The sequence below is a fragment of the Crocodylus siamensis genome, chromosome 2 (assembly GCF_052110815.1).
Source record: "Crocodylus siamensis isolate JL-2025a chromosome 2, ASM5211081v1, whole genome shotgun sequence".
NCBI lineage: Eukaryota > Metazoa > Chordata > Crocodylia > Crocodylidae > Crocodylus > Crocodylus siamensis.
In genome coordinates this window covers 20,276,259-20,481,412 of record NC_143396.1, presented here as the reverse complement: position 1 = coordinate 20,481,412, position 205,154 = coordinate 20,276,259, and the positions used below count along the sequence as shown (strand labels likewise).

At 42.6% G+C, this 205,154-nt stretch overlaps 1 protein-coding gene across 1 annotated transcript; it reads right to left on the bottom strand.

The window, feature by feature from the left end:
• Positions 1-18,080: 18,080 nt before the first annotated feature.
• RGS12 (regulator of G protein signaling 12) lies at positions 18,081-178,982 on the bottom strand. The gene is made up of 18 exons (XM_090035491.1): positions 178,856-178,982; positions 159,984-161,953; positions 134,418-134,534; positions 99,766-99,787; positions 85,883-86,052; positions 83,340-83,432; positions 80,501-80,644; positions 73,124-73,303; positions 69,377-69,530; positions 62,680-62,756; positions 59,167-59,367; positions 56,654-56,727; positions 50,599-50,725; positions 49,566-49,662; positions 47,080-47,159; positions 46,041-46,194; positions 42,404-43,012; positions 18,081-22,314 (listed from the first exon to the last, which is right to left on the bottom strand). The coding sequence occupies exons 2-18, from the start codon at positions 161,841-161,843 to the stop codon at positions 21,950-21,952; spliced, it is 4,524 nt and encodes a 1,507-aa protein (XP_089891617.1). The 5' UTR covers positions 161,844-161,953; positions 178,856-178,982; the 3' UTR covers positions 18,081-21,949.
• Positions 178,983-205,154: the final 26,172 nt, after the last annotated feature.

The window sequence follows — 205,154 nt, the reverse complement described above, 5'->3', positions numbered from 1 at the left end:
TTAAAAATTCTTTTCAGTCTGTTTTGCTTTTATGCAGAAAAAAGTGTTATCACTAACATAAGCATATTTCCCCATGGTTTACACATTCTGAAATCTATTTCTAATGTGAAGGGATTTAAAGTGTAATTATGATGAGACAAATGATTTTTTATTCAACATACCATCTCTGAATGGACAAATTTTTTTCTGAACCTAACTATTCCCTAACTACTGACTGCCTGGAAAGTAGGGCTGGAAGGGACCTTGTAGGGTCATCTAGTCTGCTCAAGGCAGGATCATCACCTACCTGGCTGGATTCATTTGAGTCCAGTTTTTCTCCCGCCCAGGCAGGGGGTCGGACTTGAAGATCTACAAGGTCCCTTTTGACCCAACTTCTATGATCACTGACAACCATCCTAGTCAAGTATCTGGCTAGCCAGCTTTTAAAAGTTTCCAAGCCTGGAGATTTCACAACTCTTCTAGGTAGTCTGTTCCAATGCCAGGCCCCTCTTATAGTCAGAAAGTTCCCCTAATCTCCAGTCTAAATTTCCCCTGCAGCAGCTTGAGGCCACTGCTCCTAGTCCTGTCCCCTACAGCCACTGAAAAAAGCCCATATCCATCCTCTCTATAAATGCCTGCAGATATTTGAAGATTGGTATCAAATCTCCCCACAGTTTTCTCTTCTCTAAGCTAAATAACCCTAGTTCTTTTAGCCTTTCCCGATCAGTCTTGCCTGCTGGGCCCTAATCATGTTGGTTGCTCTGTGCTGGACTCTTTCCAAATTGTCCACATCCTTCCTGAAGTGTGGGACCCAAAACTGGACACAGTCGTCCAGGTGAGGTTCACCAGTGCTGAAGAGAGTGGAAGAATCACTTCCCTTTCACTTGCAAGTGACATTTCTGTTAATAAAACCCAGGATGCTGTTGCCTTTCTTTGCAACAGGAGCACATTGTTACAGGCTCATATTCAGCTGATGGCCCACTGTAACCCTCTAGGTCCTTCTCTGCAGCGCTGCAATGGTCATTTCCCCAGTCAATTTGTATTATGCATAGTTATTCTGTCCCAAGTGCAGGACTTTGCACTTGTCTTTGTTGAATCTCATCTCATTGATTGAAGACCATTTCTCCAGACTATTCTGGTCATTCTGGATCCTAGCCCAAGGATAAGTTCTGCTGAATGCGTCTATAGATTATATATCTGCTTATCTGGCTGACCAAAATCAACGTTACTACAGGTTTCCCTCAGTTTATGTGGGCTCTGTATATGCGAAATCAGTCTTATGTGATAACCCTTTTTATACCCCAAATTTGTTATATGAGAGGTAAATTCACTCTTATGCAAACGGCTCTGGGGCTCCACTTGTCTCTACTCACTCCAGCCCCTGGGCTGTGCCATGCCATGGTGCAGGCGGATGATGTTGGCTCCCCCTGGGGTCACTGCAGCATGGGTTGGGTTGAGTGGGGAGAAGTGGAGGTCCAGGGCACTGTGAGGAAAATCTGTAGGGGAAGGAGCAGGGGGAGGGATGCAGCGCAGCCCGTTGGCTGCTCCTGGGGATGCAGCAGGGAGCAAAGCAGAGCAAAGCAGCATGGCTCTTGCTGCTACATGCAACATGGGAGGGCTGCGGGCTAGAGGGCTGTGCTGGGCTCTTCCGCACGTGCCACCTGATCTGCTCACAGGAGGAGAGCAGGCTGCCACTGCTGGCTGGGGCCAATGGCAACACTGAGCTCTTCCCAGTGCTCAGGGCAGGCTACAGCCATGGGAGGGAGGCTGCTGCCACCCCAAATTCACTGTAGCCTGCCCCCAACCTGCCCTCCCAGCACTGTCGCCAAGCACTGGGAAGCACCTGGTGCCACAACCGGCTCCAGCCAGCAGCATCAGCCTGCTCTCCTGTGAGCAGATCCAGGGGCATGCGCACCCCAGGAAGAGCTCAGTGCAGTCCCCCAGCCCACAGCCCTCCCGGGGTGCACGTAGCAGCAAAAGCCGCACTCCCTATCCGCTGTCCCACATCCCACCCCCCACTCTCAGTTTCCTCTTCTTTGCTCCCTGCTGCAGCCCTGAAAGTGGCCAACGGGCTGTGCCACGCCCCTCCCCTAGTCCCAGCCTTACTCCCTCCCTCCTTCACCTACCATGGGAACGTATTTCTTACATTGCAAAATGGGTTCCCTTTATGCAAATTCAATTTATGCACAGTTTTCCAGGAACTTATGTACTGCACAAATCGAGGGAAACCTGTACTGTTTCCACAGAAAAGTGAAAAGTGGATGGGCTGTCTCCACAATTGGATGGTATTTTGAGAACCTGTTTATGTAGGAAATATTCCGATTAAGAAAAACTTAGAGTGAAGATTGTAGCTACATGAGCTGTGATATATGAGCTCTGATAGATGACTGAGTGAAGGCAGCAGCAGGAGTGTCACAATTAGGGTTGGGTAATTTTTTTTTTAATTAAGTTTATTTCCTGAGAAAATGCAGTTTTGTCTGACCTGATACTTCAAGAAAATCTTCAGCTGAAAAGAAATCTGGGTGCTAGAGTTGCAAAAGCAAGGCTGCTGCTCTATTAACCCAATAGAGCACTCACCTAGGATGTAAGAACAACACAGGTCCTACTTGCTTTGGTGCATGGGTGTCTGGTGCCTCTTGAGTCGGGGGGGCATGTGCCCCCCCAACACCAGTCAGCAATGGTGGGGGGGAAGCCCTGGCAGCTGATCCTGCTGGACGGGGGGAAGGTTCCCCAGCAGCTGATCCTGCTGGCCGGGGAGAGGGAGCACTCCTGCCTGCCCCCCTGCCAAACAAGGAGCATGGCCTGACAGGGGTGTACCAGTACTCTCAGGGGGTGCATGGGCACCCCTGTGCACTCCCTACGCATTGCCCCTGCTCTGGTGACTGAGGGGATTTGAAATCATAGTTTTCTTGCCCCAGTAAGGTGTCTGTAGGACCAGGCTACAGGCTATTTCAAGATGGGGCACTCACAATTTCACTGGTTTATGCTGTTCAACTTACATAAAGTATACAGATATCCACTTCCTGGCAAGTATCCTAATTACTGAGCTAAAGTGTCATTCTCCCTTTCTCTATCTCTAGTTCAGAGAATATCTAAATATAATACAAAGTAGAAGATCCCCAAGTAAGTGAATTTGAAGGATAAAAACCCCCTTCCTCACCCCCCACCCCTCCAATATTGTTGTCTGATGGACAGGGCACTCTACTGCAAGACTGGAGATTCTGGTTTAAGTAGGTTTGAATCTGAGCTGCAGAGTACCTTACCTGGTGGGCAAAATGGAAACACAACCCATTTTCCCCCAGGTTCTACAAGCAGGGGTTAAACTGAGCCATGAACTTCACTGCTGAGCACTTGATGATGGTGCCTAAAATGGAAGCAAAGGAAAAAAAAATTCATTTTCATTAAGATCAAGTTGATTTTTTCCCCCCCCACAATTTTTGGCTCAGAAACAACCCAAAGCAGTTATTCTCAGAACCGTTATCACAGGACCATACCAATAGGAGACCTGCTTTTAATTATAGGGGTCCATAAAGCAGACCCAGACACCTATACATGTGCTCTGACATGTTCCGATTAGAACAAGTCAGAGAAGACTCAATTAATCAAGTCTGTTGGAGTGTATTAATCAGAATGCTCCAGCATGCCATAGCTTCTCGTGTATTTACTGTCCCCATATTTCAAAATGGCGGCGGAGGCACATGAATTAAAGCTCGTCAAATGACACCATGCCCATTTTGAAATGCAGGATGCTGAATACATGAGACACTGAGGGTGTGTTAAATAGAATGGCTCCAAAGAGCCACCTCCCATTCCCAGAGCACATGTAAAAATGTCCCGAGACTTAATATGGTCTTATAGAGAGAGAGCGTAGAGGGCTTTTGGAGTGCCTCCAGGTCTTAGGAACACACTTCTCTTTGAAAAGGAGCAGAGGGAAAGACATAGGACATGTGCCCCTAAGTCACTTGAGTGTTTTTGACAATCCCACCCACTAGAAGGATGGCATCTCAGTACACAGCTGCAACAAATGAAGATAACTGCAGAGTATGAGGCAGTGGGAATTCAGTATGCACAAACTCAGTACTGCTGCATTTTAGCAGATAATCCTGGAACTGAAGCATATAAGCGCACCCACATGCTAGCTTCTCCTCCGCAATCCTCTCACCTCCCACATTTCTCCAGCACTGCTGACAACTCCTCTAGCTTTCCTGTCAGGCTTACAACACAAGGGTTATCCACAACTCCTTCCTTGTCTTCTCTCTTCTCACTTCAAGCTGTTTCCCAGTCTCACCGCTTCTCCCTTCACTAGGCTTTTAAAATCTGTCCTTCCTAAACCATCTTTATGGGTAAAACCCCAGTCAACACTATGGTTTCTCTTTTGCCTGGATTGTAGCATCCCTGCCAGTCTCATCAAAGATTGACTGTGAAATGACTTTCCTCTCTCTGGATGACCAAGTCTCCTCATCTCTTCAAGTCTTTCTGTGGGCTCTGCCACTCTTTCCAATTGAAGACCTCTTCCTAGTTCATGCATGTCCTATTAGTCTTCACCTTGCCCTTGGGCTGTGCTCTCTTTGCCTCCTCCTCCCGCATTCATATTTAGGGCTTTAATTGCACTGTATTCTTTGCCCAGAACAACATCCTCCATCCTGTGCCCGCACTTTCATCCTTCAGACCCACAACCCTTATCTTGCTTTCTCCCAGTGGCTTCTCTTCTTGTTCTATTTAACAATATCCTGTGTCATGACTCTCACTCTCTAGCAGGACTCACATCCCTATTCATTTCAAACCTCCTTTCACATAGTGCTTCCCAGCCTCTCACACATAGCAACTGAATATATCAAAAGAAAAAAAACAGTTGTGGATCTCCAGTCCCAAGGGTTTCTGGAACCCTCTTGAATTTAGCCAAAAAAACACCAGGAGGTGGGTCATCACTGCTGCTCATGGTTTGCATAGATATCTGCAACCCACATCATGAGAACTCCTTCCTATCCTCCTCCAAGGTCTATCTTTCATGTTACTCTTTACTCTATAGTAATATAAGGAGATATATAACATATTTCTCACATCAGCGTCCCTGTGCTGAAAAAATGGCAGCAGATACTTTGAACTAAAGCTCATTCAACACACTCCAGCAGACTCTATTAATCTAGCACCATGGTCACCAACCAGTGGATCTCGTTCCACCGGTAGATCTTGGAGCCTCTTGCAGTAGATCTCAGAGCCTCTTGGAGTCAAGCCGAGGCTGGGGTTGGGGGCCTAATGCCCCCGTGCATGCACATGCATGCTCCAGCCCAGCAGGTCAGTCTGTGGGGAGGGAAGGGGCAGGGGCTAGATTGAGGCCCCCATGGTGAGGGACAGTGCCACAGAGGCAGGAACAAGGGTAAGGTGAGTGGGGCCCTGGCCGGGTGAGACTTACCTGTTGGGGAGGTGCACGCCCAAATAATTTTTTCTTCCCCTGCTTTGATCTGCCTCTCCCCCCCTTCCCTCCCCACAGGTTTAACCTGCTTGGTTGGGGGGGGAGGGGGGGCACAGTAGCAGTGCATGGTAGATTTTGGGTTGGTTTTAAATGCCAAAAGTGCTCTCCCTTACTTTAAAAAGTTGGAGATGACTGATCTAGTGCATCAGAGCAGCGTCCCTACATATGTGCAAGTGCCGTGTGTGACCCTATGCATCACAGCCTTAATTTGCTTCTGCTTCTTTGTGATGTGCTTCTTTGCAGTGGAGGGATATGGTGTTAACATGTTAAGCTGTCTAGGGCTCCATTTTCATATGATCAAGCCCAATTTTTCCCTGTACGCATTAACCCATACACCCCATTCTTTCCAATGCCATGAGATCATAAACCCTCATTATATTTTGCAATTGCTGTTCCCTCGTAAAGTTATTACAAGAGCTGTACCTACATCCTAGTCACTGTATAGGAGGTGTGGCCCACTGTATCAGTCATCAATCATCTGTCAAAGGAAAGTTAGTGCAAGTCTGAAAAAGGAAAGGAAAGAAAAACACACACAAAAGACAGCAGAATGGAGGGCTCAGGCTGCAAAATTCAGATCTTGAATTCAAATCTGAGTTCTTCATAATTCATGCTTTTGGCCTCAGCCATGTGCCTGTGCTAGCATTGGATCTGGCATTCTAAGTCTGGAGATATCCAGATCCAATATTTTAGAAGAGACCCATCTCAAGACAGCAATAAATACTGAGTACTGTGAATAGCTGGAGATGCAATTAAATATTTAAGACGGTATGGACAAACTTAAACTTGAACACAGACTTCTTTATACTCTGTGATGTCAAGCTTTGGCCCTCTTTTCTGCCATATAAAAAAAAAGAGAAATTTGTGAAGCTTCATTTTCAGGACCTCTGATATGAACGTTTAACCATGTCCTTAACTGAAATGCTAGGCACATACAGAGGAACACAGGAATTGTTACCCTTAACACAAGAGCCCTGACTGTCCTGAAAACTTTCAGAAAGTGAGGCTTATATGTGAATTTCTAGAGGTAAATGTACCCACCCTTTAACAACTGTCAGCTGAGTTAGGTGACTTCAGCACAAGCAATTTGCAATTGTTAGGCATTGACATTTTTAGATGTGTTCAAATTCCTGCTGTTCCACCCACTTTCTTCATTAGCATATTAGACGCCCCCATGGCATGTTTTAAAATGGTCTGTTAAGTCAGATGTGTGTGAAGGGAAGATGGCTCTGTCTCTGTAACCCTCCTGAGGCTACAGCCTTCTCTTGCCACCTGGGAAAATGTATAGCAAGAGAGAGCCCCACAAGAGTCAGTCAGTCAGCCCCATACATCCAATTGGACCTCAGCAGGTTATTATCCAGGGTTGCAGAGTCTGAAAGAGATTATTCTAATTATTCTAATTGCAACCCTGGTAGCATTCTTCATGGAAACCACCCAATTTCCTCAGGTGCCTCATTAAACACCCACTCACAGCTTGCAGTTGATGGATGTATAACACATGGGTAAGTACCAGACTACACACTCTGACCCACCTCCTGCTGGGACTTTTGGATTTAGTCACCCTAGGAAAAATATCAGGATTTGGTGGCCCTCTGCTCAAAGTGCGTTACTAAATATAGAGACTTGCTGACACAGTCAGTGTGCTTTCCTGGTATGTGTACTGCAGGGATTACACCAGAAACTGAGCTCAAAGGGACAGTGGGGCTATTTTGAACACCTGGATTTGTAGCAATTTCACCACTAATGAAGCAAAATATACTTTAAATCATCACTATGCTGTTTTTACCTGAGCTCTGGCTTTACCTCATTTTTGTCTGTGAGTTTCCCTAAGGTTTTTAAATGATAAACTTCACACAGTTCCAAGAGAATGTCCCCATGGGGTAGTTCGGAGGATCAGCACCGGGGTAATGTTATGTAACACCCATAACTTGAACTTTGGTTATAGATTTACCTCTCGCTGTTCTGCCCTACACTGACAGGCCCAGGGCAGGTAGATGCAGCCCTATATGCCAGATAAACTTCCCCTCTCTCCTTTCCCTTCCCCTTTTAGTTTTTTCCCTTTTGTTCCCTCTTCTACAACCTGTCCCCTTCTCCCCCGTTTCCCTTTCTCTCTCCCTTGCCTTCTCCAACATTCCTACCCTCACTTCTTTTCTTTCATCATTCCTCCTCCCTGCCCCCTACTCGTTTTCTCACCTCCTTTCCTTCTCCTCCTCTTTCCCTTTCTTGTCTCCCCTCCCTGTGTTCCTTTCTCTCTGCACGTAAGTCTGCAGTGCAGTTAGAGCAGTGACTTCAGCGTATCGTATTTTTTTCCAAATCAATTTAATTTAAAGCTAGCTCAGTATATTGTATACAGTCCTCTAAATTATTTTTAAAGTATCTATCACCCTAGTATCTAAGTATTTCCCAAGATAGTTAGATTTACATGGCAAGGGTTCTAGCTAACTCTAAGGATTCTTTAGCTCTTGTCCAGTCTCCAGTTATAGGAAGCTCTGTTTGACATGTATAACATGGCTTTTCCCGTTTCTTCCCTGCCTGCATGCCAATAAATTATTTCTCTTCAATGTGAGAAAGACTGATGAGGAGGGATCTCACAACAAGGCCAGAAAAAAGAGGGCTAAATCTAAATTAGTCTAGTCTTCTCCAGTAATTCATTCCAGGCCTACCCATTTCTCCTTTATTTAAAATGCTTTATCCTGCTCTCACATACATTTTATCTTCTTCTCATAAACCCCAGTAAAATTATTCCCATCAACACTTGGGTTATATCCCCTTACTTTCCTCTACCAACATCCCAAGTGACATACGTATCCTCTGACTCGAAGCATATTCCCCTGGCAGATCCAACCCCTCAGGCTCTTGATGTGATGTATGTGCTGTTCTCTTGGGCTGTGCAAAGCTTCAGGTGCTGATTCGATTTGGAGGAGATTCGGCCCAAGTGGATGGCCGAATCTCCAAATCCGAATCGGGACCAATGAAAAGGTCTGAATCAATTCAAAGCTCTCCGAATTGTTGGAAAAGATTCTGAGAACTTTGATTCAGGCAGTCCCTGCCTGCTGCAGCAGGGAGATGGAGTCTGACTCAGAGCTGGCAAGTAGGGGCCCCTTATAGAGGACCCCTACCAGGCCCCATCCCCTACCTGCTCCCCCAGCCCCACTAGGGATGCCCCGCCTGCCTCAGCTCCTGGTGCTTTAAAAAAAAAGCCACGACTCACCAGTTGCTGCCTGTTGGGAGGGCAATCCCTGCTGCCCCACACTGCATGGGGGGCTCTGCCATGAGCCCCTTGACCTCCCCGTCACTCCCCCAGCCCCATCATGGCTGCCCCACCCACTCCAGTTTTGGCCCTTACAGGAAAAAAAAATGAAAACAACCCCAAGACTCACCAGCTCCCACAGCGACTGCAGGGCTTCAGGGGGCTTGTGGAAGAGCTCCCCCCATGTGGCAGGGGGAAGCAAGGGGCAGAGGGATGGCCCCCCACCGTGCAGGAACTGGTGAGTGTGGGGTTTTTGGGGGAGGGGGCTGGGACAGTGGAGAGAGGGTCGGGGGGGCTCGTGCAGAGCCCCCCCTCTCCCCCACAGCATGGGGCAGTGGAGAACAGCAGAGATCATCCCCACCCCCCGCCAGCAGCACCTAGTGACTGCGGGGCTTTTTTTTTCAAAGTACTGGGAGCTAGGGTTGGGAGAATGGGTGGGGGATGGGCCTGCGTGATTCAGAGATGCAGCAGCAGCCGAATCTCTGAATCCGATTAGGCCAAATCGATTCAGGACAGCGATTCGAATCACTGTCCCCTGAATCGGCCGAATCTGAATTCTAAGTGAATACTAGCTGCTTTGCACAGGCCTACTGTTCTCCACTTCTGACAACCTTAAAAGTATGCTGTTGGATGGAAGTTATTCAAATATATTTGACTACCTCTAACGTACCTCTCTGTTTTACCCTCAGCTAGGTTCTCGTCAACTACAAGCATAGAGGTGGGTATGTCTCTTCCAGCTCCTCAGTCAGTTGTTTTGGAGTTATTTGTGGTCCTGTCTCTCCTCCAACCTAGTGCAACATCTCAGTCCTGCTCCTTAGTGTTGCTGATGTTGCTGATTTTGGAATCAGCAATAGCCAGTGCCTTTGCAGTCCCATGCTGCTGATATACAAGCAAATGTCAGCAGAGGAGACACAGCTTCTTAAGAAAAGGCCCCAGAACAGTGTGGGTACAAGTGGGTGAAGAGAAATCTCATGCTTTTCTTTGGCTTGTTCATTCCTTTAGCCCTGGCATTAGATCGGTCTGCACAAGCCTATCCTATTCTATTCTAAGTTTTGTAAAGCACACTTACCATTGTAGCATCTGAACATCTCCCACTAATGCAATAAGGACTATGACCACACAAATGTCATATGTTTCATAGATTTCATAGACATTAGGGCTGGAAGGGACCCCGGAAGTTCATCAAATCCAGCCCCCTGCCCCAGGGGCAGGAAGTCAACTGGGGTCACAGGATAGATCAATGTCCAAATGACTCTTAAAGGAATCTAGAGTAGGTGCTTCCACCACCTCTGGTGGCAGTCTGTTCCAGGCCTTGGGGGCTCGGACTGTAAATAAGTTCTTCCTTATGTCCAGCCTGAAATGGTCTTGGAGAAGTTTGTGACAGTCTGACCTCGTCATCCCATGGGGCACTCTGGTGAACAGGCGTTCCCCCAGATCCCTGATGCACACCCCTTATATACTTATAGGCAGCCACCAAGTCCCCCCTGAGCCTGCGCTTTTCCAGGCTGAAGAGTCCCATGGCTCTCAGCCTCTCATCATAAGGCCTGTTTTCCTGCCCTCTGATCATGCACGTGGCTCTCCTCTGGACTCTCTCAAGCTTCTCCACATCCTTTTTAAATTGTGGAGCCCAGAATTGGATACAGTACTCCAGCTGTGGCCTCACCAAGGCTGAGTACAGTGGGAGGATGACATCCTCGGATTTGCTAGAGAAGCATCTATGGATGCAAGACAGAATTTTGCTCGCTTTGCCAGCTGCAACATCACATTGGTGGCTCATATTCATCTTGTGGTCAATCATGACCCCCAAGTCCCTTTCAGCTGTAGTGCTAGCAAGCATAACACTGCCGAGTCTATAAGCATGCTGCGGGTTTTTCTTCCCAAAGTGGAGTACCTTGCATTTTTTTGGCGTTGAAGGCCATTGGGTTTTCGTCCACCCGTTTTCCAAGCCTGTCACGGTCAACCTGGATCACCTTCCTGTCCTTGGGTATGGACGCTTTTCCCCAAAGTTTGGTGTCATCAGCAAACTTGGCCAGTCCACTTCTGACACCAATGTCCACATCATTAATGAAGGTGTTGAAAAGCATAGGCCCAAGGACAGAGCCTTGGGGGACCCCACTGGACCCCGCACCACAATGATTGACTTCCATCAGCTACCACTCTCTGGGTCCGACCTTGAAGCCAATTCCACAGCCAGCAGACTATGATGTAGCCAAGGCTGTAATTGGCCAGCTTTTCTATAAGACGATCATGGAATACTAAATTGAAAGCTTTTTTAAAGTTGAGATATATGACTTCAATTTCCTCTCCCTTGTCCAGGTGATACGTCACCTGGTCGTAGAAGGAGATGAGTTTGGTCAGGCAAGACATACCCGCAACAGACCCATGCTGGCTATCCCTCAAGAAGTTGCCTGCAGTCATACATTGATAACAGATTTTATAAACCAGGATAACTGCTTGGACCAGAATTTCAGCAGATGCTGATAGGAAATTTCTCTTAATCTGTAATGCAGGCCTTATGGTAGGCTTAGAAGATGTCACTGTTTTTTTAACCTGTCTGTAGTAGCCTTTATTTTCTACCATCAGCACTCAAGTTTTTGTCCCTCTTTTTTCAAGTGGCACAAGATCTGGGTGGACAATGATGGAAAAAAGACTGTTTAAGGGCCATTGAGAGCATTCATTATAATGATTCCATCTTGTGAATGGGGTGCCATTATTTTTTAGTAACCCCAGACAGGAGTCAGATCATCCTTGCTGAGTATTGGCTCTCCAGGAGCTGCTCTGTTGCCCAGTCATACAGAATACATACTAGAGAAACCAGATGAGGCTCCCACTACACTCAAAATGTTCAGCAGCTGTATTAAAGCAACTTTAATTTTTCATTGCAGATTAAATGTACAAAAGAGATATGGTAAAGGTTAAGGATCACATCCTCTAGTGGTGGATTCCATAACATGAAATCTACTTTTCAGGAATGTCATTTCCTGACAAATAACAATACATCAATACGTGTTACCTAAAGTTAAAAAAAAAAAAACCCAGTTCAATTCTTTGCAGAGGTGACATTTAGGAATACATCTTTGTGAAATGTATTATGTGCAAGTAATGTTCAGCCTTCCTTTTTTGCTTCCCCCAACTTTGTTAAAAGTAACTGACAAATGAAAAATCATTTTTTAAAAGCACTTGTACTTAAAGACATATTCGTTATATTTTTCAGGTTATAATGCAAAACTGATTCCCTTAACATAATTGGAAAGAACACGACCCCCCTTTATTAAACTACATTACAATCAGATGTTGCTGACAAATAAAATATTATCGGTCCACTAGGACAAATTAATTACTACAAACAAATGTATTAGTTAAAATTAGTTATTGTTATTAATTGTTGACATGGTTCAGATTCTATAAAAAATGATTCCTTGTGAAACACTATTGTGTAGTATATAATTTGGCAACAGTTTTCTGGGGTGGCAAAATTAGCCCAGTGTCTATTTTCATATTACAAATTTCCAATATAATAAATCACCAGTACAAGAATACAAGTTAAATTCCAGAAGGCGATGATTGTATACAGTCCAATGGATTCATTTCCCTGGGTACAAAATTTAAGCAAATTTCTTTCCTTGTCTTTAATACAAAAAAAAAAAAAGAAATACATGTAGGTTAAAATGTAACAGACGCAGTAAACTTGCTGAGATTGTGTAGATACTTAGGAACTAATTAGAACTTGCGAACACCTGGTGTATCAGCATTTCTCAACAGACCTAATTATTTGAATTATTACAATTAACCAGCCTAAAAATAGCTGTGGAGCTATACCAACAACCAGTTTTAGAGCCCACTGAAATCAGTAGAAGTCTCCCCTTGATGCCTTATGGGCCCTAGTTGAAATACTCAGCTAGGCCACATTTAGGAAACAGAACTCAGCTAATGACTCTGATAGACTGAAATAGATGGATGTCTTGTTGGCCACTGCAACAGTTTGGCCCTTCCAAATACCATGGCTATTTTTCACAGAATAGGCTTGGGTCAGGAATCGACATGAGGTGGTTTATAGTCATGCATATTTTAGTACTCCAAAAGCTATAGCTCATAAATATGAGGCACCACAGTCTCATTTGAAGATAGGAAGACTGCCTCAGACTTGCAAAGACCCTGCCTTTCCTATTACATTGGGAAGCAATCATTTTAGGCTGCATTACTGAGCTAGACTTCAACTCAAGACCTGTCCCAAGCTTTGCAAGAAATGAAATGAAGTACTCATGATACTAAAAAGTGCTCAGCAATCATCAACCATTTCTTGGAGAACAATAGAACCTAGGGGTTTCTGAGGAATTTTTAAAACCTACCAATTTCACTTAGTTACACAGCTGGGACTCAGAACTGAAAATCTGGTTGTACTGTGTCAGCAACTGCATTTTATGCTACTGGTACATTCTTTTGCATCTTATTGTATTGCACAGTAGCCTAGGCTTTCTGGATGCACAAAGCTGGCATGCATCCCAATAGACTATATTACATGTTAGTAGACATTCCTTTTGATGACAGTATTCCCTCTCAACTCTATTCAGAATCTGTCCAGTATTGCCAGTAGCACTAACATTAGTTAGTACTAGCAACAGCTTGAGGAATATGTATGTATAATGGGACAGAACAGACAATCTGAAAAACAAGGTCATCAAACTTTAATAGTCTAATCCCATTGAGGCCATAGAGTCACTGACTTTTAACAACTCTCTGTCAACAATCCAACCCAGGGGATTGGAGACTGGAACATCTCTGGAAAAGATTATATAATCTTGAATTTAAAATGACATGTTTTCTAGTAGAGAGTGAGACAGTAAGACTCTGCAAAGAGAAATGAGACATGAGAGGACCTGTCCCTCTCTCCCATGCAGAAAGACATGAGCTAGAACTCTATAAAAGGAGTGGCAAGAACTCTGAGTTCTGAATGCATTTGGGATATTTCTTATTTTATATAAATTAACAAGTCTTTTCCCCAACCATAAGTTAAGCACGTGTAAGTTTAAAAAGTCTACTTGTAAAGCTTGTGTGTTCCTTATTTGAAGCGTTACAAGGTACCTAAATAACACATATGGGTCCCCAGGGGGTGGTCTTGGGGGTGGACCTGCTACTGGGGAGACTTCAGGGATTTTAGCACTGGGTCCCATATCTCATACAGAAGTTTCCAAGGAGAAAGGAGTCTCACCTCAAAAGTCTTAAGAGGCCACAGCAAGACCCAATGCCTAAGTATTTGCCAGACCAAATGATCTAAATCCAAAGGTTAAATCTAACAGAGCAAGCTAGTAATTGTCCCCAAGGAAGACTTACCCCAGCCTGTAACATTAATATAGGCAAACTGAAGGTTAGACTTTAAATTACACAAAGTCTGATGGAAAAACATTAAAAATGTACTTGAACAATTTCACCGTAATCAACTGAAGCTGTAAGTGTACAATACAATAATATAACCCTGCCCTACACATATATTATAGGTGGGCCTAGTAATACCATCTAATAAGAAGGAAGCCCAAACACTTCGCTTTAGCAGAACCTGTTTTTGGTTTCTTACAGCTTTGTCAGACTTTCACTGCTTGGGCTAAAATTGTTTAGTTTATACCTCAGGCTAGTTTTACAAAAATTTCAACCAAAAGATTGCATACACGTGGAGCATGCTCCACACCAGTCCTGCGTAGCAATTGTAGTTCAGGAGTGATGCAGTTCATATCAGGTCCAGGCACCTGAACCTAGAGCAGGGAGTCCATTTCTCCTTTCTTCTCAGTGATTCCTCTACTGATGCCAGATAGTGTGGAAGAGGAAGGTCCCTAATTGAAATGCAGAACTGGAGCTGGAGCTGCAGGAAGGAGGAGATTAGTTTGGGCCAAAGAGCTGAAGGATGACAGAACCTAGGACTACAGAATGACAGGTAAGGAGAAAAACTGGGAGGGAGAAGAAGAAAGGAACTGATTAGTCATAGATACTGGGACTAAGGGCCAAAAAGAGAAATAAGACAGACAGTGGTGGGAGGAGAGGGGGGAAAAATTCTGGAGTAATAGATACCTAGTCCTCTACGCTCACTGGAGAGGAAGAGAGAGTAATATATAGGAGAAAATAATAAAGGCTCCCCTCCAGCAGAGCCACATTACAACCCTTGCTGGAGCTTTCTCACACTAAGAAACTGAAACTGGGTGAAGAGCTGAGAGTAGGGAGGAAGAATTGGACTGGGTGGGCAGGACACTGGAGCTAAGAACCACTGGCGTAGAGGAAGAGAAAGAGGAGAGGAGAAGCAGACTGATGAGGAACTGGGATGTGAGGGAAGAATGGGGTTTGGCTGGGCAAGGTCACTGTGATAGTAAGGCAGTGGAGAGGACACTAGGATTATATGAGGAGCCTGGGGAAAGAAACTGAGCGTGAAGTTGAGCAGGGCATAGGAAGTCAGTCTGAGTGGATCATGCTAGATCTTGGGTTTATTGAAGTGGAAGCTGAAATAAAGCCAGGTGTCAGTCCAGGTTCAGGACAGCAAGATGAGGGTTGGGACAAGGTCGTGGTGAGGGCAAGCAGCTGATCCAGGCTGAGAGTCCAACACAGGAACAGGAGCAAGTAGAAACAGGAAGAAGGGGTCCAAAAGCATGCAGAGCATGGTCTGAACCTCTGAAGTCATGTTTAGGAATTTCAAGCAGGCCAGAGGCACAACACAGTTGTCTATTGCCAAACAGCTTGCTACTGTTTGACATGAGCTTATATAGCCAGTGTGGGCAGGTGCCCCTTCCTAATGGAGGACTCAGCCTGATTCCCTGATTTCTTAAAGCTGGGGCCTGGGACTGAATCTACCCCAGCTGGACCTTGGCTCATTACGCTGACACTTGGAGCCAAAAAGAACTGGGAATATGGTGAGAAACTGGAAACTACTACAGGGACAGACAGATGAGATGAGGAGTAGGGGAGGGGAGGAACCAAGATCAAGAACCTGGGATGGAAACTAGGATGCAGAGTCCAGCAGGACAAGAGTAAAGCAGAGGAACAGAAACTGTAGCTAGGTCAGGAGAGTGGGACTGGAATAAGGAACCAGATGTGGGGAAGGAAAGGGCCTGAAACAGAGACAGTTTTGAGGGAACAGGGCACAAGGAGTCTGGGGGCCACATGGGTAGAAAAAGCTGTGCCCTCTTGAACACACTTCCTTCAAGTCTTCCACAGAAGCCTAGAAGCCAAGTCTTCTTCCTTCTGTTGTCAACACATCTCTGAGACCCACTTGGAAAACTTCCCATCCATCTCTACTGCTGATCCATGTAGAGCAGTAGAGTTCAGTCTCTGGCGGGTGGGCCGAATTCAGCCAGAAGGGCTCCCCCCAGGTCAGGAAATTTGGCAGCGGAGGAGCGGTGGCAATTAATGCTGCTGCCTCTCCCCCACTAACAAATTTTGCAGCCAGACGATGTTGTTCCTGTGTCATATAGGACGAGAATGCAGAGCCGGGGCAGGGAATAGGCCCAATCTAGTGCATGCAGGGCCAGGGTGGCAGACCTGATATGCTGTGTGGGAAGGAAGCCATGTGCCAGATCACACCCATGCACCAAGTGGCAGGAGTCTGTACAGTAAATATAAAGGTCCCAACCTTGCTGATGGCCTATGTCAGTGTCAATAGGGTGCCAAATGATATCACTTTGAGAGAGGGGACCAGTCTGCTTTTTTAAAAACCTAGGAAACCTCACACACAATCTATGCTAAAAGAACACTTCTAAGGTAGCAAAGTCAGTCACTCCAAAGTTAGGAAATACACAATGGTTTTCATGTGCAACTTTAGCCTGGCTTCCTTGTGCACATAATAATCTCTTCTACAACAGCTTTAATTCTTGGATCACATCTTGTTTTTTGCCCAGAAAGCCTCTGCTTCACTCAGTGCACGGGACGGAGCTGCTCTTGGGACAAAAGATGTCATTGCCTAGATGACCGCTACTCATTTCAGAAGTTTATCTGGTCCCAGAACTTAGGCAGTTGAATACTGTCTTGGAGATTTGTAGTCTACCATTGCCTCTGCCACAGAGTTCCTATGTGTTACTAGTGAAGCCACTTAAACTATTTACAGTTGGTCACTTATTATGTGCTCTTCATTTTCTGGGTGCCTGACTTCAGACATTGGGGTCTGATTTGCAGCTGTACTAAACAACTGGAGCTTTATGCTATATATTACCAAGTACTCCAGAAATCAGGTCCTGTGTATCTTGAATTGATTCCCCAAATTAGTGGATACTTTTACTCTTCATTTCTTTGCGCCTAGGTTCCCCAACTGTAAAATAAGCATAATACACGCCTCACTATGCCGTGAAAATAAATACATTAATATTTATGAAGCATTCAGATAAGGCACTGGTAAATACACAGAAGAGAAAATACACACTAAATGGCTGCTTAGTAAGCAAACACCATAGCTTCTTTCATTGCTTGAGGGTGGTGTCCTGTACAAAGAGCATGTGATCATCAAAATACAAACTGTATCATAATACACACACTTGAGTAGGTTGAATTTATATTGAAATCAACTTTAATTTTGGTGTCTCCTAACTTCCGATTGCTTGACTTTGCAACCTTAATATTTTTTTACTATAGGTTTGTGTGTGTGTGTGTGTGTGTGCGCGCACGCACGTGTGTGTGTGCGTGACATTACAATTTTTTACAAGGTGCACAGACACAATGATTCTAGGGGGGGAATTATTTTAAGCTGTTTACATATGGGTTTTAGTATATGTCAACAAAGCACAAAGCTTCTAAAACAAACAGTATTGCAGCACTGCTAAACCGTAGAATTAAGGCTACCAACTCGGACACCAGGCACCTTGACAACAGATGAAATATAAAACACCAGCATATTAAATAGACAAGTTAGCTAGAATTATAAATGCATCAAAAGTTCTTAGGTTGAAATGTTTTGTGAATCTCATTTGAACTATGAAATATTTTTTATAGTTTCCAGGCTAAGTTCTTATCTTAAATACTTTATCATGTCATGAAGTTAATGCAAGCATATACCACTGTTTGAAGATCAGATAACCAGATTTTGTTTCAGTTTATATTTGTTTAATGAAGGAAACAGAAGTAATTCCACTGCAATCAGTAAACCTGCAACACTGTAAAATTGGGAAAACTGGAAGGGGAATAAAGACCATATCCTTTTACCTTTAGAAACTGATTAACAATAGAGGACCAAGTCATTAAAATGTATGTATTAAACTACTTGTAAAAAATTGCTCAGAGGACTCATTTATACTGGAAATCCTAATATACCAATGAAATTCAAAATCATGTTATTCCGGTTAAATCACACAATGGTTAAAACTTAGGAAAAACCTCAGAGCATAATCACTCTTAAAAAAAGGCCATTCAGGGATATTTTGCATGCCTTTTGTTTTTATTAATTCCACGATCTCTAACAATTGATCCCAGCGATAACACTGTACTGGTTAATTTTTACATTCCCCAGATCTTGCAAAAGTAGAGCTAACATTATTATTTCTAAGCGTATAAAGTAAATTGCCTCAGGCCCTAGGTCATTGTTTAAAACAATATCCTTGAAACTGAAGCTTACCTGTGTCTCACGTTCTGGTCCCACTTGAATAAAATTATTGCTGAAATAAGGAAGAATAATTTCTATTTAGTCACTGCTGCTTGGCTCACCAGCCTTCTAGGCATCCTGCCAAGCGTTTCCCCTCATGTTCAAGAAAATTAATTTTAAGGCTGTTTTCTTTTACATTCTTAATTTCCTTGAACTTGGGATAAATCTCCAAGACAGGCAAATCCAGTTTGGTGTATTCATAATTTAAAACAACGTTTTTTTTGGAGCTGAGCTGTTAAGCAACCATGGAAAGGCTCTAATGGCAAACTGAAATTAATGTCTATAACTAGCTTTGAAAGGAAGTGAAAAATGTCTGACAAATAAAGTTGGTTCTTCCATTGGGGTGGAACAAATATCTTCAATAGACTGCTATAGCTATATTTTCCTCTTAATTTAATCAAATAGTCCCTCCAGATCAAGGATCCAATACAGTGCCTCTAAATAGAGCATCTAGGAATTTTCTAGCAGTGAGCAATAAAGCAGAAGCAGGAATACTTCACTGAATAATCTGGCCACCACAACAGGACTGAGTGTGATGTTCAAATGTGTCATTAGGGCATGATTCTGCAAGCTCTTTGGTTTCACTGAGTGTTTCATGCACAAGACACTTGTAGAATCCAGGCATTGATGAGCAATGTGCAGTTAGTACCTCACTTAAACTTCTGACCAGGAATCAACTGGGCACAAACTACTTACTGTATTTGAGTTTTAAAAAGGAGTAGAATTTCCCAGAAACAGATATGATTTGTATCAAGCTTAAAAGCAACCCATTTGTTGACTTTTACTGATATGACAAGAGGCTCTTCTTTGATCAGAAAAAATCAGAAGCTTACTATGGAACACGTGAGCATCTATAAGTGAAAAATATGTTCTATTACAAAAAATGAATTCATATCAAAATGTCAATGAAATGGCAAGACAGAAAATACTGGAAAAAACTTTTAAAGAATGCACAGGTGTAAAACATAATGTCTCATGGTTAACATACTAACCCCATTTTGGAACATTATTTCACATTACAGACTTCCTGGATATAATCAACTAAAGCATAAAGTATGTTGTGGGTCACAGTGAATAGGCAGGATGAGAACTGGCACCATCAGAATGGCAGCATGAGAGTCTCCAGTAAGACTTTAGTGTGTCAGCAATGTTACCTAACAGCAAGTATATACGGAAGAAAAGTTAATTCCACACCTTTTCAGTCCCTGTCACTAATGATACTTATTATTCATAATTGTGTAGATTTTGACTGTATGGTCCACAGAAAAATGGACTCAGATAATGAGTGCAATTTGTATAATCCCAATAGAACAGTGATTTTCAACCAGGGTTCCCTGGAACTGTGGGGTACCTCCTTTTAAGGATGCTGTGGGGTGCCATGCAGTATTGGCACTGTTAAGTGTGTACACAGGGTAAACTCAGAGATTTCACATAAGAATCCATACTGTCAAACCCTTTCTGGAACCTGCTCTGGTCTTCCTGAATTCTTTGCAAGAGAAGAATTGTTCTAGTATTTTTTTTGTAGTCAAAAAATGAGTGAAACTAAGAACTGGCATTTCCTTGGGGGTACATCTAGTCTGACAGGGTGGCCCTTGGAGTGTGAAAAGGTTGGGAATCACTGCATCAGACTGAAAACTTTCAGCTTCCCAAGTGAAATATGAATCAATTATCTGGAACTGAAAGCCTCTGTATCTCAATCCCTTAAGCTTTTCAGTCTTTACACTACAGTATTGCCATATCTTCAGTGCAGATTCAGTTTGATTTTAATTTTGGAAGTTTGTTAAGAAAGAGCTGTTTTCCATGACAGGTTAATATCACTAATTTATCAACAAAAGAAACAACCCTATTAACTGGGCTTTCCCATTTTCTATAAAACAGTGCAACATTAACTGAATTGAGTGTGTTTCTCCATATTTAGGACAAAATCCTTTATTTTTGTCAATGACAAACTCCACAGAATTAATGGACCTGTACCAATTTACATCACTAGGAGTTGGACCATAATTTTTAAATGTTGGGGTTTGCATTACTGTTGCAGACTCTTAAGAATCTGCACATCTTTTTCACACAGCAAATACCTCTAAGTTTTAAAAACAGATCATAGTTTCCTGTATAGAATAATAGGGGTATGTGGCTTATGTTTCCTCGGTAGTTATGCATGTCTGTGAGTATGGCTGTACTGCTACATAAGCCTACTCCTTAGCCTTAACCTACATTACAAACCTCTAGCTCTCCTCCTGGCACCAAGTCAACTCTCCCTGGGAAACTGCTGAGTTACAAAGGTAAATTTCACCTTACCTGGCCACTTTCCTCCCTTACACATCTCTCACCATGCATACACAGCCCAAGCACCACAGGGCCCAGCACTAACCCTTCTGCACCTCATTTTCCATCTACACTGCCCATAGACAAGTAGTGGGCATGATTCATAGAAAGGCTCAGTTTGATGTTCCTGTTCACCTAGGAATCAGGCTGTTCCCAGTTTCTTTCACCTTCTGCATTTCCCATACACTGCTGCAGCAAGCTCATGTAGTAGGGGTAGAGTGGCTCAAGTACCTCAGGGAAGCTGAGGATGAGCTTTCAAATCCTAAAATAAGGGTGTAGATGTACCTGTTTTAGCCTGCTCAAAATCATAAATAATCAGAAGAAATGGGAAAGAAAGGTAAACAACTACAGGTCTGCAAAAACAATATATGCAGAGAATTAGGAAGTATCCTTTCTTCCTCCTTTATAACTATTCTGCAGTCTACAAGGTTAGCTAAAAACACAATTCAAACCTAGAATTGAAAAGAGGAACATTTAACTGGAGACAGACATTTGCAAAAAAAAACCCCCAAAATCAAACCACCTTCTCACATGGTTCAGACATCAAGGGAACAGTGCTGGATAAAGCCTTGGATGACCTCCATACTGCTCCTTTATATATTCTGCTATGTGCATGATACCAGTGTGAGGCACTGAAGGCACTCTGACTGCCTTGAACATGAATTCTTACTTGTGTAAAGCAAGCCCGATTGCACATAGCAGTTCAGATAATCTTTGCAACAAGACTGAATCCCCCTTAGACTGCTTCTCACATGGTATCAAGACAGGAAGATCTGTCAGAAAACCCCCCCAAAAAGCCTTAATAGTTTTGAAACAATAACTAATGTACACTTTGTTTTCAATGTCCAATTCTAGCAGCACCATAGGAATCTGGCAGGTTAGGGAAGAACATAAGATCAAGAAGAAAATCTGAAGCCATCTTCAGTTAAAAAAAAAAAAAATTGATGGGGAACTTAAAATGAGTTTGTCTTTATCAAAGACACTTAAAGAGAGGTCATAAATGGAGAATTTTAATGTCACCATTTTGGTCAAAGCACCAACTATGGAACTATGACATATAAAACAACATCAAAGAGTTATTTAAATGACAGAATAAAATCAAATATTCTGATGTTTTTGTTGAAATATTACTGTTCATTATACAGAGTCTAACTCATATAAGGACAGGCAGCCCCTGCCCCCAGATATGCTGACCGTCTTACACTTGCACTGAAACCAACAGGAATTGAAAACACCCTGTAGCTTGTAGAAACATGCCCATAATGCAGAACTCTAGTGCTAGTGGGCAAAAAATAATGGAACCTTTCATTAAAAATTGAGATTAAACAAAAGTGGCTTTGTATTGATTCTCAGCACCCTTGTTTTTCTCACTCTTGACAGTAATCAGAGACGGGAGGTCTGATGTCCTATAAACTCCTGTCCGCATCCTCCCCTGGCAAGACCTCAGTTCAGAGATGTAGCCTTCGAAGCTGAGGTTCCCTTCTGAATCATCGCAAGATTGTATGAAGTTGTCTTCCAGTTTAACTCCATCCACGTCAATTACTCTGTTTACAGGAAGTTCAGCAGTGTGATTATCCCTAGCACTGGGGGGTTTGAGGCTTCTATTGGTCTTTGCTTTGTGAGAGCTTTGTTCACAGACATTTCCAGCAGTTGCTAGTGAATCTTTTTTCTTTCTGTGGTTCACACCTAACAGAAAGAAGGGAAAAAAAAATTACTTAAAATATACAACAAAATTTTAAACTGCACAGGGCACACTTCTCCTCTCTGGTCCTCATGGCAAGGGGTCAGCTGAGGTCTTCTTGTCTCCCAGAGGGAAATTCATGAATATGCCAATTAGGATGGAAAACTATCAAAGTTTAGTGCTACTTCTTACATAGATCTCAGAGGTTATATCTGTCTTAATTTAATTTTTATCCTTCTTAAAATATTTAATTGACATTATCCAGAATACACAAAAATAAGCACGTGGTAATTGGTTCCATAATAAAATATGGCTTTCTTGTTTCAATCTCTTCTCACTACCCTAGAATTCTCATACCAGGAGGGACAGACCCAAGGTAAAAGAATATGGTTTCCAGGATCCGCCAGTGAGAGGAAGTAAAGAGAAAAATGGGAGAACATTTCTTCATTTTACCAACTGTATATCTCCGAGATATTATTTTTCTGCAACTAGAGATTCATCTTTCTCCAGAAGATATAGAAAAGCTGGTTTAAAATTGCAGTTCACCCTATTGAGTTGAGAGCTGGTGATTGCAGACTGAAGGATGGGGAAACACAGTGCAGCTGGCTGAAGGGAGAAGGAATGATTGATGCACTGATACATGACCTCAGCAGTCAAGGTGCTACTGCAGAATGGCAACCACAGAGGAACTGTTAGGACTTGAGCCCATTTCCTAGCATTTACAATATGAGCTTATTACAATAACCCTGGTGTGCTTATACCCTAACCCTTAGCCACTCCAACTCTTGTGTCTGTCATACATGGCTTAGTGTGAAAAAAGAACAAACTTGTTCAGTTTCCAAAGGCTTGAATAAACTAGATGTGTCATTTAGAAAACATATAACATGCTTTAACTACATGTAATAAACATGCAAGAGGCAAAGATTTTTGTGGGCAATATTTTTCATTAAACCAACTGCATAATACAAAAAGCTTATCTATCCCATCCATGGAGTTGGTCCACCTGCAAAAGTCCATGCCTCTGGCATATTTCCTGTACCATCACAGATATATCACTCCAACACTATGTAATAAACATGATTTTGCCAACAGTGAGGAAAAGAATAGTTCTGTTTAGCAATGCAATAACTGGTCATGGTTAGTCCTACACTGTGGCTATAAGTATAACCACAGCTAGCTTAAGACACAGCTGATCCCATTCTCCCTAAACTGTTATGCAGTTAACTACATTAGGCAAAGAGAAAGAGAAGTTCTCCTTACACTTTTAGCAACAGAGAACTAAGTTTCCTAGTACTCAGCATTGGCTTAAGCACCTGGGACTGTCATATTTAATATCACATGAGTTAACACTATACATTTTCTACCATAAAAAATTGTATTTTACATTTTTTTCTGTATTTTCCCTAGGAGGTATGCAAGTAAATCCCCTAGCTGATTTGGAACTCCTGTCTTTGTATATGTTCTGTAACACCATTGTATGCGCCTGGGTGTTTAAGAATCATAATCGTTAATAAATAATAATAATAAAAGACTCTTAGATGTGGAGGAGTGAAAAATTTCCTTGAATTCAAATTAAAAGAAAGACACAAATCAAGCTTTACACCCCTGCATTAAAGCTGCTCAGAGGACCTCTCTACGGATGAAGGTTTTTACATAATGAAATTAATTAAAATTCTATGTAATCCAATAATGTTTTACTACTTTACATAAAAAAGAAGGATATTAAGGCCCCACGTCAATAATATTAGCTCTTTTTGCTTCCAAGGGAATTGGATCAAATTCCTCATAAACCAGTTGAATAATGGCAGACGGAAAAGGCAGGAAGTTTTTATGGGTCTATCAGCCCAGTAGGAGCTCAGTCAGACTATTAAATTACAGCTAACCTTTAATGAAACTATATCAGATATGTTATCATTGTGCTTACAAGGTAACATATCAAACAAAATATCAGCTTAATTTTAACTACCATTTGTGAAGCCTGGATATATTAAATTTTGTATTTCTATTTTATTTATATTAAAATAATACTTCGCAAACATTTTTCAAGTTTGTCATATGCTGATATAGTGAAATCTTTCTCCTGCTTCTCTTTATTCTATTCATATTCACTACTTTTAGACAGATCACAGATCTGCGGCAGATGAACTTGTGTGAATTGTGACAGCTTTTCTGATTTCAAGACAGCTGCAATAATTTCCATACATCGAAGATCTGGACTCCACCAAAAAAACCAAAAGAACAACAAAATAAATCAGTGGGAGCACTTTGAGAACTGATGATGAAACACATTACTTACTAGTACATACATGGATAATAAGACCATCAAGAATTATACCATCAAGGATTCTTCCTAAATCAATCTCTAATTGAAGGTGTTATACGAAGAATCTTATTACATGGGTAGGTTATGTCACAATTGTCTTCTTCAGGCACAACCCCTCTGAAGCTTCTAGCACTGGTTACCCCTGAAATTAGGAGACTAATCTAGAAGGACATGATTTAGCATAGTAGTTCCTGGATTCAACTGCACTCAATTGTATGGGATAACTCATTTTTTACTGGAAGGGGAGGAGGAGTTAATATGCTACAATGAACAAATAAAAGCATGACTTTAACACCAGTATATGCACAATGGGATAAAACACATTTAAATACATATAACCCCCTAATCTGTATTTTCTTGCATACCACATGCCTCCAAACAAGACACATACCTTGTTTTTAGGAAGGTACAATATAGGAAAAAGGATTGTTCCAGAATCATTGCAGAGAGGGCTGACTGCATGAAGCAGTTCACCTGATGCTCACCCAGCTCACTGGCTCTTCAGGCCAAAGCTAGTGTTAACCCTCTAAAGCAGAACTGACAAATTGGTAACAATTCTGGCTGCTCAGCCAAAAGCTACTGCCAGTTCAGCAGAAGCTGCAAGCTGGTTAACACTGAATTCTGCCCCTACTGTGTGCTGTCCCAGAGAGAAGTGACCACCATTTTGGTATACATTATAGCAGGGGTGCCCAACCTTTTTGAATGTGGGGCCAGATCATGAACTTTTTATCACCCAGTGGGCCAGCAAGCCATATTCAAAGACCCCACAGGAAGCGGTATCACATCACACCCCCGAAATGAAAGTACAGTGTTTACTTCCGTTTTCCATCGCAGCACCTTGGGCCTCAGAAAACAGCTTGGAAGGCCGCATGTCGGCTCGCAGACCATATGTTGGACAAGCCTGCATTACAGCATGGTTTTCTCCTTGCTGCTCTTCCAGGAAAAAAAATTTTTTAAAAATCAGGTCCCCTGCTCAAGACCGCCCAATTTTGGAGGGCTGACTTTTGAAAGAAGAGGTGCATGTGATATACGAGTAAATATGGTAGTGACAAAGGCAGCATTAGTCATCAAGTAATCTGGAAGAGAACTCCAATAGCAATTGGTTTAAAACACTGAAAAACTATATCCACGAGGCTTTAAAGTTTTTAGAAACTGAGTATGGTGATTATAGCCTTCAACTAAGAGTTAAGTGAAGCACTGGCATGTCTTGAATGACCTACACACTATCATGGAATTTACCCACTTCTTCGCAGTTTGCAAACAAAAATGATGTACACACAGGTGTCTTTATCTAGCACTCTTCAAGGTTTATTAAGGGCCTTCAAAGTTATATTTTCCTTTTGCCTTTCACTACTGTGGTAAAGTGAAGAGAAACTCTATGGATCTCCTTATGGATTGCTTTAGCATCTGTACAGCAAGTGAGGAATCATATCTTACGTTACTATGGCAAATCTGTCCAATGTTCACTCAAACTTCAGAAGAAAAAAAAGTTTACTAGAACAGCTGCATAGATGAATTTCCAACAGGACTAGAATGACACAATCACTTCTGCTGGTACTCTTCAGCTTCCCTGCTAAGTTCTCCACAGCTAAGGGAAACTTCTTGTAGCTCTAACAGTTAATTTAAAGAACACATGCTATCTTCATTGATCTTTAATTTGGAGAACCGGCATTTCACAGACTGGCAGACAAATGAATACTTTGCAGCCATGTACACAAATCTTCCTGTTACATCAGGGTTAATGGATAGGCAGTTCTTTGGATAAGCACATCTTCTGCTTTTCTTCTTCACCCTTTCACTTTCTTTTCCATTTGCATTGATGTATTGCTACTGATCTCTTTCTCCCTCACTTTTTCTTTGCTTCTAAAAATCTTAGTGGTAAAATGGTAAGCATTTATGCAGGGGGCATAGAGCTTCAGTGAACTGCTTGTCTGTTTTGTATGATGTATGCCTTTAACTAACAAATAGATCTAAGCAGGTGTTTGGATTTTCTCAAGCAGTTTCTTTAAGATTGATGAAGTATTTGACCAAATGCAGACACATGAGAAGTAACTGAACATACATTATTTTGGACAATCCTTTAAAAAAGGATCTATCCACCAAACTGCCTTATAGTCCTATATGATGACTCGTAAACCTAGTAAGATGCATTAGGGTTTTGTTATCCCTGCCACAATATCCTGCAATTAAATATGGTAAAAAAAAAAAAAAAAAGGCAAAACTGTAAACACTTTGCTGTCTCAAACTCATGTGTACTGAAACTTTTTTTTCCCCTGGGTTAAAGACGGAGGACCAAATCTCAGTCAAACTGGAGTAGCTCCATTTACTTTACTGGCCCTGTGCTGATATATGCTAGCTGAGAATCTGTTCCAGCATTTCACATAACTCAATCACAACTTCTTCAAGAAAGAAGAGAACATTGTGAGAAAATCCCAAGGAGCAATTATAAATTGTACCATTTACTGGTACTGGAAAGAACCTCTGAGATTGGCTTGAAAATATGGGTCATTTGCATCACTAAATGCTGGTGATTTAGTTGATGACATTCCTGACTCTCAGTATGTACTGAACCAATGCCACACCCTTGTATTAGGAGGTAGTGTGGCTCTTGGAAAGGTAATTTTATAGTTCCATATTTACTCGAATACAAGATGAGGCTTTTTTCCTCCAGTCACATTCACATACAAGGAAACCTCATTATTATACTGCTACCAAAGCAGCACATACTCATTAATCTTCTTCTTTTGTACGGCTAGGGCAAGCAATAGCAGAGAAGGTGCAGATTAATTAACATTGTGCATTGAGGGTTGATAGCTAGTCGATGACATCCAGGAGGATTGCTTCAGTCCCTCCATGACACAAGGGGATATCAGGAGTAGACGCAAATACTGAGCAATACTGAGTTGTGGGGCCACTAAAATGCTGCTTCAAAGTGTATTTATGGAGTGCCTATGCTAAAATTTGCAGCAGTTTCAAAAAAGGCAAAAATGCAAAATGCATCAATTCTGGATGAACTAACTCTGTGGGTACCTGTAGTCATTTTGTGCATACTAATACAGATAAATATATCTCAAGACCAGTGTTTTCAAATGTGCTTCTCACTTCCATGTGCTCAGGGAGAGTAGGGTCTGACTGTAAGGAGTGGGGGAAAGGGCTGCAGAGGGAAGAAGCTGGGGTGGAGGGAAGAGGACAAGGGGGCTACCTGACCTCTCAGACATATTTTCCCTGCTGTAACAGTGGGAGTGGAACAAATTCAAGGCAAACCTCCAACAATTAGATTCTATATCTGGAAAATTATAACAAATTTATACATTTTCCATATTTTTCCTTAATTTAACTTATATTCAGGTTCATTTATATTTAGTAAATACAGTAGATAAAATTATCCTCATATTGGTCTAGCATATGCATATAGTTTTGTTAAGTCTGTAAAATGCTTTAGAGAAGCTTGGAGGAGTAAAAACACCATATCAATTTAAGATAATTATTTTGAAGGGATTTAATACACAAAAATAGTGTAGACTGCCATATTATTATTATAAGCTGATTTCTCACAATGGAGATAAAAGTATTTAATCAACGTATTCCTAGATATGACTTATGTTTAATCTTTCTTAAAGGAAATTGATTACTATATTTTCCTTGTCATATAATTAAGCACCAGCTGAGTCATATGCTTCACACTTTGAAATATGATTCCATCAGCAAGCCACTGGTTCCATCAGCTAAGGAAGAATTTCTTTTATAAACAAGTACTACTAAAGATACAAGAATACTGCTATTCTATGCATTTCTTATACTGAGATATTTTGGAATAAATTTTCAACAGTGGTTTTGGAGAACAAAGGTTCACAGAAACATTTAACAATAATAGTCTCTAATATGTCCTGGAAAGTTTAGAAATAATAATAATAAAAACATAATTTGGAAGATATGTTTTGAGTGCAACAGAAGCTACTGCTACTAGCTTACTGCTCACTAGTCACTTGTGTAACAGTCTAATATTATAAAAGCCTACGTCTGTCTGTCCGATTAGCGTGGCCCTGCCCTCTACAAGGTAGAGCTGAACTAGGTTGTCCTGCACCTCACCAGCATATATATTGTTGGAGAATCCCAGGACTTGTCACAAGAACACCTGGTTCCAGTCACGAGTGAGTCTGTCTGTCTGTTTGTCCAACCATCCGTCTGTAACGCTTAATTCACACTGAGATTGGCTGTCTCAGCAGCCAATCAGCATGCCCTACACAGACAGAGCCAGACAGCAGAGCGCCGCCATGACAGTGGGGACTGAGGGGCCAGAGGGGAGGGAGCGAGGCCAGCAGAGGCCAGGAGTGTTTGGACTGCAGGTGGTAGCAGCACTACACTGCCATGATAGCAGGGACAGAAGGGAAGGGTGCCAAGGCCCACGCACCCTTTCTCTTGTCAGGCAATTGGCTAGTAGGATATATGGTTATAGAAAAACTTGTATTTTTCTAAAAATAGCAACAAAGATCCTTTACGGAAGTGAATGCCATATCATTTGAAAATCAGCATCTTCTCAAAGAGAGGTTTGGTGTGCGAAAGACATAGTATGGCGATTCAAAAACAAAACTCTAAGTTAAAAATCTGGGCTCTGAGATGGTTTTCCTCTATAACCCTGAATTTGCTCCTCTATTTTTCTGAATTCATTCTCTTCAATTCCTCCATTCCTACAGTGCAGATGGTCTTCCAAATAACCCACCCTCATAAATATGCAGTAGTCAGAACACATTTGCACCTCACAATTTAATCCATACAAATTTATCATCAACTTTGTTTACTGTTTTTCTGTAAGTTTTAATCCACATTATATCAATATTGAAGCTAGTTTTAATTAATATTTAAATGATGATATCAGGAAATACTATATCAAATTATTTACTAAAATTAATTTTAATTTCAAATGCCATTCACTATATTTATGTATAATTCTACAATTCGAAATTGTAAATCATGTTCAAGTGTGACAGCAGTTAGATTTAGTTGTGATAACTAGCAGTACTAGCTTTCTAACGATCTTCTAGTACTAGCCCTCAATTTTTTGCAGTTCCCCACCACACTTCCCATATTCACCCGAATCCAAGATGACCCTGAATTTAAGACCAGTCAAGAATTAGATTATATACATGGAGAATTTATAAATTTGGTATAATTTTCCAGCACAGAATACAATTATTGGAGGGTCATCTTAAATTTGTCCCCCCCCCCCCCCATACACACACTGCTGCAATGGGGAAAGCAGTGTTGGGGGGGGCAGGCAGGCAGGGGCAAACAACTTAACTCCTGCTCCTTGCCTCCCAACACTTTGTGTTTCCTACTGCCTGACTTACTGTGGGGTTGGGCCCAGGGTCAGAGCTTCAGCCACAGCCTCAACTGCAGCCACAGCAGCTGCCTGCCTGCCCACTGCCTTGTACTCAACTCCAAGATGAGTACCCCCACCATTATACAGAAATTTAAAAAAAACCTCTTCTTGGAATCAAGTAAATATGATAACCATTACTGGCATGTTTGCTAATACCCTAAAATAAAATGCAAATCTTTCACATTTTCCAATACGCACTCTCTCATGGGGTTCCTTGCTATGTAACTGCCTATTAGTGTATTGCCCAGACCATCTTCACCCACCACCCATTTCCAGCCTTGAACCTTGTATGGCTCTTCTCACCTTATGCCCTCTTGTCTTACATTTTAAAAAGAGTCAGAACAAGCTTTGGACCTACTCTTGCTGTAGGATCCCTTATGCTCCTGCAGAACCCCTTTAACTGAAATGAAATTCCATGCACATATGAAGAAGGGAAGTGACTGTTAGTTGAAAATCTTTTTTAGTGAACCTAAGTTACTTACCGAGTAACTTATCTTTCTCCTTCAAGTGATTGTCTATAGACACATGCTCAATGCTAGTGAGTTCAAAGCAGTGCCAACATACCTAACGGTGGGTCTAAGGGTCCCAAGTGAAAAGTGCCTTACCAAATGTAGTACCGGCCCAGGAGACTTCAATGGTACCATGTCTGGTAAAGGTATGTATCCCTGGGGAGCTACAACATTGATATTGGTCATGGAGACATTACACAGAAAGACTGCAAGCTGCCTGGGATATAGTGGAATGTGCTCTAACTACTGTCAGCAGTTCCACTACTGAGGTCCTGTAATATATTAAGTCAGTCAGATATCAAACAGGACAAACATTGGGCTGATACTGCTGTGCCCTTGGACCTCTTGGCTAAGGAAATAAACAGCTGTGAAAAAATTTAGCCCTGTGGAGGTGAGTGGCACGGGCTCTTTTCATTGTTGAGTGAGTACAACGTTTCAGTCCAGAAAGAGAAAAATTTTGCTTGTGGTGCCCACGAATATGAACTCTTTACATATTCTCCCAACTCCTATGAGTTTTAGCACATTGATGAGGTTTAGCTTCTCTGGCATCAAACCATCTTAATGTTTATTGACATGAGCTCACCAACTTAAAAGATTAAGGGCTTGAGAGGAAAAAACAATACTGCTTAGCACTAGGGCTGTGAATTAATGGCAGTTAACTCATGCAATTAAAACATTAATTAGCTCGTGACTTAATTTTTAATGCATCAGTCACGCAAGTGGTTCTGAAGCCTGCACCTGGGCTCCACTCCACCGCCTCTGGGCCGCCCAGCAGGGAGCAGTGGCAGCACAGAGGACCGAAGGGCAGCCTGGGTGCGGGCTCCAGGCAGCTGCAGCAGGAATGTGGGGGCACACAGATACAGACGCACATGAGCAGCCACAGCCTGCATGCTGCATGTGGAGCAGAGCCATGACAGTAAGTCTGTGGAGGGGGAGGGCTGGAGGGAGAGAATCTGCAACCCCCTCCCCTTCCCTTTCCCCTCGGCAGACTTACTGATGCGGCATGCATGGGTTGGTGGGTGTCCCTCACTGCGAAGCCATAGCACCCCCCAGCCCTGCTACTGCCCCTCACTCCTGACCCACAGTACCCCAGCATCCTGCCAGGGTGTATAGGGACCCACCTTCCCCAGGCTTCAAGCCCCACACCTTCCTCCACACCTTCCCGAATCCCACCCCCCCATGCACACACACACTCCAACCATACAAAGTACCTGCATAATTTAGAGTTTTTAGCTGTGCAATTAAAATCATGATTAACTGCAACTAGTTTTTTAAAGCACGCAACTAAATGTGATCAAATTTTTTAATTGCTTGACAGCTCTACTTAGCACACATTGTACTAGTACTTCCACCAGGTCAAGAAGACCGAACCACAAAAGGAATCAATGCCATCATGTTTAGAGGGAGATTAGGGAGCAAATGGTTTGTAGCCAGCTGGTATGTGGCACTAGAAAGAAACACGAGACAAATCTTTACCATTATCATAAAGCAATTCTCTACCAGCAGGATGAGATCTTGGGAGAGACTAAAATCAATCCTGAGAGCGCGCGGCCCTGGCTGTCAGGCACCCCAGAGCAGCTCCTGTGAAACCACCATTGAGAAAACCTTAGTGAAAACACTTCAGGTGACTGAGAGGATGAATGGTAAGACCTTGTACTGTTAATGGTCTGACCTAGCATAAATCCAAAGCAACTCTTGTTTGCAATGTGGAAATGGGCATCTTACAGACAAGAAATTGCATATTAGTCCCCCAGTTGCAAGAACAGTATGATGATGACCTTAACTTTGGGAATGAAAGCATTCTTCAGCCTCTGATGGGATGCTGCTCCTCTTTCATTTTGGGGGGAAGGGGACATGTGTAGCAGAGCTCACCCAGGCAGTGTGGTGCAGGTGCAGCCCACCCGCCATCACCCAGTACTCCACATAGGGCTGAGCCCAGCCCACTTCTGCCCCGGGTAGCCTACACTATGCTCCTGCTCATACCCATCCCATGCCCACCAGATAGCACTGCCCAGGCCCCAGTCAGCATCCACAGCTTTACAGCAGGACTGCTCTCAGTATGGCTGCAGCTGCCCGGGTACTACTCAGCTCCCCCTGCCTCAAGCATCTCTTCCTCCTCCTCCCCCTATTATGCCACTCCAGGCACCAGGCACTGCAGGGCAGCCACGGAGACACGTGCTGAGCAGCAGATGCCCAGCCAGGTGGGGGGGGAAGCTGCAGCCAGGCAGCTCCTGCCCCAGTGTGCATGGCTTCAGCTGCAGCTCCTGGCCACCTTCCACCCACTCTGTTCACCCCACACAATAAGCAGCCACAATAACGTGGCCTAGTGGAAGGCAGCCAGGAGCTGGAGCCCTATATGCTGGGGCACAAGCTGCCTGGCTGCAGCTTTCCCCCCAACCTGGCCTGGCATCTGCTGCATGACACACATCCCCATGGCTTCCCCATGCTGCAGACTGCCTGGAGCAGTAGGAGGTAAAGGAGGAAGAGGAGCCACTGGAGGTGGAAGAGCTGAGCAGCACCCAAGTAGCTGGGGGAGCAGCAGCAGCAGCAGCCCTGCCAGGAAGCTGTGCTGGCTGGATCCAGGGGCAGACATAGGTTGGATATGGGAGGGAGCATGGCACAGCAGGAGCTGTGGGAGGTAAAAACATCAGGAGGGAGTGGGCTGGGCTTGGCCCTATGTGGAGTACTGGGTGCTGGCGGGTGGGCTGCACCTGCACCACACTGCCTGAATGAGCTCTGCTACACGTTCCTTTCCCAGAAAAATGAAAGAGGAGCAGCACCCCATCTGAGGCTGAAGAACGCTTTCATTCCCAAAGTTAAGATCATCATACTGTTCTTGCACCTGGGGAACTGAAATGCAATTTCTTGTCCGTGGCAGTGCGTGGGATTCTTCTGTCCTAATTGCAGGATTTGGCACTTGTCCTTGTTGAACCTCATGAGATTTCTTTTGGCCCACTCCTCCAATTTGTCTAAATTGCTCTGAAGCCTAGCCCTAACCTCCAACATATCTACTACATCCCCACAGATTGATGTCATTCATGAACTTGCTGAGGGTGCAATCCATCCCAACTTCCAGATCATTAATGAAAATATTGAACAAAACCAGCCCCAGGACCAACCTGTGGGGCACTCCACTTGATACCAGCTGTCAACTAGATCTCAAGCCATTGATCACTACCTGTTGAGCCTGATAATCCAGCTAGCTTTCTATCCACCTTACAGTCCATTCACCCAACCCATATTTCCACAGTTTGCATGCAAGAATGCTGTAGGAGACCGTATCAAATGCCTTGCTAAAGTCAAGGTATATCACATGCACTGCTTTTCCTGCATCCACAGAGCCAGTCATCTCATCATAAAAGGCAATCAGGTTGGTCAGGCATGACTTGCCCCTGGCGAATCCATGCTGACTCTTCCTAATCTCCTTCTCCAAGTGCTTACAAATGGATTTCTTGAGCACCTGCTCCATTTTTCCAGAAACTGAGGTGAGGCTGACTGGTCTGTAGTTCCCTGGATCCTCCTTCTCACCTTTCGTAAAGATGGGCACTATATTTACTCTTTTCCAATCATCCAGAACCTGCCTTTATGGCCATGAGTTTCCAAAAATAATGGCCAGCAGCCCTGCAACCATATCAGCCAACTCCCTCAGCACTCTCAGATTATTTCCATCTGGTCCCATGGACTTGTACATGTCCAGCTTTTCTAAATAGTCCCTAACCTGTTCTTTCACCATTGAGGTCTGTTCACTTTCCCCCAAAACTGTACTGCCAGATACTGTAATTTGGGAGCTGACCCTGCCTGTGAAAACCAAGGCATTGAGTACTTCAGTCTCTCTCATCTTCTGTCACTAGGCTGCTTCCCCCATTCAGTAAGGGACCCATACTTACCCTCACCTTCCTCTTGTTACTAACATACTTGTAGAAACCCTTCTTGTTACCCTTCACATCCCTTGCTAGCTGCAACTTCAGCCTTCCTGATTTCATCCCTACATGCCCAAGCAAAATTCTTATATTTCTCCCTAGTCATCTAAGCTTCCACTTCATGCAAGCTTCCTTTTTGTGTTTAAGCTTGCCAAAAGTTTTCTGCTAAGCCAAGCTGGTCACCTGGCATACTTGCTGTTCTTCCTACACAACAGGATGTTTTTTTCCTGCGCTCTCAGTAAGGTTTCTTTAAAATGCAATCAAATCTTCTGGACTCCTTTCCCCCTCAGACTGGCCTTCCAGGGGGATCCTGCCCATGAGTTCCCTGAGCTAATCTAAGTTGGCTTTCTGCAGTTTAGAGTCCATACTATGCTGCTCTCCTTTCTTCTTTTTGTCACAGTTCTTAACTCAACCATCTCATGGTCATTGGTGTCCAAGTTGCCAGCCACTTCTACATTCCCCATCAATTCTTCCCTGTTTGTGAGCAGCAAGTCAAGAGCACAGCCCCTAGTTGGTTCTCCAGCACTTGCACCAGGAAGTTGTCCAGTGCTCTCCAAAAACTTCCTAGATTCCCTGCGCACTGCTGCATTGCCCTCCCAGATGTCAGGTTGACTGAAGTCACCCATGAGAACCAGAGCCTGTGTTCAGGAAACTTCTGCTAGTTGTCTGAAGACAGCCTCATCCATCTCATCCTCCTGGTCTGGTAGTCTATAGTAGACCATCACCATAACAACACACTTGCTACTCTCCCCTCTGACTCTAACCCAGAGACTTTCAACAGGCCTATCTCCAGTTTCATACTGGAGCTTTCATATGCAGTCATATGGCTTTTACACACAGCACAACTCCTCCTCTTCTCCCCTGTCTGTTCCTCCTGCACAGTTTGTACCCATCCATTGCAGTGCTCCAGTCATGTGAGCTCCCACATCTGTTATTCCAATCGCATCATAGTTCTTTGACTGTGCAAGGACTTCCAATTCTTCCTGCTCATTTCCCAGGCTCCATGTGTACGTGTACGGACACCTGAGGTAATTAGCTGCTTGCCCTACTTTCTCAGGAAGAACAAGGTGACCTCCCCTGTTGCCCCCTCTTCCTTGTGCTTCCTCCAGATCTCTCCCTTCCCCACTTACCTCAGGGCTTTGGTCTTCATCCCCTGGCAAACCAAGTTTAAAGCCCCCGTCACTAGGTTAATGAGCCTGTTTGTAAAGATGCTCTTCCCTATCTTCATCAGGTGGATCCTGTCTCTTCCTAGGAATCATTCTTCTTGGAACTATGTCCCATAGTTGAAGAAGCTGAATCCATGCTGTTTTATTTCCGCCCAGTATATCACATAGTTAAAATCCCACAGAATTACTTGCTATCCAGCTTTTGGAAAGAATACTTTCACAAAGGAAGTGGTTGAGTTTCTTGAGTGTAATGCCACCTATCTTCTATAAAGCTAATATCATCTTTAACTGAGGTTAAGTAATGACTTTCCACATTAGAGGTCCTTTCTTAATTCTTCAATGTTATTGTACTCAGGTAATTTACTATATTGCTTTTTCCTTTTTATGCCTAGCTGGTTCTTTATATTAGCCAATGATATATTTATGGGTTGTGTCTATCACAGGGACTTTTAAACAAATAAACTTTACTTTTTCAGAACAAAAATATATCATCTTACTTAGCGGGTAACAATTCCCCTAATTCTAACTGTATTATGTTTTTCATCCTATATCTATAAAATGGAATGGTTCTATACTGAAAAAACAATTTGATGGAATCAAATCAATGGTCTATGTACCACTGACCTACCAGCTCAATTATTGCAAATTACTGTATTTAGGAATAAACCAGAACACCCATAAAATTCTACTGATACAAAGGGGGTAAAAAAAAAAAAAGAAAGAAAAAAAGACTATCTTGCTTCATAGCATATATGTGCTATGAAGAAGTCACTGTGGGCATATCAGGGTCCACACTGGCTTGTCCCTGAAGTTCAAGGTCTCCATGGGACAGGTACTATGTATTTGAGAGACGCTCTGTCCCTATGTGACCCTGACATCCCAGAGCAGTCACTTCTCAGTAGTTTAATACATGGAAGACAGACTTTTTCACAGAAAGTGGACTGTGCTGTTAACTCATTCCCTAAGATCTTAAAATGACTCACTCTGACTCCTTGCAAGAAAACAAACTCATCACTTGAGTCCCAGTACATCAATCAAGCAATTTCTTGCACAGGTTATGGATTGCAGATAAGTGCAGAGAGACATACAATGAAATGTAAATGGTTTTTAAAAGTTTAACCATTATTTCCAAAACATTCCCCATTTTTTAAGAGAATTTTTCAAACCAGTGCAAGTTTTTAATGTATTCACTATTGAGACTTTTGAGAAGTAATAGCAGTACAATCAGAAAAACTAATTATATCATACACGCGGCATATATATTTATATTGCAAACTTCAATGATGATGTATACATGATGACTGAATATGTAGCCTGCAGTAAGGCTCTGCCAACTGAAACGATATTCAGAGTATCTGAGTAGGCAACTACCACCTTATGGTCTTGTCATCACTTGAAACTCCCATTGCAAACAATCACAACAGAATCAGGGCTCATCTTTAAACAACACAGCCAAGATTTTCAAAAGTGACTACTGCTTCAGTTCACACATTCTCTCCTGGAGATACCTTAAGAAAATGACCCATTTTCAAAAACCATTATGCTCTCACCCTTTCAAAATTTATCACTTCAGCATAGTTCAAGCTGGACACCCAGAATTTTTAATGCAATTTAAGGAAATCTTAACCAAACATCACTCATGTGCAATACTGTATTTCTCTCTAATATTGGTTATTATGCATTAAATAGCTTTGTTTTGGTTATTATGCATTTGCTTTGCTCCCCACCATTGTTTCAGAGGAATATTTAATGGTATAGAATTTTTAAATCCTTAAAATGTAATTTTTGAGGTAACTTTTCATTGTAATTAACACTAAGTTACAATATGTTGTCATCCTTTATAAGAATGTACCAGCCATGGAAGTTAAGCACAAAGCTAAAAAAAAAAATTCCTCAAACTTCATATAACTTAAATAGGGGGGGGAAAACCCTTTATTTTACTCTTAATCACATTTATTACCAGTTAAATAGATCATAAGACAGGAAAAATGCTGAAAAAAACCAAGAAATGTATAATATAGATGGGGAAGACAGTGTGCCAAAGGACAGGGAGCCAACTTAACAGATGATGCATTTAGGAGTTTCCTAGGGCTGGGTGGAGCCTGATTTACTAACAGTAGCACAAAACACATTTTGATAAGATAACCATTGGGATTTATCTGGCAATCTTGAATAAATTTTCTCATGGTAAGAACAATTAAAGTATTTGAAAGACTGTTCCCAAAATTTTGAGTTATTCCAAAACTAATTTCAGTTTTGCCATTTGCCACTCTTCATATTTACTGGAAACTGCCTTCTAGATGAGGGGAAGGCAATCCCTGGCACAGATGTCACAGCATAGCATGGAAAGGCATTTTGCTTGGCATGTGCACCTTGGGGTGGACAGTGGGGAAGGGGCTGGAGCTGTACTGCCACGAGGATCAGGGCCCTTGCGGCTGCTCTGCTGTCTACCCTGGCATGCCAACATCTTACAAGTCAAAGTTGTGGGTGTTTTTGGCACTCTGCCAAAAAACGATGCTAAACCCAGTTCTAGATCTTCAATGAATACTTCATACAGTGATCAAACTCACCTAGAGATGCATCAGATGGGCCCAAGTACTGAAATCTCTCTATACTTGCAGTACTTGGCCCCACACTCTCCTGCCATACTGAGGATTAGGGTTCACAACACCACAGTTTTCCATGTTCAGGGTCTTCCACCCATGTCTTTTTCCCAGATGCCCAATATACCCACATTTCTTTGTGGGTAAATATATCATTTTCTTTTTAAATCAATTTGTAAACAAGACAATACCCTCACTTCATACTATTTATACATTGATTTTGTTTCACTCTGACTTCTGATTTAACAAATCAACTTTCAATTAAAAGATTTTTTGCTAACAAGAGATTACATGTTGAACCATTAAAGCATCATTTTTTTCTTTTGATTTCTATTGTCTTTTTGCATTCTCCTAATATCTGACAAATTAGGCTTCTGACCATGAAAGCTCACACCTCCCTGAACCAGTTGGTCTCTGAAGTGTCAACTTGTCCTGTCTTCTGTCTATTTTTCATGTATTGTTTAACTGATGTCTGACTAGTAACATATTTACTTGCACATCAAACACATCTCTTACCCCAAAATTAAACCTCCAAAATTAGGATGTCTTAAACAGGTAAGCTGATTTTTCTTCCCTGGAACTGAAGCAGGAAAGCGTTGCTACAAAAGGCCTGCCTTGTTTCTCCCTCTGCCCATGTCACGGAGAGAGGGGGTTGAGTTCACCCTTTAGAGGCAGAGTTACAGTGTTAAGCTGCACAGCCAGAGTCACAGCCACTGCAAGCAGAATCCCTTAGAGTTGACATTCAGCCATAACTGGAAAAAATTTTCTTCTTCATTCTGTCTTCCCAAAGCAAAGTGAGTGTCTTATTTTAGGGTGTGTTGTATGCAAGAAAATACAGCGGTTATCCAGCACTGCCTATTACAAAAAATGCACCTGGCAAAAGTGCCTTAACCTACAGACTCTATGAAAAGATCAACATTGAAAGGCCTGGGTTCAACCCAAACCTTTTGGTATAAAAATCAAATTAAAGCTGTTGGACTTGTGTGTTGTATGTTACCCTTTATTGAGCAGAGCAGTATGTTTGGAAAAAAAGAGTAAAAAAGTGCTCCTGTATATTCCAAGTTCTTGTAAAAGACCAGTTAAAAAAAAAAAGAATTACATTTAAAATTATTGTTCCTTAAGAATTAAAGTTCTAGTTTGCAGTAAAATCAAGGAAAATCAAGTATTCTTTTAATTCTGTAAAATTACCATATTTGATTACAGAGAGGGTATCTCAGACAAAAGGTGAACCTCCTAATCAACTGTACTCAGAAGAGAAAATTAAACTTTTAAAATAAAACTCTAGTATAATCACATGTATGGATCTGTTCTCAAAAAGTCTTATTGACTTCACAAGGGGAATTGTAGTGGATTAAATTCTTCTATTTTCTTTCCTGAAAAACCATACCTATAAATGAAGGCAGTTTGGTAAAACAAAATCTTCAATCAGAGAAGGTGTAAGAAATTCAAGGATCCATATGCTATTGTTTCACCGGGTTTTGCAACCTTGTTGTGGAGGCTCAGTGTCTAGGAGTGAAAAGGTTGTCTCCAGGACTCATGCCATCTTTGGCCTTTAAATGAGAGTGTCAAACAAAGAGGGCATTAAGTTGGTGGCTCCACTTAAAACCGAAGAGAGTCTACCAACTCATTCCATAAAAACCAATGAAATACTGTTGTCCCATGAAGGATAAGAAAAAATACCCGAATACAAGGTTTAGCCCATGAATCCAGAGAGAGAAAAGAATTCAGGGAGTTCATTTTTGTTACTTATTTAGGAGAATCGACATGTAATGTGGATTTGACAGAAGAAAATGTAAACAATTTCAAAGATCTAAAGATTTTGATTTTCAAATTATACCACAATTTACATTATTTGTAACAGACATACCACATTATAAGTATTACAGGCCAATCTGTTCTCTTATCTGTACATATAAGTGTTGTGGATCTTCTCTTCTGTCAAGTTTGTCTCTTCATAATTTTGTTAGTTCATTCCTACTAACGTGTATGTTAATAGAGCTGAACTGATACCACTATGTTAAACAGAAGAAACAATACTATAACATTTAAATATATCAAGGTTAATTTCACATTTAGGCTTTAATTGCATTCAGTCTAAGTTAGGCCTGTAAGTTTCTATAAAGACAGAATATTTTTTCAAATTATGAAGAAAATCAAAGCTTAAAACAAGTCTTGCATAACTAGGTCTAGAATTTATTAATTCTGAAAGAACAAAGATACAAAATACATGTGAAAACTACATAAAGATTTCTATAGAGTAAAAGCAGAAAGTAGGAAAAGTGAAAGGTACAGTTCAGTAATTATACAGAAAGGTATGGCATGCATTTAAGGGGTTTTTTAAGTGCAAATTTTTTACAACAGTTCTCATTGAAAAAAAGATGCAGATTGAAAACCAACTTGTACACTTATCACATTATCAAAAGGACCCCCAACGTAGGTATATACATATGTACATAAACAAGTCTGAAATACAATTTTTAAGTTCTTTGTTGGAGGCACTAGATTACAGGTCTATTTAAAATTTAAATTTAATTTCAGGAAGTAAAATGGTAGCATTTATAGAGCATTTTGCAAATACTATTAATAGGTCTTCTGTTTTTATAGAGCAGCAGGATGAAATACTTCACACATTGCCATTTGTAAGCATGAAACAATCAAAGAAATATTTACAGATCATTGACCTTACAGATAGGAAACAGTATCAAATATTCTGTGTAAAAAGATAAATAATTAAATTTATATTGTCACAGCACAAAGAAGGAATTATACAAATCATGGCACTATATACTGTATGAAACATCAAAAATAAATGTAGCACATAGATACCTTTTCTTATATTTTACATTAAATGTACAGTACAACTGTAAAATGTAAGTTCCACAACACCAACAAGCTACAAATTCTGGTCCCTGGTAATAGCAATATTGTTAAAGTCCATGTTGACAAGGAAATTCCATATTCCAATCATGGAGATAATATTGCTCTGTGATATTGCTAAACCCTGCAACTTACATTCTTATGTCCTCCTTTTTCTTAAAAATTGCCTGCTAGAAAAAATGCATTCCACACGTGAATCTTTTGGAACTACATGGTACATGCAATCAACTACTTTTGGGTGACGGAGTCGTGGGAAGAAAGGTATAAATGGTTATACTTTTAGACAAAAAGTATTAAGTTTATTACGAAAGTTAAAATGATTCAAACGTTATCCAGTTGATAATGTTATCATAAACAGTACTATAATTTTCAAAGTATAATTATGGTTCCTCCTACAATGCTGAAACGTCCCAATTTTAAAAACCTGGTAAAAGAAAATGTGAAACTAATCACTGTAATACTAAAAACACCAATGACTGAATTTTATTGCAACTGGCTATTCTGAAAAAATAGACTGAACAATTGCTAGGCAGCTGAGATATAAGTATTATATTTTTCCATGCTCTAAGACTGCGGTTCTCAAGCAGCGATCTGCAGCCCCCTGGGGGCCTGTAAGCAGGTTTCAGGGGGTCCACCCAACCCAGCCTTGCCCGGTGTGGGGAAGAGCTGTCTTGGACTCCCAGGACTAAGGCGAGTCCTGAGGATAGGATAGGGGTGGGCCTGCTTTGACGGGCCCCAGAGTCTCCGTCTTGTGGGCACTGCCAGAGTCAGGCAGACGAGGCTCCACACTGCTGCTGCTCAGGTGTGGCCCCAGGGTGCCACACTGCAGAGCTACGCCCACTGCACCCAAGGCCAGGGAGCCCGGGCACTCCTCTCTTGCACAGGGAGTGGCAGCAGCTCTGTGGGGCACAAGTGGGTCATGGAGTTTTTATAGCATGCTGTGGGGAGGCGGGGTTCAGAAAGAAAAAGGTTGAAAACCCCTGCTCTAAGAGATGAGATCAGTTTGATAGGTAAGATTGTTAGAGTAACATGTATGATTTTCACGTGTGCATTAGAGTTTAACATGAAAATATTGTTGAAAGCTTGCACTTTTTTTAGCACTTATATGCACAGCCTAAATGAAATTATGCTTCTAAAGGCAACCGGAAATGTAACCATTAACACACAGAATAAGGCCATGAAGCTTCTCATTTAAAATAAATATTTAAGGTGCAGAGACTTTTTGTCTTTGTTTTAATGGTTGCCAAATATTGATAAACAACAAAGAGAAAGTAAAGTAATAGTCCATGAAAAATGCTATTAAAATCTAGAAGTACCTGAATTGGATCTTTGATATCCAGGTTTTTCCTGATTACCTGCCAGCGGAGTTGGGGGTGGGTAGTTGGCTTCTGTGAGATTACTGACATCTGTCGGCGGTGTTGGTGGTGGCAATAAAGTGCTGTTGGGGCTGCTAATGTCTCCTTCAGCCACGAGAGTCAAGTCCGCTACATTGTCATCATCTATCATCTGTATGCCTTCAGCCTGCAATTCTCTTGACTGCCTTTTCCATACTGTTGTACTGTTGTTTTCCTCCACATGTGGAATTGGAGACAACGGCGCACTAAAAGGAACACTGTAAGTCTTCTGACTATTAACTGTTGTCAAAGCAGTTTTATGCTTATTTTCTGAATGAGCCATTTTTTTAACTGAATTTTCATTATAGTTTTGTACAGACTCCAGTTTTCCACCTGTACATTTGTCCTGGCCATCATATTTTGAAATTCTCCTGTTAAGGCCTTTAGGGCCTATAGGTGTAGAAGAAGGTGGCTCTGGTCCCGCCAGGGGTAAACGAAGAAAATCAGGCAGAACAAGGTCTTCTTTTCTTAGCAGCCCACGTTGGTCATCTGCTCTATTACTCTGAGCTTTGGATATGAGATCAAAAAACTCTATTGGGAAAAAAACCCAAATTGACAAATTTTGTCAGAAAGCAAAATGCTATTGCTAATGTCAATAATCATCACATTTAGTTTCCAATAAGACCTTCAATTCCTTTGAATTCTGCTTTAAAATTAGATTCTATGTTAATTAGGAACTTTTTCAATTACGTCAATGTTTACTAGCAGTACTATAATTAGGACCATCAGGATTCCTATTCTAAAAGCAGTTTTACAGTTTAGAGCAGCTGCAAGTCACTGTAAACCCTGAACATTTTATTTTATTTTATTTCATTTCATACTTTAAAATGAATCTCTGTATCTGCCTTTCATTCTTAATACAAAACAAGGCTCTGTTTCTACCAATATTTGAGCTTTTACAGTATTCGGATGCATGTTTGTATATCTTAGATTTTTTTTTGCATACCTCAACTCAAAAATAGCCATTTTCTCTGAAACCTTATTGGCTCAAAATGTAGACAGCCCTTTATTAGATAAGATTTCCTCCATTTTATTAGCAGTCGGTCAGATTAAGATTGAGCCGGTTTCTGAATCTAGTTGGCATTAAAATTTTAAGTCACAAGGTTAGCATTACCATGTTGTTTCATGTTTTAGTAACTCTGCATTTGTAAATGATACACATTTAGGATAGTTTATTACTTTATCCTGGAAAAAAGAAATGGCACAGCAATAAATTAACTTGCTGGTATTAATGTTAAACTGGAGTCTGCAAATCTACACAATAAATCACGTTCCAGGATCTAATAAGTTTGTGTTTTTAGAACTGAAAATTTAAACTCATTTGAGGTTCTCAAGCAAAATCAGTTTGGAGATTTTAAGCCAGATCATAATGGTTATCTAATTAAAATCAACAGGACACACCTACAAAATTTAGTTTTCAGGAGCTATATTTCCTCAGCATAATATAAGGTTGTGTCATTTAACATTCCTGTTATTTTATTTATAGCTTTCTAACAATATTTCAGGTAGCTTGGATGAAATATTAGTAATAGATGGTGAGAAACAATTTGAAATGTGTTTGTAAAACATAAGTTAATGTAAGAGGTTTTGAACCAGAGCCACTTTGTAGCTCCAAAATATACCTTTATGCTCAAGTTTTGCAAATGGCAATAGGTGAACTAAAATATGCATTTCTGAAATGTGTTTTTTGTTGTAGAATTTTTTTTCCTCAGAAAGTTCATTCAAAATGTACTTACAACATTCAATAACTTTTCCCAAATTTAGATACATTTCACAAAATTCAGAATGAAATGTGAAAACCTCAGTTTGAGGTTTTCAGATCAGATTAATATAAGTGATAAATATATTTACAAAAAATATTTAAAACAAGCTACTAAAGCAGCACATAATAGGAAAAACCCATTACGACACTTTGCAGCAACACATATATGGTAACTAACAGATATTCACAACAAGGGTTTCATCAGTCACAGTATTTTATTAGACCTGAATCTGCAGAAACTTATTTATGTATATAGTCATTCATGTGTATAACTATTTATAACCTTGATCTAAATATCTGATAGCCGTAACAGTGAAGTTTAAATCTAAATCCTAGCTAGTACATTCCTTATGGCAGGGTAGGCCATTATTTCAAATAATCCTTGAGCCCAAGGGTAATATAGCTCCCATTATTTTTTTTTTATTCCTTCCACTCTCCTGACTAATATTTCTTTACATATTTCCTATTAGAAAACATAACTGAAAAGGAAAATTGTGCTGTTATCAGTGTAATCCTAGTTAAGTCACTAGCACTGCAAAGGCAACAATGAGGGAAGTCAACTCAGAAAATGCAGCTGACCAGCTATGACATGGCTTTTTCTCTTCCACTACTAGCTACCTTTTCATTCATCAAGTGTTCTGAAAAGTCCTCTTCCTTTGTTTTTGCTCACCACATTACCCCACACAAACATAACCATCTTTTAAAACTTCTAGTAATTTGGTATCATAGATATGATGGTGAGAATTTTCATGAGCATTTACTCTCAGTGACTTACAAATAACTTGTAGTGAGAGAGAGGCTCTTAAGTGACAGAGGGGCTCTTAAGTACCCAAGTCATTTTTTAAAAGGGGGCTATGGCCAAATTCTTTAAAGCAGGGCTTTCTAACTTCTGAGCAGCCAAGGGCTGCACACAGCACTGGACACACCCTGGGACCACCCCATCAAGCCTTTCTGCCAAATGTACAGCTCAGCTCCCCCACTACCTTGTACAGTCCAGTTGCTCTCCCTTGCTGTGCACAGCCCAGGTGCTCGCCCCTGCAGGGGCAGTCCAGCTCACAGCAGCCACACACAGCACACCCACCCACTCCCTCTGGCATACATTGTACAGGCAGTCCATAAGCAGCAAGCAGCATGCAGCATGGGCAGCCTGGCTCCTTTTTCCAAGCACGCAGCTCATGCAGCTCTCCCTCACCACGCACAGAGCACTGGAAGCCTGGCCCCCTCCCAATGCACCACTCCGGCCCCAGCAACAGGGTTAGGAACAAGAAGCTTGAGGATAGAGAGGGAGCCTGGAGATCTTGGCTACCACTGCAAGGACAATGGGTAGAGTGGCAGCTGGGCAGGAGCCCAAAGGGTGCATGTTAATGCCTCATAGGCTACATACGGTCCAGAGGCCACCAATTGGACAGCCCTGCTTTAGAAGATTTTGATTCCTAAAAATGCATACAGCTACTGAATGGTATTTTCAAAAGTACTTAGGCATCAATCTCCCATTGGCTTCACTGGCAGTTGGGTAACTCAGCACCTTTGAAAACTCCACTAGGCACCCACTTTCAGATATAGGTACCAAAATCTCTTAACATTTTGGCTTTTGAGCACTTTTGAAAATTTCACATTGTAGACTTTTTAAAGTAATCAATTGTAAGTTAACATCAACAGTGATATGAGGAACATGCCTGTGATTTTCATCATACGGTGACAGAAGCACAGTCCTTTAATTTTCTACATCTCTAAAATAGAATTTTCATTTTTTGTTGAATAGTAAAATTATTATGTATACTTAAAAAGGTGACATACCCTCTGCTTCATCCAAATTAATTTTCTGATATTTTTTTTTCCCAATCTTTGCAATAGAGTCTTCTCTCTTTGATAGCCGGGCATCCCTAGCATTTTTTCCATTTTCGCCTTTCATTTTAATAGAATTAGACTTTCCTAGCGTTCTTCCCTCTCCCTGTATTAGAAGGAAAGTTAAAGTACTACTTACATTCAGGACATACCGCAATGTGTGTGTAATATACTCTAAGTGAATAAAAAGGAAATTTCATAAAACAGATTTCTCTGGTTAAAAAAAAAAATAACAATTTTAATTTAATCATAATTAAATTATGGCAAAATGCATTAGCACATATTTCCCTCCACCCTAAGAAAGTCCATATACAAAGAGAATATTGCTAGCATCAGAGAAGTTTTGTTAGAGTAGTGTACTCAAGTTTTTTTCCTTGGAGCTTTGATTAGTATGCTTAAAAAAGATAACCCATTCAACTGACAGTAAGCAAAGAACACAAGCTAAGAGGACACTCACTACCATTCAGTACATGGCAAAGAAGCAGGAAAAGCTCTTACAGAAAAAGGCTGCTAGGAAGGAAGGGACTGGATGTTTTCTAACTGCCATCAATCTGGCTAACTAACATTGTGGACATAATACACTTAACTCTGGAGTACTCCAAGTCACAAAAATTATTTTGGAGAAAATGCTCTTCTCCAATGTAAAGTAACTTGTGAAAAAAGGCAGAAGTACCTTTACACTATAGAAAGTTGCACCAGTGTATGTATAATGTGCATGCTATCACTATGAATTTCATTCTAGATTCGTCATTTGCTGCATACAGATCGGCTCCTTTGTTATCCAGTGGCCAAGTGCTCTGGAGAGCTAGCTGTATGCCTATCTCTTAGCATAAGGTAAATTTACTGCAGATTAAAATCCAAAATTACTCTATAGTGATCATGTAGTGTGTCTTTGACCTAGTTTTGAGCAGGGATATCTGCAGCTTCCACTTCAGAATGCCAGAAGTACAGACATGGTAATGAGAGACAGAAATCATTTTAGAAAACTTACTGTAGATGCTTGACTTCTTGAAGCAGATGTTATAGCTGTACTTTGTTTAACTGGTGAAACCTTCTGTTTATCTGTGAATACTGAACATAAACAACATGTCTTCTAGCATTATGAAACTGGGAAAATTCACTTAACCACTCTCATTTAAAATTTCACTGACACAAAATAATTCCTTCACTATAAGACCCCAAAAAGGAGTTGTTCTTGGAAAATAAGAAAAAGCTAGACTGATATTCCTGACATTTTTCAGCTAAAATCCAGTAAGAAAACAGTTTCCTAATTGTGTTGGTGTCTTCAGAGCATAATCATCATGAACTTTTTCACACCTTTATTACAAAAATAAAGGTTAAGGTATGTTAGGAGGCATACACAACATATATCAGCTATCCCTTGATATAAGGATGTCTGCCGGGGGGGGGGATTACTTTGTAGGAGATGTTAACATCCCTGCCAGAGGCCTGCCTGTGACATCTTTTAACGTGGAGAAGCCGGTGTACAAGCAACAACCACGCTAGCTTGACAGGAGAAAGCCCTGAACTGAGTGGCCAGAACGACCATGACAACCTTAGACCTCCATCCCGCTGGAGCCCCCATCCACCTTCACAGCCACAGAAAACCAGCAGGTACAACTGTTCTGCTTTGGGATCTTCAGGAGTTTAGACCTGGGGCCTCACATCAGATCTGTTCGCCAGGGGAGACCCTACCAGGAATGCAAGACTCCAGAGGACATAGCTGAAGGTCACTGGAACACACAAGCTTCTCCACCAACGTTACGGTCGAAGGAGAGAACTCATATACACATGAGTACTTACATTGATTTTTCATTTCTGTAGAATACACTTTGTACTGGGTCATTTAGTCATATGTAATGCCCCAAAGTACAGGGACAGCATAAAACAAGTAGCTCGTTTTCCCTGTATGTATGCCAATTTCAAGGTACATTTTTTGATAATTCAAGTCAATCAGATCCCAAAGCAATAAATCTCACTTTTCCCCAACAAAGCTCTCTATTTTACCAATTTCCCCCAATGAAATTCTCTATTCCAAACTACTTTAAAACGTAATCTACTTATATTTAAAATAAAGTGGTTTTATACCTACACAGATGGCTAGTAATAGCACATGAGAACAATAATCTTTAGTTATCTGAAAAGTCAGTTGTGTTCAAAAATAATCTAACCACTACACAGTTACCTATTTGAAATGAACTGAATCTTAGTTCAGCTTCTATTCTCCAAGATGAGAAATCACACCTGATACTTTCTACCAGTCTCTGTAGAGCTCACGAATTGCTGGGACATTGGAAATAAAGACATTACCTTCAGAAGTAGTCACACATTCTAGTATTAACAAGCACTAGCTTAGTTGTACCGTTCCAGTGCTTTCATCCAGAACTTAAACTAAAAAACTAATTACCTAATCCATATGTTTACTTAGGTGTTTAACTCTCACTGAAATTAATCAATGACTGGATTTCAATAGAAGTTAGGTATCTAAATGCCTTTGTAGATCTGGGGCTGTGAGCACTGATATGGTACTAACAATAGATGCATTTTTTTAACAACATATTTACAAACTTTCCTGCAACCACACATTATGATAGTAAAGTTCCAGGTCAGCAGATGAAAGTCCAGTTTTTTAACATTCAGCACAGTTTGCTATTTTATTCTATAAGAATATAGGACTAATGGGTATTTGTATATGACATTAAAGCGTGTTAAATGCCATTTTGCACCACTTTAATAGCATTTTTTTTTGCATGAGTTTGCAAGTTCAGGAGTGTATTGCACATTAATTCCAGCCACTGCAGCAAATTTGGTGGTGTAATGAGCCTTAAATGACTTTGGGGCACAGCAATTACTTTGGGGTGCAGCAAACTAAAACACCTCTGAGCAGTTTTAGTTTGCTACCTTACAGCCACGGAGGGAATCACAGGGCCCCGTGTGGCTCAGGGGCTCTGCAAGCAGGCCAGGAAGGCAGGCTGCCCTGAAACAAAAAAAAAAAGCGGTAAGCCCAATCTTTTTTTTTTTCCTTCTTCCCCAGAGGCTGTCTGCCTGTCTGAGCTGCACAGGGGCCCAGTGCTTCCCTCCGCAGCCGAGGTGCCCCCTTGGACTGCCCGAGCTGAGTGCCTGTGGGCAGGTGCTGCCTGGCAGGGCCGCTGCTGCTGCAGAGGGAAGCACCAGCACCCCACGCCAGCAGCTCACTTCCCCTCCCAGCTGCCAGAGAGGAAGGTAAGGTTTGGGTGTGTACACGCCATGGGAGTTTACTTCCTCCTTAATTAAAGCGGTGTTTTTAAAAAAAAAAAACACTGCTTCAATTTAGGGAAAATTAAACTCCCGTGTAGTCTAAAAATGCCCATAGGTATCATACCATTGATCCAAGCAGCATTTATCTCACTTACATTGATTATGTTTTCCCTATGAATGTGCAACAAGACTTGATGCAAGTAGTTAAGACATTAGGAGAAAAATTTCAGAACTGCTTACCTCTTCCCTTTGTTGGCTCTTTTTCATCTAGTACCACTCGCTGACCATCCAGATTAGATATAGGCAGGCCAAGATCTAGTGGCTCCTGCTCACCATTCTAAAGTCAGATCAGTTTGTGTACAACAAAGGACAAAAAGAAAACAACTCTCCTTCAGAGCAACTCTTGAGTCTGGCATTTACAAAACAGCGGTACAAATCATTATATTTCAATATACGTGAAAGAATCCTCTTGCTATCACTTTCCAAAATGTTCATACCAAATGTGCATGATTACTTTGATTTATCTACATGCAGGGAAAGGAGGGTCAGACTAGAGTAAAAAATAGTTTGCAAACATACACAAACAGTCTAAGGCTGCCAGTGGCTGTGTTTAGCAATCTCATTTTTTCATGTGTGTTATGCAAATCAAGCAAGGTTGAAAAGATTTCATATTTTAAAAAGCAATTTGTTCATTCTCTAATTTGTTGAAATGAAAAGTTTCAAACAAGCTCAACTGTAGTATGTTTTTCAGCCATGTGGAAGACTTGGATTAAATCTCTACCTGAGAAGTCTAAGATGGTACGCAGCCTGGAAGTGCCAGTTCTAGTTATGAATGGAACTTGCAACTCCAGAGCTCTTCATACTTGATTCCAATGAGAGAGAATATCAGGATACTATTCTTTTCAATATGGATTGGCCAGGTTATCTGTCCACCTGCAAAGCAGTGAGCTATAAAGGGCAGAACTGATTTCCAGGCTTCTCCCAGGCTACTAGGCCAGTTCTAACAGCTCTGCTTAGGTTCTATTAGCTGTGATAATTTTGTGGTCTGATGGAGAAGATAAATCAGATCTAAAATAAATCCAGCTGCTAAAGAAGGAATGAAAGTAATAATTATAAAATATCTTTATCTCGATACAGTTACATTTTTATATACATTTTATACATAAATATTTTTATGCATAAATATTATAATACAGCAAATTTAAAAGAATAATATATATGCTTTCCCAGACAAGTAATAGTGCAAATTTTAATTACATCAAAAATGACTTACTAGTCTTGCCACAAGTTCATTAAGATTTAAGCCATACTTTGCAACCACAGGCCTTAGAACTTCTGTTACTGGCTTTGTAGGTTTAGCCTTTAAACCAACCGATCTATTGATTGGAACAAGATCCAGCCTGAAACACATCAATTGTTGCAAAAACAATTCACTATCACATGATCCAAATGGACAAAAAAAGTGAAAACCCATCCCCCTCTTTGTCAAGTGCTGATCACTTCGTACACAATGGGTGCATCTACACATTAAATTAATGTGAAGTAATGAACTCAGGAGCAGTTCAAGCTAGAGTCAGCTGCTCCCAGGCTCAGCTTCTACACATGCGCCTGGGACAGCAGCAGTTGGAGCCAGGGTAGAACATCCCTGGGCTGGCAACAGGCCCAGAGGGGATCAGTCCTAGGCTCCAAGTGGTTGCATCAGGCAGCAGAGGGGCTGGCTGGGCCACGATGGTGCTAAAGCGTGAGGGCTGCCTGTCACCATCTACACGTGTTTCGTCGCACTTAATTACTCCACCTTAAGACAGCACTGTCCCCAAGAGTACTATCTAATGGCAGAGTTGATTAATTTACCATACCCTAATACTAGCACACATACAGACAGCAATGCAGGGTGGAATAAAGGCACATACATCTGTGTAGTACCTCCCAGAGTACTTAGATTTTTCTTTTCCTTTTTCTATGGAGACTCCTCTGGCCATTATGCTATAGTAGCAGTGGGATAAAGTGTCTCTGATCTTCCTCTGTAGCTTTATATAAAGACAAAAATTAGGTCCAATCCAGCTGCTCAGTTGGGCAATGGAAAAAATATCTGAAGCACAATCTAATGCAAGTTCCAATTTATTATGCTGAAATGGGTAAACTGCAATTTTACCGATTTGTGTTCATTCTTTCGTGGAAACAACAACTTTGGTATGAGGTACCCATCTGTAACAGCAACAATAAACATTTACAAGCCTAATGGTGGGTTAACCAGTATCAAGAATTCATATAATCCCTTTAGAATATATCATATATTTTTATTCCTTTAGCAAAACCACATTTAGAACACCATTCCCAGTGTTAATAATAATCTTTGATTAAAAATATAGTTAAACTGGAGGGACTGCAATTAAAAATTGGATTAGTGAAAAAGAAGCTGTGCATAGGAGTAACACCCAAAGTACTTTATAATTCTGTGGCCAATAATCTAGCCCTTGCCAAAAAAAAAGTGTTCCTCAATCTCAACTTTCATTTCTTCATTTGTATTCTATATGCTTGTGAAGATAATCTTGGAAATACGAACTGAATGCAACTGCTAGCGCTACTTACCTAAATGTACAGAGATAATGAAACAATAACTACAAGCCAATGAAATTACTCCTTTCATCTCAGTTTCCAAACTCTATAGAATTGTTCCTGGCTTGCTAAAAATCACTTCTCCCTGTGAGCACAACTTACTATACCAGCTGCATTCTACACAAAACTGCCAAATAAACAGGGCTAAACTTGTGATCCAAGATGATGGGAACTTCATAGAAGATGAGTCAAATATATGGAACTTACCAGAAAATATAACCCAAAATAAAAAAATTTTAGAAGTCCAAATCCTTACATCTGCTTCATAGGGAACAGAGAAATTTGAAAAAAATGTGTGTGCTCTCTCTTAAACATCTGCAAGGGATTCACTTAAGGTAGTGAGAAAGGCTATACAAGGGATTTCTGTACAACTCCCCTGTGTCTTTCTGTGGTGAATCATGTCATGTTTACTCACATGTACCTTGCTGAAAAATGAATTTCATTGAGTATGGAGAATTTTAAAAAGGCCTTAATGAGGAGAGTGAAAAGATTCACCTTTTATTTCCTTTCTAAAATTACACACCACACATTTACTTTTTGAAAGGTATTTCTTTCTTTTAAAAATAAGTCAGTACTAACCAATATAAAAATGGATATGGACAGGCTATTATCAAAGCTTTCTTTCATATTTTCTAAGAATAAAACAGCTGGTAAATAGAGGTAATGCATTATGAACATCACTTCATAAAGATCAACCAGTGACACAGAAGCCACCACACTAAAAATGTGATTTGCAAATAATCAGCTGTGCTGTGAAACATTCGACATGAGTGCTTTTTAATGTAACATACATCCCCAGAAAGCAATACTGAATAATTCTGATGTGAATTAAACAGTCTCTGAAAACATAACAAATTTTTGTTTTAGCTAAACAGTAGTAACATATGGTACAGCCATATTTAGAGTTCAGTGAATTTGGAAACTGAACAAACCCACAAAAAAAATACTCAAAATCTCAATCTGAAAATTAATCAAGGCACATTCTATTCATAACCCGTAGAAAATAATCCTGTAAAAGGAAAGATAATAGGTAAGCAAAAAGAAGAAGAATGTGAATTAAAGACACTGTGTGTCATAAGGACAGTTTGACAATGTATGTATGCATTTCTCAATGAAAATGTGGCCCAACGGTGAAATACCATTAGATAATTTGCTTAGTTAATCTGGTCAAGGAATGGCAAAAGACAAGAATAGGTTAACTATTCTTGTAAGGATGGAAAAACTGACATGGAGAGAATTGACTTAAAATGTTCCATGGAATTTCCATCTCTTTCCCATTTGCAATTTTATTACACTTTTTTGGTTACTGCCAATATTGTTTATCTACTATACATAATATGGGGGCTCTCAACACTATGAAGTTGCAGCTCTTAAAAAGCAGTGAGCATTATAGCCATGTATGGCCCCTTTATGATACTGCATGTAGTTTGAGGGCTCCTAAAAATGAAACTACAACTGAAATCCCTATAGAGTGGTAAAGATAGGTTGAATATATATATTTCTTTATTATGCTTGAATGTAATGTCAGCTTTTTCCCAATATATTTTCTAAGTGGCAATAAAAACTATATATTTTTTATATACTTTATACCAATTATATTTAAATGTAACTATTTAATACTAACAGACAGCAGTCTGGTCCTGCACAAAAGGAGAAAATAGAAACTGTGGTAGTGATGAACAGAAGATACTTATCTTTGCAGAAAGTCTATTTTAATTTAATTTCCTTTTAGATTAATAAAATGCACCCTTTTTTTACTGAATAAAGCTATTCTTTCATTTTAGGAAATACATTTAAAAGCAGATTCATTTGTTCTGAAAGTTATTTTGAACGTTTTTCTTAAAACCTATTTTGATTATTTGTTCTAATTAGTGTTATAATGCACCCTGATCAAAAACTGAATTACACTATTATATGGCATGTATATTATCAAAGGGATAATGATGAACAAAATTAAGATTTTTAAGATACAGTATAAGGTTCTCTCTCTAGCTATATTAATGCAAGTGAATTATTTCAGGCTCAGTGCTATAAACTCATACTTAAATAAAGAGCTACCTTAGTATGACTTTTCCAACTGAAAGCAGTGGAGAACATGATTACAGTAGGATCTAATTGGTTACAGACACACGTACATCTGGATTCATTTAAAAAAGGGAATGTTTCAATAGGGTGGTAGCTTTACTTTCTGACTGTTATGTGGGTACTGTACAAATATAGCAACAAAAAAAAAAAAAATCACTCCAACTTTAACAGTGGATGAAGCAGTATTAATTCTGGTGTGATTTTGCTAACTTTGATACCCTTCTGAAACTGCTATACATACTTATATTTATATCCATTATAACCATTTAAATAATAAAAGACTGCTTTTTACAGATATGTTTAGCCAGAATTACTAATGAGGTGGCTACACTACAGCCCCCTTTACATGTTACAGGTATTGTGCAATTTTACTGGTTGGGGAGCCCAGAGCCGACCCAAGCAGGGTGCAGGGACCAGGGCAAATCAGCCTATGTCGGGCCCTGCCCCCACCCCTGCTCCAATCCCATAGGCCCCGCACCCAAAGAAGCTGCCGCCGCCATTGGCAGCACTGGTGGAGGGGGGAGGATGGGTAGCAAGTGACTGGATGCAGAGCCGCCACTCTCCCCAGCTCCACGGGGCCCCTCAAAACACAGGGCCCAGGGCTGCCGCCCCTATTCGCTCCCCCACCCAGGGGTGGCCCTGTGGGGGCCTGCAGGTGGACTCAGTCCTGGCAGTGGCAACCCCACAGCTGCTGAGACCAAGAATCCCACGGCTGCTGACTCTGTCCTGGCAGAAGTGGCCCCACGGCTACCGGTACTGAGAGTCCTGCAGCTGTGGGATTCGCAGCTGCAAGAATTTTTTACTTACCTGTGCAGGGAGAGCAATCCCCAGCTTCCCCTATACTGGCAATAAGATGTGATAGGATCTAATGCTGGATCCCACAGTCACGCCTCCTGGCATGCATGTTTGGCATGACAGGACATGCTATCCTATCACACCTTTACCTGAATGTTTAGAGGGGCTCTACATGAGTAGTACATGTTTTAATGCAGGACTGTTCACCTGGTGGCTTGTGGGCTGCATATGGCCCCAAGCATGTGGCCCACAGGCTCCTGTCCAGCTCCTGCAGCCCCCACTACTCCAACAGCTTATATGGCTGAAGTGTCCAGGCTCCCCGTCCCTCCTCCAGCTTCTCCTTCCTGCCTCCTCTTGGAGGCAGGGTGAGGTCAGGCTGGGTGGCAAGAAAGTGCTACAAGTACAGCAGGAGAAAATCTGGGCAGCCCAGAGAGGAGCAGTGAGGAAGAGTGTGTCTTCTCTGCTTGCACTGTCTATGCAGTGGGGGAGAGCTGGGCTGCTGGGGCTGCGCAAGTGGCAGGCTAGTAGCAGGTATGGTGTCCTATGAAGTACGCATCCCTGCTTCCCCTCCCTCCCACCATCAAAATGTTTTAATAAATCCTTTGTCTCCTTACTAGAGACCTTCATATTGTTCCACTCAGTTACTGTGTTAATAACCTATGCAGAAAAAGTAACTCAGGAAAATATTCCCATTTCAAGAGGGGAGCTTACATATATGCTTAAAACTCTAAGCATATATTTAAATGATCTCCTGGGTCAAGGCTTCAACAGACAAACTTCAACAAGTCAAAGGCCTTGTAAATTAAAAGAGGAATTTGAATTGGTCTCAAGTTGCAGCAAGGGAAGTTTAGGTTAGACATTAGGAAGAACTTTCTTACTAGGAGGGTAGTAAAACACTGGAACAGGTTACCCAGAGAGGTGGTAGAAACTTCATTTTTGGAGGTTTTTAAGATCTGGCTAGACAAAACCTTGGCTGGGATGATCTAGTTGGGGATGATCCTGCTTTGAGCAGGGCATTGGACTAAATAATCTACTGAAGTTCCTTCCCACCCTAATTTTCTATGATCTATAGTGAAACTGCACAATTAGGATTTCTAATTTGATCAAGGATTTGCAGGATTGGTCACATATATATTATACACATACTAGAGAAAGGGTCACCAGTCTTGAAATAAGTTGCCAAACATTGAGGGAATTTTCAGCACTGACCATCATTCATTGAAAGTGACTATGTATCTTGAAGAAGGGTATGTATAGGGGTCAAAAGATCAAATTTTAAAGGGCTGCTTTTTTCTAAAGTAGTAGTGGAAGCACGAATATGTCAACAGGGTTGGAAAGTATGAGGGGAAGGATTTTAATGGGAACTGTGGGTGCTCAGTAAGAATCATGTATTTTGTTTAAGTATCTACTGTACATCCAGATTTTTTGAGTTTTATATGTTTTACATCAAACTTTTAGTACTATTCCTATCATTTTTGTGGAAAACCATGTACTGTATTTGTTATGCAAAGGACAAAAAACTTCCCCAGATTTTTAGAAGGTCCTGGATTCATTTATAACCTTGGTGTTATACACAACTAAAGACCGCCTTACAGGTAACAGAGCACCAAAGATGCACTTTTTTAATGGTCAGTTAAAGTATCTCACTTTCCAAAATGCAATTTGTTTCCATATGTTTTAGGTGGCTAGTTTCACAAGTATTACAGACCAAATTCTGTTCTGCATTACACTATCTTCTGCTGCCTTACATGAATTAACTCATGTCATATTTTAGCCTATATACATTAGATGAAATTGAAAATCCACAAAAAAGTGATAAACTTTTTTCTTACCGAAATAAAGTACGCTTTTCCAAACGCAGATCCCGAGAATCCAGGATGCTACTGTCTTGGTGCAATACCAGTGGCTATAGAGCATGATAGGAATAAAAGAACAGAAAATAGATTGAATTAGAAAAAAACTTCTTGTTATATATTATTCAATAATATGGAATACAAAGTACAGCTGTACACAAACAAAAAAGCAGCTTTCAAATTAGCCAGGGCAGACAAAAAGATTCATAATTATGCTTTGTGTACTACTATTCTTTACATTTATAGAAAATATGTTTAGTTTCCTTTTTTCCTTGGTTGTTCCAAAAAAGGTATCGTTGAGTTCGGTGAGGTGCATCTTCTAACTTCCACTGAAGTCAACAGGACTCTCAGCACACACCTCACATGAGGCCTCCACTCTTATAACTAAGCAAGCAGAACAAGAGGTTTGAAATGAGAATGGTGGCTGAAAAATTTGAAAGATTTAAAAGAATAGACACAATGGGCACATCTACTCATTCAATACTTGTTTTAGCTATTACTCTGTCATTACTGCAGTCCCAGTGGCGTGCACAGGTTATTTCTGATCCTACTGCGCAGTAGCATTGGCACCAGGGTTTGTGCCTGCCAACTCTACACTGCTGTAGCTCGTCTCTATGGCAACGTAGCATCACATAAAGAGATGGCATGTAATGTAAATTATTATGTTATGGCCATCATGGTGTGACCTCTACCTTAACATGAGATAACAGAGTCTGCACCAAGTCCATAACTTCTCTTGAGCTACAGCACCATTTTTTAGAAAGATATTCACCCCCTGTCTATGCAAATTGTTTCAGCAGTACATACCCTTAGTGTTAAAAATGTGTGCCTTCTACCTTAGAATTTGTCTAGATTCATTTTCCATTCAGGGATCTCATTCTGTTGTCTTCTGGTACACTAGCGTGCCATCTGCCATCAAAATCAACTTACCCCTTACTTAGGGCTGTGCAAAGCTTCAGTAGCCGATTCAATTCTGAGGAGATTTGGCCCGATTAGGGGGCCGAATCGCTGAATCCGAATCAAATTGAGAGATCTATTAAAAGGTCTGAATCGAATTGGAAGCCTCCGAATTCAGAGATTCAGGTGGTCCCCACACGCCACCACAGGGAGCTGGACTCAGGCTCCATGCCAGTAAATATGGGGCAGGAGGAACACCCCCACCCGCTCCCCCCTCACACACACCCACCCAACCCCAGCCCCCCACCTGCTCCCCCAGCCCTCCCCATGGCTACCCTGCCCAGCCCCAGCATCCCAGCACTTAAAAAAAAAAAAAAAAAAAGCCCTGCATTCACCGGCTTCAGCAGCAGCAATCAGGGCCTTTGGGGGCTCATGGCAGAGCTCCGCCCCAGGCAGCGCAGGACAGCGGGGAATGCCCTCCACCCCCAACTGCCTGGCACCTGCGTGGCAGCAGTCACATTGCACAAGTGCAGTCTGGCTCAGCAGGGTGCCACATACTGTCCCAGAGCTGGGGTGGCTCCAGCGGTCACCCAGAGCTCAGCAGTGCTCAGCCCAAGAGGCCCCAGCTCCTGGACAGCACGTGGAGCCCTGTAGCACACTGTACCCTCGCAATGCAACAGCTTCCACACGGGTGCCAGGCAGGGGAGAGCAATTCCCACTGCTCCACACTGCACAGGGCTCTGCCATGAGCCCCCAGAGGCCCCGATCACCACTGCTGCAACCAGTGAGTTCGGGGCTTGTTTTTTTGGGGGGGGTTAAGTGCCAGGCAGGGGGTGGGGTTGGAGCCCCACTTGCTGCCACCACATCCCCACCACTGACACTGCCACCTGTTCAATTCAGAGGATATTTGGCCTGATTTGGTGACTGAATCTCTGAATCCAAATCGGCCAAATCGAATCGGGACAGTGACTTGAATCACCAAATCGAATCACTGTCCCTCCGAATCAGCTGAATCCAAAGCCGAATCGAATACTTGCTGCTTTGCACAGGCCTACCCTTAGCCTTCTCTTGTACAAACTAAATGCAGACTCTAAAGCTTTTTATGGTAAGACAGAAGGTAGCTTGTCAGACATTCACAGCACACAGCAGACTGGGGGGCGGGGATAAACAGCACTGCAACAGAAATGGAAGAAGGCAGAGCAGCAGATTGGGCATGGAGAACAATGTAGGAAGCAGAAAGCAGAGCAGTAGATCAAGTATAGGCAGGAAACTGGAGTTGCACTCAGGGAGAGTACATGGCTAATTTGTGGCATGTCAGCTAAAAATGTTGACCCCCCCACCACTGTAAGGCCCGTTCTGAACCTCTTTCAATTTTTCAACTTTTTGTAGCATGGACATCAAAACCACACCATATTTCAGTACCCATCTTCCTATTATTCTCCCTTTGAGCAACACATGTAAATCCTTTTACTGCTAATGTGAAGTCAGTTCACAGAACAAGAAAAACGGAATGTCCCCCTGATGAATCAACATTCCTGTGTTAGTAAACCAACCAGGATAATTGCTAATTTTTTTATTATAGAAACATGCAGTACCTTATCTCCTCCAACTAAAAAGAGGTCTACAGCAGCTATGTTAATGCCATGTTTTTCACAGAGCCCAGATAACATCTCCTTTATTGAGAATCCTGATTTGACAATCATTTTACAAGATGAGCCATCTGGAAGGTTTACACAGCAGTGTTTTGAGGATCTCTCTCTCTCAGATACAGATGCAGGTATTCTAGATGCTTCAGACTTTTTAGAAACAAAAATTAAAGTTAATAGCCAAGAGAAAATTAAGGACCACAAGCTATTCAAAACAACTTAAGTCAGGAAACACATTTTTAATAAAGTTTTATGTTTCTCTACCCTTCAGAGTATTTCAGCTACCAGATAAGTTTAGAAAATATATTTCAATTTAAAAAAAGACAGAAACGCATTTTGCGCAAATTTGAATTTACTTCAAAAGCAGTTAAATTTTGGATAGTATTTTGCTTTCAGGGAAATTGTATAGAAAACAAGAACATCTGGATCCTAGTGCATGATAAAGAGTTTTCCCTGTAGGGTAGAGTAATTGGTCAAAAATGCCTAAAAGCTAAATATGAGGTTTAAACTAGTTTCTAGATAAGGAGCCTTCGACATCAAATAATTACCTTTTTATGTAATACATCACTATGACTTCTTAAACAGCATAGTATGAGTTTACTAAAGATTTTTCATGAGATAATGAGTGCCTCAAAAATAAATTCACTCAAGATAAAAACAAAATACACTTCTCTTCCACCTTATATCTTTTCTACCTTGAAAGACTATTGGCCAGATTCATTCATGTGCTAATCTGGACTTCAGCTGCCCCCAAGAGACAATTTACTCCAGGGAAAAGCAAGTGTCAGGACCATACTGCCTTCTCTGGGCTTTGCAGAAAAACAGCACCAGCAGAAGCTGCTGGTGATGCACTAAAGTTGATCAGCGTGAAATCACAAAATGTTATCTCTATAAACACTTTTTATTTTAGACTACATTTAAATAATTCCCATCCATCCAGGAACAACTTCCAACTAGGGGCTGATTGAATACAAGCCTACTAAATCACTGGCTTCCTGTAGAGATGGAGAACTTCTGTCTCCACAGCATGCACTGAACCTACAGGCCACACATCCATCAGGAGGCGTTAGAGCATTGGGCCAGTAAACACATGCTAGTGGACAAACAGATGTAATGCCAGTTAACAGAAATCACTGCAGTAACTTAGTTCTTTCAGTGGCCATTATTCTGCATTTACAGCAATTTGTTTCAATTATGCTATGGTAACATTTACTATAAAGAGAAAGGAATTTTAATAAATACAAAATATCAAAAAAGTATTTGGGCATATTTATTTAAACACTGAAGCTGGAAACAGATGCCTTCTTTAGAAAGGAATCAGCTCTAACATCATGTTATGGGTGCATCTGCAAGTCCGTCTCCCCACTTGCAGATGCAGCCTTAGTATCAGGGTGAAATACCCAGGGCCCTTTTCCTGCAGAACTGTGCCCCTGAAGCCAGGGCAGTTCTTGTCTGGGGCTGTTGGAACAAAGACATCAGCCACAAAAAGGCACCAGCAATTACTACTAGGTTCATTGCTGCCACAAAATTTAAGCACTTGTGGGGCAACAAAGGGCTATGACGTCTGTTCACTTAGATTCTGTGCCACCATAAAAAAAATTTATGTTGATACACGATCCACGCTTGTTTGTAGTCTCAGGGTTTAAAAGGGCTTTATCAAGAGCTTTTCTTAGCCCATACATAGTATAGTTCTTTTCCTCTCCATTGTTTGCAACACCTGGTAAGCAAGATCCATAGATTCATAGATGTAGGGTCAGAAGGGACCTAAGTAGATCTTTAAGTGCAACCCCCTGCCCTGGGCAGGAGAGAATACTGGGCTCATACGACCCCAGCCAGGTAATTGTCAAGCCTCCTCTTAAAGACCCCCAAGGTAGAAGCCAGCACCACTTCACTTGGAAGCTGGTTCCAGATCCTAGCCACCCTAACTGTAAAACAGTGTCTTCTAATGTCCAGCCTGAACTTGCTCTCAAACAACTTATGGTCGTTATTCCTTATTACTCCAGGAGGTGCTCAGGTGAACAGGGTCTCTCCCTCCCTGCTGGTCCCCACTAGTAAGTTTATAAACGGCCACTAGATCCCCTCTCAGCCTTCTCCAGACATTCACTTTAGGTGTTTCCAACTTAATTTTTATGCGCTGTGTTGTCTAAGTACCTGACCCCAACAGAAATCAAAACTCATGGCAGAGGTGGTATCTTTTATTAAACCAATTAGGTATTTACAAAAAGTACATTTTTTTTTTTTTTATTTGCAAGGTTTCGGGCACCAGCACCCTTCATCAGGCATAGGCGATTGCAAAGATTGTAAAAGTTCTCCTGGGTAACTTTTGCTTTAATTTTACAATTCTGGGTAACATTTCTACCCAGGAGAACCTTTGCAATCTCCTATGCCTGATGAAGATGAAGGGTGCCTGTGCCCAAAACCTTGCAAATAAAAAAATATATATATATAAATTTTTTTGCAAATATCTGGTTGGTTTAATAAAAGATACTACGTCTGCCACGAATTTTGATTTCTGTTGCCTCTAGATCAATACAGCTACAACCTGGATACCTAACCCCAACACAGAGTGATTCAAACAAACTAAGCTATGCACCTACATGCCCGATAGAGTAAATGGAGAGAATCATGCACCTGGACTTAAGAGAACCCTGACACAGAGCCAGCAGTTGCCTTGAGCCTGCCAATAGAAAACATTAAATGGGAGGTACTTTGTATTAACTGAACAGAAGTGGCAGCACCGATCTTTTATCTAATAGGCTAGGAGCTAGAGCTTCCACTGGTGTAACCATATCATGTAGGCTTGTCCTATGATATTTTAGCACAGTGGTTCTCAACTGTTTTAGACTTAAGGCACCTCTGGTAAAAATTAAGGCCCCCTCCACATTTTCCATGAGTTGAACAGCACCCCATTTCAAAAGCTAATATATTTATTAGAGTACTTACCTTCTTGCAGTTGGGCCAGGAGTGTGGGCTGGGAAGAGGCCAAGCAGGGAGAGCCTTAGCCTGTCCTTATCTGTTTTAATCCTCACACCTGGAGCCTGATCCTGCCCTTATCTGCTTATCTCCACACACTTCCTGCAGCACCCCTCAAAGGATCTGGAATCACCCCAGGGTACCCCAGCACCCTGGTTAAGAATCACTAATTTAGGGTCACCACGTGCACTATAATACTATCCTTGAAAATATATTTATTTTTTAAAGTATTTATTCATCTGCCAGAGGATTTATACAGGGCCTTCTGACTTTATAAAAAATAAATAAATAAATAAATAAATAAATCTATTTAAAGTACAGTAAAAAGAAAATTGCATAAAATTTACACTGGTATACATGTAAGCATTTTGAACAGTACTGTAGAAAACTGGGGATATTATGGACTTCTTAAGTAATAAGCAATCCACCCCTCCCACCCCCCACCCCCAGCACATACAGCCTACTTGATTCTTAAAAGCTGGCCCTTACCAGATCAAGGCTTGCCGATGATGACATAGAGCCCTGTGATTCACGTCTGCAAGATAATCCATTGGCTTGAATAGAATCTGTATGTGGGAAAAGTTAGTGATAAGTAAAAAGGCGTGGGTTTACTATTTGTACAGAAAGCAACTACAAAAATCTTATGTTACCTGAGTAAGGAATTCATTTGCTGATCTGAGGAAAAATGTCAACTCCTCACACTATCCCTAAGTTGAAACAGTCTTTAATTCTGTTATTTCTTGTGTATTTAACACTGCTTGCACTCATGGCTTTTTATAAGCTTGAAAAGACAAGGTCCCCGTTTTTGAAATTTACTATCTATATTTCGAAATGACTACCAGCTTGTAATGCCTTAAAAGGCACATAACAGACCCCTTAAAAAAAAAAAAAAGAGACCGGGTACATCCACACACGTGGGTACATTGCCATAATCAATGCACTGCAGCAAAATAGCGTCCATAGGCTTAAACCATGATGCCGCAACTATGTCACCATAGCAATGAGCTCCCTCATAGCGTGCTGCTGTATTGATGTAGTGCCTAAAAATAACTGTACACAGTACGGGCTGTTACTGCACCATCTTTTAGTACTTCCAAAAGGAAGTACTAAATGACAGTGCGGTAACAATGGCACCATGGTGGCACATGTAGATGTAGCCATTAGCATCCTAAAGTAAAACACCCAAAATCCAAGGCCATCAGACAGTCCTTAATACTACATACATGATCCCACTGTATTTTTAAGGACTAGGCCTTAAATCAATATAAACAAACAACAGACCGTTATGGGTAAGTGGCAAGGAAGAAGAAACAGCAGTAAAAGAACATGGATTTAATGTAGCTGATGACAGTGACAGTAACAATTTAATCCAATGGCTATTCCTGATATTGTTCCAACTTGTTGGACAAAATGAACTATCTTTGGATTTCAAGATTTTTTTCCACTCTGTCCAGCAAAGACTACTACAAGAGGCTGGGCTTCTGTGCTTTCTTTAAACAGGCTGTCCCTTAGGCTTTAATGCAGTTATGAGGGAAAAAAACCCCCTCAGTTAAATGCATTTATGGAAAAAAAACCCCTCAATTAGATAACAAACCTACAGAGAATTCAAGGGTCTTCATAACAAGCAATGCAGGAGCATGTGGATGTGTAGCTTCATGAATCAAAGAAAGATAGGTCCACCTGGCACGGACCTTGAGAGGTCATTTAGTTCAACCCCCTGCTCAATGCTGGATCATCCTGCTTTTCAGAGTGACCTCAAGAAATCAGAGGATTGAACCAAAAGAAATCTCATGAGGTTCAATAAGGACAAGTGCAAAGACCTGCATTTAGGACAGAATAATCCCATGCACCAGTCCAGGCTGGCGACTGACTGGCTGGGCAACAGCTCTGCAGAGCTGGGGGTTACAATGGGCAATAAGCTGCATATGAGTCAAGTGTGCCCTTGTTGCCAAGAAGGCTAATGGCATACTGGGCTGCATTGGTAGGATTGTTGCTAGATCAAGGGAAGTGATTATTCTCATCTATTCTGCATGGGCGAGGACACATCTGGAGTACTGTACTCAAATTTTGGCTCCCCACTACAGAAAGGATGTGGACAAATTGGACAGAGTCCAGCAGAGGGCAACAAAAATGCTTACAGGACTGGGGCACATGACTTATGAGGAGAAGCTGAGGGAACTGGGCTTGTTTAGTTTACAGAAGACTGAAAGGGGATTTAATAGCAGCCTTCAACTACCTGAAGTGTGGTTCCAAAGAAATCATACAAGCCATAGAAATCAAGAGCTGGAAGGGACCTCAAAGATCGAGTCCTGCTTTGGGCAGGAATACTGCTGAGATCAAACGAGCCCAGCAAGGTGTCCGTTCAGTCTTCTCTTGAAGACTTCCAGGGTTGGGGGCTTCACCACTTCCTTAGGAAGTCTATTCCAGATTCTGGTCACCCTTACCATAAATAAGTTTTTTCTCACATCCAGGAGTATTGGTCACAAACTCCTGAAAGATTGATTCAGGATCAACATTAGGAAAAACTTCTTCACAGTCAGGGTGTCCACACTGGAATAAGCTCCCTCCAGAGGTGGTGCAATCACCTCCCCTGGAAATCTTCAAGATGAGACTAGATGGTTACCTTGCTGGGGTCACCTGACCCCCAGCTATTTTTCCTGCTTGGTGCGGGGGGCTGGACCCAATGATCTTCCAAGGTCCCTTCCAGCCTTACAATCTATGAATCCAAGCTAAAACTGTGCTCTAACAGTCTATGGCCATTGCTCCTTGTCCTCCCCTGGCGTGCCCTGGTAAATAGTTTTTCTCCCAGCTCCCAATATTCACCCCTTGCATACTAATAGATGCCACCAAGTCCCCCCTCAGTCTTTTCTTCCCCAGGCTAAACACTCCCAGATCCCTTACTCTTTCCTCATAAGGTTCGTCTTCCAGTCCCTTAATCATTCTTGTAGCCCTTTTCTGGACCCTTTCAAGATTCGCCATATCTTTTTTGAAGTGCAGTGGCCCAGAACTGGACACAGTCCTCCAGTTAGGGACTCATCAGCGCTGAGTAGAGAGGAAGCATCACTCTTCCTTAGCCCTGCTCACAACGCATCAACTAATGCATACCAGTATCCTATTAGCTCTGTTGACTACAGTGTCACACTGGCAGCTTTTGGACATCCTGTGATCAACCATAACACCAAGGTCCCGTTCAGCCATCATGCTAGCCAGGACATCTCCTAACCTATATTCATGTCACTGATTACTTCTCCTAAAATAAGTACTCTGCATTTATCCTTATTGAACTGCATCTATCCCTAGTGTGACCACTTTTCCCCATAACTTAGTATCATCCGGAAACTTGGCGAGCGTGCTTTCCACATCCTCATCTAAATCGTTGATAAAGATATTGAACAGCACAGGGCCAAGAACCGAACCCTGCGGGACACCACTAGCCACCTATCACCAAGACAATACAGACTTGTCCACTAATGCTCTCTGGGTTCGGCCCCTTATCCAGTTCCCAACCCACCTGACCATAGACTCTGCCAGCCCACAATCCCCCAGGTTTTTTTAATAAGAGCACCATCCTGTCAAATTGAAGACATTCAGCCGCTCCAGGTTCTCCCTCACCAGCTCAACACTGACTGTTGGATGGCAATCACACCCCCCACATCCGTCCAGTATTCGACCAGATGGGCCACCAACATTTGCATGCAGGAACATCGACGCAAAGTATTCATTGAAAAGTTCGGCTTTCTCCTGACTGTCTGTTATCAGCTGTCCTGTCCCATTCTGCAAGGGCCCCACATTTCCTTTGGTCTTCCTCCTGCTGCCTATATAACTAAAGAGGGACTTCTTACTGTTCTCAATTTTGGTCACCAACCTGATCATGGTTGTAACCCTTGCCTTCCTTATCCTCTCCCTACAAGTTATACTTGTGTACTCCTCCTTGGTGACTACCCCTTGTTTCCACTATCCAAAAGCCTCCTTTTTCTTTTTTAAAGATTCATAGATTTATAGAAGTAGGGTAGGAAGGGACCTTGCAGATCATCAAGTCCGACCCCCTGCCCTGGGTGGGAGAGAAAACCAAGCTCAAATAACCCCAGCCAGGTAGATGTCAAGCCTCCTCTTAAAGACCCCCAGGGTAGGAACCATCACCACTTCCCTTGGAAATTTGTTCCAGATCCTAGCCGCCCCGACTGAAGTAGTGCCTTCGGATGTCTAGTCTAAACCTACTCTCTAACAACTTGTGGCCATTATTCCTTGTTACCCTGGGGGGCGCAAGGGGGAACAAGGTCTCTCCCAAACCCTCCTGGTCCTCCCCTAGTGAGTTTATTTCATAGACATTAGGGCTGGAAGGGACCTCGGGAGATCATCGAGTTCCCTTCCAGCCCTAACAGATGCCCTCCAGGTCCCCCCTCAGCCTTCTCTTGCGAAGGCTGAACAGGCTAAGGTCCCGTAGCCTCTCTTCATAGGGTCTGCCCCACTGTCCCCGGATCATGCAGATGGCCCTCCTCTGGACCCTCTCAATGCTGTCCGCATCCCTCCTGAAGTGCAGCACCCAGAACTGAGCACAGTACTCCAGCTGCGGCCTGACCAGTGCCGCACAGAGAAGGACAATCACCTCCTTGGCCCTGCTTGAAATACATCTTTGGATGCAGGACAAGGTACGGTTAGCCCTATTGATCATGACCTCGTATTGTTGGCCCATGTTTATCCTGGAGTCAACAATGACTCCAAGATCTCATTGTGCTATTGTGCTTTCAAGAACGGAGTTTCCCAGCTTGTAAGTGTGCTGCTGGTTCCTACTGCCCAAGTGCAATACTCCGCACTTGTCAGTATTGAAACCCATCATATTTTCATTAGTCCATCCCTGTAACCTGTCCAGGTGCTGCTGTAATCTGTCCTTCCCTGCTAATGTGCCCACCTCACCCCAAATCTTGGTATCATCAGCGAATTTAAACAGACTGCTTTTCACCTCATCGTCCAAGTCACTGATAAAGAAATTGAACAGTGCGGGCCCACGGACCAAGCCCTGGGGGACACCACTGCCCACTTCCCTCCAAGTCAAAAAAGACTCATCCAACACTACCCTCTGAGTACGACCCTTCAGCCAATTTGCAATCCATCTGACTGTGTATACCATCAAGTCTCCTTCTCCTTGTCCCCCCTGTATCTTGACTCACAGGGTCTCAAATCACCCTACTCTTGAATCAGTTTGGGTCTCTGACAAGGCATACTGCTCCTTTACATAAAGAGTTACATCTCCTCCCTTTTTCCCTACCCAATCCCTTCTGTGCAGCCTGTAGGCCTGTGTGCACACAGCCCAGTCATGCGGGCATCCCACCAGGTCTCCGTTATTCCAACAAAATCATATTCCCTATTTGCTAGCAGGAGTGCCAGTTCCTTGTGCTTATTACCCATACTCCTAGCATTTGTGCACAGACACTTACGTCCCCCGTTGGTAGCCCCCCCATTCCCCACCACCCCAAGATTGTCCCAGCCTCTCAACACATCCGTGACTGCCCTGTCTTCATCCTTCCTGCTTGGCTGTTCCCTGGCTTGCATTCCCATCTGTACACCCATTCCCAACACACCTAGTTTAAAGCCCTCTTCAGCAAGTCAGCCATCCTGGAAGAGGATGGAGCTAGACTGTACTTGGTGGTAACGGATGACAGAATAAGGAGCAATGGTCTCAGGTTGCAGCAAGGGAAGTTTAGGTTAGATATTAGGAAAAACTTTCTAACCAGGAGAGTGGTAAAGCACTGGAACAGGTAAGTAAGAAAGGTGGTAGAATCTTCATCCTTGGAAGTTTTTAAGACCCGACTAGACAAAGCCTAAGCTAGGATGATCTAGCTGGGGACGGTCCTGCTTTGAGCTCAGGGTTGGACTAGATGGTCTCATGAGGTCCCTTTCAACCCTAATTTTCTATGATTTCATGATCCTGGTCTCAAGCATTCCAGACAAGAGTGCATCTAGCTTACTGTTAAAATCTTCCAGTGATGGAAGCAGGTGAAGCTTTAGATTCCTGGACATCCTGATTCACTAAAGACAGAATATAAGAGTAAATCAACTCCAGAATATATTTCTTCCTAAGGAAATTCAAGATGCACATTTTAGAATAGGATTTGAGAGAAAAAGCCTCTGCTACTCATGAAAGAAAAATTCATGTTTTAACTGCTGAACTCAAGACTCACTGCAATAATTTTCTGATATACCAACCTATGCTGTGTAAAAGGTGTTTGGAGGGTTTTTGTTTTGACCAATTTTCTAATTGCCAGATGAAGCATAAAATACTAGACAGCCTACAGAAATACAGTGGGAAGGATCCTGTAAAGCACTACCTACCTTCAACAGGGCAGTCAGTGCGACTCAGACATCTTGCTGTTTGAATGGGAGGTAACAGCTTCCATTCTTAATATGTCTGATCAGAAACTAAGCAAATGAGGACAGACCTCAGGGTGAAGTGCAGCCAGAGCTTCTTAGTCTGTTGGTTATGTCAAAAGCTTTATCTTTAGAAGTTGTCCTATCAGCCTCAACAAGGGGGAGAGATTCCAAATTTGGATCTATAAAAATTAGTCCATAAAGGAAAGCAAAAGGGACAATGAAGCTGCAGCTAAGTCCTCTTGCATACTGAGATGTCTGACTGCTCCACGAGAGCTAAATGTGCTTGACTATAGAAAAAAGCAGCATGTTAACTGAATGGGAGGATGAGATCCAGCTTATCATAAGAATAACGTTGTGTAGGCAAAAAAGCCTCAACCTTAGAAATTAATAACACCTGAAGAAGTAGGCTGTCACCTGCAAAAGTTTATGCATCTCTGAACATGTCAGTTTCTCTAGGCACTCTGCCCTGCCTTCTGCCTTGAATATTGGTGAAACTGAATTCAAACAACTGAAAGAAATCCCACTGGGCCACATTTTCAAAGCAAAAAACATTTAATTTAACAATTTCTACTTATCCAGACTTTTGCCTATATGCCAATGCTCATTTCTATTTTTTCTTACAATTGCCTTGATAGCAGCCCTAGCTGTTGTGGCTCTTGATATGACAATTTCCCTCTGTGTCAGCTTGGCAGGAAATTAAAAACCTGCTCAATGGGCCTTGCTTTATACTGAGGTTTGGATTTCCTGCTACATGCTAACAGTGTAAGAAGTCCTGCTGTTGAAGCAACTATGCAAAATGTGAAACTTGGAAACTCACCATTTTGATAATCACCATTTTCTTTTTTCTTCTGTGATTTTCCCAGACTCTTACTTCTTGACCAGGAGAAAAATGTTCCTTTTTTCTTCTTCTCAGCATCTTCCTCTCCAGATTCTTCATTTAAGGATCTTCCAGACTTTGATTTTCCACTTAACTACCATTAAAACAGTTAAAACATTTGTTTAACTGTAAATACAACATTTACTCCTGTAAATGCAAGGGTTCTCAAAACTCTCCTAACGCGGTCTAACATCTTGGGAGAAAAGGTTGTCTACTTAATTTCCTCTTCACCAGTTCATCATTGTATATGTCAGTTCTCCTGCCATTAGCAATCAAGTAAGACTTGAAAGGAAAATATAAGAATTGCTTATAATGAAAATACTGTGAAAATAATGCAGTGTAGCACCTAGAAACAAGAAGGAATACCAACAGAATATATCTAATCATATTTCCACAGGCTACTGATAGTCTGTGGCCTATTTCTAAAGAACTGATTTAAAAGCAGCCGCAATTTACTTGATTTTAAAAAACACAATTTTACATCAGTACAGCAATCTTGCTAGCCTTGATATACAAATTAATATTAAATTATTGGATAATGTATTGCTTAACCAGCATTTACAGCACCAATTACTGATCAATGATGAAAAACAGTAAGGAAGCTACTTTTATAATATTACAGCTACATTTCATTTTAATTAACATTTATCTTTTTGTTATTAATATGTTCTTTAAAATGCTAAATTAAAAAAACTCTATCTATATATACACTAATGACTGTATGCTGTAAAGTATAGTGCCTCATATGAAAATTGTTACAAGTCATAATTTATGATTATAATGAAGGAATGCACACTACGGTAATGTTTTCTAGTTACAAAGACAAAACAAAACTGTTAAATGATAGATGGTTGTGAAAATCAAAACAAGTAAAGCTGTGATTACCAAACAAATATTACAATTCAAAAGTTTATCAAATGCCTTTGCTCTCAATTTTTTTATTTGAATTTTATAATAAAATAAACACAGAGGTTGTAGCCATGTTGGTCTAAGGACATAGGCAGACAAGGTTCTTTCGGTGAATCTGGTATCTTTTATTAGACCAACTTAAATAGTTGGAAAAAAATTTCTTATCAAGCCTTTGAGTTTAAAAAACCTTTGTCAGGCTGAAGAAGCATCTGCAGTTGGTGTGTGCTCTTCCTGGATGGAATGAATAGCAAAGAAGCCAGAGGCTGGTCTGCATGCAAGAAAGGCAGTCAGTAAAGGTATAAATTGAGGAGTCAGTGGGTGAGAGACAGGGGGAAGTGTAAATGAAGGACGGAAATGAATGTAGCAGGTAAACAGTGGAGAGGTACCTGGGGAGTCAGATATCAGGCAGGTTATAATGTGTTATAAATCCAACATCTATATTTAGTCCACGATTTTTTGTATCCAGAAGGCAGATAAAATAAAGTTCATAGGCTCATCTGTGAAAAGTGTTTTCTAAAATTCCCTTTGAGGATCAGGACTGAGAGATTGGAGAGAGAGTGATTTTCTTGTGAGAAATGTGCCCCCACAGGCAATTGGGTATTCTTGTCTTTAACAGACTTCCAGTGTGCGTTCATTCTAGTGTGCAGTTCTTGTTTGGTCTCTCCTACGTATTTTCCATCTGGGCATTTGGTGCGTTGGATGAGATATATTACATTTCTGGAGCTGCAGCTCTAAAATCGAGGGATGCTGATGGTGATGTTGGTTGTGGCATGTATAGTAATTATGCAGGTGGTGTCCATAGCTGTGGGGGCACACTTCTCACAAGAAAACCACTCTCTCTCCAATCTCTCAGTTCTAATCTTCAAAGGGAATTTACAAAACACTTTTCACAGATGAGCCTATGAACTTTACTTCATCAACCTCCTGGATACAAAAAGATCATGGACTAAATATAAACATTAGATTTATGACACATTATAACCTGCCTGACATCTGACTCCCCAGGTACCTCTACACTATTTCCCTACTAATTTCATCCCCCTGCCCCCCCCGCCCATGTCTCACCCACTGACTCCTCAATTTACATCTTCACTGACTGCCTTTCTTGCACGCAGCCCAGCCTCTGGCCTCTTTACTTTTCATTCCATTCAGGAATAGAACACGCCAACTGCAGAGACTTCCTCAGCCTGACAAAGGGTTTTTAAACCTCAAAGCTTGCTAAGAAATTTTTTTCCAACTATTTAATTTGGTTTAATAAAAGATACCAGATTCACCCAAAGAACCTTTGCAGCCATAATAAAATAAAAATTGTCATACAACTTGAAGGAGTGAGGCTTAAACAGACCAGGAAGTTTAAAAAGTAGTATTTCCACAGATGACATGCAGCCTACCAGTTATACTTGCTTTGCATATAGATTTTTCTTCCTTATTTCACAGAGGTAAAAGATGGGAATTATTATTTCTTGTGGACATGTCAGGTTTATTCAAGCCCTCTCTTTTTCCAGGGAAAAATGTTGCAAAAATACAACTTTCTATGAGGGGCTCAAATCTTAATGTATGACAACAATGTTCAGCCTTTTCATTTTGAAGGCTATATTTAACAGAAATGGAGAAATAGTACTAGACACCAGCAGCAAAAAAGCTCAATCTGAGGAGTCTGCTAGTGTAAATGAATCTGAAGCAGACAACAGAAATGGTGTACCTGGTGTCGCTTTTACACAGATTGAAACAGAAGGAATGACAAGGATGGGAAGCACAAGGAGACCACTGTCAGCTAGCACAAGTTTAACCAACCCTTAGGCTACACTAACTTGTGCAGGGAACAAGAATCAGGCAACTAAAACTTATTTCCCAGATCTTCTTCTGCTTCATCTCTCCAAGGTCATGGGAAAGAGAAAAGCAGCAGTTCTTTGCCACCTGTTCCCTTAGGTTCAGAGCCAGTCCGTCCTGTCCTGTTTTCTCTAGGGTTTCCACAGGTAAGCAAGAAAAAGTTGCCAAAATGATTTTCTCCTTTCCTTTCCCTCCTCCCCCATTTCACCACAAGGCCAATGATAGGGTTTCCAATCATTTGCAGCAGAGGAGGGGCAGCAGCTGCACAACAGTCCCTACTTCCTACCTTTTGCAACAATTGTAATATAATGATCTTAGTTTTAATTCAAAAGTACAGGATGTGACTCATATATCCTATTTTCTTCTTAAATAATTATCCTGGAAGAAGTTTGACACTACTCTATTACAAGGATAGATTCCAAGAATAAGAAAATAATTTATTTTCCATCCTTATACAATAACTGACCTTATTGGTAGATGTACCGGAATGATATTTTGAGCCACTGGTGGTGGTATTTTTAAAGATGTAGACATTTGTCTACAAGGGCAATGACTGATTCTACCAAATCACTTCACCTACATGCTCTGAGCACCTCTTTCAGATAATGCTAACTTTCATTATTAACTGGAACTGAATTAATTGGTTACTTAGAGGTGTGAAATGTTTTTATCTTAATTTCCTAATATTCATGGAATGAAAATATATTATGCATTTGCTGAGAACCTGGTTATCTCATTTTCTTAGTAGCTTATGTTATAAATCTGATGAAGAATATATGGATTAAAAATAAAAACAGTGTCCTGAGGTAAACTACAATTCTGCAGTTAGATCATTTTGTCAGCATTAGTAAGTGCAAGCATTTTTATTGGATTCTATACACTGGAAAATGTTCAGCCATAACAAAGAAGTTAGCTTTCAGAATACCCAGAATTTAATCAAAAGGTAACCTTTTTTGGTGTGGAGATATTGGACCGCTCTGAGCTGAAACTATGTTTAGAAGTAGGGCTGCTGGGAACACGCTGTGGATCAGGAAGAGGGCGACCTTCTACTTCAGCCAGAATGCATTCTTGATAGAGTGGAGATTTCAGAAAGCGAGTATAGCTGTCAAACTTCATCAGGTTAAAAATCTAAAATTACAATGCAGTGGTTAATGGCTATACATATTAAATCCTAAATCTGCAAGCACCACTCACAACACTAACCTGAAGACTGACACAGGGGTGGCATTAAAGTCAATGGAATTTTGAAGTAAACAGGGCTTGGTACTTTTCTTTAAGAATAAGGCTTTATTATTATACAAGTGCCAAGTAACATCAAAATAAAATCACCTTGTAACAAGAAAAAAAAAGAACATATTTCTTAAAAGTTGGAAGGGAACAAAATAAAATTGTTGAAGAAGTGGGAGTAAGAGACTTATTCCTAACCATAATGTAAATGCAATCATTTGCTGACCTCAGGTACAGTTGGTGAAATAACTGAAAGGTAGAGCACATGCAGTTATAAAGATATGCTTGAAGAATATATTCAATATAAAAAATACAGGGAAAGCCTTATAAATTAATTGTTGTTGAACTCAAAGAGAATAATGCTTCTACATCCTGCCTAAATGTTGCAAACTATGGACAGGCATTTTTGGTAACTGCTATGATAACAGGGAATCAGTCTGAACTTCATAGCATCACAGATGTGTTGTTATTGTTAGGCTGTCAGACAATAAATAAACATATGGACTTTGCAGCTGGGAAAAAGTCTTAACCACAAGCACAACAAAAAGTCCTCCCTGCTATACCTAACAGCCTTTTCTTGAAAGAGTGAACATATATGACATATGGAATTAAATAAAATATATACCATATTTACTTGACTATAAGACAATGTTTTTTCCCCAAACAACATGGGGAAAAACACCCCTTGCATTACACTCAGAAACAAGGAAACCTCACAAACACTGTCTATAATTATACTGTTGACAAAAGCAGCATGTGCTCAGTCATGGAAGCAAACTATCAAATTGATTAAATGTAGCTAACAGACTATAAAGCAAGGCACACGTTGGCCAAATATGCTGATAGGAACCCTTTTTTTCTTTTCTGTTTTTTTTTTTGCACCGGTCCTGGAAGCACTTAATACCAGGTCAATGCATGGAGTAGATGGAGCAAGCTCCGGTTCCACAACCCAACACCGAAAACAATCTGCTCAATATAGACCTCCAATGGAGGACATATCAGAGACAATCACCTGCCCTGGGAAAACCACCTGATTGATATGGTGTCTCCCCTACCCTGGGAAAACCACCTGATTGATCATGGTGTCTCCCCTGCCAGGACCTACCACAATGATAGGATAGCGTAACCCATCTGAATAAGACATAGTACTGCCCGTTGTGCTTAGTCCCCACATTACTGACTCTTTTTTCAAGTCATAGTGAGCCACTACACTGCATATATTTTTACTTCCTTTTTGCTCTTACAGCTGAGGTGTGCCTTTCTTTCCCATTTCCAATAAGTCCTGTTTTTTAACCAGACTTAAATGTCTGGCAAATATCAAACCTGCCCCAGACATTTTACCCAGAATCCCTCTCTCACCCCCTCTCAGCACTATGCATATGATTAGCAGGTATCCTAGTTTTCCCTGATAAAAAAAAATTAAAAATTGCAAGTTCTCTGATAAAAACCCCAAAATCTGTTATTAAAATTAAAGCCCCCCACAGCCCCCTCCCTGCCCTGGTGCTGCCCCTCCTTCCCTACCAAAGTCTCCCCCCACCATGCTGGTGCTCCTTACTCCCCCCCAAAATCCCGCCAACCCTGATGGTGCACCTCCTTCCCCTCCCCAAGCCCCGCTGGTGCCCCCCGTCCTTCCTCCCAAGCCCTCCATCCTGCTGGGGCCCCTCCTTCCCCTCCAAAGCCCCCCCCCCAGCCCTGCTGGTGCCCCTCCTCCTCCCCCAAAGGCCCCCCATGCTGCTGGTGCCCCTCTTCCTCCACAACTGCTACCCCACCCTGCTTGTGCCCCTTGCCCCCCACCCACAGCCCCCCAGCTGTGCCAGATGGGGACCCCAGCTGCCAGGGCTATGGGGCCAGGGACCCGGGTCCACAGCTCCCTGCCTCCAACAGAAAGCAGCAGCTGCTGCAGCAGAAAGAGCATGAGCCAGCTCCCCTATTCTTGCTCCCTGTTGCAGGCTCAGGCTGGGGTGAGGTCAGCTCCCAGCCCCCCCCCAAACCTGCTGGTACCCCCAGCCATGACCCACAACCCCCCAGTCCTGCCAGAGGGGGGGCCCAGCCCCCTGCAAGACCCACTTACCACACAGGCTCCAGGAGCAAAGTCAGCTTGAGCCAAGCCGAGCTGAGCTGTGGCTGAGTGAGAGCCTCAAGCCCAGCACTTCCCCCCTCTCCCTCTGGGCAGGGCTGGGGGTTTCCTGCCCCTTTTGCAAACAGCTCTTGCAGGCTGGAAGTCTGCTAGCCTGCAGCGCTCTTTGCAAAAGGGGGAAATCTGCAGGTTTCTCTGCTAAAAGGTAAAATTAGATTTTTTTCTCTGGTAAAAACAGGGAAATCTGTGGCTTTCTCTGTTCTTCCATGGGAATCAGAAAACCTGGATCCCTGATTAGTGTGGCCCTCACCCTCCATGAGATGCAGCTGGACCAGGTTGTACAGCACCTCATCTGCATATAGAGGATCCCAGGATTCATGATAAGAACACCCGATTCCAGTCATGAGTGGGGGGGGAATAAATAGCACATTAATCCTTGTTGAGGGGGGTGGGGGTGGCTGTGCTATCTGGAGTACACCCACATATTGAGTAGTGCTGTGTTATATGATTATCATGGCTTAAAATACTGTTGTCTCTGCTGGTGTCCAGTCCAATTAGTTATATGGTAAATCATGAGCCTTTTGGCTTTGGACTAACGTCACACATAGTTTGTACTATATACAAATAGGTACAGAAGAGCAGCTTAAAAGTGTATTTATGCAGCACTTCTGTGTTAAAACTTCTAGCAGTTTCCAAAGAGATAAACTGAGAGATAATTCTGAGTGAACTCAGTCGATAGGTAATCACTACTCTATATGCAAGTTAGTACAGGTATGTTTATTTCTAGGTCAATACTTTTAAATTTGCTTCTCATTTCTGTGTGCTCAGGGAAAGCAAGGTCTGACATAAAGGAAGAGGGGAAGGAGCTACAGGGGAAAGAAGCTGGGGGGCAGAGGACAAGGAGGCTACATGGCCCCCAAAATAATTTTCCCTGCTGTAGCGACAGGGGGAAGATTACATGAACAGTCACTGCTCTGACCCACCTCTCTGTCTTGGGCAGTCTGCTCCATCTCACCTGCCATGACTTGTTCGGATACACATGATGTACTAACCAGGAGGCTGCCCATTTAATGCCCTGATTCCATGGGGTCTACACATGGCTCCAACCTCCCTTTATCGTGTCCCATGTCTCACAGATGGCATCCAAAATTGTACTTGCTCCAGCTGGAAGCTGAGCCAAACTCTGCCCCTTGCTGGGCCTCTCACACTCAACTCATAGACTCTGCCCCCTCTCACAGGGCCTCAAACACTCTGCCCCCTCTCACCAAGCCTCTTTCATGCCACCCTTCACTGGGCCTCTCTAACCCACCCTGCTGCACTGAGTGGCCTCCTTGGAGCATCAGGCTTGCCTACATACACTCTGGGCAATCTCCCCACAGCCCTTTGGGTGCTTCATGCAGCCTACTCTATGGGTTATGGTCCTTTTGCCTAACACTAGTCTGACTCTGGCCCCTAGCCCCTCTCTGAGCACTTCCTAATGCTGTTCCTAATGCTCTCAGCCCCCTCTCTGGGGCTTCTGGGGTCCTACATTCCCCTTCAGGGGGCTCAGGTGCCTCTGTAGGCATGCCTGACCCCCCACTGCATGTTTTCATTCATATTTACCCACTGAGGAGTGGGGACTGGGGTCTCAAGGAGCCCCTACCTGTCTTTCACTGGGGAATCAACTGGCCTGACATTTCTGGGGAGCTAACCCACCATGGGTAGTTCTACCAGGCCATCCTTCCCCAGCAAGGTGCAGTTTCAAGTCATACCCAGTGTGGCAGGCCAGTAGGGGGTGCTTCTGCACTGAGTCACCCACCTGACTGCACCCGACTATGTTCCAAGCTCCGAGTGCCTCTCTGGGGTGCCTCATGTCCAGCTGACACCCTTTCTGGAGCACACCTGCAAGCCTGGGGGTAACACCACCACCACCCAGGGTCCAGACAGATGTTTGCCCTGCTATGCTCCCTGGAAAACAGAGGCCTAGTACTTCTTGAGATTGCTCAGCCCACTGCAAGAACTTGGGATGCTTCCCTTAGTCTGAAGCACAAATGGTGGTCTCCTTTAGTCAGCCAGACCCAAGGGACCCCAAGGCATAATCTAGACCCTCTCCCAAAAGTCTCCCATGCTAGGTACAGAGGAGAACGTTATCAATTACAAGGAGTAGGTTTAGAGTAGGGTACAGGATAGAGCAGTATCAGAGAAATACCTTAGAGCAAACAGTGGCATGGTAGTCTTTGATCATACACCTGAGTTACTGCAAGCTATATATCTAGTTAGATCTCAAGTACCTTACTCACAAGTATCATCCAGAAGCAGCTGGAGATTCTCTCTGGAGGCAGGCAGCTCGCTGACCATGAGTTTCAAAAGAGAAAGCAAGTTTCAGATGGTCCAGCTTTTTTGAGAGTCCTCATCATGGCTGCCACCCTTCCTTCTGGGCAATCTAACTTATGACCTCATTTACCCGATCCAGTAAAGGCCAGCAGGTATTGGCTGCTAGCCAACCAATTTGAAATGCATCACTGGTTACTGGGTAGACTAGTAGGGTCTCTAGCCCCCTCCCAGTCATGATGACATTGCTTAGAACAATAGGCAGTTTAAGCCCTCACCCACCCACGTGGGTGAGGCCAGTCACATAGGCAGAAGGAGCAGGTTTCCCCCTCCCTCAGAAATGTATCCAGCTCAGATTACAACTCGGGGTTACCTGAAGCAGATGGGGCTAGGGTTGTCTGTCCTCTGAAGTGAACATCATAACCTAATTGTTAGATAGGTAATAAGACTGATAACAGAGTTTTGGGAGAGACAGAGATGACATTCTGCCACACCCAGGACCAGAAGCCTCCTACTATCCCCACAGCCCCTGCCCTTACCTCCAAGATGTTCCTGAGCAGCTGCTCAGCCAGATCTTGTTCTGCCAGTTGCCAGCAGCAGACTGTTGGCTCAACCCTGAGAGCCTGAGCTAAAATGGAATCTGCTCAGCCCTCCCCTCCAGGTACATGGCCCTTACTGGGTCATGTGACCACCTCATCAGGGCTGGCCTGCACCTGCTGGCTGTCCAGTTGTCCCTCAAAGCCCTTAAAGTGACAGGCACCAAAGGTGCTCTGTCACATGTAGCAGTGGGAAGAAAACAAATTCAAGGTAACCTCCAATAATTAGATTCTATACCTGGAAAATTATAACGAATTTAGAAATTTTCCATATATAGAATCTAATTATTGGGGGGCGTCTTAGAATCAGGGCCATCTTAAATGTGAGTAAATATGGTATATATGAAATATTCCTGATCAAATTACAATTTTAAGGTAAATCAAATTCTGGTTCTGATAGAGTATTTTGAGAAAGTAGTGTATTAGAGCTAGTACTGACATGTTACATTTAATACAGCTCTCAGGCTGGGGAAAAAAAAACAGCCTGTCATGTTTAACCATAGTCACTGAAAGTTGACCCCCAGAAGAAGGAGAAATTGCTAGCCAGGCTCTGCTAAGTCCTATATCCTCTCTCCAACACTTTCCTTTAATCTTCCTGTAGGCATACAAGGAGCTTTTCCACATAGCTAAAACATGTAAAGAAAAATATTCTGACCCATTCACTTTGTTGAACAGACACTGAAACTTTAATGCCACGCTTTCAGTTCCAACTACTTTATCTAGAGTTGATTACTATCTGCCCTGCATTATTATTTCCCTAACCTGTGCTCCATCCCCAGCTTACTTGAACTTAACATTACTCTCATTATACAGAATGATATGCCTTAGAAGCTGTACCAAGCAACCCAATGAGAACTAGACTAATCAAATACTGCAAGCCAAAGAAGTTCCTCACTGCTAAACCTTCAATACAGGAATTCAGACCATCTCAGCTGTATGTCAGATAGAAAAAAATGATACTTGAGCAGCTGTAGTTGTTAACAAATTTTAATCCTCTAGAAAATGAGGAAAACAGTAGAGATAAGTTCCTCATTATTCTAGGACGAAGTGTTACAAATGGAAGGTTGAGATATAGCACTCCCAAGGCCTACCAATTATATACAAAGGAATATTTAAAAGAAGAAAGGAAATATAAAATCTTTGGTTGAATTATAGTATATTTTGTTTGTAAGGTCAAAACAATTGATGTTAGAGAGACTGTGTGTGTGTGTGTGTGTGTGTGTGTGTGTGTGTGTGTGTGTACGCACATACACGCATGTGCACACCAATTCATTCAGGCATGTATTCCAATTCACACACATACTTAAACATACACACTTTAAGCAGACCTCTAGTCTCCTTGTAGGACTGCTTCTGTTTTCTGCAGAACAGCTCTTGCTACATATACTGTACTAGCAAAGCAGCTCATTTCTACCAGTGATCCAGAAATGGGATTCTAATATTTATTACTGCAAATCTTTTTGGAAAAAAGATCTAAATGCTGAGATGATAACTATGTAACTCCAGATGAAGAAGGTAGACTGATTATATTTTCTTAATTTATTATACTGAAATAGTCTACATTGTCTTGGCTCAAGACAAGATGCCCTGAAATGTTTGTACCTTTGCTGCTAAAATATAATAACATAGACTAAACTAGGACACTTCAAGGCTGCCTTCTAAGGAAAACAGTTAGTATGACTGAAGATCTTCCAATCCCTAAAAACAAAACATATTTGGTAAACCATTCAGACTGAAAATAGCAGAATGTATCCAAGTAGCATCTGTAATATTTAGTTAATAATCCTTATTGCCAAAGTAACATTCCATATAAAAGTGATTTTCTTTTAAGACTATTTGTTGAAATAATACGATTAATTATTTCACACACACCTTTCTGCAAAATCTTGTACACAATTTTATATGGCAGTTACGAGATTATATAACTTATATTTACACTGCTGACCAAGTGCATAAAATTGTATAGAATCATCCAGTTCCTTTCTACATACAACAAAACTGGCAGCATGTGGAAAGTTTTTATCTTTATATTTTTGTAAATAAATATAGCACACAAAAGGAAAATGTAAATTACATTCATTTACAAAAATATCAATAACATTTTCAGCAACTAACCTGAAGCTGCTGTTCCTTGAACATATCTGGATGTGGGGAATTGAGAATATCATCTGCCAGTTGTGCTTGGCTATCAATATTAACTGGAGTTGTAGCTTTGCTGCACAAAAATTTGTTGAAGATCTCTCGAGCTCTGTAAGAAAGCTACAAAACAAAACGCACGTGCTGTAAGCATCATTTATTTGCAAATATGTTAAATGTAGAATATTTTTTATGCTCCAGCCCACAAAAGAAAAATATGACCTAATATGTGTTTTCTTAATAAAACAGGAGGATGTAATTTGGTCTCTCAAGATAAAAAGGAACTTTATTTTTATACCTTAAGTATGTATTATTTTTTCCTGCTAATTCTGTTACTCTGGATTTTTTCTTATTGTTGTTTATTGAGATTTACAACTCTAGAAGCTATTGTTAATTGCAATTTTGATAAACATAACTTTTTGTTAATATTTCTGTGGTCAACATTTTTATTTTGTTTAACATAACAAATGCGTGTCATAACTGTTCCTAAGCTATGAGAAGTTCCCATCATGAAAGTGTAAAGATATTCAAGCTGCAAAGATAATATATGTCAAGCCTGACAAAGAACAGAAGCCTGTGGTTCGAGATGTCTTTTAAAAAAAAAAATCACTACTGAAATAAGTTCTTAGCATTTTAAAATTCTAGAAGGCAGCAAACTTAAAACATATACTTGAATATTTGTAGCTAAAAATATTCTTATGCTTTTTCTTTTTAAATTTATTTAGTTTCCCAACACAAAAGTTCTGGATGTAATGACACAAATTGAAACAAGCTAGATTAATTGTCATGAAAGAGTGTCAGAAGATGCATAAACTGAAGACACAGGGAGAAAAAAGAAAGAATAAATAAAAAGCTGAATAACCTGAGAAATGGTAAAACATGGACTAGGCTGAAGAAAAAGCCTTACCCTCAAGGGTGTCAAAGAATACAGCCCCAAGATTAGGAGTTAATGATACTAATTTTCACCACTCGTTCTGCTGCCAAATTTCTGGCCCTATGGGAAGCACCATGGCTGGATCTGGAGCACAGAATCATGTCATCTGGCTTGTTGAGCTGCCTTTTCGCAGTGGCAACACTGATGGCTGCAGTGGCTCCCAAAGCTGCAGTGATCAATGCTGCCACTGCCAAACGTCCAGCCCCACAGATGAAATAATATAATCCCATGCTTCAGATCCAGCCCTTGCACCAACCACACCCCCCGGCCCAGCTTGCAAGGCTAGATGAGTTGTACATCACACCATATACTGAAACTATATATACCCTGCAGAATGAATTGCTGGGTAGAAACATCAAATGTACCTTGAGCCCTGGAAGCTCAATGTAAGCTAACTTGCCCTCCTGCTCAGCAGCATAAACTAACCTGCAGAAAACTCCATGCTGCCATGGCCAATCTTCCCCCAGCAACAGCCGCTTATTTTACTTCTACATTGCACTGCAGTCTTCAGCAGAAATAAATGCTTAATCTTATGATACTGGTTAGATGCAGGAGTTGAGGTAGATGTCATGTACCTAGACTTTAAGAAGGCCTTTCATATGGTACCACATTCTGTTCTCATAAATAAACAGACAGGCTGTGATGTAAATGATTACAAAGTCAGGTGGTAGCAAATTGGCTTAGGGGTCGCACCCAGAGAGTGGTGGTAGATAGGTCAATATCGACCTGGAAAGACGTGGGCAGTGGAGTCCCACAAGGCATGGTTCTTGGACCGGTACTATTCAATGTCTTCATCAGTGACTTGGACCAGGGCATAGGGAGCACCCTGTCCAAGCATGCACATGATACCAAATTATGGGACAAAGTTAACACACCAGAGGTTAGGGAACGGATCCAGACAGATCTGGACAGGTTGGGAAAATGGGAAGAACAAAATAGGATGCAGTTCAACAAAGACAAGTGCAAAGTGCTGCACCTGGGCAAAAAGAGCCACCAACACACTTACACTCTAGGGGATCACCTTTTCAGCAGCACAGCAGCAGAAAGGAATCTTGGAGTCACAGTTGATTGCAAGATGAACGTGAGTCTTCAATGTGACAAAGTGATCAACAAGGCTAACCACACTTTATCATGCATTGGCAGATGCATGACAAACAGGTCCAGGGAGGTGATGCTTCCCCTCTATGCAGCACTGGTCAGGCCACAGTTGGAGTACTGCATCCAGTTTTCGGCACTGCACTTCAAGAGGGATGCGGAGAATCTTGAGAGGGTTCAGAGAAGGCCATTCATGTGGTCAGACACCTGAGGGACCTAGATCTCTTCAGCCTTTGCAAGAGAAGGCTAAGAGGTGATCTTGTGGCTGCCTATAAATTCATCGGGGGAGGGCAGCAGGGAATAGGAGACGCTCTATTTACTAGGGCACCTCCTGAAGTAACTAGAAACAATGGCCACAAATTGATGGAGCGCAGATTTAGGTTGGATGTTAGAAAGAACTGCTTCACAGTAAGGGTTGCCAGAATCTGGAATGGGCTTCCAAGGGAAGTGGTGCTCTCCCCTACCTTGGGGTCTTCAAGAGGAGACTCAACAAGTACCTAGCTGGGGTCATCCGACCCCAGCACTCTTTCCTGTCCAAGGCAGGGGGTCAGACTCAATGACCTACTGAGGTCCCCTCTGACCCTAACATCTATGAATGGGATGTAGAGAGAGTTTCTCAAAGGACTGAGATCCTAAGAGGAACCCCTAAACCAAAATGACAGTACCAATGTAATTCTGATGGAACCACAGTGCCAGGACTAACGATAGCCCAAGTGACCTCAGCTGACTTGTAGGAGTATAAGCTTTCAGCAAGCAAACTTAATATGTGAAAATATAAAATTATTTTACCTCTTTTTTGTCATGTGCAGGAACATGGTTAAAATATTCACAGGCCTGCCAGAATAAAATGTTTTCTTCACTAAACTCCTTCCGTAAAAATTCCTATAGGGAAAAATAAACAAACAGGAAATAAACCATAAAGAAAAAACAATTTGTTTTAAATTTTTAAATGCTTATAGTTAGATGAAAAGGAAAAAAGGTTTGAAGTGTATGTAATGTTCAAATTCAGTGAACTATGTCTGATAGTTTCAGTCAGGTTTAATTTAAGCAAAACCTAACATGATAAATTTTCCCCTTTTTTTCACAACACATTCAATTTGGAAAAATGAATCAAGTTACAAGCAATATATTTCAAAGTACAGAGAATATATTTAAAGCTCTGCATGCATTTAGACTGGTTCACATATTAACACATTTTGATAAGGATGCAAGTAATTTATAATTATACTAAAATTGTTCCACTGTAGAAAAGTTGCTTATTTTTAACTGCAGTTCTATTAGAGTACATAGCAAAATGCTAACCATTAGCTCCTAGAGTGCAATTCTGTGCTCAAATAATTGGTCCTCACTTCGATGATTATTCATGTGAGTGGCTGTTTACAGAACAGTGCCCCAAATCAATTTTCTAGTTATTAAGCCTTTCTGCGTCACAGAAATTATTAAATAACCTTCAGTTTTGCTCATTTAGCTGGTCACACTTGCTCTCTTGAGAAGATGCTTCTTTTAGTAAAAAGGTGAATCTGTCAGTATTATTTATAATTAATATATTCTTATTAGTTTATTTTCACTAGGACACCCAAAGGTCCTAGTAAAAACTGGGACTTCACTGTGCTGGACAATGTACAAACAAAAACTTGTTCCTGCTCCAGAGAGCAGTGCAATTGGATCTTTTTACTGCACATCCTTCTTGCAAACACTTAATCCATTAAAAGAGACAAAGGAATCCAACTGGAAATATGTATTTTTTTAATTAAGCAACACGCACAATTTTCAACAATATCTATTCAGGCTTTATTCTCTGAAACTTCATACAATTAAAATTTTGATTCCAAAATATTGATTCTTCTTTCATGTAGGTTTTATGCTGTATTCACTGGAATTATCCTGATTTACAGCTGTTTTGAGAGGAATCTTTACAAAAGCATGTTGGACCAAACTGTAACAAACGTAGCAGCAGAAAGATGGACAGGAGAACAGGACATGAGTACCAGCATATATACCCAAGCAAGTGAGACATTAGTGAAGGGCATTCAGGGAAATACAGCTCTAAAATGAGGTTTTCTGCTGCTAGGGGTATGTCACCTACTTACTTTGCTGCCAAAAACTAATGTTTTTTGGTCATCTGACACACACATCGGCAGGAAAAGAAAAGAGGTGACATTTCTCCCAGAAGACAGACAAATTGTAATTATGTCTGAAGAAAAGTCTCACTCTTAACTCACAAATTATGAACCTATTTAGGCTGCTAGGGTGAGCAAAATACAAGTAATGGCAAATACTCAACCTCCTCCCCCTTTAATGAATTCCTTATACCATCAAACTTTGTACAATGAAGGAAGTCCTAGTTTTTCCCCTGGGTTCTTACAAAATTCTCATAATTAATTCTGCTTTTTTAAAATAGTTTTGACCACATTAACCAACTGTGTTGATTTGGGTATGTGTACTGTATCAGACCCTTTAACTGAGAACTAGTCAGTTAACTTCTACACGTGCCTATACATAAGCCGGGAGGCTGCTCCAACGCATGGTAATTACCATGCTCCAGCCAGCCGTGTCTTGTGTACCAGTGTCCCCGTGCTTCAAAATGGCGGCAGGGGCACTTTAAAACTTGTTAAATGAGCTTTACATAAAGCGCCCCACTGCCATTTTGATCTTGGAGCCCCTCTAATTAAAGCACCCTTCCCTCCCTGCTCCCAGATCATATGTAAAAATGCCCCTCAAGCCTCAATCTCTCTACTGCAAATAGGAATATTACTTATTCATAGGTGTCTTGTGAGGCTTAATTCGTACTTTGCAAATATTCAGCATTACTACTGTGACATTCAATTCTAACCAAGGCTGGTTACTGCTTCATTCTCCAATGGATTAGAAGTACCAAGCTAACAAATTTCTTCAACATAGCTAGATATACATTGTCAGATCATTTGAAAGAAGCTTCCACAAGTTGCTTAAAAGTTCTGAGTAGTCAAATTATTAAATGTTCAACAAATTCCTTGTAAATGTTGTTCTAAATAATTTCTTCTGTAAAAATGTTACATTGCATACCACTGTCCACTGTCATAAGAAATACAGAAACTTTACTAAAAATATACAGAGAAAAAACAGTAAAAGCTTAATTGTCACACCTGATATAAGTATCAGTGGGTTACTATGGAAGCAGGTTCAGCTATAAGGTCAGTTTACTTTAAGCTAAAATACATATTTAAAATGCTAATTTTTCATTATAACAATCTCTTATACCAAAATATCAGGAAGTGCTGAAAGCAGTGCAAAAACGCTTTGAAAAGATGCCATGTATTTTGGAAATCATCTCCCTGTCCCTCCCTACTTACAGAAAAATATTTAATGCCAAGTGGATCTTGAAGAAGACGTTCAAATGAAACAGCCCAGCTTGCAACTCTTCTTTCTCGAAGTCGCCGACAGCTCTGCACACTAGGAAGACTAGCATTGCTACTGAGGCTATTCTCACTGATGCAGTCCTTTAAATCAGTACTGTTCAGCTCTGTTGGAATAAAAAGCAACATCCAGGCTTGTCAACATTTTCTTGCTCATCTCCCCCCTCTCCTTAGTAATATATTTTTTACTAGGCTTTACATGACACCCACATATGGTCACAATAGTGTACATTTCATAAAGATGCCCTTCCCCCATCTTTGGAATCGGTGAAAAAAGTAACTCCCCCAAACTCTCTTCTTTCTCACTGACAAGAGAATCGCACTGCTATTGTAATTGTGAAAGGAAATACTCTGGCAGCAACCACTACCAGAACTGCTAAGGAGCATGGAGAAGGGGAAAGTGTCTCCATTATTTGCACCCAAAAAATAGCAATTTGGGCACGCATGTCCCAAAACCCCTCTATCCTTTCAAAATCGTCATGTGGCTTGCCTTCCTCCACAGAATTACACAGGGAGAATGGACTTTTAACATGGATCCAGAATTCCCAAGAAAGGACAGAAGCAGCACAACCCACGGTCATCAGAGGCATCATGGTATAAGTTCCAAAATGGACGGGGAACCCTCACAACAGCAGACACTAGAGGTGCACTAATACACTGGTCTATATCGTATCAGCACCAATAAAAGGAAAATTGACATTATCAGGAATCAAGTTCTTTGGCTAATATGGCCAATAACGTTGCCGATAAATGCCATGTGCATGTGCACAGCCACAGCACACATGCAGCCAGGAATGCAGCATTCAGCTGGTAAGTCTGTGTGGGGGGAGGACCATGGGGAGGCAGATCAAGGCCCCTCCAGTGAGGGAGGGAAGAGGACAAGGGCTGAGGCATGGGCTGCCCAGCCAGGGTTGTGGGGGGAGCAGGGTACAGGATGAAGCCACAAGTGGCTCATCTGGGGGACATGCACCACCAGGGGACACATAGGGTGTGTGTGCCCCCCAATCTATGTGCAGGGTGAGGGCGGGCTCCTGCTTAGTGCTGGGGCTGGTGCCAGGCTCTTCCCAGTGGGGGCGTTGGGCTGCGGCTTCACTTGGAAAAGTGGTGGCGGTGTTGGGAGGGGGGGCTATGGTGAAGTTTGGCGTGACTACAGCCCCCCTCACATCCCCTCTTCCAGCACCGCCACCACCATCTGCCCCAAGTGCAGCCCCGGACCATCCCCCCTGCCAAAAAGAGTACAGCGCTGCCCCTAGCCCCAGACCTCAGTGTCAGCGTATCTTCACCCTGCACAGATCCGGGGGGGGGGGGAGGCACATACCCCCCATACCTCCCCTGGGTGCACACAGTGATGAGAGCCACCACTACCCCGCTCTTCGCATCCCCCCGGGATGAGCCGCTCATGGCTCCATCCCGCATCCTGCCCTGGCTGGACAGTGCCTGCCCCTGCTCCAGCCCCACTCCTACTCCCTCCCTCACCATGGGGGCCTTGATCTGGCTCCCCCAAACCCCTTCCCTTCCAACAGATTTATCACCCAGATGCTGCTGCTGGGCTTGCATATTCACAGTCGGATCAATACTGGCCAATAATGCTCATTAATAATCTGCCATTGGTTTCACCCCAAAAAATCTTCATCAGTGAACCCCTAGCAGACACCTAACCCCGCTTCCTGGAGAACAGCAAATAGGCTACAAGTACGCTTGGGTCTCCAGAGGCCTCGCTGTCACATGCGACTAACAAGCCAGGGTAGATACTTCTCAGGCTGTTATTGTTCAATCTTTTTAGAGGATTTTGGAGCTTTCTTAACAGGATACTGCAACAGAAAAAATCTACAAAAGTAATAGCTTGATTTCATCATATAATTGTTTCTGAAGAAAATAGATTACTTTTTTGGAAAACCAGCTATGGCTACCAGCATTTTCCATCTGAATAAGCAAAAACTAAAGCATTTAAAATAAGAAAATACATACCACAAAAATAAACCCAGTCACAAAGTATTCACATAGCAGAAAACTGAATCCAGTAACTCTCAATACCAGGCTGATGCACTTGATGCACTTTTCTAAGCCACAATTTGGCAGATATTTTTGGCATTGTAAACAACTGAGAAGCATTTCAGAGATGAAAAGAAAGATTAACAGATATTCAGAATAACAGGGGTGAAAGGGATATCAAGAGGTCACACAGGTCAACCCCCAGCTCAAGCCCAAAAAAAACCAGAACAAGATTTCAAAGACAATTCAGTGTAAAGTGGCAGGACTGGAGTAATTTAAAAATATTCATCATTAATCTGAGGTAACCTAAACTATGTAACAGTAAAGACAGCATGTGCAATAGTTATGGTAAAATTAACCACACAAATGACAGAGTTAGGAAGACTAAGGACATTTCATTGGTCAAGCAGGACAACGCAGCACTCTGTGTTGAACCTCCTGGACTGCAATCTCAGTTCTAACATGTATTTGTTGTATGAACTATTTTGTCCATGTCTCAGTTTACCCATATATACAATTACTGTAATAATACTTACAGTTACCTACCTCACAGGGGTGATCTGAGGCTTACTTAATTGTAAAAGTTCTCTGAGATCCTCAAATGGAAGGTGCTATGGTAAATGCAAATTATTTTTACTGGGCCAGTTGGCTTTTTCCTGTTCCTAAAATGTCTTATGTTCTTATGAGGTAAAAAAAGAAAACTATGAGTTCTGTTTGGGGAGAGAGTGGTATGAAAAAAAGAGACAAAAGAAAAAGGTTATCATCGGACTCTGTAAAAAGGGTGCAAGAGTAGAGGATGAAAGAAGACATCTTCAGAGAAAACATCACTAATAATGCTACATACAGATGAACTCTTACCCAAAAGCAAGTATGCAGCTTACAGTAAACACAACTTAATTGTGAAAACTGCACTGACAGTCTGTAAGAAATGGCCTGGTCTACAGACAGGGGTCAAATCAAAACAGAGTACAACTAACTATAAACAGGGAGCAAATTCACTAAAAATGATTACTTTACGGAAACTCTGAAAGTCTCCCATTCTGTTATATACTCAAAATGGATTTGCATTCCCATGTTCTAACACAAAATACTGGTGCATCTCCTACAAAGCATTCATTGTCAGACAGACCTTTAATAGGTAGCCATGACAGTGAAACATTTGCAAGATTTCTTTAAAAAAAAAGAATGCTGTTCTTAAGATTTGTTATGAAAAATTATACATATATTCTAATTTAGCAATATACAATTAAGACATAATAATTAACCACTGAAATGTTCAAGTTAGCAAAATGAGAATTTATTAAAGCAAATCAAAGTAAGGACAGAGATCTGCCTTGGAAGGAAATGAAACTAGACTATTTATTGCATAACTTTCAAGAAGATATTTAAGGCTCCACAAAAAAACCGCATACATAAATAGTTCAGTTTTTCTGGCTCTATTACAGTAAAAAAGACACACCAGTTAATGCCGGATTAACTTCCTTATCCCAAAAAATCTATTCATATTTTCCTTCAAGGAGATGCATCAGGAAAGACAGGACAGGACTAACTTAGGTGTTAAACCTGCCATTGGGCAAGAGAACAAGGAGACTAGTAAGACTTCTCCCCATAGACCAGCTACTGAGAAGTAAGTCAGAATGTGAACTTAAAACTAGGAATGTTCTGTGCCAGCCCTCCATGAAAGCACTCTCATTACACACCATGTGTGACCTTTTATTTTTGTTTTACACTTCATGAAACAACTATTCTGCACACAGATATTCTAGGCTAGCTACTCATGTAACCAAGCTTTAAGAAAATTAGTTTTCTGGAGAGCATAAAGAGTAGCAAAAAATCATCCAAAAACTATCTTAAATAGTCCCCAAAGTTTAATAATTTACAGAACTCTAAATTGTCTTCCTTGGCACCGAACATTTTTAACACATGCAGATGGTTTCAGAAATAGAAAGCCATCATTTTTATTACTAATAAATCAATTAACCTGCAAGCTCCCTTGTTCTTCCCAAATAAACTCAGTCAGTGTTTTGCCAAAATCTGCCCAGATTTCTAGCTGGCTTTACGTTAAAAACAATATCTAAATACAAACATTTCCAGAAATCTTTGTACATGTAGCAAGCTATTTCAGTGACTGGGATGAAGGCCATCTCAAAGTATAGGTAATGTGTTTAATTTATGCTTGTTCTGCACAGACCCCTGATGGAATTGGGTCAGATAGCAAATGAAGGTCATCAGAAGAGGAGAGTCTTCAATTTGCCTGCCCGGCATATGACCTAAGTCTAGTTCATGAAGTCTGTGAGTTCCCTCCTACTTCTTCCAGTGCATGTCAGAACTACTTTTTGTCATGCCTAACTTCTACCCCTGAGAATTTTGCACTCATTCGCATATCCTCTTGGCTAGTCACATCGGACTAAACACCCGATTAGTGAGTCAGATGAATCCTTGGAATTCCTTACCCCAAATACCTAACACCACACAGGTTTCCCAATAGTCTAGTCAGAGTCTGGTTCACTTTAGGCCCTTCCAGATGAAATACAAAGTTAAGAGTTTGTGACATTCCAGGAATCCTTTGGAACATTTTCTAGAAATATTGAAGGGGGAACTTCAGGCTTTGAAACCTCTACCCCCACCCCACAGCATTCTACTACGCTATGAAACAAATCCCTACATGCCTGTTTCCAGTTGCTCTTTGCACTTACAGAACCCTCCTACTTTCTTCATATACTCCCCAACTACCTTCTCAGCTACATTTCTTTGCACATTAGTTAACACTCCCCTGCTGCACTTCCATCACTACGCTTTAGGTCATTTTATTCCAGGAACGTCACTACCAGCTCTTCAAGGCATAACAGCAGTTTTGTTCTTTTGTTTCTTCTACCAGGCAGCATAATTTTTTCTTTTATTCTGTAATTTCAATCCAGAGATACAACAATATTTTCCTCAATATACAAGACAAAAAATATTTTTTCAAGTCTTGTTCACGGTGCTACTTATTTTCTATATATAAATTCTGAATGCAACGGAAAACAGCGAAGCTTAAATTAACTTTACTAAATACATACAATGTACCACAAAACACAGGTGCTGGAGAAACTGGAGGAACAAAACTCTGTTTATAAAATATCCATTCTGTCTGGCTTATAAGCTATAGCACGCATCATAACATGCCTGTAGAAAATCTGGAAATGTGCAATAACAATTTTAAAAAAGAAATCCAGTCACACTGTGCACAGGCAATATGGTTCATTTTATATCTTTGCATGTAAAAATGGCACTGACCGACTTACAGAAATCTACACAAACCTAAAGCCCTCCAAAGAAACACATTACAACTTTGGTGGGTATTTTATTTTCACTGTTCCCTAAGGAAATACATTAGTCTAATCAATTAAAATCCTGAAAAGCATTCAAAATAACATGACTTCAAAAGTTTCAATTTAAAGTGTATAAAAGAATAAGCCTGAACATATTTAAGTGATAATTGTTTTAATTCATCCCTTCATTACATTTCTATAAATATTTCAAGCAATAAAACTTGCTTGTTAGTGAGCAGCTCAGCACATTCATGGTAATTATTAGAATTCTTCATTTCCAGGATGAAGTTATTCAAAGTCATCATTAAAGACATTACCTGGATAAAGCTGATAAGAGCCACTGTGGTGCCATTTAATCAAATACTTTAAACCATTCACTGAAAACCATCCTTCTGAATCCATACCAAATTCAGCTGTAGTCTCCCAGAGCATATTGAGTAAAAATTATTTCCGCAGTCCAGAGCATTGTTCCTTTGTAATTTCTCTGAGTATAAGGAAAGCTAGTGTATTCTCCTCCAACAATTCCTGTTAGCCTTTTAGATGCTTTTGAGGAAAATGATTCTTTTCCCTCATGGCTTCAAGCAGAGAAAACCAATGGTATACTTAACACAAAGCATTATAAAATGCTACATAAATAATTTAAAGAAAAGACCTTTTGCCACTGTTGCTAAAGGAGCCTGAATTATTTATGGTACAGTGGAATCCAGCTACAGCAACTATTCACCATATAAGAACTAAAAAATAAGTCATTTGCCTGTTAGAAGAAACTATTGATCATCTATTAGCAGACTAGTTCACAGCATCTTTGTTCTTAAATAAAAAAAAAAAAATCTGGTTGCATTTTTTTTAATCCAGTTCTATATTACCTAGCAGTTGGGAGCATGCTAAGCTTTCCAGACAGATTTCTTATGAAAAGATAAACAAGGCCTGGTGATAAGAATGAAAACAAACAAAAAAAAAAATCACACATCAACAAGCAACAGCAACAACCACAAAGTACTTTAAAAGAAAAACCTCACAAAACACATTGCTCCAGTTTCTGAAAGCAGAAAGTAAATACTGCCCTTCCTTTGTGAAACTAATTTCTGTGAGGGATGACAAACCAGAAATTCAAAATTCTGAACTAATTCCCTTGTCAACGGCCTGGTTATTTGCCCCATCTCTGAGACAGAAGGCTGCGTGGAAGCCTGCCAGTAGACACCCACTGAGCCTTTTAACCCTATACAACCTCTAAAAATGTCCCCAGCAAAATTTCCCTCTCCTGAAATGCCACTGGCTTAGCACTGGTGAGATCAGAGTGAAGACAGGGTGGCCTTTAGCCATTATACCATCTAGATCAGGACGGTCCAACTGGCAGCCGGCATGCAGCCCCCAAAGGATTAATATGTGACCTACAGGCTCCCATCCAGCCACCACTCTCCACTCCTGCCACTGCTTCTGCAGCAGCTGTCAGGTTCATCAGACTTCCCCGCCCTCTCCTGGCTTCCTGCTCCCACGCCGGGGGGCAGGACAGCACAGCAGGAGGAGCCTGGGGTACCCAACCTGCATGCGTGAAGCAGGGGGCCAGGGTGTACATGCTGCATGAGCAAGAGGTGGCTGGGCTGTTTGCACAAAGCCATAAAAATAAAGAGCTGAGCTACCTGCACTGAAGTTACTATATATATGAGATATATCACAGTAGAAAACAAGAATTAAAGGTAAGTATGGAGAAAAACAGTTTCTGCAAAGTCCAGAGCAGAGAACTTGTACATATGGATTCATAACAACCTTGTGTGTTGCACTCTTATCTTCGTCATTGCAACTGGCTGACAGATAAAGTAAATCAGATCATACTGTTATTTCTTAGTTACTACACAGTAAGGAAACCTGTACTCTTCTCTGGCACAGCCATCAATCAGGCTGAAGGGAAAGTATGCCTATGTACAAATTATTGATGAATAACAATATATACATTGTATATAAAAGTTCCTCTCTTCCGACTGCCCTCAATTTTGGCCCATCATATCTATTTAACAGAAAACTGAGTAAAAGGTCTAAGGCTAAAAAAACCTTTAAAAGGTGATACTGTTTACTAGATTCAAAGCTGAATTTGAAAATTGTGTAGGGCTCCAAATTTACCTTTTCTAGTTTGGATACATTTAAAGAAGCCCTTGTAAGAAGGGTAGTTCACCAGAAGTACAGAGAGAATAAATTAAAGCATTAAAAAACAGGCAAAAGTGGGGTTAATTACAGCCTGCCTCTTCAATTACCACCTGTAAGGCTTATTTTCAAACTATTAATAAAAATTAAGGAGAAACGGTAAAAAAAAACGTTCAACATGGGGGTCATTTCCCCATGTCAATGATGTCCCTCAGGCATTAAAGAAAATATTAATTCAATATGGAGTCGGGGGTCCAAAAAGAGTGGCCATTCCTTAAGGAGATGATCCTCCAAGACCAAAGGGAGGTAATCCCAACACGCATCAAAGGGGGCAAGAGGATGCAAAAGCTCCCATGGCTCACCAAAAGCACATGGGAATGTCTCCTGGCTAAAAGGGAGGCGTACACCCAATGGAAGGGAGGGGCCATCACCAGGGAGGACTATACCGCAGTTGCTTGGGGATACAGGAGGCAGTCAGGAAGGCCAAGGCGGAGATGGAACTGGGACTAGCGACCCGGATCAAGGACAATGAGAAATCCTTTTTTAAATACATAGGGGGCAAAAAGAAGGTTCTGGGTAATGTGGGGCCTCTACAAGACACGCTAGGAAATCTGGTCGTCACACCAGACGATAAAGCCAACATATTTAACAATTTCTTTGCCTCCATTTTCCTGAGCAGGGACCAGGTCACCCCCACCCCACTGGGACCTCTGTAGGCCCCAGGGGAGGCACACCCAGACCTAGCGTCAGTGAAGATCTAGTCAAGGAACTTCTAGAGGGACTGGACATATTTAAAACAGCTGGTCCTGATAATCTCCACCCCAGAGTGCTGAGGGAATTAGCTGAGGCCATGGCAGGATCCCTGGCATGGCTGTACAAGCACTCATGGTGCTCTGGTATGGTGCCAGAGGACTGGAAGAGGGCCAATGTGGTTCCCATTTTCAAAAAACAGAGAAAGAAGGACCCAGGAAACTATAGGCCAGTTAGTCTTACCTCGATCCTGGGTAAGCTTTTTGAGAGAATTATCACAGCGCATATCCACGAGGGGCCAGCAGGGGAGATTATGCTTATGGGCAACCAACACGGGTTCATTAGAGGCAGGTCCTGTCAGACCAACCTGGTGGCCTTCTATGACCAGGTCACAAAATCCTTAGACGCAGGGGTAGCAGCGGACGTAGTCTTTCTAGACTTTAGGAAGGCCATCAACACTGTCTCTCACCCCATTCTCATTAAAAAACTGGGGGACTGTGGCATCGACACCTACTCAGTGAATTGGGTCACCAACTGGCTGGAGGGCCGCACCCAGAGGGTGGTGGTAGACGGGTCATTTTCGACCTGGAGGGATGTGGGCAGTGGGGTCCCACAAGGCTCAGGCCTCAGGCCTGCACTGTTCAACATCTTTATCAGCGACTTGGACAAGGGTGTAAAAGGCACCCTCTTCAAATTCACAGATGACACTAAGATGTGGGGAGAAGTGGGCACGCCAGAAGTGAGGAATAGGCTGCAATTGGACCTAGACAGGTTACAGGGGTGGGTGGATGAGAACAAGATGGGTTTCAACACTGAGAAGTGCACGGTACTGCACCCGGGGAGGAAGGACCAGCAGCATACCTCCAGGCTGGGGAACTCCCTTCTTGTCAATGCAGAGGCAGAAAAGGATCTTGGAGTCATTATTGATGCCAAAATGAACATGAGCCGGCAGTGTGGAGACGTGGTCAGGAAGGCCAACCGCACCCTGTCATGCATTCACAGATGCATCTCAAGCAGGTCCAAGGAGGTGATCCTTCCCTTCTATGCGACACTGGTCAGGCCGCAGCTGTTCTTCCAGTTCAGGGCACCGTGGACAACATGGGGAGGGTCCAGAGGAGGGCCACTCGTATGATCAGGGGGCAGCAGGCCAGGCCCTATGAGGAGAGGCTATGGGACCTGAACCTGTTCAGCCTGCACAAGAGAAGGCTGAGGGGGGAGCTAGTGGCCTGTTACAAACTAGTCAGGGGGGATCAGCAGGCACTGGGGGAGTCCCTGATCCCTCGAGCACTACCAGGAGTGACTAGAAATAACGGTCACAAGCTGGCAGAGGGTAGATTTAGGCTAGATATCAGGAGGCGCTACTTCACTGTCAGGGCGGCTAGGATCTGGAACCTATCCTGGGGGTCTTTAAGAGGAGGCTGGATGAACACCTTGCTGGGGTCATTTGACCCCAGTACTCTTTCGTGCCATGGCAGGGGGTCGGACTTGATGATCTGATCAGGTCTCTTCTGACCCTAGAAACTATGAAACTATGAATAGAAGCAGTAAATGCTCAGTACCTCCGGAAAATCAGACCTCTATTATAGATACCTAAATCTGGCACAGGAACTGGAAAAAAACATGCCTAGAAACTTTTTATGCTTTCTCTTGTAACTGGGAGAATGGATTTAAATATATCATCATATGGGATCCTATGACCCCAGCTGACTTCCTGCCCTTTGGGCAGGGGGCTGGACTCGATGATCTCCCGAGGTCCCTTCCAGCCCTAATGTCTATGAAATCTATGAAATGTTTACAAATAGAAATATTGACAATTGCTGTCAATAAATCTCAAATTGCTTATCTAGATAAGGGAAATATGCATGGCATAATTATATTATTAATGTAGTTACACTACAGCAAATTTCTGAAAAAGCTCAGAAAAACTTTATAGAATTTATTTTGCAGGTTGAGTAATTAATTGCTGAAATTAAAGAGAATTGGAAAAATGTTCAGTGTGGTAATACTGTTAATGAAAGTGAAAGCCTAAAAATGTCATTTAGATATAAATCTGAGAATTCTTCCTTATACAGCTTTAAATGAAATGAGTGAAGAGTTTATTTCTGTTCATTTTTACAAATTTTACTCTCTCTGCTTATCTTTCCAGTTTACTTTCTATGTAGTTAAATATTAAACCACATGCAGACTAATAATGAATAACTAGTGCTGCTTACAGAAATTAGGCCCCTTAAGTGGTGATTAACAATGGAGGAAAAAAGTATATGATGTTAAAACTCCAGTGCTTGCTGAAAAGATTGATTACACAGTAGAATACAGAACTCAGCAGAATACCTTATGCAAGTTACAAGCTGTTCCCTTACCTCTGCAACCTACACAGCCCTCAGACTTCACGACTCCACCACACTCTACAGCATTAACCGTGAAAATTCAATTATACCTAGACTTAAAATTAACTTTAGTAAAAATACTGAAAGCACTAAACAAGAGAAACCAGAGTCCCCTTACAAATGGAAGTTCAACAGGTGTGACATTAGCATCAAAAAACCGTTACCTTCATGCTTCCATCCCTTTGGACACTGGAAATAAAACAGGCCTCAAATTGTTAACTAGATATAACTAATTATAACTAGATTAACTAATTGTTAACTAGATATAAAGTTCTAGTGATGATAAGACCAAAACAGTTTTTACCTCTAGCTACTTCCACCATATGCTTATCCATCTGCAATTTACCTCATAGAATTCAAGGAATCTATTCAAATATATAGACAAAGTTGTTTTCCCCATTTAGCATGGGGGCGGGAGGTAGGAACCTTGTCTTAGATTTGAGTAAGGCCAGGCAAGCAACTGCTGCAGCTCCAGACAGGACCAGGATAGGTCATATGGCAGGGTAGGGGCACATGGCATGGGGGGAGCACAGGGGATGAAAGCTTGCAGCACAGGGAAGAGCGTGAGGAAAAGGATGCGTGATGCAGGGGTGGAGCATGGCAGGGGGACAGGCCTATGGGGGAAGGAAATGCACAGAGCAGAGGAAGCAGTGGGGCAGAAAGAAGTATGGGGAAGGGATGTGAGGGAAGTGAATGCAAAAAAATGGGTGTGCAGTGCAGGGGAAGAATGGGAAAATTGAGGCAGAGTTGGGGGGAGCATGGAGCAGGAAAGAGCACAAGGAAGGGGCAGGTGGCATCAGGGAAGAGCAGGGGAGGGGCATGTGGAGTTGGGGGAGCACAGGGGAGAAGCGGGTAGAGTGGCGGGGAAGCTGCTTCAACTCTGGCTGGATAAAGGCTTGCAAAATGATAAGGTTGAAAAAAAGGTCTTCATAAGAAAATAAAAAGGAAGGAATCAATCTGATCTTACTCCATCTTGAGATTAACATTTTTTTAAATCCACTTGGTTTTCTAATCATTGTGCCTTTTTGCCCTGTAAAACAGTGTTATAAAATTCCTGAAAATGCCAAAAAGAGCAAAATGCAAGCAAAAGATTTATTTTTCAGGACCAATACAAACAACTGTTGAAGCAAACCATTGCAAGTATAAATTAAGCTACGCAGGCCTCACTGGAACATTGATCAATACATATACTACTCTGGCCAATGCTTTAGCAAAGTTTTTGCATTTGCAGTATAGATAGATTGTTGGATCAATAGATCGATCGATCAATGTTCCATGAATGTATAAATAGGTATACCAAGGTAACCTCCAAACAGTGTCTAGCGCACTGAGTTATCTCCCGTCTGCATATTATGCTTTTCCAGGATGATGGGGAGACATCCTCCACTACAAGACGACAAAAAAGGAGGGGAATGTAGGCCTCACTGGAACACTGATCAATACAATATACTGCTTGCACCAAGACTTTGCTAAAGCATTGGCCAGAGGGGGCATGACCAGTAAACTGACCCATGCATGAACCCCTTACACAAGCAAAACTTGGCATGTGGAATAGATGTGCACTCCTGCCAGAAGATGGGTGGTGGAGGTAGCTGTACAACGTGTATAGAATACTGCAGTAGCAGAATGAGAAGGTTGGAATGGGAATACCCAAATCAGGATGCAAAACAAGCTCATGGTACAGGACTGTTTAAAATAGTCAGGTGGAATGTAATACATAATTTGTTTTGACCATTGTAAAAGGAGAATTGAAAACGATGAGAATTTTGTACTGGCCTAGGGGAGTCTGCATGTTGTGCCAATATGCTGTCACGGGCATACACCGTGCTACCCGCTTCCTGCTGCTCCCTACCTCCCTCTCCTCCGTCTGCAGCACTCTGCCACTCACCGCCCCCCCCCGCCCCCCCAGTCAGCAGCGTTCAGCTGCTTGCCATCTGATTCCCCCCCACCATTCATTCAGTAGCTTGCCACCCCAGTGTGCCATGTGGTGGGGAGGCCATATAAGTGTGCCACGGGGTGAAAAAGGTTGGGAAACGCTGTGTCAGATCATAAGTATGTTAGAGCCCTGCCCTGTAGACAAAAAACCTGGCCAAGCTTTTGCCACTGAATCATGCCTGTGGTCATTGTTTAAAACAAGACTGGCTGTAACTTTTTGCCGGCACCACAGTTCCTCAGATTTCAACACTGACAAAATGTCAATAACACCCAATGAGAACAGCAACAACAAGCTGTACTGAGGCTTAGTAAACCACTGAGGTCTGCACTTTCTAGTTTATAATAAAATTTGGATAGCTATTGTGAATGGGCCAATACAATGCTAGAATCATGCTAAAACAGTGTAGAATCATTCCAAATGGTTGAGTTTCTTCACCTGCCACCAATTGCAATTTAGGTAGAAAATGTTATTCTCATGTAAATAAAGTTCTTCCAAATTTTTCACACTGTCAGCCATATGAAAACCTGAAAAAGCAAAATCATCTTTAAACTTAGCTCAAACAATTCCTTTTCTCATTCTGGAGCACAGCATGATAAATGGTCCAAACAGCAATGGTTCCTTACCAATCTCACATTTTGGTTTAGAGTGCTCAAATGGAGTAAATTAAAGGACTTCCTCACTGTTAATAATACACAAAGGATATCACAGACAGAAGCATTATCTAACAGAGAGCTCTTCAGACAGATTTGCGTATGTTCAGATTGTAAATTTATCGTATTATTTTATAATATTATTTACCTAAAAACATACTTCACTCTTCAACAAAAACTCTGAGATAACTAATAACCTATTTGCTAGAAGCTACCTCTGCAAAGCAAAGCTGCAAACTTGTTTTAACATGTAAAATGAAATGTTGATAAAAAAAGTGCTATAGCCAAGGTAACTATCTTAGGTAAACAATACTTAAGAAATCAGAAAGATTTTATCTAGTTAGTGTCTGATTTTATACTCACTCAACTTTAAATACCACAAATGATGAATTCCATTTATTTAGACACAAGTGCCATAAGGTATTTTTGCATATAAACAAAGGAACACAACATGCCCACCTAAGGCTTAATCCTGCAATATATTAATGGGGACAATTCCTACTGAAATCCTATTGAAATGTACTGTTAACAGTTGCAAGATGGGTCCACAATGCTTATCAAGGAAACTTATTTATTGCTTTTTACTCCACTGCTTTTGGTAGGAACTTTGGTTCTTTCCCAATATTGATATAGGTCAATATAAACTTTGACTTACCTCCATCAGACACAGTTGCAGACTGCAATGAGAGAGAGAGAGAAAAAAAGTTACATAAGTTTCATGACAGTATAGAAGAAACTTCTGAGTAACACATGATACTGAAAGCATTCTTAGCACTTTATCACAGAAATAATATCAGCCACAGGTGTCATATGAAAGACAGTCTATATGAATCAGCAGTGATTTTCTCACAACTGTTAGCTCCTCTCAAGTTCTTGAAACCACCGTCTTGTATCTTGATCCCACAAATATTTACTTGGCAAAGTGCTTCCTCCTGTGAGTAGTAACATTGAGTTCAAACAGGACAACTTACATGAATAAAGTTACTTGTGTGAACACGCTTCCAAGATCAGATACTTGTGTTCTTAAAGATGACCTACAAAGGTTAAAAGGAACTGTGTCTTCCTTATCCCTCTTACGGTGACTAAAAGACTGAAAGGTCCTTTTTTAACATGTGTTTTACAATTAAAACTCAGGTTTTAACATAGGCAAGAAACTCTGGAAGTCTTCACTGCAAAAAAAAATTGTGCTAGCACAAATATAGTGATCTTGATATAAAATTCAAGAAGTGGAGACAAGACATGTATGTTTTATACTGATGCAGCTAGTCAAAAATAGAGAGAGAATCTCAACTAACTATACTGACATGCACATCCAAGTTTTATTTGACAAACAACTAGAGAGAACTCACTAAATGATGAAATTATGGTCCATCTCTTTACCTTTCATTGGCAATTAAAGAAACACAGTTAAGACCGCTATAGAGGCAAGTACAGACTAGATCCTTTTTCAGCTTACAAATGCTTGTTTGTTTTCTCAACTGTGGTCCAACGAGGCTTGGGGCAGGGGTGTACCTGGAATTTGTCAAAGCCTAAGCTAATTTCTATCAAGACTAATTTTCTGTCCAAGTGAGATAAATGCCAATACATCCTTCATACATCACTAAAAAAAAACAAACCCACTTCTCATGAACTTACACAAAAATAAATCTTTCCCTTTGAATCTGTGAAGCCTAATGACAATTACTCTTCAGTTACAATTACACAATAGCGCAATTATACTTCAAACACAATTATGCATCTCACACCTTAGTCAAAAGCTGTTGGACAACCTTTTAGGCATTAAGTACCCCTCTTAAGGTCTATTTTTTTGTATACATACAAATAATGCAAAGCAATAAACTCCAGAGCAATTTAAGTCAGAGAAAATTACTCCCAGGTGCAACATCTACACATGTGCCTGGGACAGCAGCAATTTGAGCTGAGGTGAAGCAGGCCCAGAGTGGCAGGGGACAAAAGCAGAGGTGGGGGAGGGAGGCTGGGTGGTGGCAGAGGGGCTGGCTGGGGCATGTGGGTGCTGCAGGGTGGAGGCATGTAGTTAGCTGGCCCCCTGCTGCCTGGGGTGACCGGGCACAATTCATGCCCACTCAGCATCTACACATATAGATCACAGTAAATTACTCTGCCATAAGATAGTACTGTCCCCCCAACAGTAAGATAGTACTGCCCCTGCCTCTTACAGCAGAATTAATTAATTTATTGTAGACTAATACTGCACCGCACATGTAGATGACGATGCTTTACTGCACAGATAATTAGTCGACCACAGTAAATCGCATGCTTAAATGAACACATTGTGCTCTAAATTTAATCTGATCTGATACCTTCCTAAAGAACTTAATACATAGAAAGTAACAGAACAGTGACTGCTTTCAGATTCTTTTTGTTTTGTTCACGTATTGCACAGTCTAACTGTCACCATCCTGAATAATATTACCTGAACAATATTACCCAGAACATGAGCAATGAAGATTGCTCAAAGACTATAAAACACACCAGAATTTTGTATATGATTATTTTCAGCCAATAAATAAAAATTACTTCTCAAATTAGATGGTACTAGTAGTCAATTATTTGAACAATCTTACCTATATTTCAGTTAACAGAAAGGTTACCTGCTTAATGTTTATAATCTTTTTTCCAGTAAAAAGGGAATTAAGAAATATTTTACCATCACTGAAGAAGTCTGACTGCCTAATAAAATGTAAATATTAAAAGAACACGGTTCCATTAACTGAATTTAGCACTGTGAACGGTGATACAAACCTTCAGTTTAACCAGTATAAAAGGTGTTAAAAACTATGTTGCTTTGTCTGCTTAAAAAACATTTCCTTTAGCACATTAACTAAAATGGATCAAAAACACACCTCAGAATCTGCCTAGGCAACACCCAATTGTACTAAAAAAGGAAGTGTTTGTTACAGACAAAACTGAATCCCTAGACTGTTCTGGTCCTACTTCATTGAAGCATATGACTTGTATCTATGTCTTAAGCCCTTTCATTTGTCCTATTGCTTGGATATTTTCCAGCAATACCTTATATTTGTGCATAATAGGAATACCATTTAAAAAAAAAAACCTGCAAACTAATTCCATGTAACTTCTCTAGCTTATACAATGTGATATATTATAAGCTATTTTTTCCAAATGAAGCCAAAAACCCCGGGACGTCATTCTCCCCTTGTACTCGGCCTTAGTGAGGCCGCAGCTGGAGTACTGCGTCCAGTTTTGGGCTCCACAATTCAAAAAGGATGTGGAGAAGCTTGAGAGAGTCCAGAGGAGAGCCACGCGCATGATCACAGGTCAGGAAAACAGATCTTACAATGACAGGCTGAGCGCCATGGGACTCTTTAGCCTGGAAAAGCGCAGGCTCAGGGGTGATCTGATGGCCACCTACAAGTTTATCAGGGGTGACCACCAGGATCTGGGGGAACATCTGTTCACCAGAGCACCCCAAGGGATGACGAGGTCGAACGGTCACAAACTCCTGCAAGACCGTTTCAGGCTGGACATAAGGAAGAATTTCTTTACTGTCCGAGCCCCCAAGGTCTGGAACAGTCTGCCAGCGGAGGTGGTTCAAGCGCCTACATTGAACACCTTCAAGAATAAATTGGATGCTTATCTTGCTGGGATCCTATGACCCCAGCTGATTTCCTGCCCTTTGGGCAGGGGACTGGACTCGATGATCTCCCGAGGTTCCTTCCAGCCCTAATGTCTATGAAATCTATGAACCTAATCCACATAATTTAGTGGAATTTACTAGTACCTCATATGGTTAGCAATGGTTACATTTGAATGTGTAGTCATGTTTTAAACATATTTATGAATGCCTAAAAGTCTCAATATATATTTTGTCAGAAAGTATGTGTAGTTAGGATTCAAGCAAAACACTTTTTCATTTGTCAACTGTAACTTGTCTAGATCTGTCCGTAAGAGAAAGTTGGAAGACCTGATTTTGTAAGTAATATGTTGACTTCGTTTTAAAACTTCTCAGTACTTTAGAGGTTATATTTTACTCTTGGATGTTTATGTGCAGTCCTGAGAACTAAAGGGCAAAATCTGGTTCAGCGTGTTTCTACAGAATGATTATTTGATGGAAGTAACCACTTACATAACCAGGAAAAACTGGAAAGTTATTTAGATTCCAGTACAGTTTACATTCACAGATTGAATTTTTACAACAGTCACAAATGTAACGTTCTTAATATCCCTGCCCAAAATAAAACAACAAGCACTATGGAACCACATACCAACCCTGGCTAATCACACTAATAGCTAGTACTCAATTTTAATGACATTTATAAACATCATTAAATATTTTATTAATAGAAAATAAGTTATTGCATTTATTTGAACTCTAGAAAATCTTTAGTTTTATTTTGCTACTTAATATAAAAGTCAGTATTGCAATTTTGTTTTTCCATAAGGATTTAAGTTAGCTATTCTAGAGTCTTTTATCTAAAAGCAAAAATTTGAATTGTATTCATTCCAACTCCAGATAAGCACTCAAAAGATCTTAGCCTCCAAAATATTTTAAAATAAAGCCATTCTCCCATACCACAAGCCTGGTGAAATTAAAGAAGAAAAAGAAAAGGAAAAAGAAAGGCCTGTAAAAACAAAAGCATCCTGAAGTGTCTTCATCAGCAGGAATATAGCCTGATTATCCAGTTTGCCTGGATATCAGGATGTCCATTGAGAAGGCACTGTAATATTGTAATATTCTTCTTTTTAGTTCCTAATAGATCCCGATCCCCCGTGATCATAGTGGGGAACTTTCTGCCAGCACTGACAGGATAAGCAATGATTTCTGTATTGTACTACAAATTAAAGGATTGTTTTAAATTCCAAAACACATCATTTCTTTTATCTTGCATTTACTGTCCCTAAAATTCAGCCAAGTCTTGAGAATCTCTTTACCACCACCTTTAGGAAGTGAGGAAAAACAATGTGAACAAGCCAATTCAGGCTTACCAAGACTGTGATTGCAGTCTTGTTCAAGGAAGTCTTAGCTTAGAATTTATTATCGAAGGGATATTCTCTATTTGAGGGAATGAATTATTATTTCAAAATGAAAAAGGACAACTTAAACAGGAAAACAAATCAGGAGAGAACAGATACAAAGGAGAATCCACAACACTATGTCCAAGCAATGCAACATGTAGGCTAGGGACAGAAGTTACACATAAACTGGTTTAAGTATCAGAAACTGGTTTAAACCTGTAACACAACAGAAGTTCAATGCACACAAATCACTTTCAAAATGGCTGAAACTAGTTAAAGATAAACCTGGTGAATGTAGCATCAGACTTAACTAATTTAGGTCAAACTGGTTTATGCAATGTCTGTCCCAGACCCCTTCCTGGTTTAAGTTGCATCAGAGTCCCCCAGCATCCCAGGATGCTTTGCAGCCCTGAGCCGGGCTGTGCTGCCTTCTCCACCAGAGCTAGGTTAGCCCCACCCCCTGTTCTCTAAATGGAGCCGTGAAGACTGGCTCCCAAGGGGGTGGGGAACCCAGCTGGGGATGCAGTCCAGTCTGCCTGGCAGGGCTGGAGAATGTCCTGCCAGATTTTTCCCTGCTGGTGTGGAGGGGGTGGGGGCATGGGACAGCAGGCTCAAGTGGAGGGTGATTAAACCCCCCTCCCTCCCTACTCCCACAGGCACAGGACCCCAGCTGGGGTCTGCCCAGCTTTTACCCCCTGCTCGCAGCTCAGCACGACCCAGGACCCTCAAACCCTCCTCCTCCCAGCCAGGGGACAATCCCGCTGTGTCTTCCCAGTCCGGTTCAGAGCCAAGCCCAGCTAAGCGTGCAGCTGGGGGAGCAGCTCCTGCCCAGCAACCCCTTCTACATGCTGAAGAGTGGTACCTGGGCCAGCCTCAGCCCCTGCAATGGCACGGGCTCAATCCAGCAGTGCCTGGAACTGAGCAAGGGCACCAAGAAGCTGGGCAGTAAAATGTTGGAGGTCAAGCCAGGCCAGGCATTGTGCTCCTTCACAGGCTCCAAGGTAGACAGGTGTAAAAGTCCCCCAGGTGACAAGGAGGAGTTGGCTGCACCCACCACCACTATGCAGCACTCACTGGATAACCTCAACCCCAACCTGCCATACCCCAGGCCACTGGGCGCTGAGATGGCTGCACCCTGCTCACTCTCCTCCTAGTCAGCAGCAGTGCAGCACAGCCCCATGTACCAGGCACGGGGCACTACCCCTATGAATTCCCCACTGCTGCTGCTGTCAAGGGAACCCACACTGGCCGTAACGGTAGGTACCACCTGCACTACCTGCGCCACCAGGTGGGCAGACAGCAGCGGGGAAGCCATAGTGATACCACCCCATGCCTGGTGCATACAGTGACACTGTGCTGCCACTGCGTAGATGAAGAGCAAGCAGGGCACAACTAGCTCGGTGCCTGGGGAACAGCAGGTCAAGGCTGAGACCATCTAGCAAGTGCCACACAGAGGTGGCAGGTGCAGCCAGCTCCTCCTCAATGCCCAAGGAGCCTTTGTACCCATCCACCTTGAAGCCTATGAGGGAGCCTGGCATCTCAGCCTCCAACATCGCACCACCCAGCTTCTTGGCACTTTGCCCACCTCTAGGCACTGCTGGGTCGAGCCTGCACCATGCACACCTCTGCAGGGGCCAGGCTGGGGCTGGCCCAGGTGCCATTCTCCAGTGGGTAGAAGGAGCCGCCAGGCACGAGCTGCTCCCCCATCTGCATGCTCAGCTCAGCTTGGCTCTGCCCCAAGCTAGTTCAGACACACACTCCAGCCCCTTCCCTGCCCTTCCTAGGCTGGGCTCACATCCAGGATGGAGCCACCACTGCTGCAATCCCTCTGTGCTCTGCTTGGTGCATGTCCCCACCTGGGCTTGGGGCCAGTTTCACTCTGCTCCCTCCCCCCAATCTGGCCTTTGCTCCTGGGCTGCCCCAAGTGAAACCCCCACCTCTGCAGCTGGGAAGGCATAGCAGGATCGCCCCCTGGATGGGAGAAGGGCTCTGGAGGTCCCAGGCCATGCTAAGCCATAAGCAGGGGGGAAAAGCCAGGCAGATCCTGGCTGGAGTCCCGCTCCTTAATCCCACTCCCTCCCCCACTTCACCTGAGGTGCTGCCTCAGCCTCTGGCTGGCCATGCCCTCCAGCGCTCAGGGAGAAGCCTGGCAAGGACTGCTTCCCCCTTCTCCCTCCAGGCAGTCCCTAGCTGGGCTCTCTGCAGGCCAGGATGAGGGTTTAAACCCCTCCACAATCATGCTCAGCCTGCTTGTGCCTGGCCATGCCCACTCCCTCCCCCTCCTCAGCTCAGCTTCCCTCCAGCTTTCCAGCCACTGCAGAAGGGAAGGGAAAGCTCCCTCTAGTGCTTCCCGGCTTCTAGCCTAAGCCACTGCAAGCATGTGACTACATTTCCAGAATCAAAAGTGAATGTCTATTCACTTGCTCGTCAGTTTAATCTCCACAGGTTAGACTAACCTGCAAAGACTGAATCAGTTCAAGCTCGGACTTTTTGAATGTCTGTACTTAGCCCAGGCCTTTGTAAGTTTAGCAGTTCCAAGGTGTGTGCAAACAAACTAGACAAAAATGGTCTGACAGTGCACTTTTTCAAAAACTGAACCATGTTCTGCAAAGGAAAGAAATAGCTACTGGCAAGCTCATCATGACAATATGGTTCATAAAAACTCAAAAGATTTGTTCCATTTTTCAGACTCCCTGGAAAGAACATGTCTAGATAAGCAGTACAGCCATGTCAATACAGCATTCTGTTCAGGCTAAATTAGCCCTGCTTCTCAAGTGCACTGTGAAAACGTATATCCTAAATAAAGAGCCAATGTAGCATGACCCCACCAACTTTTGCTCTATCCCTTGAAGCCTGGCAAGTATACTATAAGCCTTCAAAAGCATATGTACAAACAACAATGCTGCTGTTTTACACGTCTCAAAATTGAAAATTTCTTAAGAAAATGAGAGAAACGATGCATGCTCATTATGTAAACCTTGTACAGACATTCAGTTTCCTGTGGAAGAACAGGGAGTGTACAGACATTCAGGATTTTTCTCCATGCTCCAGAAGACCCCAGTATCACGTGCATCAGTGTCCCCATGCTGAAAAATGGTGGTAGGGACATTTCAACTAAAGCTCAAACAAGCTTAATTAACGTGCCCCTGCCGCCAGTTTTCAGCAGGGGGGCACTGATACATGTGACGCTCCAAGAGATGCCCCTGCCTGTACTCCTGGAGCACGTCTATAAATGCCTGTTGTGCTGCAGGGAAACACAGGCAGATAATGAGTACTGCTACTATCTGTCACTAGACAGACTAAGGGAGCCTGCAAAATACACAGAGATGTGTACACAGGGCCCTCCACCCACCTGGCTGCAGTGTTGGCACTGCAAACTCTCCACTTTTCAGGGCCTCAACATTCAAAAGTCTTTACACGTGGCTCTTGGTAACTTTTTCTACCAGGAGAACAACGCTAGGAGAATTCTCCAAGATTATTTGAATGTATATATACAGCCATACATACCTCAACATGTGAAGGACTTTCTCTTAAACAGATCAGAATCCTTGTACTGTCAGACTGTCCCTATGAACAGCCTAGCCTAGCATAGAGACTTCTGTTTCTATAATTCTCTTTTGTGGAACAATGCTAAAAGGAATGGCATGCAATTAAGTATAGTAGGCTAGGTGACAAATTTACATGATGTTAGGAGGCAAGTTTTTAATCATGTCAATGATTAAAAGACTACAGGTGGAAACAAAGTTTGAAAATCTTCCAGTCTCTCTACAGAATTAATCCAGGCAGGGTCCATTATGGCTCTGATTTTTTCCCCAGATGGGATTTAAAACAGACTTGGTCTCATTTACTAACAGGCCAAAATATGAGAGCAGCTACAATGAGAACCTCCTACCTGCTTTAACTGATTCTAGACCAACCAGTCATTCAAGTGAAGGAAAATGGGCATTCACACATATCTGAAGGCAATAACTATGATGCTTCCGCCTTTTGCACAGTCCTTAGTGCAGTTGAGCATTCAAAGACAAGTACATAGTATTGTTAATGTTCACTGCCTACAAAAAAAACAAAAAAAGATGCTAGAGAAAGTATTTTAAGCTTTAACAATATGAAACTGGGAAGGATTGTGAGCAAGTTAGAGGATGGGAACACAATTCAAAAGACTGGGAAGCTGGGCTGAAACTCAGCAGACAAATGCAAGGCACTACACCTGGGGGAGAATAAGCAAAAACACAACTACAAAATGAGTGACACCTGGGTGGAAGGCAGCACTATGGAAAAGGATCTGGGAATCTTGATGGATCACAGACCCAACACAAGTCTGCAGTGGGATGCAGCTGCACAAAAGGCAAATGCAGTTTTTGAATACATCAATAGAAGCATTAAGTGCAAGATGTCGGAGGTGGTGAGCCTCATCAAGAGTACTGTGTCCAGTTTTGGGCTCCACGTTTTAAAAAGGATGTGGAGAAGTTGGAGATGGTCCAGAATCATGTGACAAAGATAATAAAGCACTTGGAAAACAAGTCACACGAGGCAAACCTGAAGGAGCTAGGCCTGTTCAGTTTATGGAAAAGGCATTTAAGGGGGAACATAACAGCAGTCTTCAAATACTTGAAGAGCTGCCATAAAGAAGAGAGAAAATGCCTTTTCTCTCTTGCTGCAGAGAGTAAGAAACAGACCGATGGCTTGGAATTGCAGCAAAGTAGGTTTAGGTTGGGTATCTGGAAAAACTTCACTATTATAACAGTAAAGCAGTGGTACATACTGCCTAGAGAAGTTGTGAACCCACCATCGCTGAAGGTTATGTTAAGCCTTCCTCAGAAGCATTTGGGTGTTGGCTGCAACCAAGGCCGTGGATTTTGACTGGGCTGTGCCAATGCTCCTGTTGGGTACTGAAGCCACAGGTTCTGGCTAGAGGGTCTTGCCCACTCAGGGTCAGACTGATCACCAGATGTGGGGTCAGGAAGGATTTTTACCCATGGTCAGATGTGTACAGACTGTGGGGATTTTTGCCTTCCCCTGTAGGAGGAGGTGTGGCCCTCTACCTGGGCTCTCTTGAGCCTCTATTAACAACCTTTTATATAACCAAAACATTAGCTGCCATGGTTCCCCTGCTTTACCTATGGCAGGTTAGGGTATGACGCCTTACATTGTGTCAGAGTTTACGGTAGTTTTATGAGGAGTTTATCTTATGGATTTGCATAGAATGGTTTGGATAACGCAAGAGGTTAGACTAGATGGCATCTGGAGGTCCCTTCCAGCCCTACTTCTCTATGACACAACTTACATGCATGCCACTGATAGATTATACATAGCAGCAGCACACATAATTCTAGTGAGTTATTAAACTGGTCAGTCATTATTTTAAGGGGTTTTATTGCAGTTTTCTTCTGATAGCTTAAGTTATATCAGTAAAATGGCACAGAAGTATTGTTTGATATGGGCCCTGGTTCCACCTCGGTAGCTGATTAGGTTGTATAAGATGAGAATATGTCTGCTTTGCAGGAACATCTACCATTTTCTGCAGTGTTACATGCCTCACTCTGCTGAACAAACTGTAAAGATATCAAAGATGACACGTGAGCCTCAATCATGTTGACACTGTCAATTTAAATAAAAAAGTTAATGTATTAAGGTTTCAAAAAATCTTCAAGTTAAATATTCAGGGATAGAAGTTTGTTTTCTAAATACCGTAACAATTTTGAACTATCATATTTCTGGTTGGGATTACTCAGGAACACACTACAGTTTTGAATTAAGGCAGAGATCTCAAACTCATGTGGTCCCATAAACTGGATGAATAACACAGGGCCAGTCCATGGGCCAGATTGAACTAACAGGCTTATGGACCCGATCCCCCCTTCCTCCTCTGGATCCAGTGCCCACAGCACCCACTCCAGAGTAGCTGGCAGGCACCACATCCTGGACCGGCCAGAGCAGTGATGTGCTATACACCCACCCCCACCAGACTTGAACAGCCTGCAATGCTCAATCTGGCAGCTTCAGGATCCATGCCACACATGGTGCCCCCAGAAGCTGGTATGGAACTGTGCTGCACATAGCACCTGCTTCAGCTGCTCTGGGACCTGGATCAACTTTGTTTTAAAATATTTCCCTTAAACACAAGTTGATTGGTATTAATTACATTACCAAACTTTAGTCCTTTGCTAACTGAAACTTTACATTTTGGGGCTGCCACCATTTTATGACAGAACCACTATGGCACCTGAGCCCCAAGCACTGATTCAGTAAATAACAGCATGATTTTTTTTCTCTGAAATGTATCTCTACAAATTCTTATCTCCTCTTTTTTTGGTTTTAGCCCTAGTTTCTCTACCACAACCTGACAGCAACACACCTCACTTTTTACCCTTCAGCACCTCTCTCCAGGGATATGAAGTTCAGTTCTCTTTGGGGTCTTTTGGATGAGACTGCCCATATAACAGTTCACTTGGTTTTTATTAACAAGAAATGGAATAAAACAGAAGAAACGGTTTGTTTCCAAACACACTAGATTTTTCTTATTATTTACAAAGAAAAAAAGTAAAATGACCAACTGTTAAAAAAAGCAACTGCTGAAAGTGATCCCATTTGCTCACTATCCCCTGGCTCCATGAGCAGCCTCTCTCACTGTCAGAATACCAAATCTCTAGTCCTAGCCAGTGAACAGTTTGACCTCTGTGCTAAGGACTTATTAAACTTATTAGAGGGAAAATGCTAATTATATCCTACATTAATTTATAACAAACCACTATAACCCCTAACTAGGACAGGCTGCATGTCAAGAAATGGTTCCTCTAATCCAAGTCAGCTACCTTCTCTTTCCAAACTACTCAAGTTATCTATACACATAACTAGGGGCTGAGGCTAGCTGCATTCTCTAAGAGACAAATACTGAAGACATAGACGCAGGCAATAAAAAGTCTTCTTTCACATGCTTAACCATGTACCCGATAGACAACACTTCACATACCAGCTTTTCTGATTGCATCTAGTTCTAATCAAACCTCTTGCTAAACCACCCCAAGTCACTTTTGCCAAGATTCCTTCACCAGGGAACTTACAGTGTGCACCAATGTCTTATAATTTTAAACTGATTCAATTAGGACACTTGCAAAAGTTTTATTTTTTTTCTGAACTCTCATACTCTTTATGGGGTTGCTGTCCTATAATTTGGGAACAGAATTCTAAAATAAAAGATTAGGTAATCAAAAGTACAACCATATCATATTTATACTTTCTGATTAAATACCTTTTAAAGACATTAGTTTTGCATTTTTTTCTTAAGTAAACTTAGGCATATTTCTTGATCTCAGTAGTGCTAAACAATATTTTTTTTAACCGTCAGTTAGTTTTAAAAATATTGTGGCTGATTTTCTGCTGTAGGATTTTGTGAAGTTCATCACCACTAAAACCAACTAAATAAGGAACACTAAATAGGTTGTTACTTTCAATTCTCTGTGAAAAAGGTGCACGCATATTAATAACAATTCAAGGAAAAATATATTTTGTATGACTGTACTCAATTAAAATAGTTATTTAAATACCTGTTCTTCAAAACGTTATGCATTTTTGTCATATATTTTACCTTACACGAAAACGCACAAAGCAAGCTATGCAAACTACCATTTCTTGCTACATTCAGAATTCCTCTCAGAGACAGCTGATCCTATGAAAATAACTTTTGTGTATGAACAAAATCATGATGTACAGATCAAACAGCTACAGAGTTAAATGCACTTTTAAAAATACCTCAATAAAATGCATGCAGATTTTCACCAAAACAAAAATAAAACATTATCATTATAACAGTCATATATGATTTATATTGCATAATCATTAAAAACAGGTGTACAATACAAACAAGTTGAATTTTGAGTACTGTAAGAATTTGTCACAATTCTGTTTTTTCAGTTAGAGAACATTTGAATATTAGAGTTATATGGTAAGGCTGGCTGTCTATGCAGTTTCCTATTCAGCAAAAATAAAATATTTGCCCCTCATAGTATGTTTAAGAAAATTACATTTTATGCCAAATGTTTCTGAACTATTCAGTGTAGAAAAGATTAAAACTCAACAAAAGCAGTAATTCAGAAGCTGAACATAATATCCTTTCCTAATTTCTTGCCAATTGTAATACTCTTCCAATTGCTCACTGCAACAGTGCTTTGCCTTAGCTAAATATAACGTATATTACTTACCCGCTCTTCATAAGAAACAGCAGTTATCTTTCCTAAGAGTACTCTTCCTAAATTCATCTTCCCTTAAGATGAAAAAACATTTCCTTAACACATCAGTTTCTCCAAGACGATAATATACAATTCAAGCCTATTCCATGCCTATACATGCCAGCAAAGTTTAAAGGCATTTCGTATGAAGTTCTATTTTACTCCCTTTTATGTTACCCATAGCAACAGGCCACTGCAGGAAGCTGTGGTTCGTCAGGGATTCAGATTAGATCTCAATTATCTCTCACAAAAAGCTAGATAATTTTATATACATCATGCTGTGATTTCATTTAAAGCATTTCCTATAACAAATCAAGGCAATAAAATGAAGTTTGGGCGTGTGATAACCTTTATTCAATGAAACCGCTTCCTATAACTTTCCTTTCAACGAAGCATTGCTGTTAATCACCTTAATTATAGCTAAACATTTCCATGAGCTAACTACTATTTTCAGATGTTTATACAGTGCAGGTCAGAATGGAGTAAAGCATTTTAGTATGTTTTTACATGTTTAGCAATGCAACTAGCTCATAAAAGATCAGAAAGGCAAGGATATGGGCCATAAAAGGTTTAATTTGGAAGCAATCCATTACCATATCAGGGCAAAACTGCTCTCTGACCAGAAGAGCAACTTTTAACTATATCCTATCCTTCTCACTTATGCCATGTGACTATGCCTCACCAAGATCAAGGGCAGCTCCATTTAGGTAGGAAGAACAGAACAAAAAATGCACGTGTGAATCTAAGAGTGTAAGAAACCCTGTAACTTGCCTTTTACAGCAATGTCTTTATCTGAGAACAGTAGCGAATTCCATGAAGTCTACTGCTCTTTACAAATAAATCAATATAGAACAACACACAAAAATCTCCATTTGTTATTTTGCAACAATCATAAATTTACTGTTAAACATAAACACTACAATTACAAGTTAATAATGGCTAATGCAGCCTTCCACCAGTAGCCTTCAAAGCACTACACAAACATAAATTCCACCTTTCAGCAGTATCCTGTGAACCACACACATATCCTGAGTTTAAAGAGAGACAAACTGAGGACAGGGAGGTTTGGGGTTTTTTTAATCTTGGTATCCAAGACTACACCGTTAGTGCCAGATGCAAATGACCCAGAACTTCAGCTTTTTTTCATCTCCTGTTCTAAGAATTGAACAATACACTGTCTTTGTTAATATTGAAATCACCTAATGTTCATAATTTCATTGAGACAAATCACAAAACAGCATTTGAGGAGGTACAAAGGCCTATGACCCAAACATTTCATAGACACAGATATAGGTTTTTTAATTGGAAAATCTATATTTTGTAAACTGAGATTAATCTGGATGGACAAACCACAGTAAATCCTTTAAGCTGCATTTTAATTATCAGTGCAAGTAACACTTGGGAGACATAGGTGGCAGGAGAAAATATGATTTGGAGGGGACTGAGTAAATATTATCTGGGGGGCTGACTCCTGCATCTCCCTTCCACAGGGCCATTGCAGGGCCCATGCGTGCTGGTGCAGTACACAGTGGCAGAGGAGCACATGGTAGGGGCACTGGGCACGGCACAGCAGTGGTGCTAGAGCAGTGGAGGTGCAGAGCTGAGCACACGTGGAGCGCTGGCTTGGCTGCATGCTGAGTGGCACCAGGCGCAGCTGCTGACACTGGCCACTGCAATATTAGTTTGGGGGCGGCTAAGCCCTGTTAGCCCTGGCCTTCTACCGCCTATGCTTGGAAAAGAGATTTGGAAGCAGCAAGATTAAAGTTTCAAATAAATTTGTTTCCCATATCACATGCTCCATTATTTTGAGTGCTAAGATGCAAATTATCCATGGTATTGGGGCTAACAGAAGAGAAAGCTGAAAACTTTAAAGCAGACAAGTACTACCAGAAACATATTTTCATTTATAAATTGCATATTGCATAATGCTAGTACAGCTGGATGGCACAAGTGGGCAGCTTTTGCAAGAGCAAACCAGTCATCCTTACATGGGTGACAAGGTGTATTTCTACCTAAGATGAATAAGGAGTATGTGGAGGTAAGAGACTTCCAGGAGAATTTTCCTGTGGATGCTCTTGACAACACACAAAACAAGGAAGACTTTTACCACTGCTCATCACCAACTGGCTGTGCAGAGTACAGTGCAGCAAGGAGGCGCATGTTCCTATCAACATTAGCTCCAGAATGATTTGAAAGAAACACATGCAGCTGGAGGCCTTTGCAAGACTTGCATGTAGCTGATGCAACTGTAATGGAGCACCAACTTCAGGAACATTTGGTGTGGGCAATGTTTTATAATGCTTTCCAGGCACTTGTATTAGGTGCTGGAAACCTAATAATCCTCTACCGTAAGCAGACCACTAAAGTTGCTGTTTTTTATTTCACCCAAATGACCTTGCATTCCAACATCCACATTTTTTTTCTGTACAGTGGTCCCATGAATGCCTATTTGGCTGCACCTGAAAGCTAACCTGATAATGTTGATGACAGGGGGAACCGTGACCCTAAACTTTTAAAAATGTCTTTTCCCCTTATTGTTGTCCAGGGCATCTCCATAACTATCATACTCAAAATGTTACATGATTTCACACGTTAACTAGGTCAACATCCAAAGGACTTGTCCCTATAATACTGAGCGAATGTTAACTTAGAGAGCTATTAATAGAATGTGATAAAATCATGACATGACAGCTCTAAAGCAACTAATTCAGATATACAAGTGAAGACATTTCTAAGCCCACTTCCATCTGCTTAGAAACTAAAATGTGGGGAAAGACTTAGTCCCCAGAAATAGTCTCTCCCTCCCTGGTGTCTTCCCCTCCCTCTTGGAAAGATCCCCATTTTTTTTTCTTCTGCCTACCTGTTTGAAAATCTGCAAGAAAGCAGATATGACAGGGGCTAGAGACGAGGATTTTTGGGTGCTATTTTTATAGGGCCAAGTATATCATTGGGAAAGTTCTTAGACAATCTTTTGGGAACAAAGTGCAGTTACTTGAGATCACTTTGCATCTGAAAGCTTGCCTAACATCTCTTCCAGCTACACAGTTGCTCCAATAAAAGATATCACCAAAAAACCATGGCCTCTGTTTTCAAAGAAACTTGAGTTTTATTTATACATACTCTATGTTTCTTCTAGTATCTTCTTGCTCCATGTAATAAAGGCATTTCTTTGAATTAAAGTTTTCCTAACAGTATTTTCTGGCTCCTGCTTTCTTATCAATATTTATTTTCTTTGTCAGGTAGTAAAAATAGATAAAGTTAATGAGAATTAAGATCTTTAAGCAGACTTATCAGTGCTTCCTACTTACCACACCAAATTTACTACAAGAATCTGCTTTTTAGTTTAAGACCAAAGCTTTGCCTGATCCTATTTTGGCAGCAGCTAGTTAGACAAACTTTTAGGCACACACTGCCCTGACATAAGGAAGATATCACACACAAAAGAAACCAGAACAAAAACAAAAAACCCACCCATTCCACATGTATTTCCTGGCCCATCAAAGCTAACACACTAACCCTACTTGAAAGAATTTTGTTTTAATAGAAAAACTAAATTAAACCTTTTCTGAACTGTCCCACACTACTTTTGCCAAGGGTTCCCCAGCTCCTCACAAGTAAATTAAGCAGAGAAAAAAAGAACGCCAATGTAAAATTTATATTTGTCCCTCCAATGTATGATAGAACAAAATATTTTGAATTTACATTTTATCTAACCAACTCAAATGCAAACTTTATTAAATACTGAGCATCCAATAACATAAATATAGAAAAACTTGAAAGCTTGATGCAAATCAGTGCTAAGAGTGCCCCCTGCTGTCAACCTAAAATACAAGTGCTAGTAGGACTTCCTTTTTTGCACACATTTTTATAAGTAAAATATCTCTTTGGATCTAATCTTACACAGAACCAACAGAAACACTGTCCCCAGACATATTTTAAATATCTAAAAACTCTTTTGACCCCTTCAATAATAAGTTGATTCTAAAAACTAGCTCTTTAACATAATTTTAAAAAATGTATTTGTGTGTGGTAAATTCAATCATTCTTCTCAAACAGATTATAAATGTTTCAGGTTTCAGATACCTAAACTCACTCCACAGATAAAACTATGCCACAAACAGCTATGACTGTCACTTGCATTTCTTGAAGAGCAATTTTAAAAATGAATTATAACACAGCAGTAAATTCAAATTATATTACATGCTAGGAGGATATGATTAAGTTACAAATCACTCTTACGCATCAAGATGCTTTTGAATTTCCCTTCAATCTACAGCTTCAACTGATTTCTAGGAACCCCTGAATGTAAATTTGGATTTAAGAACTAACCAGTAGTAAAACAGTCAGGGTATTGCTTTTCTTCTTAAATCTAGTATGTCTAAATCTTTCATTTCTCAGTTTAGAACAGAGAGCCTTTTTGCTGATTCATTTTAGGATAAAAAAAAAAATAGACTTTATGGAAATCCCAGACACAGAATAAGACCTGAGAAAGTCAGAACCCAATACTAGCCTTTCCTTTCATTTTCAAAATGTGTGGATTTGGATTAGTAAAGGTTAAGAGAAAATATGTTGAATGTTCAGGTATCTCAAAGTTATATATTTGTGAATACTGTACAAAGCAACGTGTTTATTTTGGTAACTCATGTCCAAATCAAAGAAAGACGGCCTCAGCTGCACAGCTGAAAACAGCTGTGACCATCAGCAAATATCTGATTTTAAAAAGACACTCATAGAAAATTAGTAAAAATTAAATAACTGCTAATCTGACCAAAAAAGCTGATTAGAAATGCTTTACAATTATTGTACAGTCCACATTCCTATAAAATCTATTAATTAAATATAATGTATAGCAGTACATTGAAAACACATCATTAAAGATTTTTTTGTTATAGCTTGTATTATAAAGATAAACGAAATGCAAACTTTGCCTCTTTAACAACTCAATGAATCCTTAAAAATACTCTTTATAACACCTCATTACAAAAAGATTCTTAGTTCTGAAATCTAGTCTTACAGCCACATTCCTGTTTTCTGTTCATTTTAAAAAAAACAAAACTTTATACTTACAGATACTTGACTTTCAGTGAAAGTTTTCTCCATGTATAAATAGTTTAATAGCTCATTGTTAGGAAACAGTCCCTTTAACTTTATTATCACGCCCTTTCTGAACACATACTTATTTCTTCAGAGCCTGGTAAAAAAAAATAAAACCATTCTCTCTGTTATCCTACCACCACCTCTTCCCATTCTCCTCCCCCCAGCACATTCCCCGCCCAGATTCAATACTAACTCTGTATCTGCCCATCAAAAGAAAAAAGCTGTCTGTGCTCAAACTTTTAAAATGTTGTTTAGGCAGCTTCCACAAAACCATAAAGCTTCTGTAAATCCAACAACATGCCGCTAATGCAAAATTCATTTAATAAGGGCGTAAGGTATCTAGTCTAGAAGCATTTGTCCAAACATGCTTAGGTACTGAGTCAACATCATTCTTCCCTTCCAAACAAAACGTGTTGTTTTTATTTTATTCCTCTAACATGAAAAGGACATAAATGAAGTAGGTCATCAACTTAAGTTCAAAAAATACGTTTTTAGATCCAAATTAACACCAAATCAATAAGAATACTTGATGCTGGCAGGACTAAGCTTAAAGTAACTTCCAGCTCCTGGGCATGTAAGTGCACGCTTCTTCATGATTACGTGTGCATGTTATACAATTGATTCATCGTACCCAATGCTCTTTGGAGTAAGGCACTGAACTGGCCAAGAATCCTGTTCCTGGTGAAACAAGATTCCTGCCATTTCAATACCACAGGGGCTCAACAGAATATTGCAGAGATATTTAAGTAATATCAGAAAGAAACCCAAACACAGCTTGCCCAGCTAACAAGCTTAAATCTCATCCTTTTTGCAAAGGCTTAATTTGGAGATGGGGCAGAGAGGGGTGGTAAGGAACGGAAACTACTTCTCCTAAATTAAGGCTAAATAGTATCACAACAATGTGAAGTCTGCACTGCTCTTCTGCTGCTGTATTTCATCTATTCTATGACTAGGGAGAGAAAAAAATCCAGCTCTAAAGATGGCAATTCAACACATTTAAAGAGTTCTTACTTCACAAAAAACACTTCCCTAGCCACTAAATCTGAAAACAGACAAGTACACTTTTTCTGAGAAAAAGCCTTTTGTCCCTGGATCCTAAAAACATTCACACCTATTGTCCCACTGCAAGTGCCTACCTGTGAAGTATGCAAGATAAAATGTGCTAACGCTGCACCCAGCACCACCCCGCCACATGCGCGCGCGCGCGCGCACACACACACACACACACACACACACCCCTGTGCATCTGTAAGCTAACTATGGCTTATTTAAATGTGGTTCACTACCGGGATAAGCCTGCAGGCAGTGTGCTCTCCCTGGTTATCTAGTGACAGAAGCACAATAACGCAGCTGTTTTGAGCCAAGTCAAAACCCAGGACAATCATCATTCATCATCAATCTCAATCAGTCTCAAGTCAAATGACAAGTCTTTCCAGCTTAATATTATCCCTCAGTGTAGCACTATAGGAGAAAGAAGCCCTAACATGCACTTATCAGGGTGGCCAATAAACACTCTTTTTTCTTCTGATAAAAATAAACTGCACAGCAGCAGAAATAGCTGTATGCGGCAGGAAGGGTGAGGGGAATATAAGGCCAACTGGTTACTTCTTTCCCCATTCCTCGAATGAACTGGGATTACTGATTCAGCTAAGGACACTGGACTCCTAGCACCTCCTTGCAGTAGAGGTCCTCACATTAAATCTCTACACACCCTTGAAGCCCCCCTCTGTAGAGAAGTAGTCTCTCAACAGTACCATCAACAGCACCACCACTGCCATGGGCTCCAGATGCCTCCTTTTACATATTGGTTTGTATTAAGATAAGGGGAAAAGTAGGAGGGATGAAAGGAGAAAGGTTAAAGGTCGCAATGTTAAGTCAAAGAAGTGAAGGTTATGGACAAAAGTCAGTTAAACCAGGAAAGATAAAAAAAGGCTCAATACAAAAGTAAGAACAATGTAATTTGTGTTTAGAATGAAATAACAGGTGAACAAATGATAACTAAAAGAAAATGTCAAGACAAGCGGTTTATAAATAAATTTAAAACACAAGAATTTAAAATCTAAAAAATATACCAAATTATTTAAACAGATACTAGCTTATACTGCATAGTAAAAATGGTCTTAAACTAAGAAATCACTTTTATTCAAGAAATCATTTGCACATGTACTGAAGTCTCATGGGACAAAATTGGCTTTAAAAATACATGCCTTTTCCTGAATAGAAATGCTTTCCAGGATTGGGTCTATAAGAATACCTAGGAGTTACTATTATCTCAGTCTCCAATATAAACCTAGTTCAAGATGTATACATCATTATTAAATTAAATTGAGCTAAATCTATTTGTTAGCATATTTTACATAAAAATTATGCAGAGTTCAGACTTATTTTATTTAGATGGTGTGAGGAAAGTGTTGGGGAGAAAATGTGTTCTTACCATTTTGGATTTTTAAAATAATTTATAGACTGCAGAAATTTTCCAAAATGAAATTATACAAGAAATCACTCCTTCATATACACTGTTTGTTGACTTGAAGCCCTCTGGAGAGGATAGCTAGAAATCTTTTTCTATATATGTTTATCACTAAGGTGATTAGCTGTATCAGTCTGAATTCAGGCAGAAGGTAGGACAGCATAACATCCAAAAATCTCACTGATTCAGAAGGGCATAAACTTTGAAAGGCAATGCTCTACTTCCTCAGATGCTAGGAATGGCCTGGCAGAAAGAAACGCTTTTAGAAAGGAAAGGGGCAAAGGGAGAGGATGCTACTAATAGAAGAAAGAAGTGGACTTATTAAATCAGTTAAGATGAACAAGACCTTTAAAAATTTGGAGGGACATGAGAGTAAACATCTAATACAGGAAAGGGATAAGAATCCATAGTCCTGTTGCGATCCAGGTTAATACCACCCGGTTTGTTGACAACTTCTTATTCTGCAATTTCCCATCCAAGCTGTTTTTTTAAAGATTTTTGTTTAAGCACAGCTACCCTGAGGATTCTTATCCCATTACCTGGAGCTAGCTGTCTAGTCTGGTGAGCCTGAAACTTTAAGGCAGAGTTGGCACCCTGGAAGGTGTTGTCACAGGCTGAGAGTTACAAGGAAGTAGGCAGTCTGGAGCTTCTAGACAAACTGAAAGAAGGAGGGCAAATAGGAGATGGTTCTTACAAGATTCAATCATCAAAGGTTAAAAGATAATAAAAATAAAAACACAGCAAGACATTACAACAGCCAAAGTCGGAAAAGCCACCAGTAAATATAAAACTGGGAAAGCAGCTGGAGAGGAGAGAATAATTTGGTTGAAGTGATGCTTTTAAAAGGCAATGAAATAGTTTTCCAGTTCTTTCTAGTTCTATTAAACAGAATGTGGAATGAAGAAAAGAATCCAACCCATAGAAAGGAGGCCCTGCTATAAAACTGAAAGAAAAAGAGACATTAACGACTGCATAAACTGGGAAGGATTAACATTACACTCACTGCCTGGGAGAAGCATGGAACATCCTATGGGTATCAAGAACCAAATACATCTCCAGCTCAGAGAGGAAGGAGCAGGTAGTAGACCAGTGAGATCACAGGTCAATCAAACAATTTGTTTCAGGCATATTACAGATTTATCACAAGGCAAATACCTCACATGAAATATTTTCTGTCTTTCCAGGAGGACTTCAACAGCATAGATGGAGACAAACTTTGAAAATGATGAATTCCATAATGCCAGCAAAAATAATTAGACTGAGCAAAAATCAGAGGTGCACCAATACATCAGTCCACATCTTATCAGCACTGATAAAAGGCAAATTGACATTATTGGCAATCAGCTTTTTTTTGGCTGATGTGGCCGATAATGTCGCCAATATATGCTGCGTGCATGTGCGCAGCCACAGCACACATGTGGCCAGTTTGGCAGCTTTGAGAGCAGCATCCAGAGCGTAAATCTATTGAGGGGAAGCAGCGGTGGGGAGGAAGGTAGAGTGGACATGGGGGTGAAAATCAAGGCCCCCATGGTGAGGGAAGGAGTAGGAGTGGGGCTGGGGCTGGGGCGCACAGCCAGGGAGGGACACACAATGGAGCCTCGGATAGGAGAGGCAGCTGCCACTGCTGTGCGCACGCCCAACATCTCTGTGCGGGGTGAGGGCAGGATGCCACTGCAGGCTGGGGTTCGGGCAGTGCCAGGCTCTTCTCAGCAGGGGGGTTGGGCCAGGGTTGCAGTCAGGGCAGGCAGCAGCATTTCTGGGAGGAGAGACTATGAGGTGGGCTACAGCCACCCCAAAATTCACCATAGCCCCCTCAAGCCTCCCCTCCCAGCAGATCCAAGGGGAAAATGCCCCCCCTGTTTCCACCCAGCAGTCACTGAGGCCCAAGTACAGCTCATCCAGCCCCTGTCCATGGAGGATGGAACCTGGCCATGGGCCTCCACAGCATCCCATCCTGCCCCACCATCAGGGCTCCTGGAAGTTGCAGGGTGTGTACACACATACCAGGAACCCTGATGACTGGGCAGGACAGCACAGAGGCCTGTGGCCAGGCTCCATCCCCCACCCCCACAGCTGAGAACACAGCCAACAGGTGCCAGCTCTGGCCAGGGAGCATGTGCATGGGTGCATGTGTGCACGTGCATGCATGTGTGTGCATGCAGCCCTCAACAGCTCACCAAAACTCATTAAGTGCCCCTCCAACCCAAATAACTGCCCACCCCTGCTGTAACTGCTGCTGAAAACTACACTTCATGGGCAGATCCAGGATTTTAAAGAGAGAGAAAAACAGTCTGCAGGGCTGTAAAATAAGAGGAGAGTAAAAGAGACCAGGAGTACCTAGATTGCAAAACTGCAGAAGAGAGGATAGAAACATGGTAAATCGCCATTAATGTTCAAAAAGAAGCATTACAGTAGGTAGATAAAATGATTAACTTCATCTAATGTTTCCTTATCTTGGGAGTAAAATGTCCTCTCAAGATAAGGATGACATGTAGGTTGTCAAGCAACAAACAGCAAAAGCTGCTAATTAACTTTCATAAACTTGAAAAACACTAGGGAAAGTAGATTGACAATGATACAAAAATACAATTTTTCAATGCTGTGATCACGTCTACGCTTTATGAAGCAGAGGCCTGAAAATACATAATAGTAACTGATAATATCAACTCATATCAAAGTAAATGCCTGCGGCATATACTCACAGTTCATTGAAAAGAGTTTCTAAAAACATCAAAAATTTTAGTGGATGGTCACAATTAAAACATACTTTACAAATGCCCCCAGTATGACTCCCATATCAAGAAAAGAGGGCTTATGGGCATATTATGTAAAATAAAAGAGAAAATGCCCAGTCCAATAGACATGACACACTAAGCCTGGAGAGAACAGCACAAGACCAGAATAAATAGCAGAAAATGATTAATGCCAATAAAGAAAGACGTTATCAAATGTTAAAGCAATAAAAAATAGTGGCAATTAACAGAAGAGAAGAGTTCACAATATTTAACTAACTTCCACTGTTTTTATTACTTCTATTTAATCTTGGTCTTTTTAAGTTTTATATGATAACCCACTTTCTGATGTTTAGTGGTTTCTCCTCCACTTAGTTTCTGAATACTGGCTAACCACCATCTCTTTATGCCTTGTATTCACCTCCCTGCTCCCATACCTTCTACCCTGTCCCTCCCCTTTACAACACCCAATCAATCCATCTACCAGTCAAAGAAACACTCGTGCATAAGTGGCTAGTTATCAGAAGTACTTTTGTGGCTAGAAAAGTGTATCTGTGCTTCCTTGTAGCTGCTACAACACTACTACTACTAGAAATACTTCCTCCTAGGAAGCCTGAAATAGTTTATCATGGTAGGTAAGAATGGAGCTTCATGCCATGCGTACTACTGAATTACTGAATGGTGTCAGATTTATTTACACTATTTAAACTAAATCATGCGATTCAATAAGAAGAATGAAAAGGATATTTTTAATGTTATATGTACTGTGAAACCAAAAGCACGCAGATTGCCATGTACATTTGGTGCTTAATAACTTAAAAAGCCGACACCTAGTGGCATATTCTAGAAATCATCCTTCATATATGATGAGCACATATTTAAAACAGAGACAAAAGTATCAGAGATAAGGATAGTTCAAAAATCAATACAGCTCTTTAAACAGCAGTGATTGCGGGACCAGATTTTGAGACTTCAAACTCTTCTCAACTTTATCATGTGAAATAGTGCATTATTTTGAGAATTAAATCACCAGTAAGAATGCTAAAAAGACAAAAGACCAATAAACAATATTTTCAAGCTCGAAAAGGAGATACCTATTTATAGGATACAAAACATTTCAGTTTTTTCACACATTTTGCTACACTGGAATGAAGACAAAATATAGCTGGACAGTAGGATGTTGGACAAAAAATTAGATAAACTGCTGGTAAAAGATACAAACCTTAGATCTAGTGTGTAAAAACAGAAAATTTTAGCAACTTGTGATGACTCAAAATTCAAAAGACCTACTGAGACTTAAACAAAAAGACATAATCATTTTATAATTGCTATATTTTTTCTTTTAAACCAAATTTAAATCAAACAGAACCAATTGCTTAATGAGAAATCTCGTTGCTATGCCAATTAGTTGATTTTGCTACTGTAACTTCAAAAAACATTATTGTGTATTGAGTTTTGGTTTGTAAAGATACAATAAAAGCCCCATAAGACTTTCTGCATGTCTTAAATTAAGCAATGAAATATGAAGAAAAATGGAGCACCTGGAATAAGCAAAACAAAAATCATGCATTGCTAGTAATCTATAGTAACAGGCAACAGCACATATCAATTTTCTGAAACTGCCTTAGCCCAGGTTCATGCCCCACTACAAAAAAAAACCAAAAAACAGTGCATCTTAACCACACTAGCCCAATGAGACTTGGTTTGGGTAGACTTCTGACCTTTTAAAAGTCCTGGCAACAGGAGCCAGAGAGAAGGTACCACTAGACAGTGACTTATTAAGAAACAGAAATAACTCTGCCTATAGGTGCGACAACCTGGGACACCCTCCCAAAGGGATCACGTTCTCTTTTTGCTCTTTTTCTGGCCCCACAAATCTTGCTCTTGGGCCAGTTCAACAGTCCATAAAACTAGTCCATAATCAAATATTTAAGGCACTCTTCTGGAAGTGGAAGATTAGGTATGAATCCCCTTGGGTAGATGGGCCCATAACCCAAGCACTGGACTTCCTGAGCAAGTGCTCTTATTATGAATTGTTGGCCAAAAAATGGACTTTACACTGATCTCACTGCGCTCAGGGCATCCTGGTTCAGATTCGTACCTTTCTAGGGATGTGCAAACTGGGCAGTATTTGATTTGGATTGGGATTCGGCCTGATTCAGAGGACAGTGATTCGTAACAGGACTTAGGTACCTGTACACCAACGCCAGAAGCATGGGGAACAAGCAGGAGGAATTAGTCTTCCTGCTTTCCACTGGGCACTATGATCTAGTAGGGATCACGGAGACGTGGTGGGACTCCACTCATGACTGGAGTGTAGCCATAAAGGGCTATGTCCTTCAGAGAAGGGATTGGGTAGGGAAGACAGGTGGGGGTGTTGTCTCCTATGTGAAGAAGCAGTACACCTCCCTACAGGCTGATGTTGGCCTCAAAGAAGAACAGCTTGAAACCCTCTCGGTCAAGCTCTGGGGTAGGCACGGTGAGAGAGACCTGAGGTGTATACTGTAGGCCGCCTAAACAAGGGGAGGAACTTGATCTAGCGTTTGCCCATGAACTAATGGAGGCCAAACGTGCACTTCAACTACGCAGACATCTCCTGGAAGGAATGCTCAGCCAGCTCGGATCGATCACGATCCTTCCTGACCAGCACCAAAGAGCTTTTTTTCACTCAGGAGGTGCATAGGCCAACTAGAGGCAATGCAGTTCTTGACCTGGTCCTGGCCAAAGGGGATGACCTGGTGACCAACTTAAACAGACAGCAGCCTAGGCAGCAAAAGGGCACAACAGCCCCCTTGGCTCTCTGAGGAACTAGCGGACCTCCTGCGTCTTAAAAGGAAGATCTACAAAGGATGGAGGACTGGAACCACTGCCAAGAAGGAATACTCTGCTCTGGTCTGGACCTACAGAGAGCAAACTAGGAAAGCCAAGGCTGCAATGGAACTCCAGCTAGCTACAAATATGAAGGACAATAAAAAGTCCTTTTTTAGATATGTGGGGAGCCTGAGGAAAAGCAAAACCCCTGCTAAACCAGATGGGACAACTGACAACCGATGCCCATGACAAAGCAAACTTGCTTAATGGGTGCTTTGCGTCAGTTTTTCACCTGTCCCATGGGACACCCCTGCCTAATGTGGGTCAGGGAGGTCCAGGTGAGGGAGATTCCTTACCCCCCATCAAAGCCGACTTCATGAAGGAACACCTTAACAGGCTGGATACCTTCAAGTCAGCCAGCCCTGACGGTTTACACCCAAGGGTACTAAAGGAGCTGGCGAGCATCATAGCCCAGCCCCTGGCACGGATCTTTGAGAGCTCTTGGCACCCTGGTGAAGTACCCGATGATTGAAAGAGGGCCAATGTCGTGCCTATCTTCAAGAAAGGGAGGACAGTAGATCTGGCAAACTACAGGCCCATCAGCCTGACCTCTATCCTGGGGAAGGTTTTGGAAAAGATTATCAAAGAGGCCATCCTTAATGGACTGGCTGACAGCAATATCCTAAGGGATATCCAGCACAGGTTTGTTGCGGGTAGGTCTTGCTTGACCAATCTCATTTCCTTTTATGATCAGGTGACCTATCACCTGGACAAGGGGGAAGAGACTGATGTCATATATCTTGACTTCAAAAAAGCCTTTGATCTGATATCCCACGATCACCTCTTGGCAAAACTGGCCAGTTGTGGCCTTGGGCCCACCACGATCCGCTGGCTGGGAAATTGGCTCTGTGGTCAGACCCAGAGGGTGGTAATTGACAGAAGTCAATCGTCATGGTAACTTGTGACCAGTGGAGTCCCCCAAGACTCTGTCCTTGGACCCATATTGTTCAACATCTTCATTAATAATGTGGACATTGGAGTTAGGAGTGGACTGGCCAAGTTCACTGATGACACCAAACTTTGGGGCAAAGCATCCACACCAGAAGACAAGCGGGTGATCCAGGCTGACCTGGACAGGCTCAGCAAATGGGCAGATGAGAACCTGATGGTGTTTAACACCGAAAAATGCAAGGTTCTCCACCTTGGGAGGAAAAACCTGCAGCATCCTCATAGGCTCAGCAGTGCTACGTTGGCTAGCACTACAGAAGAAAGAGACTTAGGGGTCATCATTGTCCACAAGATGAACATAAGCCTTCAATGCGATGCTGCAGCTAGTAAAGCGACCAAAACACTGGCTTGCATCCGTAGATGCTGCTCAAGCAAATCCTGGGATGTCATTCTCCCCTTGTACTTGGTGTTGGTGAGGCCGCAGATGGCGTACTGCATCCAGTTTTGGGCCCCACAATTCAAAAGGATGTGGAGAAACTTGAGAGTGCAGAGGAGAGCCACATGCATAATCAGAGGTCAGGAAAACAGGCCTTACGACAACAGGCTGAGAGCCATGGGAGTCTGTAGCCTAGAAAAGTGCAGGCTAGGGGAGATCTGGTGGCCACCTATAAGTTTATCAGGGGTGTTCACCTGGATCTGGGGGAGCATCTGTTCACCAGAGCGCCCCAAGGGATGAGCAGATCGAACAGTCACAAACTCCGCCGCGACTGATTCAGGCTGGACATAAGGAAGAACTTCTTTACTGTCCAAGCCCCCAAGTTTTAGAATAGACTGCCGCTGGAGGTGGTTCAAGCACCCATTTTGAATGCCTTCAAGATACATTTGGATGTTTATCTTGCTGGGATCCTATGATCCCTGCTGACTTCCTGCCCCTGGGGCAGGGGGCTGGACTCAATGATCCTTCAGGGTCCCTTCCAGCCCACATGTCTATGAAATCTAGGTGATAGTGACCATGAAATAATTACATTTATGGTCCATCACAAGGCTGACAAAACAGATACCAAGCTCAAAGTATTAGACTTCAAAAACGCAAATTTTAATAAGCTCAGGTCACTAGTAGAGAATGCCCTGAGAGACCAAGGACCACAGGTAAAGGGAGCATGAAAAGAATGGTTGTTCTTAAGGATACAGTCCTTAAGGCTTAGAGAATATCCATTCCCTTATGGAGAAAAAGTAGCAGATGAGTCAAAAACTCCTCTTGGCTAAGCAGGGAAGTTGCAGCCCTCCTACAGAAAAAGGAAGAGGCATACAAGCAATGGGAGCTTGGGACAGCCTCTAAGGAAGACTACTTGTAGAAAACAGATTAGGCAAGCTAAGGCAGAAACCGAACTAAAACTAGCTACAAGAATCAAGGACAACAAGAAGTCCTTCCTTAGCTACATAGGGAGAAAAAGGAAAACTAATGGGAATGTGCAGCCACTGCTCAATGCCTCAGGATACCTGTCACAACCACTCAGGAAAAAACGGAAGTCCTAAATGACTACTTTGCCTTGGTCTTGCACAAGACAAAGGGGAACAACGTGCCAGGTAGGGCAAAGAACAAGCAGGACGGGACTGACACCATTCCCACCACTGTCATAGAACTGGTGTATGATCAATTAAAGAAATCAGACGTATATAAATCAGCAGGACCGAATGAATCCCACCCCAAGAGTGCTGCAAGAGTCGGCCGAAGCAATTGCTGAGCCCCTGGCAAAGGTCTTGCAAAATTCATGAGCCTCTGGAGAAATCCCAGAGGACTGGAAAAGGGCCAGTGTTGTACCCATCTTCAAGAAGGGGAAGCATGAAGACTGGGGAAACTACAGGTCAATCAGCTTAACTTCTATTTCAGGGAAAATCCTTTCATCAAAAAGGCTATATGTGACAAACTTGCAGAAGGCATGACACTGAATGACAGCCAGCATGGCTTTGTCATGGGCAGGCCTTGTCTGACCAACCTCACTTCTTTCTATGATCAGGTGACTTGTCACCTGGATGAGAGAAAAGCGATTGACATCATATACTTCGACTTCCAGAAAGCCTTTGACCTGTTATCCCACGAGGTACTGATCAGAAAACTGGAAGATATTGGGCTCAACTGCAGGACCATCAAGTGGATACGAAACTGGTTGCGAGGTAGGACACAGACAGTCCAAATGAATGGATCGCTGTCATCCTGGCGGGATGTGAACAGCAGCGTACCCCAGGGGTCAGGACTTGGCTCTGTGCTGTTCAGTATCTTCATCATCAACCTGGCTTAGGGGATGAAAAGCCCATTGGCCAAGTTTGTGGATGACACCAAGATATAGGGCTGTGTGGACACAGCCACAGATAGGCTGCAGATACAAGCAGACCTAGACAGGCTGGTATGTTGGGCAGAACGGAGGAACCAGATAAGGTTCAATGTAGAGAAATGCAAAGTGCTGCATCTGCGAAGAAAGAACCCCCAGCACACCTACAGGGTGGGCATTGCTAACCTGACTAGCATGACAAATGAAAGGGATCTGGGGGTAGCAACAGACCCCAGCATGAACATGAGCCGGCAATGCAATGCAGAAGTCGCTAGAGCCAATAAAACTCTGGCATGCATCAATTGATGCATCTCCAGTAAATCCAAAGAAGTGATTCTCACGCTTTACTCATCATTGCTGTGGCCGCAGCTGGAGTATTGCATCCAGTTCTGGGCACCGCACTTCAACAAGGACGTGCTAAAGCTCAAGAGTGTCCAGAGAAGGGCCACCTGTATGATCAGGGACTTGCACTGCAACCCATACGAAGTGAGGCTGAGGGATCTCAGACTCTTTAGCCTAAATAAAAGAAGGCTGACAGGGGACCTGATTGCAGCTTACCTCTATATCAGAGGTGTGCATCGGGGCTGGGTGAACAACCGTTCACCAGGGCACCCTGGGGGAAAATTAGAAACAACGGCCACAAACTCCTGGAAGAGAGTTTCAGGCTAAACATTAGGAAAAACTTCTTTACTACTAGGGTGACCAAACTATGGAAACAAGCTCCCCCAGAGGTGGTGCAATCATCTACCCTAGAGGTCTTCAAGAGAAGACTGGACAGTCACCTGGCTGAGGATGTCTGACCCCAGATGCCTTTCCTGCTCATGCAGTCAGTTGGACTTGATGATCCTTCAGGGTCCCTTCCAGCCCTATGATTCTATGAAAGCTGAAACTGCTTAGATTTTAACTTTCATCGGTATAAACCTCCTGCAAGTAAAGGGAAATTGTCTAGGAGTGATAGCTGTATGGTTATGCAGTTATTCTAGCCTCATAAGGATACAGTTTATTCATCTTTTAAGCTCTATATCTAAAAGAAGTAAAATATTATCAAATGCCAGTTGTTTTTGTTTCTTACAGTAGTATGTATACAAAAATATTTTATATTTAAGAAGCCCCCTCAGAAAAAAAAAGGAATCTCAAAGGAACCATGCAACTTCATGGCACATAACAGACAGACATTAATTACATGACATTAACACAGGATACAGAGCACAGAATGTAATGACACAGCAAGAAAATGTTGCCCAGAAATTGTGAGGCAAACTCATACTCAGATGAATAAAGTATTTCTATTGGGACCTTTGAGAGGAATTAATTAAATTTAAAAATACCCATGTACAAAATATTATATACAATTTGATTTCTGCTGTTCCGTACTAAATACTTGAGCCGATGCTATTAAGATTTGAACCCATAAAATGGACAGATGAGGCAGTTTACCCATTTCAAAACTAATGTTTAAAACATCAACACATCCGTTCTGCTTAAAGACAGGGATGCGAGTCCAAAACAAGTGACTAACTTCCATATTATGCTCATGGTCATTATTCAAAGGTGGAGCCTCTAAGAATTTCCTGGTATTGTTGTCTCCCCTTCCAGCAAGTCTGCTCTGAAATATTCTAAACGTGTTCTGACAACATTATATTGTATTATACTAGAAATAGCCGTGTTTGTACAATCAAATACCAAATTACAGAGCAGCAGTAGCAAGGCTATAGTTAGAACTGGACATTTCCATTCTAAACACTTAGTTGTCATTCACTTACATGGTTTTAAAGTGAATTACCTTCTGGATGGATATTTCTCTCATTCAGTCTTTGAAAAAAGAGCTTGGTAGGTCTCAAAAAATGTTGCTGTTCTGCACAGGGATAAAACCAATAACTTTCAAGGTGAAAGACAAGGAGGCCAACCTATCCCCAGAGTCAATTGCCAAGTGATCAGTCAGGGCACCCATCAAGGATACGGGAAAGCAAAAGACAAAGTCTTTACTTGCCTAATTGAGCTCAGAGATTTGCACTGCAGTGTCCAACATTTTCAGATGAATTCCCTAACCAGCAAGCTATTGGATAATCTGGGTGTGGTGTTTTTCATTTTTTCCTGCTGGAGCTGTTCTACTTTGCATAAATAACTGAATATTCATTAGGCCAGAGAGCAAGAGATTGACTTTTTAGCCCAGCAGTTATGGCACCTACCTGGGATGGAGGAAAACAGAATGATTACGCAAACTAAAAAAAGTTCCTAAAGGAGAGAGAGGTCCACCCCCAAAACAGCCAATAGTCTGGTGGTTAACACCCGATGGTACAACACCCGCTGGACCATCAGACAACTAAGCCTCCGTAGATTTAAATTGGAAGGAGATGAGTTCCTACCACCCATGTAAGTATCCTAAACAACAATCTCCTCTGGAGTCCATCTATCAGCATATCTCTCGTTTTAGCCAGCAATTCCATCCTTTTAAGAACTGGAACACACACTGCCATGAAAAGCGTTGATTCAATTTGATTTCTGAATTAGCATTTATAATCAAAACCAATTTTAGTCAGACAATTCCTAATCAGTTTTTGTTTCCCCCTAGAAGATTTTGTTTTGCTTACTAAAATGTAAAGATAATCTACCATTCTCAAGTTCAGAATATGTGCTAAAAATCAAATAAAAAAAGTATTTCTAGTCCTTGAGACAACTTATCAGGTACTTTAGTACAGCTGGATAAATTGCTTTATTTTAAGACTTCAGATAAGAACATGAAAATGGTTCTCAGTGAGGAACATTTACTTTCTCCCTGCTTAAAATAATGATGAAATAACAAAATTATTAATTTTACACTGGAGAGTTGCATAGTTCATTGCTTCTGTAAAACAAGCTCATCACACACTAAGGGCTCCTTGTATCCCTCCATTCTGCCTGAACATGATCCCATCTTCCTCTCTTTGTAACAGACTCTAACATTTCCTCCCATGATCCCTAGGGTTCTATATGCTCCCCATGACACCCTTCCCCCCATCCCATCCTATAGATACTTGTGACCTTGCTCCCTTCTCCCCTCCCAGACCACCACTTTCTTCCCTACCCCACTCCCAAACTATCGTTTTTACTCAGATTTAAAGAAACAGGAACACAGCTATTGCTTCCTGCTTCTCTCTCCCCCCTCACCATGGAACAGGCATGGGGGAAGCAGCATACTAGGAAGGAGGAATGAAAGTTTCCTCACTATCCTCTTCATTTGCCCGCTCAGCAAGGAACATTTAATTTAAAATTCAAATGGATTCTAGTTTTCTGATTTTAATCAAAATCAACAAGTTGGCCTAAAATGTTCCCCAAAATCTGATCAAAAACCAAGACTCAAAGTTACTGTATTACATGCCAAAGTTGACTTAGGCATTTGCTTTATTCAGCCAATAACAATAAAGGAGATGATAATATGTATTTTTTAGATGGCAAATTATGCCTGTTCAGTAAGTTATACTATTTACTAAGTTATGCATAGAAACTGGGCACATATCAAGACATATACATATTTCACTCTCAGGATCAAGAGCACTGGTCAAATGACTCTCTGTTGAACCGAAACAGACTAGTAAAAATATATGACTAAGCAATTAGTTCGTACATTTAATCAAGTCATGTGTACTTTAGAGGTCTTGGTAGGCAGTGATGAGTCAAAAGAAGTCAATGTTTCACATGGCCTACTATACCCTACAATAGAACCATCACCATTCCTGGATCTTACAGCTGCATCTCCAGAAGTGTTATACATCTCATCCAGTGCACCAAATGCCCTGATGGGAAATATGTTGGAAAAACCAAACAAGAACAGTGCACCAAAATGAACACACACTGAAAATCCATCAAAGACAAGAATACCCAACTACCTGTGGAGGCACACTTCTCACAAGACCATCACAACTTCTCTGATCTCTCAATTCTAATCCTCAAAGGGAACTTACAAAACACCTTTTGTAGATGAGCCTACAAACTTCATTTCATAAATCTACGGCATACAAAAAGTCCTGGACTCAATATACAGGGGTGTAGGTTGTAGCCATGTTTATCTAAGGACATAGGTAGACAAGGTTCTTTGAGTGAATCTGGTATCTTTTATTAGACCAACTTCTAATTCAACATAGACATTGGTTTGATGACACGTTACAACCTGCCTGACATCTGATTCAATAGGTACCTGCTTGACCTAACCTCTTACATTCTTCTTTTCCCCCCACCTTTTTTCCCTTTCCCTACTTTCCTGCCCTTTGTCTCCCTGATTTCCTACTATTTCCTTCTTCATTGAGAGCCTTTCTTACCCTGTATATTTACCACTGTAATGTTTCCCTTTGGCCTTTTTCCCCCTGCTTTCTTCCCCCTCCCTTCTCTGCTTTACCTTTTGTTTCTCAAATCTACGTTTTTATATTTACATCCTCTCACACTTTGAGCTCCTCTCATACTTGTTTTCTTGACCTCCAACTATTATTTTTCACTGACAGCTTCTTTTCCACCCTGTAGTCTATCACTGTAATGTTTCTCTTCAGCTTTTTTTCCCCTGCTTTCTTCCCCCTCCCCTCTGCTTTACCTTTTGTCTTTCTAATTGTGACCTATTTACATTCTCACTGACATCCTGTCACACTTTTAGCTTCTCTCATTTCCTGGACTCTGAGAATAGCAGAGACTCCCTAAGCCTGAAGAAGGGTGACTGTGCCCAAAGGCTTGCTAAGAACCCTTTTTCCCCCCAACTACTCAGTTGGTCTAATAAAATACATCACATCTACTCAAAAAAACTTGCCTGCCTATATTCTTAGACCAACACGGCTACAACCAAAAACCTAGCAATGTTTCACATGGCATGACAGGGAGCCAGAGGCTTCTGTCACTTTAAGTAGAGAGTGCATAGTATTGCGGGAAGCTGCCCCAGACCAAGCCTCATGACCGGGAGGGGTGGGGCTTAGAGACATATATACCCAGGGCCAGAAGCAAAGTGGGCAGTCTGGCCCTGTATGCTGTGCAAGAAGCAGCTCCAGGGAGAGAGGGGCTTCAGGAAACACCGATGGACAGCCAGGCTACCCAGGGAGCTAGATGGGGCAACTGAAGTGGACGTACGGCTTGGGGTGGGGCTTTGGCCCATAGTGAGGATTAAGATAAGGTTTGGGAAGCAGTTTGCTTGTGTGTTATATTTAAGTTTCTACACTGGAGGACCAGATTGTGGCTATAGGGGTGATATAGTGGGCCAAGATTAATGTCCCTAGGACAATTTAGTGCCTGAGGGCAAGACTGGTACTGGTCAGGTACATGGAGCACAAGGTAGTTGAGGGACTGTAGCATTCTGGGACCCTGGGGCAGCCTCCTGCAATACTATAAATTCCATCAAGGCACAACAGGTGAGTTAAAAAAGGGAGGAAAAACCAGAGTGAGGCAGGTGTTGCTTGGCCATCAGGGAGTATCACAGCCACCCTCACAGCCAGATATGCTACACATGGAAAGAATGACCACTAGGAGCATTAACTGAAGTTCTCAAAAAATTCTGAAAAAACTGAGGTCACAACTGAAACCTGTAGCTTACACACATACCAATTTCAAATTAGTTACTTTATTCCAACCATCAGTTAAATTTATTCCAGTCATTGCTTCCAACCATCTTATGTATTTGGGAAAATTGCTACACTATTCCTATGTGATAGAAATTTTACACAGAACTTGAAAATTAAAATTACCTCAAGATCATCCAGTGAACGGGTAATGCTAAATCGCTTAGATCTTCCAAATGATCTCCGAACAGAAGAACGTTGAGGGGCCTGAGCTAATCCAACTGAATGCCCAAACTTTGCACCCTAAAGACAATAGAAAATAGAAAATTATTTTTACTTGTATTCAATTTTAGTACTTTACTTACCTGGGACAAATCTTCAGACGCAGCAACGAATTTTCAGAGGTGTTCTCCTTTTATCCAATTTTACATCTGTTCAATTATACAGAACAATGGGAGGTGTTTCCTCCAGCATCAGCATCACTAAACCAATAACGGTGGATGCCATGGGGGGTAGTGAATATAAGATGATAGATCACTCTAGATCAGTGATTCTCAATCAGGGTGCCACCAGATCCTTTAACAGGTGCCACAAAACGTGAGGAGGTAAGCTAAGTAGAGAACACAACCTCAGGCTTTTCCCTACCTGAAGGATCCCCCACATACACTGCCCAGCCCCTCTGCAACGACGTAAGCACTGTGATATATGTTGGTTCATTAAATTGTGTGCCATTCAATTCACAAAAAGTACGGAAGGGCGCCTCAAGTCTAAAAGGTTTTGAGAAATCGCTACTCTAAATATACCTGATTCAATGCTCTCCCTAAAGCATCCACTTCTGTCACTGTCAGAGACAGGAATACTGGTCTGATCCAGTACGTTCTTACATCCTCATAGCACCAGGAGGGAGGGAGGGAGCAGAAATTTCTAAGAGCACAAATAGAGTTAGGCACTCAGTTTCGGTGGGAGCTGGCTGGTCTCCTTTGTGCCTTTGAAAATATCTACTAATCATTAAATTAATGTCATGAACATACTTTTTCCAGCCTAAGGCAAACACTTAGAAAAGAATGAGTTTACAAAAATGAGTAGTCAACAAGAGTTTTACCGTGATTAGAAGAAAAACACAAGACAATCGTAGAACTTTGCTGTCATGACTAGAGAATAGTAAACCATGGTCTCTATACAATGCTTCAAACCTAGAATCCATCTTACCCAGCCCCCGCCTGCATGTTAAACACTCCCCACTTGAGTACTGATATTCTCAGTAATCAAGTTTACACCCATAAATTCCAACTTTCTAAATTAGAGGAAGTATATAAGGAAGTTGCCAGAGTACTCTTTTATTTGACCATCGTAACTAGTATCGTATGCACCTACAAAACAAAATCAAATGGAGTTCTGGGTTTTTAATGCCCTATAAGTATGTTCCACACTACCTTCCTCAAACAGTATATGCAGCTCAATTTATCCAAAGTCTGAACCTCTTCTCTGTTCCCTCACTACATCACCCAAGTTTAGAAGGGTCACTGTATTTGTGTTGTTTTATACATCTTAATTCCTTCCCCAATATATACCTTTAAATATTCCTTTTCCCTATAACAGATGATGGACTCTACCATATTGAAGCTTTCCTTTATTTCATTTCTGCACCTTCCTCAGTAGGACAGGAATCTTTTGGCTTTGATATGGCAAATCTCTATTACTTATATTTTTATTTTTTCTTTCTAGTGTTAGGACTCACTGTTTCCAACTCTAAAATATCTTCTAAGCATTTTGTTAGTCTTTGCTCAAAAGTCTATACATGTCACATTAAGTAACTAAACAAACATAATTCTACATTTTTATAATTAGATGTTAACAGCTTATTGTACAAAGTAGAGAAAAACAGCTAGCACATTATGCAGCCTTCTCACTGTTACATAAGAGGATTTATCTGACATCTTTACTGAAAAAATGTAATATCTTGCTGTTTGTTTACCCATATGTATTCAATACAGCCCTTTAAAAATATACAAATTCACCCAAATGAACCATATTTACCACTGACTCCTACAAGAATGCTTTACAAATACCGAAGCCTAATATACCAAACAGGAATCTGAACCCAGTTTTTGCAGCAAACCCCACTACTTTCCTTGGCATACCTCTGCAACAGACTGGAACTCCTTTGGTATTTCAGGGAAATATTAGATAATGAGGATGCTTAACCTGACATGAAAACAAATGATGCAGTAGAACTGGTAGGCTTATATTCAATTTTTTCCACTCCCTGCACACACATTTTGAGTTTTTAGTACAGCAACAATTTTCTTCTACAGATAAAGAAGAACTGTGCTGGAAAGGTTACCAGGAAGAAGCCAGATATTTGGCAACTGTAAAGCAGACTACGGAGGTGTGTAACCTGTGGGACCACTTTGGACTGTAGGAGGATTATATGAACCAGACATTTCTGCTTAAAATGATCAACAAAAAATTGAGGCTATTCAAGTGGTAGAATCATAGAAAATTAGGGTTGGAAGGGACCTCAGGAGATCATCTAGTCCAACCCCCTGCTCAGAGCAGGACCAGCCCCAAATAGATCATCCCAGCCAAGGTTTTGTCTACCTGGGTCTTAAAAACTTCCAAGGGATGAAGATTCTACCACCTCTCTGGGTAACCTGTTCCAGTGCTTTACTACCCTCCTGGTGAGAAAGCTTTTCCTAATGTCTAACCTAGCTCTTGTAGCCCTTAGGTTTCAAAGTTAGCATCCACGAACAGGACAGCGCGTAACTTTCAGAGATATTTTTCAAGTTATTTGTAGATGTAAGCAAATATCATCACATTAGTTTACATTTGGTTTCTATTTTAAGGCTGCTTGGAATCTCAAGGTTTAGAATAATTTCTCTTCATTTAAATGAAAGTTTGACTCTGAAGCAATCTTTGGTAAGGAGTGGACCCCATGTTAAATTCAGAAGGATCCACTGCTATTAGCATACAATAGATTGGAACAGTGGTTTATTCCCAGTACACGGAGAGAATGGACAAAAGAACAAATAATAGCAAATTTTAAAAAGGTAAGGACTTCATAGATTTCATAGACATTAGGGCTGGGAAGCACTTCAGGAGATCACCGAGTCCAGCCCCCTGCCCCAGGGGCAGGAAGTCAGCCAGGGGCAAAATATCCCAGCAAGATAAACATCCAAATGTCTCTTAAAAGAGTCTAGGGTAGGTGCTTACAGTACCTCTGGCAGCAGTCTGTTCCAGGCCCTGGGGGCTTGGACTGTAAAGAAGTTCTTCCTTATATCCAGCCTGAAATGGTCTTGGAGGAGTTTGTGACCGTTTGACCTTGTCATCCCTTGGGGTGCTCTAGTGAACAGGTGCTCCCCTAGTTCCTGATGTACACCCATTATATACTTATAGGCAGCCACCAGGTCCCCCCTGAGCCTGCGCTTTTCCAGGCCGAAGAGTCCCATAGCTCTCAACAACCCAGCATAAAGCCTGTTCTCCTGTCCTCTGACGTAACATGTATCAGCTGTTTCCTGGTAACAGTTTGCATCCTTTCCCTTACTGTGCAGTAGCTCATAAGCCATTACGGAAGAGTGGTTAAAGTGGGCAGGTATTTATCCCGCATCAACTTGCTGTAATTTGTCAGTTTGTCTATACTCTCAGTGTTCTTCCTATATTTTACATACACACATGCATGTGTGCACATGTACATCTCTGTAATCAGAAAGCTTGGCTACTTTTCAATTATGCCACTACCAACTACAGAAATACAGCCCGCAGGCCGCATCCAGCTCACCAGGCAATTTCATCCAGCCCGCAGGTGCCCACCAACTAATAGTACCCTGCTCAGCCCACGCTCTTTGTTCCCACCTTTGTGGGCAGAATGGCCCAGCCAAGCCAGCATGTGGCTTCCAGGCGGAGCTGCTGCTGCCGCTGCCAGGAGACCTGCTTGGCCTCCCCGGCATCCTGCTTGCTCCAGGCACCAGGCAGGGAAGCAGCAGGGGCAGGGCAGTAGGAGAGGGAGCTGCAGCTGGGATGGAGCACAGAGCATGGGACTGGGGCTGGCAGCAGTGCCCATGCTCAGGGAGGCGGGAGAAGTACAGAGCTTGGGGGGGCAGAGTAGGGTGTGAGGGACCCTGCCAGGTTCCACGTTCCATCCTCCCCTACTCTGCTTCCAAGAGCTGGGCTCCAGCCAAGACCCACTTTCCCTTGGCAGAGCAGAAAGAACCACGTCACAGGGCAAAGAAGAGTCCCAGAGACACCGACAGCCTAGGGGAGAACCTGCTTGCCCTGGGCTCCCAGCTGCTAACCGCACCAGCCCCGCTGCAGCTCTGAGCCAGGAAGGATGCAGCTCTGCCTGGCTGGGATTGGGGTGGGGCAGGGGGAGAAAGAACCAGGATGGCAGAAACTCGCAGTCCAGAGCCCCAAAAACCCTCCCACCACGCAGCCCGGCCAGCGCCCCACACACCCCTGCCCCACTCCCACCCTCACCGTGGGGTCCTCAATCTGCCCCCTCCCTTTCCCCACAGACTGATCTGCTGGGTGAGGGGGGAGAGAGGAGGTGGTATGGTAGATCCTGGGTTGCCCTTTTCTTCAAAAAATGATCTTCACCTTAAAAAGGTTGAAGACCACCGTCTTAAGACAACTCCAGTTACATTCTAAGTGAAAGAAGATTCTAGACTGCTTTCAGAATCATTAGCTCCAGATATTAAGCACATGTCAATGGCCCAGTTTAAAATTTAAAAGGGCTTATTTAAAGTCAATAAAAGAACAGCACAGCATAAGGAGTATGAAAAAACCACAATTAGAACTATATAGGAATACAAACAAAAATAGGAAGCTATTTCCCAATCAAAAATTCATTTGAGGTTTTCTGACACACTGATCCAAAAATAAATATCTAGCACTTGGAGGACACACAGCCATCACATAACAGCAAACATGGAAAATACAACCACATCCACAATGAGACTAAAACAGTGCCAGAGAAGTGCTTATAAAATCTGTGGAAACCCGTTAAAGTTTAAGCATTTGCCTAGCTCATTTGCACAATGTACAACAGTTTTAAAATTGTACGTATAAACCACCTCTCAGCCAGTGAGGGTCTTTCCCTTATACTGAGTGGAAAGCAAGAGATGCTTTGGAGAGCTGACTGAACCCGAAAGCTTCACTAAAGGCAGACAGCTATTTATCTCCTCCAAATATTTTGTGTCTCATTAAGTTGTTGCTGAAGTCTTCCTCCCTACCTGCCTGTCATATCCTTGCAATGATTTACTCCCTAACTGGACTTTCATTCTGTAAGGAAGACATGAGATGGAAATCTGTTTATCTTACCTACACACAAAGAAACAAACAAAGGAACAACTGCAGCTAATTACAACCAAAGATTTGTGTGTGATCCTAAAGATAACACACCTGTAAGCATTCAAGTCTATAGCTAGAGGAATTGTAGGGAGGATGTCACAGTTCTGCCTACCCTCATTATACTATAAGCAGTTACAGAAAAAACACTACAGCTGAAAGTGTTTTCCAAAGTAACATACTGCCATCTGGCTAACAAATGTACTAAAAACTTTTTTTTGCTACCTAAACCTTTTTCCTTTTGGTGAAGATTGCCTATCAACTCTTGTACCATCTACCATATGAACTCCCTTCCTGAAACTTACTACTGTGAGACCAAAGAAGCAGAACCACAAGAAAAGATGGGTGGTATAAAATAATTCCAAGAAGGAAGACCAAATTCCTGAAACCAAGCTCTAGGATGGTAGACAAACTAAACACTCTCTGAAAAGTCAGAAATTGGGTATTGTGAAATACTATTAAAGGTCTGTCTCTTGTGATGAGTTCCTAACAAAGTCTGCCCAGATATATGCGAATCAGCTGAGTAATGAAAGGCAAGTACTACAGCAGTGGAAATACCCAAAGTTTGCAACACAAGTATTTGCATTCTCAGTACTAAGTGTCATGGGGAAGGTGTAACATGAGATCTCTCTGAAAGGCTTAATCTTTTTATGCTGTGGCAGCAGAGGAAAAAAGGAGACATCACACAGGAAGACAAAGGCATACAAAAGTGTTATAATATCCCAAGCCCTGTTTTCATTCTTTATTTATAAATTGGCACACAAAAAATATACTACTGCAGCTCTAAGAAGTTAACATATAGAAAGCCGGTACAATCAAACGAAAATGTTTGGCAATTGGTTCAAATTATCTTCTATGGCCAACAGGAATTGTCAAGTGAAGATTTACTGACTTGAAAATAAGCACTGCTCAAAATATAATCATACTTTTCTTTCAAATATGAAATAGCTTTATGGGAAACATTTTTACATGATTACCTGACCTTGCAAACAGGTGTGTGAACTAAATTACACTAATGTCAAAGCATTACAAACAAAATTGGTGAAAAAGTGGGTTAGCAGCAGTCTGTAGATGGCTGTATCAGTTCAGGGAAAGGTGCGTGTAGAAATACACAAAATGATGGGGCTTTTGGGAGCAGCATGTCATCAATACTGGGGCTATACAAGAGACACTGCAGCAAACGAGGAATGAGTGAGGACTGAGCATTATGAAACAAGGCTGCAAAACACTAAGATAAGGTAGCAAAGGGCTGGACTGAAAGGGGAGTGGATGAAAAGAAAATAAGATATAGCTTCAATATAGCTGACTTACATTAACTTGCTAAAAAAATGAGTGGAAAAGGATGCCATATTAGAAGGAGGACATTTTTCACTGACAAAATAAGAGAGAGAGGGAAGCTGGGTCAAGAGGATATTCTAATTTGGTGCTTAAGTACAGGAAAGAGAGAAAAAGGAGTCAGTCAGCTGATGAAGTCCTAAAAAAAAAAAAAGTTCCTATCAATTATTCACAACCAAATGAAACCAAACACTTTTGCAAAACGTCTGCTCCAATCTGTTTAAAGAAATTCTGAGCAAAGAAGATGCCTCAGCTGATTCTGATGTATTCCAGTAAGTGCCTTTATCAAGCATCATAATCTTTTTAACTAAAACTGAACACAACTTACCTTTTACATTTTAGTGTATACTTTCTTTGAACCTCTGTATACTCTAGAAATGTTTACAAATACCATATTAGCTATTTATCAAGAGCTCTTGGTGAATTTGTTCAACAGACAAACACAATCAAAGCCTTATGTCCTCTAATAAGTACAAGCAGTAATATTAAAAGAAAGAAGAGTTTTAAAAATGGGACTGAACGCTACAGAAGCAAGATGTACAAAGAGAAAATACACAAAACAAGAGGAAGAGTTCCCAAGAACAAATGTCTCTGAAAAAGTGCTCATAAAAATATGCGCTTATATGATATGTACCAAGTTCTAGGAGTCGCAGTACAAAAAATGAAAGTTAGAGATATGTGCAGATATCCATAAACTATTTTTAATTTTTTCCCCAAAACCCATTTACCTCTGGATTGGAACAATTACTCCATCCCTTGGCATACATCTCTCTCCCAGAAAATTTGATTCCTTGGAGAAGTATTCCTGCAAACTAGACCACAAGCTTGAGACAAGCCTGCATCAAGGGAGGGCAGTACTGTTCAGACTTTGTCTATACTGCCCTAGCATTAGAGCCTGGGAAGGATGGGACTGAGCATTCTCTTCCCCTGCCCAACACATCTGAGTCTCCTAAGACAGTGGAGGTCAACGTTTTTGGCAGACGTGCCACAAATTTAGCCTGCGCCTCCACCACTCTGATTCCCTTCCTGTGTTTTCTACTCCCTGCCACACACAGGGGCTACCCATGCCACTTGTGCCATTCATCGAACAGGCTGGTGTGTTAAGGCATTCCAGAGCCAGAAACTGACCAGTTTGGTTGTTTCAGGCTCATCCCCAGAGCTTTTAAACTAACCAGAGAGTGAGGGTTTGAGAACAGACACCATGATGAAGAACGCTTTTATCAGCAAACTTCCAGCTGTGGAGCATATTAGCAGTTTTCCACAAAATTTGTAGGTAAGCACCCTACCGTAGCAGGATCAGCCACTCTTGCATGGCCCATATTGCAACCTCTGTTGCCATTTCTCCCACTGCCATTTCCTCTTGTCACCAACTGCCACCAGCAGTTAGTTGTAGGGAAAACCAATGGCAAGAAAGAAGCTGCATTAACAAATTCAGGATACACTCAGTCACGTTCTCCCTGGACACCACTGCCACTGTAGAGATGTTAGCCCTTTAAAGCCAGAAAGGACAATTGTAATAGTCTAGTGTTATCCCTCCATAACAAAAGCCATAAATTTCAGTAAGCAGTTCTTACATCTAACTAAATAACTGGAGAACGGGTTGACAACTTGGGGACTGTCTAAACAGGTAATATGAGACCACAATTATCTTGTCCTTCCTATACAGCTAAATAGAACAGGTATCCTTATTTGGGACCCATAAGGAAAGAATGGAGATGTAGTAACAGGAGCACAACTTTCAGAAAGACCCTGTAACAGGGAGCCAAAGGCCCCTGTTACTCAAAAGGGTAGCACCAAAGGCTAGCCTGGTGGTGTAGGTAGGCAGGTACCTGCATAAGAACAAGCTGGAGGAAAAGGGCAAACTCCCAGACAGCCACGGAATAAAGGCTACAAGCAGCAGGGCTCAACTAGAACGAGGAGCAAGCTGCCCATTAGATACAAGGAGACAACACCTATGTGGGACTAGAGAATCACTCAACCCAAGGCAGCAGGACTCCAGGGCATACAAATCCAGAGCCTGGAGGAAGGTAGGCAATCAGGCCCGGGACACTGAAAGGAACAGGGCTCCCAAGAGAAAGAGACTGCTGGAGACACACTGGCAGACACCAAACCACCCTGAGAGTGGATGAAAGCTAGCTAACCATTTATTTTACCCAGAGTAAGGGAGGTCTTGTTTTAAAACGGATACTTGCCTTTTTGTTCTAGTTTAAAATGGGGGACCATATGTGGCTGTAAGAGGTGGAAAGGAGGCCACAAGGTTGCTCGAGGGGTGTGCCAAGGCTTTAAGCCCTGCCAGGGGCATGGGCACAAGAGCCAGGTAGCAGAGACTGAGAGGGCCAACGCCAGAAAGGGGCAAGAGAGACAGTCTGAGGCCAAAACGGCCAAAGCCTAGAGTCCAAGAAGGGGCAAAATCAGGGCCAGGGGGCCCAGAAGCTGAGGTCTGGCCCAATGAATCTAGACTGAGGGAGACACAGCCGGAGAAAAGGAGACAAAGCCAGGAAGGCCGATCCTCTGGGCCCTTGGAGCAGTCTCCCAACCCATTTTTGAATAGCATCAAGGTATAACAGGTGAAACAATAGGGAATTGCCACCAGGGGGAATTGCAACAGCACCTCTGGGCTTGGATCCCATCACAGACCCCCCACTTTGATTTCAAGGCTCCAAGTAATAGAAAATTTATTCCACATCTTTTCAATCTGTTCCAAAGACTACGGTAACTTTACACTCTTTTTCCATTTTGAATTAATTTTGTGTCAACTTCCAACTACTAAATTTTGTTATGACTTCAGTTGCTACTTATAGATAAACCTTCTCCCTGGATAAGTTTTTACAAACTTGACATTTTTCACTTCCTAATCTTTTCTTCTGTACACTAAACAGATTGAGCTCTCTCAGTCTTTCATTATAATATATATTTTCCAGATCTCACATTATTTTTGCAACTCTTACCTCAAGCACAAAAAATATACTAACACAGTATTCTATTTCTGCCTCCAAAAAATTAAAATTTACTGTACTGAGCCTTGTCCTGTAAAGAGATACTGATGTTTGTATCCCTTCTATACCAAAATAGGATTGGAAGGTACATGAGCTCATCTAGTCCAGCCCCTGGCTCACAGCAGGATCACCACTGACTAAACCATCCCAGCCAAGTCTCTTAAAAATATCCAGGGATGGAGATGCCAGAAATTCTCTAGGCAGTTTGTTCTAATGCTTGACCATCCTCTTAGAAAGTTCTCATAGAAGAATCCTGAGCACTTTGGGGGGCAAGGGGGAAATATGCTGCTTTCTGTCATGCTCCAGCCTTACCCAGCAACAGATGCCGCCAAGCACTCTCCCCACGATCTGGGAAAGCCCCTATTTGTTTTGCTGTATGGCCTCGTCCATGTGCTGGGGAAACCCCGTCCCCTTTGGAAAACCCCGCCAATATCTTGGCGGGAAAGGTGTAACCAATCAGGGTTTGAGGTTGGGCTTGTCATCTGGCCTATAAAGACTGGGGTGGAGTTTTCCACCCAGACAGAGAGCGCACAGACACCAGAGCATGGCGACGAGGATGGGATCCTCAACAGAGGGAGATGAAATCCAAGTGGGCTTGAATGCCCACTGCCCATGGGGTCGCGGCCGCCGATCTGTGACGACCCCAGACAATCTTTGGGCCCACATAACCTTCCATCAGGCAGGTGGCTCGCGGGACACGGAAGTGTCGGGATACCTCTCCCTGACAACCGGAGAAAAGGAATGGGCGTTTTCGCTCACCCCCGCCGCATTCGGCTGCGTGATGGGCAGCCCCACGGGCACATTCCGACCGAGGGGAGAAGCGAGCGCCCTGTCAGTGAGTGGAGGAACTAACGTCGCCGTCAAATCTGAGGATCATCCACCAACTGTCTGCTTCGGAGGGACGACTCATGAAGCCCCGAGAGGCCATGGTGGCATACTCCAAGCTCGCCAGCCACCACCCGACCGATCCCCTCGTGAGCAGGCTATGTTCAGCTTCCTTTTGCACTGTAGCAGCTTGACGAAGCGCCAGCTGCGCAGACTGGGGGACAAGGGCCAGGAGGCTTTGGCTGCCACCCTAGGCTTCGGCGATTGGGAGTGACTCGACTTGCCCGGATCCACTCGAGCCCACCACAGTTACTGTTTAATGTTTGAATTTTAACGTTGATAACTCTTTGTTCATTTAATGTTAATAATTTTGCTTGTTTTATAGGTGTTCATCCTAGCAATGAGGTTTTTAGCTAATCTTTTAATTATGTGTAGTCTCAAGCATTAATTTGTATTTGTTTTGCACCTTGTTTGAATTGGTTGTCGTATACACCCAGTTGTGTGTTGAGTCGAGTGCTTGATGGCAAGGGGGCATGTCACGCTCCAGCCTTACCCAGCAACAGATGCCGCCAAGCACTCTCCTCACGATCTGGGAAAGCCCTTATTTGTTTTGCTGTATGGCCCCGTCCATGTGCTGGGGAAACCCCGTCCCCTTTGGAAAACTCCACCAATATCTTGGCGGGAAAGATGTAACCAATCAGGGTTTGAGGTTGGGCTTGTCATCTGGCCTATAAAGACTGGGGTGGAGTTTTCCACCCAGAGACAGAGTGCACGGACGCCAGAGCATCCATCGCTCAGTCAGCTAGCTAGAACAAAAGCCAGAGCTTCCACCGCTCGGTGGGTAGGCCTGGCCAGCTTCCCACAGCTTCTCCTGTCTCCGGAGCAACTGTGTGCCGATCGGTTCGTTCTCATTCTCGGGATATCCATCACTTTGTTTTACATCCATCCCTTATTCGAACCAGGACGGATCATTTTGCTTTTCATTCGTTTTGTCATTCGTTCATCCCTCACCCGAACCGAGATCCATTGTTTTGTTTTGCTCGTTCGTCCCTCACCCGAACCGAGATCCATCGTTTTGTTTTCCGTTCTTTCGTCTCTTACCTGAACCGGGACAGAATCCACCCGTGCAGCCACATTCACACTGGTGGTGCGTAAGCGAGAGACTTTGTCGTTCGTTCATCCCTTATCCAAACTGGGACTGAACCAAGTATAACTGCCTGCGCAGCCACATCTACATCAGTGGTGCGTAAGAAAGAGATCAAATAAAAAGAAAATGTTTTGGAACCGTTACGAGTCCACCTCTCCCTCTCGCAAACTAACATCAGGGGATAGAACCCACCGGGGCAACTGCCGCAGCCTGGCTTGTGCCCCGCACACTTTCAAAAAACGAAACCATCAAAAACATGTAAACAAACAAAAAAAAAAAAGAAAGAAAGAAAACCACTGGACATTTTGATAAAAGAAAATCCACTATTGTCTCGCACCCTAATCACAGTATAGACAAAGAAGCACCTTGAATCTTTTGACTGTCTGCACTCCAAACTTAGCTTGGGTTCAGTATGAAGAAACTAAAAAATGCATGGTACTAATGCAAATGTAAAAGGTGAGACCCTTATACAGACACCAACATTTAAATCTCAACAAAGCCTTCCAATGTACAGAGTTGGCACTGTATTTCCCCAAAGCTAAGACAGCCCCCACCCCCTACCCCCCAATAATTGGAGTCTATATACAGAACATTTATAACTGTGTTATAATTCTCCATGTATAGAATCTAATTATTAGAGCAGGGGTTTTCAAACTTTTTTGGTCAGGGTACCCCCAGTGGTCAATCAAGCAGGGGGCCCCTGCACAACAGTGAAACCGGAAGCCGGCTTCTCCATGCCATTGCTGCATAACCCCTGGGGCCTGCCAAAATACCCCCAGGGTTATGCATACCCCCAGCTGAAAACCCCTGTATTAGAAAATTGTCTTAAACTTCTTCTCCCTACTATTTGCATGCGGGGGGGGGGGGGGGGGCAGGTGATGAGGGGGACGGTAACAAGGTACATGGTTGGAGGACAGGCAGTAGGCAGGCATGAAGTAGGGGAGGGAGCAGCGGGGGCAGGCAATGGGGGGCAGGCAACTTGCTCCCTCCTTAGCTTCTGGCTCCCACCTCCCCCTTAACCCCTCCGCACCACTTCTGCCCCCTACAGCTTTGGGCCCTCACTTTACTTCCTCTCCATTTTCCCCTTTAAAGCCTTTACCCCCTCAGTGCCCCTCCCCTTTCTATTTCCCCTCCCCCACTTACCTTTGCTCTAGCAGCAACAGGCTCTGTCCCCACTGCACCTGGCAGATGGAGCGCAGAGCATTGATGAAGCCCAGCCCAGCCCTGTAGCAGCTGCACAGAGCTGACACCACTGCTACAGGGCCGGGCTGGGGCCATGCTCTGTGCTACAATAGGGACAGAGCCTCCCAGCACCAAAGCAAGGTAAGCAGGGGTGGGGCAGGGGAGGTAGAAGAGCACAGTGAGAGAAGGGGAAAGTGGCGGGGGCCTCAGACTGTGAGGGAGAAGTGACAGGGGGAGCTTCAACTTGGAATCAAGTATGTATAGTAATTTCTTTCTGGAAGCCACAAAGTCTGGGTATTACTTCTGCTGCATAATCACATAGGTTTAAGACACTGCATACAAAAGCCTAGCAGACATCTGGCTTCTGTCAATTCAGAAAAAAATTAATGAGAAAATAGCTCTCTTTACTATATCAAGGAAGTCAGAGAACCAAGACCCTCTTTAACCAAAATAAAACTACCATAAACAACATTGCTGCTTCTCACCAGGTCCTCAGGAAAGAAAGGGAGCAAAAGCATAGAAGGTCCCTTGGCCACCTTTGCAACAAGGTATCTGTTTCTTGAATGTTGTGTCCCTGCCAGCAACCCGGAAGGCTTGCAACTCAACCAGGAGGCAAACAGACCAAGGCAACAGCCTCTGGGTGTAATTGCCATTCTGAATGGTCTAGCTTTTGCCTGCAAAGCAAGCCAGCCATAACATTCATTTCCCCCAGGAAGAAAAAGAGTCAGTTGATTGTATGGAGCCTTAGAAACAAGCAGAAAGAATTGGAAGTCCTTTCACAGTCATGGAACTATGTCGTGATTGAAATAACAGAGACTTGATGGGATAACTTGCGTGACTAGAGTAGTGTCATGGATGGGTACAAATTGTTTAGGAAGGACAGGCAGGGGAGAAGAAGAAGAGGAAGAGTTCCTTTTAATGTAATAGAATTGTATGATTGCTCAAAGCTCCAGTATGAAACTGGGGACAGGCCTGTTGAAAGTCTCTGGGTTAGGATCAGAAGGGAGAGCATCAAGGGTGATGTCATGGTGTGGGTGTCTGTTATAAATCACCAGACAAGGAGGAAATGGTAGATGAGGCTTTCTTCAACCAGCTTGCAGAAGTTTCCCGATCATAAGTCCTTGTTCTCATGGGAGTCTTCAATCACCTTGACATCGTCTCGGAGAGCAATAAAGCAGTGCATATAGGTCAATCCAGGAAGTTTTTGGGGAGTGTTGGGGACACCTTCCCAGTTCAAGTACTGGAGAGGCCAACTAGGGGGCATGCTCTTTTTGACCTACTGCTCACAAACAGGGAAAAATTGGTGGGTAGTGTATTAGGGGATGGCAACTTGGGGAGAAGTGACCACAAGATGATTGAGTTCAGGATCCTGAGGAAAGGAAGGAAGGAGAGCAGCCAAGTATGGACTCTGGACTTCAGAAAGTTTCAGCTCACTTGGGGAACTCATCAGCAGGGTCCCCTGGCAGCTAAAACACAAAAAAGACACTTATAAGTGGAAACTTGGACAAACCACTAGTAGGGAATATAAGAGTATTGCTTGGGTTTGCAAGGATGAAATCAGGAAAGCCAAAGCACAACTGGAGTTGCAGCTAGCAAGGGACATAAAGGGTAACAAGAAGGGTTTCTATAAATGTCAGCAACAAGAGGAGGATCAGGGAAAATGTAGGTCCTTTGCTAAATGGGGGAGGCAACCTAGTGACAGAGGATGCAGAAAAGGCTGAAGTGCTCAATATCTCTTTCACCTCATTATTCACAGGCAAGGTGGGCTCCTAGACTACTGCACTGGGCAGCATAGTTTGGGGAGAAAGTGAGCATCCATCAGTGGCAAAAGAGCAGGTTAGGGACTACTTTGAAGAACTGGATGTGTCCAAGTCCACAGAGGCAGATGGGATGCACCTGAGAGTACTAAGAGAGTTGGCTGATGTCACTGCAGAGCCACTGGCCATCATCTTTGAAAACTCATGGCGATTGGGAGAGGTCCTGGATGGTTGGAAAAGGGCAAATATAGTACCCATCTTTTAAGAAACGGAAGAAGGAGAATTCAGGAAACTACGGACTGGTCAGCCTCACCTCGTTCCCTGGAAAAATCATGGTACAGATCAAGAAATCCATTTCTAAGCACTTGAAGGAGATGAGGGTGATTAGGAACAGTCATTATGGATTCACCAGAGGCAAGTCATGCCTGACCAACCTGATTGCCTTCTATGATGAGATGACTGGCTCTGGATGCAGTAAAATCAGTGGATGTGATATACCTTGACTTTAGCAAGACTTTTGATAATCTTCCACAACATTCTTGCAGGCAAGCTAAGGAAGTACAGGTTGGATGAATGGACTGTAAGGTGGATAGAAAACTAGCTGGATCATCAGGCTCAGAGGGTAGTAGTCAATGGTTCAGTGTCTAGTTGGCAGCCATTGTCAAGTGGAGTGCCCCAAGGGTTGGTCCTGGGGTCAGTTTTGTTCAGTGTTTTTATCAGTGACCTGGAAGATGGAATAGAGTGCACCCTCAGCAAGTTTAGAGATGACACCAAGCTGTGGGGAGTAGTAGATATACTGGAGGGTAGGACTAGGTTTTGGAGAGACCTTGACAAATTGGAGGATTGGACCAAAAGAAATCTCATGAGGTTCAATAAGGACAAGTGCAGAGTCCTGCATTTAGGACAGAAGAATCCCATTCACCGCTACAGACTTGGGACTAACTGGCTAAGCAGCAGCTCTGCTGAAAAGAACCTTGGGGGGTTCTAGTGGACAAGAAGCTGAATATGGGTCAGCAGTGTGCCCTTCTTGCCAAGAAGGCTAGCAGCATATGGGACTGCATTAGTAGGAATATTGCCAGCAGGTCGAGGGAAGTAATTATTTCTCTCTATTGACACCCAATGGCCTCAAGTTGCAGTAAGGGACCTTTAATTCATATTTTTGGAAGAACTCTCTCACTAAGAGGGTAGTAAAGAACTGCAAAAGGTTACCCAGAGAGGCTGTGGACTCTCCATCCTTGGAGGTTTTTAAGACCTGGCTAAACAAAACCTTGGCTAGGATGATCCTGCTTTGAACAGGGGGTTGAACTAGATGACTTCCTGAGGTCCCCTCCACCTCTAATTTTCTATAAATCTATGACTGGACAATCCTTGAACCGGCACAAGTGTGATATCCCTCCAGCTTTGCAGGTGTGCACTGAAAATTGTTTTGAAAAGTTTACCAATTGGAAAGTCCTAGTTGAGACTGCTTAAACTCATCCACCTAACTGATTTAAGAATCCTCTAGGAAAGAAAGGGACACAGTTGGGTAAGTGGAAGATCTTTAGCAGTCATGTGAGCATCATCCCACTATGATCACCCCACATGCAAGAGATAGAAGCATATAAATAGTTACTTCCCATATGAGGCTGGCCATTGTGGCAAGACTCCACAACTTCGCCTGTCTTTCCTGCAAAAAGATACTGGGCACATCTACACATTCATTAATGCACAGTAGTTACTGTGCATTTAGTTTAGTACTTGCTGAATGAAGTGCTAACTAAATGCACAGTAACTACAGTTACTGCGCAGTAGTGCCAGTGCATGGTTTTTTAGTGACACTTACTGCACAGTAGCCTAATACTACTGTGCAGTAGTGTATTAGCACAGTTTTTCCCCAGCACACTACTATGCAGTGTTATTAGGCTACTTTGCATTAAGCATCTTGTGTAGATGTGCCCTCTACGTAGAATATAATGCATGTTTCCACTCCAAGAGGAGGAATCCATAAAGCTGGCATTAAATGACTTTTACAAAGCTGGCTTTTCAGCATTGTCTTCATTTGGGGTATTCTTTATGACTAACTCTGCAGAAAGCTTGGATAAGGTAGCCACCCAGAAAGAGCTGTATATAAATCTGTTCTGGTGTGAGTGCTGCTAATAACACTGCCAGCACCTTTTGTAAATATCCATAAGGTTATTGCTAAAAGCAAAGGTCAGGGACCTACATAAACAGCAGTGTACTAAGAAAGCAAAGTTTAAGCAGCAGCTACAAAACTGAAAGACAGAGATAACCATTCTTCAAATCATAAAGGAAAACCTAGACCACGAACTTAAAAGACCAGGGTAACAAACCTGCATGAAATGTAACAGCACAAAGTACAAGGTCATGCAGTCATTGACTATTTGACTATTCGAATTAGTTTCTGTCAAACTAAGAGCATATTATTTAGAAATGAGAGAGGAAGTTAAGACCTGTATGTTCTAGTCAATCATAGGATGGCTATGAGTCATCAATAAGCTACATCCACGATAAGATTTGCTTCCTTTACATGTATTAGGCAAGGTATTTCCAGAAGACATAAGGCAGTATTAATGCCACTGTGAAAAACACTTAAGACATACAATATATTATATCAGTCTGGTCACACTTGTTCAAGAGAGATGAATTCAAGCCAGGTACAGAGGAGGAATTCTAGGATGATTGGGGGACCATAAAGTCTATCAAACAGTACATCTACACTCCAGTGTTAGCATGCTGAGTGGCACTGCTAAGAAAATAAACCCCCTAAACCTGACTCCCACCCTACAGCAAGGAAGCTTGTTGTGGAAATAAGGGCACCCTTAGCACTGGGCTCAAAATTTAGCTTTCTGGCATATTCAAGAATGTTATTGTAGGGCAAACAAAGGTATTTATCACTAACTCATTTTCAGGGTTAACACACATGGAGCAGGAGCAGCTCGGCCCAGCTTCCATCTCCAATGGTACAGCTGAGCACTCTACCACCTCAGCATAGACATAGCCTAAAAGAACTTGACTTATTTCTCTCCCTCTCTCTCCCCCTCCCATTCCCCTCTCTCAAATTTTGATTTCTCCATGGCTTTCCTAAGATACTTCAGGCTGAGAACTCCTTTGAAGACTTGATTTTATTTTTTAGAGTAAAGAATTTATTTCATATTGCTCTAGTTCAGGGGTTTCCAGCCTTTTTAACAAGTGTACTCCTTCTGTCTCAAAGTTTCATCTCATGTACGCTTTATATTTTTTTCTTGTTTTTAAGGGGGTGCAGATCAAGGCCCTGCAGTGAGGGAGGGAGTGGGGCAGGGGCAGGCACTGCTCAGCTGGGGTGGGGCACGGGATGGAGCCACAAGCTGCTCGTCCAGGGGGCACAGTAAGGGGGGCTGGCTCCCACTGCTGTTTTCACCCTGGAAGGGCATGGGGGGTGCCCCCAGATCTGCATGCAGGGGGTAGACAGGCTGCTGCTGCAGGTTGGGGCACTGGGCTATTCCTGGCAAAGGCAGAGCCAGGCTGCACTCGGGGTGGGGGGCGGTGGTACAGGGAAGGGACTTCGGGGGTGCTCTGGCAAATTCTGTAGGAGCTGCAGCCCCCTCATAGCCCTGCTCCCGTAGGCCCCTGCGGTGAAAGAGAGTGGGGCTGGGGCTGGGGCTGGGACAGGTTCTGCCCAGCCAGGGCAGAGCACAGGACAGAGCCATGAGTGGCTTGTCCAGGGGGCGTGGGGCAGCTCCCACCACTGCATGCACCCTGAGAGGGCATGGGGGCATGTGCCCCCAGATGTGCACATGGGGCAGGGCGGGATGAGGCCAGGATGGCACTGGGCTCTTCCCAGAGGGGCCTGGGCCAGGCTGTATGCATAGTGGGTGGCAGCAGTGCTGGAAGTGGGCTACAGGAGGGCCTGCAGCCATCCCAAAATTCACTGTAGCCCCCCACAACTGCCCCTCACAGCACAGCCAGGCCCAGCCCCACTGGGAATAGCCTGGTGCTGCCCTGGTCCCAGCCCACAGCAGCCTGCAGCCTGCTGTGCCCCACATGCAGTTCTGGGGTCACATGCCCCCCATGCCCTCTCACAGCGAGCACAGCAGTGGGAGCCACCACCACCCCACCCCTCTAGACGAGCCACTCCTGGCTGTTTCCCTCCCCAGCTGGGCAGTGCCTGCCCCTGCTCCAGCCCTAGCCCAAGCCCCAGCCCCACTCACTCCTGCAACAGTGGCCTATGGGAGCAGGGTTACAATGTGTGGGGGGGCTGCAGCCACTCTGCAATTCCCCATAACCACCCCCCAACCACCCTCCCAGCGCCACTTCCACCCACCCCAAGTCCAGCCTGGCCCAGCCCCTCACCGAGAAGAGCCAGGTACAGCCCCAGCCTGCCCCACCCCACATGCAGATCTAGGGGCATGCGCCTCCCCCATGCCCTTCTGGGGCATGGATAGTGACAAGAGCCATCCCATGCCCAGCCCAACTGGGCAGCCCCAGCCCCACTCCCTTCCTCCTACAACAAACTTACCAGCCAGACCCGGCTGCTCTTCATATGGCTGGGCTGCACCCCTGGCCAGCCACATGCTGCACTGTGGCTGCGCACATGCACGCAGAATTCTGCATACACTCTGCAACCCTTTTAAATACCCCATGGGGTACACATACGCCCAGTTGACAACCACCATTCTAGTTCCTTCACAGCGGAGGCCACGTTCTATAGCTCCCATTCATAGAATATCTGTTATGGCTAGGGGTGCACCGATAAAGACTTTTGGGGCTGATACCAACAGCCGCTTATTAACGAGCCATATTGGCTGATACCAATCTGATTCCCAATATGCAGCCCAGCAGCTCGGAGAGCAGCATCCAGCTGGTAAGTCAGTTGAGGGGGAAGGGGCAGGAGGGAGGGAAAGGGCATGGAGGGGGCAGATCAAGGCCCCCAATGTGAGGGAGGGAGTGTGGCTGGGGCAAGGGCTGAATCAACCCTGCTGAGGCAGGGTGTGTGACAGAGATGCAAGCAGTTCATCTGGGGGGGGGAGGCAGCTCCCATCACTGCACAAACCCCAAGGGATTCCCCACTGCAGGCTCGGGGTGGCACCAGGCTCTTCCTGGCAGGGGTTTGGGCTGGGGCTGCACTTGGGGTGGGTGGCGGCAATGGTGCTGGGAGTGGTGACTACAGGGGGTCTACAGCAAATTGCCTCCCAAGGGGTGCACACAAGAGCGGGAGCCACCCTCCCCCATGCCCCCAAACAAGCTGTTCATGGCTCTGTCCCACACCCCGCCCCACCCCAGCAGGGCAGTGCCTGCCCCTGCCCCTGCCCCAGCCCCAGCCCTACTCCTCCCCTCACCATGGGGGCCTTGATCTTCCCCCACCACTTCCCTTCCTTCCCCCCACCTCTTCCCCACAACAGATTTACCCGCCAGACGCTCTCCAAGCTGCCAACCTGGCCGCATTTGTGCTGCAGCTGCACCTATGCATGTGGCATTTATCGGCAACATTACTGCCCACATCAGCCAAAAGAGGCCAATTGCCAATAACGTCTATTTCCCTTTTATTGGTGCCAGTATGATATGAACCAGTGGTTCATTGCACCTCTGACTATGGCCATCAACATCACGCCTCTTTTTCTTAGGGAGAAGCTCATAGACTCTCATTTCATTTTTTCTTTTTAGGTTAAGAGGACTATGCTTGCATTATTGTCCACATATTAGCACTGCTTATGAAAGCATGCAGGAGGCTACGGGGTGTCCATTATCTGCTCATATTTATCTTTCTTAATAACCTCACGCACCTTGACTATTATGTTGAAAAGAAAGGGGTGACATGATGCCTGCCTCCACTTATCTGCCTACAAAGGCCTGCACACTGAGGAGGAGGCTGCTCTTCCCAGTAAAAACTCTCCTAGTTGAAAATAAAACATCTTTAGCTACTAGAAAAACTTATTCAACTCCATTTGTAAGACTACAATTAACTTTGATTACTGCGCAACAAGAAATCATCAGTCTTTACAGAATGGACGCCAGGACCAGGAGGAGGAAGCCAGGTCCTCGGGCCCACGCTGTTTAACATCATCAGTTACTTGGATGAGGGGGTGGAAAGCACGCTGTCCAAGTTTGCTGCTGAAACTAAGATGTGGGGCGAGGTGGACACACTTGAAGGGAGAGAAAGGCTGCAAATAGATTTAAACTACAAAAATGGGCAGATGAGAATAGGATGGGTGTAAACGTAGACAAATGCAGGGTCCTGCACCTTGGGAGAAGGAATCCACAGCATACATACAGGCTGGGGAGTTCCCCTCTTGAAAGCACAGAGGCAGAATGAGATCTTGGAATCATTACTGACTCCAAGATGAACATGAGCCACCAATGCCAGACCACGGCCAGCAAGGCCAGCCATACCTTGTCATGCATCCAAAGATGCATCTCAAGCCAGTCCAGAGAGGTGATACTCCCTCTCCATGCAACGCTGGTCAGGCCGCAGTTGTGGAGTACTGCGTCCAGTACTTGGCACCACACTTCAAGAGGGATGTGGCCAGCCTGGAGAGGGTTCAGAGGGCCACCCACTTGGTAAGAGGGCAGCAGGACAGGCCCTATGAGGAGAGACTGAGGGATCTAAACCTGTTCAGCAAGAGGAGGCTGAGGGGGGACCTGGTGGCTGCCTACAAACTCATCAGGGAAGATCAACAGCAAATAGGTAGAGCCCTTTTCTCCCCAGCACCACCTGGGGTGACAAGAAACAATGGTAATAAGCTGGTGGAGAGTAGGTTTAGGTTAGAGATCAGAAGGCAATTTTTTACAGTTAGGGTGGCCAAAATCTGGAACCAACTTCCCAGGGAAGTGGTCCTTGCCCTTACCTTGGGCAAATTCAAGAGGAGGTTGGATGATCACCTGTCTGGGGTCTTGTGAACCCACCATTCATTCCTGCCTGTGGCAGGGGGTCAGGCTAGATGATCTGTTCAGGTCCCTCCTGAGCCTAGCTACTATGAAACCAAAGACTAGACAGATAGAAACAAAAGGTTAGCCAAAAGGTTCATTTCTGCCCATTAGTTCTTCCACATCAAGGATGCTGTCTCCCCCACTCATTGCTCCATAGTCCCCAAACTGGCAGAGAAAGAGGTTCAGCCATTGGTACATCATTATAAGCTGCAACAAAAACTGGGAGCACTTCATATACTAGGGCCTTGTGAACCAGAGGCAACTGAGGACAACCCCCTAATTTTCTACTCTTTTTTAGGTGTAATAGGAAATCCCTGTCTTCTTATCACATCTTTTAAAGGTGTAGAGGGAAGGATAAGTAACTACAGCTAGTCTAGAGAATCTGCTGACCTACTTATTATACTCTATAATACTCAGTATGCTTTTACCTGAAAGAATCTGGCATTTATGCTTTTTGTTATTTTCTTCATTTATTTTATTACTTGATTCTCTAACTGTAATTTGGAAAATTGGCCTTCTTCCCAAAAACTTGAAAACCAGGCACTGATAATTTTCTGACCTCCTACACTATGCAAAGGTGAGCATTTGGCAAAATGTGTAAAGGAAAAGTGCCTAATTGAAGTTTTGACAGCAGGAATCCTGGATGACGTAGGTATTTTCTTGGGGGGCTTTTCTGGGATTATTTGGGGAGGGGTTGTTTTGTTTTTTTAAGATACTAGCATCTTAAATCAGATAAAGGCACTAAAATTCCAACGTTACATAACATTGTACTTCATAAGCACAGCATTCCAGCTGTTAGCAATTCTGCTTTATAAACAGCTGGGGTAGAGCAATTTCAGTTAGTAAGTAAACTAAAGAAAGAAAAAAGAACATATAATTATGCAGCAAAAAAATGAACATAAGAATTAGACAGCTTTGCGACCACTGTCTTTGCATCTAAAATATCTCTGCCTTTCACTTACTTCAACAAATTTTTTTTTTCCCCAGAAAAAATGACTGGCATGCATGTTATATAAAGTTAACTAAAATATTTGCATATAACTCTTACCCCATTCTGAAGTTGGAGCTGTCTTTTTTTTTATTTTCCAGGACAAGCACCACTGAAGATGCTCTCTTGGTTAGTATTTCTGGTTATGAGCAAAGCCAAATAGCAAAATTTCTAATCTTCCAGAGAATAAAGTATTATCGACCAAAGATGCATTAAAAACACATCTGTTTAATATTGATTATTACTGCCTTCTAGCAAAAAATGTAAACAATCTTGTACAGATTTGCTTAATTTTCAGGAGCCAAAGTTATTATGATTATAATGTAGTCAATATGCTTCTTGAATAACAGAAGTCTTCAAAGATAATCCAAAGCACAAGGTATAACAGGCAGTAGATCAAGTTTGGCTTAATTCAGTCTTTTACTTCTGAAGAAAATTAGAAATATCTTGCTACTTCTAGAAATCCCTAGTGAATAACTAAGAAAAGCCACAACAACAGCAAAAGAATTCAAACTGAATGGTTAAAACATCAACTCAGAAAAATCAGGCAATTTAGCATTATCACTTACCCTGTCTAAAATGGGGAAAATGCGTATTTCACAGAAATGGTGAGGCTTAACAAGCAAATAAGGCTGCAATTGGGTCCACATTATAAATTCACTTTTACCCCAGGCTTATATCCAAAAAAACCCTTATATTTAAAAATGTCAAGGTTAGGAGTGTTCAACTTCTTTGAAGTGAACTGGAGAAATGGTTTCTGAATGATGACACCCTAAAATCAAAAGTTTTTTCCTATATGGTAGATGAAAAAGGGAAGAGTGTAAAAAAAAAGACATTTTAATGGACCCATCCAAATGGGATCTAGTGACCAATGATTAACTTTAATTTGAAAAGAAAAGATTTTAAGTATTATGCCTGCCTCAATGATCCTAAACTAGCCATTCAATGACAACTTGCCCTTTCACTTAAAATAAGATAAAAGGTAGAGGCTGAATAGAGAGAAAACTCAATATGTGAATTTATGGAGACTTGTCTATGAAAATAAAGAATTTTACCCACCAAAATTTAATTAAAATAATAATCACAATTAGATATCCTTTTGCCAAGCTCTAAGCCTGAAAATAGAAAGAGATTATTAAAATTTATTAGATATATTATATTAATTTAGTTTAATGTATTAGATTAATTTAGTTTAAGGGGGAAAATACCTCCCTGCTCTGCTTCCTTTCAAGCTTCTTGCCAGTCACAGTATCCCCCTGCTATACAGAAAAATGTTAATATGATGGAGGCTAGGTTCAATCTCAAAAACAATATTTCCTGAAGTCTAGTATGGGATGTAGCCTCCATCTTTCCTTGGAACCAGCAAGTATCTTAAACAATGCCATTTGCCTCAGAACTCTTGGTTGCAAGCTTGATGACCCTCATCCCAAGTATGAGAAAAACCACTGATACCAAGAGATTCATATTAAAATGAGTCCCTATCAAGAAAGAAGCCTAAGGATTGGAAAGAGGCAGAAAATTGCTGAAGTTCACTTGTCTGCTTACTGAAGCCCAACAGTAGGCAGAATAATGCAGCCAGTGTCCAGAAATACAGAAATTAATGTGAATAAAAAACGTACTGAAGCTTACAGGCAATATGCACCAAGCTGGTGACAGAAGGCCAGGCGTTACCTATCACAGATAACTATTTGCTTTCTTGTCTAAATCTGAAGCATAGCTTTTGTTGAGAGGGCGGCAGGGGTGGATACTGTTATTGGTAAAATTGTCTTCTCTGAGCAAAGTGGGAAGCAAAAGATATGGATGAGTGTTTCTGTATTTTCATTCCTAAAAACTGGTGCACCCACCACCACCAAATGTTCTCTCTTTGCTTGTTGATAGATAGCCAAACCACATCATGTCTATTTTTCTTCCCAGAGCCTCATCAATTCTGGTATTAAAAAAAATCTCTCACTAAAAAGGAAGACCTTCCATTTTAAATTTGGTTTAAGGAGGAAGCTGGAGATTTGGGCCAGACACTTTTCCAGGTGGAAATGGCAGAAGCCACTGCCCTGCTGCAGTCTGAAAACTCAATATACATTCTTAAGGTGAATTTTTTAATATAATCAATTCACAAGCTTCCTTCATTCTTCTGGAAGTTTTAGCAAATAAATACTTTCATTTTTCCCTAAAAATGGGATTGTAGCGTCTCATTTCTTGGCATTATACCAGAAAAAAGAAACTTTCTTCTTTCCAACTTTATATAGTGGAGGTAAAGGACACTACTCTGCCCTTACATTTATCAACAGTTGTCAAGGTGTTAAAGATATATGAAAAAATGAAAAATTCCTTTGGGGAACTGATAGGATTTACCTGATTTGTTGAACACGGTGGTCGAACTGAAGTTAGACTTGCCCAGGTAAGTCTTGCAGGTTACAAGAATAACACAAAAAATGTAATTCTATTAAATGAATGATAATTCAAAAGGTCAAAGTCTTTTCTATCTGCCATTCTTTCCACTAATTCGCAAAAAAGACCACCAACCTCTTGAGATGGAGTTATTACAACTATACAAGTATTACACAAATTTCTCTTTAAGATTTAATAATATTATCTAGGCACTTTTCTAAGAGAAGACCCAAACCAAAGCTACAAAGTAATTCCTAATTTTACACTGAAGGCAGAGGGAAGGATCAGAGCTGTCTGTGGTGCCAGGTCCTTTACTGCCATGTCCCTTGAACATTTGGAAAAAGTGGAGGGAGAATTGAGAGAAAAGTTTAAGACAGCTCCAAAAAGGTACTGGAAGTTACACTTCTACTGTCAGAACCACACCAAGCTGAGTGGCAGAGGCCAAACAAAGAAAACAGCCTGCCTTATAGGGAGGCCAAAAGGCAGCTCCCAAGAAGTTTAAATGCAGCTTCTGAAGAAACTAAAGTAGAGGAAAAAGTATGTTTTTATTTAACTCTACATACATTTATTGTGTTGATACTTTGATTTTCTTTTTGTTTATTATTTATTCCAATACTGTGTTTAATGACAAATTATTTGAGCTGAGATGCTGTGCCCAGACTCCAGGGACACACGCGTCAATGATTTCATGTCCTGTACCATGTCATGATTTTGTTTTGCATTTAGAGAAGTGAGAAAGTTTGCTCCCCTCCTCCCTGCTACGTTATCACACCCAACTCAAATTTTATAAATGCTAAATGTTTCACATAAACAAGTGTTATTACACAAATGGAACTGAGTGTAATTCAGATTGTTTTGCAATAGCTGGTATCATTATATGAACATTCTTACCTTTTTCTCTTCTTTAGACTTTCTAACATTGTGCTGTGGGCCAAACTTGTTTTGCATGCAAAACACTTTCTTAGACCATTCATTTTTGTGAGATTTTAACTGGGGCTGACCAAAGCTGCCATCGACCCTGTATCTGTCAGCTGGAATCTTATTCATTGGTGGGGGAAGAGTCCCACAGTTAACACTGGACCAGCCATCCGTAGAATCTGTATAAGACTCCTGGTCACTGGCATTTCCATGCTGCCAATCTTGTAAAACATGAACAGGCAACCATCTTTGATTGCCCATGCCCATAGTACTTTTCTTGGAAGGTGGCACTGAATTTCGGGAACAAACTAGTGGAACTTCTATACGAGCTGCAGGACTCAAGTGCTTGCTTAAATTTTGTGGTTTATCATTCTGAATTATTTCTAAAGGAGTGTTTCCTTCTTGCTCATGACAGAAGCCATTCCAATGGGCAGCAGACTGATTTTGCCCTCTTCCTCCTGGATTTTCCCATAAGCTATTAGGAATATGTTTACTTGGATTGCTCCCTAAGTCAACCACCAAAACTCTGTTGCTTTTTTCTTCTTGGTTAAAGTTTCCAATGCCACTGTCACTGTTACTGCTTGTACTGTTATTCTGATGAACATCTACATCACCATCAAGAAAAGCCCTGGCTCTCATTCCCTCAATCAACTCCCCCATGTCCCTATAGAGGACAGAGACAAACTGAAGAACAGGTAAAGATGATGTTGGAAATTCTAAACAGCCATTTGTGTCTGGATCTGCTGTACATTCTAGTCCAAAACGTCTTGCTATACCCTGATGAATTTTATGATGAAATAATTCTGGATCTACCATAAACACGTGACAAGATGTCCTTAGAACTCCTTCATCTTCCTGAGCCAAGCTTGCATCATCACTGCTCTGCATTGTAACTAGCCCAAAAAATCTCCTATCATCAGGGCACACCGCACTGAACGCGAGCTTCTCTGCAGGATACTCTGCTACTATACCAGATTTATCACTGCAGAGCTGAATGCAGTCATGCATGATCTTCATCATCACCAAAGAATGGATTTTCTGTTCTGCCCGAAGACGTCTCATACATCCGCGAATAGCCTGCAAACTGTCACTTTCCAGATTTGCAGTTGTTGAAGGCAGTTCAATTGAACCTAGGTAGCCTACCACCATGGCAACATTTAAAATACTTGCATCTAATCCAAAATCCTCTGGGTTCTCTAGTCCAATTCGGAAAACTGAATCATCATTCAACACTTTGGATATTTCTTCTTTAGAAAGTTGATTTGGATTGAGACTTACACCTTCAGTTCCAGTTTCAAATTTAGCAGCAGCAGACTCTGAAAGGGATCTTTGTTTTGGTATAAAGTTTTCTGTATTCCCAGCACAGAGACTAGGATTTTCAAAGATCATGTTGAAAATTCCACCAGATTGCATTTCTTCAACAACCTTTTCTGCTCTATTTATGCCTAAGGCTTTAGAATCAGGCTTTGGCTTCAGCCACCCTTTCCCATCATAAAAACCAACTTCTTCATCACTTGAGCAGGAGTCTATGTGACTAATACCTTCAGCAATCACCATGTGTAGGACTCCAGAACATTTTCCTATTAGTTTCACCACATCTTCATGAGAAGCCTTTTTTACATTAATATCATTAACGGCAAATATCTGATCTCCGGCTTTAAGTCCCACATAATCTGCAGGGCTTCCTTTCATAACACAACTAAGAATACAAGGGGCTTGCCCAGAAAGGGTAAACCCATAGCCAGCTCTTCCTCTAGCAACTTCTACACTTCTTATTCGAGGTGGAGCATGCATATTAAGACGACGTTTCACTGTTTCCCCTGGTCTATACATTGTGGTTATTTTCTGAAACTGGAAGATCTCCTAATTAGTCCAAATCATTCTTGTTCATTGTGTCAGGTGATAATAGGAAAGAAGTTCCAATTTCTTTGTCTGATGAAATCCTAAAAGAAATTTAAAAAAAGAAGATTTGATACTTATCAATACTTTGTTTCTCTTAGTGATCAGAGATATATTTATCAAAATAGCTACAGAAGATAAATCCTAAAATACTGGCAAAAGAAAGAGATATCTTGCTACTTTACTAATGCCAAAACAAAAAGGTATTACTAAAACATTCCATGTAGATAACAAGGCAATTTGCGAAGGTGATTGTAATAATTTTTCAGGTGGGAAATCAAAGATGACAAATGAAGTGACCTTCCCAAATTAACAAAACAACTTAGTGACAAAGTCAAGAATAAATCTAAGTCTCCTGGCTCTTACCCCAACGTTCTCACCGTGGATTAAGTTGCCTCCCTTAAAACTAAATGCATATATACTTGTAACAGGGGGGCTTCCCAAGGCCAGTTAGAAGTTGGCTCACTCACCTGGTTCTGGGCTAACTGCCCACCTCTCGCCTGCCATGCCTTGATTATATATAATTATGGTGTTAATTAGGCAGGAGGCTGCCCATTTTTGCACCGTGATGCCAGGGGGTACTATCTGTGTCTCCAAAACCTTCCCTACACTGCAGCCCATGCCTCGCAGATGGCATCTAAGTTCTTGACAGCTCTGGCCCCACACTGGATAATAACCCTCCAGTCTGGACCCCAACTGGATCCCTCCTATCAGGCAGCCTACTCCGCCCTCATTCTGGGCTGCCTAGCTCCCTGCACTCTTCCCCTTCTTGGGTGTGCCTTCCCCCCAGGACCTTTGGCCACACAGGCCCCGGCCTCACCTCCAAGGCCAGTCGGAACCCCAGGCCCTCAGCTCTGGGCATTCTCGCAGTGGGCCCCTGGCCCTTTTGACCCTTCTGGTCCTGGCCCCAACACTGACCAGTTAAGGTCGCCTTAAGTCAGGCTTCTGAGCATCTAGCCCACTCTCTCTAACACAGCTTCGCCTTCTCGGCTCTACTGTGGGGTTACCCACCCTGTTGTGGGAGCTAGGGTTATCAAGGCACCCTGACCCACCTTTCACCAGGACGGTAACTAGGAGCCCCACCAGGCCACCCATCCCAAGCAGGGCACAGTTTCAGGTCATGCCCAGGACCAAGAGCCTCCTTGCCATCCCCCATAAGCTCCTTCCCTTACCTCCTAGCATTCCTGCTGCAGCTCAGCCAGGCAGTGTTTCCAATTGGGCTGGCAGCAGCAGACTGCCATATACTTTATATACTTAGTTCTCAAAATCTGCTGGATTCCTGACCGAGCCCTTAAAGTGGCAGGCACCAACAGAGTCCTGCCACAGTACTAAAAAAGGGCATTTTGTGCCAAAAAGCTTGTCCATCATCTCTTTCAAAAATATAGTTGCTCCAATAAAAGTTATCACCAAAAAAACCTTATCTTTCCTACATTTCCTGAACCATCACAGCTATACCATTCCAATCCTACTAAGTAAACCCAAGACATTTACTGTCATAACAAGAGTCACTGTGAGTTTGTGTTCTATAACATGACTAAATCTATTTTAACAAATAACAGATGTAGATGTCATTATTTCATCTACTAAATTTAAGAAATATTACTGAATATACTGCGTTTGAAAATTAGCTAGTTTCTCACTTATATTGCTTGGCAACAGCTTTTTTATCAAATAAAATTTTGCAATAGACTTCTGGCTCAGAACACCATTACTGACCTACAAACAGGGATTACAACCATTTGCCTGCATGGACCAGAGCTTGAGACCCAGCCATTGCTGTGGACTGGCTGCATGACTCTACCCAGCCAGCTGCCTACGCTCACTCTCACTTTAGCTACCCAACCCTTCTGCAGCAAGAGAAACACAGACAAGGCAGAGCAGCAAACTTAACAGAGGAGGGGAGAGCAGCATGGCACAGCTCCATGCTATCAATGCCTCCATGCTGGATTGGACGTTCATGGGCCAGATTAAACCACTTTGCAGGCTCAATTTAACCTATAGGCCGTAGGCTTTTTAAAAAATAAAACTGTAGCTAGGCAGACTGGCATACAAACCACCTGGTATAAATAGATGAGTTATACAAATTTAATTCATAAAAGGCAGCTTAAAGTTTTCATGTTAGTGGATCAGACTATTCACCTGACCACAGAATGAATCACATCTACCCTAAAATCCATGCCTGCCTGAGCATGTGGGACAACAACAATGTTCTACATCGTGCTCATTCCCTTACTTTAAAACAAGCAATTAGTGGTCTGCAGAACAACCTATTAGAACTATTGAGAATAAAGAAAGGGGGGTGGTGGGAAAGGATGAGTAAGGAAGAGAGGGGAGAGAAAAATTACATAAACAGGAAATGTGGAAGAAAACATGAAGGAGACACAGCAACTTCTTTCCCATCACCTCCAAGGTATTCGGTTTCTATGATTTTGCTGTGATATAAGAATGTAGATAAAGTATTAGGTTCCCTGACAAAGGTTTGAGGAGTAATTGCTCATAGAAGGCAGCAAACAAGGATAACAGGAATAAGAGAAGAAGCCAGTCTAGATAAAGACCATATAAAAGGTTGTTTAAAGTATTCCTCTGAAGGTATATCTGAAAGTATAAAGACAAGGGGAAACCACTATACTCCGCTAAACTACATACACAAACACAGGTTGGCTGTATAGGAACAGAAGCAAAAAGCTGTGCTCCTGCTTTCATTTGGATTCTGGTCAGCTGGCAAGGGATCTAGACCCTATGAAAATAGGCCTTCTTTCTTTCCCCTTCTGTCTAGGCCTGGAGCACGATGCAAAAAGTTCTTAAAATGGTAGCCATATGTTAGGGGACTTAAACTCTAGGGTAGCCAAAATATTCACAGGAAGAGAAAGGGGTAGCCTTTGGTCACAAACTGACAGAGAGCAGATTTAGGCTAGAAATCAGGAAAAACTTCTTCATGGTGCGGGTGGCCAAATCTTGGAATGGGCTTCCAAGGGAAGTGGTGCTCTCCCCTACCTTGGGGGTCTTTAAGAGAAGGCTGGATAGGCATCTGGCTGGGATCATCTGACCCCAGCACTCTTCCCTGCCCAGGGCAGGGGGTCAGTCTCGATGATCTGTTGAGGTTCCTTCCAACCTTAGCATCTATGAATCTATTCCCTCCTAGGCAGGGAGCACTGAGGCTGAGGCAGGCAGGTAGCAGGAGAGGCAGGCACCATGGGGGGGCGGGTGGGCAGGCCGCAAGAAGAATAGGGAGTAAAGGGCCTACCCCCACTGTGGCTGCCCAGCCTCCCTACCACTGCCTTCCTCACTGTAGCAGTGAAGCAAACAAATTTAATATGACCCTGTAAAAATTAGATTCTATATCTAGAAAATTATAACAAATTTATAAACATTTCCATATATAAAATCTAATTATTGTGGGGTAGTTTTAAGTTTGAAATCATCGTAGATTTGGGTAAATGCAGCATTTTGCTTACTTAACTATTAAAATACCACTCATTAATCAGTTTAAAGGTATACATGTGCAAAGCAATATAAATAAAGTTAGTTGGCAAATTCAATCAGATTCACTGAATTTTGTATTCTTGCTTTTCAGTTTGAAAACCTGAAAAACTACATTATGCACTCCACTTACATTATTTAATCATAACTAGATACAATGGATATTGAATTATAAATGGGACAGGGATAAAAACCATAAAAATACTATCTTTTCTAGAGCATAAGACATATTTCTCCCTGAAAAAGACCTATAATTAAGGCATATCTTATACACCAAAGCCACATAATGAAAAATAAATTGAATCATTGTCATAAAAGTGGACTAGAAGTCAATCAAATTTATAGTAAAAAAAAAATCCCACAATTTTAAACTTTTTTGGGAGAGGGGGGAAGGGAAGGAGTTGTCTTATGAAAATCTGTCTCTCGTACACTAGAAAATACAGTACCAAAAAGTTACTTCTAGAATAATCACAGAAATGCACAAAAAATTGCCAGTCAGAAGTCATTTCAACTTTCATGTGTTTTAGTTTAAACTAAAACTTCCAAAAACTCCACATGCTTCCAGTATTAACAGAGTTGGCACTGAAAACCAATAACTTTAAAAGATAAGTGTTTGAGAAAGCTATAGACAATGGGTTTCAGTAATATCATATAGAAAGAAGTTCTCTTAAACTTACTAATTGTTGAGGTTTACATTGAAACCTGGATGCCTAACAGGCCTGCCCCACATATAGCACTCACATAAGCTCAGTTATTTCAGAGGAATGCCTGTATCTGTTTGGGTTCATAGAATCATAGAAGTTGGGTCGGAAGGGACCTTGTAGATCTTCAAGTCCGACCCCCTGCCTGGACGGGAGAAAAACTGGGCTCAGATGATTCCAGCCAGGTAGGCATCAAGCCTCTTCTTAAAGACCCCCAGGATAGGAGCCAGCACCACTTCCCTTGGAAGTTGGTTCCAGATCCTAGCCGCCCTGACCATGAAGTAGTTCTTACGGATATCTAATCTAAACCTACTCTCCAACAACTTATGGCCGTTATTCCTTGTTATGCCAAGGGGCACTAGGGGAAACAAGGTCTCTCCCAAACCCTTCTGGTCCCCCCTAATGAGGTTATAGACTGTCACCAGGTCCCCCCTCAGCCTTCTCTTGTGAAGGCTGAACAGGTTCAGGTCCCGCAGTCTCACATTGTAGGGTCTCCCCTGTTGTCCCCAGATCATGTGGGTGGCCCTCCTCTGGACCCTCTCAATGTTGTCCACGTCCCTCCTGAAGTGGGACGCACAGAACTGGACGCAGTACTCCAGCTGTGGCCTGAACGCTGTTGTGTAGAGGGGGAGGATCACCTCCTTGGCCCTACTTGAGATGCACCTGTGGATGCACGACAAGGTCCAGTTAGCCCTGCCAACCGTGACCTCACATTGTTGGCCCATGTTCATCTTGGAGTCAATAATGCTTTAAATCAGGGGTGGGCAAAATGCGATCCACAGGGCAGCATGCAGCCCGCCAGGCCATTCTATCCAGACCGCAAGTCCCCTAAAAAATTTAGAAAACAAATATTTATCTTCCCCTGGCTGCCTGTCGTACGGCCCTTGATGGCTTGCCAAAATTCAGTAAGCGGCCCTCTGCCCAAAATAATTGTCCACCCCTGCCCTAAACTAAAAAAAAAACCCAGCACAAAACAAAACCAACACATCCAAAGAAGCAGAAAGTTATTCAGTTTTAAAAACGCTCTGCCTGCTATATAAGAACTCTAACATCTATAAATTGCAACAATGAGCACACAAATTATATATTTTAATTCAGTTTTTTGAACTAGCAGTAGGTGGCCTACTACATAAAACTGTAGAAATCACTAAATCTGTGCAACTAAAACTAATTTAATTGTGAAATGTAGCCTTTTTGACAGATCAAGTTCTGCTCTTAAAATATTAATTTATGAAGAAATACAAAGCTACAAATAAACCACATGAATGTAGAACAAAGAAGTAAAACCAGCAGATCTGTGATATTCCTGTGGTACCCCTAGGTAAGTTTAAAGTAGCTTGAAAAGATTGTTTTCTAAATAGTTGGATCAAATAATTGATGTGGAGAATCTTCTTTAAAGCACCAAAATAAATTCTGTCTTCAGAAAAGGTCACTTCTAGTAATAAGTATCTAAGAGAAGAAGAGCTGGCCAGACAAGTCTCCAAATATTTCTCTAGTATTGTGTACTTAAGTCTGTGATCAAAAAGGATTTTAAAAGACTATTGGTGCCATTTTGTTTCATGATTCATGAATTAAAATCTAGTCATCTGCCTGTCTACCACTCCAGAAAGGAAGACCTTTAAGGCAAAGGAAATACCATCTAAAATATGAGGGCCTAAAATGCATACAGGCAACCCTATTAAGCGCTCTTAATTGGTTCCTAAAAAACTGGGTGTTAAGCAGAATAGCTTTAAGCAAAAACAAAATTTTTTGATGAACCAAGATGGTGACCGTGAGCGTTGTAACAAAACTGACTGAGCGCTAAGTGGAATTAGGTATCAATGTAAAACGAGCATTATAGCAAAACAGCACTAAGCAAAACAGCATTAAGTGTGGGTCGCCTGTAGTGCCTTTTCCAGGAAAGTTACACTGGACAGACTTGTTTTCAATCTCTAGAAGCCACGCAGACTATAAAAGCTTGCAGAGACAGGGCACATCTACACATGAAGTTTACTGCACAGGTACCTAATTAACTGCGCAGAAAATGTCTCTAAAAGGGGCATGGGTTGGCATATCAAGGCCCCCATGTTGAGGGAGGGAGTGGGGCTGAGGCAGGGGCAGGCACTGCACACCTGGGGTGGGGCAAGGTATGGGACGACCTGCAGCTTGTCCAAGGGGGAAGTGGGGAGGTGCCACCTGCCACTGTAAGCACACTTGGGCAGGCATGAGGGGCACATGGCCCCCAGAGCTGCACATGGGGCAAGGGCAGGCTGCCACTTACGTTCATTTTTCTGCTGTGCGCCGAGGGCCAGGGCTGCGCCAGGCTCTTCCCAGCGGGGCACCTGGGCCCAGGCTGCGCTCAGAGCAGGAAGGATGGATGATGGCGGTGGTTCTGGCAGCGCTGGAAGAGGGAGGCTGTGGGGGAGGGGCTATAGCCACCCCAAAATTCACCGTAGCTCCCCTTCCCAGCACTGCCACTGCGTGCCCCACCCACTGCCCCAGCCCAGTCCCCCACCTCCACCAAGAAGAGGCTGGCGCAGCGCCCCCAGACCTGAGCATGCAACACCCCACCCTCGCCCCACACACAGATCCAGGGGCATATGCCCCCATACCTGCCCCGGGGTGTGCGCAGTAGCAGAAGCCCCCCACTTCCCCTCCCCACCGCACAAGCTGCGGTTCTGTCCCCCACCCTGCCCCATCCAGGCTGTGCAGTGCCTGCTCCTGCCCTAGCCTCACTCCCTCCCTCACTGCAGGGGCTCAATCTGTTCCCCCACGCCCTTTCCCTCCCCAATGCCCCTTCCCACCACCGACCTCCCAGCCTTAAAAATGGAATTAACCTTTTTTTAAGCCTTAAAAATGGAATTAACTAGATGAGAAAAAAAGAACTGGGGCACGAAGACAAGAGCGGAGAAGACAATAAAGCTAAAACAAGTCGGTAGGGATAAGGCAAAGTCATTAAATTTTAACAAAGAATGAACAGAAGAGCATAAGCCCACTACAGTACAGTCCCTTCCAAAGCCTGGATTGGAACCAAAAATCCCAGTCTCACCTTTCCTCTGCAAACAAAGTCTCTAAGGTTGGCACTTAGAGTAACCGGTTAGAGGAAAGGTGAAACTGCCCTGACTTAAGACTAACGTGGCTACCCACCTCTGCATTCCTAGCAGACAGAAAACATCTCTAAAACCTACTGGCAAACTATCCCATTCCCCCTTCAAGCAATGAAAAATTCAGAAAGATGCACTCTAAACACACATTCCTTGCTAGGCCAAACCATTTCTTTAAAGGAACACAATTAAGATTGCTAAAATAGACATTCAAGAGTTAAGAAATTACAGGATTAGTTATCTGTGCAATCTTAGTTTGCTCCACTCATACATATGTATTGATCATCTTAATTACTTGATCGCTCATTTTTTCCACAAGCGCCCCAGTCATTGCACAGGTGTTCTTATGCTTGGGAAGAATAAGGCTGTGTTCTGGGACGAGGAACCTCTGCCTCATCCATTGTAAATTTTGAAGGTGTGAAGGGAATGAAGCAGAACAAGGCTGCAAGAAGAGAAAGGCAATTGAATACCGCGCCGGAGAATTAGATTCTACCCCTTCCTCTGCCAAGACTTAGTATGTAATAATAATGAAATCATTTCAACCACATTTTCTGTGGGGGAGGAAGGGTCACTGATTATGTGTTTCTCACTTTCTGGTGGCCTGATGTCAGACAATAGAAGCAGGGTGTTTTAAATTAAATCAGGACCAATTTAAATTAAACTAATTTTAATCATGATTCAAATCAACAAGCAGGAAATCTAGATTTAAATAAATACATTTTTATCTTGCTTTGTGTTTATATTCTTAGAATTTTCCTCAAGAAATGTTGATTCCTAGTGGTTAAAAAACGTTGAAACAAGTTGATCTGCAGTCAAACATAACTATTGCATTTGGTACAATTTTGCTAATCAGAAGGATACAATATATATTTATTTAAATGCATTTGTTCAGATCTTTAATTATTTTTTAAGTTAGAAAATGGTGAACAGTTCCTATATATGGAATTATTAGTTTTTATACTGTAGTTTTGTCCACCTGCATTTGGATACAAATGTGAATTCAATCTGAAAGGCACAAAGGCGGTTTTTAAAAATGATTTTTTATATTAAACAATTTTAAACATTCTGGGAACACAAGAAAAACATTTATCAAAACATTTAGAACCGATTCACTATACAAAGAAAGTATTATCTGAATTTAATTAACTGAATTTCTCATTTCTGTTCACCATATTCTTCCAATTTTGAAGACCAGCAGAACTCATCCTCTTACACCTTTTTTTTTTTTTTTTTTTTTTAATTTACAGACTTCTTTATTCACAGGAAAATAAGCTTTCCTACTTCTTCAGCTCCCAACTGGCTTCTTAGATTTCAGGGAACTAGTCACTGAAGTGAACTTGTTGAACAAATTGCAATGGAGAAAATATTCATTCTATACCTGCAAAAGACCTACTGTCAAAAGCTGGGTTAGAACTTCAACAAACGTTCCAGAGTCTTAAGCTATGATTTTCACCAGTACCATGATTGGACTTGCATTAAAACTGAAGCATCAAACATGCACTATGTATTATTTTTCATTTACTTTAAAATTAAAATGATGACAATCCATTTTAATTTACTATAATCCAGAGTTATTCAAAGCAGGTGTTTTTATAAAAATATGCATTCTTTTTTTTTTAATTACTGATTTTATGTTCCCTTCCCTGAAGGCTGACAGACAAGTGTTGAGTACTCACAATTGCATCTGAAGTCAAAGAGAGAATCGCTGTGAACACAACAGTGCTCTATAATGGTAAAATCTAGTCCTACCTAGGTATCTCATGCTGGACACCCAAAATTAATGACTATTTTTTATCTTTATCTGTCTCTGTCTCATTGCCCTGTCAGTAAAATGGTGATAATGTCTGCTCACATAACAGACACAGTGTGAAAATAAAGTCATTAATATTTCTGAAGTGGTCAGATAACAGTGATTGGTGCCACCAAAAAGCAAGAGGCAATTAATAATCCTGTCTTCAGAGTAGGCCAGGGTTTTAATAGCATGCAGTAAATCAAGCGTGTGGCCAATATGAACAATGAGGGTAAAACAAAATATCAAATATCTGACCAGCATCCACTCTATTCATAAGACTGAGAAAATGTGGAAATAATAGCTTACAATGATGCAATTAAAGATTGTATCAAAATACACATGTACAATATGGCTAATTTAAGACTGAATCCCAACCTTATTTCTGGTATTTCCTGACTCTGAGTGCTTGACTTTAATCCTCAACAACATTCTTTCAACACTTCTTTTGTATGCACAAAAAATTATGTGCAAAAGTTCTTTCAATTGAAAGCCCAACTCCAGGACGGGATCATTTTAGTGATCTTCCAGAGCCTAAATATTACAGAAGTTTCAAGGTATCATGGAAGACATCCATTTGCTCCGATTTTTGGTTTTTCATCTTTCTGACAAAGGATGCTGTTTTTGCATTCTGTATGCGACAGCTATGATTTTTCAGTGTAGAGTACAGTAGTTTCTGTAAATTGTTTCAATGCAGGTAATTATTTACCTGTCATAATGATAAGAAATTATAAAAAATAATTCAACTTTTCTAAACAATACTTTTGCTGTCCATACAAGGCTTAAAGAGGTGGTTTAAATACATTAACCAATCCAATTCTTTGCCTTACATATAGGTCTATCCATTATCTTGTGGGCTTCACTTAAGAGATGCTTTAAGGAGATTAATGAGAAGTCAATGAGCTATAGCAAGGGTGCTATACCCAGTCCCCATGGGTCTGAAAATTTGGCGGCAGGGAAGAAGTGCTCTCCTGCTGCCAAATTTCCGGACTCATGAGGTGTCCTACAAGCCTAGCAGCACCTAGAGATAGATCCTGGCAGAAAGGGCCAGGCAGGGGTGGTAAGTGGACCCAGGACCCGATCCCAGAAGGTGGGGGCAAGACAGGACCCAATACAGGTGTGCGGATCCAAGTAGAGGGACATGGCCTGGCCCCACGCCACTCATCTGGCCTACGAGGCCAGAAGATTGTGAACCAACAAGCTATAGCATATTAATGTAATCATTTCCAATAATTAGTACCCTGGGTCTTAATTATTAGGAATGGTAATGTTGGTTAATCCATTTATAAGGCTTACAAAAATGCTTGGAGCATAATACCCATACATGGTTTGATTTAATTAGCTCCGTTAGGACTGCTGGTAACATCATTAGGTAGCACACTAAAACTGATATCAAAATAACGCCTCACTGAAGAAAAAATTTGCATGCCAAACGCCTGCATGTATGTCAAATGAAAACAGGTCTATTACTTAAGTTTGGAAAATATAAATATTAATCTGATCCTATGCAAAAATCCTACTCATGGCAGGGGGTCAGATTAGATGATCTACTCAGGTCCCTTCCAACCCTAGAAACTATGAAATTATAATTTTATGATATTTCCAAATAACTGTTAAAGGGTTACAAGGTTCTTTGGGTAAATCTGATATTATGCAATAAAAGATGCCAGATTTACCCAAAGAATCTTGTCTGCCTATGTCCTTAGACCAACATGGCTACAACCTACACCCCTGTTGAAGGATTAATAATATAACATTAATACTATAATTTGGAGAGAGGTTTTTCCAATACTAACATAGCAATATTTTTCGATACAACCCTGAGACTGCAAGCAAACTAGGTTTATGACTTCAAAAAATGAACACATTCCAGACAGAACTTGTGCCCTATGTAAATATGGGCCAAATGCTTTTTAGTCACATTAACGTAAGTCCGCTGAAGTCACAAAGCTGGATTTGCACCATATGCAGCCATGTCACAAAACTACAACATGCTATACAGAAAAGGTCAAAATCTTATATTCAGAAACAAAACTCACCACCTTCTGGCCAGCACCCGTTCCAATTTACACTTGCAGCAGACTTTTATTTTTTATTTTTTTTATTTTGGAGTGGGGGTGGGTTAGATTTAAGGCACAACAAACAGCAACTACAGCCAGGACCTGGGATGAAACTATACCTCAGGCTATACCTGTCTTCTACAAACATTACATGTATTTGTAGCATTCATTTCAAATGTGGGTGGAAAGGGAGAAGGTTTTGTGGAGAGAAGAAAATCATTGTTAATTTACTTTCTGCTTTTTGCTTGGCTTGCTTCCTCCTTCTGCCTGTTAGCTCATGGCAACAAAAGAGCAAACACAAACAGGAGGTATGTACAGAAGTTACACTGTAGAATGATAGTTCCTGGGCAGGGAAAACAAGAATTAGAGGACTGCAGTGATGTGTAGTCAGCTCACTCAGAAAGGTTGTTGCCCATTCTTACTAAAAAAAAACAAACATAGTAATGGGATAGTTTGCCAGTAGGTTTTAGAGATGTTTTCTGTCTGCTAGGAATGCAGAGGTGGGTAGCCATGTTAGTCTTAAGTCAGGGCAGTTTCACCTTTCCTCTAACCAGTTACTCTAAGTGGGATGGTGGCAACAGAACTGCTGACAGAGAAGCACTTCCAGGTTATTTCCCTCCCCTACACCAAGCTATGGTCATTCTTTTTCTATCTAACAGGACAAGAGTCTGGAGAACATCAATGAAGAACTGACTCTGCTAAGCAACAGGAGGCACACCTTTCCCCAAGAACGCCTCCAAGTACTGAATCAAGCCTGTTTTTTCATGCTGAACTACCATATCACAAAACTGAAGGTAGGGTCTAGTAGCATAAGCAACAGCAGAGCCCCACCTAACATTTCCCGAGTGGGAGTAGATACCACTACAATGTGTGTTTGAGAGCCAATTTCTTTTGAAAGATACTGGAGATTTTTTAACTTTTCTACACAATGCATAGTTACCTTGTGGATTCATTGCCACAGGAGGCGGTGGAGGAGGCAGACACTATAGCCAAGTTAAATTTATGGATGATAGATCTATTAATGGCTATTGAACAGAATGGCTGAATGTTTCTTCTGGTATCTCTAAACCAATAAATGGTGGATACCAGGGTAGTTACTGAATAGGGGATAGATCACTCCAGAGATATCTGGTTTAGTGCTCTCCCTGTAAAGCATCCATTCCTGCCACTGCTGGAAAGATGTACTGGGCTAGATTGGATCATTGGTCCAATCCAGTAAGGCACTTCTTATGTCCGCATGTTTACGCTCTTATATTCACAAAATAGATGCAAGCCCTAACATCTCATCACCAATATCCCAATTCCATTCAATACAGAAATTTTAAGAGAAAGGGGAGAAAAATTAGTGGTTTTCACATTTATTAATTCATAGGCTGTCTGCTGAGAATAACAATATGGTGCTACATAGGCTAAGTGCAGATATTCGGAGGGGGCTAGGTGGAGATTAGATCAGGCTAAAAATGTGAACTAAGTTAATGTGGGATCTAACTTAGTTCACGCAGGTGCAGACCTTACACTTAGACCCAATCTAAACCCGTAACAGTACAGAAGTTCAGTGCACAGAGAATGGTCTAAACTGGCAGGATCCAATCTCAGATAGACCTAGATCAAAGTACACTCAAACTTAATCGATCTAAGCCAGACCAATGCATGGAACTTCTGTACAATTACCTCCGCAGCCCCAGGGATGCACTTTTTGTACTTGTTCCCCTGGTACCGGGCTATTTTTTGCCCCCCCGGCTCACCGCACCCTTCCCACAAAACCAGCCAGCTCGCCGCCTTTGCCCACCATACCACAAGCTGCTCCAGGTGCCAGATTTATCAGCATTTGCCGCTGCCAGGAGCTGAACAAGGAAGCATGCGGGGGGGGGGGGGGGGGGGGGCAGGAATGAGAGTGTAGGTTCACTGCAGGGAGGAGTCAGGGGGCTAAAAATACCACCTGGTCATCTGCGCCCCCCCCCCCCAACCCAAGCCTGCCCATGGACCTTTTGAGACGCCCTAATCCCACCAAACCCTCTAGGACCCCAACAACACCCTGCAGATCCCTTCTGCCCCCCCCATCCCCTCAATTATTCCTGCAGATGCCACCTGCCTCTCCATCCCTCCTGCAGATCCCACCTGCCCCCCCACCCCCTCACATCACTCCCATAAACACTGCCTGTTCCCCCATCCATCCCGTGGACCCCTGAATCCCCCCTCCAAAACTGCTTACCCCGCCACCATCCCACTTACCTTTGGGTGGCCATATTTAAGACAGTCTATCTTCCCCAAATGTCTGTACCTAGGCCTTAGTACCAATCAGGGTTGCAGTAGTCTATTTTTGTGGACACTGATTCTTCAGGAACTAGATCAAAGCAGTACTTCTGCTAAGGATGTTCGTTAGTATCTCATGATTAGCAAATATATTTTTATTTTTCTACTTCAGAAGGGATTGCTTAGCCAGAATATAGTTAGATATATTTAAAATGATCAACCAAAACCTACTCATCACTGGGTTTTAATCATACTCATAGATTAAAACAAATATTTGCTTTAAAAAAATAAACATAAATCAAAATTTTAAAAAAAGTCAGTCACCTATAATGTTTTCCTTCATGACAGCATTTGTCCACATTCATTGCTAAAAAGATTACCTTGTGACAAAGTATTTATTTTCTTCCTGTCTGGCACCTCAATAATCACAAGGAGCCAAATGAAGTCTTGGCACAGATCTTTAGGCTGTCTCTCCCTTTGTGACTTCACTCATCTTTAAAGTAGACTTTAAAGGTAAGTGGACTTACTGACTTCAACCAAGTTTAACAACTATCACCTCTTGATTAAACTGTCTCTGCAATACTCCTACACTAACATCAGCTTTCTAGATAGGGCAATCCACATCCAGGATGGCACCCTACAGACCACCATACTTACATCCACAAGACTAGCAATCATCCCTAGCACATGCAAAAAGCTGTAATCTGCAGTCAGGCCTTCCGATCCTGAGGAGAATACTGGCAATGCCTACCTGGCCAGCCTAAAATCTTCCAACAAGGACACTCCCATAGAGAAATAGGCCATAAAGCTAGAAGAGCTCTCCAAATACAATGCAATAACCTGCTACAATACAAGCACCACCCCCATGACTACACACCTTGGTGGTCACCGATCAACCCCACACCAGAACTGACCAGCCAACCACGGTTGATAGTAGGCAAAGACCAGATCCCAAGAGAAAATTTCCCAGCTCCTCTGCTCCTGGCTTTCAAAGAACCCCCTAACCTTGCTCAATTCACCATTAGAAGCAAACTCCCTACTGCCCAATAGGCATCAAGTGGGATACAGAATTGCCTGAGCAAGAAATGCTTAACATGTCAACACATCTCCACTGATACTACGATCAATACTCCCCAAAATGAGCCCATCAGAATCCATGGATCCTCCATATGCCTCTCTCAAAAAGTGATATACCTGATCCAATGCACCAAATGTCCTCCTGGCTCCTGGGCAAGAGAAATTGTATACCAAAATAAACTCTCACAGAAAAAATAAAGGACATACATCATTAGGAGCACATTTCTCACAGAATAACCAGCTTCTCTTCTGCTGATTGCTTGTCTGCTACCCCTGGGAATTTCTCTCTTCCTCCCTGCCTTCAAACTGTTCTCTCTTATGCTGTACTTGCTTTTACTGCTCAGACCTGAAGAATATCTTGCATACAAAACTCTATCCCAACTAGGCAGTTGGTCAATAAAAGATACCATCCTAAGTAATCCTTGCCTCTTACAATTCCTGAACCTACACCACCCTAACACTGCCTTATCTTTAAATGGATTATAGTACTAAGTAAACTTTCTACTGACATCAGATACAACTATAGTACAATTTACTTGGCAGCTGCTAAAATGTTTTCAAATGGTTACTATGCCGGAAGATAGCAATACGTGAAGCAGCAACACACAACACCCCCTCAGGAATAGATCCATTCAGAGAAGTTTGTGGTGTTTTGGGATTCAGATGGGTTTCTAAATTCTGGCCCTGCTAGCAGGTCTGTCTGATGGCAGGCAAATAACCTGTACCTCCATCTCATTTGCACTCTCTGTACACATAGTAACTCATGCTCACCCCTCAAGGACATGACAAGGACAGGCAGGTGTGAGACACAACAAACACTTGGCTAAACATGGGCTAAAAACAGACAACCAGTTTAACTCGTAGCTGACTATCCCAGGCTTTGACTTGCATCAAAATAGTTGTGTGACAATACATAAGAATTGCCACTATCTGGGTCAAACCATAGATCTATATTGCCCAGTGTCCTGTATCATACCGCACAACCCAGACACCTGCTCCTTCTGAGCAGAGGAAGACCCTGGCACTCACCTACCTGCTGAAGGCACTAGGCTGCAGCCCCTTCACCACCTCCTCCAAAACCTCCTGCTGCAGTTTTGGCTGCACTTCTCCCTGCGCCTTTTTTCTTACAGGCTTCCTGTCTGCAGCCTCACCAAGTCCCAGGACCAGCTGGTCAATCTCCTCCTGGCTCTGGCCAAGCTGACCATCTATAAGACTGGGAAGCAGGCTCTGGCCAAGAGGAACCCAGGTGAGTGGAGGGCTGCTTTCCTGGCACTCCACTGCTCACATCTCCAGGCAGTTTCATTGATCAGTGTCCACAGGCTCCCTTGACTCCTTCAGGGGGCAGTGGACGCTGGCCAGCATGCTCTGCTCAGCATCTCCCCTCTGAATCTCTACTTATTAACCTACGACCTCAGTCCCATTCCTGTTTTCTTTTTTGTTGCCCCAAGCAATTAGTTGGTATGTCCCCAGTGGCCGCCCTTCTTAAGGGGAGCTTATAGATTTCATGATGGGCCAGGGCCGATGACTTATCAAAGGGGCCAGTATCACACCGCACCTTCCCTCCCCCCACCCCATACCTGCCCCTTCTGAGCAAAGGAAAACCCTGGTGCAAACCTACCTGCTGCAAGCACCAGCCCCTTCACCACCACCCCCAGATGCTCCCGCTGTGGTTCTGGCTGCAGGAGTCCCCACCCCTGGCCCTGGTAAATCCTGAGACCTCCTCATCAACTTTACCTGGCCCCAGCCAAGCTTGTGATCTCCCTCACCAGGAAGGAGGCCCTGGCCAGGGGGTCCTTGGTCCGTGGGCCATTCCCATCTCCATGCCAAGTTTCACCCGGCAGCTTCCGCCGGCCCCTCAGACTCGTTTGGGAGCCCCAGCATTGCCAGCTCGTGATTTTTTGACATTGTTCTTTAAGTCCCTGCTTCAGGAACATGAAAAACTTAGCTCTTTCATTTATATATCTACACAAATATATATATATATACACACACACACACACACACACACACACACACACACACACACACACAAGAAAGAGCTAAGTTGCTCACATTCCTGGTGTATAGACTTTAAGAACACCAAAATTTCACGAGATTTGGCAACACTGGAAGGTGCTGCCCAGAGCTCTCTACTCGGTGCCCTTGTTTTAAACCTTCCCTCCCATCCCTATTTTGTCTTTTATTTGTCCCAAGCCAGACGTGCCCTGAGCGGCCCCCGCAGTACAGGGGCGGGGCCGGGGCCGCTCCCCTGCGCCCCTCGGGGTGGCACCGAGGCGCAGCCCCCGGGAGCGAGGCAGGGTCCCGAGCGGCTCTGCAGCCCCGGGAGGCGCGGGGCTGGGGCTGGGGCTGGGCCGCGGCGAAGGGCGAAGGGCGCCGGGCGGAGCCGCCGCGGCCGTTTGAAAAGCAGCGGTAAAAGGCGGCGCCGCGCACCCCGTCCTACGCCCGCGAGCCAGCAGCCGCCGGGGCGCGGGTGGGGGGTCCTGATCCCACCCGCCCCACTCACCGCGCGGGCTCCGTCCCAGCGCTCCCCGCTCAGCCTCGGGAGCCGCCGGCGGCCCCGGTCACCGAGGAGACGGGCGCCGGCCGCGCCGCGGCCACTGGCTACAGGGAGCTGTCACTCCACGGCTGCCCGGCCCCCGGACAGGCAGACAATACCCTAGGGGAGAACTACAGCTCCCGGCATGCCCCACTCGGAGCCCACCGCCGGCGGCCGGGGCTGGCGCGCGCGCTGCACTCCGGGAGCTGTAGTTCCCCACAGTGCGGGGGACAGAGAGGAGGACTCTACCCCCCTCCCCCCGCCAGCAGGGGGCTGCAATGCGCAGGCGCGGCCCTGTCCCCAGTGCCCCACTCCCATGGGGCAAGCAGCTGAGGGTATGGGGCACGCGTGGGCTGAGGTGCCCAAAGGATGGGGGCCCTTAGGGGAGGGCAGACCAGGCAACCCACACTTCAGAGGGCCCCATAATTTTGCAGCCATTAGGATGGGGGAGGGAGTTATTAAAAACTTCGCTCTTTCTTTAACTGATCTTTCATGATACCTTAAAAGCAGCTAAATTACAGACAATTTGTTTACTTCTTCAGGGCTTTTCCTTGCCTGGATTTTACATATTGTTAAAAAATAATAATTACCCTTTGCCCCCAGAATAAGTGCAGAATTCCTTTGGATCAATTATTTACTCACCCGTTTTTGCAGGGACAACTAAGCGTATTGAAATAGCAATCACAAAGACAGTGGTGTTGCAGAGATGTGAGCTCATAGGCTGTCATACAGAACTTCGAATGAATGTAATGAATAATTTGACTTTCAGATGCTGTTCTGATCTGAAAAGCCAACAGAGAAAACTTTTGTTTATTTATGGCAGATTTGCAAGTCAGTGACAGGCAACTGTAGTTTCCCAGTATGGTATTTTTACAGACTCACTTTTTAGAACACATCATCTCCCAAAAGAAATTCTTCCATAAAATTGTATTATGTCTGGGGATACAAATTCTTTAAAGCTTCAAGGATGCAACTTCTTAATTAAGGTTCTTTATTCCCAAGTTCTCCTACAGCAGCAGCACAGGGACAGGTTGCTAGAAATGACTGGTAAGGTCAAACACCAGAAATTCTGATGCCAGGCAGTAGCCACCACCAAGGTGTCAGACCACGTGCACACCCATCCACTTCCAGTGGCTCCACATTGCTCCATTCTGCCAAAGGCTCCAACTGCTGAATTGACCACAGCGGCCTCGACACTGAAGGCACAAAAGTGTCTACACATGCCTCCAGCCCGTTGCCAGGTGACCCTGGCAGAGGTGGAATAACTGCTGGCAGAGAGAAGTGAAGTGCTGCAGAAGGGCTTTGTGAACACAAAGTCTAATCTAACTTAGCCTGAGAAAAAGCCAGAGGATAAGCAAGGAAGCTCTTGCTTTCCCCTGCTATCTGCATCCTACCCCTATCCCCCAGCCTGTCTCCCCATTATTCATCATTTCCTTTGAAGCCAGTCTAGTTCTGAGGTCTAAGTGTAGTTTTCTCTCGCGACTCTTGACTCCTTGCCTGCCCTTGGAAAGGAGATTAACCCCTGACTACTCAGAGGTTTTTTGTCCTCCCTGTAAAAGATACGGAGACCTGCCTCAAGCCACACCCATCAAATGCCCTGTGTCTGCCTGGCACCTCTTCCCCATCTCCAGCCACAAGAGCAGTATGCCAGATGTAAAATTATACCCAAGTCTCTATAGCCTGCTCCAGATGGAGGCCACCCAGCACAACCTGGATACTGTCAGTAGCTGTGAGAACCATAAGGGGCCTTTGGGCCCAGCTGTCTCTTCAGCTGTCACTTCTATAATAGACAGTATTAATCTTGAGGAGACCACCAATATTGACTTGATTCTAAAATGAGGTACCCCCCACTTAACATGGGGAGGGGGAGCCCCTCATCTTAAAACTGAGTGTGAGGGAAGTGGGGCACAGGTGGTTATTACGGCTTGGGCGCCAGCCCCTACCTGGAGTTTGGGCCACAGCTGCAGCTGCTGCCTGTCCCTCCCTCCCCTGCCTCTGTACCCTGTTATCCCCCCACTGCAGCCTCTGCTCCCTGGCCTGCCCCTCTCCTCCCCACTTACCCTTGCTCTGTGCCAGCAGGCTCTGTTCCTTGAAATGTGCAACTCCAGTGCGTAGGTGGTTGAGACATCATCACCTTTGTCGTGGTTCGTCAGCCCCAGATGGTATGTCCATGTCTGCTGCTGGAATGTCCATTTTTGCACTGTCAGGTGTTTTTTCAGACTCTCATCCCAAATCTGTAGTCATGTCTCCTTAGGTCTGGCATCAAGAGGTTGGGTGCTGGTAAGGAAGCTCTTTCATTACCTCAGTCTTTGTGTACTACAGGATGGTCATAGAGCAGGTCTCTCCCATCTTCAGTTTGTCTCAGTCATTCTATCTTGCTAAACACTGTTCTTCTGACGTCAGCCAGAGTGATGCCAACCAGCAGGTACACACTGTTTAGGCTGGTAGGCTTAATATATCCTGTGATGCATCAGCAGCTATCATTTCGAATGGGGTCAAGGGGCCTGGCATGTATGGATCTCCCCCATACAAGGTATGCATACTTGGCAAAAGAGAAGCTGAGAGCCAGGGCAGTGGTTCAGATGGATGAAGGGCTAGCTCTCCATTTTGAGTTGATGAACTTATACAAAATGTTGTTCTGAGCGCTCACCTTTTGCTTTTGTCTTCATGATACGTTCTTTGTATGAGAGGGTTCAATCAAGGGCAACTCCAAGGTAAACTGGATTCAGACAGTGGAATAGTGGAGTCCCACAGTTGGCAGTTAGCCTCATGGTTCTTCAGAGCTAGACACTCCAAAGAACAAATGAAGAAGTAGGACTATATTATTGTGTTCAACCACTTATGACTGCAGCGCAGAGTTTCAGACTATGCAACACCCACTGCGATGCCTGCTGCTTGAAAGAACATGTACAAGGAAAGGTCTCATAAAGTACAGTAAATGAGCACAAGCAGGGCTAACAAAATGGTCAAATGTGGTACAGAGACACAAGCAGCAGCCACAGCAGGCTCTGTGAATACTGCAGCCTATGCACTGGGGTTAGAACGGGGATGGAGCCTGCCAGCACAGAGCACAGGCTGGAAGGGGAGGAGGAGAGTAGAGATTGGGGGAAGAGTGGAGAAAAGGCTGGGTGGGAACAGGGAATCAGAGGCTAGGAAAGGAAGTGAGAGAGCAGAGGCTTGGGCAGGGAGGGGAAGCAAGGGAAACAGAGGTTGGGGAGGGAGGCAGGTACAAATTTATAACAAATTTATCATTTTTCCATGTCTAGAATGTAATTATTAATGGGTAGTCTTAAATTTAGGGCTGTCTTAGATTTGAGTAAATATGGTATTTGGGCCATATATGGATCCCAGGCACAAGAGAGGGGAGTTTCTGGAGAGCCCCCAAAGCCCATACTTTCCTTGAGAGAGCCAAACAAGGTCCATGTGAGGGAGCGGAGAAAAAAAAAGTTCAGCCCAGTTTAATTGCTATCCACTTGAAACATTTTCAGAGCAATGTTTGAGACTCTCTGTAGTAATTGTATAGGGGTAAACTGTCAATGAGGAAATAATATATTCTTTCGAGCATGCTGTGCTGAGTACTGAAAAGCTATGCCTTGGAGATCTGAAGCTGACCTAGGCAAGGTGTAACTATATCACTCTACATACACCCTGGAAATATATGAACAGGATAGGTATTGCCTGCCACACCTAAAACTAGGAAGGTATTGAATTGTCCCTAGCTGCTAGTATAGGTAAAATTACTCTCCCCTATTGAACGATTATTTATAGCTGTTGTTTTGGATTACCATGTCCTGAGGTCCAGGTAATTACTCCTGGTTTCTGATGCAAATTGTCAGACTGACACATGCTATTAATACATATTTTCTGTATATGAGTCATCTAGTTCAGCCAGCATCCTATTTCCTTTCTCTCAGACAAAGTCTTTTTCATGTCTTACTGGCCCTAGGAAGACAAAGGAAACATTTATTGAAAGAATATGTTTTGGATGATCCTGCTTTCTACCCAGACAGACAGCCATGAAAATCTAATTGCAACGGATCTGTGGGACAAAGGAAGAGGAAAAACTATCTGTGCTTACCTGAAAATATGCTTTTCTTCAAGTAATATGGTCTACCCTGGAGACAAACTTGTCATCTGAAATAGATCATTTGACACCAAGAGTTTGGGTGTATTGTCATTAGATGGAATTTAACATTGTTGTGTTAAATATACTTTGAAGAAAAGGCAAAAAACTGTTTTCTAGGAAAATACATATTACTGATCAGAGCTGGGAAAGTTAGCTCAGCTGCAGGGAACATCAGTAGAAAAGGTGTTCCCAGGCTACTTACTAGTGGTTGACAGGTCTGGTTCTGCTCTCAAACTGCAAGCAAACTGAGAACATTAAAGCAGCAGTTTCAACCAAGGGTCCACAGCCTCCTAGAGGGCTGCAAGTTTTAGGAGCTGCATGAGGGCTGCAGATATGGTGCGATTGTGATCTCTGAGGTTAGCTGAGACAGCCCATGCCTAGGCTGAGCCTGCCATCACTGCCGCTGCTGCCACCAGGTTCAGAGAAAAATGTGGATTTTCTCCTTTAAAGGAGAAAAATGTGGGAAACCATGGGTTTTCCCTTGTAGGCTGACAGTATTGCAGCCTGCAAGGGGCTGCTTGGGGCTGGGGGGAGTGGGAGGTAGCCAATATGGCACCATGTTTATGTACACACGCACACATGCATGTGGCAGCCAGGTAGCAGTAAGTCGGGGGGGGAGTGGCATTGGTCATGGGCCCAGAGGGTACGTGACCCCCTGTTTCTGCACCCACAGCGGACATTGGACTACAGCCTGGGTGGAGCAGCCAGTGGGACCTGGCATGGGAGAGCAGAGTGGGGCATCAAGACTCATTGCTGCTGCTGCTGCTGCCATGACCCCGTGCCAGCTGCACCACCAACAGGTGGAGGAGTTACGGATCAGAGGCAGCTACACTGCCCTCACCTCCTCCAGCCACTGGAGCTCAGGTGGAGTGAGGGATAGTGTGAGCAGCCTAAGGAGAGTGACAGCAGCTGAGCCATGCCCCCCACCCACCCCCTGCTGTCAATTGGGAGTAACGGGGCCAGGGGGCTGCAGGTCATGAGTGAGGGGGCCTCTGACTCCAAAAAGGTTGAGAACCTCTGCTCTAAGGCAGTGGGTCTCAGTCGGGTGCTGAGAGACCCTGACAGGGGTGCCATGATCCTGTTGCCACCACCACATGCCTCAGGCACAGCAAGACCATGAAGGGCTGCAGCATGAGTGTACACTCCTGCCTGCATTAAGGTTATCTGATAAGCTTAAAGCAGGCAGGCATGCCTCCCCTTGCTGCAGCTTTTTCTGGTCTAACCCTGAGCAGCATGTCCCAAAAACAGAAGTGCACAGGGCAGATGGATCTGTTCTGTGTGCCTGCTTCTGGTAAGAGAGAGAGGGCTGCAGCAAGAGTAGGCACGCCTGCCTGCTTTCAGCATCAGGTAACTTGAATGTAGGCAGCAGCAGGTGCTCATGCTACAAGCCTTCCTAGTCTGGCTGTGCACAAATCACAGAGGCACTTTTACCTGGCAGTGGCAGCATTGGAGAACCATTGAGGTAAGCTGAGGCAGCTCGACCGTGGTTCTCAACTGGGTTGCCAACGAATTCAAAGACAGTTATGGAGGAGTGCCTTGAATCTAGAAAGGTTGAAAACTACTGGTATAAGGGCATAGTGAGCACCCTTTTTTTTTTTTTTAAGTTTATAACTTCTTGATGGCTCATATGAACAGGTATAAGTGTTTTGGTTTGTAATTTTGTGTTCTTGGCTACCTAAAGCTTGAGTATGATAATAGTTTAGGAAACTATCAAAATAATAATAGTTGATTTGCAATAATAAATATAAAAGCTGCTACCAGGCAAGTGTTTTTTATTCTCATTGTGAGCGTGTTGGATGATAGTTCTGTGTTCTTCCTTGTACTCGCCTGCCATGACACAGCTGCACAATCCTTTTTAGCCAAGTCTGTCTGGGTCTGATGTGTTGTCTTGAGGAGATCCTGAGCTCCCAACGTCCTCCCAAGTCACAGGTTAGACATCTTTTGCTTTGTCTCTCTAGGGTCTCGATTATTCCTGTGTTCCTATTCTGTTGCCCAAAGGCAAACAGTACATGTCCCACTGCCGGTTTTATCTCTGGTTTTCATGGGATAATCATCCAACCTCTTTCCAGGTGTGAAATCCCCTCCACCTGGCAGGGTGCATTCAGAGGTCACCCCTCCCGGAGCTAGCCCAAGTAACAGGGCTCCTGCTAGAGTCCCTGTTACACCCATGAATAAATATTCTCAGGTAATTTGTAAAGAAATATATCGGGCAGTCCCAATCTTTACCCCACTAAATAAAAGTTGTGCTCACATTCAAGAGAAAAAACAAACATTTTTTCAAAAATATTTACCATAGCTAAACACATATTAAGATTATTTTTAGACCAAAGAAAACTTTCCCATTAGGCAAGTTATTCTTTTAAAATAATGTGTAGACCAGAGCATTTCTTGGTAATCTCATATTCCCTTATAAAAGGAATAATACAATAGATTGAGCAATAAATATTTGATGTACTGTTGCTTCCAGAAAGCCAAATAAAATATATATTTTTTAAACTGACAGAGGCATATTCCATTTCATTATTCTCATTTGCTCGCTTTTTCAATTTTAATTTTACTTCCTTAAATTAGTCATCAATAGATATCTAATTCTCCTTTACATAACATCATAGATCTGTGGCCATTTCTGCACCACAATTGTAGCCCTGTTGTGTTGTCCTTATGATCATTGTAACAGGAGGGCATCCTAGGGTTGCCGTGCTCTCCCCTCGTTGCCCACTGTACTGTGCCAAGCTGCCTAAAAGCACCCTTGAATCTTGCCCGCCACGTCTTGGTCTTATATATATTAAAGGGAGGCTGCCTTTCGTCCTCTTGGCCACGGTTCTCCTGCTATCCCTTGTCTTGTTTCTATAATGGGTGTTCAGGGCACCCTGGCTTTATGGGCTATGTGTGGCTCCAACCACCCCTGTACCACGCCCCAAGCCTCGCAGATATACTGGATGTTCTTCGGTCTCCCACTATGTCTCACTGGCGCTCAGGCTCTCCACAGCTCTGTCTCTCTCGGCGTCTTCTCTGGCACTCGGGCTCCCCACAGCCCTGTCTCTCTCTGTGCCTCCCTGGGCGCGCGGGCCCTCCACAGCCCTGTCTCTCTCGCTGCACATCACTGGTGCTCTAGCTTTTTCTACGACCTTCTCTACGCCCTTCCTGACACTTGTGTTCGGCACACTCGCAGTACTGAGTCTTTCTGACGCTCGGAGTCGGCACTCTCCCTACACTGCATCCTTTCTGGCTTTCAGGTTTGGCACACTCCCAGTGTTGCCCTTTTGACTTTCATCAGTCGCTGCCCCCTCCTCCGAGGCTTCCCACTCTCTGCCCCCTCTCCAGGGCTTCTCAATCACGGCCCACTCTCCAGGGCTGGGACTGGGGTTTCCCGCTCTGCTGCGGGTCCCCTATGAGGCCTCCTCCAACCCCTAATAGCCTCACCCAAACCTCCAGTATGACAGTAAACAAAACACAAGCCCCTCCGCTAAAACATAAATCTGAGCCATCGGGCTATAACAACATTCAAGCCACTCCAAGGTTTCTCCATCTCTCACCAGTATCACATTGTTCAGGCATTCAGGCCTCTTCCTTTCCTCACTTAGGCTGAGCTCCCTCCCCCTTGGTTGCCAGCAGAGAACAGCCTGCCTGGCCTCAGCCCTGGGGTTTAAATGGGAGCCAGGCCCTGCCCTTTCCAGTCACCTGACCGCTAGCAGGTGTGGGTCACTGGCTCTGTCTAGCTGCCCCAGCAACCAGCACCTGGGGGGTTATCCCGGCTCTCCAAGTATCAGGCACCTTAGTGCCCTGCTACATCATATTGCAGCAAGAGTTTCATTTTTAGTCGAAATAGCAATAACCTTTATAGTAGAGGCTTGCAGTGTATCAGACAAAACTGGACACTACATTTTTGTCATACAATAAACAGTACACAGTATTAAGGTACATATTTTTACCTGCTATAAATAAATCAGTGCACTTATGGCCATATCCTTTTTAGTAAAGTATGTGACAAAAGCAATTCTCTCCTCTTTTTTGCAAAACTTAAAAACATGTCTACCGTAAGTAGCAGAAATCATGTTTAAGGTCACTTGTGTGCACACAATGAAATAAGGATACAGATCTCTTTAAACCTAGATTGACCAAAAAAGGAGATATCCTTAAATCCTATTTAGAAACAAAAGGAATGGCCTGCATACTGCCTCAGCATTACTTTGAAATTTTCCTTCCAAGTACTAGTATTATAAGAACTATTTTTATTGAATGCATTAAGTAGTCTGCTATATAAAAAATAAACTCAAAAAATAAAAATATAAACTAAAAATAGACATAATTAAAACAAGTAGCATGCAGTATGTTTCTGAATAAGATATACACCTTGTTTTTGACAAGCAGAATGGAGAAAGCAGGGTATTTTCCTTGGAAATATACAGGCAGATGTGGTAAGGGGGAAGCAAAACATTGTGGCTGCTCTGTTAAACCCCTAGCTGCATGATGCCACAGGTGCTGCTGGCTGAGCCAAACTACCCCACCAGTCATCTTTTCTCAGGCCGAGTTGTGGGATGTGACCTTTCTTTACAGCATTTCTATACTGGCAAAAGTCATAGTATAAGCACATTTATCATGACATAAAATAGCTTTTGCTGGTATAACTTATTCCATTCAAGAAACATGTAAAATCCTACTGGCAAAAGCATTCTTTTGCCAACATAGACAGAAATTTGGGAAGTTTTGACCAGGGAGAAGATATGATGCACCAGTTCAGTGCATCATCACAGCAGCTACAATCACAGGGCTCTGGCAGAATTAAAAAAGCTGTCCCTACCTAGTTGAAAATCTCAGAAGAGAACAAGTGCCCTTACCACCAGGCGACCACAGTGGGGAGACAGGAGAATGGGTTAATGCTGTCTGTCTGGGGCAAATGAAGAATAAATAGTCCAGGTGTAATTTATAATCTTGTGGTGGTAATGGTAAAACTGAATCGTAAGGTCTTACCAAATATTGACCTAAATCAGTATGAACCAGTTGCACAGATTTAGTCTCAGCTACATGAGACACATACCATTTTAAACTTTAACTGTTGAAAACCTTGTAAATGAACACTCTCATTTGAATCCAAGTGTGGCATATTTTACCCAATTAAGTTAAAATGAAATATTAGACTGAGGGTACAAACATACAGGCAATTTATTACAGAGTAGAAGGGGGTAGAACTTTAGCAAGGTTTAGTTGCTCTTCAAGGTTCACCCACAGTAGCTTACCCTTCTTTCACCAAGTGCTGAATTATCATGGTTTAGCTTCCACTTACAGTGAACCAGAGCATGCACATGGGCCATTACTACAAAGCTGATACTCATTAAGGTCCCTTTTAGCTCACAGTAAAATGTTTAAATTCCCATACCCAAAACTAAACTAAAATAAACCACCTAAACTGAAACATCAGTGCACAAATGTACCCATTTACACAAGCTGCTTTTGAAACATTCCATTTGTTAAAGCAGTGCACTGCAAGTGAGTGTGCGGACAAAGTTTTAGTGAGCCTGCAGAGGGATTTGCATTGATTTAGCTAAGTTGAATTAAAGTCTGATTTTAGGTAAACGGGTACAAGTTATATTTGTGGATAAACTAGTGGTGCTTTTTTAAAGTGACTATAATTAATTTTCTAAATGTATTTATTTTGTATTTCATGCAAGATTGAGACTCTTGTAGCCTTCATCAGTGAAACAAGTCTACTTCAAGCTGTGATAAGTACTTCTAATCCTTGAGTATGTAAAGAAGTTCATAATTTTAATTGTATATGCTACTTAATCTCTTTTTAATAAATATATATGCCAACATAAAACGTGCCATTGATGTGAAAAGATTAAATCAGGCATTCTAACTATCATTTAAAGAGATGCTGACATAGCCAGAAGTCCAAAATTTCACTTTATTGAGCACTGTCATAGTCTTAAGAAACATATGGCATGTATTTCAGTCCTTATAAGGAACAAAAAAAACCTCTACTTCTGTGTTTACATTTTTTTAAAAACACAGAAAAAAGTCAGTTTTCTATTTTTTGTAAGACCTACAATATAAAAATGTATATTTTGTACTGAATGGCAGAGGAGCAAAGGTTATTTATAAAAATCTGTTCAACAAAAACAGAAGTACCTACCAGCCATAAATCAGGGCACTAGAAAACCACACGTTTGACATCAATATTTGACTTCACACAAGTGAAAACATGTGCTGTGTCCACCTCTTGTGTTACACTTAGGTTATACACTTCTTCGGCCAAGAACAATTTTTTTTATCTTTGTGCAGTTTCTACCCAATGGGGCTCTGACCCAGGACTAGGGCTTCTCAATACAATGGTAACATATTATCATTTGTATTAATAATAAAAATGCACAGGCACAAGGGATGAGTTAAGGTGACTAGGGCAACCTTAAATTTTGGCATTTCCTAACTTTAGAATGATTGTTTTTACAACTATGACTTTAATGTAGACTTTTTATATCATTCTGTATAAATTTCCTGTTATGTTATTTGCATTAATGAACAGTATCACAATCAGCAGCTTGACAGGATCACATAATTATTACATAATGGAAGTCTCGTGAGTGGTTGATAATCAGATCAAGTTGATGCCAGTGTCCAGATTATGGGTGGTACCAAGATACTTTGTGTTGAAGTTTCACACTGAAGAAAATTAGTTATACATAGCTTATTGTATGAACATAGCTCGAGCAAATGTTGTCCATTGTAATTCATTTTGCCAACACCATTGGTGCCCAAACAGTGAAGCCAGGCAGCATGCTCAGTGCCAGCCCTTGAGATGGGGACAGGGGCTAGGCCTGGGGCTGGGGCTGGTGCAGACTCTGCTGGCTCCGGAGAACTGCTCCGCACCCCCGCATTGCCTTGGGGAGCGAGGAGGCACATGGCATCAGGGCTGGGGAGTGGACCAGTTTCCCGCGGAGCAAGTCCCCAGAGCCGGCACAGCCCATGCCAGCCCTCATCCCTGCCTTGCACCTCACTTCAGGATGGAGCCGCTGCCTGCCCCACATGAGGAGTGAGCAGCTTACCTGTTATCTGACTCATGAAATTTTCCGTTTGTTATGTGCCAAGCAGCCAGAATTAGAAATTTCAAACCCTGTCCTGATTGTCCAGTGATGTAACATTACCCCCCTAGAACCAACCCATGCTTCAACATTTTCATTTGGGGGCATAGCTCAGTATTTTTATGTTCATGCTTCCCCTTAAAAACAGATCATTACTGATCCACAAGATAAAGAAAGTCTTGTTCTGCTCTGCTTCCAGCATAGATGGTCTCTCTTGGCTCTGCAGTGCAAGGAATATCCTGGTTTGTTCTCTGTAGGTATGACTCTCACATGCACAGTTTTTTAAACAGTAGAGCAACTTTTCTTGAGAAAGGCCTTGGGGGTTAGGGGAGGAGGGGAGAGGGAAGACACAATGTCGTAGCAAGGTGGAGGCAAGCAGGATGACTGCCCTGGGTGCTGAAGTGGAGGGGCACTAACAAGCGCTGCCCATCTAGTGTGGGTTGTGGGATGGAGTCATGAGCAGCTCATCTGGGGGGCTCAGGGATAGGGGGAGGACAGCTCCCACCGCTGCATGCATGGGCAAGCATGAGGGGGACTGCTCTGTGGGCTCCGCTGGCTCTGGGGAACTGCGGGACCAAAGCGGCGTTCACGAACCAAAGCAGCGCGCTCACGGACCACTACCCCTTAGAGGGAACATTGCCGACAAGTATGTCAGGGGTGAACACCAAGATCTAGAGGAGCAACTCTTTAGGAAGTCACCTCTTGGGAGGACAAGGTCCAATGGGCACAAGCTAACTGAGGGAAAATTTAGGCTGGACATAAGGAAAAACTTCTTTTCCATAAGTGTAGCTAGAATCTGGAACACAATCACAGCAGAGGTGGTGCAGCCACCACCCCTGGAGGTGTTCAAAAGGAAGCTGGACAAGCACCTCATTGAGCTCATTTGACAGATTCTGCCATTCTGACAGATTGGTTGTTACTTATAAAAACTCATGCCTCTTTGAACCAGTTAGTCTCTTGCATGCCATCCTGCCTCCAAAGACATTTTATTTAATTAAATTATGGTCACTGTTACTTCTTGAATCAAGGCTTGTACTTTAGGACTAAAATTAATCTCTTATCTGTGTTCTCAAATCAAATGCTTGAAGAAGTAGTCAGGTCAAACAACTGCTTGTTCACACTCCCCCTGTTCTGGTACAGATCCCTAAAGAAAGACCACTGTCTGTCTACCTGCCCTCCAGCAGCATTACAGGCAGACAGAAGGCAGCACCAGAAGCAACACCAGAAGCTCGGCAGTACTACGTTGGATAGCACTACAGAAGAAAGAGACTTGGGAGTCATCATTGACCACAAGATGAACATGAGCCTCCAATGCGATGCTGCGGCTAGTAAAGCGACCAAAACGCTGGCTTGCATCCATAGATGCTTCTCGAGCAAATCCCGGGACGTCATTCTCCCCTTCTACTCGGCCTTGGTGAGGCCGCAGCTGGAGTACTGCGTCCAGTTTTGGGCTCCACAATTCAAAAAGGATGTGGAGAAGCTTGAGAGAGTCCAGAGGAGAGCCACGCGCATGATCAGAGGTCAGGAAAACGGATCTTACGATGATAGGCTGAGAGCCATGGGGCTCTTTAGCCTGGAAAAGCGTAGGCTCAGGGGTGATCTGATGGCCACCTATAAGTTTATCAAGGGTGACCACCAGGATCTGGGGGAACGTTTGTTCACCAGAGCGCCCCAAGGGGTGACGAGGTCGAACGGTCACAAACTCCTGCAAGACCGTTTCAGGCTGGACATAAGGAAGAATTTCTTTACTGTCCGAGCCCCCAAGGTCTGGAACAGTCTGCCAGCGGAGGTGGTTCAAGCACCTACACTGAACACCTTCAAGAGTAAATTGGATGCTTATCTTGCTGGGATCCTATGACCCCAGCTGACTTCCTGCCCTTTGGGCAGGGGGCTGGACTCGATGATCTCCTGAGGTCCCTTCCACCCCTAATGTCTATGAAATCTATGAAAGCACCTACATGGCTGGGGGATACAAAAGGAGGGCCTGAGAAGAACTCCATTAAGAGTGCTACACTCCTGCTTAAACACTAGGGCTAGAGACAGAAATCACACATAAACAGGTATAAGTGATCAGAAATTGGTTTGAATCTGTAACACAACATAAATTTAGTACGCATAAACTACTTTCAAAGTGGCCAAAACTGGTTTAAGATGAACCTGGATGGATGTAGTATCAGACTTAACTGATTTAGGTTAAATCGGTTTATTAAACTTCTGTCCCAGAGACCCTCCAGATTCAAGTTAACTCACAGTCCTCCAGCATCCCAAGATGCTTTGCACCTCCCCCACAAACCCCTTCTTGCAGGGTGGGCAAGAAAGCCTTGGCCCAAGCTGTCTGCTCCAGCTGAGCAGGGAGGCATGCCCTAGTGCCCCCTGGCTTCTGGCCTGGGGTGACATCAGGCACGTGGCTGCATTTCTGGAATCAAAAGTGAATGTCTGTTCACTTGCTTATCAGTTCAATCTGCACAGCTGAAACTAACCTGCAAATATTGAATCAATTCAGCCTTGGGTTTTTTGACTGTCTTTACTTAACCCAGGTGGCAGTGCTGTGCTTTTTATGTGCTTCAAGGATTCCAGGTGCTTTTCTGAACATGCTTTCCATCAGCTGTCTGTTTTTATGGAGCTCATCTGTGGAGCTGTTTTTGTTGTGTGTTTTAGTGACTTGGGTGTTGGGCTGTGTTCAACCCTAAGGGAGGCCCCAACACTCATCTGCCACGACTTGATCTTCTGTTCAGTAGTGGGACTCGCCCTCACGGAAACTCACGGAATGGGCGCTGCCCCTTGTGGATGTTCTTGGGGCTCTACCTCCCCTATACCCCAGCCATATGCCAGCCTTCAGGATGATGAGGTGATGGGTCACCATCTTGTTTCTTTGATACTCGCTCCTGGTCTTGCTCCCTCTTGCCTTTCCCTTAGTGTCTGTCTTTGCCCCAGGTATCTATGGGGTATGGGACCAGCCCTGTCTCAACCTCCGCCTTGGCCCTATCTCCGACCCATCAGGTTCACCAAGGCGGCTTCTACCCTTCCTCTTGACCCTCCGGGTCAATTGCAGATGTTTCCCCTGGCTCAGGCTTCTAGTATCAATCAAGCAACCAAAGGAAAAAAAGAAGAAAAGCAAGAAACAGCAGTGTCCGGGCCACAGCCCACCCCACTCACGGGTCCAGCATCTGTAGTCATCTGGATCCCTCAATGCCATCCTCCTTGTCCTGGCTGTCCTGTCGAGCTGGGCATTTACACTTTTAAGCAGGTTGGGACCCTTCTGGTGGGCCCCTGTCCAGATTCCTACTGATCTCCCGTAGCGATGATCCTAGAGCCCGGGGAGAGGGCCACCCTCTCTGCCAGGTTTTTCTGCCACCCCCTTTGCTTCCCCACCACCAGCTTTTAAATCCATCAGGCAGAGGTTTTTGGTGACGTCACCCGCCAGCATTGCTCCCAGCCGCAAATAAAAGTGGCTAATGAACCATGCTGGCAGTTCTTCTCAGCACGGCGCGTCTTTCCCTATTGGAGGTAAGTAAGTCCCTTCCTTTGGGCTTTTAGTTTTCTTTTTCTAGGGTTTTACCCCAGCCTTAGCTCTTGCCATGGGAGTGGTTCCTGGGGATTCCGTTTGTGTCCCCCTGGGGCGATATATTTAAATGAAAAATTTCACTAGCTGAAATGATCACTGTGAAGGAGATAAAAGACCATAGATATTTGCACAGTGCCACAGGGAGCCGGCAAAAGAGAGACGAGTGCCCCAGGACCTGCGGTTCCAGAGCAGCTGCTCCGTGAGGCTGGAGCAGCCCCAGAAAACCAAAAGAGAAGCGTGCAGGGAGCACAGCAAGCCAGAAGGAGGGGGAGAGCGTCCTGAGCCCTGGGATGCAGAACAAGATGTCTCCAGATTCATCAAGCCAGTGGATAGCTAGTGATTAAGCTCAGCAGAGCTTCATTGGGCCAATAGACACTAGCCAGAGACACACCACTGAGAGAAGTGGCAGTTACAGCAAAAGCACGATGTCATGAAAGGGCCAGCCCAAGGAAAAGTGGCTGAGCACCAAGAGTCAAGTTACTGTGTTGTTTTAATTTCACTTTCATTTTTTTAGGGGGGGGGGGAGGATGTTGCTAGTTGATTTACCTGCCCTGCCCTCATCTCTATGGGCAGGCAGAGAATTAAATTAGGTGGAAGGAAACCCCACTTGAACCTTCTTTTTAAAGGGAAAAATTCTATCAGCAAGAATAATATAGCCTAGACAGGGGATATTAGCCCAGACAGATTTCTGTTTTTTATTTGCTTAGCCTACTTTATTCTGTCAGTATTAGAAAGTTTAAATATCAAAGAGAAATAACACCTAAAAGAACTCTCCCCTTTGACCAACAGCAAGACTTACCTGTGACTGAAGGAGAAGTCCAGTAGCCTACGCCGATTTTGTTCCATCAAGACAGTCAGCTAACCACACATAAACCTGTGAAAGAAAAGACAAGACACCAGTTAAGATCAAGATAACAAAAGCGTGGTGTAACATCTGGGTGATGCTAGGCCAGGGTGTAAGGAAGGTTGGAGTCCCAGAAGAAACCTACTGCAAGTGATCATCATCTGTTAGCAGTGAAAATTACTACCTTCCAATAATTATCGTCCAAGACATGGCAGGCAAGAGTCGGGACCACTGTTACAGAAAACAGGTAAGTGCAAGTGCTCACATGAATGAAGGTCAGGGTAGGGAAGATACCCGGGGCATGTTTCTTAAATTGTCAGGGCTTGGCCCAGTTACTATCACAAAGATTTTCATTACATTTTTTATAAATACCAATTTAATAACACTAATTTTTCAAAAATATTCACTGTGTAATATTTTGTTAATTAACACATTTTTAAGCATTGCTGGTCTAAATGCAACCTGTGTCTGCAAGCAGGTTCATTGCTTAGGAAGGTAGGGGAGTTTTAAATATAAATCTCATATATTTCTGTAATGTAACTATACCATACTTCTAACTTTATGCTGAATCTCACTTGCATCATAACATCATACGTATTATGCTATATAATCTTCTACGGGAATCCTTTTATATTTTTAAACTTTCTTAACAAATTATAGATTTAGGGGGAAAAGGACTTTAAAATTCAAGCATATTCTTAATTGAATAATACTTCTAAATGCAGGCCAAATTTTTAAACCAAAGCTAGTTGGGAATCTGTATGTTAACATTAGCCACTTGTAGTTAATTTTAAAGCTTTTTCACTTTTTTAGTGAGTACACCTAACATTATTCAGTCTCATTGGGTACATCTTCTTGGATAACACACCTTGACTGATTTCTGCACAAGAAACTACAGGACAATTAGCCTGATAATTTTCTGCATAAAGTTAGAAATGACAAAAAAAATGGCAACATGCTCAGAAACGTTTTTGTTAAGACATGGTGAAAAAGATGAATATTATGATTCAATGAAGTATATTCAAGCTTACACATACAGGGAAGTATGCTACCCATGAAACTTGAGGAAAAATAGATGTAGCAATTCAGAAGCCAGATGGTTGGCATTTGCTTGCTGACACAATAACACCAAATGTTCACAAACTTATTTTTCAAATTTCCCTGATCCTGGAAACACATTTATAGTTCAGTAATTTTACTCAGCTGAATAGTTCCACTGATTTCAGTGCAGAAGTATTTACAGAATCAGGATGTGAGCTTGTAACTTCAAAACTCTGTTCTCACCTGTGGTGGTCATTGGGGGTTTCTTATGCATCCTGATTATTACAGCAAAGTGAAAATAAGGAAAGACAGAAAGGAATCACAAATATGACAACCTGATGTGACTTAAAAATGCATAAAATGCTGGTGATCTGCCATCATCATCTCAAGAGCCTGGAGAGGTATCACCAACAATACCACTGGAAAATTCTTCACATCAAATGGGACAATTACTGCATAAACGCCAGCCTCCTTGCCAAAGCCAGTGTTACTAGCAATGAGTCAGTGATCCTCAAGCACCAACTTCTCTAAACATTGTGTGAGGATGGCTAACTTTCAATTTCCAAAACAAGTGATCTACTCCCACCTTAGTTGCAGCCAGAGATCTCACAGTGGCTACACGGATGCACTGAAGGCATACCTCAATAAAATGGATACCAACATTAAGAGGAGGGAGGAAGTAGCTATGAACAGATTCCAACAGCACCACGACTTCAACAAGTGTCAGACTGCTTTGAGGTAAAGCATCATGCCCTTAAATCAGACAAGAGAGAATGGAGGAAGGAAAAGAAAAGAAATCCCAGCTTATGGCCTATTCTCCCCTGTGGAAAGACATCTAACTTCTGCAGATGGATCTCTGGCTCAGAGATTGGACTCTTAAGTCATCTCAAGACCCATCAATGAGCTATTGTAGAGATCAACCTCAAATCAAGGGATTGCTGCTGCCACCAATGATGCAGCATGGCTTTTGGGAAATAGGAAGAGAATGGAATCAAAGTTCTCCTGTACCTTGGGGGTCTTTAAGAGAAGGCTGGATAAGCATCTGGCTGGGGTCATCAGACCCCAGCACTCTTTCCTGCCTAGGCAGGGGATCGGACTCGATCTGTTGAGGTCCCTTCCGACCCTAGGATCTATGAATCTATGACCTTATGGTCCTTAGCGATGTGAGGACAGTGATACTGTCAGCAGAGATGGATGAGGGAGTAGAGGTTCTGAAATAGAAAACAAGGTTCTCTCACTTGGGTATATTTAAGGTGACTGATAAACACCACAGGGAAATGTCAGAGTTATACAATAGCTGGAGTTTTTTTAGTTGGACAGAGGTGCATATCACATTTCCAAACTAAATGGATTCTCTCTTTGAAATGTATTTCTGGAAACTAACTATTAATTTGTAATTTTGTAAAGAGAATAATTTAACAATAAATTCAGGATTATATTTAAAGCATTTTAGCAGCTCTACAGCCCTTAATGTACATAGAAGCTTCATTTCTGATAGAAGAAAAAAGTATGCCTTTTGCCCTATTCACACTTTCATAGTTTCATAGTAGCTAGGGTCAGGAGGGACCTGAACAGATCATCTAGCCTGACCCCCTGCCATGGACAGGAATGAATGGTGGGTTCACAAGACCCCAGACAGGTGATCATCCAACCTCCTCTTGAATTTGCCCAAGGTAGGGGTGAGGACCACTTCCCTGGGAAGTTGGTTCCAGATTTTGGCCACCCTAACTGTAAAATATTGCCTTCTGATCTCTAACCTAAACCTATTCTCCATCAGCTTATTACCATTTTTTCTCGCCACCCCAGGTGGTGCTGGGGAGAAAAGGGCTCTACCTATTTGCTGTTGATCTCCCCTGATGAGTTCGTAGGCAGCCACCAGGTCCCCCCTCAGCCTCCTCTTGCTGAGGCTGAACAGGTTTAGATCCCTCAGTCTCTCCTCATAGGGCCTGCCCTGCTGCCCTCTCACCAAGCAGGTGGCCCTCCTCTGAACCCTCTCCAGGCTGGCCACATCCTTTTTAAAGTGCGGTGCCCAGTACTGGATGCAGTACTCCAATTGCAGCCTAACCAAAGTTGCGTAGAGGGGGAGGATCACCTCTCTGGACTGGCTTGAGACGCATCTTTGGATGCATGACAAGATAAGGTTGGCCTTGCTGGCTGCAATCTGGCATTGGCGGCTCATGTTCATCTTGGAGTCAATAACGATAGGTTGGATCATGGATAGGTTACAGGAGTGGGCCAATATAAACAGGATGCATTTCAATACTGACAAGTGCAGGGTGCTGCACTTAGGCAGTAGAAACCAGCAGCACACTTATAAGATGGGAAACTCCCTTCTTGAGAGCACAGAGGCAGAAAGGGATCTTGGAGTCATTACTGACTCCAAGATGAACATGGGCCAACAATGCGAGGTCACGGTTGCCAGGGCTAACCGGACCTTGTCGTGCATCTCAAGTAGAGCCAGGGAGGTGATCCTCCCCCTCTATGTGACACCGGTCAGGCCACAGCTGGAGTACTGCGTCCAGTTCTGTGCTCCCCACTTCAGGAGGGATGTGGACAACATGGAGAGGGTCCAGAGGAGGGCCACCCGCATGATCCGGGGACAACAGGGCAGACCCTACAATGAAAGACTGCGAGACCTAAACCTGTTCAGCCTTCACAAGAGAAGGCTGAGGGGGGACCTGGTGACTGCCTATAAACTCACTAGGGGGGACCAGAAGGGTTTGGGGGAGACACTGTTTCCCCTAGCACCCCCTGGCATAACAAGGAACAATGGACACAAATTATTGGAGAGTAGGTTTAGATTAGACATCCTCAAGAACTACTTCACAGTTAGGGCAGTGAGGAGCTGGAAACAACTTCCTAGGGAAGTGGTGCTGGCTCCTACCCTGGGGGTCTTTAAGAAGAGGCTTGATGCCTACGTGGCTGGACTCATTTGAGTCCAGCTTTTGGTTTGGTTTTTTTTTTCCTCCCGCCCAGGCGGGGGGTCGAACTTGAAGATCTACAAGGTCCCTTCCAACCCGACTTCTATGATTCTATGACTCCAAGATCCTGTTCCGCCTCTGTGTTTTCAAGAGGGGAACTCCCCAGCCTGTATGTATGCTGTGGATTCCTTCTCCCAAGGTGCAGCTGTCACAGGCCAGCTGGGCACTGTGTGTATTTCAGTTTAGTTGCAGACTGACCGAGCATTGCAACTTTATTAGCCACTAGGCTATTTTGGTTTGGGATCGAGGAGGTGATGTTGGGAGGGAAAGCAAAGACAAGTTTTACTTTAAAAAAAGAATAAATTTTACTTATGACAACAAAAGATATAGTTTGCACATGTGACAGTTAGTAAAAAGGTTAAGCTAATAAACAGACAACATAACAATACAGATTCAAATTGACAGTGATAATAAAACAGATAAAGAAATTAACCAAGAGTTTCCACTTGGTTAGCAACTTATTGATAGTCCTTCAGTTAGAAGATGCACATCAAGCTGATTTAGTGAAATCAGATGTCTCTGAACTAGGCTATGGGAAGAAGAATCGGAGGAGGCCCCTCAGGCAGGATCTGGTCCTTGCTCTCTCAGGGAGTAAGAGAGATCCGTGAGGGTGTGGAACAGCAATGACCCTTCTGTTCCGTCCTTCCCGAGGGTTACTTTGATGTGCTTCTTCTTTTATACCCTATTTATGCTAATTTTTTGGTTATATAGCCATTCATAGTGTTACTTTATAACTGTTATCCTATGGGGTTAAAAGGTGTTAGAAATCATTACAATAAGTCACTGCCCAAGCTTGGATTTACCCAATAAGCAAATTACAACCCATTACTTTGGGGTTTGAAATTAACATGTTCCCACCTAAATTCAACCCACTATGTTAATTATATCTTGTGATTACATTTGTTAGTTTTTTTACTGTTTCTAAGCAAAATTTTTAAATTAGCTATGTCTGCAGCTATAATTTTCAGTTCTGCTTTTTAAAGTTCATGCCGTCTGGAGATTAATACAAAAAGCTATATATAAATCTTTTTTCAGACAGACAGGGAACTGCTTCATCAGCTACTTTTGCAGAGATCTCAAAAAGCTAATTTTTCTGGTTAAAGCTGCCCATTTGACCCTTCTGGTTCTGGCCATCACATGCAGCACCCTGCATTTGTTTGCGTTGAACCCCATCCTATTCTCATCTGCCCACTTTTGTAGTCTAAATCTATTTGCAGCCTCTCTCTCCCTTCAAGTCCACCTCGCCCCACATTAACGTGTCATCAGCAATTTGCAGTAGATATTTCTATCATTTCCACCAACAGATAATATTATTATTTAAGTATTTTTCTCTCTTTTGGGTGATAAAGTGGCAAGTCTGTCAAGGTCCGTGGGCAAAAGAAATCCTAACATAACTCTCTTAAAGTTTAAGTCAATCTCAGAAAATTGTTATGCTTATAATCCATTGGTAACGGATACTTGCTATTATCAGCGCATGGAAACACTGTCTATTCCAACCATGGATTTGGTCCAATAAAATATGCCACCTACAAAAATCCTTGCCTCTTACAAGCAAGACTGGCGGGAAGAAAAAATATATCAATCTCTTCTCTGGGTGAAAATATACCTTTGTTTCCATGTTCATGGATTAATATACAATGAAACAATGTTAACAGTATTGTTATCTATGACAATGGATTTGATTAACCTGCAATTGTTCAACTCTCCATGAGCAATTACAGATAAATATATTAAGTGGGAAACTTTGTAAATCAAAAATGTACACAGAAGAAGTATCTTGCATTATCAGGAGCTACCAGACTTTTTAATACTAGAACAGTTTTTTCAGGTTATAATCATGTCCAGTTGAGCATCTCAAAACCTTAAACATATTTACCTGCAGCTAGCTGTCCCAACACAGACGAGAAATGTATTTCTAACGTTAAAAATAAAATCAGAGAAATTATGTAATATAATTCTTATAACTGAATATGAAGGAAGCATGAATACCTACTTATCACTAAAACAAAAAAAGTAAATGCACGTCAGGTTATAGACTCAAACTCTGAGCCCAGCTTAACTAGCAGGGCCTAGCCCACTGCCCACTACCTGTCACTGAAACAAGCAGCTGGGAGTCAGCTGGCCCTCCACTCCCCCTGTATAAACCCTTGACCTGCAACAGAAAGGGTCTGGGCAACAGGCCTCAACCTGATCCCAAACTGTTTCACTGTTCCCTCTGGCTTGTGTTCAGACTCTGCTCTCTGCTAACTTCTTGACTCACCTTATTCTCCAGCTCCACTCTCTGCTCAGTTTCCTGCATTCTTGACCCGGTTTGCTCTCTAGCTCCACTCTCTGCCTGATATCCTGGTTTCCCGACTCAGCTTGTTCCTAGACCCCACTCTCGGACTGACCTCTTGGTTTCCTGCCCCAGCTCGTCCCTGGATTCTGCTCAACCCCCCTAACCCCAGCTGGTATCCCGATCCAGTGGCCCCAGACCTGGCTGCCCATGACCTGGCATGACAATGCAGCAACAATAAGAATCGATTAAGAAAGGAAATGCCCACAGTATTAGCCAGTATTGAAATTCACTTCCAGAGACATATAGGATGGCATCACTGCAAGTATCATGGTTACCCATCAGACCATAAATGCAGTTCCAACCTTAAATACAACTCTAAGCTACAAGATAAAGGTATTTCATGTTTATTCTCTCAGTAATTTCAGATCCAGTTAACTTTCTTTACTGGGGCTGTCACAGGGCACTAAGGTGCCTGCTCCTTTAATAGCAGAAACTGCCTAGGGAGAGGGCCCTAAGAGCCGGCCAGAAGCCCACAGGTGCAGGTTACTATGGCAACAGGCTAACAAGTAAATTAGCCTGCACCTGCACCTGCTCAGCTGACCAGAAAAGGCAGGACTCTGGGCATATATAAGCCCCAGGGCTGGGACCAGAGGGTGAGTTCTCTGCCAGCAGCCAAGGGGGCAGGAGGGCCTGGAGAAGCGGCTCACCAGAGAGGCTTGGCTGCCTGTTCTACTCCGGGTAGGATTAAGGGGCTCCAGGAGCTCACCAGAGACCCTGGCCTATAAAGCACTTAGTGCTGGGAGAAGTTGTTTTGTTTTGTTTTTTTTAAAGGGACAGAGCACAACCTGAACCTGCCCCTGCTCCACTCCCTCCCTCCCTCACCATGGGGGCCTCGATCTGCCTCCCCCTACCCTTTCACTCTGCCCCCATCCCTCCCCCACCACAGATTTACCCACAGGGGTGGGTGGGTGTGCGTGTGCATGCATGCACCCTAGGCAAACAAACTCACCTGTGAGGAGTGGGGCTCGGAGCCGTGGCTAGGAAGCAGCTGCCACAGTGGTGAGACCAGCAGATGGATGGAGAAGGGAAGGGAAGGGAAGGAAGTCAGTTGGGGCCATTCATGCCGCCACTGAACAGGGAAGGACTGGGGCCCCCTGCAGCTCAGGGTCCTGGGCATGTGCCTAGTTTGCCTGTGCATTAATCTGGCCCTGTATGTGTGTCTATGTCTGCCCCTCACTCCGAAGCCACAGCCCCACCAGCCCTGCTGCTGCTCCTCACTCCTGACCCACAGTACCCCACATCTTGCCAGGACGTGCAGGGACCAACCCTCTCCGCAGGCTCCACCCCCCCCACACATCTTCACAAATCCCTCCCCACATACACACACACCACACCTATCCCCCACTATACAAAGTACCTGCATAATTTTACGTTTTTCTGCGCATACCTTTGAGTTTTTAGCTGTGAGATTAAAATCACTATTAGTTGCAACTAAATTTTTTAATCACGCAAATAATCGAGATCAATTTTTTTTTAATTGTTTGACAGCCTCGCTCTTTACAAATATCTGCTTCTTTCCCAGAGACCTTAGGAAGGGTACTGTGCTTGTCCAAACCCATCCCAACCATGCGGCTGATCTAACAAAAGACACCACCCACAAAAATCCTTGCCTCTTACGAATAACAAATAATTCAAATATTTTTCCCTAGTTGCCAGTCAAGTAAAATCATTCAGTATCCTCAGAATCTAAAAGACTTCTTTCCCTCTTGCACAAAACCACACCAAAAATAAAAGTTCTGATGGAAGTGATTATATTGTTTATACATGTGCAATCTATTGTCTTTAAATTCTGCTACAGTTCCACTTGTCTTATCCCACTTCCATCAGTGAGTTAACAAGAAAGGGCCTTATTTATATTTCAAAATGAAGTTACTTTTCAGGAACTGTAGTTCTTTGGAATGGATTACCTACATACACATGTTCCAATTGTTGTTCAATGAGTGCCTTGCATTGAACAACAATTATAGAACTATGCTCAGGCCTTCACAGTGGCATAACACTTTGCAAAAGTATGGATCGAGCTCCAGATGACTGCCCAGCAGATGTCATTTATAAGGAATATTTTGCAGGGATACCACAAAAATAGCATGAGCTCTAGTGGAATATATCCATATCACAGATACCAGAACCAAATGTAACAGTCTTATAACAGTCTTAAATAGCTTGGCTAGGGACAGAAGTTATACATAAACCAATTTAAGTGATCAGAAGCTGCTTTAAGGCTGTAGCAAAGCAGAAGCTCAATGCACATAAACTAGTTTCAAAATGGCTGAAATTGGTTTAAGATAAACCTGGTTAAATGTAGTATCAGACTTAACTGATTTGGGTCAAACCATTTTATGAAACTTCTGTCCCAGATCCCTTCCTGGTTCAAGTTAAATCACAGTTCCCTGGCATGCTTTCCAGCAGGGTTGGCCCCACCACTTTGCTCCCTAGCTGGAACAGTGAGGGCTGGGGCAAACCTGGCTGGGAATGCAGCCCAGTCTACAGGGGAGGACTGCCTCCCCCCCACCCCCAGGCAAACCCTGGCAGGGGTCTGGGGCCAGGGAGAGGGGCTAAACACCCCTTTCCCTGCTCATACTTACTGCTGGCTGCAATTGTGGACTACAAATTACAAAGGCACCTTAAAGCAGGGAGAAAGTGACCCTGCAAAGAACTGCTGCTGTAATTCTGGACTGCATATCTGAGACCTTGGGGGCAGCAGGAAGAGGAAGCGAACATATAGCCAGAGAGCCATGCTCTAGTTCCCCCGGCTTCTGGCCTGAGCCATTGCAGGCATGAGGCTGCATTTCCTGAATTAAAGGCAAATATTTAATTTTTGTTACTTGAATTTTAATTATTTTAATATTCACTTCTGTTTCAGTTTAATCTCTGCATCTTAGACTAACCTGCAAAGACTGAATCGATTCAGCCTCAGTCTTAGTACTTAACCCTTAAGATCTAGTTGGACAATCATTGGGATGATATCACTGTGCTCTTACGTCTCTCAACTACCAAAATAAAAAGTCCTGGAGACTTTCAAAATGGCTTGGTCCTACAGGGGACCAAAGGCCAAAGCTATTAATACCCATAAAATGCAGCAAAACCTCTGCTTCTGAGGAATGGGGCTTCTGAGAGAACACTGGCAACTTCTTTGCAGACAAAAATGTAAGTCAGTGGCAAATTTCACCAGGACTTTTGGGCAAGTTGGAGACAATTTGTCAAAGAAAAATAACATAAGAAGGGCCTATGATAGCTTGGATCTCTCCCACATCTTTGCTGACATAACTGCTATTAGGAAGGCTGTTTTCATGGAAGGATATAGGAGGGAGCATATTACCATAAATTTAAAAGGTGCTCTCATCAGCAGAGGTCCTGTTTTTCTCTGATTAAAAAAAATGGCTAATTCTGACTAAAACCCCCAAAAATCTGCATTTTTCTGTGATTAAAATGAAACACCACTATATATGTGTGTATATATAATATGCGTGTGTGTGTATGTATATATATATATGCATGTGTGTGTGTATATGTATCTGTTTAACACAATTTTTTTTTAATATATTTACAATTTTAAAGCAATTTCGAAGCCAACCAGTGCCTCAATCACTATAATAAAGTAAATTCTAAATACCTGTTCATTTTGGCATTTGTTTTTTGGCTTTTTCATAGATTTCATAGACATCAGGGCTGGAAGGGACCTCGGGAGATCATCAAGTCCAGTCCCCTGCCCAAAGGGCAGGAAGTCAGCTGGGGTCATAGGATCCCAGCAAGATAAGCATCCAATTTACTCTTGAAGGTGTTCAGTGTAGGTGCTTGAACCACCTCCGCTGGCAGGCTGTTCCAGACCTTGGGGGCTCGGACAGTAAAGAAATTCTTCCTTATGTCCAGCCTGAAACGGTCTTGCAGGAGTTTGTGACCATTCGACCTAGTCATCCCTTGGGGCGCTCTGGTGAACAGACGTTCCCCCAGATCCTGGTGGTCACCCTTGATAAACTTATAGGTGGCCATCAGATCGCCCCTGAGCCTACGCTTTTCCAGGCTAAAGAGTCCCATGGCTCTCAGCCTATCATTGTAAGATCTGTTTTCCTGACCTCTGATCATGCGCGTGGCTCTCCTCTGGACTCTCTCAAGCTTCTCCACATCCTTTTTGAATTGTGGAGCCCAAAACTGGATGCAGTACTCCAGCTGCAGCCTCACCAAGGCCGAGTACAAGAGGAGAATGACCTCCTGGGATTTGCTCGAGAAGCATCTATGGATGCAAGCCAGCGTTTTGGTCACTTTACTAGCCGCAGCATCGCATTGCAGGCTCA

Excerpts from the sequence above, each read along its gene's own strand:
- RGS12 (XM_090035491.1), bottom strand. The coding sequence starts at position 161,843 with ATGTATAGACCAGGGGAAACAGTGAAACGTCGTCTTAATATGCATGCT. Across the intron at positions 83,433-85,882 it reads TTGGCATTAAATATTTTTCT|GAATTTTTACGGAAGGAGTT; the intron begins GTAAGTAGGGAG and ends TTTTCCCTATAG. Across the intron at positions 62,757-69,376 it reads AAATGGTGATTATCAAAATG|ATTCTATTCAAGCCAATGGA; the intron begins GTGAGTTTCCAA and ends TCCCACATACAG.